The 288,358-nt window shown below is 45.0% G+C and overlaps 1 protein-coding gene across 6 annotated transcripts; it reads left to right on the top strand.

Annotated features, from left to right (window-relative positions):
• The first annotated feature begins 115,913 nt into the window (after positions 1 to 115,913).
• EXOC2 (exocyst complex component 2) lies at positions 115,914 to 273,306 on the top strand. 6 transcript variants are annotated; one of them, XM_079932887.1, is made up of 29 exons: positions 115,916 to 117,136; positions 147,862 to 148,021; positions 151,879 to 152,055; positions 154,041 to 154,167; positions 165,043 to 165,156; positions 166,599 to 166,723; positions 176,280 to 176,360; positions 184,123 to 184,268; positions 184,403 to 184,484; positions 185,222 to 185,324; positions 188,987 to 189,105; positions 202,526 to 202,651; positions 207,277 to 207,401; positions 212,971 to 213,036; positions 213,210 to 213,367; positions 213,727 to 213,848; positions 214,951 to 215,012; positions 221,228 to 221,308; positions 221,575 to 221,634; positions 222,316 to 222,377; positions 224,114 to 224,180; positions 227,938 to 228,054; positions 238,159 to 238,300; positions 259,339 to 259,394; positions 261,351 to 261,473; positions 266,673 to 266,734; positions 268,868 to 268,927; positions 270,643 to 270,774; positions 270,990 to 273,290. In XM_079932887.1, the coding sequence occupies exons 2-28, from the start codon at positions 147,904 to 147,906 to the stop codon at positions 270,749 to 270,751; spliced, it is 2,790 nt and encodes a 929-aa protein (XP_079789013.1). In that variant the 5' UTR covers positions 115,916 to 117,136; positions 147,862 to 147,903; the 3' UTR covers positions 270,752 to 270,774; positions 270,990 to 273,290. The 6 variants fall into 6 exon arrangements, with proteins under 6 accessions (XP_079789017.1, XP_079789016.1, XP_079789015.1 ...); XM_079932890.1 differs by lacking the exon at positions 261,351 to 261,473 and having other exon boundaries at positions 115,915 to 117,136; positions 270,990 to 273,294; XM_079932889.1 differs by lacking the exon at positions 227,938 to 228,054 and having other exon boundaries at positions 115,915 to 117,136; positions 270,990 to 273,293.
• The last annotated feature ends 15,052 nt before the right edge of the window (positions 273,307 to 288,358 follow it).

Raw genomic sequence — 288,358 nt, 5'->3', positions numbered from 1 at the left:
AGCTGGGGAGCTGGGGGGGGCGGTGGAGGGACGTCGTCTGGAGAAGGAGAAAGGCTCCTCTGGAACAAAGACTTTGTGCAAATATCCTGCTTCCCACCCCGCGGAGAGGGTGGGGCCGAAGGGTCAGGAGAAAGAAAGAGCATCAAAGAAAGCCAACTGAAAGGCTAAGAAAGGGAGTCCCATCCCATTGTCTGCCCCAGCCCGTGTCATGAGAACTGGCTCCTCCGAGGTCCCACTTCCTGCCCCTTTGCTCTTTTCTCATGAGAATCCAGCGTCAGACTGTGGGTCTGTGATGGCTTCCGACGGCCAGGGGCACTGGCTGTCCGCTGAGGACGGGGAGCAGGCACCAAATACTAACCAGTAAGACCACGCTCCAGACTCGCGTGAACTCCCAGGCTGGCAAATACTCCGGAAGCATCCGGACCAGAGGAAGACTGTAGAACGTGAACCTCAGAAGTCAGTCCCATGAGGTCCTCGTCCAGCCCCAGCTCGTCGCCACGAAAAAGCTAACAGACAAAGCGTGCTGAATCTGACCCCTGGGAAACAGAAAGCTAGAGCCCTGGGGGAGACCCCTCCTCCAGGAAATCCTGAGGGCAGAACAAACTCATCTATCAGGGTAGTTGGTCTCATTTTCCGCAGAGAAGCTGGAGTCCGGGTGAACAGCCTCCCAGGACCCGTCATTCTGTCTCCCGTTTCAGATCCATCGAGGCTCGAGGAATAGGAGACACTGGGCCACGCGTCTCAGGCCCAGAGGCCTGTCAAAGGTCAAGGCAGGGGAATTTCACAGGACGTTTTCTCACTGAAATTGTGGGGTTGAGAGGGAGACATCTGTGCTTCTCTGGCTTCCTCTCAAATTTAGATAGATGATAGATAGATAGACAGATGATAGATAGATGATAGATAGATAGATAGATAGATAGATAGATAGATAGATAGATGATAGACAGATGATAGATAGATGATAGATAGACAGATGATAGATAGATGATAGATAGATAGACAGATGATAGATAGATGATAGATAGATAGATGATAGATAGATAGATGATAGATAGATGATAGATAGATAGATAGATGATAGACAGATGATAGATGATAGATAGACAGATGATAGATAGATGATAGATAGATGATAGATAGATGATAGATGATAGATAGGTGATAGATGATAGATAGATAGATAGATGGTAGATGATAGATAGATAGATAGATGATAGATACATAGATAGATGATAGATAGATAGAGGATAGATAGATGATAGATGATTGATAGATAGATGATAGATAGATAGATGACAGATGATAGATAGATGATAGAGAGATAGATGATAGATAGATAGATGATGGATAGATAGATGATAGATGATAGATAGATGATAGATAGAGAGATAGATGATACATAGATAGATGATAGATGATTGATAGATGATAGATATAGATAGATGATAGATAGATAGATAGATGATAGATGATAGATAGATAGATGATAGATGATAGATAGATAGATAGATGATAGATAGATAGATGATAGAGAGATAGATAGATGATAGATGATAGATAGATGATACATGATAGATAGATAGATAGATGATAGATGATAGATGATAGATGATACATGATAGATAGATGATACATGATACATGATAGATAGATAGATAGATGATTGATAGATAGATGATAGATATAGATAGGTGATGGATAGAAAGAAAAATAGACTAGTGCAGCATATGAGAGAGGCAGGCAGGAGGAAATTTAGAAAAATGACCAAGTGGCCCATTTTGGTTTTTGGAGCTTTTCGTTTGCTTATATTTAAAATGGATTAGAAGAGAGTGAAGTCTGTGGTTGACTGAGAAGCCCTCAATTTCTCTTCTAACTTGGCTGCTGTGAGGTTCTTGTCAAGACACAGAAAGAGCGACATGACCAACCACGTCTCCATCTGATCACGTCTTCTCAATGGCGCGGGCTCACATTCCCCATTCGAGGGCCCAGAGGAGTTGCTGGGCCTCCTGGCGACGTCGCTGACGGTGATGGGGACCACCTGCAGAGCCCAGGCCGGGCCACCGTCCACACCCACCCGCGCTCTCAGCTCCTCCCAGAAATCGCCAGCTGGCCTTCCCTCCAGCTGCAGGCTCAGGACAGGGACTTAAGAAGACAAAAAACCTCTTCCTGCTTCACCGGTGCTGGACGCAGGTGGCCAAAGACACCCCAGCGGATGCTCTCAGTTCACGTCCCGTGTGACAGGGTCTCCCAGCTGGAGACGGGGCGCCTTCGGCAGGGCTGTGAGGAAGTGGCCCCCATGAGCCTATCCCTGTCCTCTCGGCAAAGGGGATCTGGTCTGGGGTGGCCTCTTTGTCCCCCCCTCCAAGGGGGCCCGCTGCTCACGGCTCCGTCCAGGTATCAGGAGCTACCCAGGGGCAGGCGCTGGCTGTCTCCCCAGGGAGTGGCTCCGACTCCAAAGCAGCAGCTGCTGCTGACCCTTTGGCTGCCCTGAAAACAAAGGACACCTGCGGCTTCCCTGCACCAGCCCAGCTTCAGCCAGAGACCCCCAGGCCCCAGCTCTGCCCAGGGCCCCAGCGGCACGCCTGCCTCTCAACGGCCCTGGGAGAACAGAGTCCGGGGCCAGACGTCAGATGATCCGCCGCCCCCAGCCTCTCCCAAGGGTGGCTCCAGCCCTCAGCCTCAGGCAAAGCCTCTGGAAACCAGGGCACCTCCAGCCCGCCGTCCCATTCTGCGCAGACCCTCTCTTGGGGATTATATTAAAAATGAAGTGAAGTGTTATTAGAGCAGGTACTCTAGGCCCATTTTCACAGCACGCTGTACAGGACCTAACTCAGCCCTGACCACATATGGTATGTTGGTTTTTTGAGTAATAATTTGAGAATCCAGCACTTGGTCCATATTCTGACCTCCATTATGACATAAATAATGTAAAATATTTATACATATAATATAAATTAGACTGGACTGACATCATTTCAACTTGCAGTGCCTTTCCCAGAAGCAAACCAGCCTGGTCCCAGGAACGTAGTCCTGACCCGCAGGCGAGGAGCAAGGGGTCCCAGAACGGGGGCTACCCTTTCTCTGCTACTTTCTGGCCGAATTTCTTAGGAAAGAGTGTCCACTTCCTCTGTGCGAACTGTAGCTAATAATGATAATAGCCGCCTCACCTGCTTTGTTTCATTGATCATCAGTGAAGATAAAAAGAAAAGCGATTTGTAATTGCTTTCCAAAAGTCAGCTGGGAAGATACACATCTGCTTGAAGCAACCCGTAATGGTCATATCCACACAAGATAATTTGCATTCTCTTAACTGTTACATTTTCCCCATTTCTAAGGGGAAAAAAATAGACCTTTCAGAGAAGTTAGTGAAAATGGATGGTACAGAGTTTGCTCCGGCAGCTGTAGCAAATGCCACGGACAGGGGCGCGGCTCAGACGCAGAAGTTCATCTTCTCACATCCGGGAGGCTGGAAGTCTGAGATCAAGGTGTCGGCAGGGTGGTCCCTCCCGAGGCCCCTCACCTGGGCGTGTAGCTGCTCCCTGCTCCCTGTGTCCTCACGTGGCCATCCCTCTGTGCCTGTGTCCTAATTTCCTCTTCTTATAAGGACCCAGGCAGGTTAAGTTAGGGCCCACCCCAGTGACCCCGTTTAACCTAATTGCCCTTTAAAGACCCTCTCTCCAAATACATCACCTCACCTTATGCAGTCCTGGGGGTCAGGCTTCAACACGCGAGCTTTGAGGGGACACAATTCAGCCCATAACAGGTGGATAAGACAGAAGCTTCCCTTGTGAATTTGAACTTGCTCATTTCTCGTTTCACTGTTAATAACCAGATCTATCAAGAAAGACGATGATGTAGTGGATGTGGGGACTCTGGGCTGTGGCCTGCTTTGCTCTGCAGTTTGATCAACGTCCGCAGGTACCAATAAGCCTCGGAACGTTGGTCTTGCCAAGGAGACAGAAGCATCACCCCAGCCAGTCCAGGCGCAGCTGAGTTCCAGCGTTGGGGGTGGGCCTTTTCTCCAGCTCTGCAAGGAGCGCTTGGCTGTCCAGAGATGACAGGCTTCATGGTTTTCTTCTCCCTGAAAGGTTTTCAAAGTTGGCTTTACCTTATTCTTTGGTCAGTTCAGAAAAGAAAAGCTGACCTCCTGAGAGCTCCTTGCAAATAGTCTCCAAACAGCCCAGGAAGATTTCCTATGTGTTCACAGGGCCCTGGGCCCTCTCCAGGGTCAGACACGAAACAAAGATAACAGAGAGAAACTGTAACTTTACCAATGAAGGATACCGAAGCCACCGTTTCCTGTGTGATAACATGACAGAAATATCCTAACACACATGCATACATTGCCATAAAGGATTTTTATGAAAGATCCTGCCAGTGAAGGTAGGGCTAATATTTAGTAGAAAGAGAGCTAGCATTTTGTGTCTGTAACGCAATAAACATTTTGTTTTCAAATAACCATAATCTTTCACCTATAAGCTAAAAACTTAAAAAGTGCTTTCATGTTCAACATTACATTAAAGAAAATCTTACTATCGTCTCTCTAGAGAGAACTGGCATTCAAAAATGTTTATTTGTTCAAGATCAAGAAGTTGTGTCCTGAAGCACCAGAAGAGAAAATATGTAAATTAGACTTGATTAAAATTTAAAACTTTTATGGTTCAAAAGACACCCACAGAATAAAAGAAAATATTTGCAAAGCATTTATCTGATGAAGGGCTTGTATCTAGAATATATAAAGAACACTTGCAACTCAGCAATAAAAAGGTAACTAATCCGATTTATAAATGGGCAAAGCGTGTGAACAGACACTTCTCCAAAGATTTACAGATGGCCAATAAACACACGAAAAGTTCCACCTCATCAGTCATCAGGGAGATGCAAACTCAAAGCACCACGAGGTCCCCGCACACGCTGCCAGATGGCTGTGATCGCAGCGACAGACAACAGCAGGTGCTGGTGAGGTGAGGATGCGGTGGAGCTAGAAGGTTGTACTCTGCTGGTGGGAATGCAAAATGGTGCATCTGCTTTGAAACATAGTCTAGAAGTTCCTCAAAAGGTTAAACATAGAATTACCATATGACCCAGCCATTCCCTTCCTAGGTATATACCCAAGAGAAGTGAAAACCTGTGTCCACAAAAACTTGTAGACGAATGTTCACAGCAGCATTATTCACAATAGACAGAGTGGAAGCAACCCGAATGTCCATCAGCTGCTGAACGGATAAGTGTAATGTGGTCTATCCAATAGAGTGAGATACTATTTGGCCGTAAAAAGGAATAAAGTACGGATAAATCCTGAAGATAGGATGCTCGGTGAAAGAAGCCAGTCCCACAAGATCTATTCGTATGATTCCACTTACATGAAGTGTCCAGATCAGGCAAATCTATGGAGACAGAAGGCAGACCTGTGGTTGCCAAGGGCAGGAGGTGGGTGAGAGGAAATGAGAGTGGATGCCAGCGGCTTTGGGGTGATGAACACGTTCTAAAACCCACCGTGTTGACAGCTGCACACCTGTGAAAGTGCTAAATGCATTGAATTGTACGCTTTGAACAGGTGAAGTGTAGGGCTTGCGAATTATGTCTCAACAAAGCTGTTATTCAAGAAAAGCTCAGCCCGCCCCACCTAACATAAAGGCAATTTAACATGTCACTGTACCTATCCCCACAGCCTTTGAAAAACAATGACAATATATATTGTAGGCCTGCCCCTGAGAAAACATGACTGTTAATGCTTTTGTAAACTCAGTTGGAAATACGACACACCTGCAGGAAATCCACCGCAGGAGCCATGCAAGAAAAACGCTTAGAATATCAGGTGTAATCAGCGATCCACCCCATTCCTTAGGACTGATGGGTGTGGACACACCCCAGTGAAAGGTCCGCGGTAAACACAGACAGAAACACTTAGGCCTGTTCCCTCGGCACCACTGACCGTGTGGTCGGGTAGACTTTCCTCCCGGGGATGTGGTTACACTCTAAAAGGACGAGGTGTCCGCGCCCTGCTGCGTTGCGCATGACTGTGTCTCCCGGCATCGCGGATGCTGGTAAGTGTCTGTTGAATGAATGAATGAGTGAACGGTACGTATTCTTCTCAGTCTCTCGTCACCTGTCACTCACCCTGGCATACGGGACTCAGCCCTGTGGAAACGGTTCGCAGCCTGCTGCTTGGTTGGGTGATGGTGTTTCCCACTTAACTCCTCTGCACAATAGACATTTTAACTCAGAATAAGAGGCTGTTTATTACCAAGTACATGGTGGGCATTAATCTCCATTCAAAAACTGGTGCGTGAGAAGCCACTTTCTTGTTTTGAAAGTGAGCTGCTGTCGTTGGCGGGCCCCATTCCAGAGCGATGGGAACCCACTGGACCAACTGAAGTGTCCCCAGAGCTGCACAGGAGGGGAGGGAGGTAGCCAAGGGCTGCCTGGCCTCGGGTCCGTCCGCGCTCAGTCCTGCCTTTCTGGTCCTCTCCTTTCCGGCCACTGGTCTAGGAAGGTCACTGCTGTCCCCAGATTATGACCTCCTGGCATCTGCCCTCTGGGCCACACCCACGCCATGTCCAGGTGCCCAGCAAACGTCCGCTCACTCCAGACCAGAGCACCCCGTAGGGTTCTTCCTGTTCCCACTCGGTTCTGGGACCCCTGAGGTTCTTTACCAAGACTTTCTCTGTAACCATCCATGCCACCACCAGCGGCCCCGTGAGCGAGGGCCAGAGCAGAGGCCCCTGAGAAGGGGCCCCCCGGTGCGGGGCCCACCTATCCTCACCATCGTGTCCCCAGGCTCGACAGCCAGCCAAGGCTCGTCCTTAGTCTTACGTCAGAGTCCAGGCCTTTGAAACTCAAGAGCCCGAGAATTCCCTTCCTTCGTCGTCTGTGTGTGACTTGTCTTCCCTTCTCTGCGGGAAGAAGGCGGAGTGGGTCAGGGGCCTCGAGAGGGCAACGTAGAAGGAAAACCCTCTCCTGGCTCAGGTTCTGAGGATTCTACCGTCGAACTTTACAGAAGTGAGGCTGCCGGAAGCCGCGGGGCAGGTGCAGGGCCGGGGAGGCTGCAGCCTCAACCCCCAGCTGCGGGGCAGCCTGGGCTAAGCCACAGGTGAGATGGAGCGGGGCGGGGAAACAGCCGGACTCCCTCAAAGCTGGAAGGCGAAATGATTTCAAGCCTCAGGTGCACTCACCATCCCGACCCATCCTCAATGTCAGAGCTGTTGCCCAGATGGCAGAATTCGGTCCCAGGAAGTAAGGCAGGGGCCTCTGCTTTGCTCTTCGTGGGTCAGACTAGCTCCAGAGGCCTCCCCCGGGGCCCGCGAGGAAGAGGGTCTGAGAACCAGCTGAGGCACAAACAGCTGAGCACGCCGGGCACGGCCAAGCTGGCGAGGGGGTGGTGTGGAAAGGCTGGGCCCACAGGCGAAGGCTCCCAACATCAAAGGCTTGGAGAGTGGCGGGGCGGGGGGAGAAGAGGGGAGGCGGGGATTTATTCAAATAAGAAAGATCTGCAGAAAAACGGGGTCGACCCAGCACCTTCCTTCATGAGGGTGCAGAAGGAGGCAGGCTGGCGAGGCAGCCTGGCACGTTTCTGCTTGAGGTGGAGTCGGGCCCAACGGCCCTGAGGTCACAGCCGACTACGAAGAGTCAATGGCTTCAGTGTCAAGGTCAAGGTCGTCTGATGTCATTGATTTGGGAGCAAACATAAAACCAGAGACCCAACCCAGCCTTCTTCAAGAATAGACCCACAACGCTAAAGATTGGTTCTCTTTAGCAAAAAGTCATTTCATTTAATAGTCATAAGAGCAAATTTCAGTTCAAAGTCCATGAAACATGTTAATTAGCACATCACACATCAGCTCAGCCTCTGAATTTCTGGGTTCACTGCCCCTGACGACAGCCGCTCAGATGTTATAGGCTGGTCTTAGCTCAGCCGGAGTGGTGGCCGACACAAGCAGTGTTTGCTGTTAGGGGTAGCTGTCTCAGCAAACATAAATTTGCCTAACACAGACAGATCTGCCAGCTATCCATCTTCTGCGCGTATCACAGATTTTCAGATTATATTTAATTACTAAAAAACCTTCCTTAAGAGTCCTGTTGGCACTCTGCAGAGGCCAGTTTTCAAATCTATCAAAGGGAAGTGGAGAGAGAACACAGATCATCTCTAAGGAAACATTCAGTTCTGGAAGCTACGATTCTAACCCTACTCCCTAGGACAGGGCTGGCTTTAAGGGTTAGCAGCATCTCTGTTTTTCTTAAATTTAAATAAACAGTAATAGTCCGCTGGCTAATCTGCTGGTGCAAGCTGGCCTATTTATCTGTGGTCTCTTAGGTAAGTAATCAAAGTCTGAATTTAGGCCTCACCCTTTCCCCTCCCCCCCCCTCGTTACACTTCCTTCGGGCAACTTGCTTTTATTTCAGGCACCAGAGGAGAAAAAAAAAAAAATCACACATGCGCAGCTAAACCTGCCCTTGATTCCTTTTTAGGGAGGAGATCTGCCTTATTTGATATTTCCAACGTAGATGATTCTTTGGGAGGAAAAACCATAGTAATTTCAGGAAGTAGCTGTCCCAACACAGACGACCTCCAGCTGAAAGGCCTCCAGCCTCCCTCACTTCCCCGGGGGTCTGCAGGATGCTGGCTGGGGTCGGGGAGGGGCGGATCGGAGGGACCGAGGCCAGTCATTGCCTCTGGACAAGCCAAGAAAACCTCGGTCCCCTTCGGCTGCCGAAAGAAGCTAAAATGGAAGAATTCCTTTAAAAGGTAACTATAGCTTTCTTTCCTTTGGCTTTCACTTGATTCCGCTTAGGTTTTTTTCCTCCCTGGTCTTCTTTCTTGTCCTGGTGGATCTGGTCAGCCTCGTCCTGGCCCTCGGGGCTAGTGAACCCTTCTCTTAAGTAAGTGTTTATATCACTGTTTATCCTTCCAAATGCTGGTATGGAAACTGGAGCTGATAAACGGGTCCATTCAATATTATCACCATTTTTCTGTCAAGAAAGGTGTGAATTTGTGAGGGAGTCACTATCTATTGTCTTTATTTGGGTAAGATAAAGGAATTATGGAATAGGGTGTACTGACTTATAGTCAACACGAGAAACCCCACCAAGATTAGCCCTTGGAAACTGTGAATTAACTACAAAAACATCTCTGGAACTGTCGACCAAACTTCCAGGAGACCTGCTGGCTCATGGGGCAGGGCAGGGGGAGGAGACGCCTCTGGGGAATGACCTGCCGTTCCTTCCTGGCCGCCCTCCGGCCCTTTCCCGACAACTTCACAGGGGCCAAGGGTCACCATGCAGGGGTGCTGGGTGCTGGTCCAGGCATAGCCCCCACCAAGCCCCCAGGGACCCCCATCTAAGGGTCTCCACCTCACGTCCACTTACCCTCTGGGCCTCGGCTGGACACGGCACCTCCTCCAGGAAGTCCTGCTGGATGCAAAGGCCTCCGGGGGCCGGACACCTTGTCCTACTGAACGAGGACCCCTCAAGAGGCAGTAAGCATCTGGAGGAGTGGGACCCCTGCGCTTTCTGAGGCGCCCGTGTCTCAGGGCCTGGCGCAGGGCCTGGCTCACCGGAGAGGCCGGACGAACAAGGCACAGGCCACTCCCTTCACGTCCCCAACGCTGTCATCGACCCGAAAGTTAGCGCAAAACACTGCTGTGCAGGGCGGGCCGACACGCCTTCCTAAGCACGTGGTTTAGATCTTTCCAAGGTTTACCTGGGGAAAACGTACAATGACCGCCCCAGACTCGCGCTGGTGCCAGGCCTGGATGCTGTACACCTTCCTGAAGACAGCAGCAAGAGAAGGCGCGTCGGGAAAGGCAGTGAGGACACCCCCCACGAAGAAACCCAGAAACACGCAGGCCCTTCCGGCCTTTCCCCATACAAGTGCTTTCCCTCAGAGAGCAAAAAATAAATACCTGCAGACCCTGGAATGACTTGGAAAATAAACTAAAAGGTAAGTTGTGGCACGTGGAATATAAACCCCTGCCGAAAGCTCAGACAGCCCAACGTGCCCCTGACAAGAACTTATCTTGACTTTCTAGGAAATAAAAGAAAGGCCAGGAAAACGTAGTAGTTAAGTAAACCACGTCTTAGAACTGCCAACGCTGACTCTGAATGAGGCCCTGGGCTGTTTCTAACACACCTGCACGTCCTCTGAACTAACATTTTATGGACTTGTGCACAGTGACTGCTTTATCGATATGATTTCTAGAATTAAGTAAGTTGATTCTAAAGATTCATAAGAGAAGGCAAGGAAAGGCAAGACGGAGCTGGAGAGGAGGAGACCCAACTTTGTGCGTAAACGTAAACGCCTCCGGGCTTCCCTGGTGGCGCAGTGGTTGAGAGTCCGCCTGCCGATGCAGGGGACACGGGTTCGTGCCCCGGTCCGGGAAGATCCCACATGCCGCGGAGTGGCTGGGCCCGTGAGCCATGGCCGCTGAGCCTGCGCGTCCGGAGCCTGTGCTCCGCAACGGGAGAGGCCGCAGCAGTGAGAGGCCCGCGTACCGCAAAAAAAAAAAAAAAGAAGCTGGTCAGGATGATTATTTCTGTCTTCAGACATGGCTCCACTAACTGAGGTCAGAAGAGACCAGGTGGACCCCACTTTTCTCCTGTGCTCTCATTGAAACAAGCTACCCCAAAAGGCTCTTCCCCAAATTCCTCGCAGTTTTTAATATGACTTCACAACCACTGTCTTCTGACCCTCTGGCAAAATCCCATTTTAACGTATCCCAGAGGACTGTCCAAATTATTTCACGGTTCTGGAATATTCCAATTCACATAAATGTTGTTTTGAAGAGGTGCACAGTCACCGAAGCAAAGACTCCTGCTAGTGCAAGAGTGTGACACCACGTTAGCTGTTCACGTAACAGGATGTGATCTGCAATCAGACCAGTTGATGGGGGCCACGGTGCCCCTTATCCCAGAAGCAGGCGGGTCAGTCCTCAGCCACAGCCACGTGCTGGACGGTCAGAGGCTCTGTGTCCAGGTCAGAACCAGTGCGCCACAGGGACGTGCTGCTCCCACATCGTTTCTTCCGGGTCCAGGCGGTGGTGTCCAGGATGCTGAGACCCTTGGTCACTGGTCAAGGCAGCCTCGGTCTCAGGAAAACAAAGCCGGCCCCGGCCGCTCAGAGATCCCGTCCTGGACCGCCGGCCAGAGGACGTGATGTGGCCGTGACGGTCCTGGGGGAGGTGCACGTGATGGAGAACCTGGGGAGTGAGACCAGACTCATGCAAGAGCACCCCCAGAGACGCAGGCCACGTGGAGGCCAGGAGCTGGGCCGCAGGCAGGGGCTGAAGGAAGGCCTGCCAGTCCCAGAGGCCCACCAGGAGGAGGCGTGCCAGGGCTTCTGCTGGGTGCTCCCAGCCTAAGCCGCTCGTTACCTGTGCTGTGTCGTCCACGCCCCGTGGCATCCTTCTCAGGAACGTGGGGACACTGGGATCCCACAGGCTGCGATAGGATGTGCTTGGCTCTGGTGACAGGACAGCTCATCCCCCTGGTCCCGTCCCTCCGGTCCTGCTGCCCCGTATCCCCAGACGGTGTTCCAGAGCACAGGCCACGAATGTGAATGTGCGATACACACACACACACTCACACACACACACACCCCAGACCCTGTGGTTAAGTGTCTGGAAAACGCCGTGTCTCCTGAGAGTTCAAGACACGTCACTACCGAACCCCATCATGAGAAAAGGTTTCCTCCGAGCTCCCCTCCAGCGCAGCACCCAAGGAATCCCAGTGCCGGCATGGAGGCGGCCACTCTCCCATCTCCTCCCCAGAACTGCTTCTCCCTCCTCACAGGCAGAGCTCAATCAAGTGGCTGTTTCCACAGCATCGGGGGTTTGAGCGTGTAGCCTTGTAGGTAGGCAGCCTCGTGTCCAGTCCAAAATTCTGGCACAGACACGGAGAAAACAAGTGGACCTCTGACAGGACGGTTACGGAGGGGACCCAGAGGTAACGTGCCTGGAGAGACTGGAAACCCAGGCCGCCGCCTGCCCCCTCCCCCCACCGATCACGTGCTCTGGGAAGAGACGGGTCCTGGCAGTTGGGTGTTCCTCATTTCCATGCCAGTGACGGCTCTTTTCGCAGTTTGGGGGATGCCATGACTTTTGTTGTTTAATTCCTTTAATAGTCCCACTTCCAAGAAAGAATAATTTCAAAAGATCAATCGGGCCTGTGATGAAAACTACTCTCCTGATGTGTGCTCCTAGAAGTGTCCTAACAGGTGGCCTGCTGGACACTGACCCCTTGGGGGAGGGCAGAGACCAAGCAACGCCTCCCCACATGGGAGAACGTTCCCATGGGCATCAGCCTCAACTACAAGAGGCTCTGAACAGAGGCCTATTTTATTCAGTTCTGCTACCTGAGTTCCTAAAACAGTGCTGGACACATAGCAGGTGTTGAGTAACTATTAGTCCATGGATGGACAGATGGATGGATGGATGGATGGGTGGATGGATTGATAGATGGATGGGTGGATGGATGGATAGATGGATGGATCAATGGATGGATGGATAGATGGATGGGTAGATGGATGGGTAGATGGATGGATGGATGGATGGATGGATGGATAGATGGATGGATCAATGGATGGCTGGGTGGATGGATGGGTGGATGGATGGATGGATCAATGGATGGATGGGTGGGTGGCAGTGATGTGGATTTCCCACTGAGCTGGTGTTCTCATCAGCACACTTCACAGTCTACACCATCAGACCTCTCAGCATTTTGAATGTTGAGGTTTGAGCTTTGCTTGCAAACTAGAATATTTTAATTCCTCATTCTCATCTGAAGAAACCAACCTACAGAAAATTACAGGAATAGTCCAGTGAGCCTGAATATCCGGCCACATTTTAATATGACTGAGGTAAGAAGGCTAGAACGCCCTCAGCAGGATGTGTGCACTCGGTTGCAATAGTATCATCTTTTCTATACGGCTCCAGTCGGCATTTTCACTCGTGTAAATACACAATCTTTTTCTAAATATGAGAGAAAAAAGGCTACAACTGGCTTTGTTTTTCCAGAAGACTAAGAAACTTCCAGTTTTCAACCCCGTGCTTTTCTTCAGCTGAAAGGTTTTTGGAGTATCTGACTCCAGGGGCCAGCTACATCTTCGGATTTCTGTCTTTAGTACTAATGTTTACTACAGCACTTACGGTTTTCCAAAGAGATTGGAAAAACAGACATCTGCTACTCGACAAGTGAGGCTGTGACCGAGCCTACCACACGTTGTCCACAGACACCCAGATGCCCGCGGGCCGTGTCATAAGTGAGCGGTACGCACCGAGGAAGGAGGCTCTCCTGCCGACTTCCACCACCAGCAGTCAGACTCCAGTGGCCTTGGGACTCGACTGAAAATGCTTGACTATTGAGTCAGACCTCTCATGGAAAGAAAATAATTATTTTTTCTGTTCTGGGAAGTAGACTTAACTTGAACTCCATCCTGCAGAATTCTTTGGATTCAGGAGCTGAAAGCCCCTGCCTTGGTTCCTCTTTGTAAAGAGCACAGGGTCTGGATTCCGAAGTCCCCAGTTGTACCCGCACCGGGGGTTCGTCTGCTGGGCGGTTTTCTCTATATCACTTATCTTCTCTGCGCCTCGCTTTCCTCATCCAGAAATGATGGTCAGCTGGCTTAGGGACGTGGTGTGTGTACCTCGCGTGCAGACTCTTTGCAACTATAAACTCTGGACGGCAGAGGGGGCCATTTCGGAGAGAGGGACTGTTCTCAGATTGGGGGTCACACCTGCCGCTGTTGCTGGTGGGTCAGCAGACAATCTCATGGCCCTATTGGGAGATAATTTCAGTGGATGTGAGATACAAAATGTAAAATGTCGTGCAAATATTGTCACACTATGAAGTGAAAGCAACTTGACAGATGGTTTCACTCTGTGCTCAGATGTCTCTGTCATGGTCAGGAGGGCTTTAACCTGCCCAAGAACACGATTTTTTCTGTTTTCCTCCTGGATGGTTTTAAGATGAAACACACTTTAAAACAGAGTAGGAAAGTTTGAGTTTACTTGACATTTTTAGATTAAATTGTCTCCACTCAAAAGAAAAAGAAAAAGCCTCAAAAAAAAAATCAAGCATAGTATTAAGGCTTTAATTCAAAGGAGCAAAATCTTTCTGTTCTGCATTACGGGATTATGCTCTTAGAAGGAAAATTGGCGTCAGCCTCTGGGTATCACTGCCGGCTCACGACAGCGGACAGCGCTCACGGGCATCTGCTCATCTTACAACCAAACCTCTCCACATACAATAGCGCCAACAACTGCTCGCAGGAAATAAGGAATCAGATCCAAAACGTTTGAAATGTGTTTATTTGGGTGGCGGTGAGGGGAGTGGTTGGATGGTGAGTGTGTGTGTGTACACACTAATGTGTTCTTTTGTAGATAGAGTTTAGTTTTAGTTTTAAAAAAATATATATCATCAGGAACCGTTTACACTTGGAAACTCCCACAACCCCATGCCTCGGGCTTTTCCAGGGGCTTGGGGTCTGGAGCGGCCGTGTGAAACATGCAGCAGCTCTCCCTCACACAGACCTCCCACACGCGGGGCTTTGATGGCCTGGGGCGGATCCCTTTACTGCCCCGTCCCGGAAAACGCACAAGATGCCTTTCAGATGATGGGTCTACAGCAGTTGAAGCAGCGATTGTGCCTGGCAAGGAGCCCGCTAGCCACACATGATCTCCACGCGCCTCACCGTTCTCATCCTTCAAAGAGCAGCCCCTCGGGGATGCCTGCCCTGCTCGAGAGGAGCAGAGCAGGGCCCTGGTGTCCAGGAGGCTGCCAAGGGCGGGGCGAAGCCCGGCCTCGCTTCCACACGTCCCTCTGTCAGAACTGGGCTCTCCTGGTGGATACGGACCTTGTGCCCCCTGACTGCCCTGGTCTATAGCCTCTTTCCCGGCAGCGAACAACTTGTAAAGTCAGAGAGCAGCCTTGCTGAAGCAGAAGCTGAGAACCAAGCTGTGTCACTCAAACAGCCCACCTTCTTCCCTCTCCTCGCCGGACAGAGGGCAGCAATAGGGTTCTGAGGGAGGAAGGGCCACAGGCGAATCTTGGAAGTAACTTAAGGGGAAGAACGACGCGTGTCCTCTTGCAGCACCTTCACTGCAGGCCCCGGCAGGCCGGGGGGCGGGGGGGGTGCCCTGGCCTCAGGACAGAATGTTCTCGACTGGCAGTCACAGGACCTGCGTGGGGCCTCTCAGGTGGAGAGGCAGAGGGCAAGACCTCTTTTATGCATTTTGGTCAAATTATGAGAAAAAATTCAAACTGAAGCCGTTGAAGCAGCGATTGTGCTGTTTTTTGAGCTTAACTGGTTCTCTTCTCACCTTCTGTGCCTTTCTGACCTGGGCTGTAAGGTTGGTGGGCAGTTACACACAATCACCTTTAACGAAAACACAAATGGTGTAAACTGGTGAGCCTCAGCCTGGCTTTTGCCTGTTCCTCTGAATGAAATCAGACTCAAAGCACCAGCTAGTCTTCGTGCACAGCAATCCACCAAAATCTGGTGGTTTTCATCCTGGGCGGGGCTAAGGTGACCAGCCCAGTGGCCTCATTTTAAATTAATCACCTCTTAAAGGTCTCGTCTCCAAACACAGTCACATTTTGAGGTGCTGGAGGTTAGAACTTCAACATATGAATCTGGGGAGAATGCAATTCAGCTCACAGCACCACCGAAATCGAAAACAACCAAAGACTGTACAGTGGTGACGGGAGATAAGAAAGGAAGCAGTCCAGCACTGCCCCGCCCACCTGCAGCTTGAACGCGGCGCTGTTCACCATCTGCCCGTGCCCCACACCCCGCAGCCTCTTTGCCTGCCCACCGCTGCAGCGTGCATCCTTTGAATTCATCCTGCTGGTCGTAATACGGTCTGCCTCTTCTGAAGACTGCCACTCGCTTAAGTAGAGTTCAAATCAGAGGACACTGGGGAATCTCTGACTGCTTTAACCCTGCTGTACCCTTAGGGAAACAGTAGAGCCCAGGTATAGCGTGAGTGTCCGTGGTGCTCCAGGCAAACGCAAGGATGAAGTGGGGACCCAGGGAGCAAGGAGGTAGACCTTCCCAGCCTCCAGAGCACATCCGGACAGACAGAGATAAAACCACAACCTGATGGCTGAAATCAAAATGAACCAGCCCTGAGAATTCTTTCATTTTTTTGTTCAGAAGATATTTATCTCCGAGTGCCTTCCCTGAAGACCTTGGGGTGCGTCCCTGTCCTGGGTGTTCTGTTCAGATGCCCCTTCTTGGCAAGCGACTCATGACAGGCACGGGCATGGAATCTGATACCCTTCTTTCCCTTTATGTCTTTAAAAAACATCTGCTGCTCTAACAACTAAGCCTCCCAGGTGCCAGAGCAAAACACAGTGAGAGCAGGAGAGCGTGGTGTCTGTCTCAGGTCTGCTCCTCCCCTGTCTCCAGCCCGTGATCAGCTGGGAGCTGCTGCCGGCTACCCTCCCCTGTGCCTCCAGTAAGGCGGCCAAACGCCTAGAGCAGGGCCCTTGCTCGTATGGACGAGAGAACCATCCACACGTCACATAATAAAACATGTTGGCTAAGACCAATGCTTCTTTTGTCTTAGCAGAACTGTTTATATTTCAGCCTCTGACAATGAATGGCCAGAGACATGAAGAAGCATAGATGCGTTTTCTTCCCCGTCTTGTCTTCCAGGGAAGCACAGGGCATCAGGATGATAAGAGGGGTCTGTCTGTGAGCAGCGAGCTCAGGGCCCAGGAACCTAACACAGATCCGTGCTGTGCTCCAGTGCTGAGAGAATTCAGAAATCCAGAGCGCACACTTCCAACGGCTGGATTCTGTCTGTGCTTAACTTTTCAAAGATGTTTTCCTTATTTATGAATTTTATATGCAAGGCCACCTTTTAACTATGAAAAAGGCATGTCCATCTAAAAGAGCTCAGTGTCAGACACTTTGTATCCATCGTTGGGGACCAAGAGTTAGGTTCATCGCTGCCTGAGGATGGGAATCTAATCTTCCATGCGCTGGAGGAATCCCATATTTGCATGAAAATGGGTTTCAACATACTTGAGACTAATGTGACCTGTACATTCATATTTTCCATGCAATGCCCTTTGATAAACTTACAATAAGGGAATGGATATATAATTCGAGTATTTTGTCAACATGCAAACATAATAAAAGAAATTGAGGAAGGTCCACACAAATGGAAATCTACCCATGTTCATGGATCGAAAGAATTAATATTGTTAACATGTCCATACTATCCAAATCCTTCAAGATTCCAACTGCATTTTTACACAAATAGGAAAACAATTCTAAAATGTTTATGGAATCACAGAAGACAGGAGGACAAAGCTGGAGGCATCAGAGTTCCTGACTTCAAGCTACAGTCATCAGAATAGTGTGGTACTAGCCATACAACAAACACATAGACCAAGGGCACAGCACCAAGAGCCCAAACATGAACCTGTGCAAACACAGTCAACTAATATTTGGCAAAGGAGCCAAGGATACTCAATAGAGAAGAGACAGTGTCCTCAGTAAACAGTGCTGGGAAAACTAGATATCCACATGCAAAAGAATGAAACTACACCCCTATCTTACACCACGCACACAAATTAACGCAGAATGGTTAAAGACTTAAACATAACACACAAAACCACAAAACTCTTAGAAGAAAACATAGGGGTAAAGCTTCTTGCCATTGGTCTCGGTGGTGATTTCCAGGATATGACACCTAAAGCACAAGCAACAAAATAAAAAAAAGCAAGTGAGACGACATCAAGCTAAAAAGCTTATTCATAGCAAATGACTGACAAAATGAAAAGGCAACCTATTGAATGGAATAAAATATTTGCAAACCACACATCTGATAAGGGTTACTATCCAAATATATGAGGAGCTCACACAACCCAATAACAACAACAAATCCAATTAAAAAATGGGCAACCCCAGAGGGGTGGGATAGGGAGGGAGGGAGGGAGACGCAAGAGGGAGGGGATATGGGGATATATGTATATGTATAGCTGATTCACTTTGTTATAAAGCAGAAATTAACACACTGTTGGAAAGCAATTATACTCCAATAAAGATGTTAAAAATATAAATAAATAACCCCCCCCAAAAATGGGCAATGTACCCAAATAGACATTTTTCCAAAGAAGAAATACAAATGGCCAACAGATTTATGAAAAAATGTTCAACATCACTCATCACTGGAGAAATACAAATCAAAACCACAATGAGATATCACCTCACACCTGTCAGCATGACTAAGAAAAAAAGATAAGAGACAAGTGTTGGTGAAGATGTGGAGAAAAGGGAACCCTTGTGCACTGTTGGTGGGAACGTAAATTGGTGCAGACAATTACAGCATGGAGATTTGTCAAAAAATTAAAAATAGAACTACCAAGTGATCCAACAATTAAACTTCTGGGTATATATCCCCAAAGGAAATGAAATTACTATTCTGAAGAGATATTTGTAGCCCCATGTTCATTGCAGCATTATTTACAACATCCAAGATATGGAAACAAACTAATACATGAACAGATGAATGGATAAAGAAAATGTGATATATATATATATAATGAAATATTTTATATATGATATATATAATGATTGATATATATATATGATGAAATATTATTCAGCCATAAAAAAGAAGGTAATTCTGCTCTTTGTGACAACATGGATGGACCTTGAGGGTAATAGGCTAAGTGAAATAAGTCAGAGAAAGACAAGCATGGTCTGACTCACACGTGGAATCTAATGAAGCTGAGCTCATAGAAACAAAAAACAGATTTGGTGGTTCCCAGAGGTGGGGGGCAGGCAAACTGGGAAAAGGGGGTCAAAAGGTACAAACTTCCAGCTGTAAACTAAGTAAGTCCTGGGGATGTGATGCACAGCGTGGTGACTACAGTGAATAACACTGTATGGTCTATTTGAAAGTTGCTAAGAGAGTATTTCTTAGAAGTTCTCATCACAGGAAAAATTGTAACTATGTGTGATGACGGATGCTAACTTGATTTATTGGGGTGGTCATTTCACAAAACATACATATATCAAATCATTATGTTGTATACCTTAAACTTGTGCAATGTTATATGTCAATTATCCCTCAATAAAACTGGAAAACAATAAAATAAAGAATAAAATGGGGAAATTTTTTAAATGAAACAGCAATAATTTGATGCACGCAAGTGTTTGTGTGGGTGTATGTTTTCAATCTCTTGGGCATCTACCTAAGACTGGAATTGCCGGGACTTCCCTGGTGGCGCAGTGGTTAAGAATCCACCTGCCAATGCAGGGGACACGGGTTCAAGCCCTGGTCCGGGAAGATCCCACATGCCACGGAGCAACTAAGCCCATGAGCCACAACTACTGAGCCCACGTGCCACAACTACTGAGCCCACGTGCCACAACTACTGAAGCCCGTGCGCCTAGAGCCCGTGCTCCACAACAAGAGAAGCCACCGCAATGAGAAGCCCGCACACCACAAGGAAGAGTAGCCCCCGCTCGCCACAACTCGAGAAAGCCCGCGTGCAGCAATGAAGACCCAACACAGCCAAAATTAAATAAATAAATTTATTTAAAAAAGAAAAAGACTGGAATTGCTGAGTCATTTGGTAATTTTATGTTTAGCTTTTTGAGAAACTCAAGCTGCTTTTCAAAGTGGCTGCACCGTTTCACGTTCCTACCAGCAGCGTATGAGGGTTCCACATCCCCACATCTCTACTCACACCCGCCCTTGTCCATCTTTGTTGCTATGGCCACCCTGGTGGTGGGAAGTGGTATCTCAACCTGGTTTTGATTTGTGCCCCTAATGGCTCATCCTCTTTATCTTTTTATCGTGTGCTCTTTGGCCCTTTGTGTACTGTTCTTGAAGAACTACACAGATCCTTCACCCACTTTTAGTTAGGGTGTCTTTTTTCATTGAGCTGTATGGTCTCTATATATTCTAGATACATGTCTCTTGTCAGATTATGATTTGCAAATATGTTGCCCCATTTTGTGGGTTGTCTATTTAGTTATTTATTTATTTTTGATAGTGTCCTTTGCAAGCACAAAAGTTTATGGTTTTGATGAAGTCTAAGTTATCTATTTTTTCTTTTGTTGTTTGTGCTTTTTAAAAAGTAAAATTTTTTCTTAATTTTTCTTATCTTCAAATCTTTTTCTTTTTTTTCTTGAACCTCATGTGTGTCGTGAGTTGCTTACTGTTTCTGCCCATCTTAATCACCAGTTTCATGTGCCACTGGAACTGTAGATTTTAATCAAACAATTAACTTCATCTTCAGTGAAAATAAACCATTAGAGCTATTTCCTTCTTTGACAAGAGTCAAAGTTCCCAAGCCATGAGCAACTAGGGTCCCTGCAGCCTGGAAGCTGCTTCTGTGAGAAACTATGTCCTCCGGTCGGTGGCGTTTTCGGGAGGAGGGGTGTGTTTCCTGTGAAGCTCTTGTCAAGTTTCAGTCCAAATAGATCTGAAAGAGTTTGCAGATTGGGAAGGCGGAGGGCAGAGAGCTTCGTGGGACTTGCTGGTGCATTTGTTTTTCCTAGTACTGGGCTTGCCAATCAAAGGAGTAAGTAAGCCCAGGCTCAACGCCGCATAGACTAAACAGCCAGGGGACGGGGTGGGAATTTGCTTACACAGGGATTTCCTGCATGGTTTGGAGGTCAGTGGCAGTGGAAAAACGTCAGTTGAGGGGCTTGACCTGTGACTCAACATGTGTTCTTGAACATAAAGCCCCACCTTTGCCTCTAAAACCCGTGAGCAGGACGAGGCAAAGGCTCTCCCTCAACTCCACCTGTAAGGGCAGCTCCCCTGCAGCACAAGCCCCTGCTTGGGACACGTCACGCGGGTCTCCTGCAGAGCAATGAAACTAGGTCACGTTTTCCAAAACTGACTGATGTGCAGCAGAACGACTTAACTGGCATCCTGAATATTGTCAGCGAACATTACCAGCGCTCCAAACTTCATCCCCCCAGCGCTAAAGCAAATCGCCACAGGTAATAGTCCAAAATCACCAAAGTTTTCTCTGTTTAAAGGATATAAAACATTGGAGTGGGGTGGGGGGGTGTGGACACTGAAAATTAAGGTTCTGACTTTGAAAGATCTGGAATAAATGGAGAGTTCCACTTAGCAGAAGTGACTCCCAAGAGAAATTAATTAGAATATAAAATCATACTTCAGTAATACTAGAATCAAGGACAGTGATGTTTAAATAATCCTGGGGATTTTTAAGTATTATGAAACCCATATGCCACCATAAGATAAACAGAAGCTTCCACAAGGGAAAATCAAAGTTTGATTATGTGGCAATAATAATGAATCACAAAAGGAGTGAGGGAAAACCCACCACGTGGTAGGGAGCCGGCCAGCACCTCCCACCCCGCTCCCGGGTTCAAACTTTCCACCTGGTCAAACGACGTGTCTTTAAAACATCTTCTTCCGGAAATCCTCTCCCAACCCTTCCCTGCGGAGGGAGTTATTTCCTCTCTGACCTGGGAGCATCCCAGCACGCCCATGACCCACCAGGGAGTGACGATGGGCATCACGCCTGCCGCCCTGCAGGACGCGGAGCTCCTGAAAGGTGGCGTCGGCGACTTGCTGGTCTCTATTCCAACCACCCAGCAAGGAACCTAGTAAACCATCGCTACTCAATGAATAAATAAATAAATGCACTTCACTGAAATACACAAATGCAGCTACCACCACGAATATTATCACATTGTCCCTTAACCAATCTAGAAAATCCAGCACTGCGTCACATGTGACTGAAATCCAGCACATACAGGAAGCAACCTCTCTCATTGTAGAGGTTAGTAAAACCGTTCTATGTTGAACTAATCAGAAAGAAACAAATATAGTACCGTGAATGCATCATAGAATTTAATGTAAAAGGTTAAAGAATTCTTTTTAAAATCCAAACATTGTTATGATATATATGAGTACATAGCATGGCTTACCAAATACAAGTTCTGCAGGGTCTGTGCTGAGTGATTTGTATGTGAGTCCATTCGTATGGAAGAGCTGGGAAAAAATGCATTTTTTTCCCTACATCGCCCTATGATACCAATCTGCTGAGCAAACCGTTTTCTAGTGAGTAATTCAGAGGCAAATTTCAATCTGGTTCTTACAAAATTATCATGAATTAAGGTGGACTAAATTAACTATTTAGTACTATTTAGCAAATATTAGAAAGAGCGGTTTTGTAGGAAATAGCTAGTGACAGGAAGTAATTTGATTGACAGATAATTCTCTAGTATACTTTTGTGTATTGATTTGTTTTACTTTTTTATTTTTGGTTTGTTTAATTTTGAAAAGAGACAAACACATACATTTAACTTACATCTTTTAACTTTTTTTAAACAATATATAACCTTCTTTGGAAAGAAAACTATTTTAACTTATCTATCTCTAGACCCATAAATTTTCAATTCCAATGAATTCAACTTAGCTTGATTTGCTCTGAACAACTATTTTTAATCACTACATTAAAAACTATGGACAGCTGATGTAGTGTAACTTTTTAAAAAATGGAGTCCAGTAAAAAAATAAAAGTTAACTTCTGAAGCTCTGATATGTCACGCTCGGATCTCATCACGTTTATGTCTATCATTCAGTCGATCATGTAAGGGAACCTAAAAGCTTTGGATTTGAGGCCAGGTCGTTCCCTTACTGGTGGTGTGTTTTGCTGTAAGTTTTTCTCTTGGAGCTTTAGGTCCTAATCTGGAAAATGCCCAGTGTCATTCCCACCAGCATCACACATGCCTGGCATGCTGTAGCAAGAAGTATTGTTTCCAGTAATGCGCTAAGTACCCTGTGTTCCCCTCACCAGCCTGACCATAAGAATCGCTTGGACACTTATTAAAAACATAACAAAGAGCCCACAGCTATCCCCCAACCCACGAGTCAGGATTTCCAGGGACGAGCCCTCAAGTCTCTCTATTTAACAACCCCACCCCCACCCACCCCCACCGCCGAGTGGTCCCTAGGGTGGGAGTTGGGGAAACTGTGCTCAAGGATCCAAAAGAGGATGTTTCTGCCCAAGGAGTTTCCCTGGACGGGGGGCAGCGGTGGTACAAGGTGGACCAGAGAGCCCGGGGACACTTGTGGTCTAAGTGGCACAATCACCATCACCACAGAAGCCCCGACCCCAGGCAGCAGTGGGCGGAGGCCCAACCGTCAAGACACGGCTCAGGCAGCATCTCATCACCTGGAATCTCTTGTCGTTTCAGCCTGACGTCATTTCACGCTCCAGGCTCTTCTCTTGGCCAGAAACACCCTTTCTTAGGCTCCTCCGTAGAAGCACCGTGACCTTCAAAATGCACCTCAAATGTCACCCTCTCCGGCAGGCGTCCTGACCCTCCTGTTGGATGCTGCTCGTGGCCTGATCGTCTGCATCGTTAGGACCTTTTTTCTCCAGCCCCACTGCCCTCTGAGGGCGCGGACTGTCCTCTCCTTGATGACCGTGTCTCCCCAGAGGACCTGGCGCAAATAAGCAGGAGAGAGGGGAGAGAGCAGGTGCCGGCTGAGTTACCAACACCCTCGAGTCCAGGGGATGGTCACAGCACTCCCCTGAATAAAAGGTCCATGAATGTGTTGAAATGGGATTTGTCTCCACACAAAACCTGCCCCTTCCCAGCAGGCCCGACCAACCCAGTCTGGGTCAGCTCATAGGCCGGAGTGAAGACACTTCCCCTCTGTGAAGGGGTGACTGGCTACATCTTTGCTGTGTGGGGAGAAACAGCTGGAAACATCCCCGAGGTTGTCGAATTCCCTCGTGTTGCAGGGAACTGCCTAGAGTTTCGGCCTCTGTGTTTTTAACGACCAGCCCACAAAGCACATCCAAGGAGCTGGTGGAGACCTTAAGCCCAGACGGGATTCCCGAGCTACTTTACTATTTGAAAAGTGAAACTGGATGGTCACGGACCAGGTGGTTCAGGGCAGCCTGTGCCGGGATACAGGGCAGAAGCCCTCAAACCTAACTGTGTTCATTGCCCATGAAAACTGGGGCAAAACTGAAGTCTCAGGAGTATGAAAGAATGTGCATTACATCAGCTAAAAAACCTATGGCTTTCTTGTTTGTTTCCACCCACCTGCAAGGGGCCTTTGAAATGAAGCTGGAATAGTCAAGCCTAAAGTTTAGAAGAAAATAAAAATACCGCTATTTTAAGATTTATAAACCACTCAAATAAAAACTGAGATCAGAGCCTCAGATGCAGGGCACAGACCCTCGGCAATCAGAGCTCTCCCACTGCTCTGCGTCTGTCCAGCAGCCTGAGTCACGGCCCTGGGCTCCTCGAATGCCAACCCACGTCCCGATCCTCCCGGCCTGCCCTGCGTGTACCTCTCTCCTTGTCTCCACAATACTTCTGTTTTACCTCCCATCATTCCTCCTGAATCTTCTTGTGGAAATTAGAATTGCTTCTCTGGTCTTTCCAGTAAAGCTTCTAAATGCTGCTGTGCATCTTATTTGGTGCGAACCTCGGGCAGTGGCCTAATTGCTCAGTTCTTTTTACCTGCACTTCCCACTTCTTTTTATGGACTGTATTTGTATTTAGATGCTACTTCATGTAAGTTTGCTTTGTCCTTGCAACTTTACTTAGTGCTGATTAAACTTGGAGTAAATAACAGCTTTGGGGGCTGGTACAGACCCTCAAACACCCAGGCTGCATGCCCACAGACCAACGTATAACCTACACATAGATCTCCTCGGTTGGATCTATATTTAAAAACAAGATGACATCCATAAGAAATCATTTTCTTCTGAAGCCTTGCCTTAGCAGGGACTCACGTTCAAAAGTTTATTCATCAAAAGTTTTCCTCCATGTGAGAATTATCCTGGGATTTTGCAATGGATGAAAGATTTTGTAGGTTAGTAACATGCGTGACCGAAAGCAACCGTAAAAGCCTAGAATTAGGCAAGAATGTCCACTGGAACGCTGACCGTGTATATGCTTCCCCACAAATCCTTCAGATGAAACGTCATACCTGAAGACCTTAAGGCAATTAGTAAGGGAGATTATTTCTGCCTTACATGGTGCTGAGGGATAGAGCTTAGCCCCTTTGAGAAGGGTCTTATTCAGACCCCCAGAGCACAAATGTCTGTCAATAACAGACTCTCAGGAGGGATGGAAGCGGCGGGAAATACAGAATGAATTCCACGTAAATCCCAATTAAAACATCGTCTTGAAAATGAGTGAACTTTAAACTAATTCATTTAAAAATAATGGGAACCGTGGAGATCAATTTCTCTCGAATCCCATGAAAACCAAAGACCTTCAAATCTGTGCAGTGTCATTGCTTTTTATGCTGACAAGTATGAAAACAGGTGTGTTGTAGCTTCACTTTGCTCAAGGCCTCACTCGCAGTCTACTCCGTGTGGCAGAGAGAGAGAGAGGGAGGGAGGGAGGGAGGGAGGAAGGAAGGAAGGAAGGAAGGAAGGAAGGAAGGAAGGAAGGGAGGGAGGGAGGGAAGGAGGAGGGGGAGAAGAAACAGAGAGAAAGAGGAAGGAAGGGAGGGAGGGAGGGAGGGAGGGAGGAAGGGAGGGAGGGAGAGAGGGAGGAAGGGAGGGAGGAGGGGGAGAAGAAACAGAGAGAGAAAGAGGAAGGAAGGGAGGGAGGGAGGGAGGGAGGGAAAGAAGGAGGGGGAGAAGAAACAGAGAGAGGAAAATGAAGGAAGGAAGGGTGGACTTTGGGTTGATACCACATAGGACAGATTTCCAGCAATATGTAAAAAAAGAACAGCCTACACTCAAAGGACAATAAATTTTAAAATTCTATTCCAATTCTTCCGTTTATCTACCGATAGGTGTCCATTCAGAGAACCGCTTTAAGGAATAACACTGACACCTGCTGAAAACTTACAAGACCCTGCATACGTCCGTTAACATAAGCCTCACGACAACGTCTCGTGGCTGTGTTTCATTATTGTGACCACTCTATACATGAGATAACTGAAACTCCAAGATGCTCAGTAGCTGAGCCAAGGCGCCCAGCTAGAAAGCAGCAAAACTTGAGTTACTCAGATGATATGGCTCTGGAGCCCATACTCTTAAATACTACACAACCATTTTGAGAAATTACATCGTGGGCTGAACAAAAGCGGGATGTACGAGCAGGCGGGAGGACCTCCCGGGCTTACCCCAGTCCAGTGTCTCTGGATGACAGGGACAAAAAAAAAAAAAGGCAGCCATGACCCTGTGTCACTGGTCTCACATATCACAGCCGTGGAACTTGAAAAATAAAGCCTAGAACAGTGAGTAAAGAATGATTCGAAAATATCTGCACTTTAACTGATCAAACATACATTGCTGGCTTGCGCTTGTGCAGACAAGGTGGTCAGACGCTTGGGACCACTAAGTCCTTCCTTTTGCCATTGTCTGTATGATGTCATCTATATTCTTCTCAGGTAATTCTATTCTCTTTAAAGCAAGATAAACACAAGCAACTTTTTTTTTTTGGGCGGTACGCGGGCCTCTCACTGTTGCGGCCTCTCCCGTTGCGGAGCACAGGCTCCGGACGCGCAGGCTCAGCGGCCATGGCTCACGGGCCCAGCCGCTCCACGGCATGTGGGATCCTCCCGGACCGGGGCACGAACCCGTGTCCCCTGCATCAGCAGGCGGACTCTCAACCACTGCGCCACCAGGGAAGCCCAAAGCAACTTTTTTTTATTGCTGACAGGCAACCCTATCCATTGACTCATCCATTCAGAAATATATATCAAGCCCCTGAAATTTTCAAAACTGGAAATGCACGTGAGACCCACGCGGGGTTGGCCTGCACAGCAAGATGAGCCACACCTTACACGATTTTCAGATACGACAGAAAACACCAGGCCTTGTAGCTTTACTCGTTTAAAAGTAAGGAGACTTAAAAAGTATATGAAGTTAGCAGATTGATAATTATCTGAAAAATGTAACTTGTAAATTTACCTGCCATGTGATTTTTAGAAATAAACCAAGGTATCTGGACTCTGGGCCAAACAGCAATTGACCTTGAATCTACGAGCTTCACAGATTAACATTACTTCCATGTCAGTGTTCATAGAACTTTTCCTCTTTTATAATAAAGTTCCTTTTGCCTGCTTTTAATTTTCTAGAAATCAGAGCTCTCCTAATGTCCTTCAAATCCATGATAATTTTCTATAGCAATTACTGTAAAATTTCAACAAGGAGGCTCCCACACTAGGTACCAGGAGGTGAAAACGCTGGCCCCTCTGCACTTCTGTTCTAACGCATTACTACCACCCTAAGTATCACAGTTGACGCTCTGAGCTATGTACCAGCATCATATGAGCCCTTCAACACATCCCACTTGTAAGATTTCTGTTCCTTAGTTAAGCAGACCCTCCCCACTATGTGTAGAGATGTCTCTGGGACCAGAAGCCTCTCTGACCGGGGTCGTCACAGGACTGCAGATATTTTCACTTTGAAAGTTGACACAAGTTACTACTTTTACAACCAAATGCCCCGTGCTTCGGGGTCTCAGGGCGCAGCTGCAGTGAGATTTTGTCACCAGTGCTAACGGCACAGAAAGCTTACAGTCTCTGGCTGCTGTGCGGGATGACCTCACAGAGGCGTTGATGGGGTTCCGTGGACCAGCAGGACAACACATGGGACTGCAGAGTTCTGGGGACAAACTCACTTGTCGATTTATCATTAGTGAATCCCCCTCGACGGCATAGAAATGACAGAGCAGAGTCCCTACCTCAGCAAACTTCCTACGTCCCTCCCGACCTCAGTCCTAGGAGGCGGAAGTGGGGAGGCTCTGTGAGCCTTGAGTCAGGTGGTCCCAGCACCCAGACCTCTCAGGCAACTGCCCTTTGATACAGCCAGGTCTGCGGGCGCCCAGCTATGACGTGTTCACATCACTTTGCTCAGCCTCCCAGGGTCCTAGGGTCACTGCCCTCACTGATCTGTGCAAGGAAGCTCTGTACCAATCAGACTGCAGGACGTTTGATCCAGAAGTGACCTGAGAGCGTCCCTCCCAACCTCCTCCACTGATCAGTGGCCGATCTGGCGCTGGCTCTGCCTCGGCGCCCCACACCCCCGCCTGGGGCTGCACAGCCTCCTCTGAGACAGCCACCTCTGCTTCCTTCTGATGCGGCTCAGTCTGCATCGCTGCATCATTTCCCAACGCTGCATGTTCCCAGGACGAGGCACAGATGTGGACGCACTTCCCTGCGATGTCCCTAGAACAGGTTCCCCATCACTGGGGAAATTTAGAAACCAGCCTCCTGCTACAACCCAGGCCTGGCGCGATGGTGCTGGGCTTCCAGCGGCAAGCCCAGGAGGAGGGCTCTGAGTGCCCTCCGGGCTGTGGCTCCCGGAACCCGGTGTCCAGATGGCGGTCCTGCAACCTGGGGCATTCTGTCCTCATCCAGATTGAAGCCTGCTTGGAATCCCACTGAGTCTGAATTTCCAAACTTCTAGCGTGCTGACCCTAAATGCACAAGCATCTCTTTTGGGCACGAGGATGAACAAAAATAAGACGCGTTAACCACAGAGTGCACGAAAAAGGCAAACTTTAAGCCTGAAGACAGCGTGCGTGTGGGTTCTGCCTGAACTTTATCGTCACGTCTCTAATTCACATCTTAATCGAGTTTCAAGTCCAAGCCTTTGTAGGTTCAGCTCATTCCTGCTTAAGTAGCTGATAATGAACCATCTGGGGCACCTGCCAACTTGAACGCAGTGGTCCGCGCCTGCAGAGAGTCTGAGCGCCACGTCCTGGAAAGACAAGGTTCTGGGAACTAAGTGATCCCAGGAAGGGAGGGGCCGCGGGGGGCGCTGGTTTCCAGTCCCCGGAACCCCAGCTCACACCGGGATGTCAGCATAATCTCTATCACACTTTTCTTCTCGGCTGTGTAAACAGAGGTGATCGCATTAACCTTTTCAACACAAGAAGTAGAAACGCTCATTCCATATATAGAAGGAAAATGGAGCAAAGAGAAAATGAGCAATTATCCTGAGGTCAAAGAAGAGCTTTACCTCGGATTTTAGAAAAAGATTCTTCCTTTCAAGTGGCCTCACAGGGCAGACACGGGGGATGAGAAAGTACCAAACAGGGGCAAGTTTGAGGTAACAACGTAGAGTCTTGCTGACTAATATAGATGCCAAATGCACGTTGCTGTTTTAATTGGAAACAGCCCAGATGTCCTTTAATGGGGGTACAAGAAACCAAATGGTGGTACCTCCGTACCGTGGAACACTACTCAGCAATAGAGAGGAACAAAGTATTGATACATTTAACAGTTCGGATGGATCTCAAAGGAAATATGTTCAGTGAGAAATAGTCTCAGAAGATCACATATTGTGTGATTCCATGTATATAACACCTTGAAATAACAAAATTACAGACATGGAGAGCAAGTCTGTGTCGTAGGAGTCCGGGACGGGTGGCTGGGAGTTGGCTGTGTCTCTGAAGAGCAGCACAAAGGTCCTGGGGCAGAACCGCTCTGCTCTGTGTCCTGACTGTGTCTCAGGACCCTGCACTCATGGTGGGGCTCAGTGCACACCCAGCACAGAGCAGGTAGAGCAGGTGACAGCGGGCGAGAACCGGGGTTGCACCAGAGTCCGTTTCCTGGCTGGGGTGTTGTGCTGTGGTCTTGTAGGATGTCCCCCGCCCCATACCCAGGGGAACTGGGGGGAAGGTGCCTGGATCTCTCCACATTATTTCTTACAACTGCATGTAAATCTACAATTATCTCAAAATAAAAAGTTTTAAAATACACTGGATTTATTTAAGGAGAAAACCTTAAACGCAGAAAGGAAGATGGCAGGACCCAAGACAGCGCCTGAAGCCCTGGCTCAGTCGGCCTCTCTGGGTGAGGCCAAGGTGGGGTACCCCCGGCCTGTGTCCCCCGCGGAGAGTCCATCGCAGCCCTGGCTGGACGCTGGGCTCGGGGCACAGCTTTTAGAAGTGCTCATGCCCGGGTCTCACCCGCAGAAACGTCACTCATGGAGAGTGGGCCCGGGCACCCAGGTTTCTGAAGCCGCTCAGCAGTGCTGATGTGCTGCTGGGATGGGACCGGGTGCCGCCGGTCCTCACTTGCCCCTGCCCGACGGTTCTCAGACCGGTGAGTTCGAGGAGAAACTGACCAGCAGAGGAAGAGCTCGCTCCGCGGTCCCGCAGCCGTCAGATCCTCCTGTCGTGCGTCCAGCCGCCTGGGGTGGGCAGGTGGTCACCATCCAGGCCGGGGCCTCTCCTGCGCTGTCAGCAGCACACTTGGAATTTTGATTTCCACCCAAGCATCTCCTGGGCCTTATCTCCCACTTGGTTCCAAACACAGAAGGGGGGAAAGTGCTATTCTTTGACCCTCCCCCAAACCTTAATAGTTAAAACCCAGTCGAGAAGAATACATTCAGTACCTGACTCTTGGAGATTGGCTTTACGAGACTACACGGCTATAGCAAGGGTTACATTATCTTATAATAGTTTGAAATAGAAATCCTGGACAGGTCCAACTGAAATAAATAAAAGTTCATTTTGGAACTTGCCAGCTCTCCACCGCTTGAAGTTAAGACGCCTGGAGTAACAAAGCTAACATCAAGCCCTCTTTACGCTTTTAAGTTCCTACAAGGATTGCCATTGCACAAAATAGACTAGGGTTTTTAAAGCTAAGGGAAGAAATTAAGTTATTACACCTGAATCCTGTTCCTTTAACCCTCAGACCGAGAGCCTTCAGCCCCGAGCTGAGTGCATGGCCATGGCCCCAGAGGCCGTGGGCCCTGGACTGTCTGTGGGCTCACACACAGCCAGTGACCGGGGTCAGATACACCTCTTTCCAGACCCCGCTTTTCGACTCCTTTTCTAGGCTCCTTCACGTGACCTTGGTAAAGTTACTTCCTTTTCCGGTTTTTAGAGTCCTTTCAGTCCATCGGAAATCACCGTTCTCATCACCACTTAGTAGAGCTCATGAAGAACCAAAGTCGCTGCATGAAATAGGCACTTGGCTTCTTGTCTCAAGTGCAGGCGCAGGAACAGACGCCGGCTAGAATCAGCTCAGGTACACAACCGTTTGTTTTGTGGATACAAGTCCCATAATATGAGGGGAACAAAACGGAAGTAACAGGTCAGGAGACCACCGAGACCTCAGCCCATGGAGTTAGGGGTTGGGGGCCACCAAACGCATCTGCTCTTAGTCAAGAATTCAACACACCCCCGGGTTTAGAACCAATGGAGAGAGATGCAGGCGTAAACAACTATTTTTATGTTGGTAGAAGCTGGACCAGAAAGCATTGCTTGCATGAGGGGACAAACAGCCTTGTACACAATAATCATTAATTGTTAAAGCAGTTTACTTTTGCAGTTATAAACAGGCATTCGTGCTTTACTGAGCCCTACAGTTCCAACCTCTAAAGGATGTTGTAAGGATGCTGGTTTACTCCGAGCTACATCTTCGAACGGCACTTTTACCTGAGAGTGAATATTCAGACACTGACAATAAACATGAATGCCTCGTAAGTATTACAGACCTTGTCAAGCCTCTAGGTGTGACGATCACCTGTATCACTGACCACACAGAAGGTCAGAAATGATACTAGATGTGCATTTTCTGTTTTGTCTTCTAAAGGCTGAGACTGAAGCCAAGGTTAAAGACAGATTTTCTCTGGATCTTGAGGCCTGCTCTGAGCTTCAGTGCCTCCCTAAATAAAGAGAGATCGAAGGTAGAAGATGGACGGTTGGATGGACAAATAGAAAGCCAGTTTAGCATGTAGAGCTTCCTCTGGAACCATCATTTCACCATGGCTTATAAATAGAAGGTAAGCAGGGTCAAGGGAAAAATGTCAAGTCCATCAAATTCTGGTTCACTGATATTCAATAATTCTTGCAAAATATCGGAAAGCAAGATAATTATATAAAAGCTAAAGTTAGAGATTTTATGGTCAACTACGAACTTCAGTGATTCTTATTTCCCTTCACTGTAATAAAAAAAAAATTGGTTTCAAGTGCACACCTGGGTTTGGTTATAAGATTTTAAATCTTCCCCACTTGGAAGCACTTCACAACAATCTTTTAAAAAATATGACTAATATGCTTCTCTCGAAACTCTTGGCGCTGTTTCCTGGAGAAAGATTCCACTATTTCGTCTCGCACGTTAAGAGGCGGCCACGCTGAGAGCGCCGCTGAGCAGCACCGAGGGCCGAGGCATCCGCTCTCCTCGCAGCGTTGGTCTTCATCCACGTTGCTACAGATTTGAAAGGCAGAAGGGTCTCAATGCAGACAATTGTTTTGATTTGCTTTATTTCAAGTCACAAAAATGGGCGTTTTGAAATCCCTCCCCTCTAATTAAATGCTCTGTGCTTTTTTTTTTTTTTTTTTTTTGGCGGTACGCGGGCCTGTCACTGCTGTGGCCTCTCCCGTTGCGGAGCACAGGCTCCGGACGCGCAGGCTCAGCGGCCATGGCTCACGGGCCCAGCCGCTCTGCGGCACGTGGGATCCTCCAGGACCGGGGCACGAACCCGCGTCCCCTGCGTCGGCAGGCGGACCCCCAACCGCTGCGCCACCAGGGAAGCCCGCTCTGTGCATTTTTAATGCATCGCACCCTCTGGCACCCCAACCCCTTCTCTATCACGGGCCCTGAATCTTGACTCAGCCCCACGAGTCCCTCTGTCTTAACACCTAACAGACGATATCCCAATTCTCTGTTTCCTTGCCTGTTTCCACCATTTTATACAGGCTTTTAACTAGTTGCTCATGATTATCCAAGTAATACTTGTTCAGATAAATTTTGGAATATTTAGGAAAGCATATGTTTTGTACCCATAGCACTCACCAAATTACACTAGCATGAATTAATGAAGGAAGAAAGGAAGGAAATATTTAGTTCTAGAGTAGCGTGCTTGTAGAAGGTGTGGGTAATGGAGACTAGGCTGGAATTGCAGGTGGGCTGATTGTATAGAGAGCTTTCAGATCCATGGTAAGGTGTCTGCTCTTCCCTGTGTAGCAATGGAAATCATGCTTCAACCTGCATTTTAGAAAGAATGTTGGTGACATAAAGACTATGGATTGGGAAAGGGGAGACTGAAGATTGTGATTTTATCAGGTCCAGTAAAAATTCAGACTAAGGAAGCAATATTGTAGATTAAAGATAGGATATAAGGTGTATTTGCTGAATGGAGCTGATAAAGATCAAGAAACTGGATAGTCTGGGATTAGCAGATGCAAACTATTATGTACAAGGTGAATAAACAACAAGGTCCTACTGTAGAGCACAGGGAACTACATTCAATATCCTGTGATAAACCATAATGAAAAAGAATATCTATATGTGTGTGTGTATATATGTATATATATATAACTGAATCGCTTTGCTGTACAGCAGAAATTAACACAACATATTGTAAATCAACTCGACTTCAATAAAATTTAAATAAATAAAGAGAAATTGGCTAGTTCTGCAAATGACAGGGAAGAGGTGAATATGATCAGAGGGTTTCTCCCCTCCCTGGTGGTGGCGTGAATCAAGCCCCGAGGGCGGGAGAGGAAGCTGTCCTTGAGGAAGACTAGATGCGGGGACACACACACACACACACACACACACACACACACACACATTCCACAGGATTTAAGCTCAAACACCTCCTGGGGCTGCACGTGAAGCCCTGTGAGTCATCTGCAGAGAACAGACCAGGAGGAGGTGGAAGTGAATATTCCCCGAGAAGAAACTGCGTTACAAAAGGAGAATGCAAAGACACAGCCTGGGGATGCCGGTGTTTCAGAACAGCTTACGATGGGGCCCTGGCTGAAACACATACAAGGAGTGGCTGGAAACGGAGAAGAATCGAGAAAACGTCGTACCGCCGGACCCAAGGGCAGAGAGAGCTCAAGAGGAGCGGCACCTTCAAACCCTGCAAGGAGAGAATGCGGACACTGACCCCGAGAGCTCTCTGACATACCTAAGTGCTAAAAGTAATGTCCATGATGATGAGATAAAGGATGAAAGTGGGCAAAAAGAAATTCATATTAACATATTAACAAGGTTGTTTGCCCACAGAAGAGCTTGATGTTTTCACTGACCACATAACATACAGAAATCACGTGGTTCCTCCAGGGCCTCTGTTTACTGTCTGTAAAGTGAATTAATTCGGTCGAGTAATCAATCATTTGACTGTCATGTCTACCTCTCCATGCCTGTGTACATCCCATTAAACAAAGTTGTAAACAAACTTGCTCTCATGACTTTAAGCGCAAATGTTCAAGATGTGTAACTGTCTGCTCTGACGCCTTCATAACTTTATTCTGTAGCGCCGAGAAGATTGTTAGTCACTAATTTTCTTATGGACATTCCCAGGTCTCAAGCAACGGTCAAATCAGTCTAAAAAGCTTAGAAACCACAGTAAGAAGCATGCGAGCTTCTAAAATCTGTGAGACGCTTACACGTGTCCTTTTAAAGCCTCATCCTTAAATCACAAAAGTATTTTTTCAAAGAAGGGTGTGGTGTGATATTTATTCACCATATTTAGGTATGGTTTCTTCCAACAAAGAGCAGAAATGTATCCTAAAGGCCCAATTATAGTAGGTAAATATTTCCATCAAGAACATCTGGCTTTTTGCAAAAACTTAGGTGGTTTCACGATCGTTCCTCTCTTCTCCTGCCGTGCTTCGTGCTTGGATGGTACAAATCTGCTCCACTCGGGCTGCAGAACGTGTTTTCCTTTCGCCTGAAAAACAATTCCTTTCGACTTGTTTTCTCTCATTACTATTCTGGTTCTGATCCAGGCTGAGTGGCAGGGCCAGCCTCGAGGCTTAGCGCTTCATTTTCCTGTCCTGTGTATTCATCTGTACATTTCCCTTATTCTCTAAGTTTTATTTTATGCGTGAATAGTTTGAGTGTAATATATCGATTAACATTGCTTATTTCCCAGCCCTGGTTCTGTCTTGCGACTCCAGGTAGTTTGTGTCTGTGAGGCTTACCCTGGGGTTGAGATGGCAGATAAAGCACAAGTTGAAGTCCCCCCGCTCCTCTCTGAACAGATGGAAATGCCGTGTAGAATATGAAGTCTTGAGAGCCAATCTCTAGAGCATGGAACGAAGCATTAAAGGAAGAGGAACACACAGCAGTGAGCAGGATTTGAGACTCAGTGCACAGGGGATCACAGGAGCTGGGGTTTTGACAATGGCTCAAGCAACAGGAGTCGAAATAGCAGTCAAAATAGCATAAAGGATGCAAGGATGGTTCAACACACAAAAATCAATTAATGCACTATACCACATTAACAGAATAAAGGATACAAATCACACAATCTTTTCTATAAAAGAAAAAAAGGGATTTGATGAAATTCAACACCCTTTCATGAATAAAAACTCTCAAAAACTAGGAATAGAAGAAAAGTACCTTAAGATAATGAAGATCATAAATGAAAAGCTCACAACTAACATCACACTCAACAGTGAAAAGCTGTAAGCTTTTCCCCTATGATCAGGAATGAGGCAAGGATGCCCAATCTCAACACTTCTATTCAACAAAATACTGGTGGTTCCAGCCAGAGCAATTAGAAAAAGATATAAAAGGCATCCAAGTTGGAAAGGAAGAAGTAAAACTGTCCCTCTTTGTAAATAACATTACCCCGTATACAGAAAACTTTAAAGACACCACTAAAAAATCTGTTAGTACTATTACATAAATTCTGTAAAGTTGCAGGATAGAAAATCAGTATTCAAAAATCAGTTCCATTTCAATATACTAAAAACAAACTTTCTGAAAAGGAAATTATAAAAGCAATCCCATTTATAATAGCACCAAAAAGAATAAAATACTTAGGTATACAGTAAACTAAGGAGGTGAAAGACTTGTATATTGAAAACTACAGAACATTGATGAAAAAAATTAAAGACACAAACAAATGGAAATACATCTTGTGTTTGTGGACTGGAAAACAATATTGTCGAAATGGCCACACTATCCAAAGCTATCTACAGATTCAATTCAATTGCTGTCAAAATCCCAATGCATTTTTTACAGAAATAAATTGTACAATTCATGTGGAACCAGAAAGGATCATGAATAGACAAATCAATCCTAAGAAAGAAGAACAAAGCTGGGGGCATCACACTTCCTGATTTCAAAGCATATAACAAAGCTACAGTAATCAAAACAGTTTGGTACTGGCAAAAAACAGATATATAGATTGATGGAACAGAATAGACAGCCCAGAAATAAGTCCATACATATAAGGTCAACTGATCTTCAACAAAGGTACCAAAAATACTCAAGGGAGAAAGGCCTGTCCCTAGTGCTGGGAAAACTAGATATCCACATGCGACAGAATCAAATTGTACTTTTATCTTATGACACACACAAAATCAACTCAAAATAGATTAAAAACTTAAACTTTAGACCTGAAACTGTGGAACTTCTAGAAGAAAACATAGAGAGAAGTCTTTATGACACTGGTCTTGGCAATGACTTCTTGGATATGACATAAAAGGAAAGGCAATAAAAACAAAAATACACAAATGAGACTATGTCAAACTAAAAAGCTTCTACACAGTAAAGGAAAACAACAGAATGAAAAGGCAACCTCCAGAATGGGGGAAATATTTCCAAACCATATAACTGATAAGGGGTTAATATCCAGAATATATAAGGAACTCCTACAACTCAACAGCTAAAAAACAAATAACTGGTTTTAAAAATGGGCTAAGGCATAAAAGGAACGAAAATGGGTCATCTGTAGAGACGTGGATGGATCTAGAGACTATCATACAGAGTGAAGTAAGTCAGAAAGAGAAAAACAAATATCGTATATTAACGCATATATGTGGAACCTAGAAAAAACCGGTTTGCAGGGCAGAAATAGAGACACAGATGTAGAGAACAAACGTATGGACACCAAGGGGGGAAAGCGGCAGGGGTGTGGGGTGGTGTGTGATGAATTGGGAGATTGGGATTGACTTGTATACACTGATGTGTATAAAATGGATGACTAATAAGAACCTGCTTATAAAAAAATAAATAAAATTCAAAAATAAATAAATAAATACATAAATGGGCTAAGGACTTGAATAGACATGTCTTAAAAGAAAACATACAAATGGCCAACAGGTATATGAAAAATGCTGCATGTCACTAAACATCAAGGAAATGCAAAGGAGATACCAGATATCAGAACCACAAGGAGATACCATCTCCACACCTTCAGGATGGTTATTATCAAAAAAACAAAAGCCAACAAGCTTTGGCGAGGATGCGGAGAAACTGAAACCCTCGTGCACTGTTGATGGGAATGCAAAATGGTGCAGCCACTGTGGAATACAGTATGGAGGTTCCTCAATAATTAAGAGTAGAACCATCATATGGTCCAGCAGTCCCACTTCCAGGTATTTATCCAAAAGAGTTGAAACCAGGATCTTAAACAGATATTGGTACCCCATGTTCATTGAAGCACTTCACAATAGCCAAGATGCGGGAACAACCTAAGTGTCCATCGAGAGATGATGGATAAATAAAAGTGGTCCATACACACAATGAAATACTGTTCATTAAAAGGAAGACAATCCTGACACAGGCTACAACATGGATGGACCTTGAGAGCGTCACACTCAATGAGAAAACCCGTCACAAAGACAAATATGCATGATTCCACTTATATGGTGTATCTGATATAGTCAAATTCATAGAATCAGATTACGGGATGGTGGTTTCCAGGACTGGGGAAAGGGAAATGGAGCACAGTTTCAGTTCAGCTGATGAATGAACTGTAGAGAGACGCCTACAGTCAACAGCGTTGTGTGCATTCCGAACTCTGCTGAAAGGGCAGATCTTGTGTTAAGTGTTCTTACCACAGTAAAACGTACTTTTAATTGGGTAACGGTGATACCCCAGTGTGTACGTTTACCGTGCCTCCGAAGAAGGACTAGGGCCTACATTTTCTGACAAAGACCACCCAGCTCTTCGGCAGAGCCCCCCCTCCTCCCAACCAACATTTCACTGCCAGGTCCTCACGAAGAGAAGTTAGAGTAGCCTTATGGAAGGAGAGTGGTAACAGTTACCTTCATACAGAAGAGTGACCAAAATGTCAGGACAGAGCTACCAAATGTCACAGCAACTATGTAACATATATCAGAAAAAGTGAATTTATTTTTAAAAAGAAAGACTTTACCAACCAAAAGATAAAAATTCCAAACACACACACACACACGCACGTGCCAAGTAAACAAGAAAATTATGCACAACTGCATTCTATAAGGCAAAGTAATCAGGTGACTGACTCAATAAAACAGTGTAAAAATCAAGAGATAAGATTGAATGAATAGCACTGTGCCTGGTCCTTAGAAAATAAATAAATATTTGTCGAATAAATGTTTGCATTTCAGATCTAATGAAACATATTAAGAGCTAAAAGAAACCCTTGTATAATGAGAGTATATATGAGAAACACCAGTGTGTAAATTAGACATCACTGAAAGCTGAATTACGTACATATAGAGGAAATGCTCAAAGCGATACCAGTGAATGGGTATGACCATCACAAGGTGAGGCCTCACTTTCCCAGAAATGACTCTGTGTCATTAGTAGTTTTCCATATTTTAATTAAATATACATGTCAAAGAAATTCATGAAGGAATCCCATTGAAATAAAAAGTAAGAAAAAATACTGAGTAGATATTGAAAAGAATCAGAAAGAGTCTCTGCAGCTAGATTAAATAGTAGCCTATGTGTAGCTGGAATTAGAAGATAAATCAGAGCGCCTGTTCCAGGATGTACTGTAGTTATGAGATGAGGAATACAAATTAGAGATTGAGAGGTATATGGAAAAAGAAACTCCTTTCCAGAAGGATTTCCATGGGGACAGAATAGAGAGAAGGGCAGAGAAGCAACACTCAGAGGTAGCGGGTGAGAACGTGAAAGAATGAGGGAAGAAACCCTGTCCAGGACCGCAGAGATGATTTCCTTTAAATCCATGCACAGACACAACCCAGTGGAGCTGAAGACATCACGGTAAAGAGAAAATTATTAGAGCTTCGGAGAGAAAAGACAGACAACACACAGAGGAGCCACAGTAGGACGGCAGCAGTCGCTTAGCTTAGCGTCAAAGAGGCCAGAAAACCACGGACGGGAATCCTCAAATTTCCGGCAGGAACTACTATGGGTACAAAGTACCCAAACTCACCTATGAGCCGGGAGAAAGAACCCTCTTTCGGGTTACGTGGCAAACACAGAAAACCCTCATTACAAAAAGAAGGGGAAAATACACGAAGCACTGTTTCTGATGTATGAATAAGCTGTGAAGAGAGTAAGGAAACTTCCTGCAGCCAGAAATGAAGTGGGAACGGGAATGGGAAGCACAGCTCTGGAGTCGCTGGTTCCTGGGGGGTCGGGGGGAGGGGATCCACCATTGCGGGTGGTCTTGACCTTGACGGGCTCGGCAGGAGGGAGGTGGGGACTCACGTTAAGAAACCAGGAGAAAGCCTGACTCCCCAGAGGCCGGCCCTGGGGGAGGAGCCCAGGCCCAGCAGAAGGCCAGCAGCTTCCTCAGCTCATCCTGGGCTCCAGGGAGAGACAGGAGCCTCCCTGGGAGTTCAGGCCACAGACCGGCCCTTCCAGGCCTTGGCCTCCTGCAGTCAGAGCTCCAGAGAGAGCAGAAGTGTTAAAAGTTCATCGGAGAATACTCCTAACAAGTTTTGTCAATACATTTGAAATGTATTATACTTTTCCCAGGGGAAAAATGACAAAACTGACTTAGGAAGAAATTAAAACATTGATTTTCTGAGAATAATGAAATAAAATGGATCTGTAATTCAAAGTATTCCACATAGAAAACGTGAGAGCCAGGTGTTTTTATGGGTAGCGTCTGTCACCCGTCACAGTGAGGGCGGCATTACCAGGGTCACAGAAAGGAAGGGAACCACCGGAAAACCCTGACGTTGTGAATGTGCTAATGCGGCTACCGAAGGCTGGCAGCTGAAGGCGGCGCTCTGAGCAGCCCTGCTGGGCTAATTGTCTCCTGTTTCAAAGTGGCTCCCGGCTCCCAGCGAACAGGGTCCAGGAAGGAAAGAAAGGGGGACGGGGCAGTAAGCAGCGTGTGTGTATAACGGCACGTGCGTGCATGTAAGAGAAAAAGCGAAGTGCTGGGCGAGAGGCAGAGCACAAGCCCATTGCTGTAAAAACAGAACTGGACTTTGCACGTGGCCAGAAATGAGGCCGCAAAACTATACAAGAAACTGTTCCACACGGCCAGCAGCCGCTGCTTCTGCAAGCTGAATTCGGCCAGAAACCGGAAGCTGGGATCGAACAGGACGCGGCACATCTGCCTCGGGCCCAGACGTCAAGCGGGCACGTGTGCTTTGCGTTTTCAGCTGAAGTTTCGGGACACTGAGTGCCGTGAGCTCGGGATGCGTGGTCATCACTGACCAGCCCATTTCTCAAATGTCTCCTTCTGTCCAATAAAATGAAAACTTTCTTCAATGAATCACAACTTGAGAATGAGAACATGTTTCTCCTCCACGGGTTGCCCGTCTCCTGGCGGGGACGTGTCGGGCCGGCCACCCTCTGTCCCCAGGACCCGTGATGCCCTGGGCCCTGGAACCACGGAGGCTTCTCGTCTAGAACCCATTTGGGGAGCTGTGTGCAGACGGGTCCCAATTTGTTCACAGGGTAAAAGCTCAGATACCAGACGGCCTCGTTTAAAACTGGACATCTGGCAACTCTAAAAACAAATTCAGTTGTCTTTCCTCAGAGAAAATTGTGCATATCATATAATTTCTGAAATTGGGTTAAATTACAGCAAATTGTAGCGTGTAGAATTGGTAAATAAATACAACAGACGACACCCCACCGTCTGAGTGCAGCTGGGGGGGGAACATTAGGCATGATTAGATGTGGTTAAAAGTTATCATCGTTTTGCGATTTGCAACATAAACATACTGTGTAAATATCCCGTGAGAAAAGTTACTTCTGTAGTTCTAGTTCACGGATTGATTTCCGTGTTAACTTCAAAAGCGACTACAAATATTTACATAAAATTGTTTGCATAGTTAGATCACCTCTACTTCTCCAAGATACCCCTAGTCCCGACTCCAGCGGGTCGGTCGGGGTGCCCGTCCTTCACCTGCTGAGTGCAGATTCTCTGTGACACCAGACGTGTCCCTGCCAGGGACGTCCAGGGGACCCCGAGAAACCTCAGCAGGTGAACCCGACGCCTCCACGACTTGGCTTTTCCTCGTCACTTTCAACATCGCCTGCGTGGCTGGCTTCATCTGCATCAGAACCCAGGAACTGTGCGTGGGGAAGGGGGGCGTCTGTGTGTGCACGCGTGTGCGCGCGTGTTGAGTGCGTGCGTGTCCACCCGTGTGCACACAGGCCTTCTCCTTCATTCGTCACTCATAGATGCATTCAGTTCACGCTTAGGCTCCGTCCCCTTCAAAGCATCTGGAGGGCAGACTAGAAAGCGGACAGGATGTGAGGCTTAATGTCACGAAGACGATCTTACATCAACGTCTAATAAGGCGCAGCTCTGACCTTTTGTTTTGCCATCTCTGCATCATTACAGGTGATTCCAAGTCTTCTGACTGTATAAACCATCCTCGACCAGAGGACAGAACGCAAATCAAGCAGTGTTCTCTGTTTCAACCACAGAGCAGCACCGAGCCTGTAACTGCTCAGGAAGCACCTTTTGATTATGAAGAAGAAATGTGAAGTCAATTGTTCCTGACAAAAGTACACGGATGCATTTGTGCTCCTAATCCCACAGTCAGAAGGCATATTCGGCAGCAGGGTTACTATCGTATATTACACTAGAATACAAAATATGTGAGTAAGTGGGGGCCACTGCTCAGGGAGCACAGGTTTGTACCTGGACGGCAAGGGTCCTCCCTGGTGACCTTACCTCGGGTCTAAGACGACACAGCCCGGCTCTGAGATGGTGACCCTCTTTCTGCTTCGGGGGGCAGTTCGATGGCCTGAGTGTGACAGACAGCCATGGACAAGTGGAGAGGCCCCCTGTGTGACAAGAAAGGTCACGCTGTGTCACCATGAGAGCCGTCCATTAGCCTAAGCAGGTAGAGGCCGCCTGTTTCCGGAAAAAATAAGGCCACATCCTCCACACAGGATGAGTTTCATGAAAGCACTTGTCGTATGGGGTGGGAGATGGACCACACAGCCTCAGACCACTCTGCCAGTTCTAAGATGCTAAGATTCTCCCGTAAATGGGAGACGCTCTGCACATTCCGAGAGGTGACATGTTCAACACAGAGAAAGAAGCCTCAAGACAGATGGGGCGGACATGGCCACCGCAGTCAGACTGTGAGGACTGGAGATCAGCAAAGACACATGTAAACACGTCATCGCGGAAGGCTGCTTCCGCCAGGCTCCTGCAGCTCTTCTACGTCAATACTTTGGGGGGTTTCAACCTTCTTTTTGCATATTTGGCTGCTGGCGGTGGGCAGTAAGATGAGAAAAGGAAAGGACTGGGGAGCTGGGTAAACCTGCAAAGTGAAAACTGTCAAGGAAAATGTCACCGCTCGGAGGTTTGTGACCACCTAGAGGGGTGGGAGGGAGGGAGACGCAAGAGATATGGGAACATATGTATATGTATAACTGATTCACTTTGTTATAAAGCAGAAACTAACACACCATTGTAAAGCAATTATACTCCAATAAAGATGTTAAAAAAAAAAAAAGTCACCGCTTTGTCATCTCATCTCCAGGACGCCATGGGGGCTGGACATCTCTGTGAGACAGACCACCGTTTGGGAGAACCAGACGGGTGACTTTTTGTTTTGATGTCTTTAAAGTATTTATCCTGAAGAAGAAAAGAAAACAAATAAGCTAGTATGTTCCAATTACTGGCTGTATAGAGATCCAGTGAAATGAAAGAATTCAAGAGTGAGCACAAAAGATCTTTCTTCATAAAGAAAAGAGTACAGAGTATAAAGTTAATCAACTTGGAATTTTCCTTTCTGTGATTCAAACCACATTTCTCCAGAAATGGTCCTATGTCTGAAAAATACATATCACCACTTTGCAAAGTTTAAAAATGCTGAGTTAAAAAGTCAGGAGGTATAGTTAGACATATATTTATTAAATGTATATGAATCTGACTGCCTGCTCTATCATTTATTACACATAAAATCCCAATTTTGGAAATTCTTACAGTTTTAATTAAATATTTTAAATAAAAAACTAATTTTATTAAAACTTTAAAATATAAGTAATGTTTTATTCAGACGTCCAAACCCGAGCAATTTAACAGAAGGTTCAAACATCTGCTTCCAAAGCGGGCTTAGCAAATGTTCGACAATAAAATCGTTTCTCCCCCCTCACTCAAATGTGCAAAGGTTGTACAGAAGTTGCTGGAAATGAACGGAAGGTCTTCTCGGTTTCCACTCAGTCACAAGTGAGCAGAGGCAAGAGGAAGTGCTGTGATGGCAGAGTTAAAACCACAGCTGAGGGGTAAAGGCCTCGGTCCGTCCACAGAGGGGAAAGGGGGGCCCGGAGGGGAGCAGAGGACCACCAGGGAGCTCTGCCCGCAGACCTGCTCTCTCCCGGGGCTCCTGAGAAACTGCCTGGGTTCACCTAAAATGATATAAATTAACCTACATCTGCTTGAAATGAAACTGCTGACAGAAATTTCAGTCACTAGGGCAATTATAATTTATTATCCAGAAACACATTAATACTCGTTAGAAATAAAGTTGGAGATTTCTAAAGTGCCGTAAGTTTAAAGCAACAGTTTTGTCGAGATGCAATCCTTACACCACATAATTCTTTCATTTACAGTGTACAATTCAACGGCCATTAGTATTTCACAGAGTTCTGAACTTACCTCCACGACTTTAATTGGTGCCTACGCCACGGAAACCCTCCTCCCCTCGGCATCCCCCAGACGTCCATCCCAGCCCCAGGCGACCACCTGCGTTGTCTGTAGACTTGCCCGTTGAGGACATTTCATGTAAATGGTACCAAACCATATGGAGTTTTTAAACTAATGAAAGCCATTTTTTAAAGTCCTAACAAAATTCACGATCAGAAACACTTCTTCAAATCTCTCCTCTTCTCTCTTTTTCAGTAATGCAGGAGACCTTCAAAGCAAGTTCAGCTTCGTTTTTCCGGCCGTGACCCGTGGTTTCGGTCTTACCCTCGGGTTTCTGCCGGCGGCTCTGCTCCCCACCGCCCCCTGCTGGCGCTGCCCCCGCACGTTCCCGAGTCACTCCTCGCCCTTCTAGGTCTTAAAATACTGAACAGAGCACAGGACTATTAACCGGTGTAAAACGTCAGTGTGGTCGCTCCGATGTAAGTATCCTATTCTTCTCCTAGAAATTTGAAAGCTTTGAGTCAGTCCTAAAACTCTTATCAAAACCTCGTCCAAAAATGTCGCCTTTTTAATACTTTTTATTTTTCACAAGGAAAATGCTGAACCTTAAAGAATTTTATTTCAGTCCTAACAAAAACATGAACTTGGAAAGCTCTTTCTTCACTGTTTAAATGAATACAACTCATGAGAGATAAAGATTTTACTAAAACCATGTGTGAAGACTACTAATAAAAATGGAAGAAAGAAATATAAAAATTCGAAACATGCATACATAACAGTACGTTCCCCTAAGGCTTAGAACCCTGTGAAAGTTATTTTTAGTTATTTAAGGTATCTATTGCTCTTTGAGTATTTCTCAATTTTTAAGTGGTTTTAAAATGGAAACTTTACTATTTACTGAATATTTTTCCTAACCTTAAGAGTTGGGTTTTTTTTGAAATTTAAATAGACAGTAAAAGAAAATAAAATTTACAAACCACTTTCTATGGTCTTCATAATGTAATAGTCTAGTGCTTCATCTTTGTATACAGTAAAATTATTTCTGATTTGTTACTAAAACTCCATAATCCTAGGACTAGTGCTTCAACATCTGTGCTTAGCAGTCTCAGCAGGCACTTAGCCATTTTAAAAACATTATCTCCAACCTCGCAGAAAGTTTAAGAATTTTTCAGAAGTGAAGGTTTGATTTAGCATGTTACTCTGAATTTCCCTCCTGGTTTTAAAACAAAGAAGAAGTAACATCAAAAATTCCTTTGGGGGCAGATGAATGAGTACATGTGTTAGACTTTCAGTTATTTTACTATTACTTGTGTGCCCCAGGTAAGAGTAGTCCCCAGGGAGTACTTTATTCTATTTTACGGAGATTTTAAAACATATCCGTGTACCACCTAAGGCAAAGAAATTTTTAATCAGTTTATGTGTAAATAAATAAACTTTTGCGTTGAAGGATGCAAATTGGGTTTACCGTACTTTATTTTTAAATAAAATGTTTAATGTATAAATAAGATATGGATAATAAATTATGTCCTTTGAAAAATAGAGTTTTTATGTATAGGTAAAGTACAATGAAGAGAGGAATTTTGCATTAAATCTGCATTTAGACAAAAAGCTTTGGTTTCTGAAGGTTGACAAACATGACGAGGCTCAGGAAACCCATCCCAGCGCTTTGAACACAGGGACCTCAGCATCCATCACCGCAGAGGAGGACGTGTCATTTCAGGGTTACACGTCCTGTGTGTAAAGGAAAAGCTGGAGGTGAAGAACGTGTTCACACTGATTATTATTATTATTATTTTTTTTTTTTTTTTTTGCGGTACGCGGGCCTCTCACTGTTGTGGCCTCTCCCGTTGCGGAGCACAGGCTCCGGACGCGCAGGCTCAGCGGCCATGGCTCACGGGCCCAGCCGCTCCGCGGCATGTGGGATCTTCCCGGACCAGGGCACGAACCCGCGTCCCCCGCATCGGCAGGCGGACTCTCAACCACTGCGCCACCAGGGAAGCCCCGCACTGATTATTTTTACCGTATTTAAAGCATGTTTCTCTACTCACTACTGTTGGTTCCTCTTGAGCATGGCAAAACTCACACATTTTAATATAGAAAATAATGCTGGATGGGTCCCCTTGCCTTCTTTATTATGTATCACTGCCCACAAGACTGATCCAACCCATCGCCTCTTAAATAAAGCAGCCTTCATTTCTCCTATATTTCAGGCCTACAAAGAATATTAGCTTCCCTCATTTCTTGTGGGTGTTTTAAAACAAATATCTCTGTGCTGTTGGGTCCTTTACTCAGCCCATCCCTCCTACGAAAAGAAAAGAACTAACAGTTAGAGGATGCTTTCTTTTCTTGGCCGGTGATGCTAGGTGCTTGCTCTAGTCGTGAGGGGCTACCGAGGATGGGGGGCCTGTCTTGCAGGAACTACCTTTCCTTAGAAAACAACCAGTAACGCTTTGCGGTTCCAGCAGGCTTTGATACCCATCGGTGAGTCTGTCTCTGGCCTCAGATACACCGTTGTTTACGCCAGGGAGTAGTCCACATTTCAGTGCAGGGAAACACATGTTCTGCTGAAACCCGACCCTTCCCATCGGCTCCTGAGATGCAGAGGTTGAGGACAAAAGACAAAGACGGCTGGTGACAGAAGCAGCCAAGTTCGGAGCTGTCTCCAAGGATGTTTCTTAAAGCGAGGGAGAAGTTCGAAACCAGAAACCTGGCTGGAGGGTGTGGGTAAAGTGAGTCTCCAGGACACAGGCCTGGGTGCGGACACCTGGCCTCTTGTGGCCCCCGCCAAGCCCCCCAACATAATTCACTGCGGCAGGAAACCCGGTGCCGCCTCCCAATGACCCTGCCGAGGTCACGGGCACGCACGGCCAGACGTGGCCAGAGGCTCCTGTTTCTGTGCTGGGGTTTCCTGCTTGTAGCTCTCATCTCTTACCAGCCTGGATTTGTTCCTGCTTCTGTGTCTGGGGCAGGAATCCGTCACTGGACGCGTCCAAGTGGGGACATTGAAACAGACGGCAGTGACAGGAGCGTCTCCAGCCTGGGGGCAGAGGCCCAGGGGAAACGGGGAGATTTCCGAGTGACCACAATCACAACTCCTTCTATACGATAGACACTTGCATCTGCTTGTGAACCAGTGACATCTGTGAACATGATGTTCCCTGAAAACCTTCTGTGAATATTTTAAATGTGTCTTATATGTACATGGACACAAAGCCCTAGGTGCCATTATATCTATGAACCTATTTTTTTTTTTTTTTTTTGTGATACACGGGCCTCTCACTGTTGTGGCCTCTCCCGTTGCGGAGCACAGGCTCCGGGCGCGCAGGCTCAGCGGCCATGGCTCACGGGCCCAGCCGCTCCGCAGCATGTGGGATCTTCCCGGACCGGGGCACGAACCCGCGTCCCCTGCATCGGCAGGCGGACTCTCAACCACTGCGCCACCAGGGAAGCCCTATGAACCTATTTTTTAACTTCCCAACAACATGTAAAAGTATAACGTCAAAGCTTCACCCTCTTGCTCTTTGCTCTCTGCACCTGAGGACTGGGGCCTGACAAGATCCAGGGCTCCGGGAAGGCGCTAACCCCTCCCCGCCCCTCAACAGATACATAGACGGGAAGGGAGCAGAAAGGGCTCAGCCTGGAGCGGCCGCTCCCGTTAAACCGACCTTCTCCAGCAGAGCCACGCGCCGTCTCCCAAGAGCGGATGTCAAGGTCACCCGGGCTACCCCGAGCCCGGCCCGCACCGCCCCGCAACAGAGCGGCCAAGTCAGGGAACAGGGGTGAAGCCACCATCACAGAAATCACGCGGGAACGTCCAGCGTTAAGGAGGCAACTGACCACAGCGGCTACTAATTTGTGGAAAAAGCCCAGTTACTGGATTTAAACTTGAAACTTACCACTGCACCCTGGGACACATTCCAGATCAGGGTGCATATCACAAACCCATGCTGATCTAGAACACATAGTGCTTCCTGCAAATGCAATAAAAAGTTACATGGATACATGTATTTATATACGCATATGAAAAAACAATATAATTAATTCCTTTAACTTTGCTAAAAGTATGAAAACGGTTTATAAATACCATTTTTAAAAGAAAATCATTTTTCCTATGCAGAATATAACTAGGGTCTAGGGTCTTGAAATACTCTACAGAAAACTCCGGTAAAAACACTGAATAACATTTCTATTAAAAAATTTAAGTGTATGAATCAAAAGTAAAATATTTTAGTGACTATTACCCACAGAAGTCTTTCAAACTGCATTTTAATTCCTAGATTCTATGATCTAAGAAAATCTCATTTTCTGTGGTAGAGCTTACAAGTGAAATACAAAATACTGAGGTTAGAAAGAGATTGCATTAGTTACATTTAATGCCATTTAAAAAGCTGAGTCAGAATTGAATGTCAGAGAGCAGCGTTTATTGTACACGTGCTGGGGCTCGTTGATGGTGCTGGAAAACTGCAGTGTGAGGTCGGGGGGTCGGGGGAGCCGGTGATCACGGAGGGGCGGGATCACAAAGGCAGGTTTCCAGTGACCAGTGGACCTGACCCTCCACCACGTGGACTCCTGGACCGGGGGCGAGTCTCATGTGAAGATTTCCTCACAGCCCCATCTCGGCTATGCTGGTCTCGCATCGCAGGGTTTGCCCTTCCTCTCTCCTGGGGGGTGGGGGGCAGAGGTGTGTCTGGGGGGCAGGGAGGGCAGTTCTGGGGGCCCTCAGAGCTGGCCAGGGTGGAGGGCGGGCTGTGGCAGAAGGTGGACAGCATCTTGGCTTCTCCTGTTCTTCCCCAGCTTTATGGGGCGGGGGGTGTCTTTATTTGGTAAAAGGCAAAATTTCAGACAGAACTTCAGGCGCACGTTCACATGTACCTACAAAAGCAAAACCCAAAGCCAGATACACATAATTTTTGGATGGTCATTATTCTGGATTGCTCCTGTGGGTTTTTTTTCTTAGCTAAGAGATAAAGAGAGAAACTTGCTGCAGTGCATGAGAATGGGCAGATTTTCATATCATTTATTTTCCTCCAAGGAGATAAGAGGGCACATTGAACAAGCTGGCCACCCCCGTCCTTCCCGAGATGAAGACACCCATCCTCCCCAAGCCGGTCTGGTACCAAGCCTCTGTGCAGAGTTTTGAGGATTCGTCTTATTTTTCCAGAAAGCCTGCCGGTTACACCAGTGTTTGAAGTCCCGCAGGATTTCCGGTCGCCTCACGGGAGGCAGTGACTGACCCCAGCAAAGCCACCGGCCGGGAAGCTGCAGCATCGGCCCCACGTCCTCTCTGAGAAGCACCATTGGCAACGGTGCCGTTTCCATGGAGACATGCAGACCCAGAGGAGAATCTCGTCCCAGCAGCAGGTGCCGTCAGTAGGACCCTTGAGCAGAAAATGCAGAATTAGGAGAAAGCAGTGCCCTTTTGTGGAGAATCAGGCCCAGATTAGAGTCTAACCGGGGTCTCCTCCTGGCACACACTCACGCATCTTTCCACGAGGCCCACTTTGTGTTAATATTTGCGTAACAACAACAACAGCTCCTGCTCTGATTTTCATGGTAATCAAGATGCCCTGTGCCCATTTTACAGATGAGAAGGTACAGAACAAACTGCAGCTCACCCAGCTTGTAACTGTGCCAGTCGTGTCCTATTCTGAGCCTGTCTACTGTAACCATGTCACATCACCAGGTGGTGGAATTGGAAGAGGTCCCCAGACTGATCACTGGCATAAACTATTTCCAAATCTATACCACAGAAACCAAACTTACAGAGGGTATAGGGTACGCACAGCTGTGACCCCATCGTGGGTGAGTAGGAGGCATTCTTAAGGAAGGAACTCTCTCCTGAGGCTGTTGTCTGTAAAATGCTTATAATCTGATGAATAACACACACTTGGAGGCTCCCATACGATTAAATGGGCAGGTGAGTACACCTCTCCTCCCACAAGGACCAGGATTTAAGGCTACATTAATGATAAGCAAAGTTGATGAAAAACGCACGAAGACGACGCACAGGATTCTCTCAGAAGATCTACATAAACGACCCCTCCATGGGCACAGAGACCTTCTAGAATCAGCAAACAGCACTAACTGTTTTTCTAGCATTGGGTATGCAGCCAACGCTATTTCATCCCCAGGAGCATTTTGAAGGCCGTCCACGACCTCTGGGAAGTTTGGACCTGTTAACCATTTAATCATGTGACACTTACTTGGAAAAAGAAGCCCTTTCTGCTGCTTCTTACAGCTTCTCCTTTTGGCACTCAAGCCCCATTAGGTAGTAGGCAGAATAATACATTTCTTCGGTTTCCCCTCCATTCTAAGCCCAGTATAAGAAATATGGTCCAGAAACCTACTGAATGTTAAAATTGCTGGCGCTGGTTCAGATCGATTAGGGAAGAGCTGACTTCACAGGAAGGTGCTGAGAAGGGGAGGATGGAGTCAGCCTCACACTGTCACCTTCACGGTGCGTCCCAAAGAGCTTGCTCTACCCCGGCCACAGTGTCCTCACCTGTGAAGTGGGGGAGGTTTCACCCAGGCATAACCCAGGCCCAATTTCCAAACCCCTGACCTCACGAGCAGCATTTCGAGCCCAGGGCTCTGAGCGCCTGGGCCTTTGCGGCTCCTGAACAAACCTGCCCGGGGCGAGTGAGCAGCAAAGCGGCCTGGATCCAAAGTACTTGCCCCAAAGTCTAAGCACCTCGGGCTTTTACGTCCTCGAGGCCTCACCGTCCTTTTGGTTGTTATTGTGTTTTTTCCCAACAGCCTGCAAAGTTTAAGGGCACGAGGCCTGAGTGAGAGCTTCGGACGGTACCGAATTCTGTGGCGCCGCCAGTGGCTCCGTTTGGAGAAGGAAAAGCCCGCGGCAGGGGCTCCCTCTGTCCTCTTCTGCTGCAGCTGTAGCAGGTCAGTAGCAAAGCGACCCAGAGGCTCTGCTGTTACCTACACACTTTGTTTACCTTGTACACAGACTGGACTGAAGCAAATATTTTAACACACAGCATTTGTTCATCTTGAAAGGTGAGAACCTGAGTTTTTGTCATATTATTTTCAGTATTTGTATGTTTTGTTTTTGCGATAGAAAAGTCAGCAAAAGATAATAAACACAAAATATTAAAACAAGAAATTTAAGATTTCCTGAGAGGTTTTTAACTTAGAAAATTTAAAATCAGATATGTATTTTATTTTTCTATGCCTAAATTTGTTAATAACTTGAATATTTCCTCCCTGGAAAAAAGAAGAAAGAATTCAGAAATCACAAAGTAGCGTTTGCTACTTATTATTTTGGTTTTCTACGGCAGCTATAATAGACACAAAATGTCCATGGTTCCTCCAATTCTCTATTGCCAACCTCTTCATTGTCAAACCAACTACATCAAGATGAAAATCACATTAAGATAAATACAATTCAGTATATTTATGCTTTTGCACTAATGAGACAATTTCAGGTCACAGGGAAATTGATACTCAGATTATTAATTATTTGCTATAAACATCATGTTTACTTCACACAAAATGTATAAAATGCACTCCAATTTTGTAAGAAAATATTTTGAAAAAATGTAACTTGTATTGAGAACAATTTTAAAGTTCTGGGAATGCAACCTAATCCATTAACTCTGAAAGGAAAATATGACATCACAACGCTGAAGAAACTGTGTCTCATGGTCAATACGGACATATACTAGGTAACAAACAGAGCACATTTGCTGGGAAATTGTCTCACACTAGCCACGGCCATCGCAAGGGCAAATAGCGTTACTGTATCTAGTGAATATTAGGAACTAAAAAGCCACGTTATAAAAGCACTTTGACTGACGTTTAACAGAACACATGAGAGGCAAACATAGCAATAAAAATTTATTCAGAAAGGCAGCAAAATAAAACTTTGAATGAATTCCTAAACAGGTAGTTAGAGTGTATGTAGACAAAATTGTTTGTTATGAAGAATACAGAAAAAAAAATTTTGGAGGAAATATAATGTCATGCTGCACAGGACTGAAATAGGAAGAGGAAATAAAAACTAACACATTTCAAGACAAACTGGTATTTCAGAATTAGCATTTGTAAATACGTCATGAGCAGAATAAGCATGAAAAAAGAGCATCAAAATTTCAATCTTCATCCTCAAAGACTAGAAAACTCTCATCTTCAAAAGCAGAGGCCCAGCCTCGAGGAAACCCAGGTGAGCCTCTCATCATCGCCAGCTCTGGCTGTTGGACACCCAGCCATCACGGTTGTCAGGCAATAAATCACCCTCCACAGAGTGGAAGGCACCGCTAATGCCACGTGTTTAAGGGATTAGACCACTGCCCCTTGATATTCAGCCTTGCATGAAGCCTCAACTCCCACGCTGGCCCCCGGGGCCACTTCCTTCCCCTCCAGGTCACTTCAGAAGCCCAGTCTTGCGCCCACCTGTTCCTCTCCTCCTTCCTGAGTCCTCCAAGTCACACACTGAGTTCCATCTGCAGCTCACAGCTGGCCGTAGCCCGTCCGGAATTACGGCTAAATCAGTGTGTCCTCCAGACACTTGGCACTGAGGAGTTCAGCCGGGCTTTTGAAAGCCGACAGGACTGGCTGCCCACAGCTCCCTTTGTCTGCGGACGGCTCCACGCCATCCGCATTCATCTGCCCTTTTCATGGACACAGATATAAACTTCACTTGAGATGCCTTCTTCTGGTACAACGTTTCTTCTGGTCATCGACACATCGGCCATTCATGACAGCGTGCTCACACAGCTCTGTCTTCTCTCTCGTGTTGGAAAGTTATGACCCATTAAAAGAGGAGTCTACCTTTTTTTTTTTTTTCCTTTTGGGAAGCACAATAAATATCAAAAGACTTGGCCATACTTGCTGTCTATAAAAGGCAAAAATTAGCTCTCCTGCGAGCATCCAAATTTATGTAAATTAATATGCAGCTGGCATATTTACGCTCGAAATAACTCAACTTTCCTCGTTAATCTGAACACAGGAGAATTGATCCATCTGTATACTGTTACCAGTTGTTGTTACTAAACTCTTCAATTTTCCTTTATCTAATACTCAAGTTTCTCAAATGCTGTGATTGGGGCCCCTGCGGAGATCATTTTGTTTGTTCTTATTATGTTGATAGATCCACTAGCTTCTTGCTTCTCGTTCTGACTTCTAGAATCCTTATTAGTTATTCAGGTTTCAGTGGGCAAAATGCCCCTCAGAAAACTTTGCTCCTAATTCATTTTACTCAATCATTAATATGGAGTATCTACCTAATACTGTAGCAATGCCTCCGTTAATTTTGAGCCATGGCTTATGATACCAATTAAATAAAAAACTAGAATGTGAAGGGAATAACTAAAATTCTACCTTAAAAAAAAAAAGCAGCAATTGGTTTGACACTGCAGTCTTTGCCAAGTTACTGAGGTCACCTCACCACCAGGAGGTCCTAGAGGGACCTTGGCCTGCATCACCCTTTGCAAAGGCTCGAGACCCCCCTCTCCCCACCCCTGGGACTCAGAGGGCCCCCAGGCGGACAACTGTCAGGCCTCCAGCACCCTGCCTTGGGGATTAAGGTCCCAGCCTTGGAAGGGACATACAACCTGAGGGCCCTGAAACCAAGCTTGGTTACTGTCATGGCCTCAGGAGTTGAGGGGAGAAGGGAAACAGTCGTGGGAAGAGAGGATCCACAAAGCCGTGTGTGTGGGGTGACCCCAGGGGCCTGGGTTCTCATGGAGACAATGTGAGTGGGATGAAGAGCCTGGTGGTCTGAGGCAAACCCGGAGGTAGAATTTGGCCATGGGAGCTGGAGGACCCTGAGTCCCACACCCCTTCACCCCACAGGGTGATATGGGGCCGGAAGAGGAGGGGTTTCAGCTACGGGCTGTTAGGGCTCCGTTCCGAACCCCAAAGCCCCGATCCCTATGGCCGAGGGAGGGGAGACGGCTGAGGAAGACGGTGGTCTTGCCCTGCAGCCCGCGGAGCTCTTGGTCCTCACCGTGGATGCTGGGGATGGTCAGAGAGAATCCAGAATGTTCCACTGGGATGGGGGGTGGAGACGGCCTCAGATGGCTGCAGGTGCGGTGCGGAGTCTGCGCTTGCCCTGCCTTCTGCGTTCAAGCCCCACCAAGGGATGGAGTCAGCCGGGAGCCACATGCTGGGACTGACCTGGGGCCAAGAGGTGAAGCTTAGAGCAAAGCCCTTTCCGATCGAGAATGAGGAAAATCGCCGACAGGGCAGGCAGAATGGACTGCACCCCTAGGTCGTGGGTTTCAACACTGAAAATATTTTAGCCAAGACTGTAGGATCACTGGTAAGAAAAGATGTAGAGAGGATTTGTCCACAGAATAGGAGTTTGGAGGACAATTTCTAAGTTTCCTCACAATGATAATTTTAGAATTCTTCCAGCCTTCTATGAACTTCTATTACTTTTACAGTCTCTTCCTTTCCACACTGGTTTCGGGTAAGTTACCAGGCCTCCCCACCCAGAATTCAGGGGGTGGCTGCCACACTTCATTTTCCTTCTGTGTCCTCAGAACGTTGAGCACAAAATTGGAACCAAGTACTGACCGGCTGATTGATGGTTTGGTAGGTTTATGTTGTTAGTGGACTTTCCTAGTATGACATTACTGTACCCTCTTCTTTCCATAAGGCCACAATTTACAGTACTCCAACAATTAGGGCAAAAATGTTAGGAAATGGTGAACCTGGTTTTCGGCTTATGGGAGTTGAATCGTACTGTTTCTGCTTCTTTTTTCAAAGTAGAAAAGTTTTAAAGACCTTAAAAGAGCTAGGTGAGTGCTGCGTGTTGGCCGTATTGGCTGCACTCGTCAAGGCGTTTCAAGAAAGAACTGGTCTCAGGAAAGGCTGGTACAGAACACAGCAAGCAGATATGAAAGTGGATGGAGAAAGTCCAAAATGTGGAGCCTTAAGGAAAGGAAAAACCAAGGGATTCCAGATCCGAGCAGGAACAGAGGCAGCCAAGAGAGCCTTCGAGAGCAAAAGGCGCAAACCCTGCCCATTTGGTAACATGACTAAGAGAACGCGGAGGTGTGGCCTCCACGGTTATTTCCGGGATGAAACTGGCCGGGGGCGGGGCGGGGGGTGGGGAGTGGAGGAAGCCCAGCTAGAATGGGGGGGAGGGGCCAGGGTCCCGAGGGCAGGAAAGCGGAGAAAGTAAGCAACTTTGAGAATTATTCTTGAAATATCCTCTGGGTGTGGCTAGTGGCATATGGAAGTGACCAGAAGCACGTAGGTCAGACACCTACTAAGTTTTTAACAGCCTTACTGAGATATACTTCCCGGACGACAAGAGGCACCCATGCAGTGTATACAATTCAGTGGCTTTCAGTGCAGTCCCAGAGTGGCGCAGTCCTCACCACAGTTGATTTTGGGCACTTTACTCACCGCAGAAAGAAACCCCGTGCCCGCTGGGGTTACGCCCACTTCCTCCCCTGCCCCCAGCCCTCTCCCAGGCCATCCCTGATCTATTTAACGTCTCTGTGGATCTGCCCGTTCTGGAAGCTTCGCACGTGAGGAATCATCTACAATACGGGGTCTTCTGCGTTTGGCTGCGATCACGTGGCACAACATTCCCAAGTCTCGTCCATGTTGCAACCTTCCTTTCTACGTAGTCTTCCTTTTTAAGGCTGAATAACTTTTCGTTGTACTGCTACACCACATCTTGTTAATCCGTTTATCAGGTCATAGTCATTTGGGTTTTTCCCACTTCTTGCCTTTTGTGTATAATGCTGCTATGAAGATCCATGTACACAAGGTTTTGTGTACACAGGGCTTTTCAGTTTGGGGGGTATATACCCAGGAGTGGAATCGCGGGGTCACGTGGTAACTCAGCTTAGCTTTGAGCAGCTGCCAGACTGTTTTATAAAGTGGCCGCACCGCCTTGCCCTCCCACCAGCACTGTATCAGGTTCCAACATCTCCCGCCCTCTGCAACACCAGCTATTGTTCACCTTTTCATCGTGGCCGTCCAAGTGGCTGTGAAGTGATATCTCATTGTGCTTTTGACTTGTATTTGATGAGTATGTTGAGTATCTTTTCCTGTAAACCTTCTTTGCATCCCTTCTTTGAAAAAATGTCTATTCAAATCCTTTGCCCATTTTTAAAGTGGGGTGCCTTTTTATTGTTGAATTGTAAGAGTTCTTTATATATTATGGACATTAAACCCTTATCATATTGTGATTTACAAATATTTCTTCCATTCTGTGGTTTGTCTCTACACTTTCATGATAATGTCCTTTGAAACACAAAAGTTTTTAACTTTGGTCAAGTCCAATCTATCTGTTTATTTCTTTTGTTGCTAGTGCTTTTGGTGTCATATCTGAGAAAACAATGCCAGCCTATGAGAATATCCCACTCTAAACACCTCTAGCAACTTTTAATAGCCATGAAGGGCTAGGTCTAGCCACATAAGAATTGTTGAGTTGTGTTTTAAAAAATCAGAGATACAACACAAAAATTATTCTGAAATGAGTGAAGTACTGAATCTGCAGATGAAAACAGCATATCTTTGTTCAGAAAAAAAAAAATAGAGGTCAGTCACTGAGACACATCCTGGTGAGGTTATTGAATTTCTATCAAATTGCAAGGATCATGAACATTTTTTCCCAACATACAAGCAGAAAAAGGAAATCATCTACCAGGGGGAAAATTCCTTTCAGGCTCAGTTTTCCAACAAGCAATGCCAAAGACCAAGGGAAAAAAGGCCACAAAACTCAGTAGGAAAGGAAGTGTGACTGTGGACTAATGCACGCAGTCAGCTTGTGATTGGAGTTTAAAAACTAGCCTCTGAATGTCACCCACGTCACCAGAAAACCATCCAAGTCTGCGATTATTTCCATGTTAGTCTGTCCTGTTACTGATGTCCAATTGCTCTGCATGTTTCCCAGGACGGACTGCAAATCCCTGGAGGGCAAGCATGTTTCTCTTTTGCTCTTCGTAGACCTGGCTCATAGGAGGCACTCCACCCTGTGTGTAAGTATATGTGCCCCGTGACAGCTCTGCACCAGCCTCTCCCCGTCTGACTCTTGGAGTTGACGTTAGTGCAGGTCAGAACCCCCAGACGGCTCGGTGACACCGATTCCACAGGTCTGGGTGGGACGGCACCTCTGCAGTCCCAGGGGCTACTGCTGCTGGACCAAGGCCACACTTGGAGGGACACTGCTCTACGTGGCAGCCCCAGCTCTGGCTGCACCTGGACATCACCTGGGGAGACTACTGCTGGTGCCTGGGGCTCCCCGAGACGTAATGATTCAATCCACTGGGGAGAGGGCTGAGCACTCGCGTGACTCCCTCGGGCACCCCGTGCCTGAGCTGGCCCTCCTGCCACACATCCTATGTGTGGGCACGGGATACAGGTATCTGTCTGGGAATAATGACAGGTGAAGGCAGAGATCTTGGAAGGTTTGTGGGCTACTTTCCTCCCCAGCATCTCTCTCTCATAGTGACAACAATGAGTGACCAAAAGGTTGTTTGAATAAAGGAAGGAGTGAAAGGAAGAGTTGGGACAAGTCACAAAGAGGAATTAAAGTGCAGTCCTTGGTGGGAGCCCCCCTCCCTCGCATCCTCCCATAAAGCCCAGCTTTGCGTGGGCGACAGCATCTCCGTCCCCGAGAAGGATCCACCTGCCCCATATTACTTTCATCTGTGTCACCTCATCTCCTAGACATCTTGGAGTTTGGACCCGGGGTTTGGCATGCTGTGTAATGGCCACGGCCCCCCTGGGCCGGAGGGCGGGAATTCGGACCAGAGATCCTGTCCCGGGGGTGGGGGGGGCTTGGAGGTCACATCGGATTTTTTTCCTAAATTTGTCATCATTGCAAGCAACGCACATGCCTATTTCTTGAATAACTGAATGGAATTGACAGAAGTCACTCCTGTCCAGCTCCGCAAGGGCCTCCTTCTTGCAGTCTGCTGGCTTCGCCTGAGCCCGCTTCTCGGCAGCCTGGGCCCAGCGCCTCTAGCATGCTCTGTCTCCAGGTGGGGCCCACCTCCGCGCCGCCTTCCGCCTTCCGGTTGCTGCCTTCGGCACCTGTGCCAGTTCAGCTCCACCTCCGAGGGCCGGAAGGTCCCGGGTTCTTTCCTGAAGCTGCTCCTTGCCTGTGATCTTACCCAGAGCTCTCGGGCGGACCTGGGGGAGGGCAGGGGAGGGAGAGAGGATGGGCAGTTCTCCCCATTACATGGTGTGTGTAACACACAGCAGAGAATTCACAGCTAACGATCCTCGCTGTTGTAAGGACAACTTCTGAATCACCAACAACTTTATTTATTCAAAATACATAGAAACAAGGAAGACTTCTCTTTCAGAGTCTCCCAGAATCTCCTGACAGATTCGGCTGGAAACGGGACAAGTGCGTCACTCCTCGGAACTTCCACTTCGCTCGGGGGAGCCTGCTCTGGGGGTGCTCTCTTTTTGGTCTCAACATCTACAGCTAATCAAAAGCCCGACTGGGTTAGGATGAAAGAACTCTGTCCCACTGCATTCCCACATTCCTCCTTCTCCTTTCAGTGTCTTCCAAGATCTACTTTGAACTGGAGTGTTGTATACTGTTCAGGGGCCCTTTGACCTCTTCCCATTAAATCAAAAGGAAACTGGGTCTCAGCCTTCACCCAACAGCCAGCCCACTAACGTCCGTGTCCAGCACCCCTGCCAAGGAGGTGGTCATTTCTAGGAGCTTCCCTGCCAGTCTGTCTACACAGCTGACTGCTAATCCAGTCCAGATTAGTGGGTAATTCTGGAATTAGCCTCTTTGAGGGAAAGTGTTTAAGGGATGGAAGTTTACAGGGAATTTTACCGACCTTGGAAGACAACACAGAAGTTCCCAGCGGGCGGCAGAGGAAAGGAGAGGAACTAGCACGGCCCCCGACCCCTGCACGCCCCACCCTGTGTGTGGGCAGCCCACGTGGCACCTTTCGACTTTTCCAAATATTGGGAGAAAAAGCAGCCACGGTTTTATGTGAGAACAAAAGCCCTGAAGCTCCAATTTCCGGTGGTTAAACAGAAGAGGACACACACCAAGAGAAGCCAGTCCAAATGCGTGTGAAAAGCTGGGCAAAAGAGAATCTGCATTTAAACAGAGAAAAAACGGAAGAAGAGAAATGATCCATGTTTGGATGTAGCGTAACTGCCTGGTAGGTGTTTTCATAAATTCCTCGGGCGCCCAGGGACGGGATAGTGTTATAAGGTCCACATCCCTCGGAAAGAGACCCGATCTGGCCCTGCATCTTCCCCGAGGGATCTTCATCACGGGGCACCGTTAGCACACAGATAAAGCTGCTCTCACCACAAGCACGGGTGTCGCGGGCCTGAGTTCAGCATTGCTGGGCCTGGAGCCCAGAGACACCCAGATTTCTCGGCGGGCGCACAGCCCCCCGGGAGCAGGGCCTGCGGCAGAGCAGGGCAAGTATTCCGTAAAACTGCCCATCAAAGAAGTCAGTCAGAGTGGAGTCAGGGAAAAGCTGCAAATTGATTCCAGACCCTGCTTCTCTCAGGCCGTCCTGGAGAGAGTGGCTGAATTTACTGAAACCTTCCCGCCAGGGTGACTCCTCCAATCACTGCACCCTGGTCTCCTGGGAACGGGGTGGGGGGCCCGGGACCTCACCTGAGCCCCAGGGGCCCCGGCGGGGCAGGTGAGATGCAGGGTGCAACCCGAGGGCCGCAATGGCCAGCCACCTCCTTCGTGTCCTGGAAATCCCTCCCGGGGCACGTTTTATCGCGCATCTGGATATAATCCTCTTCCGGAAATCTTAAATTGACCACGTTTAGTCACATCTGAGGAATCACGCTGAACAAAGAGAGGTGCGTGAATACCGGAGAACGACAAAAGCGCCAACTTTGTGTAAGAAAGAACTAGACGCATCTCAGGTTCTCAACTGGCACATGGGACTCAGATACAGAAGAGCTCTAATGGAATAGTCAGTTTATTGATAGCTTGACTGCACTTGAAGAGGAATAAACAACGCGTCCAACCACGTGAAGTGACTGAAGATTGGTTATCACACGTGTCTGTAATTGAGGGGCTCCCGTGACCCACGGGTGTGGACCCTCAGGTGACAGTGGCCTGGAGGAGAGCCTTGTAAGGCCAGGCTTGTGCAGATGGCTGACGCGCCAGGTGACGGAATCTACACCAGAACGATCTTCAGGCCTTGAGCGAGGAGCGAAAAACAAACAGATCAATTTATTAGAGATAAAAGTTGAAAAAATATAAACTTCTGATTTCAGAGGCTCACAAATGATCACACAGTTCCAGTGCAGGTGGCAGCCAGCTTGGGAGGAAGGCTTGAGGACGAGTTGCAGCTGCTTCAAAGAGAGAAACAGAGGCAGCCGTGGCGAGAAGCACAGAGTCCCGTCACGGGTCCCTAGAAGCCCTGGCACACGTGTCAGACAGGCCGTCCCGGGCCCCGCCTGCCACTTGCCCCACGCCTGCCGCTTCCCCTCGTCCCTCCCCGCTGCCCAGACGCTGGCCACACCGACAAGCACTGCTTCCCCGTAACGAGGTCTCGCCCGCATTCCAGCTTTAAGAACATGACAACCTACTCATTTCAAGGCCAAGTTCAAATCCCGCCTTCCCTGCCTGGCTCTCCTCTTCTCACAAGGAGATGATCCTGCTGCCTCTGGCCATGGATCCCGCAGCTCGGGGTCCTGGTGACTCTCAGCTGCGTCGTCAGAGAGGGTCTTGTCTGAGACACTTCATTACACTTTATGGCTTCTGAACAACTCTGTAGGCAGCTGAGGCTATAACTGTATTTTTACGTAGAGTTTGCATTTGTCATATAAGCCTATTCCTATTATGGGGAAGGAGGGAGGGAAGAAGGACCCAGTGGCCAGAATGGGGCCCCCAACTCGCAACTCCCAGGAGGAGGGGTTTCAGACAGTCGGTCACATGTCACACAGTCCATGATGCTGGCATCAGTTATGAGATTATAAAGCTCTGCACCAACGTGACAGTTAATCCCACCCACCTTGAGAGAGTCAGCCTTGGGCTTGTCGACTGACAGGTCTCAGTCTACACGGATGTGCCCCTTAAAATACCAAGCACCACTGTGGTCATGGCCCCTCCACCCGCGTGGGAGGTGGGTGTCGGACACGCTGGCAAAGAAAATCTCTGCACCTAGTTTCCCTGGAAAACTTTTCACAGGAAAATCTCAGTCCACAGGGCAGGAAAACGAGGTGCAGAGAAAACATGTCTCGAAGCCCAGCAGTAATTTATTAAAAGGTCGGGGGGATATATAAGCATTTTCCCCCTGAGGCATATGTAGACAAAACTAGAGGAAAATGCAAGTATAAAATATATTACATTTCAAGCCAGTAAGCGCTGGTTCAAAAAGATTTAAAGAGGTGCGGCTGCACAAGTGAGCTTGGGAGCGAGTCCGCCCAGCTCTGCCCCCGAAGCCGGGGAGGACTCGGGAAGGGTCAAGTCCGCGAGCAGGGTGTAGATTAACAAACCCAGTTTGTTTTGGAAGCAAATTTCTTCCAGAATGTCTCAATGGTTATTACTATTCTACTGATTTTCTCTAATCCCTACTTTTTGCTGGGACTTCAAATTCGCCAACCGTGGCAGTTTTCGGGTCTGTGGTTGATGACCATGAGCCCAGCGGGGGTAGCCCCGCTCGGTCTGGCTCCCTGGGACGGGTTTACACACAAAGACAAACTTTTATCCGAAGGGGCTCCTGGACACAGGTCTAGCCCGAGCCACCGTCGCTGTGCAGAGAGCGCGGCAGAGCTTCTCCCAGAATCCTTGAACTTGGACATAAATACATCAAAGGTTGGATGAGACCCTGATAAGCTGTGGGAACAAAACTGGGATTTGTTTACGACACCACCCAACCCAGGGATCTGAGCGGTCTCCTGACCCACGCTGATGGTGAAATGTGCCCCAATCTGCAAACAAGATGGTTTCACTCAGAGAAGGGCATTGGCCTGTGAACACTGCATCAGTTTAAAACAATCTCATCTCAACCCCCTGCGGGCCCCAGGCATGAAGTCCTCGTAAAGGTTTACAGAGCATGTGGAGCTCTATCGCAAAGACAGGTCGTTGATGGAGACTGTCAGGCGCTTCTCCCTATTTCCTACTTCGAATTTATTATTTTCTCCTTTTAAAATATCTTTTGCAGAGTGTAAAGTTTGGGTCAAGCCAAAACCTCAATCTTTATATTTTATTTCTGAACGTATTATGAGTAGACAGTTGAAAATAAATGTCGAAGCACTTGGTCTCTTTTAACCAAACCAATAACAAAGAATTTAAAATAAACTTTCCGAGACGCTTATCAATTACACGATGTACAAAAATTCCACAAACACATGAAAATCTTACTTTTAAACATGTTATTTACATTATAAAAAAAATCTTCAATATGTTTTTTTTCAACCTCCAGACAGCTTTTCAGATGAAGTACCTCTAAATTTAAAATTAAAAATGATCCTATAGTTAATCTGAAACAAAATTGCAATAAGTACACTCCAAATATTCTGGAAACACGGGGAAAATAGTATATTTATTGTATTTTTTCAGGCTAACGATCAGACTTCTTGTTTTAAATTGAGTTACTTTACCTAAAAAGGTGTCTGGAGGTTGAGGGGAAACGTATTAAGTATATCCTTTGAAAATGTAACTAATAAACTATTGAAATAAGTTTATCCTCTGTTGCCAGACTTTTCAGACAGGCTGCATATCATTTCGGCTCAAATAGCAGAGCATTTTACATACTAATGAAGTACATATGGGTCGCAAAATTACCGCCCAAGAAAAGTTAAAGACATGAACGTACGTATTGATCTATAGAAAGAGGCTGATTAGGCAAGGGACAGGTCACAGAGTCTCTCTGAACCCTCAACAGAGAAAAGAAGCTTGAACAAAAGCTGGGATGTACACCCCCCACCCCCCCAAGGAACAGAGGTTCTAGCAAGCACACATTTCCTGAAGGCCTGGGTTGCTCAGCGACCCATCACACAGGCCCTGACGGCCCACCAAGCCTGTGTTCCATCCATGGGCTGACTTATTCCACACACCTCCTGAGTCTCTACCCTGTGCCAGCATCACGATCCCTGGGAAGCTCTTTTTGGGGTTTAGGCACAAAGTTCCCAAAGGCACAAGACTCGACACAAGGTAGCTCAACTCACAGCACTGAGGCCCCTGCTCTGAATGCTCCAGGGACGTGCGCCCACGTGGGGCCCCTGAAGGAGGAGACTCAGCTCCCAGGTCTTCAGAGGGTGCCTTCCGGGCACTGCTCACTGCCTGGGACCGTCCCTAGGATGCAGGCAGAGGATGCTGTTTTGATGCCTCTGGCCAAGAGGCGAGGCCTAAGCACAGCCGCCCGCTCTTCAATTCTAATCTCACATTAGCGTCAGCATCACAAAGCCACTGAGAGTAAAGGCACGTGCGATCTTCATCTCTGATGTGCTGTGTTACACAAATCTGGGCTATTTTATTCGATTAGATTATAAATGGGCAATATTACAATTTGTTAATTGCCAAATGTCAGCTTAATTCGTTTAAGATGATTGCTACTGCAGAGCCTCCCAAGGCACCCCGACCCCAGCCATTTTCTCAGCCAGATGCCCCTCCTTCACAGACGTCCCCACGCACGCACAGACATACGTGGGCCCAGCGGGCTGAGGGTCCCGTCCCACTGGCTCTTCGCCTTCAGCATTTCCCAGGACGTGGTCTTCAGCGTCTTCTCTCCCTCAGGCCATCTCCTGAGACCCTCCGTGAACCTCCTGGACTCTCCTCTCCATCAGTCTCTCAGTCTTGACCCCCCTTCCAATAGTTTAGGGACTCTTGTCACCATAATGTCAGTTTGCAAATATGCAAATTGAGGTCTAAAAGGAGTGACAATCGAAGATTTAAGCATCAGAACCATATGCAAAAGCTCAGCGTAACAGATACACCAGCCGCAGAAGCAGGACTGCTGAGAAGCACGCGTGGCCCTCCTGCCTCCCTCCCTCCCAGGCTTGCTCTGAATATTCCTGCTGGGCTCACCACCCTAACTTTTGAACACAGGTGTAGCCTGGCTGACGGGTGCTTGTGCTCCATAAGGTTTCCAGGCGCTCAGGGTCCCCCTGCCCTGATTCTCTGCTCTACCCAAAGTGCCACCTTCATCCGCCTGATGCTCCCCCACCAAGCGCACACTCCAGCCGCGAGGGAGGAGGGGAGAGGAAGGGGGGAGCTGTCCAGCAGGGGCACAGGGCTTCCACGCCTTCCATTCACCCCCACCCCCCCGACACACCTCGGCCAGAACTTAGGCATCTGGCCACACCTGGCGGCCAGAGAGGCTGGGATGACGTCTGCACGTGTCCAGCCAGCTATGGACCCAGCTGAAAACCCTACTGCTCTGGGCGGTGAGAAGGTGGATACTGGGAGACAAGCAGGAGGGTCTCCACACCCAAGCTCTTCTTCACGTGTCTCTGCTCAAATTTCACGCTGAATATCTGCGGTCCTGCAACACGGTCCATGATCGGCCAGCCGGGTGCCCCACAGGGCACCCCTGAGCAGATGCACCTCAGTCAAACTTCCGCCATCAGCTCAGGCTTTCGGGAGCCCCTGAGAACCCCCCACCTCCCTGACTCTCTGCGCCCTCCGTCCCCACCCTGTCCGTAAAGGGCCCCCTTGCCACATCCCATGACGCGCTCCCTCCTCTGAACTCCTGCACCTGTCGGGCACCCTTCACCCCATGCTCGGCCCTCAGCACCTGCCGAGCAGCCCCCGGCTCCCGCCCCGCCTGCTCGGGAAAGCTGGACCTCCAGGCCGGTGGTGCTCCCGAAGCAGCCATGGCGGGTGCGCTGCCCCGTCTCCCTCGCTCTGGGTGGACCAGCCTCAGGCTGCATCCCGTTGGAATCCCGGTGGAACTAGCAGGCGCCCACCATGCAGCTGGTCTCATGTGTTCCACGCTTCTGCCCGTGCTTCCTGGGATCACACTAAATACACCCGTGGTCCTCGAATCCTCATGTCAGCATCTGCTTCTGCGGCCCAAACTGAGACAAGCAGGCCCCGCCTTCCCGCGCTCCCTGGAGTCCCGGTGGCTCACCTGCTTCCTGCACACAGTAGGCACTTAACAGAGGCTGGGCTTTGTCAGAACTGACTGTATCTACCTTTTCCTTCTCTGTCCTAAAGCCAGTGTAGTAACTTGTTAGTTCAAGACCCAGGTTGCTAAGGAGCGGCTGCTGCACACTCAGAAGCCTGTGGTCCCGCCAGGTACCCACCTGTCACTGCCCACGGGGATTCAGCCCAGAAGTACGTTCCCCGGGCTTACAGGGCACAAAGCTATTTGTTTGGGCTTCATCAGCACCACTTCACTGAGCAGCACAAAGGGAGGCTCTACAACGAACCAGCTCTGCACTAAGCCTTGCTTACTTTCTGCCGAATGAACGTGCTAATTCGCTGTCGCAAAATCCACGGCTGACACGAAGATCCGTTGTCCACTATCTTCCAAACGTGAGCAAATAAAATGTATAGCAGATGGCCCCGCAGGACTGAGGTCAGCCAGGTCGGCGGTGCACGGGGCTGCTTCTCCCCCTCCGCCCCGGCTCTCTCGGTGCCCCTCACCCTCCGAGGAGGGGGTCCCAGGAGAGATAACCATTTCCATCCGGCGCGGCCGCCCACAAGCTGCTTGGATTTGCACCCATCACTTTTGCTACCTCCCCAGGTCGTTGATAAAGTCTTTGCGGTTGTGTTTGGGCGTATGTGTAGAAATTTTTCAAGCATTTTGAATTCTGTAAAATCCAGAAGAAGCTGCCCAATCTATTCCCTTCTTGTGTTTTCAACCCATGTACATTTAAAGGGATATTCAATACTTTTGTTTTTGAACTGGTTACCCATATCCCATTAAAGCGTTGTCTTTTAAAAGCTATTTGCTGTTCAAGGAGCCTTGGGAGCCCATTAAAAATCCTTTTTAAATCCTTTTTCTCTGAAACAGGAAGTTGCATTTTGCCGAGTAAACACTCTGGCCTGAGTGTGGGGTGCCGGCCCCGCGAGCGGCTGCCCACGCTTCACGTGTGTGGATCCCCAGAGGAAATCTCGGTCAAGGCAATTAGCATCAGAAAGCAACAAAATGAAAATCAGAAGCTTAAATACCAGCAAAGAACTCGTTCTTCTTCTGGGGCCCAAACCAGTGATGACCAGAGCAGACGTGTTTCTCGGAACCTCGGGAGCTCCTGGGAGGAGGGCGCCGCGTTTCCTCCCCAGGCTGCTTTGGCTGCACAAATCAGCGCGTGAGTCGGGCGGCGCGTGGCTACGATGGCCACCTGGACGGTCGCACCCTCAACACTTCACTTCACCTTTAACTAGCCCTGCTGGGGAACACGCGCCCCGGGCTAGAGAAAGCAAGGTGAGCCCCCCTTCCTCCTACTGCTTCCTGTTGTGGACGTAAGGAAATGCACGACCACTCTGGGTCAGCTCCCTACAGCTGCCAGAACAAACCGTCACGCACTGGGTAACTTCGAACAGCAGCGGTGTGTTCACTCTCTCCCCCGTGACTCTGAAGCTGGACTCTCCACCTCTGCGGTCACCCGGGGTCCTCTCTGACACCGACGTTTTGGACTTAGGGTCCACCCTACTCAAGTGTGACCACACCTTACCTTAACCACTGACACCTGCAAAGACCCTATTTCCAAATAGGATCACGTTCTGAGCTCCCAGGTGGACATGACTTTTGGAGGGATGCCCTTCGACCCTGGAGAGGCCCCCTGCTGGCCCCGAAATGTACGTTCATCCCGCGTGTAAATTACATTCACCCCATCCCAACTTCCCCAAAAGTCTTATCTCAGCATCACCTCTAAGTCCAAAATTTCAAATAAATACCATCTGCTCAAAAAGCCCCAGTCTCACTGTCTAAACCAGATATGGATGAGGCCCTGGGTATGAGCCTTCCTGGGACAAAAATGCCTCTCCCTCTGGGGACCCGGGAAACTAGAAAACAAGTTAACTGCTTCCAAAATGCGAAGGTGGGACAGGCAGGGGATAGGCTTCCTAGTCCTAGATGGGCGACAAGGGGGCCACTTGTCTCAAGCGAGTTCAGAACACAGCAGGGCAAATTCCGCCAGGTTTCAAGGCCTGGGAATAATCCCATGGGTCTCCACGCTTTGACCTCCAGGCCCACGGAGGCCCCAGGAAAAGTCCGATCAGCCCTGCTCTCTGGGCGATGCGTTCCCACCCGTGGAGCCCAGAAGCCTGACACGCTTCCCTCATCTCATTCTGTGTCTGTCCACTCCAGTCCAAGCTGGCAGTGTTCCTGCTGGAGTGACGTTCTCATAAATCCGGTTGGTCTTCCATGGATATCATAGGTTCCAATGTCGCCAGACACAAGGGTCCTCCGTGGGTTTTTCCCGGACCAACCGATCCCTGTCCCTTACTCCTGCTGCAATGGTTCAGGGACCCACAAGGGTTAAACCTAATCTCTCCACCAAAGCTTGTCCAGCCTCACCCTCAGCCCTTTCTCCAGAGCACACCTTGGCATCTTCGGCCATATGGATAGGTTGAGAATTTCCCAAATCATCAAATGCTTGTTCTTTTTGTTTTCCAGTCCCCTCTGCAGTTTATCTCCTTCCTCACGCATTTTACTGTAAACAGCAAGGAGTAACCGGGCCACTCCCTCCGTCACACCTTGCTTGGAAATCTCCCCAGCTAAATATCCAGGTTCATCACTTTCCACCCAACATAGAACTTAATTCAGCCAAATTCCCTACCATCACATAACAAGGCTCACCTCCAGTGTCCAATAACATTTTTCTCACTTCCTTCTCAAGTCTCACCGGAGGTACCTTTAAGGTTCACATCTCTAGCAACGTTCTGATCATGACAATCTATATTCCCTAAGACAGCAGGAACTTCCACAGTTTTAGATGTTTGTTACAGTAGAACCCCTCTTCCCAGTACCAAAATCTGTATCAGTGAGGGTTCTCTAGAGAAATGGAATCATTCAATAGGAGAGATAGATGGATGACAGATAGATGGGTAGATAGATAGATACATAGATGATAGATAAGATACATAGATTAGATAGATAGATAGATGATAGATACATAGATTAGTTATAGATAGGTAGGTAGATAGGTAGATAGTAGGTAGATGATAGATAGACAGATAGAAAAGTGGGAGAGAAAGAGATTGGCTGCTTTGAAGGAGCTCGGCTGGTCCAACATGTGTGCGGCTGGCAGGCAGGAGTCAGCGCCATAGTCTTGTGCATAAATTCTCCGGGACACCTCAGTTTTGCTCTTAACAGCCTTTGCCTGATAGCGTGACGCCTACCTACGTTTTCCATTTTACTTTTTAAAGTAAACTGATGGTAGATGTTAACCACATCTACAAAATCTCTTCATGGCATTTAATTAGGTAACTGGGTACGAGCCAAACTGACACATGAAATTAAACATTGCACATTCCCAATGTAATGAGACCCCAAGATTTAAAATCGTTTGTCCATATTTGAGTGGTCGCTATTTCACTTACTTTAAGGTTCAGTTGGGCCTACGATGAAATTATTATGTGACTTTTAGGGGCAACAGCATCATTTTTTCCAATCAAAGTTCAGAGATAAAGGAAAACCAGCTGACTTGTCTCAGTTCTTACAGCTTAAAGATGTAAATGGATTGAAAATGTGGGAGACAAAGGTATTCCTACCCAACGTGCAAATGTATAACGTTTGTACCGCATCAAAAAAAAGCATGTACATATATCATAGGAAAGCACACTTGATTTTTTTTTTTACTTTTAAAAAGAATCTTTATTTCTCCTGGTTACAAAAATAATACATGTTCACTCTAGATAATTTGTAAAATGCAAAGAAGTAAAGAAAAGAAGAAAAATCATATAAAATTCCACTTCAGAGGTATCCTCTCAACATTTTAGCGTATTTCCTCAAACATGCTTTGCCATATACACCTACATACATTAACATACACATGTATAATCCAGAAATGTGTGTAGACACACACACACACACACACGCGCACACGGAGATACATATACACATATATATATACATATAAAATTCAAAACATCATGACACTTTATATTTTCACATTTCTGGTTTATAAGTCCCCTTTTCCTCCCCAGTAATTATCTCTATTAATTTGTGGTCAAATTAGATCCTTCAAAAACGTCCAGTGTGTATCAAAACTTACAGCCTAGAACAGATGTTTAGAGACTATGCAATGATAACCTACTTTCCACCCAAAGTGGCAGGATGTCACCGTCTGACCAGCAGATCTAGACACAATTGCAGCAGGTAGTAACCTGAGTATAATGTGGGCACACTTCCTGCACTTCCGACAGCACAAGTTTGATACCAGGATTAAAACACATGCAGGGGGGCTTCCCTAGTAGCGCAGTGGTTGAGAGTCTGCCTGCCGATGCAGGGGACGCGGGTTCGTGCCCCGGTCTGGGAGGATCCCACATGCCGCGGAGCGGCTGGGCCCGTGAGCCATGGCCGCTGAGCCTGCGCGTCTGGAGCAACGGGAGAGGCCACAACAGTGAGAGGCCGGCGTACCGCAAAAACAAAACAAAACAAAAAAAAAAAAAAAGAAAGAATCTCTTGAGCATCCAAAGCAAACAAAGGAGAGACACACATTAGGTGGATCATCTCTAAGAAGAAACGGTCAGGCCGGCCTCAGCTTCTCTCACAGTCACATGTGACATCAGGAGACAGGTGCCAGTACCTGTGATGGCCTCAGTGATGTAAGAGGAGGTCTGAGAATGTAACTGAAGGAGGTCAACTGAGCTCTCACTCACATAAAAAGGCAACAGCAAAAGTTCACAATAGGCAAGAACTCAGCTCCCGTGACCCTTTACTAAAGAAATCATTAAAGGATGGACTCTGGCCAAAAACTAGCAGTGAACACTGAATCCATCAAACTGCAGGATTAGGATTAAAGGAAATATGGGCTGAATACAGTAAATTTTATAAATCTTCTCAATGTAGAAATAATACCACAAAAGGTGTGAGAAGAAAAGAAGATGAAGGTGCAAAAAAGAATAAATATGCTGATTTCATCCTTGCCTTTTACGCTGGATAGACAGTTATGCCACCTGAAGCTGATGAATCAAGTAATAAAGGTATATTTAAAGGTAGAAGATAACACAAAGAATAAAATAAATAAAATTGCATGACGGATGGGAACGAAAAAAGATGAGAAAGGAAAGTATATTAATTACAATAATGTTCACAGAAGCAAGTCAAAGGATATTGTCTAAAGAAATGTAAAGTAAATTTATAAAGTTAACCATCAGAACAAAAATTCAAACCATCCAAGTTATCAGAAGAAATAGTGAAAAAGGAATAAAGAAAATACAAACCATATTATGAAAAAAATTTAAATTTAAATCGAAGGTATAATGTTAAATATTGTGGCACATAGGAATTGGTATAAGGGTCAGGTCAGAAAATGCAAATGGGCAAAACATTCTTAATAACAGAAGCAGATTTAAAGGTTGTACCACATTATGCCATTTGTAATCTAAACATTAAAATAAATGATGGTAAAAGTATGTTAGGCAAATACAACCCCCCCCAAAAGTTGTTGATTTAATATGATTTAAGACTGATTTAAGAGCAAAAGTTTTTTTTTTTTTTTGTTTTGTTTTTTTTTGGCTGTGTTGGGTCTTTGTTTCTGTGCGCGGGCTTTCTCTAGTTGCCACGAGCAGGGGCTACTCTTCGTTGCGGTGCGTGGGCTTCTCATTGCGGTGGCTTCTCTTGTTGTGGAGCACAGGCTCTAGGTGCGCAGGTTTCAGTAGTTGCAGCACGCAGGCTCAGTAGTTGTGGCACGTGGGCCCTAGAGCACGCGGGCTTCAGTACTTGCAGTGCGCGGGCTCTAGGGCGCACGCGCTTCAGTAGTTGTGGCTCACAGGCTCTAGAGCGCAGTCTCAGTAGTTGTGGCGCACAGGCTTAGTTGCTCCACGGCATGTGGGATCTCCCTGGACCAGGGAGCAAACCGTGTCCCCTGCATTGGCAAGCGGATTCTTAACCACTGTGCCACTACGGAAGTCCCAGAGCGAAAGTATTAAGTCAAGTAAAGAAGGTAAATTTATTAAATTCTATAAACCAAATAATACAGTACCTACATTCATAAATCAAATTATATAATTAATATAAGAAGAAATATACAGAGGTACATTACTTTCAGGAAACTTTATTTCACATTGTGTCAACCCAGGACAGATCAAGTGATCAAAAAAGATCTAATTAATATAATGAGATACATATATATGGATGTACATTGAACTCTGTGCCCTAAAGAAAAAAATATATCTTATTTTCACATAAACATGGAACATTCATAAAATTGACCGTATAGTAGGTCATAAAAATCGCTCAATAAATTTTAAAAAGTATAACACAGGCTCCATTCTCAGAACAAAAGGAAATAAAACTATACATTAATAATAATACAGGAAACAAAAAATCCGTCACTTGAAAATTTTAGAACTCTCATTTAAACAAAGAATAGCTATAAACTTTTCATGAAACTATAGCAATTACTGTAAGTTTTCATGGAAACACTAAATATCAGACCTTATAAGATACAAGAAAGTACTGCTCAGAGGAAAATATATAGCCCTAAATATATATACCAGAATAAGAAGGATGAAAATCTATAAATTAAGCATCCAATTCAAATATTTAGAAAAAGAACATTATAATAAACTTAAGGAAAGCAAAGAAAAATTAAAATAAAGGCATTAATGAATAAATTATAAAATTTTCAAACGTTTTTATTTCTTGAAAAATAAATAAGTAAACTGACAGTGGTAAACACTTGGCATGGCTCGTTTAACCCTCTTTGACCCCCTTTCTGTTTGGACAGGATACAAAATAAAGAACAACATTTCCCGTACTCCCCTGAACATGGGAATCTGGTGTATGTAGCAGAGTCCACCAATGAGACACATTTGCATGAGATTTAGAAAGTCTCAGAGGGAACCATAGGTGGAGCCTGTAGGGGGAAAATATCAGGAGTTCAATTTTAGACTGGTTGAGTTTCAATTGTCGTTTAAATGTCAACTGGATGCACTGAATAGGCAACTGGATTTACAAATGTGAATTTGGAAGGGTGCTCAGAGACAGAGGTATAAGTTTGGGAGCTGTCAGCACGTAGCTGGTCTTCAAAGTCGAGAGACTAGATGAGATCCCAAGGGAATACATGTGGCTAAACAGAGGAAAGAACTGAAGTCTGAGCCCTGTGGTCTCCAACATTCATTCACTCAGTGATAATAGGTGGAACCAGCAAGGGAGATAGAAAAAGAGTGACCAGTGTGCTAGAAGAAAAACTGAGTAAGCGCGACTTCTTGGAAGCCAAGTGTAAGTGCACATCGTAGAGGAAGGAGGGATCACCAGCTGATGGATCAAAAAGACGAGGACTGGATTTAGCAAGTGCGGAGGCCATAGCTGACCTTGGAAGGAGTAGTTTCGGTTGAACAGAGACTAGTTAACTTTGCTGTCTGCTCATTACCCATAAAATAAGAATAATAATAGCATCTACTTCAAAGGCAGTGTTGTGAAGATTGCATGAGTGAGTATGTGTGGAATGGTGCCTAGTACATAATGGCGAGACAACAGATGTTCTTGCCACATAGCATGATTCCATACATGAGAAGGAAAACCAAGCAATAACTCCAAACTGCCGAGCAGATATAAATGTGTGTGCACAGAAGATCATGTGGAGTAATATACATAAACCCACTAACATCACCTCTGAGAATGTAAGTATGACTGGGAATGGAGACCAGGGATGACGAAAGTGTAAAATAAATGTTTTATCATATATGGTTCTTTACTAAGTTCTTTGCACTGAGAATGTGTTCATGTATATTATTTGTATGATATTTTCTAATTAAAAATTTATAGAGGGGAGCAGCCTCAACTTGATAAAGATCATCTATAAAAAAATCCACAGCTAGCATCATACATAATGATGAGAAACTAGATGCTTTGCTCCTAAGATTAGGAACAAGCAAGGATTTGCCCTTTTACCACTCTTGTTGAACATTGTATTAGAAGTCCTAGCTAATGCAATAAAATAAGAAAAGGAAATAAAAAGTTTACAAGTTTAGAAGGAAGAAATAAACTATCTTTTTTTGCAGATAATACCATTGTTTATGTAGACAATCCCAAAGAATTGATTAAAAAAAAAAAAAAACCAAAACCTCTTGGCACTAATAAGCCTGTATATTAAGGTTGCAGGATACAAGGTTAATACACAAAATTCAATTGCTTTCTCAGATATCAGCAGTAAATAACTGAAATTTGATATTAAAAACACATCATTTAACACCAAAGAATTAAAACTTAGGTATAAACCTAACAAAATATGTACAAAATCTATATAAGGAAAACAACAAAACTGATTAAAGAAATCAAAGATCTAAATAAATGGAGAGATAGTATCTTCATGGACAGGAAGACATAAAATTAAGATGTCAGTTCTTCCTAACTTGACCCATAGGGTCAGCGCAATCCCAATGTAAATCTCAGCAAGTTATTTTATGGATGTTGACGATCTGATTCTGAAGTTTATATGGAGAGACAAAAGGCCCAGAATAGTCAACAAAAGACTGAAGAAGAACAAAGTTGGAGAAGTGGCATTACCCGACTTCAAGACTTTCTACAAAGCTACAGTGATCAGGACAGTGTGGCACTAGTGGAAAAGTAAGACACATAGATCCGTGGAGCAGCACGGCGAGCCCAGAGACAGACCAGCACAGACGCAGTGAACTGACCTTTGGCAAAGGGGTGAAGGCGACTCAATAAAGGAAGGGCAGTCTTTCTAAAACATGGTGCCGGAGAAACTGGGACCCACAGGCAAAACACTGAATCCAGACACAGACCTCACACCCTTCATAATAATTAACTCAAAATGGGTCACAGACCTGATGAAAATGCAAAACTATAAAGCTCCCAGTAGATAACATAGGAGAAAATCTAGGAGACTTTGAGTTTGGGTTTGGTGATAACTTTTTAGGTACAACACCAAAAGCAGGATCATGAAAGAAAAAGTTGGTACGTGGAACTTCATTAAAACTAATAACTTCTGCTTAAGACACTCAGGAGATTGAGAAGACAAAGCATAGACTGGGAGAAAATATTTGTAAAACTCATATCTGATAAAGGACTGGTATACAAAATATACAAGTTTCTCTTAAAACTCAATAATAAGAAAACAGGGACTTCCTTGGTGGTCCAGTGGTAGAGAATCCACCTTCCAATACAGGGGACGCAGGTTCAATCCCTGGCCAGGGAACTAAGATCCCACTAGCCGCAGGACAGCTAAGCCCGTGCACCATAACTCCTGAGCCTGTGCGCCTCAACTAGAGAGCCCAAGCACCACAAACTACAGAGCCCACGCATCCTGGAGCCTGTGCACCGCAACAAAAGATCCTGCATGCCTCTGTGAAGATCCCGCGTGTCACAACTAAAACCTGACACAGCCAAACAAACAAACAAATAAATAAATAAAAGGCTGTGGGTGGCAAGAAAAGAGATCACATTTTGTCTTGTCGGGGTGAGGTTTCAAAAGGTTGCTTTCTACATAAACCTCAAAGTAGAAATAGAGATAGAAAATAAAAGATGCACTATTTAAAAAAAAAATAAGAAGAAAACAAACATCAAACTCATAGAAGCAGAGAGTAGAAGGTGGTTACCATGGGCTGGCTCGCAGGGTGGGCAGGGGGCAGACACTGGTCAAAGGGCACGAAGTTACGGTATGTAGAACAAGTCTAGAGACCAAGTGAACGGCATGACGGCTAAATAATACTGCAGAGAATGCTGGAAATATGCTAAGAGAGTAGACGTTAGGTACGCTCATCACACCAAAGCCATGGGCCATGTGACCCATGGCCCATGGCTAATATGTTAACTACTAATATGTTAGTAGCTGGGCTATAAGAATCATTTCACTCTGTGTACATGTATCAGTCGAGTTGTGCACCTTAAATATATACAATTTTGTCAAAAACTATGTAAATAAATGACAAAAGTAATAGGAAAAAAGGAAACAAACACCCCAATTACAAAATGGGGTCTGAACAGACACCTCACCAAACAAGATGTACAGATGGCAAATAAGCACATGAAAAGATACTCAGCATCACAGGGATTAGGGAATCACACGTTAAAATAACAGTGAGCTTCCTCCACACAACTATGAGAGTGTCACACAATGAGAATAGTAACACAGAGATTTCTATCATTTACCTGTGGAGTAAACATAGATTTGCACTTTGATTACGTTGTTGCCAGCCAGGGGAGTGAATCTTTTGTCTCCTATGATAGAATCTGAACCAAACTAGAAAACAGACAAACCAACCAGACCACTGACAAGAAGCCAAAGACCCGCGTGAGTACTGATCAGAGGAATAAAATACTTAACACCCCAAACTAACTGTAACTGTCATATTTCCTGTAAATATTATCAGTGCCCCATCCCTCAACCAGCACTACCATAGTGAAAACATTGTACAGGTAGAGCTGTTCCCATCTCTTAGAGATTTTTTCTCTCTTCCCCCCTCTCACTGAAAGAATTCAGCTATGGGTCTATTGAAGGCAGTGGGTCTCAACTTTGCGCATTCTCTCACCTGGGAGCTCTAAAAATGTCCAGGCCAATGAAATCAGAATCCTTGGACAATTCTGAGTTTAGTTTAAGAGGTAATTCTCTCTAACTGGAAGATGTGTTTCTCCTATTTCATATTTTTGACAAGTAGTCTTTGGCACAATAATAATAAAGGCTAACAATTGTACTGCTCTTACTGTGTAACAGAAGTTACAGTAAAACGTCAACCCCTTCGTCTGTAACTGTGTCCTCAGCTCCTTCGTGCAGAGCCACTTCCTCTTCTGTTTAAGAAAAGTCCACGCACTTGGTTAGACTTAAACTGGAGACAAAATCAAAGCATCTCATTTATCCGCGCTCTACAAGAGGACGAATCTGCATGACTGTTTCTTTTGGTCCCTGTTCACGAAGCCTAAATTATGAAGAACTTAAATGCATGATGCAAATATTTTAAAAATCACCTTTCCTTCTGCCGCAGTGATGGGACACATTTTGCAGCTAATCTGCAGGTTTCTGGTCAGATGTTCGTTCCTCCCTGACAAATTTGCCTCCTGGGTGTAAGCAAGCCCCCGGGGGCAACCTCCTCGGAAACCCCACGTGCCAGCCCCTCTCCTCAGCTTCACGGCAGTCCGGCCAGACCCATGTGGCTGACACCGGGTTGTCCACTCAGGACCCGGGCACGTGGATGAAGCCTCAAGCTGCACACCCCCCAAAGGAGGTAAATAAAGTTCCCGTGAAGCAGCTTTGCTCTTTCCCTCAGCTCCCTTCCCTAAGGACGACCTCAGTTCTCGCCGCCTCTTTCCCTAGAAGACCTGTGACAATTGCTTCCCCCAAATCCACACATGGTGCGCCTACCCTCGCTTTGCAGAACCCACTCAGAGCCTCCTGGTGACAGTCCACCCTTCCCCGAGGGATCTCGCCTCCCAGGACAGGCAGCTGCCACAGCGTACCTCCGGAAAGACAAGACCCAGGTTTGCTCTCTTAGAAGACATTTTCCCACACAGTGTCTAAATTGTACTTTTTTCAAAAGGGTTTTTATAGAAATCATGTAGCTAGCTACCCATTGCCACTCTGAATCTATAGTTCTGAAGATACAAAAATGAACTGAACTTACCTCCGCTCAGAGATGGAGAAGGCAGGGCAGTGGAAGAACAGGTGGCCTGTCCGATTTCTCAAAGCTTATGGCAAACTGTGGAAGGTCACACTAACCCCTTTGACTTACAGCCCAACTTTCTTACCACTGAAGAGCGCCTCCCAGTAAGGACAAACTTTCTGCTTGAAGTGGGTCCTTCATCTTTATTTTCTCATCCATAAACTGAAGCTACGCCTTAACCTTGAAAATTCAAGTGGCTTCTGTGAGGACGCATAATATGAATGTGAACATACTGTGTGTTTCTTAGAAGAAAGAGACCTAATCAATACAAGGTGTTGCTCTAACCAAGATCAAGTTTTGGCCTCGGTTACATGTCAGTGGCTGATGTCATGCATTTCGAAGCAAAATGTAGCCCGATATTGTCTGGGTAAACCAGGCATGTAAATTAACTCAGCCGTAAAACTTCCTAAAAATTTTAAAAGAGACGGGCTTTGTCAAGTCATTAAACTACAGAACAATATAAGTATTTCAGGATGTTGGTGCTACCCACTGCCATCCTGTCAGTTACTGTTGCGGCATTGACAGCGTGGCACAGACCACTGGCTCTTGTGAGAGGTAGATTTGTCCTAATCTGTTCATGAGATCGTTCACACTAACCCCTCTCACAGGGAAAAGAGGGCATGGGAGGTACCAGCTGAGGTGAGGCAGGTGATCTGGCGCCACTTCTGCCCACCCCGCTCCTGGGCGTGGCCTGTCTGGAGGATGCAGCAAACTGAAGCGATCGCCATTCACCCTTTTTCTCTACGACACGCCTGATTTTACTACCAAAGCCATGAAGGCATCGTAACCCATGGAGGGCACTTAGTAAACTGAATGGCATTGAATCATACCCAGAAATCTGCAATTGCTTTCTGTTTTGTTTTGGTTTTTAATACAGAAACACATTTGAAATGTATTTGTCTGGTAGGGATGAGATTGGCATAAAGGTAAACAGCTGGCAGGCTGTTCATAGCAATTAATTTGTGCCGTGGCTTTTCATTCCCAAACTTCAGAAATTAGAGACTGACTGTTCACCAGATGTTGTTAAAAAAAAAGATTTTTTTTTTTTTTACTAATTAACTACTAAATTACTAAAAGGTACACTCTTGTAAGTCCTCTTTTAGCTGAAAATGTCTGTGTCTTGTTAACCGTTTATTGAATTGAGTAATTATATTGCTTTTGCTGTTAAATGATATTGACATTTTTGAATGAAGGTTTTCGGTCAGGAGAAATGAACATGCCTTCTGGCAGTAACCTAATGTGTGCAGTTGAAACAAACAAACAAAAAGCTTGACTATTTGTGTTATTTCTCCCTTTTCCTTTTCCCCAAGTTCTCTGGGTGTGACTCATATCAGAATATACTTAAAGATGAGGACTTTGTCACTTACCATTGAAACGTTCAAAGTAAGTCCCTAGGGAGCTGCTGGAGTTGGGGTTGATTGAGCCCTGAAACAGCTGCTTCTCAAACCGTGGGGCAGCTGCTTGATTCATTTCAAATTATTGTGATAGAAAAAGGAAAAAAGGATTTTTAAAATAGACATAATACAATCATCATTCATCATAACATTGCCAGAAGCTTAATGTTTTGTAAAACATGTTTATTAGGACTCAAGACGCCACAGCAAATGACAAAACTAATTTCCAGATGGAATTGTCAGTTTGCTGCAGACTTTTTTCTCTACGCAGAATGTTCTAGTGTAAAAATCTCTCAATTTTGTCTGTTACATGATTGGCCCTCCACAAAGCAGCTGTAATTAGGCCACAGGAAGAGGATCAGTGGCAAGGTCGGCCCGCTGTGTTCCGACACATTCCTTTCTTCTCTGTCCCGCTTCCCACTGTGTAACAGAGGGTGACCTTAGAACTCCTTATTCATTTAAAGGCACCATTCTGACTTGTGTGGAAGAAAGAAGTTGAATATAGCCCTGAATGTTTCACAAAGAATCTCCAAGGCAGATTTTTTTCTTTTAGGTCTCCCTGTCAAAAAATAGATTTAGACATCAGAGTAAGTCAAATATAATCAAATGTGAATGTCTAGCACCAGCTGTGTCCACACAGTAAGGCAGCAGTCGGCAAACCGACTCCCTTAATCCAAGCCCAAGTCTGAAGGCATTTATTCATCTTAAATATCCAGAATGACTATCAGGAAAGTCTCCAGTTGGCCAGTTTCTCAGCATCCTGTTTGCTTTACTTTGCTTTAAAGCACATTCCTGCAGAGCCAAGGCATAACAATGTGACCAAAGATCTGGTCCCCACTCTTCTGCTCATCGGCAGGGCTGCTTATATCAGGTGCTAGGATGGCCCGAACCAAACGGGCGATCCCGATCCTTCAGTCCCAGAACAGGTTCTCGAGCATCTTGAATATGGTAGGCCTGGAAATGTGAGGAGAACTGCTAAAGGCATTTGAGTCCATCACAAGCAGAGGCGCTGAAAACCATAGGGCCTATCTGGTGAAAAGTGAGTGGGCTGAACTATTCAGAGTAGGAGGTTACTTTCAGTCTTGAAAGATGTGTAGGTGGATGGTGGTGGGTGGATGGTGAGAACATTAAAGAGAACAGGCAGGACAGTTAAATTAGCCCAGCAGGTGAAGTAATTTCCAGAGGTCTGGCCAGCCGGAGCGTAAGTTCTGGGTGTGGGTGGGGACCGGTTCACACCAGCAGGAGTCAGGTAATCGAGTCTCCAGGCATGCTGAGGGCTTTGAATTTAATCCAAGAGGCATCGGTATTTTTGGTGAGTTTTGTGTTTCAGAATGATCACCCCCATGACTTAGAGGGTGGGCTGGAGGGACAGTAATATAGGAAAGAAGACATGAAGTGGGAGGAGAAATTCTAAAAGGTGGAGCAGGCAGGCCTCCTTGTTGGGTGGCACGAGAAAGGTGAGGAAGATGGTTTGGGTCACTGTCTCCATGAAGGTGCTCCTCTTAGATACGAGGGAGAAGTAGGAGTTTGGTTTGAGACAGGGTAGTCTAGAGAGGTGCTTGTTAAACATTGAAGCTGAGGGAATTCCCTGGCAGTCCTGTGGTTAGGACTCTGCACTTTCACTGTGGAGGACCCGGGTTCAATCCCTGGTCGGGAACTAAGATCCTGGAAGCGGCTCACCGCTGCCAAAAACAAAAAACAAACACATTGTATAGGGCTTCCCTGGAGGCACAGTGGTTAAGAATCCACCTGCCAGTGCAGGGGACACGGGTTCAAGCCCTGGTCCGGGAAGATCCCACATGCCGCGGAGCAACTAAGCCTGTGCACCACAACTACTGAGCCTGCGCTCTAGAGCCCGTGAGCCACAGCTACTGAATCCTGCACGCCTAGAGCCCGTGCTCCGCAACAAGAGAAGCCGCCGCAATGAGAAGCCCACGCACCGCAACTGGAGAAAGCCGGAGTGCAGCAATGAAGACTCAACACAGACAAAAATAAATGAATAAAATAAATAAATTTATAAAACAAACAAAAAAACATTGTAGCTGAATCCCCAGTAGATGGGGATGGAATTCGGGAAGGATCACTGGAGCAAATATGTATATATGTGTGTGTATATGTGTGTATATATATATATATATATATATATATACACACACACATATACACACAATAACTAAAATATATAAATATGTATTATATATGGAATTATTCTTCTGATTTAAAAGTAACAGAAGCTTATTTCAGAAAATTTAGGAAAATCAGCAAAGTGTAAAACATAAGATCTGAAATGGGGCTGGATGTATAGACTCAATAGTCAAACGTCCTGAATGACAATTGCCGTCTAGTTCACACGTGAAGCATACACTTTCAAAGGTTTATCATATAATAAAATGCACTTAAAAGTAAAACTAAACTGTAGACAGGATGTAGTTTGACTGTCATGAACAGAAAATGACCTTTAGAAACTGAGCTACCACGAGAAGGAAAAGCTCAGTGTTCACTGCACTAGAATCGAAATAACATTCATATCAACCAAATCCAGTCTTCAGGTCCACGGGAATATCTCTGCAGCTCGCCTGTCTCAGCAGGCCCATTAGAAAACAGTACCCGGAGCCTCATAGCCTTGGGCTCATCCACTGTTAACACAACTACCTGTAAACACCTGCTCCTTTAATTTTCTGTTGCCTATGTATGGAATTCTACGATCTCAAGTAATAATCGCCCCATACATGAGCAAATCCAAACTTCCTTTGAGAAGAAGTTGGCTCTGTCTTTGGTCAACTCTACAGCTAACTTCCGCAACAAGGTGGAACCTCTTTGAGGCAAGAATGAAAGTCAGCGTCTACCATTTCCACAGGCACCTCTCACCTACGTAGAACGTACGCACTCCAGCCTCTTTCCAAACCAGCCCGAATTTTTCTTTTGTGTAGAGGTGTGCCTCACATGAAGTGCTCAACTAGATGACTTCTCACATGTACCGTAATAGGCCTATGTAATCACCACCAAGATCTCGATAGAGAACCTGTGCACTCAAATGCCCTTCGTTCCCTATTACTGAGGGCTGGGGAGGTAGGATAGGCCAGGAGGTGCTGGAGGGGGGCCAGGGGAACATGGTCTAAGAGACTGTGAGGCCGTGTCTGTGGGGCGACGTGCAGGTGACGTCTGGGGCTTAGAAGGCTGAGAAATGGGGCTGAGTCTCAGCAGCAGGGAGTGAACCGGAGCAGGCCCCTCAAGACCCTCTTGGGTGTAAGAGCCCCACCCTCATGTCTCTGTCTCATGAACTCAAAGGACTTGCATCAGGCCTCCCCTGAGTCTCAAAAGTCTGGCTCAGAAGTTAATGATGAGGGAAATGTGAATGTGTAGAAACAAAGAAGAGCTGCTGGGCTGGAAACTGGTGACAATTTTAATGGCAGATCAGCAGAGTCCTACGAGCCTTAGCTCCTCCTGAAGCGCACAGGCAACAATGTCTGATGCTCACCCCTAACTTGTTGTACAGAAACCGGACTCCCACCAGATGGGAACTGCTGACCATAAGCCCGTAGACCCCAGATGGGTTGGGACGAGAAGGTTGACGATGCTGACTTCTGAAATACCACCCTGTCATCTCAGCACCAGCCAAGCAGAATAAGGTCCACGAGCTGGTCCCACTCCCCGAAACCCGCTCCCTCACCCTGCCTTTAAAATCCTTTCTCTGACAGCCCTCAGGAAGTTCTGGTCCTTTGAGCACGAGCTGCCCGTTCTCCTTGCTGGCAACCCTGCAATTAATGCTGGGCTTGCCTTCTCCACAACCCCGTGTCTGTAGAGCAGCTTTGCCAGGTGAGAAGACCCAAGTTCAGTTCAGTAACAAGAGGTCAGGGAGGAAGACAAGTTGCCTAGCTGTCGGGAGGGTGCCCAGGGCGTCAGTTCTGACAGCGTGAAAGTTGGAGAAGTGAACAACGCACCTATGGAAGGAGAGATGGCAGGACAGTCCCCTGAAATGAAAACAGGAGAGATGTAGATAAAGAAAGAGCCTGGGAAAAGAGAAGGGCCAGCCCCCTTTTGGGAGGGTTTGCGGGGGAAGCACGGAGGGAAAGCCAGGCTTCAGATGAAGAAGTAGGAAAAACGTTGAAAAATGTTCAGGATATAGAGGAGTTCACTAAAAATTAAATGAGGAATTCACAAGAATAGTCCAACTTATATTTAGATAAGGAATTAATTAGTGAAAGCAAAAGCCCCATGCGCCGTGTTCCAGAAACCAAGCATCTCCCTGCTTCCACATACTCGTGGCGGTTCCTACGCTTTTCTCCTCACCTGGTTTCTACATGCTGATGTGAGGTAAATACTTTGTTAGGTCATTTCTTTGCAAATTACAATTTTAAATCAAGAACTTAGCTTGACTGCCCTACATCTTGTCAAACGAATTCTAATTGAAGGCAGCATTAAATGCCCTTCTGCCAGAACTTCGAACACAGTGATGGAATTACGTGAATTGACTCACTTTCCCAGGTTTAAGTCTCCTCCCGTGTAAGAAGCATGTTCTCCAACAGCGAAGCTTTGTAAGCTGGTGACACATTTGAAAACTGCTAGAGTTCTAACATGAAGTGAGTACAGGACTTTCCACCAGAGACTTTCCTAGACTCTAATTTGATGCCTCAGGAAAACCAAATGATTAGGTATCTTGCTTTGATGCTGTCACTACATCAGTCCTAGAAAGAAACGTATTACTTTTGAAATTATTTGACCTTAGTGGCACTGAAATTCTACTTGCTCTTATTCCCCTTGCCACATTCTAGGATTTTTCTTTACAAACCACTGTTTTCCCTTGCTACAGAATGTTCAGCTGATGTCAGTGCCCTGAAGCTTGCTTTTCCTCCATCATGAAATTATTGGAGTCACGTAATCCAAAAAGTGTACATCGAATAAAAAGAAGCCAAAGTTATTGCAAGATCATCTTTCAGAACTAGCTATTATTCTTAAAGTGTAAGTCTAATATAAGACCCGGTCGACTGGATGTCTGCAGAAACCAGTCCCAAGGGAGCAGGCGGTATCACGGAAGTGGGAGGGTCTCAGGGGATGCACGCCTGCCTGCTTGGCAGAGGGCAGGGCCCCTTATCCACGGACAGAAGCAGGCTCTGAAGCCCGGGGGGCCTTTGGGTCTGCACTCAGTCCTGGTGCCTCGATTCTGGGTCTCAGTGGACTGTACCCTGGGGGAGAGAGAGAAAGCCAGGACCTGCACAGCTGGAAGTTTCGCTGAGAGACTAGAAGAGCGCTGGAGGAGGGGGGTTGCTCTGGTCAGGAGGTTGGGGAGGGGAGAAACACAGGAACAGAGGAGACCCCACTGCATGTGGACACTTGACTCTTACCTTAGTGGTGGGTACCCAGGGACTCACTTTCTTTTTATTCCCCAAATTATACACGCATTCTTTCCATCAGGTTGTTTTAGTTTGATGTGAAAAAACTTTGCTAAAGTCAAATCCATATCAAAATATAAGGGCAATTTCAATTTAGAAAATGACCTTTGTTGCCCACAGAAAGCACAGCTAATATGTTAAAATACCTGTGAATAGACAGTCACCCCAGAGGACACGCTTTTATAACAGTTTTGCAATAACCCACCTCCTCTGCTTTATCCTGCATTTGGCGAATCAGAGGAATACCAAACCTTGGTTTGTCCAATTAGCTGAAGCTCAACTCTGTCACCAAATCCACTATACTACTCATTTTGCTGTCAGATTGTAACAGATGACCCTCTGTAATCACCAGGTTGCTGAGAATGACTTGCAAGTTTTCAAAAATCAAATTCATACACCTCAAACAGAGAATGACCAAAAATAAGGTTTTATTTTAATTTTCCAATATTTGAAAACAGTCCTAAATAGGAAATGCAAAGCATTTTGAGGACTGGCCACTCACTAGAATATGTGTCCAGCTTCCCAAACGACAACCCTGAAGAGGCCAACATTCACTCAAAAGTCAAAAACTTTGTGTTATGTTTTTAAAGAATCAATTTCCTTAATTCATATTATACCCAAATAATGCTCTATTAATGGAGAGATGTTTCTGACAGTCCACAAACCACTTATAGAAAATACCAGCTGTTGAAATATTAAAGTTAATATTTTCTCTGTTAAGTACTTGAAGAAATCAAGAGATGTTGCGATTTGCAATTTTAATTAGATTCACTTGAAATGTGGCCCTAGGCTTCAGACCTGGCACCCTGAGGAAAGCTGTAGGCCAAGAGTAAATGCCCCTCTCTCCCAGCACTGCCTTTAGAGGCAGGACTCCAGGCCGGTCACGTCAGCTGCCTGGTTACACCCCACACGCACAGGGCATTCCTGCCTCAGCACCTCTGCACCTGCTGTTCCTTCCGCAGAAGCATCTCCAGCCAGAAGCCCACGTGGCTTCTGTTCAGGTCTCTGGGTCTTTCCTCAAATGTCATCTTTTTCTGTGAGCCCCCTCCCCCAGCATTCCCTGCCCCCATTCCTTCTTTCTCTTCCTTTTCTTCTTCTTAATTTCAGCTTTATGGACTCAGCTGACAAATAAAATTGTAAGACCTTTAAAGCACTCATCATAGTGATTTAATATATATACGTTGTGAACGGATTTGCCCCGTTGAGTTAATTAACATGTCCGTCACCTCACATACTTACACTCATCTTTTTTTCTTTTCTTCTCCTCCTCCTTCTCCTTCTCCTTCTTCTTTTTCTTGGTGAGACTATTTAGGTGCTACTCTCTCAGCAAATTTCAACCATACATTACGGTTTTGTCACCATGTTTTAACATGAGACCCTCAGACCTTCTCATCTTATGGCTGAAGGGCTGTGCCCTTGTACCCACCCCTCCCTAGCAGTCTCTCCTCAGGGCTGTTAACACTTGCTTTACCTATCTAGGTGCTGCTATGTTGGGTGCATGAATATTTACGAATGTTACATCCTCTTGTTGGATTGACCCTTTATTGTCATATAATAACTTTTTTGTCTCTTCTTACAGTCTTTGGCTTAAAGTCCTCACCCCTTTATTCCTCCACAGTCTTTGTCACATCTATCGTCTTACACACTTTTTAAGTGTTTTTATTGTCTGCGTTCCCCGCTAGAGTGCAAGCCCTGTGGGGGCAGGGATTTTTGTCCTTTTGTTCCTGCTGCGTCCCCAGCACCAGGGGGAGGGCTGAGTACTTAGCAGACAGGCAGGAAGTATTCCTGAGTGAATGAGTGGAAGGCAGCCGCCCACATTCACTTGTTTCAAATAACGACGAGAGGAAGACTCCCACCTATGGACCTTCGGGAGAGGCCGGGTCTTCAGTCACCGAGGTCGGCAGAGTCTCCCGGGGCAGAAATCCTCTGGACTCTGAGCCTCACGGCCAAATCAGGATTGCAGAGCAGGGCACACGCACCAGAGATTTTTCTCTCTTTGCCCACTTTTCGAACCCAATGAACATTATAGAAACATCCTTTATTTCCAGTAGGTTTTGCCATAACTCTCCAAACAATGTTCCAACGCCAGCTCCCCCGGCAGGAGCGCCGTGCGGGGAAGGAGCCTGCGGTCAGTCAGCCGCTGCCTTTCTCGGGGACTTTCCACGCCGTGTTTTTCTCTCCTCATTCTTAAACCTTACGGATCTGCTCATTTCTCCTGGTGAGAGATTTAATTACTGGTATTTTCAGTGGTGCATGTTCACTACAGGAACGATGAAAGCGGCTAGGATCGGGGCTGAGAGGGCTGAGTCCTGCCACGGTGACCACGAGCCCTGAGTGACGGCGACAGACCCACCAGGGCCGGAGCCCCCACCCCGGGCAGCTCATGCTTGCAAAGCAGCTCAAAGCCCGACAGAGTCAGTCCTTTCCTCACACGCTCAATTGTAAAATCCTAGAGCAACGTCAGCGTGAGAACTAAATGGTAATTTGCATGGGTCTCCTCCATGTACTCCTTCTGGAGAAATAGAGCCGTGTGGGGTGTTTCAGGCTGAAAAGCCTTTCCCTGCGCTCTGGCTTCAGTCCACTTTCCATGGCTGGCTCAACAGGAAAATGAGTAGGAATAGGATAATCAGCACACTGGTTTCTAACTGGTTCCATCTATCTATTAATTCAGCACAATTGACCTAATCTGTAGAGTGAAGTCAGGTGGCATTTGTCCACAGTGGAAACAGAAATATGTCACCAAGTAGCCACTGCTCCGTCTTTAAGGCAGACGGAAATTTATTTATTCATCTGCCAGTCTTTTATCGTCACCTGTCCTGGGGAATTCTGAAAGGAGTATAACACGATTTCTCCACCGATTTAATAACGCTGGTCAGTCACTCGAAGTCCAGATGCAAACCTGGCCTTCTACAGAAATCTAGTCATCTACATAGGCAGGTGCAGGTCTTTAACTGGCGGGGATAATTTTATATATGAATCTTATTCATTACTTAGAGTTTACAGAAAATGGAAGAACCTCGTTTTTAGCTAATAATGTGGAATACAGCATACCCAGTGTTGTCCAAACTTTAGGCATTCTCATTCTGCTTTCAGAACTTTTGTCATCTCCAATGTACTTCATTTCTATGACACTCTTTCAATTTCCTGAATAATTTTCTTTACAAACCCACCTTTACCTTCATTCCAAGTAACAGTAGCTACCAGATCATTGGTTTGGTTCATGCTTTCATCTAACAAATATTTATTGAGTGTGTACCTTGTGACACATTTTTGGGAGCTGGAAATATAGCTGTGATGACGGGGGACCAAGACCCCCTCTCGGGGAGGTTACATTCTGAAGGAGGAGAGAGTCAGTAAACAAGTACTTACAGGGTGTTCCAGAAACACCATGTCAGCTGCGTGAGAAAAAGAAAACTAAAGGAAGGTGAGGGGAAAAGAGAAGTGGGCTGAGTGAGCCTCTGAAGGGGGGACATCTCAGCGGAGACCTGAGTGCGAGCCCAGGCGGCCTCCGAGTGGGAGACGAGGGAAGATGCTCCCAGGGGACAGCGGAGGTGGGGTCTGGGACAGAGTCGGGGGCAGAGCCTGGGGACCGGGATCAGGGGCCAGGCGGGGGCCTCACAGGCCCCGGGGAGGAGCTCGGGTTTCCTTTGTGCGTAATTGGGGGGGTTCTGTCATCGTCATCACTGGGGCTCCTGCGGGAAGAACAGACCTTGGGGAGCAGTTCTGGGCACCACTCAGGGTTCCCACGGGGATGGGGGCGGGGAAGCGGATGGATGAGCCAGCTAGCTTTATTCTTCTCTCTGAGACACACCAAAATGAACACACGACTACTAGGGGAGGTTTGCGGTCCCTCCACGTTCTGTGTGGACGCATATCGCAGGGTTCCTGGGTCCGGCCGTCGGGAGGCCGCACCACAGGCTGGGAAGGCGGGCTGCCGAGGTCCGGCCCGCTGCCCGAGTTGCTGCCTGACACATCTTTTGCAGGTTTCTCCTTCTTTGTCTGGATACCAAGGATGCCGAGAGCTGTCTCACGGGGTCCCCGGCGGTATCAGCGAGATGGGTATGGCCCTGCTCAGCGCATTCCTGCCGGCTAATAAGCAAGGGCTGCCCCAGTGTCCGTGAGCAACACGGGACCGAGCCCTGCCCTTCCCACGGCGACGATAACCAGCCCCACGCGGACTGCACGCTCAGTTTTACTTGCTGCTCTTATTACCCTTAAGAAGAGCCACGTTTTGTTTTTAATTGGGCATTTAATAAACAGCAGTAATACTTTCCAAATATAGGGGGTGTTTTCCAAATAATTTCAGGGCTTCAATGTCCCAGGAGGCTTTTGCTCCTGTGCTCCCGCAGGTGAAATCACAGCTGGGACGACCAGAATTCTCTCCGCCTCCAAGAGTCTGAGTGCGGTGGGTAAAGCTGACCCAAGTGCCCCAGCCGCCCCCGAAGAATGAACAGAAGCACGTGTTCTGAAAGGGACGTAACCCTCGGTTCTCAGAACACACATCGGCTGACACCTGCCGGGCCACCTGGCTTCCCTTATCGCGTTTATTATTATTAACTATTTCAAAAGCACCTTGGAGATTTTCAAGAAAGGGATAGATTGTGATCTCTGCTTTGAGTGTGGTCCTGCCAAGAGACCCAATGACTCTTTAAAGGTCCCTTTACTGACACGGTATGTCTTAACTGATACTTTCCTTTTAAAAACAACAGTCCTTTTGGGGAGTGTGCAGAAAGGATATTGGGGATTATGTTTGAATAAAAACACTGGAACTTGCTTTCCTGTGCCCCCTTTTTTTCAGGGAAGAAATCCTCTTGGAATGTGGAAAAGAAATGAGTTTGAGCAACTAAATCCAAACATCCCCACGCTGATCTGCTCCTCCCAGGTCAGCACCAGAGCAGAAGCCCCACGATGTTCCCCTCCCTCCTGGAAGATGGGACCACGACGTGCTCGCCTGCTTGAGACGGGCGGGTGGTCTGCAAGATGATTCTCCTGTGAGAACAAAGGCCTGCACACACACACACACACACATGCCTAAAAGACCCCTTGAGGAGGCCTTCTGCGAATCTCTGTGCTGTCCCCAATTCTTCCGACTCAAATTGAAGAGCCCTCTGACTTCTCAAACTTTCCCTAAGTAACACCAAGTGCTGGGCTTCGCTGTGCTTTCCTAACTGGATATTTACTTGACCGGCCTAATCAACCCCCATCTGAGAATAACCTCCCAGCTTCATACTGGATTTTCTTCTAACCGTAAACTGTGGCGGCCTCTCCTCACCAGCCTCCAAAATAAGCGTGATTGGGTGAATCTCAGGACAGCCAAGCCCAGACTCACTGAAACACGGGAACGTGTGACCAAGGTGACCAACAACACTTTTCGGTTCAGCCCAAACTTACCTGAGTGCTCTTGCAAAGTGCTCACGTAGTTTGACAACCTGTCGATCTGCGGAGCCGGGCCACAGGCAACCTCAACTGTGGTAGAAAGATACAGTAGGGAGTTACGAGGGGCAGCACCTTCCAACACTGCCTTCCCCCGAGTCTGTTAGCAATTCTCTTGGGAGTTGGTGGAAAGCCCATTTCTCTACCTGGGGTAAGTGTTTCTTCTTCTGGATTCTGTACTAACTGAATCATCCCACATATTAAAAAATGTAATTCGTGCCCCCACTTATGGAGAATTTTACAGCTAAAATGTAGAAATACCGTAGTCAGAATATTTTATGAAAGACCCAAAACACGTGGTTGTTGATTTGCATGAAATTTCACAGATACCCAGATGATGATATAAAAAGGAAACAAACTCTGTTTGAACCGTGTAGCTGTTCTATTAGATTATCCCCTGTCTGTCCCAGTTCCTGCTTCTGATCTAACACCTATAAATGGCCATGGAAATTGTGTATAAAACATGCATTTCATATTGCAAAGGTAGAAAGTTCAAGTTGTACGAGAGTCAGAATTTTATTAGAATTTCTTTGACTCATGCCTTTTCCTAGCCTTGAAAATGTGGGCAATTCATTTCGATCACTCTTTGTAACTCGGAGAGTTTGGTGGCAGCCGACAAACTGGTCAGCGAGCTGGGAGACATTGCTGGGCTGTGAAACATGGCGAAGAGGTGAACCAGATGAGTTTGAACTTAATAGTCTTCTAATCCACTTTTACATTAATTTCTTGAACAAACGGGCAAACTGGAGGAGCCCCCGGTGGCTCCACTGACCCTGACCCTGGACGAGGGCAGGAAGGCGGTCTGGCTCCTAAGCCCCCAGCTTGCATCACTCCATCACTTGCTTTCCTCTTTCCACAGGTGGGACCTGATCCACTGCTGCAAGCCTCCCAAAGCGAAGGCATCAAGCAGAGAAACTCCTTCCGAGGCGCACTTCTGTGCCAGTCCTTCCAGAACGTGGCCTCTGCGGGAGATTTCTAGCCAGAAAGCTGCGTTGCACTTGTCCTTGCCAATGCTCCTATGTCTCTTCTAGCTTCTTGCCTGGCACCCCTCTCTCTCCATCTCTCTCTGTCTCTCTGTCTTTGTGTCTCTCTGTCTCTGACTCTCCATCTCCATCTCTCTCGATAGCCGAGGGCCAAAAGATTGGCGTCCAGTTCCCACGACATACAGACTGTGTCCGGGAGGAATGTAAGGCAGCGCAAAGACCTCGCCGGGAGCCGCAGGCGGGAAGGGGTTTCTGTCTGCCTGCTCCTTGGTCCTCGTGCCTCAGGCTCAATAACGCACGGAGCACCGCCTGAGAACCTCCCTGGCCAGACTCCTGGACACGCTGCTCTTGTTTTTATAAATGCAAGAAATTCCCCGTGATTTTAAATCAGGACCACAGTGAGAGAGCTTCTCCCAAGCACGTGTGCCCAGTAGACAGCAGACCCAGGACTCCCACCTCAGCTCCAAACCCTGGCTCCCGCCCCGGTCAGTGTCCCTGGGCTGCATTAGCTCACAGCCGGTTACTTCACAGTAATGTCAAGGGCCATTGGAACTATTATTAGCAAAGTCCCTGTAGCAAAATTTTCAGTATCTGTTTTCCAGATAGACTGTGAATCTACCGCTGAACTAGAGCTAGACTCTAGACTTCCTGAAAAACTCCACTTGCCCACTTGCAGCGTCTTCATAAGCTCCCTTTGGTGTGAAAGCACTTAACCCTTCTGTTCTCCTGGGGCCCCTGGGCAGTGGGCAGGTGCACCCTAACCGCGACAGGCAGGTGGGAGTCAAAGACTAGGGACAGGGTGACACCAGATGGTTAAAGCTGTATAACTCTTCCTCCACCATAAATGTGAACTTCCCATTCTTTCTTTCTTAATTAAAAAAATTATTCTTTATCTAAACAGCAAAACTTAAAGTTTAACCATTATTTATAGATGACGTTTTAAAATCCCTCAAAGAAATGAAAGAGGAAATTCTAACCAATTGCTACCTTTCCCCCATTTTCTACCGTATGAATCTACACCTTCAGTTTCAAAGCTCTTTCATCCTGGCAGTCTGTGGCAACTGTTTGGGCTGCCCAGTTCCACCGCTCAGGGCACTGGGCAAACGTTACTGTGGCTTCAGCTCTTGGCTGGGAAGTTCTCAGGTGCCTGGGCAGTGACTTACATCCTCAGGAGATCCTGATGAAGGACCCTCCATCCCCAGGTAGAAAGTGGCCATTTTCACTCCTTTTGTTTTGAGTTTCCACCACCCGTTAGTTACTTAGCTTCACTAATAGCCCTTATTTGCATATTATACTGTTTACTGTGCTTTATTTTTGGCAATAACCGGACTCACAAACTGCTTAACTAAGAAAAGTCTGAACAAAATGTGAACGACTCTTAGGACAGGTCCTCACACGAACTGGATCATTTCACATCCACTCACTGGAGCTGCCCCTGCGACCGTCACCGGAACCTGCAGGCTGGGCTCCGGTTAGTAGCACAGCAGAGCCGAGCGTAACTGCAGGACGAAAAATCCCAGTAGATCACAGAGATCCACTTATAAATTATAATTTTCCTCTGTGTGGAAGAAAATATTCCAGACCTGTATCATTCACATACTTAGAAATGAAAACAACTTATTTTTGCCCTACTTTCTCGAATTGCTTGGGGGTGAAAAATGTTAAACGGATAATATCTTTCAACGCTGAATTGATTTCTCAGCTTAATTTAAGCATGGAAATTATGTGCCAGATGGCATAATCAACATGTTCTGTTGAAAGACTGCAATTTTATTCCTACAAGAAAAAATAAAAGAAGCGTTTTTCCACGTGGTCTACTCAGCGGGAAGGAAAGTTTATACATGCTCCCTCCAACAATGCCACCTTTGATGAGGAAAATGACAACAGCTTTGAATGTATTGACTGAGCCCTTTGGAAAGCAGGAATAGTGCTTTGTTTCATTCTGCCATGCGGTTCACATGGGAAGAGAAAGAGTGAAAGGAATAATCATGAATACAGTAAAACTCATCTCAGCGCCACTGGACGTTTAAAGTCTTTCTGAAATGCATTTCATTTTCAATCATGTCATAACTATTTCATTAGATATCCTGAGCCTCATGCTATAAAATCGGAATATGCCCTTGGTTCTCTCCTCCCGGGAGGTTGTTCAGAGATTTGCGTGTCTTGGGAGAGATGGGAACTGCCTGTTTTCACAACCCAATCTGTTTTATGTGACATTCCCACTTCCTGCCTGACGCCCATAAAGCTCTTGGCCGAGGAACTCAGTTATGAGCTAAAGAGAAAAGCGTGATGTTTATGAAGAGGGACGAGCATAGTTCACCGGCGCAAACATCTGAGCGTGAAGAAGAGGTGGGGGTGGAGGAGAGGAGAGCAGACGCAGGCAGGGTGACTGATGCGTGACCTTGTTTCTGTGCGATGAAGATGCCCTTCCTACGACAGATCAGTTATTGCTGGAGAAGACAGGATGTTTCTACTAACTTTGAACAAAAATTTTAAATGATTATTAAAACAGATCCTTGGAATAAGATATGTTCCAATGAAGCAATAACCCCTCAGTCTGCACTTTTTGGGTCTCGTCAGCACTTTTATGGTCATGGGCGCAAGTTCTTTTTTTCATCTCCGGGTTGAGACTCTTCCCTCTTATCTTTAAAACACCCGTACTTTGATGCCCCATCAACTCTAGGCATCCCTGGCCCGAAAATGACAGCCTGCTTGGCAGTATTATGCTAAAACACGTTTTTCAATCTTCTCACATAAAAATAACTCTATTGAAGATGCATTCGCTTATCATAGCAGATACATTTCAGAAGAACCACATTATGTTTATTCAGACATCTAAATCTTATTCCTTGAGTGTCAATTTTTTTCCATCATTATTCTCATGATTAAATACACGTCACCACAGTCTCTTACACAGGATGACATGATACAATCAGCTTCTATGAAGTTTACTATGTGTCTAACAGATCACTATTTACACATAGTTCAAAGATGACAAATCACACCAGTTGACACGTTAATCACTCTGCACCTGGGCTGTTGCAAGTTCCGCATGTCTGGGGTCAAGTATGAATTTTCACGTTGTTCCAACCCTATTTCTATCCCGATACCAATGAAAACAATATGAACCAAGGAAAGTTGTTTTTAAATGGTTTGCTTTTTAGTTTACATTCTAGAATAAACAGCCCAAATAAGTGGAACATGGGGTGGGGGGAGAGCAGCTTTCATTTACCAGACAAAGTGACAGAAAAGCCATCCTTGAGGAACGTGAGCAACACAAGGAAGAACGAGGTGCAGAGACCACAGAGTCTGTGTCCAGAACAGGGGGAGCGAGTTTCCAGAAGGAGACGGCGGCATCGCTGTCAAAGGCAGCGGCTCATCAGAAGTCACTGATTAGGAGCTCCGGCTACGAGGTGGGTCTGAGGCAAAGTGCAGGGTTTGAGGTGTGAATGTGCAGCAGGAAAAGGGACAGCAGAGAATCTTATGCAGAATTTAGAGCAACCGTTCTCCATTCTTTTTCCCTGTGAAAGGAAAAGTGAATGCCTGCTACGTTGTTACGGCTCCTCCCTCAATCTTTAAGTGCTATTGTGGACCGCAAGTTGTTGCGTCTATTTTGCACCCTACTTATTTTGCAGTTGAGTGATGTTGAGTAGTCTGTGTTCTAGTTTTGAATCTTCCTCAGTGCAGAGACCGAGAAAAGATTTGGGTGCAGCGAGAGAGCAGAGGGAGAGACAGGGAAGGAGGGAAGGTGGGCAGGGGTAGCTGAGCGGGCTGCCCCTCTGGGGACGGAGCCAGTTCCAGTGGGATCTGCCGAGGAACCACCGCAGACCCTCCTCTCCAAGACCTGGGGCCGGGGGAGTGTGCACTAGTGCCCCCAGCACACACACCGGGCGTTGCCCCCGGGGCCTTACCCCTCCTGCACTTCCCGGGGTCCGACTGTGTTGGAGGGACCCGGGCAGAGGAGCCAGAGGAGAAGGGGCTCGGTGGGGAGGGAGTTTGGGGCGCCTGCCCCCCCAGGGGAGTCAGACAGCCTCCTGGCTCCGCCAAGGGTCCTGCTCGGTCGGGGCGGCGCCATGCTTTCTCCTCGCCCGGCCTGGGAGGGACCACTTACACCTGCTGGAGGAGCGTGGCCTTGGGTGCTGTGAATCTAGGTGCCTTGAAACGAACAGCTAAGCAGGTTGAAAGGACCCCAGGCCGTTAGTGGAGCCTGATATGGGGATGAGGGCCGAGCGGCCTCCACGCAGAGCCCAGGAGCCCGGGCTGCGGCCCAGACAGATGCGGGTGATGCGGCCATTCTCCTGTCTCCTGTGCCGGCGGCTCCAATGCCAAACCCGCCCCTCACAGAGATGGATTGGGAGGTCGAGCAAACACTTCTGTGTCAAACAGCACAAGCAGCTAACAGCGCATGCAGTGTTAGTAGCACAAGGGACCACCCAACTCCAGACTGACCGTCTGACGGCTCCATGCCCCCTCCCCACGCCTGACACGGGCCCTGACACACAGGTGGCTCTTGTCCTATCAGTGCGGGGCTCCAGCCCAAGGTGTCACAGCGATGCCAGCGCTTTCAGGGGGAATGGAGGAACCCACAACGCGTGCATCTCTGCTTCCCCAAGGAGCTCACAATGTCCCAGACCCGCGGGGCTCCTACTGGGTTCCCGGGCCCAGAGCATCCGCATCACCTAGAACAAGTTCTCCCCCGTGACCGTGACGGAGACCGAGACTCTCTCCTGGACCAGCTTTGGCCTCCGAGCCCTCTTCTCAGCTGGGCCCTCATTTCGGCTCCTGTGCTCTCCGCGCTGTCCAGTTCTAGCAAGAAGCCTGTCAGGTGGGCTTAGCCAGAGCCCTACCACCCACATCTGCTCACAGCCGCCATCTGACTGGTCTCCTCACCCCCGGAGCCCCCAGGCTGTCCGATCGCCCTCAGTGGCGATCCCGTGGGGTCAGTTCAGCCAGCGCGCCCCACCGCCCCGCCGCGAGGTTTCCTCCGAGTAACCCTCCTTCCCCAGCCCCCTGCTCCTTGGCTGTGAACCCGCACTCTCCTTGTGGCGCTCTGAGTGAGCCCCACCTCTCCTCCCAGCTACAGGGCCTGTGGAAGTGCCCCTTTGAGTGACGTCTTCCTTACCATCCTTAAGAAGCAGCAGAATCGCTATTTTCTCTAACAACCTCCCTAGACCTAGTGAAGCGGAAACTCTGAGAGTGGGGCACGGCACCCGGGTTTTATCCAGCCCTTGGTGGGTTCTGGGGTGATGACACACGTTTGAGACCCACTGCTCAGACGGAGACCCTACACAGGGCACTTTCCTGCTGCAGAGACGAGGCCCTGGGTGACCAGGTAGGTGCCGGAGTGCTCGGAGGAGGTGGAATCTTCATTCCCGTGGGTCTCCTGTCTGAGAGAGCTTCAGCTGGAGAGGGGCACCCACCAATGTGCAACAAAATTGAGAAAGGCTGACCCAGGCCCCCTGGAGGAATCGTGATTATTTCAGGCATCAGATGGTAGTCATTTAAGATCTGGATTTAAGTATGGAGACAGTTGCGGCTCTAAAAACCCCACAGGACAGTGGCTAAAATTCTAATTGCCAGGATCAGTTCTGTGGTTCTGGACTGACCTGTGGTTTCACATGGGAAAGACCCACAGCTGTAGAGGAAACCACAAAGGTCTGGAAACGGCGGGCAGAGGTAAACAGAACCACAGTACATTCTGCAAAGGATAATAAGGAACCACAGAAAAGTAGCAAAAGGGGGAAAAGTGCATTCCTTGGCTGAGACCCTATTGAATGTTTAAAGTCAGGGAACAGACGGCTAAGAAGGGAAGGGGACCTCCTAGGCTTGAATTCCACAAAGAAACAGCAGTTCAAGCCTATATTTTTACTTCTTATTAAGGCTGGTTAAGAACATAATACAACAGAGGAGTTATTTCAGAATATGTCATTGTTTCACTTCGTATTTTGGTTGCATTTTAAAATCTCTACAGACGTTAGGAATGTATATGTCTCTGCAAATGTTGAAAAATACAGAAACTTCTATAACAGACATGCTTTTACAAGAGGAATATTTAAATAAGGAGAAAACTCCACTTCTCCAGCTTCAGCATTTGACCATTACTGTCAAATCAGCCACCTAGGAGACAGGTGAGCGAGTGGTAACTGTTAGGGGGGAGATTTCTTCAGATTTCGCTCCACGTTTGTCCTGGAGGAGCCCTTAGACTCCCTCTGGTGGCAGCTCCTTTGGAGCTGGAGAGAACAGGCATCTCAGAACTCTGCACAGTAGAATTTCATGTGAAATTTCAAATCCAAACCTGCCCCATTGCTAATGCCCACCTGCCTCCAAAACAAAAGTACCTTTTCCTTAATTCACTAGAAATACCGGGAGAGGGTTTTACTTTGTGGCAAACTCTAGTGCAATATTTGAATAGTCATTAAATTCTTTAAATTATTCCTTAAAATTATAACGTTGATGTTAATACTTATAAGTCATTTATATACGTCCCTATCAGAGACAGTGTTTAACATTCACGATGCAGAAAGACAAAAGCTATTTCTTTAATTATGAATTGTCTGTGCCACAAAAATTAATAAGACAGAAATTTTATATCTTTGCAAAGGTTTAAAACATTTAAAATTGGGAGAGAACTTCAATTCTCCGACGTCAGCTTCTTGGGCGCAAGTACTTATGCTCCAAGTCCCTCGAGGTCCAACCCACTTGGGGCGAGCAGGCCCATCCTGCTCATCGCAAACGTCCTCTCCTGCGCCCCGTCCCCGCCGCTGCCCTGCCCGCGTTCCCCTCTTCCTCCATCCTCACCCTCCCCTGCTGTCTTTAACACATGCTAGTTTAGGGCAGCTTCCATCCCATGATCGGCCGGACCGGCACTGGTCAAACGCACCCACCGTTTTCCTTTGCCCACATCCAGTGGTCCCTCGGGTTTCCTTCCTACTTCCTGAGGGGAACTGGACTCCTCTGGCCTCCCAGCTCATGACCCTCCAGCGGGTGCCCGCTCCAATCAGAAGGAAATACAGCTCCCCCCCGTGGCCAACAAGGTACTGCACCATCCAGTCTCGCCAGACCTCCACACCTGTGTCCCCACGCCCGCCCTTGTGCCCCTGCACCGTCTGCTCCCCCTGCATGCACGTGGTCCGCTGCATGCCTCTCCTCCTCTGACCACCCCGTCAAAGCAGCCCCCACCTCATCCATCACCTTTCTCAGCGTGCACGGCACCTTCCCCGTCTTGAATCGTCTCGTCGGTTCCTGTGTGTGGTGTCTCCACCACGAGAACGTAAGCACGGCCGAGTCAGGGATCTCCTCTTGTTCAGCCACCACTGGGTTTGCGTGCCAAGTACTCAGGACGCGGCCTACTTAGTGAACAAATCAACGAACGCGTCAGTGGTGCTGTGAGTTGCCCCTTCCCGGGCATGTCCCGGGCTGTGCTGGTTTCCTCCCCGCTAGACCACTTGTGTTCAGGACCTGGGCCTGGTGAGCATCCCGCTCCCACGTCCTCCATGCCCCAACACCAGGAGAGCCTCGAAGGGCGACTCCTCAAAGGGAGACCTCAAAGGAAGACTATTCCTGGCTCTGGTCCCCGAGACAGACGAAGGATGAGTGGATCACGGCAGACACGAGACCAACATGGAGGCGATTTCAATGGTCCAGGAAAGAGATTAAGTGCCTGAACCGAGGCCCCCGCAGGGGCAGGCGAAGAGTGAATAAGCTCGAGAGATGCTGTAGCAGTAGAATCGAGTCTCTAGGTAAGTGGGTTGGGAGTGTTCTCGTCTGCTGGGGCTGCAACAAAATTCCACAGATGGGGCACAGCTTAAACAACCGACGTTTATTTCTCCCAGTTCTGCAGGCTGGAAGCCTGAGACCAGGGTGTCAGCAGGGCTGCTTCCTTCTGAGGCCTCCCTCTCTCCTTGACTTGCTGGTGGCTATGTCCTTACAGTGCGTGTGTCTCTCTTCCTACAAGGACACCAGTCCTAGGGGATTAGGGCCCCACCCTATGACCTCATTTAACCTTAATTACCTCCTTAAAGGCCCGTCTCCAAATACAGTCACATTGGGAATTAAGCTCCAACATGTTAATTTGTGGGGAACAAGATTTAGTCCATAAGGAGGCCTGTGGAGGTTAGGGAGCATCTAGAGTGACTTCCAGAATTATGTGAATTGCTTGGTTGTTCTTTGTTGCTATTACTTATGTCTTATTTATTTTCTGTATTAAGCATATTATGATCATTTTAAAGGGCAGGAAAACCTTCTGTTGCTTGCAGAGCACAATCTATAGATTGGTTTTAGGACACAGGATCCCTCAACTTCCAAATTCCACCCCAAAATCCCTGAGCCAATTTCTGCATCATTTTGATGAGTGTGTCAGGGGGCTTCATTCGTTTTCAGCACCTGAACCATCACTGCTGCTTCTCAATTCTCCTTGAAAAGATTGGGAAGGAGCTGAGGACACTGTGGTCCCTACAGAAGTGCCCACTGAAGGCTGAGGGTTTGAAGAGTGAAGCTTGCATACCCCAGGTGGGAGGGCATGCAGGACGGAGCCGGGGTGCTGTCCCAGCTGGGCCACCTGCAACTCGTCACCTCCTGCTCTGCACACACGCCACATGGGCTTCCGACCTTGCAGGAGCCCCTCTTGTCCCAGTGCCAGGACTGCCACGCACCACACTCCACGGTCAAGCCTCGAGCCCACTTCACCGACTGCTGAAGGAGAAGCAACACAGCTGAACATGCCTCTGGCTCAAAGCACCATTTCCCGCAGAAAATGTGCGATCTCCCTCCAGCACACGGGGCCCTCCTTCTGGCTCCTTCTCCCTTCCCCAGCCTCTCGATGCCCACGATCTCCTTTAGGACCCCTCCTTTAAAGATCACATCCATGTCTCTAGCTCTGCCCTTGCCCAGCTCGACCGTCTTCCACGCAACACCTCCGAAGCGGAATTCCCGATGTTTCCCTCCACCTTCTCATCGCAGCCATGGGCACCGAAGCCACCGAGCTGCTGAACTCACTAATAATAATGAGAATAATACTTGCTAACACATGTGTGTCTACTGGAGGCCAAATTCTGTTCTCAGCAGGAAACCTGCTCATTTTTAAGGCTTCCCATTTTCTACACTGAGCTTCCTTGGAAAGTTTCTTGGAAGGTTTCTTCTGTACACGGTAGGAGCACAGCCACAGGACAAGATCAGAGCTCCCCTCCCGCTGCAGCCCTCACCCACCCATGCTGGACCACGGATGCTGCAAGTCTGCACCTGAGCAACCCCGCCCCGCCCCCGGAATGCCGTGCTCCCCTTCCTAGGGAGGGTTAGCTGATGGTAACAACTACCACGCTCTTTTACACCCAGGGAACAGAGAGCTCACAGAAGACACTGCCTCTCGAAACTGCAGCAGGAGACACTATCAAAAACACAACCGCAAGGAAAAGCTTTAGCTGCAGGTCGAGACCCGCAGGCAAGCCCAGGGCAGCCGGGCTTTGCGGCCAGGCCACCCTCCCGGCTGTTCCTCCTCCTCGAGCCATGGAAAGGGACCACATCCGTGAGCCAGTGGGCACCAGGTGCTGGCTGGGGACACATGTGTCCCTGTGTCCCGGCCGCAGTGGCGTCTCCGTTGAAGGGCTCGGGCGAGCGGCTCAGCTTCACAGCCGTCAGGACTCCGGGTAAACACGCTTGACTGATTAATGATAACAGCTCTAAAACCCCACAGACGTTTCCAGCACCCAGAAATGTTTATTTTTTATACTAAATTAAATTCATTTTCTCCCTCATTCCCTCTAAGGGAAACGGTGACAAATTTAAATTCAGAGTGGCCTTCTCTCTTGGAGGTGGCCCTGTGCCATGACCTCTAGACAGGCTCTGGTTTGGGTTTGTCTTTCAGTGGGGGCGGGGAGGGGGAGATTGAAGGGCAGGAAAAGAAAAAGCACTGGCTACAGTGCCCTGAGCCAAGCGCCTCGCGCAAGAAGGAACTTGCTAAGGATTTCGTATTTACCAGGCTCACGGTGGGTGCTTACGTATGATGGAAAAAGAGAAGGAGACAAATCCTTAGGAGCATCTGCTTTGTGCCAGACACCACGATGCTGGGAAACAGAAGACGTGGTCTCTGTGCGGCTCCTCAGAAAACTGAAGCTTGGAGGGGTTCCGTTGCCCAAAGCAACACCGGGCAGAACCAGGGCTTCGGCTCAAGTCTCCTGTGTTCCAAAGCCCATTTTCCATCTCTGTATGTTTATCCACACAGCCGTCAATGAGGAGAGCAGCAATGGACCCTGATTTCTGCAGTGCCTATTTGGTTTACGTAAATCATTCTGGCCATTTTTATGCTAGTAAATTTGTGACCTCTTGAAAATCTGTATTAGACTACATAGTCTTTGTGCTTCTTTCCATGTTACCCTGGCAATTCCCACCAGCTGCGCACTGGCCAGCAGACAGATGTTCTCAGATGAGCAATCCCTCCAAGGACTAGCTTTCCCTGGATGCTAAGGCTCTACCTCTGGACTCAGGGACGTACACAGATCCTCTAGGAGCTGAGACAGGAAGAGAAATTCAGATTGTTGAGGATATCGTTTTAAAACACTGAGCTGAAATAAAGCCATGGTTTGTCAGTCAGTTCCAAAGGACAAACAGACATTGCTTTTTCCAGTTTTGTTTTCTTTTTTAAATTTTAGTCACCAATGAACTTGTGAAGGCGCATGCAGTTACGTATAAAATAAGAAGATGTGTGGCTTAGCTGTGACCTTCAAGGAAAGAAGACACCTGACTTGCTGTTCAGGAGAAGTCATCATAAATGTTGGGAGAACGCTTGACGATGATTCTGATGTTTCTTCTACATGCTAAAGATGGGCCTGGATTGCCCTCGCTTCATAAAGTGTAATGTAGAAGTGAGCGAGGCCAACAGCGTGGATTGGGTTGCGCTTCACTAAGGGCCTGTATCAAGAGCTGTGCTCGGTTTCAGGGTCGCAGCTCGGCCAGACGCTGCCCTGTACTGATGCCCAGTGGTGGGTGGGACGCGGGAGTGAGAGCAAACAGCCAAGTGCAGGACTTGAGCCAAACTATCAGCGAAAAAAACGCTGGGAGAGATCACGTTTCAGAACCTCCTCTCCCATCGAAACAAAAACGAAACAAGCAAATGCTTGCCCCAATGTAGTAAGTACTAACTCTCTGAGTCAAAGATTCGTTCCGGAAGGTGCAACACACTTTATGAAGCTCTCCAGGCCTTCCTCCGTGGCTCCGCCTCACAGAGGACTCATGGGCCAGTGGCCATTTCCTGCTCTCTGAATGCTGAGCTCCTGCACATTCCTCAAAGCCCAGCAGAAAAGCCGCCTCCTCCAAAAGGACCTTCTGGATATCCTGAGTACACTCTGTGGCCGGCTCTACTGCTGTCTTAGAAACAGATAATTCTCTAGCCCGCCATGGCGACTGTTTCTGCCTTTTGCCTGTGGGAACACGTGGCCCAGGCAGAGGCCACCTGAAGTTATCAAAGAGAGAAAGCTCTCCTGCGAGACCATCCTGTCATGGCAGCCCAGCTGATGCTTCGACATTTGGTCAAAGGAGAGCACCCCCTGGTGCAGGGGGCCCCTGCTGCTGCTGCTGGGCCCCTGTGGGCCCGTCCACGGAGCCCTGGAGCCGAGCACATGGGTGTCTGCCTTCCACGAGCCCACTTTTTGAGCTTAGTGCAAACAATCAGGATGGTGATGTACAGAAGGGCCCCCGACCACGGTGAAGCTGTGCTGAAGGCGGGGAACCACGCTGCCTTCGTAGCAGCACCACGTCGGCTGAGCTGTGCTTTGCTGTCAAAACAAACAACCCTGAACCCTCAGGAGTGACGACAACAGCACTTCTCTCTCACTCCCGTGACCCCGTCCTGGCTGCAGCTCTGCCCCACCCAGTCTTTCTCCCAGGACCTTGGCTGAAGAAGCAGACATGATGCAGACATTCTCCAGGAGGGAAAGAAGGTGACACGTCCCAGGACTGCTTTTCAGGCTTCCTCTGTTGCTGCTCCACCATGGAAAGAAGCCCGGGGCCGAGATGGACCCCAGGGGGACGGGAAGCCTGTAGGAGGGGCAGGGACTGTCCTAAACAGTAATGTCACCCGCCACAACCTGTGAGAAAGATGTGCTATTGAAGCAATCCAGAAAGGACGCTAGACGAGCAGGTTCCTGCTGAGTTTTACTGGAAATACAGTCCCTCCAATTGTCTGGTTCTAGGCTTTACCATTTTCACCTATAAAATCAGAGGTTTGGGCCACGTGGTGTCAAGGTCTCTTCCGACTCTGCGTGGAGCCCGAAGCCTTGCCTCACGGTTCTCTGTTTTGCTCTCTTATCCAAAGGACCAGCGCCAGTGTCATTTCTCTCTTTCTCACCAAGTGCGGTGAGAACACGGGCTGAATAAATAAGTTAAACCCAATGAATAGCTCACGCTTTAGTGGGAATTCAATAGATGATTTCCTGGAAGCAGGTTCACGGCCCCCGCCTCGGTGGAGAAGGAGGAAAAGAAGGAGAAGAAACAAAAACGCAGCACAAGAGGGCCTGGGGGTGGGGGGCAGGCCCGACAACGCAGCCTGGGGATTCCCGGCTCCTGGGACGTCCCCTTGAGGGCAGCTCCGTCACCACGGGACTCAGCCCTGGATCTCCCCATGGCTGAAAACTGCTTAACTTACTAAATCTAAAGGCATATGTATTTTGAAACGATTGCAAATGGAAAGAGGTTTCTTTCTTTTTTTCCCTGTTCCGTGTTTTGTGTAGGGAAAGTAGGTAAAGAGCACACTCCCAAATCATTAGAATTCAATTACAGGAAACGCTGCAGCGTTATGCAAAAATGAAATTCCCGATTTTACCGTGAAAAGGAAACGATAGCCTTTCGAACCTAACAAAATAGCCGATTTGCCAAGAAAATGCTCTCAGCTAGAAGGAATCCGCCAGGAAGAAAAATAGTCAGTGCTTGGGTCCCATTTACTCTGTTTTTGTAAGGTGATGAATAATCATTTTTTAAAGCTCTCCTAAATTTATGACAAATACACAGCATTCTTATTTCAATAATTACAAAGCATGATTTGGGTTTCACATTTTATCTTCAGCTGGAGTGAGTGATGGGCGCTGTCTTCCGCTCAGCCCTGCCGGTCCCGCCCCGAGGTGCAGCTTGGCAAGGTCACCTGCGAGTCTAACTCCTTGTTCTAAGGATTGTAGCCCACAGTAACTCCTCAGTCATTGCACTCCTTGGTTGTAAGCGTAAATCGGATGTGTAGATTCACTTTGCGTCAAGCCTTTGTGTGGCTTGAAATTAAATACAAGTAGACCCACAACACAGATAAAATCCATCCGAATAATAGGGGCTGTTTTGTAAGCTCAACCAACATCATGCAGCTGGAAAACCAACGCTTTTTCCTTTTTCCTTAACTAACTCCAACATGATGAGCTGTAAAACTCCACATGCTGTAGTGAAATCTGAGAAGTGAAACAGAAAGCAAGTGAAGGAACAACGCAGGAGTCGGGGTACGAACGCACAAACCCTGAAGGGTCCTTTGTTTTCCAGCTTTCCTTTTGTGGCTGTCAAGTATTACCTTCAAATCAGTGATTTGAGCATTTCAGAGAAACACATTTAAGGAAAGGCACTTCTACAGCGTAACTTTTTTCCTCCCTCAGAAATCTGTACTCAGGAGACACTGGCCCTTGCTCTGGGGAGGGAAGGCGCCCCGTCTCCCTACCTCATGACACACCCACTGGCTACAAGCCGTACCACCAAGTGGGAGACAACCCACCCTTAAGCCTGACACTTCTAACTCATGAGCATTTTATACTTTTCACCAACTGTCTGGAGTATTTCTGCTTCCAGCGGCTAAAACTCTGTATGTGGGCGATACTGAGAACGTTCGGGAAGCTTAGGCTTTAAATATATAACGTTCGAAGAACTTTCAAGTGCTACTTTACCACTAAACCCCCGAATCACAGAGCCTGGCAGCTCCGCGGGCAGGACGTGATGCCCGCCGCCTGCCTCTGGCGTCACATCCCCCCGTTGGTCTGCAGTTTTCCTTGGAGACGGGCCATCTTCACACTGTGCCTGCATCCCCTTCCAGCCCTCCTGCCACTGCTCTGTGTGCACGACCCTGCCTGGGGCGCCTGGGACGGATCTCCTGCCGTTTCCTGCACTCTGCACAAGCACTAATTGAAAATTTGGGTGGCCTTGCTTATTTATTTTCCTGGAATGCAGCGGGTTATATTTTCATGGCATTTTCTCAGCAGTGCAGCATTTCAATTTCAAACTAGGACAATGAGAAGAAAAGCCAGTTCCCATCAGCAAAAGACGACTGCACCCAGTTTGGATTTGCAGGATGGCGTGTATGAATTGTGACTAAACATAAACCGTCAGAAATGCCTGTTTTTTTCAGGAAACTAAAGAGACAAGTTGACTTTCTCCCTAAAAAGAAAAAAAACAACAACATGGTGATGGGCTCAGTTACCACAAAAAATGAAAGATAAATAGAAGGTAACATTCAAAACTATTTGGTAAAATTCAGCAATTCACTGTCCATGTCTAAATCTTCATAAGATGCACTGGCTCGAATTTTCTGTTGGATTCATGCATGTCAGAAGGCTTCACAGCAGCACTGGAGTCTTGTACAAATCACATCCTGGTTTGCATGGGCATTTCTCTTCAGCAATATGAAGGCTAACGGTGGAACTTTTAATTTTATCAAGATGTTATCCCATGTTATTCTAATAATCTACCACTGCTGTAAGTTTTGTATTGCTTAATATTTAAAGAGGAATCTATTTCAATGAAGTTGTGTAAAAACACAATTTTGGCAAAAATTGAATTTATACACATGGCTTAGAGAGTTTACACCTTAAAACTGCCTTTCGATTTCATCCTGAATGTGTGCATCTTTCATTTCTGAAATAACAGTATATATAGAGTGAATTTTTAATATCTGATACATTTTGCATGAAATATTTTAAAAGAAAACTTTAGAATGGTTGAAAATATGTGCACATGTTAAATAAACTTATTTACCAAAGACAATTACTTTAATAAAACTCCCTGAAAAAGTGCCAGTTGAGGGGCAAATACATTTCCAATTTCGTGTCTTAAATAGGGCTGAGTCTAGGTCATTTTCTTAATCTTGAGAGCTACCTTCCCTTGGTCTGTATGCATTTCTGCCATTGGTGTAATTGACGGGCACACTAACTGTACATCAGTTCACCTCAGAATGGGACATTGATGAGACCTTTTCATGGAGCAAAGTTGCCACGCTATGATCTGAAAGTAAAATGTTCAAAAACGTCTGAACTAGTTTGGGCAGATGATTTGGGAAATAAAGAAATTTCATCTGTTCATTTTAATCAAACAATTAATAATATTAAGTTGCTATTCTGAGTTACTTTTTAAAAATTGGAAATAGTGCTAAATCGCCAAAGAATAAATGACAATGGCACATATCTTCCCATAAAAATAAGTACTAAAGGTATCTGGCTTCTCAGGTGAACAAACTTATTAAAGCTTCACTATGATTCATGAATAGGATTTCTCTTCCACACACGTTTTGTCTTAAAATTAAGGGTGTTAAAGAGGAGAACAAAATCTGTTGGACTATGTAAATATTGCTGAAGTACTGATTTTGAACATACAGATGTGAGCTGAATAACGTAATGATAGTTTTTCATGTGCTACTGATGATGTATTTGAAACTCACTCTATAAGAAATGCTGTGCATGTAATAGTGGTAACGCTTCATGTTTACACAGGTCTTCATAAACTTCAAAAGTATTTTTCAACATATGTAATTGAGGTTCATAAGAATTCTTTGAGGCTCACTTGCTTAAAAAGCACATTAAATTTTGTGTTTTAAGAAAAGGTATTAAAGGAAAGTAAGTGTATGTTTATTAAAAACATAGACATAGTAATAGAACCAAGCATGAAAAACACAAAAATTTTACAGTTTAAATAAAGAAGATACTTGGCCTTGGATGGCCGTGTCAAATGTTTGCTCCAGTGCAGCTCTTCCGACCTTCTGAACAGCTTAGAAAACAAGCTAGCAGAACTTCACTAGCTTGGTAAATTCAAATATATTTTATGTAGTATTTTTCCTTTCATTTCACTGACTTTAATAAAACGATAAAAGGAAATATTGCATTATTCACACTCACATCATTTTTTCCAGCAGTGGGCCTCTTCTTATGTCTGTCTTGTTATGTTAAATTACACCTTAGGAAAATATATGCCACCTGAGATGCAGTCCATTAGGAGACTCGCCGTTTGTAGTTGAGTCAGAACAGATATGGGGAAAGATATACTTGCACAAAGTGTCAAAAATAAAAATTACATATTTCTAATATTTCCCAGTATCATTTCCACTTTGCTGGAATTACCAGTACATTTTAGTATGGCTGATGATTTCTTCCCTAGATGTGAAATAGCAAACTATTTTTTAAAAGAAACGTACATCACAGAACAAACGAGAACCAAACCACTTCTGGTGACCAGCCCTTCCCTGCGTCTGGCGGAGCTGCCGCTTGCTTAGGTAGGGATGTAGGATGACTCCAGAGTATATTTTACAACTTGTGCGTAGACAGAATTCACAGCCGAATTTAGGAATTGCCCAACAGAAATTAATTCCTAAAATGTCGAAACTACTCCTAATAAAACCGCCAAGTCTGGGCTGGAGGATTATTTCCATGACAGGGGTGGGCCGTTACCTGCAGGGGAACAGGCTGCTGCGGGGACTGCACAGAACAGAAAACCGAAAGCCTGAGTACGAACATCTTCTCATCTGTGCTTTCTCTGGAAACTTAACGACTTGGACAGCAAATGAGGTACATGGACAGTGTTGGAGAACAGACTCGTTGGATCTATGTATCGGTTTTCTGCATCTGACATCCAACTGTATACAACTGACAACTTACCTGATTTGGATTAGTTTATCCAAAGCACAGGCAAAATAAACCAGGTCCTGATTTCTTTTTCTTGAGAAAATAAGCTGGTTCTTCTGCACACTTTCTTGTAATAGAGGCAAAAAGCGGTGCATAACTAAGAGAACAAGGCACCTAACAGACTTCCAGGCCAAGGATCTGCCAGTGTAGACCGTCCACTCCCTTCAAGTTGGGGAGTGGAGCCCAGACCCTCCCAAACACGATTCTCCAGTTACACGGCCTCAGACAATCTCAAGAGCCATTGAAAGCAAAGCACAGTTTACAACCTTCCTGTGATGAGGAGGCCAGCCGCAAAAGAGAAGTGTGTCAATCGGAGAATGTTTTAAACATTAGAATGCTGCTGTCAGCATTCCTTTCACAGAGGATTCTGCCGAAGGCCTCAATTTACAGAAAAGATGAAAGAGCTGCGAGGAAAACAAGTATTTGAACTGTGACTGAGGGACAGGATGAGGCAGGTGGGCTGAAGCGGGTTAGGACAAGCGGAGTCTGAACATCAGAAGCCTGCAGCCCCCCTGGTGGCCCCCCGGTCCTCACACCCGCCGTCCGTGGGACTGCGACCCCCAGGGGCCACCCTCACCCCTGCAGCCCTTCCCAGCGGCTGATACCTCCAAGCTCGGTTTAAGTTTTCATTCGTTTCTTAGAGGGTGTGGGTGCGTGTGCATGTGTGCGTGCACGTATGCGTGGGTGTGTGCGGCAGGCAGTGACCCACGGTGCACACCGCCGGCCTAAGCTCAGCAAGCCCCTGGCCTACCTGCCAGGCGAGTCTTTGCCCGCAGACGAGGTGGGGCCCCTGCGCAGGGCACAGCCCTGCCCTTGGGTTGGCTGCCTCCACCCGCCACCTCCCGTGGCTTTTATAAGGTGAAAGCCGAAGCATCAGTAAGTCCCTGCAGTCACTTGCTACTCTTCCTTCCACTTCTCTCAGAGGCATTTGTTCTGTTGGGAAGTGGAAATGGAAGGAGGGAAGGAAGGGGGATGGCAGGAGAGAAGGGGCCCTGGTCTGTGCGCTCGCGTCCCCGTCCCCTCCTACTCAGTTCTCCCCCAGGCACCATGACTTGTCAGCTGAGGGGCCTCGCCTGCCTGCGGCTGCCTCTTCTGGTTTTCTAACCATTTTTCTCTTCACTATGAAAGTGTGATTTTCAGTAATAAAAAGCCACAGGATATAATCAACCCCTGTGAATCTAAGACAAATTATTTATGCAAAAGGGATAAGAAGTTGACACCTGCTGCTACCGTCTCTGGCAGGTCCAAGTGCTTGCTTCAGTCTTCTGGACCAGTGGCCACCACCTCCTGACCCCCAGGGTGCGGTGCCCCCTGGACTGGCCGTGAGGCTCTCCATATGATTATGTTCACGATGGCCTGAAAAGAACTCCAAAACTGGATGGAGATGTTTACACCTCAGACTCCCACAGATTTTGTACATGAAAGAAGGTTTTTGTCTCTAAGTGTTTCTCAGCGACTGCAGACTACTATTAATTGTAAATATTGTTAGCAATATTAATTTTATTATAACTATTACAGATATGCTGAAAAGATAAGTCAGCCTAAATTCATATACCAGAGTTGCTAACATTTTTAATTTTTCCACCTTTAAATAAGCTGCTTGCTTAGTCTTCTTAGAAGTGCAGTTCATTAAGTGCTTCTACAATGAGAAATATTCTGATTCCCTCTTTAAAAAATGTAAGGTCTCTCAAGTTTGTAAAGGTTAATTTGCGGTTGCTGTTGATATGCTAAGACAACATGAAATCTCATTGGATGAAGGAGAAAGCTTTGATTCCATAAAAGAGCTACCTGCATCCTCTAATTATATTTTATAAGCAAGGTCAGTATTCTAAGTTAGTTATTTAGGTTCATTAAACGTCATGAAATATATAACATTTATGGTAATTTAAAAATGTTTAACATGCAGTTATTAGATTCCTAATAAGGATGGGCACATACTTTCAAAGCGCATTTGATTTGTTATTGTCCTTTTACAAAGAAAAAGGTGGTGATAATGTGTATTTAATTGTATTCTCGTATGAAGCTTACAAATGGCCTATATTTCTGTATCTCCGAGATCACAATAATGTGAATGTGTGTGCATATAATGTGAATTATAACATATAGACTTCTTCCTACACGAATAAGTTCACATTAAAAAATTCAAAGATTAATAGTGTACAGGTCGCTCACTTTTAAAGCAGTGTTTATCTGGGCTAGCATTGTAACAAGATTAGTTGTGTCAATAGCCTTGTGCCTGGGATTATTTCCACCCCTAACTCTGCTTACATAATTGTGTTAACTCAAACCTAACCAATACCCCAGTCCTTTACATGGTTCTGCTCAAAACTTGCTGGTTTAAGTATGTTAGAGTGGGGCTTCCCTGGTGGTGCAGTGGTTGAGAGTCCGCCTGCCGATGCAGGGGACACGGGTTCGTGCCCCGGTCCGGGAAGATCTCACATGCCGCGGAGCGGCTGGGCCCGTGAGCCACGGCCGCTGAGCCTGTGCATCCGGAGCCTGTGCTCCGCAATGGGAGAGGCCACGACAATGAGAGGCCCGCGTACCGCAAAAATAAATAAATATGTTAGAGTATGCTTGAAAAACAAGCAGGAAAGACAGATTCTTCAGAATTCTCTTATTTTCTTATTTGTTAAAATCTTCCCCCCAAAGATTCTCTCAGACAATGAATTTGCTTCAGCCCTAATTGTAAATATTTATGAAACAAGACCTGCATGCAAAAAATAAAAAGACAAAACAGGATGTTTTATTTATCATCATCACCTTCCACAGTCCAAAATATGTTGTTCTTATTTTACTTTTGGAAAATAAATATTGCGAACAAATAATTAGAATGTCTTTAATGGCAGATAAGCTTAATTTATAGAAACAGAGAGAGGACGTGTAGGGAAAGAGCAATGCCCAGACTATGAGGCACTGTGTCTATACTTGTTGATCTGCAAAGCAAGCTCGGATTGCTGCAAAATGCATGTACAGAGGACCTCTCTGAATTAGTGGCTAGATGATTAGTTTTGTGCAGAAAACAAACCTTTTTTTGAAAGTGCCTGTTAGAATTCAACTGCCTCTAGCACCAGTTAAATAGATATCTTAGACATTAAAAAATTACTACCAGCTCTATTGAGGTAGACTTGAATACAAAAATTGCACACATTTAATGTATACAATTTAGTGAGTCTGGAAGTTACACATCTTGAAAGGAAAGAATTACGGTGTGTAAACCAAGAAAGGAAAGCAATGTGAAAATTCTGTCAGTATAGGAAATCAACTAAAAATGCAAAAAGCTTGCCTCTCTGTTTGACGTGGGAAGCTGCCTGGTCTTGTTCAGGAAGAACATTCTCAGTTCTCTGAGAATTAATTTAACTCTTATTTCTCTTAAAGCATGCCAAACCCATGGGTCGGAGGCGGCCAGGGCTGTACAGCAATGCGTCGCTCCTCCTTTATTTGGACGATGCTCCACTTTACACTACAGTTTCTGGTCTGAAATTATATTTACTAGAAAAATTGCTGCCACATTTAGAGTCAGTGGTTAGCAGCATGTTTATGCAAAAACTATTCAACTGGATGGTGTTTAATTTTTTTCCTGGCTATTAACCCATGCTGTGTCTTGTCACACCATGGCTGGTCGCTCTTCCATTGGACAGTGGAAGAGAACTGGCGCTTCAGAGCAAGCCAGCACTGTAACCAAGGAAAATATGGTCTGTAAATTCTGGTTCAAAACTGATTTTCATAAAGAATGAAAACCTCCTTCTAAATGTGTTCTGACAAATACAATCTTCCAAAGAGAAGGCCAGTTCACAGCAGTGACAATGACATTTAAACACATCCGACACACACATGGCACAAAAGGGCTAACAGCAGTCACTGAAGTTTTCTTCCACAATTTGAAATCAGCAAGCAGAGCATATAAATTTCTGGGATAAAATTATAATTACAGCATTAGAGAGATAGTCTCCACTAGTTCTCAAACAAAGCTTTGTTAGGGAGCCTCAAAAGTCTGCAGTTCGAAAAGCTGTTGTTTATTGGAAAGAAAGCATGCGCACAGGCGAAAATCCGCCATTCATATCTGTGCATTCGAGGGTCTCTGTTAGCGGGATGGATATGCCGCATGATAAATGTATGTAAAGCACAATGATGCAAATCAGCACAGCCTCACACATCTGGGCTCTGAAAAAATGTGGCCAAGCTTGGAAGGAATTACTTTATGGAAAAGTAGGAATTCAATAAAAACACAACGTTGAAAATCAACCCACATGTTTACATTGTATTGTTTTCCTCTCATTGCTTTACTTCACAGCTAACCTCCTACAGTTTGACTTTCCACTCCAGCTCCACTCCAGTGCCACCGCCAGGGACAAAGAGGCAAAGATACTAGTTCACGGGGGCTGGGGGCTGTGGAGGTGTGGACGCGATTCAGGACAGGGGGCAAAAGTTACAGAAACAGAAAAGGATCAACAATCTGCTTCAAGTTCAGAGAAGGCAACCAAGAAGTTCTGTTTTAAAATGGATTGCATTATAGGTGACAAATTCAAAGAACAAAAAGATCCCTTTAATTGAATACCAAGAAAAATTAGTGTGACCTGCTACCGCTGGCATATAGTTATTCCGAAAATCCCCACTAACAGCCCCACCTGTCTTGCCCTATGCACAGAGGAAGGCCCAAATTCACTGCAGAACAGTCGATTGCTGGAAAACAGAGCCATGAGTTCAGGGCTTACAGGGGCTTTACGGTGGCTCCTACCCACCACCTTATTTCAAAAATGAGATCACCGGACCTCTCAAGGGGTCAAAGAATGCACCTGATCAGGGTCCATATAAGGTTGGCCCAGAATGTGGGTTTCTGGACTCTCAGTGTAATCTCTCTCTATATCTATCTATCTACCTACCTACCTATCCATCCATCCATCCATCTATCCATCTATCAATCTATTTACCTATCACCTATCTATCTATCTATGTGTATTTAAACCAACAGCAGTATAGTCAACTCTTGATTTTTCAGGGACCATTGATATTTGTTTATTTTTAGTATGTCACTGCTCAAACTCCACCAGGAGCACAAAAATAAGTTCTTACTCAAATCAATTGGCTATACTTTGTTATCACTTCTTTTTTTTTTCAAATTCAGGTACTTATTTAATTCAGGTACTTATTCAGGACCTGCATAGGTTTAAAAAAAAAAACCCACATACAGGGCTTCCCTGGTGGCGCAGTGGTTGAGAGTCCGCCTGCCGATGCAGGGGACACGGGTTCGTGCCCCGGTCCGGGAAGATCCCACATGCCGCGGAGCGGCTGGGCCCGTGAGCCATGGCCGCTGAGCCTGCGCGTCCGGAGCACGCAACGGGAGAGGCCACAACAGTGAGAGGCCCGCGTACCGCTAAGAAAGAAAAAAAAAACAAAAAAAACCACATACAGTAAAGTAAACAAATCATAAATGAAACACTGGATGAACCGTCACAACGTGAACACACCTGTATTATCACACAGGTCAAAAAGTAAATTCAATTATTGCCAGCACCCCAAAGTCTCCTTTTTGTCCAGTCCCAGTCTCATCTCCACCCCTACATTACTGTTTGCCCATATAATTGAAATCATACAGTATTTATTCTTTTGTGTCTGTCTTCTTTTGTGCTGTATTATCTGTGAGTAGATTTTCATTGCTCTGCTGTACTTCATGACATAAATATGCCACTATTTATGTGTTCAGGCATTTCACACACACCGATGTGAATGTCCTCTGGCACATCTTTTGTGCCAATGCAGACACAGTTCTCTTTGGTAGATGGCTGGGGACAGAACTCTATGTTATCACTTTTGTTATAAGGGCCCAGTCAGAAAGGAAGAAGGTTCAGACTGTTGTCTAAAGTGTGGGCTGGATATTTTCTTTGGCTTTCAATTTTCTGTGTACTCCTCGTCCCTCTGTACCACGGAAAGTGTATAGGGAGCTCTGCCTTCCTGGGGGATGGCCCAGGATACTGGGCCGTGGGAGAGTACCAGCAGCTGCTGGCAGCGGAGCTCACAGGGGGCGGGGGGCAGGACCAACCTCCGGGATGCACAGGCCTGAGAGCCGGGACACGGGTGTGGTGAGCAGGTCCTGCACACTGATGCTTGCTGTTGCTGTCGGGAACACATTCACTACCCCAAGCTGGGTATAGCTTAGTTCACAATGTAGGCGAAATCTACTGAAAACAGAGGGTGAGAAAACTGCCTTCAGGGAGTTTAAAATCTTTTATCAGCTTGGTGGGAAACCAAGGAGTTAGCCGAGCAATGAAAGGACTCATAAATATCGTGTCACATTAGAATAAAAAAGAATGAGATTTGAGGCCAGGCAGATTACACATATTCAAGGCATTCCTAAAACTCCTGGGAAGCGGGAAGCCTTCATAAAGAAGTGTCCAGAGGACTGAAATCCTACGCAACAGCCGAGAGGCCGACAACATGTCTCCCTGCCTAAGTAGAGCCGGAGCTGGCGACATCTGCCTTTACAGCAGGGCACAAAGAGCAGCAGGCCAAGGCAGCCGGCTGCGCCGAGCCCCCGTGCGTTAGGACAAGCATCGTGTCAGTGGAGTAAACTGGGAACACGGTACCATTTTCTACGGCTACTGATAAATGCAAAGCACATAGGACCTTAAAGTGGAAAGTCGGAAAAGACAAAACACACTCAAAAACCCAAGACAAACGAAAAAGCTCCCAACCCCCAATGCTGCCTAGCAATTTAAAACAAATTAATGCTACCTTTCATTCAGTGATAAGTCCTTCATTTAGAACATAAAGAGGTCTAAATTCCTAGTCACAGAACCTCAGCAGCAGCAGGGCCTAGCAGGGCAGGGAGGCCTCACTCCAACCCTGTTCCCTCTCTCCAGGTGCCACACCTCTCATGTCTCTCTGGCAGCCAGGGACTGTCCTCAATCTGTCCTCTTCCAGACCACCTACAGACAGCCGGGAGAGACCCCGGAATAAACACAGCTGTGTCTTTGTGCTGGTGGCAGCAACGGGGTAACGCTGTGGAAACACGGTATCTTGCGCAGACCCAGCTTTATTTACAGGGTGCTTAACAAAATATGCAAAGAGAAGGTAAGCAGAAAAACACAAGGGCTCTGCTTTGCTGTAGAATTGGAGACATTTATTCTGAGGCCTTTGCAGATACAGCGCTTTGAAGCTGACAAGAAACACAGACGCTGAAGTCCACACAAAGGCATCTGCTAGGAGTACAGGGTAGCCAGATTCCTTAACCAACAGGCCCAATCTGAGAATTGCTAAAACAACGTCATAACTGTTACAACCTTGGAGGATTTCAAATTGTCCTTGTGATCTTAAATCATAAAAGACTCCAGCAAAGAATGACAAAGCTGGGTGGTATTCGATGAAACCTCTCAGCAATTCATACATTGTCAAGATGGACACAGTAAGCTGGGCTCACGTTTGCCTCTAAGTGACCATAAAGCACGTTCTGAAATTGACTGCTAGAAACAGCCATCTCCCCCAACTCTGCCACTATCATGATGTATCGTTATGATTGTTAACTTTTCGTTTTCCACTCAACACTGACGTAGGTTGTGGTTAGTGCTATTACTGAGTGGCTGGCCTGATGTATTGAATACCTGCTGTGTAAGGCCCTGTGCTATCTACAATGGAGACAGGAATTTGCCATCAAGGGGCTTTGTTAAGCTGTGCGTTAACACATCAAACCATCGTCAGTCTTTGGTAAAAAGGATCACTAGATATGGCAAAATATAGTTGTTTCGAGGATTAGAATCTGTACTAACTATGGTCCATTACAGACTGATATACCATGTAGCATGAAACACTTCAGGTGCTCACTTAATGTAAAAAACATCTACAGAATGGGGAGCTGTGCCATCACAGTGTTTGCTAAGACTGAAACCAAAGGAATTCCATGTTTCAAAGTGATTTTTTCCTCTCTAGGACAAACGAAATCTGATGCAGAATCGCAAACACAAGCTCTACAGTGATATTTCACTGCCTCGGCAGCTACTACAGCGATTTTGGGTTTAAGGATTTAATTTCCGGCCAGCTTCTGCACGTATTGCACTAACATTTGCCAGCTGGCTTCAGAATGTGGACCAGAAGTTTAAGAAAAAAGAAACACTACCAGTAATTTTTATATTAGCAAAAGACTCTCTTTCTTCTTCTAGTGTTTCTGTCTCAGGGATACAGTATTATTTATCATTTTTTTGATCCAGGAAAGACCTGTGAGTCCTCAAGAGTCATTCATACCAGCTTAATGGCAGGATCGCCTGACTTGGGAAACGATGCATCGCCGAGAGCAAAGGAGAGACGAGAAACAGGTTCAGTTTCACTGTGAGGCAGGGTACCACTGCCGACCTGTGCTTCAGGCCGCTGACTCGTGCTTCCTGTGTTTAAAGTGAATGATCCTGGGAAAGCTGAGTTACTGCACACGGAAGCACTCCTTCCGAGGTAAAGGGGAGAAAAACGAAGTCACGCCAAGTCCCACAACTGCGAACGTTTGTCCAAAATGTTACCTTCTTTTTCTCAGGATGTATTTCTCTAATATAGGTGTGCAATTCAACACGTAAAGGTATTCAAATTATAATAAAAATAGGCTGCTTATTTTTCTGTGATAACGCCTGTCTTGGCTGGACTCCCCCGGAAGCTGACCCTGCGATATGGTTTCCAGGCTCGAATTTAACTTGGGAGGTGATACCAGGAAACATCAGGAGGGGATGGGGAAGCCAGGTGGGAAAGGGGAGGAAGCAAGTGGAGGTGTGGGTGAAGGTGGTCCTGAGGGTACTGGGGCCCAGCCTCGAGGGCAGCTCTGGGCACGCTGCATACCGTGCCTCCCAGCCGCCCCGGGAGCTCCACACCAACTCCTCGCCCGTCTTTGGCTGAAGCCTGCTTCCGGGCCAGGAAACTCTCCAGTGCTTCCAGCCTACCACGTGTCCAGGAAGAAAGACCCAAGGCACGGCGGCAGGTGCCAGAGAGCACAGGGGCAGCAGAGGGGGTACGGGTGGGCTCTGGTGGGCACTGCTACACCCTGTTGTGTTCACCTGGTCCTGTCACTGGTCCCTCACGGAGTTACACCCGCACCAGGAGTGCTGATAGGCTGAGCTGTGGGCTCCTGCTGCAGTTAGTCCTGGGGCCACAGAGGTTCTCAGCATCTTCCTCCTTTATCACTCGTTCCGGATGTCCCTCACTCTCCAGCAGCACTTCTGCTGGCCTAGGTTGCCTGCTTGATGATGTTGCTTGTTTCGTCCCTGTGGGGTCTGAGCCCTTGGTTGCCATACCCCTGTCAGGCCAGGGGTGCTGCGTTATCCATTTGCTGCTATCACCAGGCACGGAAAAGATGCTCAGTGAGTGCCCTGAGTCCAGAAGTAATCCTCCCTGCCCCTATTTCCTACTGATCATAAAGGTCATTTTTTTTTTTTTTGTCGCCTGTATGAGGAGCCCAGGGGAGGAGAGGTCTTTAGATTGAGTGGAACCCTGTGTCCCCTGGAGGAGCATCCTTCCCTGCCGCAGGAGCCAGGGCTCTACTGGGGACGCAGCACCGTACGCTGGTATGAGGTTCACAATACACCTTGCATCCCATAGCACAGCATCCCACCCCCGCAAAACGTTATCCCCGGCCAGAGCTACAGTTGTGCCCCTGAGGCCGTTCTAATGTTCTACGAGGGTGGCACCTTCTGGGTGTGTGAAGTAGGGCAGACCCAGTGCATCTTGCGGTACTGGCCCCTCTGTCATACCTCTTTCATTCTCAAACGGGTCCCTGTCCCAGGTGATATCACGGGAAGCCCCCTGATGATAAATCAGACACAGTGAGCAACTGCACAGTGATGACTGCCAGAGCCCTGCAGGCAGGGAAGACTAACCCGAACCCGGATCTGCATCTAGGTCTGAGAAAATCCGCTTGCCACCCAGTGGCTGCCTGGCCTCCGGGAGGGAAGGTCCCGTTCCCCGGCTGGACCTCGGCCTCCGCGTCCGGAAGGGCGGACGCAGCGCGCAGTTCCATAGCCGTCACCACGGATACACACTCCCAGGCCCCGGAGCAAACAGGCCGGCCCGTCGGCTGGAGTAACCCGCACAGGCGAGCGGAGAGGAGGGGCGGGGAAGCAGAAGCGCAGCCAGCCCTCAACCCTGGTACACACAACGCGCGACTCCTTCCGCACTAAACCGAGTGGCCGGAAGAGCGCGTTCTCTTCCGTCCCGCAGCGCTCGGGGCTGCGCGTCACTTCCGGCCGGCCCGCGGCGGCCGCTCCCTGTCAGGCAGCCGGTTCCTCCTGGCCGGGCCCGGGTGGGCCGCCTTTCTATGTCGGAGGCCGGCTCCCGGCAGCGCCCGCCCACCGAACCCGAGCACTGTCCACGCTCAGGGGTCCCGGCCGCGAGAACCATGGCATTCCGGCCTGCGCGTCGCCTGCCGCCCAGACGCGGAGGTTCAGCCTGAGGCTCCTGAGGAACCGGCGTCGCGGACGGGTACTCCGCTCCCATCCGTCTCCCAACTCCCGCCCCCACCCCGCCCCTGGGGCTCGGCCGTCGGGCGCTCGACGCTCGACTGCGCGGCGGATCGACGCCCTCGGCGCTCCGGTGGCGGAAGTGAGGGCGTTGGCGGCGGGGCGGCAGCGGCCAGGGAGCCCTTGGTCGAGCGCGGGGCCCTGTCCGTGCGGGCCTGCAGGTAGGTGTGGGGGGGTGAGGCCTTGGCTGAGGCCGGCCGGGGCCGCCGTCAGCCCCGCGCCGCCCTGCAGCCGCGACCGTGCGGAGGGGCCCTGCGCGGGTCCCGGAGCCCCGCCCCCCCCGCCGTCCGGGGCCCCCGCTGGGGACTCGGAGCCCCGCCCCGGCTCCCGGCGTGCGCCTTCGGAGCGCCGAGCCGCGGGGGCGGGTGGCCGCTGGCGTCAACTGCTCCCTGGAGCGCCTGCTTACCTGTCCCAGCGTAGGGTTGCGGGGTTCACTGGCGCGGAGCGAAGTCAAGAGGCCGGTGTTGCTTGTTCTCCTCGGTCGCGTCACTGGAGAGCTGCGCCGAGCGTTTACTAGCGCCCGTCGCCTTGCCTCCGGGTCGATTGCGTTATCCCCACTTGACGGCCGGCTAGACGGAGCTCATCGTGGCGGCGCGCGTAGCCGTCAGTCTCAGCGCGGGCTGCCTGGCGGCCGCGCCCGGACGCCGGCGCTCCCCCAGTGAAGCCGGGGCGTGCTCAGGCGGGCGGGAAACCGCGCGCAGGCGCTTCCCCTCCGAGAGCGAGTCTGAGAAACGTGTGCCTTTCTTTTCATTTTTTTTCTTTCTTTTAATGAATCTGAGTAAACTTGCAAGGAAAGCTTTAACAAAGTGTTTTAGAACGCTTAAGTAAGTCACCTGGATGCGCTGTATTGAAAAGCTCCTTCTCGCTGAGGGTGTGCGCACCGCTCCTCGAATGCCTGACGATGCTCTGCTTACGTTCTGGGCAGGCTTGGTTTAACGACAGGAACTGACAGCCGGAAGCTTCCCGGGGAGCCTGTGTGTCCAACGTGGTGGATCCACGGGGGTGATGGAAAGAGGGCGATGCGTGCTTGGTACTTAGATGCTCTCTTCTGTCTGGTTCAGTAGAAGTCTAGTAGTTTTAAACAGAGGGCCCCCCAGCGCAACTTGGAACAATTCTTGGAAGTTTCCGAAAATGATTTTTTTCTTCTTGTCAGGCATTTAATTTCCCGAGCTGAATATCGTGTTGAAAGTTACCTTTCTAAAAGACGGTTTACCAGCATGCTAAGTCGAATTTTCATTCATCCCACAAATACTGGAGAGCCCGTGCTGTGTGACTCTAATGGGAAGGGGGACTAGTACTTAAAATTTTTGCACAGGCAGCCTTTTAATAAAGCACTTCGGCCAGTTTCCAGTGCTGGGCCCGGCAGCCTGAGGCCATGTAGGAAATGCTGGTTGTACGGTTAGCCTCTCCGTTACTGTTCACCCGTTCTCCACCTTACTCCTGTCGTCTCGCCAGGGTTCCTAGTTCAGCGCCTGCCACAGAGGAGAGCTGACATGTTTTCCGAGTGCGTGGGTTTTAGGCCCGTGTTGGGTAGAGAGGATTGTAAATTGACTGGGGTGGGAAGTAACGTCCGTCACTCTGCTGAGCAGAATGCTAGGGCCTTGATTGTTCTCAGACGCTGGGGAAGGTGTTCCTGGATCCCCGGGAGTGCCTGGTGAGACCGCAAGGTGGAAGTGTTAGTTACACTCTCATGATTCTGTGCATGTTTATGCCGATTGGAAAGAATTGTTGATACAAACACAAGCTTACAGTAATTGTAGAGAAATGATGCATCTCTGTGGACACACCTGTAGGTATCCTTAGACCTCAGTTTGAAAATTATGGAGTCGAAGCACCATTTACTGGTCCGTGTGCTACCACCACCTGCTCTGTAGCATGGGCTGAGCTGCTTAGCAGCCTTTCTGGGCTTCCGTTTCCTTGTACCTGAGGATATATAAAACTAGATTATCTCAGAGTTCTTCCTGCTTTGAAATTTTCCAACTCAGTGAATCCTATAACCACTTAGCGCTTGTCCTGTCCTGTGGTATCTTAGGGGTTGTAGCTATTGTTGGTATTTACACGTCTGTCAACAGACTAAGCTCTTGTCAGACAGGGATTAGCCTTAGTCATTTTTGTATCCCAATTTTAGCATATGCCTGACACATGTTAGAAATAAAATTAGTCTGTATTCAGAAAGGGGATATTTTTGCCCTCTCCATTAAATAGCCAAGAACTAAGCTGCAGTATTCAGTGTAAGTACAGCAGGAATTCAGAGGGGGGAAGGATCTTTTGGGGTTGGAGCAATTGGGAAGGCTTCATGGAGATCAGAACTTGATGGGGGAGGATTTGGCCCTTCCGAGAGAAGGCATGTGAACGTCTGGGTGGCTTATGAGAGACAGAGGCCCATAGGCTGGGAAGTGAGTGCATTTTGGATTATGGAGTTCCTTGAACTTCAGGCAGAGGAGTTTGGAACTGACTTACGAGGCTTTTTTTTCCTGGAAAATTGTATTAGGTTTGCTCAAAAGCTTCATTAACATCCTTTAATACTGTTGGTAGCAGTTAAGACTGGGGTGGACTCTACAGTTTGCTTAATTTTCGGTTTGGGTTTGAGTAATTCCTTCTACTTACTAGTTGCCACTTACAGTCAGTCTTGGTGCCAGGATGGAAAGAGCAGTGGACACTGGGACTTAGGAAACCTGGATCTTAGTTAGGATGTGAGCTGCGCAAGGCGGGTCCTCGCCACGACCTGTGGTGCTGTCTGGCACCAGTGCGCTTTCAGAAGTCCTTGTGCAGCGCTGACTGAGCTCTGCCTCTGCTACTTGCTAGCTGTGCCGCTTTGGACAGGCTCGACCTTTAGTTTCATCTGTAAGCTTTGGTGCATTTTTTACGGCCATATCCGCTTGTAAAGTGCGGGGTGTATGATTTTAACTTTTGTTGTATTATAATTTTACTGAAAGACAAAACAAGGTAAAAAGCAAGGAATATTTGGTTTTAGTTTAATTTTAATGAAAGCCCCATGTGATTGACATATCTGGGTGTCAGGAATCAGAATTCATGCCAGATGGTTGAAATAATGAGATTTAAATAAAGAAACTACTTGCAGAGGTGTGGGCAGAGTGAGGGAACAAACGGGATAGTGAGGCCCAAAGGGCTACTAAACAGCTGGAGGGGGCAAAGGAGAAAGCAGAGCTGCCCCAGCTGGAGCCTCGGCGGAGGGGTGGCTGCTGCCAGAGGTGTGGTGCTGGGGGCTGGGGGAGCAGGACAGAGGTGCCCCAACCTGAGACTGGTTCACCTCTGAAATCCGGAGCTCAGACCACCCACTCTTTGCTGGCAGTCTCTTGTCTTTTTGACCCTCACTCAGTTACCTCCCTCTGCTCCTTTACCCGATATTCCGTCACCCTTCTACCAGGATGCTCAGTTGTGTCCTCCCTCATCTTTCTGTGGCATCTGGCCGACAGATTATCAGTATTGGACCATCTCAACTCTTTGCCTTTTTTAAATGCTTGAACTGAGGTTCTGAGACCAGAAGGGGAAAATCGTAGCGTCTAGATTTGTACCCCTATAAATCTGTGGTCACCACTTGCAAGTGGCCATCAAAGAGTTTTTTAGAGTTTTCTTTGTTAGCCACTTGCTGCTTCTCTGCAGAATCTATTTTAAGCATTTTCTACTCTTGTCAAACCTCTCGTCCTTACACATAGTCTCTACTAAGCAGATAATCTTGCCACCTGAGAACTATGAGAGCTCTCAGAGGAGAACCCTGGGCTCTCTTCCAGAACTTTTCCTCCTCCCAGTTACATTGAAAGTGGTTGCCTTTACCCCAGGACGGATCCCTGTACCCCTGCACTCCTGCCTTTGGGAGCACTTCACTCAGTGTTCCTCTCTTGCTAAAGGCTCCTTCCAGTCAGCCTTTAAACGTGCTTAGACAGACAGCAGCAAAGCAAAATAGAAAAACAACAATAAAAAGGTAGCATCCTCCTTTGATTTCACATTCACCTGTTAAAGTTTCTCTCTCTCCTTTCCTTCCAGCCAGATTTCTTAAATAGTTGTTCATACGCCGCATCAGTCACCCCACTGCTGTCTGGTTAGGTGCCCACCACTCTGCTGAAGGCCAAGGTCACCTGGGACCCCCTTGTCACTAGGTCTTGTTCCTGTCATTTCCCTAGTGTAGTGCCAGAGACCCAACCAATGCTTAATAGATACTTGTTTTGACTGAACAATCTGAGGGTACTCCCTCGTTTCAGATCCCGGTTTATCTGCATCTTTTTTGTTTTTCTCTTTCTTTTTTATTAAAGATTTTTTTGATGTGGACCATTTTTAAAGTCTTTATCGAATTTGTTACAGATATTGCTCCTGTTTTTGTATTTTGTTTTGGCGCGAGGCATGTGGGATCTTAGCTCCCCCACCAGGGATAGAACCCGCACCCCCTGCATTGGAAGGCGAAGTCTTAACCACTGGATCGCCACGGAAGTCCCCTCTTTGTTTTTCTTAGGGATGGGAATCTGACACTGTCATCTTTTGAGGTGCTGGGTAACTAGTCTCTCTATATATCTCAAATCTTCTGGGTCCACTAAACAAATAGAAATCTGTTTTATTTGATAATGACCTTTTCAGTATTGTCCAGGTGACCTGTCTTTCCAGGGGGACCTGGACATTTTTTTCCCTAAAAAATTACATTTCCTAAAATATCAAGAAGTTATGTTGTGTCCACCCCATGTGGATCTAGTAAAGAGGAAGTGGTAGGGACATGGGGACAGCTGGCAATAGACTTGACGAACGAATAATGCCGTGCTTTGACATGAAGCACTCTCCTTCTTCCTTCCAATAAGTAGTGTATCTTCTTGGACGTTTTTGCTCTTACGTTTCTTTTTTGAAGGGTGGTGGTAGAGGGGATGGATTTGCACTGTTCTGTTTCATTTTTGATATGTCATCAGTGTCCAGTGGCATGAGTTAGAGGACCAGTCACCTTTGGACCCACAGCTTTTCGCTTTGAAATGTAGTGAAGGTAATTGTCCCCTAGGAGAGGACACTTAGCCTGCTGAGGCAGAGAGTTTATAGTTTCTGGGAAATAAAGGAGTGTTTTAATAAACTCTTCTAATTAAGATGGAATCCAGTGCTTGTTTTAAGGGAATAGCTGGGTAATCAAGTATTTATGTGACAGATGAGGTGTGTGGGAGCTCTGGAGGGTGGAATTGTCAGGCTTTCCCTGTGGACTGCCTGGCTTCCAGCATTCCCTGCTAGTCGCCTTGTGTACCTTCTCTCCCTTTAATACCGTACGTACCTCCAAACATTATTATTATTATTATTTTTGGCACGCGGGCCTCCCACTGCTGTGGCCTCTCCCGTTGTGGAGCACAGGCTCCGGACGCACAGGCTCAGCGGCCATGGCTCAAGGGCCCAGCCACTCCGCGGCATGTGGGATCTCCCCGGACCGGGGCACGAACCTGTGTCCCCTGCATCGGCAGGTGGACTCTCAACCACTGCGCCAGCAGGGAAGCCCTATCAGTTATATTTTTTAAATCATTGGATTTTTTCTCCCCAAATGAGTTGAAACTTATACATTCATTAAAAAACCCAGTATACCTCAGTTATACTTTCTTTATGGGAGTAATAAGGGAAAGAGGTATAGGAGAGCTGGGAAGGCAAGGATGCTTTATCTCTTGTCTGTCCAGCTCTTCTGCTGACATCCCTTCTGAGACCTCAGGAGCCTTCTTAGTACACTTGGTACCCCACGGATTCTTTCAGATTTGTGCATGACTCTGTTTTTGTTAACCATGGTTTTGAGACGGAGCAGGAGGGAGATGATTAACTTAGGACACTGGACAGGAGTTCAGGACCTTGTGTCTGAGACTTGTCCCACCCTGAGCTTGAGATGGTGGAGGGTGTGGCAGTGTGATAGAACTTGACCTTGCTCAGGAACAGTAGAGTTTACAGAGGACAGAAGGAGGTAAATCACCATTCTCAGAGACTTTTCCCCAGGTCTCTGGGAGATCCCTCTGGGGCCACCTGCCCCTGCCGTGCCTTGCCATGGGGGGCAGGTCTATCCTAGGATAGGTTGAAGTGGCTCCAGGAAGATGTGAATTCTGCAGTTTGGGTCTGTTGGTGGGTGGCCCAAGAGTCTAGTTGAGTATGATTTTATTCTTCAGACTCATTAGGCAGCTCTGCAACCAGATTTTTCTGGGGGTCCTTTGGATCCAGGGCGGCTCTGGGCAGGATAGGTCTACCGAGTGCTTCTCAGACACTCCTGTGCACAGAATGGCTTAGATGTGTATTAGTGGGTCGGGCTGGGCTGCTGAGAGTCCCCCTTCCTGCTTTGCTCCCTGGTGATGCTCATTTGAGTAGCATGGGGGTGGAGGCGGGGGGTGGGGTGGCGGCGGAGGAGTTTGGGAGTTTATTATTACTATGATTTGGTGGTTTGCGGGGGAAACTCACTTTTCTACGGCCTGACCTCAGAAAATAGTGCTTCAGCATCAGGAGGCTTTCCTTGGCCTATTTGCTGAAGGTTCTCCAAGTCTTCAGTGAGTCAGAACTTCTGTTTTTCCAACTCCTGGCCTAATCCCTTTAGCTGAGCTGGGCCTCTGGGTACCTGACAGTGAAAGAACACCTGATCACTCGTTTTGTTCAGATTTCTTGTCTGCTATTCCAATCAAAATTCTTCCTTACTAAATAGTAAAAAATTTTGGTTTAATCCTTTTAAAGCTACTTTGGTGGTTACGTTTTCTGTTTTTTCCCCCCAAATGCTGCTACTTGTTATTTTTTTCTACGTACATTTAGCCTGAAATTATGTAAAAAATAATTTACTGTGTTTTTTTGTATCAATAAGTCTTTTGGAAAATTAAAGATTGTGCCACAGTGAAATATGGGAAAATTATAAAATTAAAATTTTCTGACCTCTGTTGCAGAAACACTTGATATTCATGCTGTGGGCTTCATTAGAGGAAAAGAGGCAGGCGGGTTAAAACCAACGTAATATAAATCTAAAAGAAAATGCATTATTTAAGTATATATTATAGATTATAAGAAAATACGTTTGTCTTTATTTTAATGAAATGCTTTCATAATGGTAATTTTCTCTTTTGACCTGTGATGGATAGGAGGTTAATTGATGTTAAATGGATGCTTTGTTAATCCTTCATCAGCTACTAAATTGGTTGGGGGAGTACAGGTCAAGGCCACACAAGGCCGGGACTGGCTTGTTTTCTCAGGGAAACCACTCTTCGCTGTCCTGACTCTCTCCCTTTCTGGCTCTCCATCCCCTCCTCCCTCCCCCCCGCTCCCCCCCTCCCATCTCTCTCCTCGTCCCTCCCCTCTCCTTCCCTCCCCGCTTCCCCCTCCGCTTCGGGCCCCGAGTGACAGCTGTTGGACGTTGCGTGCGAGTTGAGCCGGCGCTGTGTGGTCTGAGTGTGTGGTCTCCCTCAGCCGAGAGGCTGCTAACAGGGTGGATGGGAGAGAGCACGACTGTTTACTTTACTTTCTTTCGGATGCCGGGATTGTGCCCAGAGTTTCTCCTAAGCACGAGCAGCTTCGATCCCTCCCAGCTGGGCTGCAGCCTCCGCCTGCGCTGTCTCCCTGTTTGATCCCCGAGGCTCATGGCACTGCTGAGTGCTGGGGTGATTTTGCTTTCGCTGTGCCAAGATATGTGGCCTTGGAGAAGTTTCTTTTGAGATAGAGCTAGGGAAGTAAAGCAGAAATTTCAAGATAAGTGACAAAGTTGATGCATTTTTAGAAATTGGGAAAGCTATTATACAAAATTTGGGTCAAATTAATCCAGCTCTGCTTATGTAAAGGAATCTGGGAGTTAAGTGACATCCTGTCATGTATAACAATTTTAATAAAAGTAACCAATTTAAGCTGACAGTTGATTCCTTGACCTTTTGTGAAAATCTACATTGATTTTGGCATGCCTGTTTACTGTAGTTATTATATTGTCAGCAGTCATATTGGCTTATTTCATGGTAAAGATTTGACAAGTCGAGACTATTAAAAAAAGACAACAGGCCCCAAATGGAAGCACTTGTGCTAAAACCCATGTCACCAAACTGAGACTTTAATACCTAATTTCATTGCAGTTTCAGGCTTTCCCAGGAAGATAGTCTTAACCAGTCAGTCTGAAATTGCCTGGTCAGGACAGTGAGGTAATCCCTGCTGTTCCCCGGAGGAAGGTGACCTTGCCTGAAACAGCTCTATGCTGGTAACTTCTTTATCCAGCCCCTTCTGCCTGCAGAAGTCTTACACTGGGTATAGCTCTGAGGAGGACCGCCTTTCTATTTGCTAGATGGGGTATTGCCCAATTCATGAATTGCTGAATAAAGCCAATTGGATCTTTAAATTTACTCAGTCAATTTTTTTAAAATGAGACAAATGAAACTTTGTTTTCATGCAATAATATATATTTAGGATAATATCTTTTTTTCCTAATTCTTTTTTTTTTTTTTTTTTTTTTTGCTGTACTCGGGCCTCTCATTGTTGTGGCCTCTCCCGTTGCGGAGCACAGGCTCCGGACGCGCAGGCTCAGCAGCCATGGCTCACGGGCGCAGCTGCTCCGCGGCATGTGGGATCTCCCCGGACCAGGGCACGAACCTGTGTCCCCTGCATTGGCAGGTGGACTCTCAACCATTGCACCACCAGGGAAGCCCCTTTTTTTCCTAATTCTTTCGTTATAATTAGGTTAGTTTCTTGATTTTATTCCTCTCTCATTCCTGAACATTCTCATAGAGATGGTTAAATATCTTGTGACTTAAAGTGAGCACATGTGGACTGTTGATGTCATTGGGATTTTCCGTTGTTTACTTCTTCCTCTCCCTGTCTTCCCAACAGTCTTGCTGAAATGGAGTTGGTGTTGCTGATGCCTGTTCAGGACTGGAAAGGCTAGGCCACTGACGCTTTCCAGAGGGGCTAATATAGGTGGCTTATTGTTGTTTGACTGCTTTTCCCGCTGATTTTAACCCTGGGTTTCAGTAAATGAGCTGGGAGGGTAAAGCCTTCCTCCTCTCCCTTGCTCCCTTTCAGTCCTGGCCTTGGCCTTCCTTAATCTCATTTGATCTTGTATCAGAAGATTTTAGAACTTAGTAGTGTCAAATGCTTTAAAAAAAAAAATACTGCCATCCTGTATTTCCTCTTGTGTCCATTTTTGGGAAGTTCTGTGTTTGTGGTGATAATGATAATCTAATGCTCCTAGGAATTTTGAAGCAAAATTAGTATAGTCACAAAATCGTGTACACATCACCACAATCGAATTCTTTAACATTTTCATCACTCCACTATCAATCCTTTCCCGTTCCCCTCCTCTAGCCACCACTAATCTACTTACTGTCTCTCCGGGTTTACTTGTTCTGAATTTTCATATAAATGGAATCATAAAATATGTAACCTTGTGTGTCGATTATGGCAAAATGTGTGTAGTGTTAGTAATTTCATTATGTCTTTTACGTAGCAAATGAAAATTATGTAGAGAGAGAAAACACTGATAAATAGATGCTACAGTCAAGTAATCATTAAAAATAAAATTGAACTTATGTTTTGGAAACAAATATTTAACAGGAGCTGTGAAATGTTCTAGGCTTATCTTTGATAGAAGTGCTACTTGTGTACTGCCTGTCACCCAGCCCTCTGCCGCAGGAGCCCTGCAGGGTCCTGAGTTGCACAGTGTCATTGCTAACCGGTTGTTTGAACTCTCAGTGGATAAATCCTGATTGGACTGAGTCCCGCCATTTCTTGCTTCAAATTTACTGGGCTGAGTCCTCCAGGAATGAGCCCTGAGCAGGGAAGCAGGAAAAGGGGCCACTGGAGTGGAAACTGCCCTCAAGAGCAGCGAGTCCTTTGCAGGGCAGAGGAAAGCATCTGTAGAGCCACAATACCGTGGCCGCGTTTTTAAAAATAGCATCTCCAAATGCTTCTCTGTTGGAGACAAATTCGTCTTTAAGTCTAAGGGAAAAATTACTGTCTTTGTTTGGACTTTACATTATTTAGACCTGAAGAGTTGGAATCTCTTGTGGGGTTTTTTTGGAATTCTTTTTATATTCTCAGTACTGCTCCTTTTTTTATGTGTGGAGTTTTTAAACTGAAAAATCAAACTTAAATCAGTTTTGGCTTGGTTTTTGTAGAAATAAAAGATGGTGAAAAATAAATATTTTTCTAATCAGAGATTTATGAGGGGTAAAACTCATTTTGGTTTAAACATTTTAAGTACTTTTGGGGAAAAGGGGACTCAGTATTAAAGATCTGACCGTACACATTAGATTTCTGATCTTCAGGTAATTCTTTGTGGAAGTGGTAATAGAATAGGAAACTTTTCACCTCTTGGGCATTACAATTGGAGACCACCCCTCCCAGAGGCAGCCCAAGAAGAGGAGTTGTTCTGAGCGGGTCTTGGTAGTTAATTTGGATTCACCTCTGATTCCTTCCTGTGGTGTGAACTATAACCTGCCTGTAAAGTGAGCGCCACTGGGCTGGGTGGCCAGAGGAGCTGTCATAGGGTGATCGAGTAAACTTTTAGGATACAGTTAGAGGACTCAGTTTCTGTAGTAGTTTTTGGTGATTGCTATTGTGGCACAGATTTATTGGTTTAAAAAAACAATGGGAGGGCTTCCCTGGTGGCGCAGTGGTTGAGGGTCCACCTGCCGATGCAGGGGACGTGGGTTCGTGCCCTGGTCCTGGAAGATCCCACATGCCGCAGAGCGGCTGGGCCCGTGAGCTGTGGCTGCTGAGCCTGCGCGTCCGGAGCCTGTGCTCCGCAACGGGAGAGGCCACAACAGTGAGAGGCCTGCGTACCACAAAAAAAAAACAAAAAAAAAAACAATGGGATACAGCACAGAATCAAGGAATGGCATCTGTCCTGCAGTGGGACAAATCAGGTCGACATCCCTCTCAAAGGCCACCTCTTGGTGGTGTCTTATAGCTGGAATCCCACATGGCCTGAGGTTTGCTGCTGTCCTTGAAGAGCCAGAAGAAGAGAGCGCCAGTGAGCCCATGTGTTCCCTGGTCTCTTTTCCCAGCCACTATCTGCCAAGTGTCCACGTTGTTCTGGCCCTGGGCTGGGTGCTGGGAGTACAGAAAAGAATACGATGCAGTCCTAACCAAACCCACTGAGGACTGTTCTTTATCAGGGACCTTGGTACAATAATTCTTTTTTTCTCCTTTTTTTTTTTTTTAAATGTAGGGGATGCTATTGTTATCCCTTTCCTATGCAAATGGATTTGCAGGAGTAGTGAGCAGGTCCAGAACTACCAAGAGGAAACTGTGGTCACTGTTCCTAAGGAAGTGGTAGACTGCCTGGGTCCCCATCCATGAGGGCTGCTCTGTACTGTGCTCCAGAATTGGCCTTTCTGCACAGCCCAAGGCTGACTGCACTTCAAAAGTTTACATATGTGCTCATTGCCACAGGGAAAGCCATATAAAAATGTATTAAAAGCACGATTTCTCTGACCCTCTACCCTCTCCCAAGAATGTTAACCTCTGGAATCTGTCCTCAGCCTTTGTCCATATTCATCAAATAGATGTACAAAGGTAGCATTGGTTTTGGTTTTTTTCCCTCCCTCCTTCCCTTTCTTAGGAACATTGGTTGGATCCCCATTCTACCACATCCACTGTAACAAATACTTTTTTTTAATATTTATTTATTTTTATATGGTTGCATCGGGTCTTAGTTGTGGCAGGCGGGCTCCTTAGTTGCAGCATGTGGGCTCCTTAGTTGAGGCAGGTGGGCTCCTTAGTTGTGGCACGCGGGCTCCTTAGCTGTGGCATGTGCACTCTTAGTTGTGGCATGCATGTGGGATCTAGTTTCCTGACCAGGGATTGAACCCGGGCCCCCTGCATTGGGAGTACAGAGTCTCATCCACTGCACCACCAGGGAAGGCCCTGTCACAAATAATTTTTGAGGCAATATAGAACAGTTGGACTTGGGCTGAGTACAAAGTCCTTTATAGAGACACAAACTGAAATATTTATGGATGACATGGTATGATATCTGGGATTTGCTTTAAAATACTCCCTCAAAAACAACATAAAAGTGTGTTGAGGAGGAGATGTAGTTGAAAAAGAGACAAAATGGGAACATGGAGGTTCATTATGCTGGTCTCTCTTCTTTTATGTGTGTTTAAAATTTCCATAATAAAAAGTAAAAAAAAAAAAGAAAAGAAAAACCACATGGAGAATCAGAATAACATGGCTCTGAGGACTGGTTTTGAATCCCAACTCTGCCACTCACTAGCTGTGACTTTGGACAAGCTGTTTAATCTCTGATAATCTTACCATTATTAATAAAACTACTTAGTATTTTAGAAAACTAAACTTTTTCTATACATTCTAAAATCATAATATATATAAAAATTATATAGTAACACAGTTGTAAATATATAGATTATATAATTAGTATTTTTTTTTTTTTTTTTTGCAGTACGTGGGCCTCTTACTGTTGTGGCCTCTCCCGTTGCGGAGCACAGGCTCCGGACGCGCAGGCTCAGCGGCCATGGCTCACGGGCCCAGCTGCTCCGCGGCATGTGGGATCTTCCCGGACCGGGGCATGAACTCGTGTCCCCTTCGTCGGCAGGCGGACTTTCAACCACTGCGCCACCAGGGAAGCCCATAATTATTAATTTTTAAAGAAAGAAATTAGATTTTTTTATTGGCAAAAATTGAAAATGCTCATATAAATTACTAGCCCAGAGCTTGAATTTCCATTGGATCCATCGCAGGAAACAAGAGTCTGTCATTTCTTGTCAGGTTTGGGGGCCCTTTCTAGGCCTTGAGGGTGTTTTTGAGGAAGCTGATACTCTTCAAGCACAGCTGGCTGAGGTGGTCGACCTGTTTCCCTGCATCTGGACCTGCAGGCTGTCCTTGGCTCTGGGGGCAGGAGGGACAGTGGTGTTGGCCTGGCGTTGCTGCTGGAGGATGGCAGCCCCCCAGTGTGGCCCAGATTGTAGGCCTCCAAGGTCAGAACCAGGCTTACCTGTTTACTAGAAGCTTTCTGTGCTAGGCTTGTGTCAGTTGGGTAGGTTTTTCTCTCTCTTCACAATAGGGTCTTGTCCAGGAAATGTCACTTGATATGCAGGCTGTAGCTCTTCTAAACATCTGGTCAGGAAACTGTCCCATGGAAGCTTTATATATTGTGTTACATATGTATTTGTGTGTGTATGTGTGTGTTATATGTACATATTTATACATAAATTATATAAATATGCATAATATGTATACATATACAAATGTATATATAAAAAATGATTTAAATTTATAGAAAAAGTTCCTGGCAGTAAGTATTCTAAAATGGCAAATAGTTAGCTAAATATATATATGTGTGTATATATATGCTCCCACATGTCATTATTTTTAACCAATTTGTTTAAGTGTTCTCTTGGTCTTGCATACTTTTCAGAACATTTTTTTAGAGGATCATCCTGCCAGTTAAGCCGTGGCATCACTTTGAGACCAATCATTTAGAGCTTGAAGAAAAAGGAGTTGAATGGTTTTACGTGTAGACATTATGAGCTTCTTAAAGGCAAAAATTACTGCAGCTTTTCACACTAGAAATAAAAAAGCCACTGAAGCATCCTGTAGGTTTTAATTTCTAATAAAGTAACTATTAATTGCTGTCACTTATATAAACAAAAAGCCCTTTGGGGTCCCCCCTCTCCTTCTTCTTTTTTTTTTTTTTTTTTTTGCGTAATGCGGGCCTCTCACTGTTGTGGCCTCTCCCGTTGCAGAGCACAGGCTCTGGACGCCCAGGCTCAGTGGCCATGGCTCACGGGCCCAGCTGCTCCGCGGCATGTGGGATCTTCCCGGACCGGGGCACAAACCTGTGTCCCCTGCATCGGCAGGTGGACTCTCAACCACTGCGCCACCAGGGAAGCCGCCCCCTCTCTTTTTTTTAAAAAAAAGTAAAGGGTTCTTGTGACCAAAAAGTGAGAAAATCACTGCGGATTATCTCCAGCCACTATTGGCTCATTTCTTGCTTAAGGAGCCACCGTTAGGAAGCTCCAGGCTCCTGTGTGAGAGTCTTGGCTCTTTTACCTAGGGAGCTGATGCTTGGTGAGAGGGACTTGGACCACAGGTGGCTTCTTTCCTTTTTGTGATTTTTTTCTCTTTATTTTCTCTATAAAATTTCTTTTTTCTTATTCAGTGTACAGTTTAGGGGGCAAGGTGGAGGACAGGGTGGGGGCATGATCATGGGGTGTCAGGGGGGTCTCTGGGGGACAGGGTGGGTGAGTCTCCATTTGCCCCCTCTCTGTGCAAATGATGTGAAGCAGTAATGACTGAGAATTTTCCAGTGTTAATACTAGACAACAAACGGCAGATCCAGGAAGCTCGGAGAATATCAAGTAGGATCAGTACTAGAAAATCTGCCTCTAATCGTATTATATTCAAACTGCAGAAAATCAAAAAGAGGAAATCTTGAAGTAAGCTAGAGGAAAAAAGCCTTACCCTTGGGGGGGACCAAGAGTAAGAATTATATTGGATTAGAACAAATGAACTAAGTGTTCAGTCCAGACAGATAGAAAAAGAAAAGCAAAATAAAATGCAAGGAAGAGGAATTAGTACATGTTGAAGCTGTCAGTAATGAATTAGTAACAGTGCTCCTGAAAAAGAAGGTAGAGTTTATAGCTTACATCAAGGACTGTTATTATAAAAGGTCATTAAAACAAAATATTGACCAGTCTAACCATGAAAAAGATATTTACAGATACTCAAGACGATGGAAAAAGTAATAAAATGATAGCTGTGGAAGAAAATAGTATGATATTAAACTTGAAAATCAGAGCAAAATACCTGACTTTCTGAAAAATATAATAAAATTGTCTGAAGATTTATAAAATACATACCCATAATCATTAAGCAAATTCCCAAATAATCATACCCAGCGTGGTACTAGAATGAGATGGTTTTATAGGCCAGTAATAGGAAACCTACAAGGAAAAATATTCCTGTACTATTTATAAGATGACAAGTATCGAAAACTTCAGATTCTTTCTATAAGGTAGCAATAGCACTCTGGATACAGTAAATGCTTAATAATATTTGTAAACTGCTGAGTGCTTCCTGCTACTACAGCAAACAGGCAGTGGAGTAAAAGAGAAGATAATTTCTGACTAATTGTAAATAAGATTAAAGACGTAGAACTCCTAAATAAAGTATTAGCAAATCAAATCCAGGAATACCTAAAGGACTAGTAAAATGGAACTAAGTAATGTTTATTCCTAGAATGCCCACTAATTCATTAATAGGAAAATTATTTCAATTCACTGTATTAATAAGTAAAAAAAAATTATCTTGAAAGATGCTGAAAAATATTTGATAAAATTAAAACTTCATTTCTGATTTAAAAAATAGACTTTCAGTAAATAAGGATAAAGACATTTTCTATAAGATAACTACATAATATCAATAGCAGACATCTTAGTGGTGAAATGCTAGAGCATGTATTCTCAACAGGAGCAATAACTGAAAATTAGCTCTTGAGGGGACAGGAACATCTTAACCTTTATGTATAAAGTGCAGATAGACATACAGTACCTAACACAGGTTTTACATTATGATATTGAAACTTCTTGGGAGTGACTGAGAAAAAGACCTAAATAGAAATGCTTCTCCTGGGGTAGGAAGGCAAACAGGTGGAGAAGCGTTGCTCTAGAGGCTTGCCTGCTACGGTCACACCTGTGCTTGCGAATACCACAGTTCGCACTGGTTGGGATGTTACAGCAAATGCAATAAGGCAACTGAAATAAGTGACACAAATATTGAAGAGTAAGAGCCAAGGCTGTTACAGTATTTGAAGGTGATGAAATTTTCTGCAGAGAAAACATAGAAGGTCTTTTGGGAAATTATTTCAGTTGAGAGAGGCTCAATAAGTTGGTTTCAGATAAATTACATGAACGCTCCCTGTGAACAGAGCTGAATGCTTTATTGACAGTCATAAAAAATGAGTAAGTGGGAAGATTCAATGTTGTAGCTATTTTAAATGCCCTGAAATTATCCAGAAATTCTGTGTAATTTATACATTTGTTCATTTAACGAATATGTGTTAAGCATCAGTTGTATGACATACTGTTCTAAATTCTGGGTGTACAGCAGTGTGTGGACAGACAAAAACCCCTTCCCTACTGGAACTTATACTCTAGTCAGTAGAGATAGACAAAAAAGTATAAATAGAGTATGTCAGGGTGGTGATAATTCCCATCAGAATTCTAGTAGGATTAGTTTTAGAATCAAATAAAGTATTTTAGAGTTCATCTGGACCAATATCTCTGAGAGATGGCTAAGATAACTTGTTAAAGATTAATTGTCCTGGGCTTCCCTGGTGGCGCAGTGGTTGAGAGTCCGCCTGCTGATGCAGGGGACACGGGTTCGTGCCCCGGTCCGGGAAGATCCCACATGCCGCGGAGCGGCTGGGCCCGTGAGCCATGGCAGCTGAGCCTGCGCGTCCAGAGCCTGTGCTCCGCAACGGGAGAGGCCGCGGCGGTGAGAGGCCCGTGTACCGCAAAAAAAAAAAAAAAAAAAGATTAATTGTCCTATCAGATAATTGATTATAATATAAAATTGAGTTATGCCATAGGTGCAAAATAAATCAGTGGGGAGAAATATAGAGGGTCCAGAAACAGACTCAAAATGAGAATTTTTGTCAGAGATAAAAGTGGCATTTCAGATCAGTGGAGAGAACAGTGGGTCATTCAGTGAGATCGTATTGTGGTCGACCAGCTATTCTCAGTACTCCAAAATAGATTCCAAAGGAGTTAAATTCCAAAATAGATTCCAGAGGAGGTAAATAATCATAAAGATTAAACCAGCATTAAAGTACCAGGAACATGACTTTGAATGCGTGACTCTAGAGTGGCGAAGAAAAGGTCAATGGGTTTGATGTTAAAAGACTCAAGATTTCCCGAGGCCCAAGAGCACCGTAACCAATGTGAAAAGACAGTGATAACTGGGAAGATTTGGACAGTGGACACAGGGTGAACATTCCCATTAGAGATCTTACAGTTAAGGAAATTAAGCCTAATAAAAAGATGCAAAGGTGATGAAAATGGAATTTACACACAGTGCAAGTTGAAACCATTTATTTTGTTTTGCCTGTCAGATCACTGCAGATTGCAGAGGTTCTGACACCCACTGTTGCTTGTGGGAGATGTGCTGATAGCACTGCAGGCCAGTTTGGTTTTTACGTTAGGCTCTTAAATGTACATCCTTTGGCCAGTGATCCCTCTTTGAATGTAATGAAAGGAAATAATTGGGTAAATGTGCAAAAATCTTTTGCAGTCAAGTGTCCATTGTCATGGTCCAATAGGAAAAAATTGGAAGCCATCTCAGTGCCACTTTAATTATACACCCATACAGTGGGGTACCAAGGAGCCTGAAGCCGGTGTAGATTTGTATCTACAAACACAGTAAGGTGTCCCTCGTGTCATTTACGTGTTAGATGACACTGCAGAGCACATGGCACCTGTGACACCTGTAGACGAGGCTGCAGAGCACACAGCTAGGCGCCCTGGTACACGGAGGACCTGTGGCCTCAGCGCCACGGGCATCCTGACTGAGGCGGCTGTGTGTGGACGCCTGCTCTTAAAGGTGAAGGTGGCTCCTTGCCCTGAGGGATGGTTTTTAATCCCTTCGTGTAGTTGGACTGTTCACGGGTTTCTGCGATGGACGTGCCTGTCCTTTTCTCAATCCAGGCGGGAACCCTGAAGCCCCTCTCAAGGGAGGAGGAGGAGCAGGGAAGGTGAGGATTGAGGCCGAGGGGTCCAAGTTGTCTCAGAGCTGGTGGTGCCCTGCTGCTGGGCACGAACAAGGCCCAGGAGGTGCTGGGGCTAGTGCCAGCTCACTGGTGGGCAGAGCCAGGTTCCTGAGTGTCTTCTGCAGGGTCCTGGGGGGTCCTTGAGCTGATGTCCCCTCAGCAGTGGGTGGGACCAGTTACTGACATGGCTAGCTGCAGGGTCCAGGGTATTCCAAAGTTGGTGTTGGCCTGCAGTGGACAGGGCTGGCGCCCAGGGGGTTCTGGGGCTGGTGCTGGCCTGCTAGTGGGTGGGCTGGGTCCTGACATGGCAGGCTGGTGGTCCTGGAGCTTGTGTTCCCTAGTGGCTGGAGTTGGGGCCCGTGGGGTCCCAGGGCTGGTGCCCGTCCACTGGTGGGTCAGGCTGGGTCCTGGACTCTGGTGAACAGGGCTGGGTCCTGGGATGGCTGGGGGGTCAGGGGGTATTAAGGCAGCAGGCCTGCTGGTGGGCGGGATTGTGTCCCTGCTCAGCTAGTTGCTTGGCCTGAGGCCACTCCATACTGGTGCCCATAGGCTGGTGGGCGGTGCCAGGTCCACACTAATGAGCTAGAGGACGGGTTCCAAAATGGCCCTTGCCAGCACCAGTGTCCTCCTGACAGAACGAGCTCCCCAACGTGGCTGCCGCCCGTGTCTGTGGTCCCAGGGTCTATGGCCCCAGGGTCTGTGGTCCCAGGGTCTGTGGTCCCAGGGTCTGTGGTCCCAGGGTGAGCTCCAGCTGCCTCCTCTCTCTCTGGGAGTTTCTCCAAGATCAGTAGGCAGGTCTGATCCAGGGTTCTTGTGAGATGCTGTGTGCGCCCTTTGAGAGTGGAGCCTATTTCCCACAGCCCTCTGGCACTCCCAAAAGTAACCCCCATGATCATAAAGCCAAACGACCTGGGGGCTATGGCGTCTTCCTGGTGTAGCACCGCCAGTCTGGGAGCCCGACCTGGGGCTTGAACCACACTCTCCTTGGGGAGAACCTCTGAAGTTGTGATTACCCTCCCGTTTGTGGGTCGCCCACCTGGGGACCCCATTCTGTGGGTCTTAACTGCACCACATCTGCACTCCTCCTACCTGTCTTGTGTGGTTCCTTCTTTATGTTTTTGGTTACAGAAGATCTTTTCTGTAGGCTTCCGGTTTTCTCATCAATAGTTTCTCTGTATGTAGTTGCAGTTTCTTGCGACCTTTGGAGGTGAGGTCAGGGTCTTCCTACTCTGCCATCTTGGCCTGGTTTTGTTTTTCATAAAGCTTACGGGCTTTTCAAAACGGACACAGACCCTGAGCTAATTGGGTTGAAAGTCTGGACCCTTACTGTCTTATACAGGTGTACCTTTTGTTGAGCCTCTTCCTTTGTAAAGCTTTCATGAAAAATCATTGGTGAAGAGAGTTGGATAGTTGATTCTTATGTTCACTGTCAGTTTTTTCTTGCTTTTTAAGGTGCCAACAAGAAAAAGCTTTTCTAACTCAACTCTTGTTTTTTTTGGGCGGGGGGGGGAAGGATTGTGACAAAATAAAAATAATTTTGAATCCTGAAACAATTTGGTCAGTATTTTATTATAAAATGCTCCTGTGTAAAATGGGAACTTCTCTTTTTAAAAAAAGAAATATAAACATTTTCTGAGGGATTTTTCTTAATTTAGAGAGCTCAGTATGATACCTGAAACAGAAGATGTTTAGCATTTCGTGTGTTACATAGTCCTTGTCAAGCTGTGTGTGTTTCGTCAAAGTATGTTAGTGTATACTCATGGGTTTAGATTTATCATCTACAAAGTTTGAATTGGTTATTCGTGAGGCTTGATAATAATGCTTCTTATTCACACAAGGATTCGAAGAAATAGTCAAGTTGATGTGGACCAAGATAACTTTTATATAAACGAAGTTTCCTTTTTTTTTTGCGGTATGCAGGCCTCTCTCACTGTTGTGTCCTCTCCCGTTTCGGAGCACAGGCTCCGGATGCGCAGGCTCAGCAGCCATGGCTCACGGGCCTAGCCGCTCCGCGGCATGTGAGATCTTCCCGGACCGGGGCACCAGCCGTGTCCCCTGCATCGGCAGGCAGACTCTCAACCACTGCGCCACCAGGGAAGCCCCAAGTTTCCATTTTTTTCCCGTAGTATTCCAGTATTCCATTTAGAAAATAATTCTTACTGCTTCATTATTTTGAGAAGAGGAAGAAGGGGTTTTTAAAGGGCTACTACAGTGAGTTAAAGTCTCATGAAGAAGGGACGTTCATATTCTTTCACGTTGAATTTTCATTCTTTAATGGCTCATGCAATAAGATAAACCACTAACTTGGCAGCCTTTATTTTTGCCGACTCAGTAAATTCCCATGACTGTATTTCCATCAGTAATGAATAATTTCCTACTAGATTTGGTGATAAAAATACTTTGTTAATTTATTTTGTTTTGCTGATTTCTGAATTCCATTCATGGTGTTATGGAAAGAACACAGAAACAAAAGACCTAGGCAAGTCACAGGAACTCGTCTGCAGTCTCTTTCGGTTTTGAATAGATTGTGATTCAGTAGTACTCTAAGGGTTATAATACGGACAGTTAAACAGTTGTTTTCAGAAGTATTTCAAAAATAGTGTCTTAAAATTAATAATACATAACCATTTCAGAGTTATAGTTTAAGCTTTGTGAAGCTGTTTACTTTCTGACTTCTGAGTTATACAAAAGTGCTTGGTGAATATTTTCAAAGCTGTTTGTGAAGATTTTTACAAAAATCTGCTTTTAACATTTTAAAATCCTTGACCTCATGGGCATTTTTGTAGACTTTAAATGCAAGATAAAAATGCAAAACAATTTATTACGATTGTATTTTTCTCCATATACAAACCCTACTTATGACATAATGCCTTGTGATGTAAGGTTAGTAGATAGTCAATAAATTTTTATTGTTTAAAAAAAAGAAAATAAATGCAAAACAAATCTTTAACACAGAAACTTGTAAGATATGCAGATTTTTTTGTTTAGTTGTGCCGTCACACAGGAATGACTTACCAGGCTTGTTTCTAGTATCTTTTCCATATTTTTCTTTGGTTTATTTAATGAGAATTTCTAAGCCATAGTAAAAGTCTCTCTTTTTACCTAAATGTTGCATTCCCTCTCCCCTCCTTCCTTCCCTCTGTCTGTTCATCTCTCTCTTTCTCTGTTTCTCCTTTAATAAAATGGGGGACATGAAAAAAAACCTGTGGTTTGTTTTTTAAAATAAATAATTGTGTATTTTAATCTGGTAACTATAATGGTTTACTTTTAATAATTTATTTTTAAAGAGTATCTGTAAAAGCTTTGTAGCTTAGTCTTTGCAATATAACTTTCGAAAATGAAAGGGATAATTAGGCTATCTAATACCCTAATATTCAAATATAAGATTTTAAAAATTCAGATTCTTCTAATGATATATCAAAAATATTTTATAATAAATACAAGAATTTTTAAATGAATAACAACATGCTTTTATCATAGTTTATTTTAATTGTGAAAAGCTAGGGAGGCCAGTTTCTATAGTCTTAACATTGGTAACTGAATTTAAAAGCTTTGTCCTATAAGACTCTCATAGAATCGAGAACTAAAAAGCGGTCTTAGGAATAATCTCATCCAGCCACCTTATATACAGATGAGAAAACTGTTTCAGAGCACATAAGAGTAACCAAGGGCTTTTAGTTGTTAATGCCAGAGCCCAGCTTAGAACCTAGATCTCCAGACTATTCACAAATGTTAAGTTTTTGAGGTTGTTCTATCAAGGCTTCATTCAGCGACTTACAGCTTGGATATACTTCTGTTTATTAAAATATATCTAGATTACCATGTGAAACTGTTACTTATCTAAAAAGATAAAATTCAAATGAAATTCTGAAACCTTTTTGAAGGGAATTGTTGTCCTTGAGTGAAGATGTCCTTTGTTCGTATACATAGGAAGGAATGTATTTGCCACAAAATGATAATTCCATGGTAAAGCAAAACCTCACATTAAAAAAATCAACGCATCAAGTTGAGAAATTATTTCAGCTTCTTCCAGTTCTTTCTTTTAGAGAAACACTGCTGAGAAGCAAGAAAACACTTACGCTCTTATTTTCATTGTGTCTACAGAACGTAAATCATTGACAAAATGTCGTATTAAAGTGCTTCCTTACTGAGGTACTAAGCAAGTGAAGCTCCAGCCAAAACATTAGCCTTGCTTATTAGTACCTCAGTGAAACAAAACAAAATATCTCACCTGGTCCTATTTCCACGAGTACAGACGCTCTAGGAGGTAGCACAAAATCAGGTCAAGAGTGGGCACGTTGGAGTCAGGCAGTGTATCCAGCTCCGCCCCTCACGTGCTGTCTGAGCTCGAACAAGTCTGTTTACTTCTCTGAGCCTCGGCTTCCTCTTGGAGGCAGGAGAGCTGATAAGACTTACCTTGTCTGACTGCTTAAAGGAAGATGCGAAATGTGGTACCTGGACGTCAGGCAATGGGATATGACTGAGTCATTCAACTGGTATTATTGTGTCCTTTAAAATTTAACATTAAATATTGCAGTGGTAGATATGTGTCATTATACCTTTGTGAAAACCTACAGAATGTACAACACCAAGAATGAACCCTAATGTAAACCATGGACTTTGGGTGACACTGATGTGTAATGTAGGTTCATGAATTGTGGTAGATATACCAGTGTGTATACCAGTGGTAGATATACCACTGGAGTAGGGTGTCCATCATAAGGGAGGTTGTGTGTGTGTGGTGTGGGGGAGGGTTGTGTAGTGGGAATCTGGGGACTCTGTACTCTTGGCTTAATTTTGCTGTGAACCTAAGGCTGCTTTAAAAATAAAGCTTATTAATTTAAAAAATAACATGAATAAATGTTAGTTGGGTCACCTGTCCATCACACATTGGGTAGAGAGCCCAGCATCCCTCCAGATATCTGGCAAGTTTTGGAGAATTCTCTTAGACTTGGGCTCTTCTAGCTTTAACTTCAGGTTCTGCTGTGTTGCCAACCTCAGCTCTGCCTTCTCCAGCTACCTGCTCTGTTCCTTATTAAAAGGCACTGGCCTGTATACGTGCAGTGTGAGCAGGAGAATGTATTAAAAGTTTGGGAGTATGAGTGGGAGAGGGAAAAAAAGCACAGCCAATCAAAAGTGTTAGTGCTCCCATTCTAAAAGTCTCTGGGTTGTACCTGCCATTGGGACAGTTCATTGGTCCCTTCACATAAAGCTTTATTCTCTTGTCATGATTTACTGACCCTTGCACCTACCACTCTCTTCTCCCTCTCTCTCTCTCTTTTTTTCAGTCTACGTAGAGAAACTGAAAAAACTTACTTTCTTAATGCAGATCCATTTTCTTTCCTTGGTTCTGTTAAGAATTATTATTTTTTTAAGGGTAAAATCACGACTGTATAAATAAATTTTAAAAGTAACACATTGAAAAGAAAAAGTGCTTCCTTAAATCCAGAAATGTTTCAGTGTAGTTTTTATTGTCCCACTAAATATAATTTGCTGTAAACTAGACCTGCAATTCATATGATAACGGTGATATATTTTTATTCCGTTAACTAAAAAAGGAAAAAAAAATCACTCTTACGTGTATGTTTATTCACTGTAACTATATCAACACCATACCAACATCAAAAGAAATCAGACAAGTGTCTATTACCTGGTTAATTCCTAAAAGGGTCCTCTTAGTCCCGTTTATTCCCATTCAGGTCCAGGTAGTTGAAATGTTCTTGACACATTAACATGAGTCTGGAGACATGTCAGAATTATGATTGCTTTTTAAATTTTTTTTTATTTTTTAGGTTAAAGTATAATTGTCTTACAGTATTATTTTTAGGTGTACAACATATTGATTCGATATTTATAGATTGTACTCCATGTAAAGTTATTATAAAATACTCCTATATTTTCTGTTCTGTACATCACATCCTTGTGACTTATTTCTCTTATACCTAGTAGTTTGTACCTCTTAATCCCCATCCCCTGTTTGACCCATCCCCTCCCCCGTTCCCTGCTGGTAACCACTGGTTTGTTCTCTGTATCTGTGAATCTGTTTCTGTTTTATTTGTTCATTTGCTTTGTTAGATCCCACATATAAGTGAAAACATACAGTATTTGTCTTTCTTTGTTTGACTGTTTTCACTAAGCATAATACCCTTCGGGTCTATCCATATTGTTGCAAATGGCAAAATTTTATTCTTTTTAATGGCTGAGTGGTATTCCATTGTATATATGTACCACATCTTGTTTATCTGTTCATCTGTTGATGTACACTTGGGTTGCTTCCATATCTTGGCTATTGTAAATAAAGTTCCATGAACATTGGGGTGCATGTATCTTTTTGAATTACCGTTTTTGTTTCCTTCAGATATATACCCAGGGGTGGAATTGCTAGATCATATGGTAGTTCTATTTTTAAATTTTTTGAGGAACCTCTATACTGTTTTCCATAGTGTCTGCACCAATTTACATTCCCACCAACCGTGCATGAGGGTTCCCTTTTCTCCACATCCTTGCCAACACTTACTTCTTGTCTTTCTGAGGATCGACATTTTGACAGGTGTGAGGTGATGTCCATTGTGGTTTTGATTTGCATTTCTCCAGTGATTAGTGATGTTGAGCATCTTTTCATGTGCCTGTTGGCCATCTGCATGTTTTCTTTGGGAAGATGCCTATTCAGGTCTTCTGCCCAGTTTTTATTCAGGTTGTTTGTTTGATATTGAGTTGTACGAATATATTTTGGATATTAATCCCTTAGTAGACATATTATTTGCAAATGTCTTTTCCTATTCAGTAGATTATCTTTTCGTTTTGATGATGGTTTCCTTTGCTGTGCAAGAGCTTCTCAGTTTGATGTAGTCCATTTGTTTATTTTTGCTTTTGTTTCCCTTGCCTGAGAAGACAGATCCAAAAAAATATTGCTCAGACCAATGTGAAAGAGTGCACTTCCTATGTTTTCGTACATTTAGGTCTTTAATCCATTTTGAGTTTTTGTTTATGGTGTGAGAAAATGTTGTAATTTCGTTCATTTGCACGTAGCTGTCCAGTTTTCCCAATACCATTTATTGAAGAGGCTGTCTTTCCCCCATCTTATAATCTTGCCTCCTTTATCATAAATAACCGTGGGTATATTTCTGCCTCTCTATTCTGTTCCATTGATATGTGTGTCTGTTTTTATGCCAGTACCATGCTATTTTGATTACTGTAGCTTTGTAGTATAGTTTCAAGTCAGGGAGCATGATTCCTCCATCTCTGGTCTTCTTTCTCAAGATTGTTTTGGCTGTTCGGGGTCTTTTGTGGTTCCATACAAATTTTAGGATTGTTCTAGTTCTGTGAAAAATGTCATGGATAATTTGATAGGAATGGCATTAAAGCTGTAGATTGCTGTGGGTAGTACAGACATTTTAACAATACGAATTCTTTCTGAACATATCCATGAACACGGGATATCTTTCCATTTCTTTGTATCTTGTTCAGTTTCCTTCATGAATGCTTTATAGTTTTCAGAGTATTGGTCTTTCACCTCCTTGGTTAAGTTTCTTCCTAGGTATTTTATTCTTTCGGATGTGTTTTTTTTTTTTTTTTTTTTTTTTTGGCGGTATGCGGGCCTCCCACTGCTGTGGCCTCTCCCGCTGCGGAGCACAGGTTCCGGACGCGCAGGCTCAGCAGCCATGGCTCACGGGCCCAGCCGCTCCACGGCATGTGGGATCCTCCCAGACCAGGGCACGAACCCGTGTCCCCTGCATCAGCAGGCAGACTCTCAACCACTGCGCCACCAGGGACGCCCTCTCGGATGTGGTTTTTAAATGGGACTATTTTCTTTCTTTCTCTTATAGTTCATTATTAGTGTTTAGCAACACAACAGATTTCTGTATGATTCCTTTTTAGCAAATCTATAACCCTGTTTGGTACCTAACAGGTTTTAAGCATGGAGTATGGTCTTAGGCTAAGAGCCAGTGTGTAACAATTTGCAGCTCATCTAAGTGTACCTATGTATATATGTAAAATTCCCAATACAGTACTCTGCTGCTGTCAGCCTTTATTATTTGTCCATTTGTATAATTTAATCCTTTATTATTAGTGTGCTTGGGTGAGGATATTGCCTTTAAAAATGGCTTATTCTGTGTCTGCAACAATTTTCCTTACATGAGTAAGTAATAGCTACTTTACCTCCTGTCTCTGTCATTCCACTTTCAAAAGATAAAATTAGCTTGTGGTGTGTAATTTTAGGGTAGGTTCTTTCACTTTTTATTCCTTACCTCTTTCATTATCTTATATGGCTGTATAATGTAAACGCTGGATATTGTTTTAATTAAAAAATGAGGCTTATGACAGGAAAGTCAGACTTTTGTTAACCTCTGTTCAGTGTATTTATATAAGAAAGATCTTATGACAGAATTTCAAAGGCTGTTGCGTTATTGCATTTGGAAAATGCTTGTGAGGAAGATGTATAGGCACTTAATGACAACTCTAGATGAAAGTTTTCCTTTAAAAATATCCTTGTTGATTCGGCATGAGTTGTGAAACTGAACATGTTCAGAAACTAAATTCTCTTTTCTTAAGGCTTAGACTTTTTCCTGAGAGTGATGATAATGTATTTCATTTATTTGTGATTTTAAATGTAAGAACGTTACCTATAATGCAGAATGTTTCTAAGTGGAGGTGGGTTGAAAAGAGACATCTCTTTCCAGAATTCATTCCACAGATAATTATTGAGCGCATATTTTGTGGGTAGGTACTGTTGTGTGTGTTGTGGACATTGTAGTGTAGAAAGTACATATTCTTACATTTGTAAGTTACATGGCTCACTGATCTTCCTGAGATAAGGGTTTGTCCATGCTTGGGGATGTGTAGGTGATGCTTCATGGTAAGGAAATGCCATTTAATTTTTGTATATGAACCAACATAATGAACACTGGATTTTCAGCTGCCTTTGATGTGTATATCTGGAACAGAGCTGTACTTTTCAATCATAAATAAGAAAATAGATCATAGTTTTTGATTCATGACTCTCCATAGTGGCCCAGACATTACCTGTTATTACCAGACCTACTTTGTTTTACGTGGACAAACTTTGAGGATAACATAGGTAAGATTTATGATCCTCTGTAAACACCTTCAGAATGGATTTGGGAAATTGGGAGTAGGTTGAAAGTGTCTTGTCCTAATTGTGTGTGTGTGTGTGTGTGTGTGTGTGTGTGTGTGTGTGCATGCCCTTTTATTTTTTTTGAGACCAGAGGTATTCTAATTTCAACTCTATTTCGCAGCAGGATGAGCCAGTGCCCCCAGTCATGTAAGAAACAACTAAGGTTCTTAGAATGTGACTATCATACACAGATGACCTAGTAAGATGCAGGATGCTCTAAAGGAAAGAGTGGTATCAGACTCCTGTGAGTCAGGAAACCAAGGGTCTGGTCTGTTTTACAACGAATTGGGTGTGTGACCTTGAAAATGGTCTAACCCTAACTCTGGGTAGTATTGCCATCTTAACAATATTAAGTCTTCCTGTCCACATCTTTCAATTTATTTAGGCCTTTAATTTCTTTCAACATTTTAAAATAATTTTCAAAGTACAAGTTTTGCACTTTTGTAAAATTCATTCCTGAGTATTTTATTCTTTTTGATGCTATTGTATACAAGTATCTTTTAAACTTTTTTTTGTTTTTTCACGTGTATACCTAATACCTCTCCCCATCCCTATTCTCTACCCCTTGTACCTCTTCATCCTATTTTAATTCCAGTATTCCACTGATACCATGAACATTCAGAAAACATTTATTTAACTTCTGTCAGCAGTCATCTGGCATGTTTATTTTGTGTCAGGTACTGTATGACAGGTATTAGAAAAGTAGAGTTGATTGAATATTATGTGTTTTCAATGAGGAGATACAGACTTGGTATCTAAGATGTAACACTTATGTAACAGAAGTGTTACAGAAGGAGGAGGGATCAGGGAGACTTTTTAGAGAACGTAACATTTAAGCTTGACTTTGAAATATTGGTAGGGATTTAACAAACTTGGAAAGTCTTTCTATTTAGTCGAAATAAGGTAAATGAAATCAGGAAGGCATAAAAAGTACCTGGTGGTTCTTAAGAGGTGAGTGGGCTTGTGTGGTTAGTGTCAGATGGGTGAGGGAAATGACTGAGGATGACCTAGGAGTGTAGAAGAGTCTGATGGTGACAGGTTTTAATAAGATGCTAAGGATGTCATGGGGACTGGAGACCACTGAGCAGTGGGGGAGATGTTTTTTTGAATCAGGAATGATGATTAGATCTGTAGTTTGGAGAACTGACTCCAGTGTTTGCTGAGGGGGGATTGCAGCGAAGGGATAACAGGGGCAGAGTGACCAGTTAGGAGCTGGCTGGCTTCAGTATCCAGGGAGAGAAGCAGTGGACCTTGGACTCTGCCAGGGGATTCTGTTTGATTCAGGGGGTGTGATGGGGAGGGAGGGGAGTTCAAGATAATTTTGGGTTGCCTCATTTGGCTTATTAGGTGAATGGTAACCTCCTGTGGTTCTTCGCTTTTTGCTGCTGTTGTTTTGCTGTTTTAATCGTTAAAGGAGTTTACATAGGCATGATTGAACTCAGTCTCCAGCCCCCTCCCCTTTCTCAGAGGAAGCCAAGCTGATGGCACCTGGCTCAGAACCCCAGCCCTCTAATCACAGGGTTGCCGTCTCTGGTTTGGCAGTCCTGGTACTGGGCTGCCATGAGCACTACGTACGAGCGGTACTGAGGGTTCATGAAGAGCCAAGACACTCCTTGGATTTTGAGTCTCTCTCCCAGAAACCAGGGACAAAGGTCTGTCACCTCTGTATTATCCAGCACAGCCCAGACTTGTTTAGCTCACTCTGCCAGCACCCACTTCCATGTTTCCAGATTCTGTGGCTAATCTGCCAATATCTGGATAGTCACTTCTGGATAAAATTTAAAACTCCCTCCCCCTCTTCCCAGATACACATCTGCCTATTTGCAGCCTTATTACCACTTCTGTTAAACCAACGGTCAGTTCTTACATTAACAGGACAATATAAATCTCTTTTCTTTTGCCTCTTTTGAAAGTTTCAAGAGCTGTTATTCTTGGATTGATTCCTTTTCATGGCATCCTGTTCTTTTAGGCATAAAAGTTTTCTCCTTCTGCAGATATTTATTTGGGGGTCAGAGTTTACAGTACTTTTGAAGTGTGTGTGTGTGTGTGTGTGTGTGTTTCCTGTTATCCACTGTGTTAATTTGCTGGGGCTGCCATAACAAAGTACCATAGGCTGAAACAACAGACATGTGTTTTCTCATGATCTGGGGGCTAGAAGTCCAAGATCAAGGTGTTGGCAGGGCTGGTTTCTCCCGCGGCCTCCCTACTTGGCGTGGAGATGCCACCTTCTCCCTGTGTCCTCACGGGGTTGTCCCTCTGTGTGTGTCTGTGTCCTCATCTCCTCTTCGTATAAGGACACTGGTCCTGTGGGATCAGCGCCCATCCTAGTGACCTCATTTTACCTTAACCACCTCTTTAAAGTCGCGATCTCTAAATACAGTCACATTCTGAGGTCCTGGATTAGTACTTCAATGTAATTTGCAGGGAAGCACTGTAGCCTGTAGCCTTATCTCTGTTTCCTCTGGATCTTTTTTTAATTTTTTTTAAATTTATTTGTTTTTTTATTTTTGGCTGTGTTGGGTCTTCGTTGCTGTGTGCAGGGCTTTCTCTAGTTGTGAGCGGGGGCTACTCTTCGTTGTGGTGCGTGGGCTCCTCATTGTCGTGGCTTCTCTTGTTGCAGAGCACAGGCTCTAGGCGCGTGGGCTTCAGTAGTTGTGGCGCGTGGGCTCAGTAGCTGTGGCTCGCGGGCTCTAGAGCTCAGGCTCAGTAGTTGTGGCGCGCGGGCTTAGTTGCTCCACGGCATGTGGGATCTTCCCGGGCCAGGGCTTGAACCCGTGTCCCTTGCATTGGCAGGCAGATTCTTAACCACTGCGCCACCAGGGAAGCCCTGGATCTTTGTTTTTAATCTGACTATCATCTCTCGCTCACGTATTTTCCTTGACCACCTTACAATCTTTGTCCTTGTGCCTTTTAGGATGAGGCTGTGACAGCTGCTTGTTTAGTCTATGCATGGGCAGAGTTGGTCTGTATATGCTTTTCCTTGGGTGATGTGGCTGCAAGTAGTCCTTTCTGGGAGGACCCTTCCATGTTAGAGTCTTCGGTTCTGTCTTTCCAGGGCTCCTTAGTTTCTCCAGAGTGATTCTTGTTACCCGGACAGAGCGGAGTTGGGTGAGAGGGTTGGCGCCCTCCTCTCTGTGCCTGGTGTCTGTCCCTCAGTCCTGGTCCCTTCTGTTTGGTTTCGTGAGAGATTGAACTGATCTGGCTAACGGTGGGGTGAAGGCGGGGGCCACTGTCTAACTTCGCTCTGTGAAAAGACAGACAACCAGCAGCTGTTTTTCTCTGAACCCACCCTTCCCTTGTCTTCTGGAGCATCTGAAGCCTCGAGCACTTGAGGAGTTCTGTGGGTTTATTAGTGAGGTTTTCTCATTTCCTGGTTGCCTGCTGTGCACTAGGTGCTCTGCCCTGCTGGGATTATGTACCTGATCTTTGTTGTAGCCTTATGGAAGGTTCTGTTACTGGCTGCAGTGTCCGTATATGAAAACAGAGGTTTGGAGTGGAATTAGAGCGCCAGGACTAGAGCTCAGGGCATCTGAACTCAGAAGCTGCACTTCTGCCGGCTCCGCACTGGGACAGTTAGCAAGTCTCTGCTTCTGTCTCAGTGTCGAAGATGTCAGTGTATTGATTTGAGCACATTTAAAAGAGTTGCTACACTAAGTCTAACACAAAAATAAAATGAAATTCAGTATACCTATGAGAATGGAGATGTTCTTTAATTTTATGAATCTGATTAGTTCAGAATGTGCTCCTTCAGGAGCTTCCAGCATATACTTTGGGTGCAGCAGGTGGTGGCATGGAGCTCAGGGGGACCTTAGGTTCTGTCTGTCCTTGCATCAGAAGTTTATGTTCTTGATGTCTCCCTCCCAGTACTAGCTAGTGTCCTTAGTCACCTTCATGTGCAGGAATTGTTGGCAGACAGGCTAACTGACAGCTAAAAAACCTGGCACTGTATGTTTGCAGAATACTGCTGTGTCTTGGTACTGAATGTCTAGTTCTGGCGTTTCTAGTTGCTGCTCATCTCAGTAGGCACTAACCCTTTTTTCCTTTCTCTTCTACAGATTACTTCTGTAGCTTGACCTCTACTTTCCTCAACAAGCAGAATGTCTCGAACACGACAACCCCCGCTTGTGACAGGCATCTCTCCAAATGAAGGAATCCCATGGACAAAGGTCACGATTAGGGGAGAAAACCTGGGGACTGGGCCAGCTGACCTCATAGGTAAGGGCAGGGACGATGCTGTGTGTTCATAGTGAATGCATTTTTATGTTGGGCAACTGAGGCAAGATATACGATTTTGAAATAGTGAAGGTGATAGAAAAACACCCCTGAGGTCTGTACAGGATGATCTGAATAGAAATGAAAGAATTATTTGGTTTTCTGATTTTTCTGTTAAAATCATTATTTTGTCAGATCTTGCCTGTATTGTCTTTCTCCTGGTCATTGAGAAAGCCCCCCACAGCCGAGGTTTGCCTCCTTTCCTCGGGGTCGGCCTCTCCTGCCAAGACTGCCAAAACAGCCGCCCAGCTCTTCTGGCCTCCCCTCATACAGCTGTCTGTACTTCTCAGGTGCCGGGTGAGCTAGGCCTCTTCTGTTCCTTATTGCTCTCGGAACCAAATCTAAACTCCCTCCACCCAGAGGAGCCTGTGCGCTCTGCCGGGCCGCACCCTGGGACCTGTGGGCATTTGTCTACACCCGATGCCCATTGGGGCGGGAGCACTGAGCCTCCAAACTTAACAGCCACAGGCTCTCTGCAAACTCATGCCCGCCCATGGTTTGCATTAGGCTCCCCTAATGTTTACATATTTAGAGCAAGCTACGTTTTAGTTTTTAGGATCAGTTTATGCTGTTTATCTTTATAAGCCCAAGGACGCGAGCAATAGAACACTGCATCCACTTGGCACTGCGCGAGTTTTTTTGATTTTGGTTTGCAGTGTGCCCCCTTCTTCTGGGGGAGACCCTTTCCTGCTGGTTATTTCATTATTCTGGTCTGTCAGTGGTTCTCACCTGGCTTGTCTTCATCTTCTCTAGAACTTAAAAAAATGCTCTTGCCTTAGCTGCTAAGTCTCAGTCTCTAAAGATGGAGCCTTATCATTGCTTTTTTTAAAACACAGATGAGTGTAAAGCACTGCCAGGATAGAGAGCAAACCATAAGTATCAGTGTGTGGTCAGTTTGGGTTATTTTCATGTGAACTCTGCATGAGGGTGTGCAGATACATTCAGAATAAGAGAGCGGGGAGGCAACTCAATATGTGCTGCTGAATGAGTATTCTGATTTTCCACATGTTAATTTATTTGGATCCAGACATTCATTTGACTCATTTCTTAATTCATGAAGGACCCCTTGGTAAATACTAGAGATTATGAGTTAGAGCTTGTTTTTCTTGCATTATAGCTGCTGGTTGACACATTGGTTTTTGGCCATCCAGAAATCCCTTGGAAAAGAGAAGGTTGATCAGAGCTGGGCACCATGTTTAATTACTGAGTCTTGCCCTCCCCAGCTCGTTCTTTTCACTAGTGTTACTTAACTGTGTCTCATTTTATACTGTTTTCTCTAGCCACAGTTTTTGATTCTTCAGTAAATAAAACTTAAGTTTATTATCCTTATGAAGGTAGTCTGTCTTATCCTATGTCTTGGTTCTTGACAAAGCTCATTCCAGGTTGTTCTTTATCCAAAGTGGAAAAATCCCTAGAATTCATGGAAATAGACCATCTAGATGGAGGTTCAGTTTAACTGGCAGTCACTGAGCCCTCACACGTGACTGCTGCCCGTCTGTGTGGACGCTGATCTCTCTTTAGCTTCAGGCAGCGCGATTCCTGCTTGACTGAGTGCGCACGACTTTTATAAACCTGCTAGTTCAGCTTTCAGCCTGCCCATGTATTGCCAAGAAACCACTTTTTAAAAAAGCAAACTTAACCTACTAAATAATTTAAGCATTTTTATAACTCCGGTGACATCTACACTAGCCAAGTAAAATACTACAAAAACACTTTATTTGGAATTCTACAAGTTACTTAAAAAAAAAAAAAGATGTTATATTTCATGAAGCAGATTTCTTGGCAAAACATGTTTAAGAAATAGATCGTATGATCTTATTTAATTTCCATGCATTTAAAATGATCTGTTTAAATCTGTGTTTTAAATTATATGGTGATTATTAACTTTTTTAGTTAAAATGCAGAACAGATATTAAATCTGAGGAACCTCGATAGCAGCTACAACGAGATGAATAAGCTGTTATTCCGGGTGCTTTTTCCCAAAGTTCCATCATCATGGATATCATACATGTTTGCTCATCTGAACATGTTTTTAAGACTTTATGTCTGTATATCTGAAATCTCCCATTTCTCAGTTTTAATCGTAAGATAGCTCCCCAGCAGGGGACTTATATTAGGAACTTTAATACATTAAGTCCTGACATTGGGTTGCGTTATTTCCTTTCTAAAGTTAGTATTTAAATCACAAAAATGTTTTTGATATTGTAAAATTTAAAAATATCAAGTTATGTATTGACCTGGAGTGATATTGAAATATATACCATCTATAACTAAACAGTTCATAAATTAAAACATTTCCCATTTATATAAAAAAATACATAGACTGGCTTATGTGCACATAAAAATTATTAGAGCACTGTCTGTATTGAAGTGTTTCACAGGCTTACCTTGGAGATGGAGAGGAGTTTCAGGGGGTGCTTTCAACCTCTTAAAAGGCTTAAGTTTTTCATAATAAAAGTTGAGTATCAAGAAAACTAACAAACACTCCCATTTTGAAAAATAATTTTGAATTATGAATGCATTTAAAAATGTGTAAATGTCATTACACATTTAAAAAGCCAATGGAAAACTTAGTCCTAAAGGAACTTTGAAGTGCTGTCATTAGAAAAACTGAATTCCTTACATGAATAAATAGTAATGTCTTAGGGAAATCTCTGAAATTAATTATTTCAATAAACATCTTTAAAATGGAGTTGTTTTTATTCCTTTATGGTTAGTATAACATTCTTACTAAATAGTGCTTTAAGTTGTAACAAAAGATGACTTGAATCCCTCCCTACATTTTTTCAACCGAATTTGGCATAAGTTGAGGTGTTCCTGGTATCTGATTGAAAAAACAAAACAAAAAGCTTGCATTTGCTAAACTTGACTGCCGAGCAGTATCAAAAGTTAAATGGTGAGAAAAGGAAGTGCGAGTGTCTGGGTGTTTGCTGAATACACTTCGGTCTATTTTCTCCATGAATGTTTATTACATTGGTCTCTGTTTAGCAGAAATGCACGTGGTGGGATGGTGGTCCTCTGCCTGGGGCCACGTCTTCCCTGTCTGCATCGCAGTTTACGTGGGTCTGGGCAGAGATGCCAGGCGTGGGCTGAGATTTGGGGAGCAGAGTGTAGTACAGCGACAGGACCATGAGGGAAACATTTAGGCAGCGTGGACTGCCGTTGCAGGAGTGATGTACAGACATGAAAAATGCACTAGTAATCCAGTAATGCCTGAGAACATTTACTGATTTAACAGACTTCAGGCTGTGCTTAACATAAACTACAAACTTTAGTTCATTCTGTAGTATCATGTATAATTGAACACTAGGAAAAGTATGTGTGGATTATTTTCAGGAAGATGATAAATATTTTTTTAGGGAATGATGTACACATTTATTAATACGCTTTAGAGCTTTATAGCCCGAACTTGGACTTCTAAAAGTAACAATAATTTCCTTTCTAATACCTATGAAAGCAATCTAAGATTCTCATAGTTAAGTAATCTGGAGTGCCTAGACATTATTATGGTTATTATTTTCTAATTCCAATGATGTTTGAAGACACTTAAATACAATCTAAAAGAAGTATTAAATATTAGAGAAAAAATAGGCAAATTCAGTAGAGACAGTCGTTTATTTGCAAATGATATTGGGTATATTCAAGAATAGAAATAACTAACTGATGAACCAGGAAATGCTATTTCTAGTTCTGTTTTTCAGTTCAGGAAAAAGGCCTGGCGATACTGACAGAAGAATTGTCTTTTCATGAAATAGCTGTTCTTTGGACTTTGTTATGTTCATGCATGTTTTTACTTTCAGGTCTGACAATTTGTGGGCACAATTGCCTTCTGACAGCAGAGTGGATGTCTGCGAGTAAAATTGTATGTCGCGTGGGACAGGCCAAGAACGACAAAGGAGACATTATTGTCACAACCAAGTCAGGTGGCAAAGGAACCTCCACAGTCTCCTTCAAGCTGCTCAGACCTGAGAAAATAGGTATCATCTCCCATGACTTTACTCTAAAGAAGAAAATAAAAGTGGATTTTGTTTTTAAAACTGACAACTGGTAAATTAGTATAAAATTTACTTACTCTCATATGTCATTAACTTAGATTCAGTTTATGTTTATTTTTTCAGGAATGGGATATTGGTTAAAGTCTGCATTACTTTTGAAAAGGCAGTTAGCTGAGCTGACGGTAAACCCTAAGGATGCTAACTAATCATTAGAACTGCTGTTCTGTCCTGTATAAAAGCTGTTCATGTAACACGTCCGAAATGCCGATTTTAGTTTCTTGATCTTGAATACAATAATTGCATTTCCTGCTGTGATACAGATAAGATTTGAGGTGAAATACATACCTAGTTTGGGCAAATTAGCCAGTAATGCCTAAATAATGTTCCGTGTTCCTTCACTTTCTGCGTCCTTTGAGGCCCCGACAAGATGTTGCCCACCTAGGTGTGCCTCTGGCCTCCAAACTAGAAATCACACTCTTCTTGTGCCCTAGAGCCCCTCCTGTGTTCCCTTTGTGCCCTTAACCCGTGCTTCCTCACCTTGGGGCACAGAGCTTGGTCTGAGAAGCTGGGACTCTGATCACACGAGCAGCCAGCTGTGGGTGGAGTGGAGTCACAGAATCACCTACCTCAGAGGATTGAATGAGTTAGAACATTGGAGAAAGTGCTTAGCATAGGTCCTCACACAAACTAAGGGCTCCATAAATTAGTGTTTTTAATCATTCGTCTCCTAGCTCTTTATGTATATGGCATCTCCTCTGCTGAAGTAAGAATACTGTTAGATTCATCTTTGTGGTCCTGTAATGACTTGCACATGGTCAGTACTTAATAAATATTTGTGTAATGTAGGACTATCACAGGCATAATTAAACCCAGGCCTTCTCTCATATAGAAAAGCAAAGAGTTTTGCAAATTTTGTTTTCTGTCTTAGAGCATAAAGCCTTCCTTCAGCATTATATCCTTAAATTCCTTGATTCTTTTTAATAAAAATTTGAGGAACTTAAGGGAAAACCAAAAATGGAATTTACATTTATGTACGTGTGTGTATGTAAACATATGTACATATATATACATACAATATTTTTGTTTTTGTTTACTCACTTTTATTTAATGTCTTTGAAAACTGAACTGTGAAATTAAAGCAGGAACTTGTTTCCCGTTTTCTGGAGGAACTTAAAAACATTTTGACAGAATCCAGCATCATCTTGTATCATGTTTGTACAGCAGGTGAAGAAAACTTATTTGAAAGTATTGATTTTATGCTAAAACGCTCTGCCCAGGACTTAGCACAGCACAGGCTCAGGACAGGCCTATAGACCTGAACCTGGGAGTGTCTGGGCCTGAGCTTACCCTCTGACAGAGCTTCCTTGTGTCATCCTGGTAGACCTGTGGGTGCCCATAGAGTTAGAAGGCTCACGAGGAGCCCTCTGGTCCCCCGGCCCTGCGCTCTACTCTGCTCCCTCGCACACTGCCCAGCCTCTGTTTCAGCCCAGTCCGAGCCACAGGAAAGAGGGTACTGTTTTCAGAGATTATATTTTGTTTTTCCTGAATATCCTAGTCATTTCCATCACACAAGCCGTGCATTCCGTGGAAGGTGTTTGATTTCTTTATATTGATATAAGGATTGTTGGGTGTTCTGTTGATGTACCAAATTAATTGTACTGCTTATTATTTGTAAAATACATTTGTTTTAGAGAACTTTTTCTCAGAGGCTTAACTTGTCTTCTGTATTGAATAATGTACAGTGCAATCAAGAGGTGTTATTTTTGCCTTTCTATAGATTTTTAGTGGTTTTAATTAAGCTACCAGCCATTAAAAAAAAAAAAATCTGGAGCTTTTGTGCCTTCAAATCTTTAAAAAATTACTGTAGCATGCATTCTGTATTAGGTGTTTCAACAGTAAAGCAGTATGGTAAGACTTAGTGCCTGGGGAGTGTGTATCTTATTAAGGCTGTGCTCCTCATTTGGTAGGTATTTTGGATCAGTCTGCTGTGTGGGTTGATGAGATGAATTACTATGACATGCGCACTGACAGGAATAAAGGGATTCCTCCCTTGTCCCTGCGTCCTGCTAATCCACTCGGCATCGAGATTGAAAAGTGAGTACCGCCTTGCCTCCATTGTCTTTATTTCTAGCTGCTGAAAAGTTCTGTGCACTCAGTGAAGAGAGTCGGGCTCCAGGAACATCCAGGGAAGCACAGTTGAAGACACTCTGTTGTTGGGAGTCGGGCATCATCTCTAGGAGCTTGGTCAGCTTTGCTAGAGCGAACCTTCCAACTGGTTAGAACTGTTGGCGAAAGCTACTTACCTCTTCAGTTTTTGAGTTTACATTTTGTGAAGAGGAAAAGTATCTTGAAATTTTGAATAACTAATACTTTTAATGATATGAGAATTAACGGGTTGTCTGGAGTTGGTAAGTTTAAATATTTAGATGGTACTTGAGATTAAAACAGAATTTTCCATGTGCTTGATTTTTCAGGATATATTTGGCAGTAAGTAGAACCAAGGTAGTCCTGTCATTTTGTTTACAACCCCTACCTGTAATTCATACTTAATTCAGACTTACTTTACCAGAATTGTGGCAGGTAAATCTTACAAGATGTCTCGGACCAAATCTAGAATTCCCTGTTCTCATTCCCTAGTACAGTGTTTTCGTAGATTTTATAATCAGTGCCTTTATCCTTGCAGCTTCCTTAGTCAGTTCACCTAACACGTTAGTTGTTCCTGACTTGTCTCTCGGCCTTAGTGACTCTGCTGGTGAAGTTACTATTGAGCGTTTCTCCATAAGCATTTCTGCAGGTGACAGATTAGTTCTGCTAATGCTTTAGCCATAGTTTATTTTAGGTTTTTCTAGGAATGGAGAAAGTTGTCCACTGATCTTTATATATTTAACCTTCAAGCCTACACTTGAAGACCATTAGTAAATCAAAAGTAAGCTTCTTTTTCACCTGCTGGGGTTTGCCCTGGCTGAGAGGGAGGGAGCACGTGTTTGTCTTGGGAAGTTGTCTTGTGTTGAAAAAGGCCTGGGGTTTGGCAGCTTTTAGTGAGCGAGGACTGTCCTGGGTCACAGCTGGGAAGCTCTTTGGCCAGCGTGGGTCATTCTGGAGCTGTTTTAAGGGTTTCAGTACCTGATAAATTAAGAGTTTAAGGATCAAGAAGGTCCAGGAAAGAAAAGTAATTGCTGGGTCTTTATTTGAGCATAGTTTCCTGCATGAATGGACTTTGTGGCTCAGAGTAAACCTCTCAGTGGCCTGCTTCAGTGGCCTGGATTCGGCTTCTTTCCAAGGCCCACCACAAAGGAAGTGTGGAGCAGAAGCGTTCTTTGGATTGTTCTTTTGTAAGGAAGATACAGTTTTGCACCCTTGTACCAGGATTATAGGAATATGGTGTGACTTTTGTCTGAGCCTTAGATGGAACTATCAAAGTTAGGATTAAATTGGTTATTTACTATCATAAAATGGATTTCCCTAATTTTTAGTTTAGCATGTAACTCACCCCTCGTTTGATCTCTTTACCTTTTCATGTCCTCTTACTTTTTGATTGTCTTGATTGTTCCTGTTACTGCCGCTGCTCACACAGGGGTTCGGCTTGAACTCTCTCTTGCAGCTCTTTTTCTTAATACATTTCGGGATAATCCCGAGGTAACGTTGGTAATCAGCCAGAAGCACTAAAAGTGCCTGGCTCTTTAGAAGTTGTTTTTCTTCTTCTCTGAGGCAGTCTAGTTGGGTCTGAGCCCCTCTCTCAGTTTAAATCTTGGCCCTCCCGTTACTTGCAGGGTGACTTGGAGTCTGCTCAGCTTCCTCAAGGTGCAGACTGGGCGGCCTGGGTCACGCGGCGTGTGCGGTTCAGCAGTGGGGACGCTTACTCGCAGTGGGCGCTGGTTGGATGTTCGTCGTCGTCACCGTGATCCCCTGCTCTTCTTACATGTGCGCTACTCAGTGCTGTGCCCCCAGGGAGAGAATCTTCTTATGACTTAAGATTTCAGGGTGATGAATTGTATTCAGATCTTAAAATAGTATTATGTACATTCAAGAAGTGCTTAAATGGTGATAAAATTTACAGTAATATTTCTTTGAAGTTGTTACTTGAAAGTTTCAGAAATAATCTGCTTAGCCATGGAATAACTAAAGGATAGTTTTTGAAAAGGTAAAAGCTTGACTCTCATACAAATACAAAATGCGCACGTGTCCAAGCTTTTATTTAATTCATTAATTAATGGGAAAACCAGTGAAATGTTAAAACCAGTTCAGGGGGAATTCCAGAGGACAGACATAATGGGCAGTGAGGAATGCTGAAAGGTGCAACACCGGCCACTTCTCCTCAGTAACCAGTTGCATCTTCACCTGACATGTATTTCTGTGCCAGGCATCCCTGGTCACCATCAACCCTCCACTTCTGCTTCTGTAACAGAGCTGCAGAGCAGAGACAAGGCATGGATGGGGGAAGATCAGGGGACCCTGGGCAGGCCCTCCAGACAGTGAAAGGATGGCCAGGAATCTTTTTGCCCATTTAAAGTCTTTCGCAAGTTTTCTGGTCAAAAGGAAGAGTGCATAGACGGCTTCCTTGGTGGCGCAATGGTTAAGAATCCGCCTGCCAATGCAGGAGACACGGGTTCGAGCCCTGGTCCAGGAAGATCCCCCATGCCACAGAGCAACTAAGCCCGTGCGCCACGACTACTGAGCCTGCGTGCTAGAGCCCGTGAGCCACAACAAGAGAAGCCACCGCGATGAGAAGCATGCGCACCGCAATGAACAGTAGCCCCCGCTCGCCGCAACTAGAGAAAAGCCTGTGCGCAGCAATGAAGACCCAGTGCAGCCAAAAATAAAATAAATAAATTTAAAAAACAACAACAGCGTTCACTTAAAAAAAAAAAAAGAGTGCATAGAGATACTAGGAAGCAAGAAAATGGAAGGTGAAGGTAGGAAAAGGTATAGAAACCAAGAAGAAGAGTATATAGTTTGGCCAGAAAAATGTTTTTCCAGGTTCCTTTTCACCTTTTAAAGATACTGTCAGGAAAACTGCATTTGTTTTATTGAAGTCTGACTTCAGATAGAGAAGCCTTATTTTAGAAAAAGAGAGTAGGAAAGGAAAAGCAGATGTTAAAATATTGGTGTGGGTTTTATTTCCCTGACTCTCTTAATATCTTTTAGATAAAAGCTTTGGTCCCTGTAGAGAATGGTGTTAACATTGAGGTTAGAATCCCTGAGAGCATTTCCTTTTACTATGTCTTTTATTTCTGTGTCTTAATGTCATTTGGGGTTTCTTTTATAATTAAAAGACGGGAGAGGACCTATTTTAAATTTTTAAAAAAATGTCATCAGAGAAGGAATAACAGGATTTAATTACTTGCTTGTTGAAATATACTAATTGAGAAGGTTTGAAGAATTATGACTGCTTGTTATAAAGTCCATGGTCCTGATGAATTACCAGACTAAAGTAGTGAGGTCGCCTTTGGAAGAGGAATCAGCTCCTGGTAATTACAATGCTGAGTGTTCATGGCAATGCTCAGCCCACAGTCAAATGCACAAGGTGGAGCCAGGAGGAGCCTTGCAGTGTTGTGGCCACTTCATGTGACCATGAGTAGCAAGCACGAGTAGCCGAATACAGTGTTGTTCTTTGGTGTGAGGCAGAGTTTAATAAATGTTTTATTGGTGTGCTCGGTGTGCACGCTGCCGTCTTTCAGCCCACAGGCTTAACACCTGGCGTTTATGGGCCTCCTTCATCTGCTGAAGTTCTGCATATCCCTAGAGTTTTAACTGATGTTCTGCACACATGGTGCCTTGATACTTACAAAAATGTTACTAATTGCTCAGAAAAAAATAACTTCACTTTGAACTGAGACTAGGGTTTGCTTGTAAAAAGTCTGTATTTCTGATTTACTATACTGTCACAAATACGCATTCTTTGCACTGCTTAAAATTATGATGGAGACAAACTTAACTGAAAAAGAAGGTAAAAACAGGTTCATATTAATAAGTAAAAGCCTTCACTCTGTTTTATTTCTTAAAAGTACTCTTTGCCTACTAGGAGAATATCTATAAGTAATGTTTTTGGAGACAGTACATACATGGGAGTTAGGGCCTTAAAATGGAGCTTTGCCCCTCCTGTTCTTATGGGATCTGCAACCTTTTTGTGAAATTACTGCCTGGGAAGAGCTGTCTAGAGTAGTCAGTTGATGCACCACTAGTATCTTTATTTCCACAGAGGCTTCATGAACAATGCAGGTCTGACTTGCTCCTCATCAGTTTACTTTCCAGTACAAAGAAAAGGTGGCCAGTTTTCCTGCTCCATTTAGAAGACAAGGAAAGGTGACAAAATAATTCTTAGTATGAGTGTGGAAGGGAAAAAAGCCTTGGGTAAATTTTCAGAAATGTTATGAAAACAGATTTGTGGGCTGTGATGTAGTGCCTAGGTCCATAAACTGGACCAAAAAAGGAAAAAAAACACACAACGTAAAACAAGCTCATAATATTTAAGGTGCAGAGTAACACTGGTGCTGGAGTGAAAGCTATGAGAATTGAGTGTGACACACACTTGGAAGAGCCCCCTTTCCTCCTATCTTTCTACCTGCAGGTCAGGAGAGCGTGTTCCCCTTGGTGTGAGCACAGTGATGCAGCCGTACCCAGGCTCCTCTGCGCAGGTAGTTAGACTTTCTCTCAGAAGGGTTTTTGTTGTTTTGCTGGCTCGCGGGTCATCACTGCCAGTCGTTCTCGTACTTGAAAGTGAATGCTGCTGTGTTGAGAGCATTCCTGTTTTGCATCTGACCACTGGGTCAGTCAGGTCCGTGTACCTGGGGCTTCATGGCTAATCCTTTTTGGAAGGTGTAATCTGAGCTCACACTGCCATCTAATGGGGAGCTTGCGCCGTAGGGGCATGAAGCTTGTCAGCTACTGAAACTGTTGGTTCCTTAATGAAAACACTTCCCATGTTTACATGGTAGACTCTGTGTTGCTTTCATCCTCCAGTTAGTGGGTTTAGTTTGAATCACTCAGAATATACCTTGCTGTTACTGACTTGCTAAGCCATCACTTCACTTGGAGGGTCAGAGCCTAAGATCCAGTTATTGTGGACAGAGGTTTAAGTTTTAACTCTCCAGACTTCGTGCTCCATTGACACAGTGTTTCTGCCCTTCCTCATGCTGTTACCAAGACCATTAGCAATTTTCTGCATTCTGAATCACTGTCTCCCTCAGTTTCTATCTTTCTGGATTTGTAGTTGTGGGGTTTTTTTCATGCCTGAGATTCTCTGGTTCTTTAATTGGCAATAGAAGTGTGGGGTCCTGCTCTTGACTATTTACATGCAACCTCTCCGGGGCTGTTTCCTGACTGTAAAATGGGAATACATAACTCATGTTGTTACGAGAATCAAACAAAATGGTTCTTACGAAGAGTCTGTTAAATATAGAGAACCAAGTGGAGAGAATAAAAATAACAGCAAGTAACATTTTTGAGCATTTATCACATGTCAGAAACTGCTAAGCCTTCCACACTGCATTACCTACTTTAATCCTCAAAATATTCCTAAGAGGAAGATACTATGATCCCATTATCCTCATGAATAAATGGAACCTTAGAGAGGTTAAATATCTTCCTCAAGGTTATTCCAACAACGCTAGCCAACTTGTAACTACTGCCGTGGGCCGTCTCTGCTTTTGTGGGTACACTCCCCACAGAGCATCATTGCTTCCCGTGTTGTCGTTCGTTGTCTCTTTTTTCTGGATCTTCTGTTTCACATTCATTTTGAGGTGTTTGCAAAGAAGACCTTATTTTGGGATAGACTCTTGACTCAGGATGCCTTCAGCTGTGAGTAGCAAAAACGAAAATTCATTCTGGTTTAAGCAAAAAAGATATTTATTTTCTCATAATATACAAAGTCCAGAGATGGTGGACTCCACGATTGGCTGAGTCTGTGGCTCAGAAGTGTCACTGAGATGTAAGGAGCCTGGGTTTGCTGTTCTGCTGCTCTTTGAGTGGCACTGATCTCCTTCATAACTGTAGAGTGGCGTTAGAGGTTTCTAGTGTTGCGACGACAGTAATACACAGGAAATAACAGTGTTAAAATAAAGATCCAGTATTGCAGAAACTGTAATAATACACAGGAGATAACGAAGCTCGGTAAAGTCTGAGGGCAGAAAGACACCGTCTTTTCTTAGTTCTCCTTAGAAATGTGGAGGCCTTTCCCAGAAATGCTCCAGCAGCTCTTTCCTCAGACATTGTGGTAAAAATCCAATCACTCGATCAATAGCAAGGGGAGCACGATAAGCACAACTGCTGAGGATTATTGGTGTTCGTACTCAGTGAGGCGTGGACACCCCACTCTCTCTGCAGGTGGTTCTGTCCGCGAAAGGGGAGGGGACGTCGGGTCTTGGGCTGACGGCGGGCCACTTGTGTGGTTTGGATCGAACTGTCTGACTCCGTGACAGAGTGTTGTCATCTTTAGTGTAACTTGTCTTATTCTTGTACGGCTGATTCCTAATCACTCTTTTTCTAATTTAAATGTATAGTAAGATTGGTAAGAGTTGAATGTCTTCAGGAAGAAATCACTCTAAAATAAACTCATTCTTAGGGGTGATTATGAGGGTTTGAGAACTAGGACTTAGTGTTCTGACCAAGAGAGATCCAGTACCTTTCAAAGTCTTGACCCGTTCAGGTGCGTGAAGGAGCTGTGTGTACAAGAAGTGCAGTGGGTGGGGTGGATTAATGCTTCAGATCTCAGTGGACAGCTCTCGCGTGGCCCCTTCCAAATGTCGCCACTCACACTAATGCCAGCACTCAGGGTCAGCCCCTGCCCCCCGGCTGCGCTTGAAGGGACGCACAGGGGTGCAGAGCCCATGGAGTCCTGCGGAGGACGGTGTGGGGAGGGGCTCCCGGGGCAGCAGAGTCCTCTCGTAGAGCCCACAAGAGACTTCAGGCCTTTATCCTGTGATGAAGCAGACCCTGTACATGTGTAAAAACAACAACATAGGGCATTACAGGTGAGGTGTTACTAAGGTTTAGGGATCAGATCAGTTTTAAGTGTGGGAAGTTCTAGATGGTTGGGATTTGTTATCTTTCAATACCACCAGTTTAAGCATCCTAACAGTATAGGATATAACCTTTTGTTTTTTAACTTTTTTTTATAGCTTTATTGAGAAATAATTGACAAATTTGTAAGATGTTTAAAGTGTACGTCTTAGTGATTTGATTTACGTGTACATTGTAAAAGGAGTCCCACCATCTAGGTAACTAACACATTCATCACCTCACATATTTACTTTCTTGGTGGGAACATATAAGTTCTATTCTCTCTATGGTGTTATCACCTATAGTCACATATTACACATTAGATCCTCAGACCATATTCATCTCGTGAGTGAAAGTTTCTACCTCTCCCTATTCCCCCATCTCCAGGCAACCGCTCTCCTACTCTATTTCTATAGTTTGACTTTTTAAAAAATATTTCACGTATTTTGCACATCTGATAAGGGGCTTATATTTGCACATCTGACAAGTGGTTAATATCCAAAATATATAAAGAAGCCTACAACTCAATAGCAAAAAAAAAAAAAAAGCCAATCTGATTAAAAAATGGGCAGAGGATCCGGACGTTTTTCCGAAGAAGACACACGAATGCCAACACGCACATGAAGAGGTGCTGAGCATCACTAACCATCAGGGAAATGCAAAGCAAAGCCACAGTGAGATCCCCTCGCACCTGGCAGAATGGCTCACAACAAATAACAAGTGTTGGAAGAGGTGTGGAGGAAAGGGAACCCTCCTGCGCTATTGGTGGGAACGTAAATTGGTGCAGCCACTGTGCAGAACAGCAGGGAGGGCCTCAAAAAGTTAAATATAGAGCTACCATATGACCCAGCAGTCCCACTTCTGGGTATTTATCCAAAGAAAATGAAAACAGGATCTCAAAGTTATCTGCACCCCGTGTTCACTTGCAGCATTAATTACAGTTGCCAAGATATGGGAACAACCTTTATTCACAATAGCCGAGATATGGAAACAACCTAAGTGTGCATCCACGGACGGGGGGTTAAAGGAGTTGTACGTGTGGGTGCCCAGGCTCGCATTGTTACTCAGGAACACAAGAACGTTACTCAGCCGTGAGAAGGAGGACAGTCCTGTCATCTGCAACAACGTGGGTGGACCTTGATCTCAGTATGCCAGACAGGAAGACAAAGTTTTTTTCTTTTTTTAAAACTAAACCCATTGAGTAGTACTTGCTGTCAGACCTGTGGGAACTGCGTGGCCTTAGCCATCTCACTGTGGCATACAGCTTCTGTATTTTTTAGTTTCGTGTCTGCGTTTGGTGCCTCTTTGCTTTATTTGCTGTCACTGTCTCAGAGCCTTTTTTGTCCTGTCATACTTAACTCCAGCTACTCTTCTCACGTTGTGCTTTGATGATGGGTAGGAACCACCCAACGAGAGTAAAGCTGCAGGGCCCGAGCGAGGGAGAGAAGCTCAGTTTGGCTCCCAGAGGCCCTTTCTGCTGCTCTTTTGTCAGTTGTATCTTCAGTGTCTTGAGTGTGGACCTGACCCTTGTTAGGTGAGAATTTCATGGAGTTGAATAATTTATAAAGACTGTTAATAGCAGGGATTTAGTTGGTATCAGGTGATTCTGTGGTACTTTTGATTCTGTTAAGACTATTTAACTTCAGGACTACATGGAGCGCCACGTTGACGAAAAAGCAGTAGCTGGACCGCCATGCCCTTCTTCGCACTGATGAGGCCCCACTGGTGCACCAGGCTGTCCTTTCCAGCTTAGACAGCTCCTGGGCAGATACCTCCCGGTGGTGAAGGTAGAACTGTGGCTCGTGACCCTTGCCTTTCAGAGCGAGCGGAAGGCTCCTGGGTGCCTCCCTGGGGCTCAGCTAAGTCTCCACTCAGCCATATATTCCCCCAGAGTTCCAACGTGGAGGCATGAAGTATAAATAAATAAAATGATAAAAACTTCAAAGGTGACAGGATTTTATTACTAAGTAAAGTATCAAACCAGCATGAAGAATCTAAACCAAAATAAACTTCAAAAAATGCAGTTCTCCAACTCCCTCTCAAAGACTCTGGTGACAGTGACCAGCGTGCCTATGGAGCACACACTCAGAGGCACACCTGCTCACACACATCCCCCAAGAAGATTGAGGCTACAGTTATTCTTCACTCTTGAAGCCAGTGAGGAAAGATTAAGGTTGACTTGGTCTCCAAGTTACTAAGACTCAGGTGATGCCAGCTTGGTATCCACGGCTCCCTTAGTCTCATCTCACCTTGTCTGTTACTCCCATGTTAAACCTTTTCTTCCCCTAATTAAGGAAAACTCCGTGGTGAGAGAGGTTAAGTGTAGCAGGAGGGAACATGGGACCTCCTGGCCGAGGTGTCAGCCTCCGTGTCCAGATGCCGGGTTTCCAGGGGAGATCGTGGAGAGCTGTGTTTTGGACTTGTGTCCCTTGCCCTCTGGGGGAGAAAGGGGACAAAGGAGCCAGTAGAGAAGAGGAGGGTGGGCGAGAGCTGCTGGAGGGTGTGACGGGCTTCCCGGCCACCCGGTCAGGGCCCCCGAGCCCAGGTGAGCACCTCCCTCTCCCTGGAGAGAGTGGGCTCCAGGCCTTTGCCAGTTGTGCCCAAGGGGACTGGTCACCTGCAAGGTGAAGGGCTCCAGCGGGCAGTGCTCGTGGGTGGAGGTGGGATGTTGCCCTTGGACAAGGCTGCCTAACTTCTTAAATGAGGCTGTGTCTGTGATAATGTGGCATTGGGACTCTCAGAGAAGTCATTAGACCTGCACACCTTTTCTTCCAGGCTGGGGATAATTTCTCCCACTGAATAAATTTTAGAGACAAAATAATTGTGTGTCCCGTATGGGGGTGGGGAACAATTTCAGTCAGAGGGGAACGAGGTAAAAACGACCAGGATTTTTGCAGGAAACTGTGATCCCTTTGAAGTTGCTGGAGCTTCAGCTTCGAGGATTAGGGTAGCAGAAATGAGTCCTGAGAGAGAAGCAGGTTTGGGAAGTGGAGGGACTTGACCGCAGAGCTTGGACTTCATTCTGCAGGCGGAGCGTGGGCACTGTAAGGGCTGCTCGCTCACAAGCCCTCAGTGGGCCGGGTCCTGCCCAGTTCTGTTTGCTCTCAGACACAACCTGCTCACCTCCAGTGTGGAGCCTGACACCTGTGGTAGGTACTTAATTCGTGTTTGAATGAATAGATAAATGAACTGATCGAGAAGTTGACCTTAAAAATGTGGGCAAGAAAGTGAGCTACAGATAAGGGAGTGTCAGGTAGTGTAAGCTTTTCTTGAAATTGATCTAGACGTGGGCATAGAAACATGGATACTATATAGATCTGATTTTATCAGTAGGGGTCATCAGGCATCAGTGTGTCTTAAAACAACTTTCATATAGGTCTTGAACAAAAACCATTGTAACAAGTTGATTTACTGTTTTTAATTTCAGTGTACCCAAATTTTGATTTTTATCTACTGAGTAGGAAATGATTTCATGTTTGGATAGATTTCATGAAGTATCAACTCAGCCTCTTTAAATCTTATATTCGGGCTTCTCTGGTGGCGCAGTGGTTGAGAGTCCGCCTGCCGATGCAGGGGACACGGGTTCGTGCCCCGGTCCGGGAAGATCCCACATGCCGCAGAGCGGCTGGGCCCGTGAGCCATGGCAGCTGAGCCTGCGCTCCACAACGGGAGAGGCCACAACAGTGAGGGGCCCGCGTACCGCAAAAAAAAAAAAAAAGGAAAAAAAAAATCTTATATTCTTTTTTTGATGTAATTTCTGTATTTTAACTAATTTCCTATCTTACATATACAGTCAAAGTTTATATGTTAAGTTAGCTGAGGTGTAGGAAGTATATTTTTTTACACATGCAAACGTAGGCTCCATGATGTATCATGTATCATTGTAATGGTTTGTATTCACGTTTATTACTGTTGGTTACATCTTTGTAGTAATAGCACTCAAAATATATCTTAAACCTTTTCCTCCCTCAGAGGTAAATTTCCCCAGAAGGACTTAGAAATGCTGTTCCCTGGAATGAGTGCTGATTTTACAAGTGAGAACTTTTCGGCTGCCTGGTACCTCATAGAGAACCACTCCAACACCAGGTTAGTGGGTGCTGGGCTGTGTTGTGTGGTTTCACGGGGTGCAGCTCATCAGACTTCAGGTAACGCGGGTTTCCCTCTGGCTTTGCTGCTTAGCAGCCCTTTGACCTCGGGTGAGCTTGTGAACATCTCAGAGTATCTGTTTCCTTATTTATAAAATGGGATCATTAATCAAGAGGACCCCTATTTCCTACTATCATGTTCTTTCTATATGTTTCGTTATTTATGCCACCCATTAAAACTTTGGAGTTTCAGCTGTGTCCTGTGTCTGAATGTGATCCCCCTCCCTACTCAAGTAACAGAATTCTCGAGTGCTGCTTTAAAACGAGGAACACACCTCCTTCCCTGACCAGAGAGCAAAGGAAGATGAGTTATTTATCATTTCGCAAAGACTTGGCTTAAAATTAGCCAAAAAATAAACAAGGGTCATATATCCAATTAAAGTCCTCCTTTGTATCTGCTACGTATAGTTTACCCACCCTCTGTACAAGAGCAGATCTGTAACTTTTTCGCAAGACTGGCTTAAAACAGTTATATTTAGTAAAAATGTTTTAATAAATCAGTGGCTTAGTGTTTAAAATTTGTATTCTTGAAAAGCCAACTTGTTAAAATATACCTTAGGCGAAATCCTTCCCTCACCTATTGGGATGAAAACCATTATAGAAAACAGGAAAAGTTGGTATATACCTAGAGTAAATTTGGCCTGATAAATTTTTAGAGCAAATGCCTGTCACTTTCTTTGTGGAAGATGGTTCTGAGTTCACATTATAGATGTGCTTTTCTGTCACCATGTCAGGATTGATCTCTGTTCTCTGTGTAGGGCCATCTTGGCATTCAAGAATATAGTTAACATTTTATATAGCCAGATTTTCTTAGCTCAGGTGGAAATAAAACTTCTAAAATACAGAGATCTGACTGTTTTTTCTCTGCCTGAGATATAAAGATGAAATAGTGTGATCTGTTTAGTTATTTAAATTTTGAGTTGACCCCCAGGTTTTCTGTAATTTCACTGTTAATGGCGGGGCCTGGTCATGATGGGCTGAAGAGGACAGCGTGCGCAGCTTGTGTCCAGAGCATAGCAGTGGACGTCCAGGGGGTCCTTCTTAGTCCTGTCACCCAGCACTGCATGGTCCAGGTCTCCACATCTGGGAGACGCTCTTCAAAACTCCTTACCTGGCAAATCCTGTGTGTGATTTGGGTCGATTATAAGAATGTCTCCATGTGTATTTAATTCCCAGGGTTCTGACATATGAGGGCTACAGATCTCCTTGTATAGCTGCTGTAACTTTGGTGTTCATAACATGTAAAGGTTTAGATCTAGGTAAGCATTTGAAAGCTTGGTTTCATCTGATTACATACTGTATCAGTCTGTATCCTTCCAGGGTAGGCTTCAGTATTTCACACTTGATGCATCATCTTCTTGTGGCTTCTTCATTTCACTTCAGTTTTGAACAGCTCAAAATGGCCGTCACCCACCTGAAGAGACAGGCTAACAAGAAGAGCGAGGGCAGCCTGGCGTGCGTGAAAGGGGGACTCAGTACTTTCTTTGAGGCACAGGACGCCCTCTCAGGTAAGGTGACCCCCAGCCATCTGCTGGGGCTTCCCCGCGGACACCAGGCCCTGCACGTACGGAGTGTTTGCAGGCTGTGATGCTGAGGCTGTGTCCGTGGGAGCGGAGCTCTGCAGTGGCCACCAGTCAGTCTTTGCGGCCGGGCTGGAATCTCTTTGAAGGCTTGGTACCTTAAGTATTTGTCCCTGAGGCTTTGCTCACCCATCAGACACGTGTGAAGTAGGAGACCACTTTGCCTCCCCGCAGTGTCTGGTGTCCAGGGACGATAAGGAGTTAAATCCCAAGGGTAGAATTCTAGAATTTTAAAAATCCTTGTGCAGCCATCAGTATCTTGCACATGGGACTAATTCTGTAGATGTGACCCATTGTGTGTTTGGTCTGGGAAGAACTGGTGATAACGTGTCCTTTCTTTGTAGCCATCGCCCCACCAGCCCCGCACGGTAGCTAACTCCCTCACCCACATACTCATCCTTACATGTGAAGGAAATGGTATTTAATAGAAATGGTATGGCTTTAGACATTTCAAGGGAAGATGTTGGATAGGTTATTTTATTTTTTTCTTTTTAACTACCTTTAATTAATAAAAATCAAATTATTGTTTAGTAAAAAGTAAGATATATTAAAAAAAAAGTTAGCCCAATTCTTTTTAAAAACAAAGACACCTATAACTAAGTACCTGTATAGCTAAATACCTATAACCCAAACTGTAGACTAAGAGGCCACACCTTCCTCAATTCAGAAAGACTTAGTTTTTTAAATTAATTTGTATTGTTAAAGTTCGGACGTCCTATTAGCTTTTTTAAAACGCTTCTCCTCCTGGGCCAGACACGCTTGGTTGCCTTTTGACAAGTTAAATGTGCATCTGGTACAGCTCTCTGCACGTAGAAGTTAGGTCTTTGAAGGAGTGAGTTGTGAATGCCTGGGAGGGAGCTGAGAAGTCAGGTAAACTTTGATAAAGTCTCTGTGCCCTGCGTTTTTTGATGGTGTGCTGTGCTGCTTTCTTTGTGCTTATTGATATTCTAAGTTGTCAGTGGTGCTATGTCAGCAGCAGAAACTTGAGCATAAATGAACTGAGTTTAGTGTTCTCGAGTTGAACGAAGTTATCGATATGCCTGGTAGCTGTGCACATGATAATTTGCCATATGTGATTAGCAATTCTCATAACTGTTGTAATTACAATATTTCCTTAGCAAAAACATGCTTGAGTTTTCTCTCCATCCTTTTTTTTCTTTTTTTTTTTGCGGTACGTGGGCCTCTCACTGTTGTGGCCTCTCCCATTGCGGAGCACAGGTTCCGGACGCGCAGGCTCAGGGGCCATGGCTCACGGGCCCAGCCGCTCCGCGGCATGTGGGATCTTCCCGGACTGGGGCACGAACCCGAGTCCCCTGCATTGGCAGGCGGACTCTCAACCACTAGTGCCACCAGGGAAGCCCTCCACCCTTTTTTTTTAACATATGTATTTGTAAACACATGTATACTTGTATTCATTTATTTATGGTTTTACTTATGTAAATGGCTTCACTCCTGGCAGATTTCAAGAGATTTTATTTGGTGCATTAAATTTAGTCTCACTTATTAGACATTTGTCCTAGAAGTATACTGGTAATTTAAAGTTTAGCAAAGATGATAATGCTGACCAACTACCAATAAGCGAGTGACTCTGTGGCATATAGAAAATGATTTTAATGGTAAATTAGAAAATTTTAAACATACATATATCTAGCTTTTCTATTTTTTGATGTAAATGTACATTACAAAAAATATTAAACAGACAAATAATCAAGAATGACTTACAACTCTACTGTAGGGATAATCACAGTAACATTTTGATGTATTTCCTTTTGGTCTTTTTTCCCCTCAGCTTATATGAGTGCCTATTAAAAAATTGGAATTATATTGTGTATATAGTTGTGTGTGCTAGAAATCTTTTATACGTTAGGTGGCTCCTCTGAGTAATTATTTTACTATACTTTAGCATTTGATTTGTTTTATTAGTAGCTCTTTAAAAATTTGTTCAACTGTAGTCTTAATTGAAATTGAACTGTAGTTTTAAAAAATGCTTTTTCGGTCAGGTTTTGGTGCTACTGTTATACAGAATCATGTGGATCTGTACGAGTATATGTTCGTACTGTGAAGTGGGTTATGTAGATTAGGAATTATTTGAAATTTGAGAGCATTGATACATTGAAAGAGCTAATAAACTGTCTGCTCAGGTAATTAGCTTTACTTTCCTATTATGAAAAATTTCAAGCATGCTAAGAGTAGAGAGAATAGTACCATCACTTCTGTATATACCTATCACCTAGATTTAACAGGTCATAGTTTTCCATACTTGCCTCATCGCAGGTTTTGAGGTTGGCTGGTTTGTGTTTTGCTGATCTCAGGCAGCACGACCTTTCTCTCCTGTGCACTTCAGTGTGAGTCCCCTGATAAGGATGTTACGTACTCGACCACAGCCGCGTGACCACAGCTCAGAAAGTTCCAGTAATCCTTCAGTATCATTCAAGGCCCCAAATTCAAATTTCCCCAGTTACACTTACTTGGTTTGTCCAAACCAAGATCCACATAAGACCCAGACAGTTCATTTGTTTGTTTGTTTGTTTTTTTTTCAGTCTCTTAAGGCTCTTTCAAACTAGAACAGTCCTTTCACCTTCGCTACCCGTCTTCGTTTTTCTCATGCTATTGATTTGTTGAAGACATGAGGCTGTTTGTCCTGTAGGATATCCCATATTCTGGATTTGACTCATTACTTCCTCATGGTGCCATTAGCTTATTTTACTCTCCATTGTATTGCTGGGACTTACCTGATTGGATACCAGTTAGGATTCAGTTTTGACCCTTGTGGCTACATGTGGTAGTGTGTGCTTCCGATCTTATCCCATCAGGAGACGTTAGTGTCTATTCTAACTGGAGAGAGACCCTGGGGTGTATATATAGACACTGGCAGTGTGTATATAGATACACTTTTGAAATCTCTGCTTTTTGTGTTTTGTGGATTTTGGTTTGGCTTTCTCCTGAAGTTCTCTATTTCATTAAGATTTTCATGCCTTTTAGAATTACATTATAATTGAAAAGTCATTAAAAATTCATTATAATAGGCCCTTGTCGCCAGTTTCATTCACGCGTGTGTCCTACTTCTTTGTTTACGTTGATTCTTCAGTTATGCCTTTTCTGTGTTTTTAAAATTTGAAATTTTCCTCTTTGATCTAGTAGTTTGTAGTGGATTTTTGTTTTTTAAAGTTAGTTTCTAGTCTAACTATATTATGAAAAGAAAATGTGTTTCTTGATAGATACCAGTTTTCTGCAACTGCCTGTTCTCTTCAGGGCACACTGATTGGTGTATTATTATCAGTGCCTGATTAATTACTTATGTTATTTAAGTCTAGGTTATTTATAATAAACATGCCAGACAAATCTCCCTCTTTAATTTTGATTCTGTCAGTTTTTCTTTGTATGTAAAACATGTTTCCTTTGTAACTTTTGATGCTTGGATTCTCTTGATACTATATTACACTGTAAGGTAATAATAATAGCTGCAAAATTGGGGCACTTCCCAGGACTACCGCAGGTTTGGTGATCAGCGGGAAGAACTCAACAGTTGTGTACTCACAGTTGTGGTTTATTATAGCGAAGGGAGACAACTTAGCTCAGCCTGGGGAAGGGCACCTGGGGTGGGGCCAGGCAGTCCCACCCACAGGGAGCCCTGGTTGTCCTCTCGGGTGGAGTCATGTGGCACCGACCCTCGTGATAGTGATGGGAGATGGTGGCGTGGAGTGTTGCACCCAAGCCTGGGTCTGGAGTTTTTATCGGGACTCTGTCACATAGACACGAGCTGACTCCCAACAGCTGACCTCCATCTCCAGTCCCTCTGCAGATCGAGCCAATGCCAAGTGACCAAAGCCCTTACCATAAACCACGTTGTCAGACTGTGTGGTGCAGCCCCATCACAGAAGATGCTTGAAGAGCTTAGAGGTGACCTTCCAGCAGCCGAGGGCAAAGGCCAACCCCCTCTTTGGGCGAGATTAAATTCTTTACTGTACAGGATTAACATTCCATACCCTTCTTTTTGTATGCATTTGCTTGATGATATTATGCATTAAGTTCCTTTTAATCTTGAGAAATTTTGATTTTGTTTCTCTCTTATAAGCAAGAAATGGTAGGATTTATATTCTTTTATGCCGTTCTGAGAGGTTCTGCCTTTTCATAGAAGAATTTAAGCCATGTACATTTATCATAAGTGAAACTTCTGTCCTTTTGTTCTATAATTTTTTTTTTTCATTTTTACCTCTGCTATATGGACCATATTGTTTGCAGATTTGGAAGAAATGGTCTTACATTTTGTTACAGGTTGTCTCTGACTCCTGATGTGCATGACAACAGTTTGTCACATCTGCATTCCTCATGTGCTTTCCTTTTTTCTGGTCTTAATTTAATCTGAAGTCATAGACCTAGCTGCTTTTTTTTTTAACCTTTTCTATTTTATGATTCTGTTTCTAGATTTATTCTTGTCTTTTGCATTTAATTTCATATTTACCACAGTTACTTAAAATTTACCATTTATACACATACATTTCATTGGCTTTACTGTTTGTTGCCAGTTGTGTATGTGTCATCTTTCCTCTTCGGATTTTTTGTTTTGTAACTCTTGTGCGTTATCTGTTGAATTCCTGCATGCAGAAGTGTCTCTTGCTTTCATACAAAGCATGGTCTCTTGGCCATAAGAGAATGACTTTTAAAACATAGATTCAGGGTCTTTTAGTGTCACAGAGAGGAAATCCTGAGCCAGAGTAATTCTTTATTACTTGTAGGTGACTTGTTTATTTTTCTCTCTGCCTAAATGCTTAAGATATATTTGTTTAGCCTTAAATTATTTAAAAAAAAAACCCAAAACACCTTTTCAGGGTATATTGGAATGTAGGTCTTGTTTTTATTCATTTTACCCAACACTTGATGAGCTTTTAGAGCCTATAGACTCACACCTGCAGGCTCTGACACTTTTCTTTCGCTCGGTCAGCTGTCACTCCCTGGGGTGTCTCTGAGAGGCTTCTTCCCCTGCTGCTTCCCTGCACGGTGCCCAGGGGAGGAGCCCTCTGCTAATTTCCCTCCCTCTCCTGCGTGCTGGGTGCTGGGAAATGGTGTTCTTAAACAGTCCTTTCCTTAAAGGGGTGTTGGAGGTGAGAACAGTAGGGGAGACTCTGTAGTCTTGAAGACTTGGGAAAAAGTCTGCAGGTGTGTCATGTCTGGGCCACCCTGTGTTACAGAGTTAGCTGGATAAATACCTTTCTCTGCCCTTTTGATATCAGCCGTGTTCTTCTCTTGACTGTAGTGGACTTTTTTCATACACAGTCCAAGGATTCTTTTCAGTGCATCCCAGTCAGTGTACGGTTGGCAGCAATTACCTTCTCGTATGGCTTTTATTTACCTTTAAGGTTTTATGCTGTTTTCTTTATTCCTTTGTGTACCATGAGTATTTTAATTAGAATTTGGCAAGAAGCGTGTCTGGCATAACTAATCTGCCAATGTTAACCTCGGTGTGTTCATTATTATAGTTTTTTCTTTACCATATCCTGCAAAAATATTCCCAGTAGCGTACTTCCCTTTCCCGTGGCTGTCACCCTGCTGTTCCCTTCCAGGCCTCAAAGCCTTGAAGCCCAGGTTCTCCCCCGTTGCGGTGGTGCCTGTGGGGCCTCCTTACAGGAAAGGCCGGCTGTTCCTCAGTCCCTCTGACCCTCACCTGGCCAATCATTTGTTTTAGTGGCAGGTCCAGCCCCATCAGCTGCTCCTTGTGAGAACAGCTGTGGGCCTGGCCTTCTTCACCATATACGCTAGGTGAGGGGTCGCCGAGGGAGGAGGCCCAGGCAGAGTGGCAGCGCGTACTGCTCAGAACACGCGTGGCCCTCCCTCCGTCCGTGCGTTGCTGCTGCTCCAGGAGCGGGTGCCACTCTGTTGAGGGGTGCAGATAACCTTGGCATGCGCTTATCCAGGACCCACTTTTCTAAGTGGGCTCCTTTGTACCTGCCAGTCTTCGAAGGAGTAGTGGGAATTATGTTGTTATTGTTTTCAGTATAACTGAGGAAGGAAAGAATTCATAGAGTACCCAACCAATTTAGATGTGATTTATGTATGATTTAGCCACTCTGATAAAAATTTGGTAGAGTAAGAAGTAGAGAACTAAATGTTTGAAAAGTTCTATATAAATCTGAGTTATTAATACATCTCAGCCTAACCCTGCCTACTGTCCTATCTTAGTATTATCCTCAGAGGTCGGCAACTCGACCAAGTTGGGCCACACCTGTCTTTGTACACGTCAGGAGCTGAACATGCCTGTTTTTCAAGAGTTGTTTAAGAAAACAAGGGAGAAGAATGTGTGCTAGAGGCCCCCTGTGGCCCCCAAAGCCCTCAATATTTACAGTGTGTTTCTTACAAAAGTAGTTTGCCAGTCTCTGGTGTAGCCTGAAATGCCTGCCGCACCCAGGCCGGTCACAGCATTCAGTGGTTAGAGCTTGCAGCTAGCTTGTGGATGGCCGTGTGCCTGACACTCCTGAGGGACTCCACCTGCACTCATGCCTTTCCTTAGTGCTCACCTAATAATGGCGTTATGTAAATGCTTACATAAATATTATGAATTCTTAAATTGAAATTAGAAAATTCGATGTCTACATTCTTCTGTCAGAGTTCAATAAAACAAATCATTTCTTTGAATCAGTAGGCAATCTTTCAGTAACTGATTTTTCTTTGAGTAGAACTTGCACATACACTTTTTTGTTTCCCAAATATAGATTTATGGTGTTCAGCTGCTTCACATATTTAAGTTTTAATACATGAGAAACTGTAACAAGCCTGTGACTGTGGACTGAGTTTTTTTTTTTCTTGAGGTTTTCCTGCTTATCAAGGTCACAATTTTTTTAAATTAATTACTTTATTTTTGGCTGCGTTGGGTCTTTGTTGCGGAGTGCGGGCTTTCTCGTTGTGGTGAGCGGGAGCTACTCTTCTTTGCGGTGCACGGGCATTTCATCGCGGTGGCTTCTCTTGTTGCGGAGCACAGGCTCTAGGCACACGGACTTCAGTAGTTGTGGCGTGAGGGCTCAGTAGTTGTGGCTCGCGGGCTCTAGAGCGCAGGCTCAGTAGTTGTGGCGCAAGGGCTTAGTTGCTCTGTGGCATGTGGGATCTTCCCGGACCAGGGCTCGAACCCGTGTCCCCTGCATTGGCAGGTGGATTCTTAACCACTGCGCCACCAGGGAAGCCCCCAAGTTGCTTACTGAGTTATACTATTTAAAAATGTTTTCAGAGAAAATAAAAGGTCAAGTGACCCAGACCTTGGGTTATTTGCATTAGTTTTCTGGAAAATAGGATTGCCTTTATCAGATCCTAGTGTCTCTGGGTCCTCATGCTGGCTGACAGCCTGACGGGTCTGCTGTGTGGAGATGGGCCCAGGAAGCCGCTTTGTGGCAGAACAGGGCTGTGAGCCATGCAGCAGCCTGGACCTGTGGAGTGGCGAGGGGCCTGTCAGTAGCAGAGAATGTGGCTGGGGACTCATTTAGCGCAGACTCTGACTTAGAAGCAGCATTCGAGCAGAAACTCTCAGGTGTAACCTTTTAACTGCCACCGATAGACCGGGAGCGATGACCACCTAATAACATGCCACGTGGCCACTGGCTCCCTTCCAGCCAGGACTGTCAGAAACACAGCAGCCTTTGCTCAGGAGCAGTGCGAACAGATGTGCTTGTTTGAAACATAGGCGTCCTTCTAGTTTCGCTTTTTAATATTTGGGCTTTTTTATCTCCATTCCTTAAAGATAGGAAAGTTCTTTTCCATTTAACTTAATCAGTTCAAGGTATGTGGAAATGTTTTATGTCATCACATAATCCAAATTTAAAATATTAGATGAATAACTTTTCATTCCTGAATCAACCAAGACAATTAAAAATGCAGTAGTTGGTTTTTCCCCCCAAATATATATATTTTTCTTCCTATGAATGTGTTTTTTTTAACAGAGAAGTAATATATTTTTAGAGTTTCATGCAAAATTTGAGGTTGTTTTACAAAAAAGTATAAAAAAGGACAAGATTAAGAGTAGAAACTAATTAAAAGAAGTCGTCGATGTTCAAAGCTCATTTGACCCAGAATTCCCTAACCAGTGAGTCAAGGGAAACCAACTAAATTGTAATTGATTAAAGAAACACACATCAGGTTTTTTTTTTTTTTTTGCTTAGACAGACTTTTTTCCCCTGTAAATCTGCCACTCCTGACTGGTGGGTTGAGGCAGAACCTGTCAGTTCCTTCTAAGGAGGAGTTTGAATGTTAGAGAAGAGCTCATGTCCTGGAGTGCTGCTGCCCTGGAGTCCTGCCGGGATGCTGGGGAGTGAGCTGTCCTGCAGCGGAGTGTGTGCTGGAGCATGTCCGGGAAAGGCATAGAATCCTGGCTGTCTCAGCAGCTGTTATTTTGGAAAGAAGTCTTGTATTTGCAACTGAATGCAGTTCCCCACTGACATAGTAGTTCTGTTGTTCCCAGTTTACAGATGTGGAAACAAAGGCTGAGGGGGTTTGGGTCACCTGTCCATGCAGTGTGGGCAGGATGTGGTGAAGCTTCTTGTCCTGGGATCATACCGCTTGAGCTCAAATTTGGGGTTTGGCTTTGTGACCTTGGTCAACTTATTTAATTTTACTGAGCTGTGGTTTTCCCATCTATGAAATAGAAATAACATTAGAAGCTCATCATTGGCTTCTTACCAGATGTGCGTCGTGCGTTAGAAACTTATCATGGTGCTCTGCTTATGGTCATGTCTCGATAATATGTGCCTTGCTATTTTTATTACTTTTACTGTGTCACAGTTTTGCATTTGCAATTGTATTTGGAGATTTGTTTTGAAATTTTTCTTAATGAGTCACCTGAGCAAGCCTGATCTGCTGTTTAAAGCCTCCTCTTCAGTAGGTAAAAGTTTTTAAATATAAATTAACGCTTTCCTAATACTCTTTATCAGAGTCATTCAGATGTGCGTCAGTGTTAGCAAACAACTCCAGTGTAATTCGTACATCCACAAATTGACGTATTGGTAGATGTTACTAGATATTTCTTGAGAACCTCCAGGGAAATAATTACAGACTAAATAGAATATGTATAATATGTATTTTGCCATGTTAAATCCCAAGGCTGAAATTAAATATTTTGAGGTTGATAGATATCAAATAGTAGTATTTCTATTTTGTAGTTGGTGAAACTGAGAAATAGAATGACTTTCTTATGGCCAGATATCAAAGATATTAGTTATTTAAGCCTCACTTTTCGTTTTTAATTCAACCGTCTTTACCACTCAGCCTTGGTGATCAGATGATTAAGTATGTGTATTATGTACTATTTTAATAGCATTAAACTACCATGACTTAATACTGGTGTCTGCTGGTTACTTTGCAGAGTTTGTGCAGAGTTTTTGTGTTTGTGCTTCTTTCTAGCACTGAAAATATGACCATTTTTTATGCTGTTTAAAAATGTCATTTTGACGTAATGTTTTCCCACCCATTAAAATAGCCTATATTTTAACTAGATCCTTTTTTCTAGCCATCCATCAGAAACTAGAAGCGGATGGAACGGAAAAAGTTGAAGGATCCATGACGCAGAAACTGGAGAATGTTCTGAACAGTAAGTTTTGTCCTACTACCCAAAACTATTTATGGACTTCATAACACGCTTTGATACAGTTCTTGGACCTGGTTTCACAGAACAAGGCAGTAAGTTGTATTTTAGTACTTATTTCTAAATAGTAGTGATTTAATGAACATAAAGGGAAATAAAAACATTGAAAATGAATGTTCTCTTTCTGTTTGCATTTTATTTATGAGAACTCATCATTTGAAAGCAAGCCAGTGTACTTCTTAAAAAGTAAAATTTGTTACCATAAAGGAGGCCAGAATATAAATAGCATCATCAAAGATAGAAAAATGCTGCAGCAGTAACCAAGATTGTCATTGACCAAAACCTGAAAAAGCATCTTCAAGTACGTGCCATCGTCAATGCAGATAACATCAGCTACTAGAGTGACAGATACCGAGCTGCTGTCTATTTATTTGTGCCTTACCTTTTTCCAAAACAACTTTAAGGCAGCTGCATACTTGAGTGTTTCCAACTCTGAGACATTTTGTAGGAATTGTAGGCCAAGAGAAACTGATACATGCAATTTGAGGCCTTGTCCACCTCCCCTTCTTTTTTCTGACATCTGTACTTGCAGCTACTTATCCTACTGATTTAGAAGAAACTCATCAGATAAATCAATCCCTATGATAATATTAGTGGCTTAAAAGTAAATTATTCTCTTCCACGTATGTAGTAAAAACATTTGACAAGGAGCAGTAACGCCCAGGGGACTCTCCTAGTCTTCAAGTATAAGCATATATAGCATATGATTTCTCCAGGAAGTAGAGTAGGCTCGAGAATAACGGAAACATTTAAGAACCCCGGCATCGGCTCTTTAGTGATTCTATAAATGCAGGACTGTGATAGCAAGTCAGTTTTGCACGTCTAGCTTAATTTAGTCCCATCAGCAAAAGTTTCTGAGCTTTTTTGTAAATATCTATTTGTCAATGACAAATATCTAAACCTGGGGATAGCTCTAATAATAAAAGTGTTTCCTAGAAAGAAGCTTTAATTTGATACAGGCTTTCCTTGGTAGTAGAATTTGAGCACTTGGATTTCATCCCAAAATTTATGAGTTTAACAGCACTTTAAATTTTTTGGTCTCTGGTTGTTGGTATCACTATCATCATCATCACCATTTTGCCTTGGGATTTTACCTCGTTCCTCGTTCTCATCTGAGAACCAAGTCACCAGCTTTGTTCAAATGGCTATATTCTGAATTCAGCCCAAGTAAGCATTTACTAAAGCTATTGCTATATTAACATAGACATTTTAAGGTCTTGGATGGATATTTTCTGTTTAGGGATGTTATTTTCCCTGGAGAAGTTGCCATCAAACCATGATATCTGTTTAAAAAAAAGATTATGTCAGTAACTTTTAAAAGGTGGCTTGTGAGAACAATCTGGCTTAGTAAGTATCTCATTGTATCAGTAGAAGAAAATGGATATTTGCTCAGGTTTGGAAAAAATCACGATCTGTTTCATGGGTGAGCCCTGGCATAGTACGTTAATGTAATTTTTTTCTTTTCAGTAGTTTAGGTAATTCTCCTTTGGGACTTGTGGTATAAAATTTGTAAGGGAAATGGTTTTACTTCTGTTCCTTTATAAGCACAAACTTTTTCTAGAAATGTGTCCTTTTACCTTTCTACTGAAATTTGCTCTTTTTTGGGTAAAGTTGGCTTAACGTGAGTGTCACTTCTTTGAGACTCAGGACTTTTCTGGGATAAAAATTTCCTGTAGATTATATTCCTTTGTAACAATCCGTTTTTCCTAGAAACACTTTTATGTCAACTGGATGTTGATGTTTGCTATCTTAGGGTAAGTCGTGTTAGTTTAGGTCAGCTTGGCGAACATTTGTAAGACTGGTTGTGTCAAGTGCCGTGCTGGGTCCAGCGTCGAGCTTGGAGCTGGGAGGGATGTGGCTGCCGCCCAGCAAGCAGGTCCCCTGCCCCGACGGCGTGCCCAGGTCACCGATTCACCGATCTTCAGGAGCTGTACCGCTGGGGAACTGAAACAGAAATTTTGCAGGAGTGCAAATGTAGTCTGGTTTGCTTAAATTATATATTTTTTCTTTTTTTTGAATTTCTATTTCTCCATTTATTTATTTATTAGCATCTTTATTGGAGTATAATTGCTTTACAGTGGTGTGTTAGTTTCTGCTGTGTAACAAAGTGAATCAGCTATACGTACACATATATCCCCGTGTCTCCTCCCTCTAGCATCTCCCTCCCACCCTCCCTATCCCACCCCTCTAGGTGGTCACAGAGCACCGAGCTGATCTCCCTGTGCTATGCGGCTGCTTCCCACTGGCATTTGGTCGTGTATATATGTCCATGCCACTCTCTCACTTCGTCCCAGCTTCCCCTTCCCCCTCCCCGTGTCCTCAAGTCCATTCTCTACATCTGCTTAGATTATATTAATGCTTTAATCTTGTGTATAATTACATACTAACTTATGTGCATTTTCCCTGAGTTATTTTAAATGAAAGTTTTTTAAATTTGGGCAACCTTTTCCACTTTGTTTCTAAAGGGTGATGTTGACTAAGAAATTCAGTCCCTTTTGTTCAGAATTTATCAATGTTGAAGCCTTTCATTGAAATTCTTTTTTGTTTTCACCGATACATGTTTCTCATATTTGCCTTGGTATTTAATAATTCCTTCTTGATTTCAAGCCAGTGATGAAGTGATGACTGTTAATTTCTATCAGATCCACATATCTCACTCTGTGTTGTTACCTGTTCCAAGAGCATAGAACAGCACCGTCCAACAGAACTTCTGCCGTGATGGAAATGTAGCTCTTGAGCACTTAAAATGGAACTAGTATTGCTGAGGAATTTAATTTTTATTCAATCTTAATAATTTGGCTTTTAAGTCGAAGTAGCCCCGTGTGGCTGGTGCGGCTGGGCTAGGCAGGCAGGTGCGGGGAAGGGACCCTGTGGTCTAGGTGTGTGTCGCCAGAGCTGGGACAGCTAGACCTCTGTGCCCCTCACTGGTGTCAGGGCTTGCTCCCACAGTCCACAGATGCTCAGCCCCTGCGGTAACCCCGGGAGGCTTGTGCTGTAACCCGCATTTTATTGACGAAAAACTGAGGCTCAGAAGGATTGAACGCGTTACCTAAAGTCACGTCAGCAGTAAGTGGCAGAGCTGGGATCTGTGTCTGTGCATCTGGCTCTGAGCCTGTGCTTTAAACTACAGACTGCCTTGCTGGTTTGGGATGCGTGGGTTTCAGTGACCAGTATTCTTGCCACGTTGCATCAAGCACACACCTGGTTGCTAGCTCTGCGGTCCACTGAACGTTCGGCAGTAACATGCCCAGCTGCTCTTCCTGCAGAGTCGGGGGGACCCACTGCAGACGCTTGCCAGGTCCTGCTCAGACAGCAGAGTGTGCCTGTGGGCAGCCTCCTCGTCTCCCAGAGAGAAGCTTGCAGACATTCCGCAGACATGGAGACTCAGAAGGGGAAGTTGGCCCACAGAGATGAAAGTGCATCAGAAAAGGGAAAGTGATGACAGTGTGAGTGGAATTCAAATCCAGCACGACTTGGGTTGTAGAAGTGGCTGTGGTGGGGTGTGGACACTGGGAGGCCCGAGGAGCTCAGTGAGGGTGGCCTTCCCCACCGAAGCCAGGAAGGTGTGACGAGGAGGTAAGGCTGTCCCAGAGGGAGTGAGGCCGACGGAGCGCTCAGAGCTGACCAGTGAAGCTGGAAGTACAGCAGACAGACGTGGAAACGAGCGTCATTGTTTGTCAGAGCGCAGAAAAGATGCTTGATACGTGCTGTAAACTTTATGACAAGAAGAGGCGGGCTATCTTGATGATAAATTTTACAAAGAAATTAAACATTGAATTTTCAGTTTCTAATGTTTTTTATTATAGTGTGCTAAATAAAAATTAGTTTTACTGTTTTTTCATTTTCTTATTGATCTATAACCAACAGTAAGCAAGTTTTTAATGTTTCAGCAAAAATTTTCTAAGTCACAGAACAAGCGTCGTTTTCGCATTGATTATTAGGATTGCTTGCTCTGCTCGGTTCAGCTGCCCGATCACTGACGTGGTCCTGCACATGGGCCCTGTGCTGTCCCTCCCTCAGGGGACAGAGTCCTGGGCACTGGTTCTGAGGCTGGTTTCTGGCACTTGCCCTGTAAGCATTTATTGAGCGCTCTTATTCCTCTTCAGGGACAGGAGGATGAAACTTTGTGCTTTGCTTCCGAGAGTTTATAATCCAGTGAAAAAGTAGGACCAGATAGGTAGGGGGTTAAATTGTGGTGTGACAGTGCTCTGCTGGTAGGGGTCCCGGAGCCCCGATGGAGGGAGGACGGGGGAGGACTGCGAGCCTCAGGAGAGGAGGGGGACAGGCCAGGCAGGCTGACATTGGCCGGTGGGCACTAAGTGGGCCCAGGTGCATCCCGGGCGGGGCAGGCCGCGCGAGGAGGAAGGCGCTGACCTCAGGGGAGATGGCTGTGGGCCATGAAGCAGGACCGAGTACCCTGGGGTGCAGACGTGAGGGCTGAGGCTGCCGGGTAGAGGGGTCTGCTCATGACAAGCTCTCTGTGCGGCGTTGTGGAGTTTGTCTTTATCTTGAGAATACTGGTGAGCCGTGGGAGGATTTTACATAAGGAATTCACATGGTGAACTTTTAAAAAAACATTCTGTCATCTGTCCAGAGAATGCACTGGAGGGAGCTGGATAGAGACCAGAAGAGAAACCAGTAGAAGTGTGCACTGGTGACGTGACAGCGGTTTGTAGGACCCCAGCGTCAGGCCTGGCTGGGAACAAGCACTAGGTGACTCAGGTAGTGACCTTGTTCATGTAATGTCGCCCTGTAATGTCAGATAGCTGCCTGTCTGGCCGTTTTCTGGAGTCTGTTAAGAGAAACGAGACATACAGTAGGTTGTTCAGTCTCTTTGTGTCCTGGTTTTGCTATGAATTTAAGTATACGTTGAAAAGTTACCTTAAATTTCATTCAGCTTCATTGTTCCTGGGGTAAATTGTGTCGTGAGTGTGTAGGGGGAAGCCTCCTCCCATCCCCCCCCTCCCCCCAGCTCCCATCAAGCAGAGACGCAGGTTATACATCACCCGTACTGTCCTCTGTGCTGGGTGCCAGTGCCATGAAAAGGGGCCAGAGAGAGCTTCGTGTTTACTTTAATAAACATGCTTGAAATGACCAGGCGCCATCAGAAGTACATGACTAGCTTTTGTGGATGACGGGTTCCTGGCACAGTTACAGTGTTTTTCCATCTTTGAGGGCAGGTATGAGTTTGATTGGTCAGTGGGCAGTACTGCAGTGACTTGTCTTCCCATCTTATTCTCCAGCTCTGCTGAGATATAGTTGACACAGGACATTGTGCAAGTTTAAGGTGCGGAGTGTGATGGTTAGATACCTGTCTGTGATGCCGCGTGTTCACCCCACCCCCACCCCCGCCAGCGCTGTCACCACACGTAATTCCATTTGTTTGTGATGAGAATGTTTGAGATTTCCTCTTGAAGCCACTTTCAGGCTACAGTACAGCATTGTTAGCTCTGTTTCCGATGCTGTGCATCACATCCTCAGAGCGCATCCATCTCCCCGAGGCCCCAGCCCGGCCTGCTTACAAGAGCTCGGCTTTTCAGGCTCCACGTGTAAGTGGAGCCACTCAGGGTCTGTCTTCCTGTGACTGCACGTGGCGTGGAGCCCTCCGGGTCCATCCGCATCTCCCTGTCTCATGCTGAGGAAAATATCACTGCCCTGCCAGCCCAGCTGAGGCCAGTGTCATTGCTGTCAGTGCAGGGGGGGCATCCATCCCCCAGACCATGATGCAGTGTCCCTGCGGGGGGAAGGGGAGAGCCTTCAGCCTGCACGTGCCCAGGGCTGCTCGTGGGCTGGCACAGGTGGCCTTCAGGGCGGCTCTGCCTCCGCTCGTGGGGCCAGCGCGCCCTTCTCCTCTCAGCTGCCCTCAGGTGTGGCTGGTGAGCTGCTGCTGCTTTTTTATCCGCTTGCACAAATCTCGGTTTCCCTGCTTTCGTTTCGTTTCTTACTGTCTATAATCATCCAGTTATCAGAGCTATGAACTCCCAGAATTTTATTGTGAATGCAGTAAAGTTTGCAACAGAATAATTTATGGACAGAAATTATCTATAAATTAAAATCATAATTTCATGACTTAAAATTTGTACGTAAATTAGAATTCTCTATATGTATACATTTTTGTGTAACTAAATTAAATTTTAATTTTATAGTTTATAATTTCTGCCTATAAGTTTTTCTGTATTAAATATTTATATTTTATTTAATTTTAAGCAAATTTTCTACCTGTGCTTGTTATAACTTTTAGGGGAGTTTGAAATTATTAGTTTGTATTTTTTTATTGTCTTTAAAATAAGATGAAAAAAAATCTAGTTTTGATATCTCGTACTCCTTCATTGTAGAGAAAGTGCTTGGGGATTTAACATCCGCAGCGCACACATAAGTAATCAACCTTTAAAAATATTCAGTCCCCATTCACGTATCTAATTCATTCATGAAGCCTCAATTCGTGAAGTTTATTTCTAAATGATAAACAAATGCTTAATATTAATTTTCTTCCAAGAAAAATACTTTTAACCTTAATCACATTTCCAGTATTCATTTAGTCATCATTATATGGTTTGGTGGCAAGAAAGGAATATATTTTTTTTCTCAGAGTAGAAATTTAGTATTCTACATTAAATAGCAGGTGGTGAAAATAGCTGTCCTGACAAAACAAAGTTTTTATACCAGGCCTTTAAAATTTCAACAGAATTTAAACATTATTTAGATAAAACAATTATGTTACAAAGATGACTTTTAACACACTCAGGCCACCCACAGTGTGGACCAGAGAATGCGGCATGCCAGCCACCCAGCGAGACTGAGGTCGTTTTTTTTCATCTTTGCTTAAAGTATAGTCACTAGACCAGATAATGTAGAAACTTTTTATGAGCAGTGGTCAAACAGCCAAAAAAAGTTTATCCTTTTTCTTCCCTTTCCTTGTGACTAATTAAAAATAACTCACAAGTTGAAAAAGCTTAACTATTTTTGTACACGGTAAATTTTGTTTTAGATAAAGAAACTCTTTCATACAGTGATTCATAGAGTTTGAGGTCTTTAAGGTAAAAAAATACATATATATAGAATGTCCAGTCTGCGTATCATTTTAAGAAATATTAAGCTGATTTAAGAAATAGTCATTAATAGTGGTGTGTTAAAGTTCGACACTTTAAATTGCTTGTATCATTTTTTGTGCCTGCTACCTAATTAGATACTTTTATGTAGAAGTAGGATTAGGTCTAAAATATCTCTTTTGAACAACTTTTCTGAAAAATTTTTTCCGTTTTTTTTTATTACTATGGATCTGTAAATATTGAATCCAGAGAATTTAACTAGTGTACTTGTGTGTGCACGCGTGTATGTGTGTGGGTTTTAACCTGTTGTCTGAATTAATGAAATAACCTAAGGTTCCATAGTGCTGTAAAACTTAAAAGAAGCTAAAATAAACGTACATTGACATTAGACAATTTATTTGGGCCCGGTAAGTGTGGTTATTCTTAATTGGATACCATTAACTGGTATGCACATATGAAAAGACTTCAGAGGCAAAAAGGAAATTGTATTTTAGCAAATCGTAAAAAAAAACTCCAATATAGCTGACTTTTAGAAAAGTTTACTGAGTTTTAATATTAAGTGCAATAGCAGTCTTAACATTTTATTTCTTTTGTCCAGTGACACATTTTCTGATTAAAATTAGTTTTTATCTAAGTTTCTTTTTGTCCTTTTAAAATAGGAGCAAGTAACACTGCAGACACACTATTTCAAGAAGTCTTGGGTCGTAAGGACAAGGCGGATTCCACTAGAAATGCGCTCAATGTGCTGCAGCGATTTAAGTTTCTCTTCAACCTTCCTCTAAGTATTGAAAGGAATATCCAGAAGGTAGAGTGCATGTTTGTGTACCTATGGTCGTAGATGTCATAAATTTTAAAGAGTTGTTAAGATGTTTTTTATCTTAACCAAATGTCTTCATTAAACTTTACTGACAGTCTCCAAAATGTTTCTTTATTTTAAAGGGTGATTATGATGTGGTTATTAATGATTATGAAAAGGCCAAGTCACTTTTTGGGAAAACGGAGGTGCAAGTTTTCAAGAAATGTAAGATTTGTTTATTACTTTTAGATTTTCTACTTTGCTTTTACAGGAAGAATGTGGAATGTAGTCTGCAAAGAATGTTACATTCGTTTTGGTTTTTGTTTATATGGTGCCCTTTCTCAGGTGTAAGACAGTTACTTCAGAAGTAACAGGATGGCTTTTCTTACTAAGATGGAGTGAAAACTGTAGGATAGGTTAGTCTTGGACATTCTTTGCTGCTTGTTAATCATGTTGCTATTTAAAGTCTTTTCTACTGGAAAGAATCAATTATAGATATTTTACAGAAACATAAATCTACATTTTAATCTTCCCTCTTCAGAAAGACCAATATATTTATGAATTCTAACCCTACTTTAAAGTAAACTAAACAACTTTTGAAATTATCTCTAAGGCTAGAGTTACAGAAAATAAGAAAAGCCTAAAATGCCTTATGGTCATGCCTTATTAACTAGGAGAAATATCACAGGGCTTGATTAAATTTGTAAATAATTTTATTTTTATTGTGATAAATTTACATGCAGTGATATGCACAGGCTTACATGTTGCAGCTCAGTGAGTTTGACAAATACCCACGCCCATGGAACCCACACCCTGGAGAGAGCGTTTTCATCACTCCGGAAATTTCCCTCTTGCCTCTTCTCAGTCGCCCCTCTACCCCAAGGCAGCCACTGTTCTGCTTTCCGTAATTGGATTTTAAATTTTCATTCTGTAAGTCGTGTAATTCTTTCCTTTTTAAACAGATTATGCTGAAGTAGAAACACGGATTGAAGCTTTGAGAGAATTACTTCTGGATAAGTTGCTTGAGACACCATCGACCTTACATGACCAAAAACGTTATATAAGGTAAACCTTCTGCAAGAATTTTGACAAATCACATGTGTCTGGATAGTGCTGCATACATCATGTAACTCTTAAAGCTGGTTTGGGGGAAATTGGGAGACTGATGAAACGATAAAAGGGAAGACAAGTAGCAGAAGTTTAGGGATACCTAGTGTAGGACCCAAAATTCTTCTGTGTACTCAAAAATTTGGGAGCACTCATTCTTTAAAGGCAAGGAAATCCTGCCGGTTTGGAGAAAGGAAAAGTAGCCTCACTGCACCTCTCCTCCCGTCCACAGCACCTTCCCCAGCCTGGGGTTGCGGGGCCCTCCCCGTGGGCCCCCGCAGGTGGGGACTCCCTGACTGGCTTCGAGGGTGGCACTGTCCCACAGGCGGGAGGGTGTCTGGTGCCCCGAGAGTGGCCAGGGCTCAGCAGCAGAGAAAATTCTGAAAGCTTTCAGTCTTGAAAAGGAAGTGGGAGGGCTTACGTGAAAAAGACAGCAGTAACAGCAAAAGCCATGGACACCACAGCATAGAGGGAACCATGTTGCCCGAGAGGGAGGGGCTTCAGCAGGCGCAGGGGCGCTGGAACTGCTGACTGCCCCCCCTCAAACAAGCCTGCGCAGCTGTGTCTGAGCCTCACAGCCGCCATGCGGTGTCTGCATCACACCTGGCGCGCAGGTGAGGACCTGGGACTCAGAGCGGTCGCTGCTCAGCATGCACCGCCACAGGCCTCCCTGTCTGTCTGGCTTCACAGCCTGTCTTTGCTTTTCTCTAAGTGCCCCCAGAGGAAAGAATGCATTTGGGAGATTTTTCTGGCCTGTAGAATCATAGAACTCTAATGCTGCGAATAAACTGCACGTTAGTTATCCAACCGCCTTTTTTTTTTTTTTTTTTTTTAACATGTAAAGTAACAGAGTTCCAGGAAGGTTAATCTCTCATGTAGGAAACATAGCTGGTTAGCATCTTGTCTGTGTTCTGCTGTGTTGCTTCACTAATCGGGCTTTGTGTCTATTTACCTGTTTACACTTACTCTTTTTCATTTGCTGATAGTCATACGTTAAGCCTTATTGAGCGCAGGATTTCTTTGTGTAGCGAGTTACCGTTTATGTAGATTACTCATGTACAGTTCCTGTGACTGGTTAACCTACTGGATACCGTTTAAAAGATGGTGGGTGTTAAAAAAGATTCTTTAAAATGGCCTATTTAATGTTTTATTCCCTGTCATTTTAAAGGGAAAAGAACAAGAATGTCACTGAGAATGTCAAGTCATTTACTTATTTTTTAATCATTATTTTATTTTTGATACTTTGAGAAGATACTGAGCAATTTTATCATCCTTCTTAAATTACGGGTTTCATTATTAATGAATAGGAAAAACAACATCACAACCAGGCCAAATATCTGTTGGACTTTGGAATCTATGGTGCGCAGTCCTTTGAGCACCAAGTGGGGGTGAGACTCTCAACTTTATCATCAGCAAAACTCCATCTCTTAGCTCTCACGTAACCAGGTTGCGCAGGGAATGAGCGAGTCAGATTACCCCTGTGTTGTTGTGCTGTTGTTCACTGCTGTATCTACCTAAAGACATCCTGATTCTTTTCACTCTCCTTACTCTGGTGAGGCTAGTAGCTCAAGTAAGAAGCAAAGTACCACATACTTCTTCCATGCCAGTGTGATTCTGTCCTTGGTAATTGTTAAAAATCATGTTCGAGTATGGCTAACTACTTTAATTCTTAAATTTAAAAATTTTGAGCCTATGCTCATCATAATTAACATTCCTTACCTTCTGCCCTTTAAAAATGTTTTTTAAAAAGTGTTCTCGGATAACACGTATTTAAAAGAAATAGCAATAACCTGTATCATATGCTAAGCCAAGATCTTTGAAATGAAACTACAAACTAAAAGAAAAGAAGACGCTCATTGCATTAAGTCATTTAACCAAGGAAGAGCCTAGCACAAGTTGTGCTTTTGAACTGAGACACTGCAGAGTTTCTGAGACAAGAAATTTATCTTTCTTTATAAAACTCTTTTATGTAATACCCATTAGCAAGATGATAGAAAGAGGATTATTATTAAATTTTGGGAGGACCTAGTCAGCATACTAAAAAGACATAATCTGAGAAGATGCTGAGCAGAAAGTCATGTTGATCTTGCTGTACTGCTCGAGAGCGAGCCCTGTGACGGCCCCTCTGTGTGCTGCTGGTGGTGTGTGCACACAGAGGGAGGGAAGCCGCCCTCCGACAGGGACGGTGCCATATTTACTGCTGCTGCCGATCTGAGGTTGCTGTTGAGCGCCAGCGTCAGGAGGTGCAGCAGGACCTGTCTGAGGGCACCTCCGGCAGACAGTCCCGCCCTGGCAGGAAGGGTGGAAGCTCACGTTTTGGGGAAAGAAATGACACAATGTACTATTTGTCATATTTACATTCCAGAGGATAGAAGAGGAAAGCCTGTGTGAGGGGAAGACTCAGATTAGGTTTTGAAGGCTTTGCTGAACGTCACCTGTTAGATCCTCCTGGGGATGCTGGTAATTGATTTGCCAGACTCTCAGCACAGCCAGCCTCCTGGCCCCTATAAATAAAGGGTCATGGCTCGGGTAGGAGAGGAGCCCGCACGGGACACCCCGCTGTCCTCGGAAACCATTCTTCCCCGTTAGCCCGTGGAGGTCAGGGGAGGTGGGTCGTTCCCGAATGTGATGTCAGGTTTCTTCTCAGTGTTTTATTTGCCACTAACTTGTTTCTCCTCTAATTAGCTGCTAAGTAAGGAAATACTCAGTATTGCAGAAGCTGGGGAGAGAAGCCCAGGTTGTGTCCCTGCGTGTTTAGAGGTCACAGCTTGTCACCATTAATTAAAATTTATTCTTGAACAAAACTTTTAACCCCAAGACAACAGACAGCTTAGGGTTTAAGAGTTATTTTAAGACAATAAGTCCAGCTTTTGAGGTTGATTTAATTGGATTTAACTTGTTACATTTATATATTTCATGAGGGCCAAGTTTTTAATGGTATTTGGCAGAAATTTTTCAAGTTGTCTATCTGGGTTTGGAATTTTTACAGAGAAAGAAGACTTTAAATATTTTAAGAACTATTTAAAAACTAAGAAAAATGCCCATCTATACTGTATTTTCTAGAGAAATATCTTCTCATGAATTAGAGTTTAGACTTAGAAGTCAGTGCTTGCTGTCACCAAATCTCTTTGTGTAATAAAGTGTTGCCCTGTTTGGCTCCTGCAGAAAAAAGGGTCACACTGCCACCTCGTGGCCGTATTTCAGACCAGAAAGGAATGAAGAAATATTCACGCTGAGGCCTCTGCTGGCTCTCACCTGTTTTCTGTGTGACTGAGAACTAATTAGAAACAGTCTGTGAACAAAATGTAACCATAAAGATACGCTCTCACTGGGCGTTATAGGGGCATTGCAAGTTGTCTTTGTCTCCTTGGTTGTATTTTTATAAAGTCCTAACTTCTTAAAGGGTAGGTTTATTGTTTGTTAATTGCCTGAAAAGAAATCTGAATATATTTCATTTAGAACTGAATATTAAAGACTAGTATTGACGAATGCTTTACTAATTGACAAAGTTTTAGGTTTTCTTAAAAGTGATGACTTTAAGATATGCTAGCTTTCCTCTTGTCCTCATTATGGCTGTGCAGCAGAAGCTGACTGGGTCAGCCTTGGCCTTGCTGTTTCAGGTACCTGTCTGACCTCCACGCGCCAGGCGACCCTGCGTGGCAGTGCATCGGAGCCCAGCACCGATGGATCCTCCAGCTCATGCACAGCTGCCAGGAGGGCTGCGTGCGGGACCTCAAAGGCAAGACCCTTTCTCCCTGCCTGAGTCCTCCCCCTCGTCACTCGACACACTCTGGGGACGCTCTAGATTGAGGGATGAGTCGTTCCCTTTGTAACTATACCTGCCCCCCACCCCGGTTAGCGTCCTCCCTGGGCGAGTAAGAGAGCAGGGGAGGGAGAAAGCCCTCTCAGCATGCCTGTCTCATGGCTGACTGGCAGTGTTGACAGAGGTTCGGCTTACAGAACAGTTACCTCTTGTGGAAGTGACATGATGTTGTAGAAATGATACTAGTCTTGATCAACAGGAACAGTACACTCACTATTCCATCAAGTGCATGTTGAGCCCTGCTGCGCACCAGGCACCATGCCAAGTCCAGGTGCACGGACGCAGTCCCAGCCCTCATGGAGCTCCACTAACCAAGTACCAGGTTGTGACTGGTAGATGGCAGGTTTGGGGACGTGTCTTAGACAGGACTCTGTGTTAGCAGAGAACCTAGAGGATGAGGAACGCCTGCTGGGCCGCCTCCAGCACAGGCCCTGAGGAGAGTGGAGGAAGAGTCACAGCTGGCTCACAGCCAGCACAGTGGCAGGACTTGAGGCCGGGTGAGGAGGCCCCTGGCCTCCTTCGTCCAGGGGTTTGAAGCCTGGGAAAGACCCGATGAGACGGGGACAGTGGAGCCGGTTAGGAGGCTGCTGTGGTGATTCAGGCATCTCGCCGGCACGGGGGCCGTGGGTGTGGAGGAGGAGGGGATTCAAGAGCTGTGCGGAACCTGCGATCGCCAGGACCTGGTGAGGGAAGGAGGGGTAGGAGGGGTTCGGTGATGCCCAGAGGTCTGGCCTTGGCAGCTGGTTGGGATGGGGCGCCGTGGGGCTGGGGCGAGGAGGAGAAGATGGTCTTCCCTTCTCTTTGGACCGGTTGGTGTGCGGCTGTCTGACGAACAAGTGGACGCGTCCAATAGGTAACTGAATTTAAAGAGCAAGAGGTTTGGGTGTGGTCTGCACGTAGATGGTCCCTGGGAGTTGACATATTCACCCAAGAAGGAGAAAAAGGAAGAAAATGTAGGAATGTAGGACAGAGTCCTAGGGAGTGCTCTTTACAGCACTGGTGGAGGAGAAACCTGCAGGTGGCCAGGGAGCCGGGAGGGAAAGGAGGGTCAGCAAGGGTTTTAAGGTGAAGAGTCCGATAAAGGGGTGTCCTTTAGATTTTGTGCTGAGGCTGTTGATGACCTTGGCAAATGCAGTTTCAGTGGCCTGAGACACCAAATAGATTGTATAAATAAGGCGCAGCGATTCTTACAAGGTTTCTGGACGAGAAAGTGAAGTAACATGAGAGCAGTCCTGGCACAGAAGGAGGTGCCACAGAGAGGCCATGATTATTTATTTATAGTTTAGTTTTGTCGTGAATTAGGTGGCTTGGAGTTGAGTATTTTCCAGCTATGAGTCTGTTCTTTTCTATTGTTGATGTTTAGGAAAACCCAAATATCTCTTCACTGATGCCATATCTAAATTTCTAGTATGTCATTAATTATTTTATAGTTTTAGCAAGTGAAAATGACATCAAACAACATATGCACAGTCTGAGGTCATTGGGGGATATTTAGAGGCCCTCAGGTTCTTGTGTACTGAGTCTGCTCTGTTGGGCAGGACTCTCAACGTGGCTGCCCGTCACAACCCCCTGGGTTTTTTTTAAAGATTGTCACTTCCCAGCGTCCTCCCCATTCCTGACCTGATTAGACTCTCTAGCAGTGGAGTCCACGCAGCAGTATTTTTTAAAGCTCCCAGGAGACTGTGGTGCAGCCGGGGCTGGTAATCAGTGTGGTGGATGTGCTCTCGGGACTAAAGAGCCGTGATGAGCAAGACCCAGAGGTCTCTGGCCTCTTGGAGCTTGTAGTCTAGTGAGAGAGACCTATGTCTTTAAACAATTCACATGTTGTTTATTACATAAGTGTACTTGTGAAAGGTATTGCAAAGTGGGGAGTGCAGAACTCTGCCTCAGTCTCGTTAGCGGGAGGCCCAAGGAAGTTTCCTAGAGGAGGTGTTGTTGCCACTGAACCTAAATGAGGGATGTGAGTTTTCCAGGGAAGGAGCCACGGGGAAGTAGTCCAGAGACCCAGTAGGTGCTCAGTAAGTACCACCCTTCCCCTCTCCGGTGAAGAGGCTGTAAATACAGTGATACAAACAGGATCACGGTCTGACAAACGTTTTCCCTACTCAGGCTTATAAGAAACAATCCAACTGTATGATTTAGTTCTGAAAATACTTGAATTTCTGGAAAGCATGTGTCATTTATGAAGACAGCATATAGACCATTTGAAATTGGAGAATTGCCAGGAAAATTCACATGCCTTATTGTCGCACCCATACCTGAAGGATCTGATAACCGATATTCCATCACTAAAGGTCTGAATCTTTCTTGAAGATCAATAGAGACACACCCTTACCTAATGGATTCCTGCCCTGCCATCTTGGTGTTATGTATTGCTATATGTATTTATCCAAAACTGCTGAAAATCAGCATTTCTGGGAGAAAAAAAAAAGACACGAGCTTCCGTGTAACTGGAGACCTGCCTTTTTATTCACTCTGACCAAGCCTGTTGTAGACGTTGCCGCTCGCATATGAAGTGCTTGGAGGAACGTGCATTACGTGGATCCTTTTGTTAGTGATGAGGTTTACCTAAAGTTATTTTCATAAGTTGGTCTTTAAAATTAGGAAGGGAAACATAACAGTTTACGACTCTTTGAACTTACTCCACAGATTTCGTGACAATACAATGTAAATTTCCTAAATTCATTAGCCAGATGTTTATAGGTTAGGATTTAATCGTCCTTGACATTCAGAGGAACATCCTGAGCCGTGCCCACCTGTTGTCAGCAAACACGACTAATATGAACAGTATAGACAGTCCCAACAGATAACTGTCTTTCAGTTGGAAAGTTGGTGTGTTCTTTTGAGCTCACCATCAGGAGTTCTTATTATTTTATTTTGGAGAATTCCAAACATACTTAAGAGCACCAAAGGTGATACCACAACCTCCCGTGTACCTGCCCAGTTTCGACAGTTATCCCCTCACAGCCAGTCTCGTTTTATCTACACCGCCTCCCTCACCCTGAATTATTTTGGAAGCAGGTCACATCATTTCATCCATAATTATTTCAGTATGTAATTTTCAAAGGTAAAGATGCTTTGTGAAAACTGTAACTAAAATACTATTATCATTACCTGAAATGTGGTTTCTTAATATCAAGTATTCAGTTAATTGTCAAATTCAAAAGCAGTTTAATACCTCCAGTATCTTTTTAAGTACACGGATACTATGTACTTAATGTGGCTTTTTAATCAATAGCCAGTGCAAAGGCAGATGATACGAGAAGTGACACAGATGGAGACAGAACTTGTGTTTCCTAGAAGAATTAGCCGTGGTGACATAGTGTCCACTTTGGCCACTTGGCACCTAGATGCCTTCCTGGTTGTTGTCATCAGAGTGTGCATATGTCACTGGACACGTCAGCTCTTTACTGTGCACCTGCCTACCCGTGTACAGGTAATGTCATTATATAGCATAGGCATGTGCATGTGTGGGTGTGTTTATGTAAGATATTGGCCTTAATTATACGTTTGCTGGGAATAAGTACAATTTTTCGTTCATGTAATCTACACCGGATTGTTCCCGATAGACTCCTAATTGATATTTATGAGCGTCCTAGTTAGGTGTAATAGAAGTGCAGTCAGTATGAGGGCAAGTCTCCTAAATATCATTTGGACTTTCTGTTGGCCATCCTCTCGTAATCACAACATTTGGGGTCTGGAAGAAACCTGGGAAGTTGTCTGGTTTGGTACATGACTTGGATCTGTTTTGCACGTGAGGAAGCTGCCTCAGAGAAGCCAGGTGACAGACAGCCCAGCTTCTCCGTGTCCTGCACGGTGGTTCCACAGACCTCTCTGTGTTCTGTGGTTGAAGATAGTATTTCATCAAGTGTGTTTCTGAACATGGTGAACGGATGGCACGATGGCAGTGCCTTTTTGTGAAGCTGCATTGCTTTCATTCAGGTCTTCTCCAGAACCTGTTTTCAGAATGAAAGCTTGTTGCATTCTAAACCTAAGGAATGCATTGTACGTTCTTCTATTTGTAACACCTGTACTCGGACTTCTACCACCAGAGAAATGCTTGTAACTGATGGATAACCCAGTCTTGTGAGGTGAGATACAATTTTAAAAAGACAGACTGTAAATATTTTAGACAGGAAAAGACTTCTTTGTGTCTTTGTAAGTAAAGCTGGTTTTTATGCATGAATTTAAGAAACCTAATTAACATACAAGTTTTTTTTTTTTTTTAAATCTTTACATGATGCTTTGGGTTAAAATGTTAATTGTATTTAGTCTTGTGGTCTTCAAGAAAAGTTCATGAGCCAAGATGGTGATAGATTTTCAGAGACAGCAGTCCTACATAAAAAAGCCACATTTGTCCAGGTTACATTCTTCTGTATGTGAAGCATTCATTGCTCAGCAGAGGTAGGTCGTAGGGTTGATATTTTTATAAACACTGCATTAGAGCCTTCTCTGGATTCCAATTTTTATAATAATAACGCATACGAACCTGGTAGATGGTGCCCCTAGATGTCGCACACCAGGACACAGACAGGAGATGAGCATTACGCCTCAACACACCCTGCCAGGTATCCAGGAATTCCTCACTCCGCTTCTGCGGCCGCCTCTGTAGCCCAAATGTGATCTTTCCGTTTTTCTAAGGGGAGACAAATAGGAGGAAAAAAACAAGAATAAAGATCAACATTAAAAAAAAAATTCATCTTGAAAGCATAAACACCTATGGAAGGGCCTGTTTTCTTCCAGCTTGAGCTAGTCAACTCTACAGCTTCTCTTCCAAAACTTTTACTGCCTTATAAGAAGTGTCATTTGTCTCTTAAAATTTCTGTGAAATAGGGCCAAAATTAGACTAAATCTTCAGGTTTCCTGTCAGGAAAAGCCTTTGGTTTAACCCCCTACGGACATTCTCAAACAGGATTTTGAAAGGTAGCCTTCAAAGGTGTGTTTTTTCCTTTGTTCTGAAAATGAGTTTAACTCTAAACTCATTTAAAATACGTGCTGACTACTTGTGGTGACTCCAGGGAGAAGCATCTAGAGCAGTTATCTCTGCTTTCTGCTGTCTGCACCGCTAGGGCTTCCCAGAGGACATATTAGAGCAGAGGCAAGTGACGCGTTTAGAATGGAAGCCATAGATTCTTTCAGACAGTCACACAGCAGATGGGAACACATTTCCATGTGGCTCAGGTTCTCTTTGAAAACTTAGAGATACGTCACACCTGAAAGGTTTATTCGGAACCATCACAGTACGGGTCTATTATAGAGGAAAAATGTTAAGAATAGAGGCTAATGATCTACTCTTTTAATTATTTCAAACAGAGCAGATTATTAATGACTTGCTGAAATAAAAAGACTATATTTTCAATTCAAGCTCATCAAATACATGCATAAAGTACATTTTAAATTTTTGTACAGTTTCATGAATTTAGTATAACTAAACTATATTTTTTCTTGATATTTAAAAAATAAAGATGTGACCTTTATGTAGATAATCACTGGGGTTAAAAAAATATAATTCTAGTATTTCCACAATTTGGCATCAGGTAGCTCCTGGGCACCAGATTAGGTTGCAAGCCTCCATTAAGAAATTGGCAGCAGATTTGTCAGATCTTCTACGTAACTACAAAAATGTTTCTATGTTTAAAAAGACAGTAAACGTTTATACATAGATTTCTAACAAAATTTCTAATTTTTTATTTTAAAGTTGTTATCATGAGGTTGTACATTAGGAAGTTTCTTTTATGAAGTTTCATTTTTGGAGATTTAAAAAGTAGTTTCTCTCCTGAATGTTTATTATACCAACGTGAACCCAGAATGATAGACGTTGATTTAAAAAGAAGAAAAGGCACAGCTCCTGCAAGTACAGGTAGGCGACACTGGTTTGGTCTCCACCTTCCCGTCCCTGTGACTGAGTCCTCCCGATGTGAATTGTGCTTTACCTGCTCACTGTTGCTTCAGTTGGCTTTAGAAGAGGCAGTGCTTCTAAATACTTGTAGTGGGATTTTATTCACTTACTTTGAGATTCGTAAGCCATAAAGGATTACAGAAGAAGGTAGATTCAGGAGAGAGGACTAGAAGAAAAGTACCAGTTTATGACTGTAATAGCAAAGATCTTCTCTCCAGCAAAGTGGTGGTCTGGTTTTCCTTTCCCTTTTGTCCTTTTTCTCAGAAAGAGAAGAAACCTAGGTGATACTCAGTGTGCCATGAATTAGATTCACAGTGCATCCTGTTAGAAATTGTCGCTGTTGTTTGTAAACAGTATAAGTTTACATAAGCAGTTTTAATTACCTGACAGCTTAGCAGGATTTTACGTGATTGTAAATTTGTTTTTTAATCTAATTTGAAAAGACAAATTTAGCTTCCAAATTAAAATGAGGACTAGCAATTAATACTAGTAACTTAAACAGTTTTTTAGAAGTCAGTAAACTAGCACTTGAGCATTTGATTTACTGTTCAAATAGTACAGCGTTCATTCGCAGGTCCTGTCAGTGCTTCCCCAGCTGTTGGGTAGGGTCGGAGGAGTGAGACTTGCCTCGTTTTGTGCTTGGTTCTGGTCACCTGGTGGCAGCGTCTGTCTGTGTCAGGTCAGACAGGGCAGCAGGGCTTCCGTCAGGAGGACCTCTCCGCGTGACGTCCCAGCGCTGGGTCTTTTCTGCTTGGCTCACTGTCTGTCTGGGGGGAGACACACCTCCAGCCTTCAGAGAAAACGGTTTTGACAGTAAATGCCCCGCACACCTTGAATTGCTAGCATTGCCTGGTAATTTTAGAATATTCAGGGGTACAGATATTTTATGTCTCCTGTTGTCATTTTTGTAATAATTCTATTGCTTATACAGTCTAAGTAGGTGCTCTCTACTTAAATCTGTATATAACTGCAGAAAAGGGTCGTACTTAAATAAAATCATAAATAATTTGGTTTTGGTTATTCACCTAACCAGCTTGTTACAATGTATGGTTCTTGCTTATATAGCCAATGTTAGCTGAGAAGTGCTTCTTCAAGGTTCACACCTGTAGTCTTGCTTTTAAAATACGTCTCTTCCTTTCAGCTGTTTTCCGAATGATGTTGGAATACAGTTCAGAATTTGGCCCGCAGCCCTAAGAAGTGGAGTGAGGTTATGCGGCCTGTTAAATACGCCTTCCTTGGTTTAATTTGGATTAAACGATCCCCTTTAAATTGAAGAAGTACCCCGTAGGAACTTCAAATGTATGTATAGAAGCATCAGATCAAAAAGAACATTCTTATCTGTGGACACAGTCTCGTTCCTGGAGGTTGGTAGCTGCCTTGCTGCACCCACCCCATCCCAGTCACCGACCTTTGTGTGTGCTGTGCTTGACAGGAGTCCAGCAGGCCTGGGTCTGCAGAGGCTCCTGGCCCCGAGCACGGTCAACAAGCGGCAGGGGGTGGTCCGGCTGCTGCTCAGGACAGGGGCCTGCTGTGCGCAGGAAAGTGTGTTTGGAGGTGTTTCGGGCTGAGGAAGTGGGCCACCTGGAGAGTTGGCTATAGACCAGGGCTCCCCGTACCACGTGGGCTGGGAGCAAGCTGGGCGGGAGGCCGGGGGCCGAGTACACGTGGCTGATGTATCACCTGGCCCACGTCTGCAGGCCCCCCCCTCCACAGAAGAGCCTCTCCTGCCCTTTGTGTCTCAGGGAGTCTGGTAAACACATACTGACCACTGCATTTAAAGAAGGGAGAGCGCACCCAGATAGCTGGAGTTGAGAGGATTTGGCTGATGTGTGATGTGGAATCCTTGGTATAACAAGCATTTCTTACAAATCTTCCTAAAGCCATTATCAGTTTTTTGTCGTACTCAGAGTTTTAAGGTAAACTCTTAAGTTTTTGAGCTTTGCAGAAAATCTCGCCATATCTCTGAAGTTCGCATAAAGCTGAAGACTTTTTATCTGGTAAAAATCTCATGGTTCAACTCGTTCATAGCAAATTGTGAAAGATAAATAGTTTTTCTTTTAGAAAAGTAATACACTTTAAACTTGATTTCTGTACTGCCACTTTTACTCTTGGTGAAGCAGCTAGGATTGTTAGTGTTCTGAAGAAAGTTACTTCTGCAACTTCTGAAGACAGATTTTCTGTTTTTCTCTTATTAAAAGTAAATTTCTGTTTTGTTTATATAGTATTCCAAAGGTGATTTTTCTAATTTTATATTTATTTGCAATCTGTTAAATTTCTCCTGCATACTCACAATTAGAAAAATAGTTCCCTTTGAGAATGCTGGTAGCATGTTTTAGAAGCTTTATTTAAACCGGAGAAACAGAATGTTGACTCAAGTGTGTCAACGAAAATAAATGATCTGTAATGGGAAAAGAATTTTATTTGATAGAAAAGAGTTTTATTTGAGCCAAACTGAGGACTGTAGCCCAGAAGACAGCCTCTCAGATAACTCTGAGGAACTGTTCCAGAGAAGCATGGTTTTCAGCACAGTTTTATATCTTGTCAGAACAAAGAACATCAAACATGTCAGGGATACAGACCAGCATGTACACAGCGAGTCAGTGTGGCCTTGGCACCTGGGAAGGGAATCTCACCATTCAAGAAGGACCAGCATTGGTGGCCCAGGGAGACAGGCATTTCATCTTTACTTTCAGCGTGGACATTCTTTACTTCTGGCCACTGTGCCCTCTTCTGTAATAATTAAAGCAGACGTACAATGTGTGTTTGATTGAACAGCCACAAACAGGCTGTTCCAGTTAGTATAAAATTCAAGTTGACGCGTGTATAAGCCAGAATGTCTTCCCCAGACCGCAACACGTGAACGTTTCTTCTATCAAGGGTCAGTAATTAAGAAGCTTAGTCATTTTTTTTTAATTTTAAGTGTTTAAAAGAGTTTTTCTTCCAAGATGCTTCTTCCAAGCATATGTAGATAAGATATATATGTTTTCTTTGATGTATTGGTAAAAACCCAAATATTAGTTCATGGAATTTAGAAGATACAGCTATACCCTAGGATTATTTAGTTCTAGAATTTTTTTAGTATCCCTTTTTTTTTTTTTTTTCCCCTACAAACACCATATAGAATTTTAGGACTGGAAATACTGTACTGATGGAAGTGTTGCTGTGTGAAGTTTTGTCAGGAGAGCAATCTTTCCCCATAGTTATTCCTCAGATAACTTGGACAGATTGCGGCCAAGTAATCTTGATCTTATCAGCACACTGTCATTTGAGGGTGTTTATTGGTTACTCTGCTTGGTGCCTCTAAAATAGCCAAGCTGTAAGGTCCATAATAACAAGTATGAAATCCTAGTGACGTTTTCCCTGTTACTGTTTTTGTCGCCTTTAATATTTTCTTGATGAAATTTCCTTTTACGACTTAACGCTCACGTGTGCTCTCTGTGTAGGGGCAGAGACTGTTTATACATTTAAACAGCACTGCTACTCATCACCCTCAGTTGTCTCAAACTATTCCAGGGAGCGGAATAAGCGGTGGTTCAAAGTTTCAAATTCAGATTTTGTATCATAGAATCAGAATTTTAGAGCTGAAAAAGACACTAAGGCTTGTGTAGTTCAAGCCCTGATTTTTACAGGTGAAGAAGCACATGCCGCCTGTGAGTCCTTCTGCCACAGAGCGGGGGCCCCTGGGATAGGGAGCAGTTGTCAGCGTGAGCACAGATGAGGGAAAGCTGGGCTGTGATCCTATTTGAGAAAAACTTTCGTCAGGGATAAAATCGTAGGAACAGTTCATTTCTAGAGAAAATCTACTCTCAAGAAAACAAATGACCTCCCATAACTCATTAATGCAGTTTTAGGTTTGAAAAACACAAAGTCAAACACAGTTTTACAAAAACTTTAGGCTCTGTCACCTGCAGAACAGCTTAGTGCAAACTGAGCTTCTAATGAAAAACCCAAGTCCTGTGTATATATGTATTGAACACCATCCTTAGGTGGATATCAGGGCAGATAATTTAGTGTTTTCAGGGAAAATATACGAAGTAACATAATTTTCATTTGTGTATGGTCTGCACATAAATAAGAGCATGATATTATGAAACTTCCTAGTTACTCTCATTTATAACAGTATATTTTATATAACATTTCTCTTAAACATATCAAGAGGTACTGCTATCGTATTGTGAGGTAAAACAGTCAAGAGCAAATGAACGGATTTCTTATATGTTAAAACCTTTTGCTGATTTTATGTTACAGAAACTTTTTTTCATCTTTTCCTTTCTTTTATAATAATGTTTGTTTATCATCAGAAGCACTTCATATTTGTAATAATTTTGTGGGGTATAAATATCGTCATGTAATTTAAGTTTAAAAGGAGTGTCAGAATCCTCAAGTTTTTTTTTTTTTTGACACTTGATAGTAAATAATTTCTGACAACTGAGATTTTAAATGTTTTCATTAATTTTCTCCTCAAAGGACAATCCTCCTAATTCCCCATAAGATTACTCATTGCAAGACTTTTTCTGACCAGAGAAAGGAGCAGTCTGTTAGAGGAGAGCGAGTTCTGGGCTCAGGCCCGGGCTCCCACTGCACGGCTGGTCCCCGGGCTGTGCAGGGCACCACCTGCCGGACCCTTGGCCCAGCACGCCCACGGACGCATCTGTCCCCAGGGTCTGGGGGCCGTCCTCTCCCTGCTACTGTGCTGTCCTTGCTGCTATTCGACAGACACTTCCAAATAAGAAATTAGTTCTTGGTAAGCTTTCTTTTCCTGATATCGTAGAAAATGATGATACGGTTTCTAATAGAAGGAACGCATGTTCTTAATAGTTTCTGCCATTAAAGGGAAAAATAAATCAGTCTTTTAACAGTTTCAAAATTCAAGTTTATTTAAATTAAACTATACAGGACTTAATATCATGCATTTAAATTAATGTTACGGGGAAAAACTTTTTCTGAGGATCTACTTAATGATCATTGTATATTTTTGTAGGAATGGTATACAGTGTGTATTTAGGAAACTAGGAGGTTTTCCTTCTAATCAAAAATTTGTAGTCCTGAAACCTTCAAGGGTAGTAACTTATAACGTTTTGAATTAAAGCATTCTCTTCTTGCACCTTTCAATATACATGTTTACATAAATTACACATTTTATACAAACATTTAATGTGGTGCCAAGTTTGGGCTTTTTTACATTTCCTTTTTTATATAAATTTATTTATTTGTGTTTGGCTGCGTTGGGTCTTTGTCGCTGCGCGCAGGCTTTCTCTGGTTGTGGCGAGTGGGGGCTCCTCTTCATTGCGGTGCGCGGGCTTCTCTTGTGGAGCACTGGGTCTAGGTGCATGGGCTTCAGTAGTTGTGGCATGCGGGCTCAGTAGCTGTGGCCACAGGCTTAGTTGCTCCGCGGCATGTGGGATCCTCCCAGACCAGGGCTGGAACTCGTGTCCCCTGCGTTAGCAGGCAGATTCCCAACCACTGTGCTACCAGGGAAGTCCCTACATTTCCTTTTAAAATATGTCAGAAAATTGATATTTTGATATTAATTTCTTGAATTCTACAATTAATAGCAGTGGTGACTCTGTAAACTTCAGAGGAAAATGTCATAAATCTTTAAAGCTTCCACACAAATCCCTCTTTGAGATGGGGAAAAAATCAATTATAAAAAATATTATTTCTTCATCTATGTGTTTTCTTAACTCTCATTTTTCTTGCTATTTTAAAATATTGAATTCTACAAGTCTTATCCTAGATTTAATGTGTTCCGAAGTAGAAGTCCATGTAAATAAAGCATTTAGCATAGTAGGTGAAACATCGTGGGTATTTAATAAAATGCCGTTCCACTGAAACTATCTGTTCAAATGACTTGGTTTCTATTTCTGTAAAACCTGCCTGGTAGAATCTGTGAGGAGGCGGGGAGATAGCTCATACTGTATCATGCTGAGTGGCTCATGATGGGAGGAGCCATGAAAGCAGACTCTTTGCTTATATTGTATTCACTTATGTCTTGATTTTCTGCCTCCACTGCCAGGATGTAAACACCTTGAGGACAGGCCTTTACCTGTTAACCCACTGCCGTATCCCAGGGGCCTGCAATTCCTGGCACGTGGGAGGGCTCAGTAAAGACTTGTTTGATGCTACTGGATAACTGACACTATCACTGGCATAAAATCATTATTTTATAAACGGGTTTCATCTTTTGCCCTTGGAAACAAATCTATAAGCTTTTCATATTCTGTTAAGTTATAAAACAAAGGAAGAGCATTCTTATTGAATAATTTAGTATCAGTCACTCAGTGTATATTGAAGGAATTATATGCAGAAGATCCAGCTGTGGACAGAGACTTAATATTGATCCTTATCCCCGAGAAGTTCTGACTGGAACTGTTAATGAACAGCAGAAGGCAGAATGTTGAGTCAATGAGACGGTGTTCATTCGGAGGGCAGGGAAAGTAGACAGCACTTTGAGCTGGAACAGCAGGAGGCGACTTGTGTTTATTAACAGGATGGGGAGGATGATGAAAAGGGTAGGAAGTGAGGCAGGAAAATGAAAGATGCATTTTCATAGTGTCCTCTGCACCGTAAGCACCCTGTAAATGTTTATTGAATTCAGCTTGTTTTGGAGGTCTTTGAATGCTCAGCTGCAGAGCTCAGAGTGCTGGTTATAGCACCTCTGCAGGCTGACAAGGCGAATTCTACCCATAATGCCAGCCTCTCACTAACAGGATTAGCAACACGGGATTCCATTCCTGGTGACTCTGGAGAACCATCTTAGAAAAAGTGTTTCCTGGTTCTTAGATAATTTGGGTTGGAATTCTGAGGGTTTTCTGGAAGACTTCTGAGAAGAGAATCAAGATAGCAGTATTTTGGTGGTATTAATCCAGGACAATAAAGAGAATGTCTTGACATTCTCTAGTGAAGTGTTAGGCTTCTAGAATATTAACAGTGTGGGGTGAAAAGGGTCCCAACTAGGTGGCTGGCAGTGGGAATAGAAATAAGAAATCACATCCCACATTGCAAAGAAAGAAGTTGTGGTATTTGGAGATGTAAATTTTAAGGGGGAAGTCAAAGATTTATGCTGTTAAGTCTGCTCCACTAAACCCTGTACCTTCCTTTCCAAGTGCCAAGTTGCTTTTCAAAAAAGAATTTTTCATCCTGATTTTTATGTTTATGGAACCCCCTCCCCTCCGTTTTGCTGAACATTCATTCTGAAATGATATGTAAGTTACATGTCTGTATTAAGCCAGAGTAATAGATTTAATCCTCCAAATCTGTATGGTGGGAGTGACTTTTAAAAGCTATTTAGAGAAAATATTTCTGGTTTTACTTTAGTAGATGTCTTCTTTAAAAAAAAGAATGGAACGGTTGAGCAAGAAATCTCTCAGAGAAGAGGTCCATCAAATCACTTAGTAAGCTCTGTGAGTCCATGGAAACGCTGCCTCTCTCTTCCAGGGCCACCGGGCCTTCACAGCGCCACGCTGGACCTGGACAGCGATGTGCGTGCCTCCGTGCCGGGTCATCTAGGCCAGACGGCGTCTCTGAAGAGGGGTAGCAACTTTCAGCCTGGTCGAGATGACGGTGAGTGTCTCCCTCCCACCTGTATCTTTTAAATTTGTACTCGTGTAATAGCCAGCATTTTTCTCTTGGAAAATTCCATAATCACCTGTGTTACTGCTGCTGAGTATTACCAGCCATCATCCCTTCTACTTAAGCAACTACACAGTAATTAAATTTAGATAATTAAAATGAATTTTACATTGTACATTAAAGAAATGCCATTTGATTTTTTAGTAAGTCATTTCATTGGGCACAGGTCAGTGTTATTCAACACATTTCTGTGGTTGAATTTTTAAAAATATGCCACAGAAAAAATTATCTGAGAACGTCTTTAGGATGAAGGTTGCAACAAAAGTGAATCTCTGTAGTCAGTACAGAAAAATAGTAGACACCTTTTTAATGAATTTTAAAATTTGGTTTGAAAAGAGTTGTTTGTTTATTACCCATAAATTAGTTGCTAATCATTTTTTCTACGCTAAGGCATCTCAAGTTGTAACTGTGTTACATTTCTTCCTGAGGTTGACATTGATCTTTTGATTGTTTACCTATATGAGATACAAAACATGTTGGTTATAATGCCTTTGTGTACCAATTAGATGCTGTTAGTCACTGGTTACTTACAACCTCAATAATAGATATAAGAAATGCAAATAAGGTAATAGAAATACCTTACTTCTTATTAAGTTCAAATACCTCTAAAGATTATTTCAAAGTATTTCATATCATTCTTCTGAGTACTGGAGTAGAGATTTTTTTTCTCAAGTTCTATTAATAATACGAATGAATGTCCATCATAAGCACTAAAATCAAATGATACATTTGCACTAAATGAAGGGATTCCATAACTGTCAGTGTGGCTTCTTCTTGTCCTGTTCCATTCTCCACCCAGCCCACCAAACTCTAGAATAAACACTGGAGAGAGCAGAACTGTTTGATTCTGTACATTGTGGTACCGTGTAGCCCTCTAAGCAGATATAGCCAGGGCCTGACCCTGAAGTGCAGCCCACCTGAGTTTCAAAAAAATACTTCCTTTCTTTAATGAGTAGGATGACACATGATCTGTGAAAACCCTTTCCACACCCCTTCCTTGCCCTTATGTGATTCACTACCACCCGTGGACATGCTGACAGGCTTAAAACAGTTAGAAATTATACTTGAGGCTGACTGTAATGAATTACATCATCTTGAACAGTTCAAATTTATCCTGCCCGGGGTTTGTCAAGCTTCTTGCATCAATTTTATCTAATTCTGGAAATTTCCATCAAATTTGCAAAATTTTTGGCTATCATTTTGTCAGATATCTTTCTGCTCTGCTTCCTTTTCTGGAATCCCAACTGCATGTATGTTAAGCCAATGGATTATCCCGTAGATCACTGAGGATCTGTTCCCCACCCCAGTTTCTCCACTCTGTGCTCCACTGTAGAGTTAATTGTTATGCCTTCTCTGATCTTTTATCTTCAGCATCTAAGCTGAAGTTTCATGTAAAAGTTTCATGTACTTTTTCATCTCTAGAAGTTCCATTTGGTTCTTTTAAATATCTTCCCTTTCTTTCCTCATTATTTCACGTTTTCCTTTACTTGAACATTGTCCTTACAGGTTAATTCTCTCTTTGTCATTTGTGGCTCTGTTACTCTTGACTAGTTTTCTCCCTGGTTTCTGGTTCTGATTCTCCTTCCCCTTTTAGCCTGGTTAATCATGTTTCATTGTTTCTCAGACACTGGGAATGTTCAGTGTTGAGTGTCGGGGTTTTGTTCTCTTCCTTTAAAGAGTGTGAGACTTTGTTTTACTGGTTACTTGCAAATAAGTTTGATTCATCCAAGGCCTGTGGTTAGTTGCTGGAGCAGTAGCCTGCCTTCTAGGGAGACTTGAGACCACTCCTGAATGGCCTGGGGTCACTCAGGAGGACTGCTCCCCTCCCGTATGATTCCTGGGAACCCTTGGCCTTACTACTCCCTGGCTGCTCTTTGCCTGGCTGTGAAGTTCACTGGACATGAGCATGACTTAGGAAGACTCTTATGTGGATTCCGGGAGCTTTTTTCCCACGTAGTTCCTCCCTCCTTTCCAGAACTCTTCCATGTATCATCCACTCACCCCCGCTGCCCTGAACTCCATCTTTCCAACTCCGAAAGCCCACTGAGCTTTGCTTCAGTTCCTCCTCCCTTGACCTCTCTTGTCTAGAAATGGCAGGCAGAAATCCAGAGCAGCTGTGGGCTCCCCACCTGTTCACTTCCCCTTCCCTTAGGGATCACAGTCTTGTGCTGCCTATGAAATGCTTGTTCAGATATTCCCCCACCCCCACCCCCGCCCCACAGTTTTCTAGTTGTTCACCACCAGAGGTTAAATCCAGCCCTTGTTACTCCAGCATGGCTAGAAGTGAAAGCAAAGTAAGTCAGCTTTAATTTCTCCAGAGTTATTACTTGAAATTGGAACATTATGAGGGATTGCTTGCAGTAAACAATAGCTGTGAATAAAGTTGAGGAAGCTCATTCTTGATCTTGTGATCAAAAAAAGCCTACGTTATGACTTCTATTGAGACAAATTAGATACTCCTGCCATATTCCCTTAGTTCTTTTCATCAGTCTTAGGAGATAACTCTTAAAGTTATTCTTCCGGTGATAGAGCATGTGGGAATTTATCAATAAGAAAAGAAAATCCAAAATCATTTTTTAGTTATAATGATCAGAATTTGGATGTAGTAGGCTTAGAAGGAACAAGGGGAAAGGGCTCTCAGTACACACATACACACGTGGGTGTAAAGAATCTGCTGGTGATAAAAAGATCAAAAACACATGACCCTCAGAATTGTTCCCTGTCACCGGGCAGGAGGCTGCAGGAGCCCGTGTGTTTTCCGAGAGCCCTGGTACCTGAGTGCCAGCCCCTCGGTAACACGGCCCTGCAGCCAGTGTGCACCTCTGGCGGGGACGCTCCATCCCAAGGGGAATTCAGACAAAATCATTTTATCAGTTTATCTGCTATAGAAAGAGTCAGCCAATAGAATCCAGAATCTTTTTGGAAGCCTTTTGGAATTGGTTTGTTTTTATTTATACTTGTCCAGATACTTTTCCCATCATAAAGTCGTTTCACATAGAATACTTGTTAATTTTTTTTCTTTTTTTATATACATTTATTTATTTGTTTTTGTCCGCCTTGGGTCTTCATTGCTGCACGCCGGCTTTCTCTAGTTGTGGCGAGTGGGGGCTACTCTTCGTTGCGGTGCACGGGCTTCTCATTGCAGTGGCTTCTCTTGTTGCGGAGCATGGGTTCTAGGCTCATGGGCTTCAGTAGCTGTGGCTCGCGGGCTCAGCAGTTGTGGCTCACAGGCTCTAGAGCACAGGGTCAGTAGCTGTGGTGCATGGGCTTAGTTGCTCCGCGGCATGTGGGATCTTCCCAGACCAGGGCTCAAACCTGTGTCCCCTGCACTGGCAGGCAGATTCTTAACCACTGCGCCACCAGGGAAGCCCAGAATACTTACTAATTAGTGGATTCAACAAGAGAGAAGCTGAGTTTACTTCCTATTTGTTTATTTTGTGGTTTTTAAAAAGATTTCTTTTTAAGTGGTGAGAAGGCAGTGTTCCCTCTTTCCCTTGGGGTGGAGGCATCCTCTGTGCCGACTGCTCTTGGGAGCAGACGGTGTGTGTGCAGGACGTGTGCACACATAGAGCCACCTGGGTGTCGCAACTTCAGACCAAGGGGGACTCGTCAGCTTGGGTCACTTTCACGTGTTCCCCGCAGACCTGGCCGAGGATCTGTGAGCTCGGGAGCCCGATGAGCTCTCCCAGCAGGGGATGCAAACCGGAGATCAGTTCGGCTGCAGGAGCATGGATCTTTTGAAACTAATTTTCAAAAAATTAGTCTTTCGAAATTAATTTTGGGGACTATCCTGTGTAAGAGTCTGCTGGCACCCTTATGAGGTGGGTCTTCTAAAGCTTCAGGTTTTAGATCTTGTCCTGTCTCCTGCCTTGTTCTTGGCCTGTGATACCGGAGCTGTGGCCACGCCAGGTCTGCTACTGCCACCGTTGGAAAGCAGCTCGTGTCAGTCCATGTTGAGTTGGTCTGTAGGTGATAAAGGGTGGGGGGATTGGGAAATAGTTGGTGCTCGCAGACCTAATACTTTCACCTTTATTCCCTCGAACTTACTCTTCCCACAAGAAATCTGTCAGACCTTGTTTCCCACTTTCTACAATAGCTGCGTTAAATGATGTGTTATCCAAGAGGCTTCGGTGTTTTTACTTTCTGTTAAATGTATTTGTTATGGGAGGAGTTTTTAATTACATGACTGTGCTTGAATATGTCCCTTTATGATAATTTGATTCCTTACTGAGTTTCCACCACTGAGTTACAACCTGAAGACAACAGGGTTGGAAAGCCGAAGCCCCTCCTCTGTGAAGGTCTCCTGTCCTGCCTCCGCTCCCCACTTGCCCCGCCAGACCCGCTGAGCAAGCAGGCCCCTCTGCTCGCTGTGCCGCCACAGGCGTTGGTAGTTGGTGGGAAGAGGAAATACTGGTCTATCAGCAGATAAAAGCTCTGCAGCCCCAGTGGGACAGCACGGGGCACGTTTTTAGGTGGGGGAGCAGCAGTATGTCCAAACACATTTTTAGTCTTGATTCAAAAGGATATTAATAGTATTTTATTCTTTTCCTCTTTAGCATGGAGATACCAAACTCCCCACCGGGTGGCATTTGTTGAAAAATTGACCAAGCTTGTTTTAAGTCAGCTGCCCAACTTCTGGAAACTCTGGATTTCATATGTTAACGGAAGCCTTTTCAGTGAGGTATGTGTACAGATTTGACTATAGTTGTAGCTAAGTCGTGGATTTCTAGCCTTAAAAATTTTAGATTTTGAAGTGACTTTTTTAAAGCCTCAGAAGCCCAAAGCCTCTAAGTATTGTCAGATGTTTTAAGATTAGTAGAAAATGCTGTAAAGCCCTAACACTTAATAGCTGTATGGCCTTGAACAAGTTACTCAGCTCTTCCGGGAGTCACTGTCCTTGATTGTAAAGGAGAACAGTGAGCGTCTCTCTCAGAAGGCAGGGGTGAGTGCTCAGGGAAACAGTGGCTTAAAGAATAAAAGAATCTGAATTGAGTATAATGCCAGTCAGGCCATGTGGTGGATGAAACTGTCGTGCAATTGATGATGAACAGGTGATACAACAGGGATCAAATGTTTGCATCTTGCACATGGGTCTCAAGTGAGAGGGAACTTCCTAGTTGGAAAGAACTTAAAGATCCTGTTTTCTGGCCCCTATGTGATCAGCCTGGAGAAGTTGTTTAAGGCTTTACACTCTCACAAGTTGCACGTGTACTTAGTGTCCTAATCATGTATAATTGGAGCACAGAAATTACGAGCGTAAAGTAACGACTCTTGACTTTTGTGCATAGCACACAGATTCGGACTCGTCACTCAGTTGTCTCACGTCAAGTGCCCATGACAGGCCTCCAGGTCCCAGAATATAGACTCTGAGGCCCTTTGCCTGGAGCTGTGGTGGCTCAGGAGAAGACAGCTCTGGTTTCGTATCTCCGAGGAGACTCTTCACAGCCCTGGGGAAGCTGGGAGAGGCGGGGTCTTCCTGGGGCTAGTGCACTTGCCAGCACAAAACTGCTTTTGCTCTTTTACACCAAGGACACCTCTGCAGTTTGACAGAAGGTGGTGGGTGTCTTGGTTCTCCAGGATCCATCCAGTCTCCTTTGACCATGGATACATGCTCATGCTGCTATTAAAGAAGTTTGCCACTATCTCTTTTCCTTTTAACGTGGTAGATCCCTAGATGTTTGTTTAAATGAAAGGTTAGTTATCTAAGCCATAAAATTTACTTAGTACATGAAAAACAGAAAAACAATAGTGCATGCAAAACAACAGACTCCTTCATGCAGAAAAACCTACCTCTTAAGCATGTTATCCCTCTGTTTTTTTCTGACATTAATTTCAGCAGTGTATCAGTTACTGACACATTCAAATAGTATAGCAATAAATAACATACCTCACAACTCTTTCATGTCCATTTTGTATTACCTGGTTATTTTACAAAAGCTCTGTTAAAAAGTTCACTGTGCAGAGAAAGTCAGTCTTCCATAAAATATGTGTAGAGTTTGGCTGGCCTTCATTGCTGCCTGAAGAAGAGAGTGCCTTTAGGTGTCCTGAAAAGCGTTTTCTCAGCGTTGTGCTTTCAGACGTGCCCGATCAGCCCGCATTTTTGTTCATGGCAGCTGGATGAGAGTGGCGGCCTCTGTGGTGGGGAAGGTTTGGGTTTCTTGCCTTTTGCTGCAGTGGGGGACAGCCACCCCCTCCTGCCGTGTTGTACCCTCCTCCTCTTACCTGCTCCCTCTAAAGCAGAGCTCTTGTGAGACTGGAAAGGGGAGGTGCTGCCACGCCAGTGCCTGGACAGCTGTGTTCACAGCGTCTCTTGCAGAGCGCCAGGGTTAGAGTAGAACACCCAGTGTGTGTCGCTTACTAGCTGTGACCTTGGGCAGATACCGTTACTTCTCAGCCTACTTCCAGGGGGATGGTTTGGGAATTAGATGAGTTAATATTAAGTGAAGTGCTTATAACCGTGTCGGGGAGATAAAAAAGAATTTGCTCTTATTATTTGGAGTAAATATTTATTCCAGTATTTGAAGTGTCATTGGCCTGGCACACAGTAGCTGTTTCATGAACAAAGCTCAGTAGTGGTGAGAAGTGTGGGACTGATGTAGAGCAGAGACATGCTGAACGTTGCCAAGGCGGGTTCTCACGTGTGAAGGAGCAGAACCCAGGAAACATCTGGAAACCTAGTTTTGTTTCCAGCCGAGTGTCTTCCTTCCAACTGGAGCGGTGTCTGGAGGTGGCCCCCACGCATGGACAGTAGTTGCCTCATCTTGCATCTTTCTAGGGTTTTTTGATCTGAGATGATTTAGTGAAAAGGGACGGTATTCTCCTTCTCACAGGTTATACCTAGTTGTCTAAACGTCTAGATGAAGTGTTCGGTTGCAGATGAGGAATAAATGAGCTCAGGAGTCACAGCACTGGAAAATCACTGTGATCAGTTGTGCTGAGTTGGGTGTGCCTGTGGAATTTCCAACAGTTTATACTCATAAACTTTTCTTGAAAGTTTATGGTAATAATTATTAAGTGTAATTCGCTGTACAGATTTGGGCATGTTTTTAAACTAAGTGACTCTCTATTGAAAAGCCAGAAAGACACCAGAGGACAGTGGAAGGAATGGAGGAGTTAGGAAAGGGTGCCAATCATGTCATGAGTGAGATCCAGAGACTTAATTAAATTAATATTGGGAAGAGTTCCAGGGTTTCAATCTCATACAAGAAAGCTCTCTTAATATTTAAACACAATTTACTTGGAATTTCTTATTTTTTCTTGTTGTAAAACTGTTTTGTTTTATTTCGAGTTCATCTGTTAAAAGATTTAGATGGAGTTTCCAACAGTTTAACAAATAGTTCTTCAGACCAGTCAAGGCCATGTGAGGTAACATATGTGAATCAAAACAGTGCGATCTAGCCGTTGGTCTTACCACAAAGTAGTTTTGGTCTGTGTGTGCAGGAAAGAGTTAAGGTTTTTAGCTAGCAAAATGGTTAATAGTAGGTTAAGATTTTACCTTTAGATATATTTTAAATGTAGTGTATTTTGAGGTGAAAACTTTTAAAGTATCCAAATAATTTTTAAACTTTAGGAATCAGCATTTTAAAAAATTGCATAACTCATAGTATGTAAATTACAGTGTCCTTTCTCTTCCAAAATTAAATTTTCTTTTAAAAGTAGGGCAAAGTGTACATAATTCAGCATGTTGGAGATGTTCAACTCTTCATCAGATTAAAACAATAAGTAACGATTTTTTTAACAATTGCAAGAGGTATGCCTTACAGGTAGTTCCCCTACCCTCTCCACTTCTTTTGTGTTTGGAGACAGGCCCTGGATGTTTAAATAGTTATTCTGTCCAGTAGGTGTCATCATGCGTGCATTAGCACCTGTTTGGTGGGCAGAATTGTTCTGGCAAAGTTTAACCTAAATTTTGGTATGATGTTTTTCAAACAATTGATTTTCACTCTTTTGATTCAAAAATATTTCACAGAACAAAGAAAGGACTGTGAAATAATCTTCCCCTTGAACAAGCCCATTGTATAAAAAATTCAGCGTTAGGTGCTACGGCAGATAAAACCAGAAAAGACCCCATCTGACGGGACACTTGCAGGTTTGTGTGGGCTTGACCCTTCCCGGGAACAGATGACACCTTCTTCCAGAGGCCCTTCCCATCCGTCCTCCACAGCACAGTGAGCCAGGGCTCAGAAGAACAACCAATAGGGTGTTGGCTCCGTTTCCAACCGTGTATAGAAAGAGAATGAGCTTTACTCTAAGGAGTTGGCTCGTGTGACTGTGGAGGGTAGCAAGCCCCAAAGTCCGCAATCAGCACGCTGGAGACCCTGCAGTTCCCAGCTGGAGGCCAGCAAACTCCGGACCAGAAGCACCACCGTTTCACCTTGTTCTGCCCAGGCCTTCTGCGGACACCAAGTAGGCAACCTGAAATTCAAATTTGGACCTCAGAGGAACGATTTGGGCTGGAGGTGTAAATTTGGAACGGTGATCTTGAGATTTATGATAAGAAATATATATTTGATCTTGCTCACCCTTGATATTGTGACTTCCTAAGTGAGGAGTGGTAAAAGATGCCTTTTGTTGTGATAATGCGTGTCTCCCACCTGAGGATGGGGGCTAGTTGTCTGGAGGACCAACCCTGTGTTTAGAGGGTAGGAGCTTTCAGTCCCACCCCCAGACCTCTGGGAGAAGGGCTGGAGGCTGAGTTCAGTGACCAGTGGCCAGTGATCTAATCAATCGTGTCTACTTAATGAAGCCTTCATAAAACCCCCAAAGGACACGTGGAGGTTGGGGAGAGTGTCCCACCTGCAGAGGGCAGGGGACTCCACCCCTTTCCCCACACCTTGCCCTGTGTCTCTTGTCTTTGTAGCTGGTCAAACTCCGACATGAGCCCCTCTGGTCATGCCTCACTGCAGCTCTAAAACGCTTCAGTTACTTCTCATTTGTCCTAAAAAGAATCAATTTCTGTAAATCCTGATATACAAAGAATTTTGATGGTTGTTGGCCAATGAACTTAGAAATTTGCTTATTGAATTATTATTGTGAATTTGGGGTTTAGTTTTTTTAAAAACTAAACTTAAATTCTTTTAAAAGCGCATCTCTACAAAGAAAAAAATGATAAAAGCTGCACGATAAGTGTAAATTAGCTCCGGAAGAGGTGTGTGTGTCTGTGTGTGCTGGCCTCTTCTGTCAGGGTGTCTGATACTTTGTTGAAGACGTCAGCAATCCTTATCCTTGTCTTACTCCTTCCCGTCAATGGTGTTGATCCTGTAGACCAACTCTCCACACTGTTTCTCTAGCTTATACCTTAAATAGAAATAGCATACCTTGAAGTATTTTAAAATTACCTTGGCATCAATGTCATAATTATTTATAATGCAGTTGTTCCTAAGTAAAAAGTTCTCTAACCAAATACACCAGTATTTTACCTTTAAAGGGTAACTTTTACATTATGTTGGTGAAGTATCTGAATTTTCTTTTACATTGTACCATTTTGTGATTACTTCGTCCTTTGGAAAGTTCCCTAAGTTTGCTCTGCTAGGACATTCTGTATAATAATATTTAGTTGTTAGAAAATTTGGTAATAAAAAGTTAACTGAAATCCAGTGGAACAGGTTTCTCATTTAATCAGTGTAAAGTGGTCTTCTACACATTAAGGAGAAAGAAATCAGAGGAAAACATGGCCATCAGTAAACAGATAACAACCAATTCTAGAATACATTCCCTCCTAAATTAGACTGTGAGGCCCCTGGAAGAAGAGCAGTGATGTGGAATTTTTTAAAGTAAAATGCCAGCGCTAATGCTCATGTTCACGAGAACTGTCGGGAGGAGTGGAGCGGGGTGTCCAAAGGCGTCCGGACACTTGTCCAGAGCTTCTGCTCCTCTCGTTTCTGCACCCACTGCCCGGGAAGTGGTGCTGGAGCGGCATCGTGGACTGAATGCCCGTAGGCTTAACTGTAGAAAACTGTGGATGAAAACAGCATGTGAAATTCACCTACAGAAAGTTTCAGTTTAATACTTAGGTTTATTTATGAGAATTGTACTTAAAGGTTTTAGGAAGATGAATGGCTTCTTGTTGGAATAAGAAGGGTTTTCTAATTGGTCATCCTTTAATCAGAAACTTAGATTACTTCTTATACATTCCTTTTAATCAAGTTATAACTATATTTCATGCTTTCTTTATATACAACTGCTAAAGCATTTCTTTTTTTTTATAAATTATTTCTAAAGACAACTAATGTTTTTTTTTAATTTTTAAGACTGCTGAGAAGTCAGGCCACATTGAAAGATCAAAGAATGTAAGGCAAAGACAAAATGATTTTAAGGTGAGTTAAGGATAGGTATGTAGACTTTTTCTTGGGGTAGGGTTTTCTCAAGCAAAGTGACTAGAGACCTTGATGTACATTGAAGACATTTGTCTTGTGCAGGCCGACTCTTCCAGTTGATTTAATCAAGTTGATACCTTTTAATGTAGTTTTGTTTGTTCATCGTTGTCTAGAAAATGATCCAGGAAGTAATGCACTGTCTGGTGAAGCTGCTCCGGGGGGCCCTGCTCCCGCTCAGCGTCACGGAGGGCGGAGGGCGGCAGTGCAGAGGCTGGGAAGTGAAGGCCGAGCTCTCTGGGCAGGGGCTCGCTCACGCCATCCAGACTCTGAGGTAAATGTGGGCACGTTCTCCGGAAAAGGAGGAAACACCACACACTCAGTGTGGGATATGATTTTTAATACACTCAACACAGAATTTTACTGTCTCCTTTTGTGTCCACTGTTTCCCGTGATAACTAAGCTCTTAAACCTTGCTGGTGCTTTTGTCTGATGAGAATGTCACCTTTTTCATTGTTTAGTTCAGTGTCACTGTGATATCCCTGTGAATGGGCTTACTTTCTCCATGTTTTCAACATAACGCTGTAGCTTATAAGCACCATTGTGAATCGTTGTGGGATGGCCAAAATGATGTCTGGAATTGCTTCCAGATCCTGCTCTGCTGACATTTGTTTTGCTGTGTTTGTTCTACAGGCTTACTTACGAATCCTTGACTGCCCTTGAGATTCCTAATGACCTGTTACAGACGATCCAGGACCTCGTCTTGGACCTTCGAGTGCGTTGTGTGGTGGTCACACTGCAGCACACAGCGGAAGGTATGTTGAGAAAAACTGATGACATTGGCTAGACAACAGTTATTTGCACATGCCACCTCTTTCCAGCTTCCAAATCCTTAAAAACATTAAAGATGCTCTGATAGAAATCTGAGTATTTCAGACTGTCTTTAGCTGCTCAAGATAACTTTTTTCCTTTTTTGAAACTTTTCAAATCTATTTACTTTGAGATGCCAGACCATATATAAATTAAGATGGGTATACTTGAAAAATATTTAAGGATATAAGAACATCCTTATGGAAAATGCTAAGTGGAAAAAGTCGAATATAAAATGTGTATAAAAGTATGATCCCAATTTTGAAAATATATATATGTATATTTAAAATTTTTAATTTAGAAATGTCAGCATAAAATCAGAAGAAAGACTGTTAAACAGTTTCTCTTTGCCGTAGAAGTTATAGGTGTTCATTTTCTTTATACTTTTATAGAGTTTTCAGGATTTCTGCATATAGTCATAAACAATGAAGGTTATCTTTACAAAGCAGCCTTTTGGGTTATTAAACATTTTCAAAAACAATCAAGAATATTGTTGTGAAAGGCACAAGCCGTTGGTATCTGTCCCAAGGACTTTGCTGTAGGAAGGCTGTGTCTGCACAGCACCGGCCCCTGGCCCGGGTCGGGGCTGAGCCCTCAGGTGTGCACTGGTCGTGTTCTTCCCTCCGTGGGAATCACGTTGTCATCATCGGGAGCATACAGGACTGAGAGAGAGTCCACTTTGGTCATCAGAAATCTCAGGGGGAAATGCCGTGTGTCTTGTATTGTACCTGTTTAATATTATCAGGAGTGCTGAGTAACTACTAAGTTGTTGTCTGAAGCTGTCACTGAACCTAGCCCAGCATTCTCCAGATTGGGCTACACAGTAGACAATTTTATTTACATTAATGTTGTATTAGAAAAATCCAGTGAGTGATACACACTTAAATCCTTGAGTCTACCAGAATTATATTCTCTCCCTACTTTCACTGATTTTTTACAAACTTATATAAAACAATTAAAAACCATAACCTTTATGCATTTTTATCTCTCTGAAGTTCAGTGAGATAATTATAATAAGACGCGCTCGTGTACTTGTGTTCCCTGTAGAAGTAAAGAGATTGGCTGAAAAGGAAGACTGGGTTGTCGACAGTGAAGGCCTGACATCCCTAGTAAGTTTAAATTCTTTTTGGTGATTAATCATTAGTGTCTGTTATATTCAAAATAATTGATTTATTTTGATAATGAGCATATGCTCTCTGTTGCAACTCTAAAACGTTTCTGGAAATGCAGAAGCAAACTTCTTAAAGTTTTCCTTCTCAGAGTCATTTTTGCTTAACACTAACCACAGGTATTTAAAACTGAGTAAAAACAGTGGATCCCCCTTTAGAGTGATCTTTCTTCATCCTGTGACTCTTAACTATTTTTTGTTGTGTTACATTTTTTAATGTAATTCTAAGTTACCCAGCAATTTGAATTTTTCAGAAAAGCACGATAGGAAACCAGTGCTGTTGCCGGGCCCTAAGGCAAAACAGGCAACAGCGAACTTCTCCAGACGCATGCAGGGGTCAGGTGGGCAGTTAAAACCATGGTCTGTTCGCTCTGGAATAATCATCTTTTCAGATGGGGCTTTGAGATTTTCAGAATCCCCTTGAAAATAGTGTTAGTGTTAGAGTTTGTGAGTTCTCGTGTTTTTGAGTCTGTCCCATGGATCCCACAGCAACCTGTATGTGGGTGTCAGGCAAGGTTAAAACATTCAGTGGCTTAAAGAAGAGGGCATTTCCTTTTTCTCCCCCACTAAAGAGGTTGGGACTGGTGTGGCAGCTTTGTCATGTAGTACGGGCAGTGTCCAGGGCTCCTCCGACTCCTGCTTTGTGACCCTTAGTGTGGCTCCTCTCTCAGGATGGCCTCATGACACGGGATGGCCACTGCAGTTCCAGCCACCACAGCCTTATTCCTGTCAGCAGGGAAGTCCAGCATTTTCCCAGGAGCCACAACTGACAACTCTGCTTACATCTAATTGGCCATAATTTATCCACGTGCCTACTACCCCTGTCTGCAACGGAGGCTGGAAAAAATGTAGTTTTTCAGCAGAGCACAATCCTGGCCCCAACAGTTTCTGCCTTACCTTAGTAGACAGGTACAGTGGAATAAAACGGTCTGACTTGCTCACATTTACAAAGTAGTGGGGCTCAGGTTGTTGAGGAGCAACCACCCCCTGTAACATTTCTTCATGTCCTTGAATTTGTGTGCTTGTCCACAGCCTTCCTCTGACAATTGGGGATTTTTTTTGAATTTTATTTATTTTTTTATACAGCAGGTTCTTATTAGTTATCCATTTTATACGTATTAGTGTATATATGTCAGTCCCAATCTCAGTTGGGGAATTTTTGACAAGTTGAAATTATTCTTTTCCTCCAAAGTTCAAAGTTCTTTCTTAAGTTAATACAAAGCTGTACAAGTGTGTGTTTGGAACAGCAGTGCTTACTTCCAAATTTTTGTAAATTAAATCATGCTTGAAATTAGGGGAATTTATTTTTAATAAGTCTTATAATTATATATGTATATTTTTAAATCTTATTATTATTTTTGGCTGCATTGGGTCTTCAGTGCTGCACATGGGCTTTCTCTAGTTGTGGCGAGCAGGGGCTGCTCTTCATTGCGGTGGGAATACTTCTCATTGTGGTGGCTTCTCTTGCTGCAGAGCACGGGCTCTAGGGGCGCGGGCTTCAGTAGTTGCAGCACACGGGCTCAGTAGTTGTGGGTCGCAGGCTCTAGAGCGCAGGCTCAGTAGTTGTGGCACACGGGCTTAGTTGCTCTGCGGCATGTGGGATCTTCCTGGACCAGGGCTCGAACCCATGTCCTCTGCATTGGCAGTCGGATTCTTAACCACTGCACCACCAGGGAGGTCCCTGTAATTATATTTTAAAGGATTTAATTTTAATAAAAATTTGTTTTATTTGGTTTATTTTTCAGAAGTATTTATGTTTAAATACAAACTATCCTATAACTAAATATTGGGTTGGCCATAAGGTTCGTTCGGTTTTTTCTGTAAGATGCTCTAGTAGCACTTAGTTGTGTTTAACTTCATTTGAAACAATTTTGTTAGATTGTATGTGACACCTGTCATATCAGCGTGCATTTAAAAAAAAGACTTATCTAAATTGGTGAATTTTTGTGTAACTATTTTAATATTGAAGATGGAAGAAGAAGAGCAACATTTTCAGCATATTATGCTTTATTATTTCAAGAAAGATAAAAACACAACCAAAATGCAAAAAAAGATTTGTGCAGCATATGGAGAAGGTGCTGTGACTGATAGAACATGTCTAAAGTGGTTTGCGAAGTTACGTGCTGGAGATTTCTCACTGGACAGTGCTCCACAGTTGGGTAGACCAGTTGAAGTTGACAGTGATCAAATGGAGACATTAATTGAGAACAATCAGTGTTATACCACGCAGGAGATAGCCGACATATCTCAAAATATCCAAATCAAAATATCCAAATCAAGTGTTGGAAAATCATTTGCACCAGCTTGGTTATGTGGATTGCTTTGATGTCTGGGTTCCACATAAGTTAAGCGAGAAAAACCTTCTTGACCGTATTTCCGCATGCGAGTCTCTACTTAAACGTAATGAAAACGTTCAGTTTTTAAAACAAATTGTGATGGGCGATGAAAAATGGATACTGTACAATAATGTGGAATGGAAGAAATCATGGGGCAAGTGAAATGAAGCACCACCTACCACACCAAAGGCCGGTCTTCATCCAAAGAAGGTAATGTGTGTGTGGTGGGATTGGAAGGGAGTCCTCTATTATGAGCTCCTTCCAGAAAACCAAACGATTAATTCCAACAAGTACTGCTCCCGGCTAGACCAACTGGAAGCAGCACTCCATGAAAAGCATCCAGAATTAGTCAGCAGAAAACGTATAATCTTCTATCAGGATGATGCAAGACCACGTGTTTCTTTGATGACCAGGCAAAAACCGTTACAGCTCGGCCGGGAAGTTCTGATTCATCTGCCATATTCACCAGACATTGCACCTTCAGATTTTCATTTATCGGTCTTTACGTAATTCTCTTAATGGAAAAGAACTCAATTCCCTGGAAGACTGTGAAAGGCACCTGGAACAGTTCTTTGCTCAAAAAGATAAAAAGTTTTGGGAAGATGGAATTATGAAGTTGCCTGAAAATGGCAGAAGGTAGTGGAACAAAAGGGCGAATACATTGTTAAGTAAAGTTCTTGGTGAAAATGAAAAATGTGTCTTGTATTTTTACTTAAAAATCAAAGGCACTTTTTGGCCCACCCAGTATTTAGAGGAAGGAGGCGTAGAGCAGACGGTACCACCCAGCACAGCAGCCACTTGGCACAGCTTCAGACTCCAAAGAAAGAAGATCTCAACTGTCTGTATTGACTACATGGTGAAATAATTTTTGATATATTACACGTTATAAACTAAAATTTAGGTTTTTCTTTTACTTTTCTTATTGTGGTTCCTGGAAAATCTAAGATTACGTACATGACGTGTGTTTGTGGCTCACACTGCACTTGTGTTGGGCGGCACTGGTGTGGAGGGAAGGCCCTGTGCTGCTTCAGTGTCTGGTCTGGTTACGTCCTCAGTTCTGTCTCAGTAGCCGTGCCATCTTCAGAAGCCACTTAACCTCTCTGCCTCTAGTTAAAGAAGCAGAATGCTTGTTCACAGTGGTGTTGGTTACGATTAAATGAGATGCTGTAGAAAAAAGCTGTAATACAAAGCTTTATACACATACAGAGAACTTTAATTTATTAAACTAATACTTGTAATACTGGGACCACTCTGATAAAAATACCTTAAATGTACGTAAAGCCTTACTATTATCAAAGCTCTATCCTATGCCCCTGTCATCCCTAATTATCACAGCAGGCCTGGATGGCAGGCCAGAGACATCGCTGGACCAGCACTGCTGAATTACTGCCCCAAATGAAACAAGCCAGGCAGAGCAGACAGCACAGCCCTGACCCTGGGTTCTTAGTACCAGCTTCAGGTCATCTTGTGCAAAGAAAAAGATGTGTGTTCAATTTGAGAAAACGGAGCATCTGTTTTCAAGGATTTATGTTCATTTAAAAAAAAAAAAGGACAAAATATGAACAACTTAGTCATAAAATAGGTATTGGCTTCAGGTTAGTGTTTTTTGTACACGCAGTCTAGTGTGCGTGTGTGATGGCTGCAAATCTGGATCCCCAGTGTGTGCGTGTGAGACAACAGCCACATCTAAGGTTGTTTGTTTGTAGTAGATAAGCCCCCATGAAAGTCCTTCGAAGTGGTTACTGTAGAGGCTTGTTTCTAATAAATTTAAAGTTTGTAACATGGTAAGGTAGTGTATCCATAGCGTAGCTGGTCTCGTGTTTGGTGACGCACAAGCCAGAGATCTAAAGCCACTTACTGGTGATTTGGTGCCAGCCAGTGTGTCTTATTGGACGTTGTTGAAGAAACGTGCTAATAATCCCATAGGCCTCTGGGAGCTGAGCCTGCTGTCAGCTGTGGGCACAGACTTCCCGTGAGAGGGAAGGTACATCCAGGCTTAGAGCAATGTCCAGGGTCCAGCTTTGAGTGTTTACCTAACATCTGAAATTCTCAGGTTTTGAACAGAGAGTCAGTTGTCTCAAAGGCTATTACATACACTACTTTACATTTTCTTAGCATTTACATAGTACTGATCCTGTTTGTTTGAAATAAGGATGTTTTTCTTTCCCTGTGAGTCCTTATCAAGTTAAAGAAATGCACATGAGCTTTGCCCCCATGACTGTGCTTTCAGCTGAGTGTCTGAAACAGCTCGTTGGAGAGCATCCTGTTTTCTACTCTAGTTGAAAATGTTTTCTGCCTTTTTTCAGTTTGGATAATTCTGAGAATTTTCTCCTTTCAGAATAACTGGAATGATATATGATGTTATAATCAGCAGCTTGGGTGATTCACTGACAAAATGCAGAGATAGTGCCTGTTCTTTCTTTTCAGAAAAAAGAAATCGCAGCTATGTAGACTCATGTGCTCCCTTTCCCACTGGCAGTGCTCTCCGGGCTCTCTGTTCACATTCTAAGGCAAGACAGTTAGGAAACAGCACAGGAACACTGAACTGCCTGCCATTGGATTTGGGGTTGAATTCCCAGTGTTATTATTGTAACATCTTAGATTTTCCTACCTTCTGGGGCAGGTAGGTGGGTTCGTAAGGCCGGTGTCTACCAGGACTTTACTTTCTGTAGGCGGTATTTTCTGTCACATCCATCCCTGCCCCTGCCCCCGCCCCCGCCCCCGCCCCCGACCTTCTTTCTCTGCACTTAAAGACTTTTGCATGTTCTTTATGGTGCCCTCTGGTGGCTCCAAAGTGCAGTATTAAAATGACATTAAGTTGAGGTGCTATTAGTTTTCCTTAAGCCTGGATTCCTTTTTGTGAGAGAGTAAACTTGTCTCTCTTTGGTTTGTATACAGGTGTGTCTTTTTTTCTGTTCGATTTTTCCCTGAGTTCTTTTAGTAATTGAAGCAGATTTTGCCCAGAGCTGGTTCAGCTGAACTGAGCCTTGCCCTGCCCCGTGCAGGCTCTACCAGGCTCTGGCCCGTGGTGGTGACTCGGCACGTCCAGGCCCCTCCTGTCTCTGTCCGGGGGCGGCCCCGCTTGCCCTTGGTCTCAGCTTGGATGTTGTCACTGGCTCAGGGGCTTCTCCTGCTTAGGGCAGAACCCCTCCATCAGTTTTCCTCTGAGTGCCCGCTTGTTCTCTTCATGGCCCCTACTCTACTTTGCAGTCCACTTATTTTATTTCTGTACTTTTTTTTTGTAGAAGTGACAGTTTTGTCGACTCCATCCCAGAATGTACACGTAATGGGAACACGTGTCACCGTCCCCTGGAGTGGGCCTGGCACGAGGAGGTGTAGTTAGGGCTCATTCAGACTCATCCTGAAGCCCATTTGTTGGACATATTTTCAGGTTTCATTTCTGACTTGATGGGCATAGAAGGTGACCGTAGAGATGGTTGGAATGAAAGGTCGGCCTTCCTCTGGGTCATCATACTAACGTCCCCTGGGAGATGAGGAAGGCCCGGGAGATGGAGCTCGTCCCAGAGTATGTTACGTCTGCGCTTCATCCCGGCATCTGCCTCTCAGGAGAGTAGAATTTTGAAGAAAAATTCTCATTCTACCCAACTTCTATTCTAATTGAATTAGATGTGCTTCCAACTGTCAGGGTTCATGGTCTTTAAATATCAAGTGCAGAACATGCCAGGTCTAGGTCCGGGTGGCGGGGAGGCTGTGTGTGTCTCCATCCCTTTCCTCACGTCTGGAAATCTGGGCATCAGGGCCGAGTTTGCTTCTGCTCGGGGTCTGCATGCCCAGGTCCTGTTGCTTTTGTCTTCTGCAGCCATGCCACTTTGAGCGCTGCGTGGTGCACTCCCTGCAGTCGCTGCGAGAAGTCCTGGAGTGCAAGCCCGGAGAAGCCAGCGTGAGTGTCTGAGAGCAGCCGTCTGCGGTGGGGGCCGGGCAGCCGGGGACTCCCCTTGCAGGTTTGGGTCACTGCGATGCCAGAGCTGCTGCCCTGTCACTCAGGCCACAGTCACTCGGCCCGAGGCCAGCTCTCCATTCCTGTCCCCTTTCAGAGTCAGGTGACCCACGCTGGACACACTTTCCCACATGTTAACTTCTTATATCGAACTTCATAAACAAAAAGTTTTCTTAGCCAAGTACAACAATTCTCATTCTTCCTTACAGGTCTTTCAACAACCGAAAACCCAGGAAGAGGTTTGCCAACTAAGCATCAACATCATGCAGGTACTTTGTAAAAGCACTGATGCCCTGAAGCCTGAAATAATGCAAATTATTAGTCTTCCCTCCTACTCATAATCAGTGTATAGCAGATATTAAATATGGATTCTTTTTTCCTTCTTGTCTGAGAACATAATAGTTTATGGTAAATAAGTTCAAGGTAAGATTAGTTCCACCTTGCTTAGCAGTACCCCAATAACTCATTTTTATTATGCTCCCCTTTTTTGTGTTCTCACAGTACTTTGTGTGTATATATCTGTTAGAGCACAGATTAAATGACATGACAGTTGTTTACATTGTACCTAGAGCACCAAGTTCTTTGGGACCAGTGCCTTCTGGGCACATAAACCCAGTTGAACGCATGAGTGAATGAGTGAGAGGAAGGAAATAAAATACATTCAAGAACTTAACAATGGGATCAGAACATAGATGCTTTAAATGTTTTTATCACTTGGCATTATACGTTGGGATGTGTGTTCCCAGTGCTTACATACTTCTGTGTGTGTGTGAATGTATACTCTATATATGGGACATACAGTCTATCCACCTACAGAAGGTATATATGCATACACACCACTTAATAGAGACACACTGTATTTCTGGTTATTTATGTAAAATTATCTTTAATGTCCAAATAGATTAGTATCTAAGCGTTCATACCACTGAAACGTCTTATTTTTGACTTAGGTTTTTATATGCTGTCTGGAACAGTTGAGCACCAAGCCTGATGCCGATGTAGATACTGCACAGTAAGTAGAGCTGAGAGTAGCCTCACCGATGCATTTACCAGGATTGAAAATACAGGCTTTTGTTCTGTATTTGGTCTTATACCCTGGGGCTTCCAGTAAGAGAGAGCAAGTAGTCATATGAATTATATTTTTATATATTTGGCCTGTATTCTTTCCACAATTTCTTCATCTTCTGAACTTGTCTCACCTTTCCTAGGGGCACATTGAACAAACTGAGCACGCAGTTAGCTTACTGATTATCCAGAGGAACAGGCTTTATAAATAATAAAATAGGGAGTTAAAATGCGCGACTCCTCGTTGAGAGCTATTGTGGTTCTGGTGCGGGGGGCTACCCTGGCACTCCTGTTGAAGGGACACTGTCTGGGCCATTCTAGGTTAGTTGAACTCCAGAGGACACATCTCTATTCCTGATATTCCCAAATCCATGTGATAATTCTTTTATAATGCTGCTCTCTGGGATTTTTTTTAAACCTACTTTTTCTGACTGTTTGGCATGTGTAACTTCTGTGTACCTAAGGTTTCTGCTCTCTGACACAGATGATACTGAAATAAATGCCTCTTAAATCTATAACTGACAACTGGAATTTTTTCCATGTTTGTCTATTTCCATGTTTACATGGTTTTTGCCTCTCAGTATATAAGACACTTATCTCTCTGAGACCTAATAAATATTTAGTTATTCTGGTTTTTCTTTGATTTTTATATGTTTATTAGCACATTAATTTACCAGGAATTTGTATTGTTAATCAGTTTACTGATGTTTTGAATTAAATAAGTCTTGTCTTCTTGTTTTGTTACAATTTCTGTGCCTTACATCATTGAATTCTAATATGTAGTGAAGGTATTTCTGAACTTTATCTGCGGTTCTGTTCGTTCACAAATGTTTCCTATCAGTGTTTGTTGTTTTAATTATCAGTAGTTTTGTCTTTTTGTTTTTGTTTTTTTTGAGAGGGCTTCTCACTGCTGTGGCCTCTCCTGTTGCGGAGCAGGGCTCTGGACAGCGGCCATGGCTCACGGGCCTAGCCGCTCCGCGGCATGTGGGATCTTCCCGGACCGGGGCACGGACCCGCGTCCCCTGCATTGGCAGGTGGACTCTCAACCACTGCGCCACCAGGGAAGCCCAGTAGTTTTTTTTTTAAATGTTTTTCAGATTGTTATCCTTTTATTGCTTCTTTATTTTAAACTTATTTTATATTTTTATCTATTTAGTCTTCCATATGAATTCTAAAATCAGTTGGTTAGATTTAAAGAAAAGGAATCCTGCTAAGGTGTTACTTGTGATTCTGCTGTATCTGTAATTAATCAGTGGATCTTTGGTGTTTCCTCCCCTGCAGCTTTCTGTGTCTGGTCACTTGTTAGGAAATTAACTAATTTCCTAACTCAGCTCACCTCAAGTCATTTACTATGAACGTGAGCTTGAAAAAATCCCCTCTAGATTCTGATGGGCAAAAACATTTCAGTTATGAGAGTCTGTACCTAGAAATTAAATTATTGGGAAGACCCCAAAAGCACATTTTATGTGGCCCATGTTAATAGATAGTCCACAGTGTCTACTTTGAGCTGTTAGGTGTTAAATATTAAAAAACAGAAAGTTATATGATTTTTGACGAAGAGGTTTTAAAGTCAGGTTTACATAGGTTTCATTGCATTTTTTATTGAGGTATAATTGACATATAACATTATGTTACCATTTTTAATTTTAGTGCTTTAACTTGTTCTCTTACTTTTCTATTCAGTCTCTCCGTTGATGTTTCTTCTCCTGATTTGTTTGGAAGTATCCATGAAGACTTTAGTTTGACTTCTGTAAGTAAGATCATAGATAATTAAGATGATAAATAGAAAGTAAAATGTCATTTGTTATAAAACATGTCATTATGACTGTTTCACAACTCAGTCTAAATTATTAATACTTTGTTACCACATTACTGCTGTAGCATGCTACTCTTACTTTGGAGCTGTGTTTTATTTTGTGAAAGTTTTAGTAAAAATATAATTTTGTAAATATTCCACACTTAAAAATCTTTTAGCTGAAGTTGCAGCTTAAGTAGCTCCGTCTCCTCTCTGCATTGTGTGGAGATCCTGAGTGTGGTACCCTGGTGCTTGAAAACTGGAGAGCAGGCAAAGGACAGGCACCGTTTCTCCCCATTTTCCCTCTTTAAACAGAGAAGCTCTGCTTTTCTCTATTTTTTTTTTTTGTTGTTGTTGTTGTTGTTGTTAAGTTCCCTAATAGCATTTTATTTGAACACAAAATTCCGTGGCAAAACCAAAACCAAATCACCTTTTCTATAAACACACATATATTTTAAACATATGCATGTGTTTAGCAATGATTCACACATATACTTTATCCTGTATGTGAATTCAGCTGTTGAAATTCAAACTCCAGCTATCCTAAAAAACAAACAAACAAAAAAAACAACCCTCTCTGGTTTGTCATTAGCTTGAATGATGTGTGTGTATGTGTATGTACCTGTCAAGAAAGAAAACATGTGAACTAAATTTCCTGCCATATATAATTTCTACAGTTATTATAAGTTTGAATTCCTAAATAAGGATTTGTTATATTAGGAAAAATAGGGTTTAATCAAAGTAATTTTTTTTTAAAAGCTATTGTAGTTTTAATTACTTGGGTGACTAGGTAGATAACAGTACTGTTCATGAAGAGAATTCAGGAAGGAAATGGTTTCTAAAGAAAGATTAAAAATTCAGTTTGGGACCAGATGTGTTGAATGAGAAATGTTCAGGTGGGATGTCTAGTGGGTGATTGGACCCCAGGAGAGAGATCTAGGTACAGATTTGTGAGTCAGCAGTGTAAGGCCTGGGAGTGGATGAGAATACTAGGGAAAACAGTAGGAGGAGAGGAGGGCCAAATATATAAAAATAATATTGAGGGTGCCAGTATTTAAGGGAAGGCCTGAGGCAGAGAGCCTGGAAGTTCCCTGAGAAGGAAGAATCAGAGAAGGAAATCCAGGGACAGGTGGGAGAGCGCGTTTAAGCAAAGGAATATTTAACGGTATCGCAGACTGACAGAGCATCAGGCCAGGTCAGACAGAAGCCAGGCCTCGTGGGAGGGCATGTGGATGGCCGAGGGGCAGCTGCCTGCGCTGGGTCAGGGATGAGTGGCAGCTGAGGAGGGCGATGTGGTGAGTTCAAACTGTTCTCCCACTGTGAATGGGAGAGGACATGCGAGGAAGGATCCTTCTCAGTGGAGAAAGGCCTTGCTGCCTGTCTGGCCAACCACGTTTCTTCTGGGTCTTTTGGGACAAGCCTAATTTCTACGTGACTATCTTTCCAGTGTTTGGAGCAGCTGCCGTGTGCTCACATGTTCCCTTCTCGAGCAAACACGGCTTGCTCTGAGCCCAGGACTCCCGCAGAGCCATGCCTTCGCCTCCTCTCCTCTGTCACCCAGAGCCCTGCATGCTTCGCACTTGCTTCTGCTGGTCACTGGACCTTCTCTGTCCCATTTCACTCTCCTGAAATTGTTCCAGATTTGGAACCAAATTCAGTTCCTGTGTTTTTCCCCATTGGATGATACCGTGTTAGATTTGGTCCAGGTAATTGAGATCTTCTTAGGGTCTTGTCCTGTTATCCAGCAGAGAGGCACCTTGTGGGAAGAAAGAGGGCTAGGTTTCTGGTTCGCTTGCTGGTCTGCTGCTTACTGACAGAAGAACCTCGGGCATGCCACGGAGGGTGGCCTGATGGCCGCATCACAGAGATGCTGTGGGGTAGCCAGAACAGTACACAAGGCCGTGCAGTCCTCAGTCTGCAGGCGCTGCCATGGATAGGTTGAGTTGTTATTTTCAAACATGTGTATTCATCTGAGTTGTTTGTCAGCTTTTGATGAGTCATTCAATTTTAAGAATTTGATTATTTGTCAGGTTTTCTTCCCACTTTTGTTTCCTGTGATTGGTTATATTTGAGGAAAAAATACACTTACTAAGAGTAAGACTTCAAATCACTCAAATAGTTTTTCCATTCTGGGGGAAGAACCATTCAGATTACAAGGGTAAAAATCAACCAGAGTTAATTAATGAAGAGGGCAGAGAAGGTGTGGCAGGCTGGGGTGGGCAGCTGGGAGGCGGTGCCTGGAGGGTAGTTAAGGATTGATCGTGGGGCTGAGAGACCAGTTGAGATATTTGGGATGCCACTGCTCAGAGTGGCTGATGAAGCGTCACGGTGACTTTATGTCACACGCTTTACAAGGGCCACATAACAGTGATAGTTAGCTGTGGGCAGGGGTGTGGGCCTCCCCCAGCCTCACGTGTCACCTCCTGGTGCCCACCTCACGCGGTTTGAACACAGAACGTGGACGAGGAGTAGACGCACAGCACATTTGTTTTAGGCTTTTTTTTGCCGCCACTTCCTGTCCATAGAGTCATTCAGGCCACTGACAAACTTTCATTGCTTTGAAAGCACTGTAATAATTCCTGGGCCTTTTAATTATGTATGTTGATGACCACAAAAGGCAGCAAATCGGCCACACTCTGCCAGAACTAAACAGTAAAATTTTAAATAAAGACATGGAAAGTTTTACACATTTTGGGGGAGCTGAATGGAATTCTTGGGTGATCCAGGCTCAGTGAGCCTAGCCCTGTGGTCTGTGCACCTGCCAGGGCCTGGTTATTCCCATCTGCCTTCCTGACATTAACCTAAGCTACCCTGATTAGTACACAGCAGTGATCAAAGTATGGGTGAGAGCTTCTCCTAGGAAGGAGTTCTGCCTTAGTTTTTAGTCAAGGATCTAAACCAAGGCCCTAAGTTAGTCACAGTGGTTCCAGAGAAGCCCTCACGCCTGAGGGAGCAGGGACAGTGCTCAGACAGCCCCAAGAACAGTGACGGTGCCATTCCTAGAACTGTATTTAGAAAGCCAGTTCTTCTGAACTCTGAGAGGATGATTGATTCATCAGCCTGGGGGGTCTGGTAATTTTGATAAGAAGTCACCTTAAATAGCGGGAAGCCTGGGGAGTGTAGACTGGCGCCCTGCATGGCTGACCGGGGGAGAGTCCCCGTAAGAGGGAGACTCTTCTACATAAGAAATTCTGTGAAGGCCTGGTGTTTGAAGGAGCCCATCTATGGATGGCATTACAATTCTCTTCCAAGTTATAAGAAATTTAGAAATTATTTTCTGAGAGTTTCTCCATTTTTTGGTAGTTATTTTTAAATATCCATTTTTATAGCTTTTTTGGGGTGCAAAATGTATGAAGTGGAATAACCAATAAAGTAGAATCCCTTTCCTAAGAAAGCAGCTATCCTGTTTTACTAGTTTACTGTGTTGCATCAATCTGTTTTTCCATACAGCTGATAAATTTCAAAAGGAATTTGAGTCAAACATTGTTTGGCTCTATAGTGTGTTATGTCATAGTGAGCAATTAGTAGAATTATAGAATTGTATTGTGTTTCTCCCTGTTACTGGAAAGAAGGAACCAAGAAAAACAAAGCATTGAATATTGATATTAAACACCAAGAGATTATAATTAAATTTAACAAGTGATAAATGTTATCTGTTAGACTTTCAATTTGTTACTATAAATATTTTTCTAAAAATTTGTATTGGTTTTAGGAACAGAGACTGTTAATAGTCCTGAGTAATTGCTGCTACCTAGAACGTCACACCTTCCGAAATATCGCAGAACATTTTGAAAAGCACAACTTCCAGGGAATAGAAAAAATAACACAGGTAAATGGATCGCGTTAAATGGACAAGTGGTGGTGTCATCCGCTTCGTTCCCAGCTGTTTCCTCAGCCCCCCACCCCCGCTCCTCCCCGCGCCCGGGCCCTCCTCCTCACAGCTCACTGGAGTCACTGAGGTAATGCTCTCCTCTTTCTCTAGAGCAAAGCCCTCTCAAGGTTAGAGCTTTTCAAAACTGAGGGAGGAGAAGGAAAGAAAGGCTTCAAAGCCAGATCTTTAGGAGTCATCTCTGATTTGGCTTGTTTTAGGTTAAAGCTTTTACTTCTAGCCGACAGCAAACCCTGAGCTTGCAGAGCCACCTCTTCTTCCTCCCTCCCGCTCCAGGGGGCCACAGCATTGCTTCTGCTTGCCTGCCAGAGCACACGCACACACGCGTGCGTGCACACACACTCCTGCACGCGGGCACAGCTCTAGGTTGCTTTGTCTTACCTGAAAAGTACATACCCTCCACTCTTCAGTCCTGCCTGTAGAAAGGTGGACAAAAATGAGCCCTGTATAAATCAATGGAGTAGTTTTTTTTAGTGTTACACTTTGTTGATTCTACTTTTCAAGTAAGCAGAAAAGGAAAAAATGAAGTAATCATGTTATTATTAAAGGCTGCTTGGTTCCTGGACAAAAGTTTATCAGATTTCTAAGTAAAACTAAGCTAGAACCACTTTTCTAATGTCAGTACAGTTTTCTCAGTGCAAAGAATAAGAAAGATAGTGATCTTGTTAATCTTATAATCAAAAAGTGCTCTTGATGGATTGCATACTTTTTACAAATGATGGTTCCAGTTCATGAACTAGATTGGGATTTTTTTTTCAAAGATTGAAAATGTCAGAGTGGGTGGCTGTGTCTTGTTTTCTTGCCTTTTCGTAAAGATTAATCATCCTGATGAGAAATGTTGTGACTTAAGACTTTAGGGCCAAATGTCGAGTTTATTTCCAGAAATTTTTGTGTTGAGAACTGCAAGGTGCTCTCTTTCAGTAGAAAGTTAGTATTTGTAGAAAGTGGGCATTTTATTTTTATGCAGTAACAATAATGACACTAACATTATTATTGAAGAAATCTTTTACCATTTTAAAAATATATGAAGTGATTAGGAACTGCATATAACAAGCAGGGAGATTTTTAGGTTTTTACAGAGTTATGAGTGGGAATTATCTGTTAGGTTCAGTTTGTATCATTAGGAAGAAGAATGAAATTGACATGCAGATGGGCTTTGATGTCCTTCCCAGCCTTTGTCCAGATTGTTCTGAGACAAGGTGATATGCAGGATCAGGGGTGGGCTATTTTGGGCACTCAGAATTTGGAATTGAATATTTTGAAATCATTCAGTTGAGTATTAAAGGAATAGACAGTAAACTAGATTTATAGTGTTTGTGCCGATTCTGTTTTTTATGAGTGAATTCATTAATTTCATGATGACAATCAAGTAAAATATATTTCTTGAATTAAGGTATAAAAGTTGCCAACTGCCACTGTTTTTCACGGTTCCTTTCTCAAATGACAGATAGCTCGGGAGGCCCAGATCCTAGAACAATCCCAGGGCACGTGGGTCCCATGAACATTGGTTATCTGTTCTCTGGCTCTGCTCTGCTCTCAGAGGGAAGTGCTCACCGAGGGCCTCTGCCTGGTGTGCTTCTACCAGATGGGCCCCACCTCTCTCAGGTCTCCTTCAGGCTGCAGGTGGGGACTTTGCCAGGGGTCCTCCAGGCATAGTTCCTTCTGCTTTCTTGCTCCGCCAGGAGCTCTACCAGGAGCGGCACAGAAATGGCCAGCCTCTTCAGTCCCCTTTGTCTCAGTCTCCATCTTCAAGAGTAGAATTAATTTTTACATAGGAACAGTACGTGCATAATCACGCTTGTTAGGCGTTTATTAAAATTTAATCATCACTCATCCTTTAAAGCTAGAATGATTTTTATACACAGTTTTATTTGATGAAAACAGCTCTGTGAAGTAATCAAGGAAAGTATTATTAACTCCATTTTTTTCATGCAGAAAAATGCTCGGAGAGGTTAATGCCTTGACCTGTAAACAGCAGAGCAAAGCAGGACTCAAAATTAAGTTTTCTCGTGCTAAATCCAGAATGCTTTCTGGCCAAGCACCATACATATATTAAGATAAGGAACAAAGTTGTTTCCATGGAAGCACACCAAAGGAATAGGACATGAAGCCGGTTGGCTAATGTACATCATTTCGGACTTGATGAAACAACATTAAATAATAAACATTAAATTTATCAGATCAGAGTATCAACTCCTCTTTCCCTACAAGTTACGTCCTTTAAAATAGGCCCCATTGTAGGCCTTCAGTGGATGTGCTGTTTGGAGCCCGTACAGCAGGTGCCAGCCCTTGAGTACTCTGTGTGTTTCCACGTGCAGGGCCAGCGCCTTTGAGTTTTCCTCAAGTCTTGGAAGTGTTTTTCCAGTCACGCATTTTTTTTCTTTATTATAAAAGTAAGACCTAATTATCATTTTTTAAAAAGAGAAATACTGAAAATCTAAAAAAATTTTTAAATCATCTAAATGCGCCAAAGATGAACACTGTCTTATTTTAGTATATATAATAATTTAGTGTCTTATATATACCGTATACCTGTGTGTATATATGTTATAAAAAAAATATGAAACATTTTCCCCAATTCTGTTTACCTTGAATGTATCTTTTTCTATCGGCTCTTCTGTTGTGAGCACTTTTCCATTTTTATTAACTATTTTTGTAAAGATGAGTTTTATGGCTTTATATTTGTTGGTGCAGATGTACCATTTTCTAATTTTTATTATTTTAACTTTTTTCCTGCTGGTTATTTTCATTGTTGTTACTGAGAGGGGAAGATAGTCTTTGGTCACATTTCTTACTTCCTCACAGTGGATTCTTACAACTGGGAGTACAACTCCAAAGACTCCTGGTGGGGTTTGCCAGATTGCTTTCCAGAAGCCGGTCTCACCACATTTGGCCATCATCGCCGATTATAGTTTCTAATTTGATAGGTAAACATACTCTTTCATGGTATTTTCATCTGCATGCCTTTCTCTGCTTGGTAGGTTAACACTTTTTCATATGCTCATTGACTGTTTACAGAATTTTGCGTTCTAAGTGTGCACCCCAGGTTAACCACAAATCCTTAACTCTTTGAGACCTTTGAGAAAGGAAAACCAGAGCTATATGCTTAATAAACCTTAGCTTGTAATTTTATTGCGGTAGCTGTAATTACATAATTCCAAGGAATTTTTTTTTTACATATATTTTAACCTGTGCCAGTCTTTTAAAAGGAATTATCTAATTTAGAGTTTGGATAATTGCAGATTTTTGACCGACTCAGGAATGTAGTCATAATGGCCATTAAAGTCTGGCATGAAATGCTTGATTGAGGTTTTATTTGAAGCCCCTAAATCTCTTTCAGGTATTCCAACATGGAGGTGGAGAAAGGACAGGTGTTTTGTTTTTGTTTTTTTTAAATATGTCCAGGGAAGGTCCTTTACAGCAATCAGTTTTAAAGGTTTTTGAGTCACTTGAACCATGGGTACCATATTTTACATATTTGATTATTTTTAGCTTAATTGTATATAATTCTCTTTTTTTGCTGCTGTTTTTATTTATTCTAGTTAAAACTTTGTTTTTTAATACAACTTTTAAAAGTCAAACTCCATTTACAGTTATTACAAAATATTGGCTCTATTCCCCATGTTGTACAGTATATACTTGAGGCTATCTTACACCCAGTAGTTTGTACCTCCCCTCTACCACTGGTAACCACTAGTTTGTTCTCTGTATCTGTGAGTCTGTTTCTTTTTTGCTTCAGTCACTAGTTTGTTGTCTTTTTTTAGATTCCACATATAAGTGATACCATCCGGTATTTGTCTGACTTATTTCACTAAGCATAATGCCCTCCAGGTCCATCTGTGTTGCTGCAAATGGCAGAATTTCATTCTTTTTATGGCTGAGTAGTATTCCATTGTATACAGAGACCACATCTTTCTCCATTCATCTTTCAGTGGGCACTTGGATGCTTTCAAGTCTTGGCCGTTGTACGTAGTGCTGCTGTTTTTTCACATAGATGTTGTTTCAGAGATGAGAGAGAAGCTCAAAGTCTGTTTGGAAAGTTGGGGATGTGCAGGGCATAAGTGAGTAAAACCATTGATTCACCACTTGGGCACAGGATGTGGGTTCCGAAGTCAAAACCTTGAACCCTGGCAGATAAAATTCAACCACTGGAGTTGTCTTTTACCCCACCCCTCTTCCCATTTCCGTCCTCATGCGGGCGCTCCGGGCCCTCCTCAGTCTCTTCTCGTCTACTCCCTCCGTCCCTTTGTCAGTGGTGCCCGTGATCTTTAACCTGCAGGCCGTTTCTAGGCTTCGGATCTGTTTCCTACGAGATGTCTTCGCTGGAAGTTCCCCTGGTATATCAGGTCATTGTGTCCAAACCAAAATGGCCCTCCGCCTTCATGCCAGCCCCTTTCTGTGTGTCCTTGTCTCAGGCGGCCAGCTGGGCCCTGGGGGTGTTCTGGCCTCCATCTCTCGGGACGGCTGATGAGCGTCCTCTGAACCTGTCTCCACCTGGTTGGCTCTTCCTGCTCAGGCACGGCCCTTCATCAGCCGACCACTGTGCTTTCGCAGGAGCCTCGCTCCCTGGCGCTCTGTGCCCTAAGTCCCTTCGCTCTGCACCATCCTGCAACTCCCGTCTCAGATGCAGGTGTCTCGTCCCACAGAGAGCCTCCTGTGGCATGGCCCTGTCCTGTTCCCCCAAAGCGCGCACGGGCGAGGTCCTCTGCTCTTCTTGTGGTGCTTCCTTCAGATGCTGGAGTCGCATTTGACACCTCACATTGTGACTACTTTAATGTTGGTTTGCTTCTTTTCTCGACTGAGTTCTTTTCAAATATTTCTATATGAAATGTTTTATCCCTACAGAGGAATAGCTCTTGTGTAGATGTGAATTAGAAGAAATTGCAGCTGAAGAAATGCAGTGTCGTGATCAGGACCCTCGGTGCACATTTGCATCACCTCCCTCCCCTTGTAGAGTCACTTCTGCATTTTGTGGTTCCTGATTAACACGTTGTTTACTGTTACCTGTTTCTGAGTTTTAAATAGCATCAGTGGGATCACAGGCGTGCATTTTTCTGTGACTCCTCTTTCTACTCAGTACTGTTTTTGAGGTTTATCCATGTTGCTGCATGTAGGTTATGCTAATTTGTAAAATAAGTTAGAGTGTCTCCTTTTTTCTTCTTCTGAGAGTTTATATAGAGTTGGAATTACAGTATTCGTTATCTGAATACTTAGAAGAATTCTGGTAAAACTTTCTGGGGCTGTATTTTCTTTGTGAGACAGTTTTTAATGACTGGTTCATTTTCTTTAATGGTTAAAGAACCATTCAGGCTTTCCGTTTCCTCTTGTTAATTTGGGTCATCTGTGTTTTTCTTGGACTTTGTCCATTTTGCCTAAATTTTCAAATGTATTGGCATAAAATCGTTTTATAATAGTTCCATATTCTTGCAATCTCAACTGCATCTACAGTTATGACCCCCTTTTATACTTAATGTTGCATGCTTAATATTTTAGTCTTTTTTTCGATCAGCTTTGCCAGAATCTTTTCAAGAGCCAACCTCTGTCTTCACTGATCTCTCTTCGCATCCTTGTTTTCTGAGGCAGTAACTTGGGTGCTGAGCTTACTTGTTTTGTCTACACAGCTCACTGATTCCAAACCTTTCTCCTTTTTCATATGAACATTTAAGGCTATGAATTTCCCTCTCTCTAGTGGCGTGCCGCATGCTAACGCATGGTGTTCTGATTGTCCAGTTTATATGTTCCAATTTTAGTTGTGTGTTTTCCTTTGACACATCAGTATGTAGAGGTGTGATTTTAAATTTCCAAATTGAGGGAGCAGCTAGTTTCCATATTGGGAGTTAGTTTTTTCTTTGTTAGAGATTTCTGACTTAAGTGTTCTGATGTCAGAATATCATATTTTTAACTTTGTTGAAACTTGCTTTGCAGGTGATACATGGTGGGTTTTCTTAAATATTCTACCTTGCTTGAAAAGACTGTCCTTCAGTTTTGAATACCAGGTTCCGTTTGCGTCTGTTAGACCCAAGGTGTGAATTGTTCATATCTGTTCCTTTTGTTTGTTTGTGTGGTCTTTAATCTGTCCATTACTGAGAAAGATGTAGTACAGTCTCTCTTTGGCTACTTTTTAGATATTTTCTTCACCTCTAGCATTCTGTAGTTCAACTATGATGTGTCTCTTGGTATGACTTTTTTTTTTTTTGCCTTTTTGCCTTTTTGCCTTGACTCTGATTGATACTTTTAAGCAGTCCTGGAAAATTCTCAGCCATCACCTCATCAAAAATTCTCCCCTTGGGCTTCCCTGGTGGCGCAGTGGTTGAGAGTCTGCCTGCCGATGCAGGGGACATGGGTTCGTGCCCCGGTCTGGGAACATCCCACATGGCGTGGAGTGGCTGGGCTGAGCCTGCGCGTCTGGAGCCTGTGCTCCGCAATGGGAGAGGCCACAACAATCAGAGGCCCGCGTACCGCAAAAAAAAAAAAAAAATTCTCCCCTGTTCACTCTTTTCTCCCTTCAAGAATTCCTGTTGGATCATATCAGACCTTATATTCTCCATGTCTCTTACCTTCTTCTTTCATGTTTTTTCCCTCATCTTTAAATACTCTGTAATGGTTAGGAATATTTCTTCAGATCTCTCTCCTCATCCACTGCTGCTTCTGTTATGTCTAATCTTGCTGAAATTTGCTGTCTGTTGACATTTTATTAAAGTTGTTTTTCATTCCCAGAAACTCTTTTTGGTTTTTGTTACTAAGTCAGGGAAAACAATTAACTTACTCTGGAGTAGTACACTTTGAAACATTATACCAGTGTAGGAGATGGTGGCGGTAAAGTGCTTTCCAGTGGCCCTCAGATGGTTCTGCGTAGGTGACCAAGTCAGCTGCAGGCTATAGTCAAGTAAATGGAGAGGGATTTTTGCAGTCAGGTGAAGCCTGATTAATGGGATGTGAGCTGGTTAACTTGATTATAAAAATTCACAGAAAACCAACAGTTGGGGAATATATAGATCATAATCAGTCACAGGTTAGAACCACGGCAGAAGGAAGATGAGGAGAAGTGGCTCCCGACAGCAAGTCCTAGGTGGTCCTTCTGTGTCAGAGTGACAGGATGTCCTGCTTTATCACAGTTTGCTCTTTTGATTTAATAGTGCCACCTCTACTAGGGATTAAAGGTTTATTTTTTAAAATTAACTATTTACTTGGCATTTATTTTGTCCACATTTGACAAGTTATGGTTCAGTAACATGAAGGAATGTCAGTTCACTGTCCAGCCATCTGTTTGTAAAGAATTAAAAATATATTAATTTGACTGAAAGTAGTAATCCAGATTCACTTGCATAGAGACTCTGATTATAGTTTGACGAGTTTATTTCTGTAGAGCTGGCTCAGTTAAATGCACTCTTTCTGTCATCTTTGAAATGAAAATAACAGGGCTTTTTTCCTACTGTTTTTTTCTTTCTCAGAAACTTATTTGTCTTAGAAGTATTCCTTCCAAAAAGTTTTTAAAATAGTAAACCAGAAAATTTAAGTTGGAAACATTAAATCACAACAATGAGATGATTTTACGTTTCGTTAACTATTTGAGTGAGCTACAGACCCTTGTGTAGACACCGGGGAAGCAGGGCATCTGCCATCTGCGTTTTGTTCCTGGACGTGCCCCCCGTGACCACATGTGACATCAGATCACCTTGACCTGCACGTTGCTGCCGAAGAGAGAGCTGGTAGATCATCACAAGCCTCTAAAATGCTGCCTCCTAACACGCTCTGTATTTCTCCATGTTATTACTGGTTGTTGAACTACAGTTGGCCTTGAACTACGTATGCGCTGGGGTTAGGGTGCTGACCCTCCACCCAGTCGTGTAACTTAGAGTCAGCCCTCCGTATCCACCCTCCCCGTCTGTGGGTTCGTACAGTATGGTAGTATTTACTACCGAAAAAAATCCACATATCCGTGGACCTGCACAGCTCAAACCTGTGTGAGAAAACCTATTTCTAATTACATAACTGTTGAATTAGCACCCTTTTTTCCCCTTTTCCATTAGAGACGGCTGGCCTGGAAGCCGTCAGGCCCCACCTTCCCTGAGAAGCTTTTCAGCCCCTTAGCAGTGCCCTGGTCACTCTTGCTCTCTCTGCTTCCTTATCAGCCACATTCCGTGAACATTGTCTTTCGTGTGTTTTCTTGTCTGTCTGCCCTACTGGACTGTGGTTTCCTTCCTAACAGAGTTTTTTTTCACGTAACTTTCATCCATCACTCTCAGGCGGTGGGTTCGTGATAGACCCCATCCTTGCATAATAGGGTCAGGTGAACTCAGCTGACATCTGTGCTTCTCAGATGGTATGAACAGGGCATTTGAAAAATGATAATCATAGCTGCTAGCATTTATTATGTATTTTAGATGTGCTACACAAGGCTCATAAATTATCATTTCTAATCTTCACAAAAAAATTTATGAGGTGAGTATCGTTGATTCTCTTTGTTTCATTTGTCTGGTACCTATCTGTGCGTACATTTATTTTCAACCTTTTTTCTTAAATTGAGATATACCTTATATACAGTAAAACATATAAGTCTTTAGTGTATTAGATTGGTGACTTTTTGCACAGTACCCACCACCCAGATCAAAATATAAAATGTTCTCCTTGTGCCAAGTCCCATGCAGTGGGACAGCTGCATGGGCACCCCTCTCACCGCTGTCTGACTTCTGTCTGCACAGGTTAGTTTCTCCTTTTCTTGAACTTCATGTGAAGTGGAGCCGTACAGTTTGTAGCCTCCCGTGTCTGGCTGCTTTTGCTCAGACCTAATCATTTCTGAGATTCAGCCAAATTGTGTGTCTGTTACTAATCTGTTTCTTTTATTGCAGAGTTTAGGTAACATATTTTGCTTACTCATTCTTGGTAATGGGCTTTGGGTTGTTTCCAGTTTCAGGTCTTTATGAATAAAGTTGCTGTGGGCACTGCTGTAAAAGCCTTTCTGTGGACATTTGTACTCTCTTATTTTACATATATACCTAGAAGTGGAATTGCTGGTCATGGAATAAGTTGATAGAACCTCTGACTATTCCCAAGTGGGGATATCCTTTACACTCAGCCAGCAACGTGTGAGTGTCCAGGTGCCCCACTTGCTCACTACCACTTCACATTCTGTTTTATTTTAGCCCGTCTCCTGGCTTTTGTTGGCATTCCCTGATAAACAGTGATGTTAAGCATCTTTCTTATGCATTTAGCTGTTCATATTCAGGTACCGTCTTTAGAAGTGCCTGTTCATTTCACTTGTTCATTTGTTAATTGGGTTGTTTACCTTTCTATTAGTGATGTTAGAAATCTGTGTATATCTTTGTCAGATATATATTCTTTGAGTAGAAATTTTAAATTTTGATGAGGTTTATCTACTTTTCAAAATGTTTAGTGTCTTTCATATCCTGTCAAAATCTTTACCTGCTCCAATGTCCTGAATTTCTTTTTCCCAGAGGCTTTGTAGTTTTAACTGTTATCTTCAGCGAGATGATCTGTCTCTTACTGAGTATTACATTGTGTTCATTATTACTATAATTATACGTATACTATGATAGCTTTATAGTATGCATTGAAAGGACAGTTGTGCTCTTTTTTCCTGGTATCTTTTCATGCTGTATTGTATGGTCTACAACCTCTAGTACAGTCTAGTGCCAGCCCCGACCCTGCACTCCCCAGATTCTCACTCCTCCCATGTTGAGGGCTCAGCCCACCCCCTCTGCAAGTCCTTGGCCCCTGGGTGGTGGTGAGACCAGGCATGGACGCACGGGGCTGACACTGACCCGCTCTTCCAGCAAGAACTAGTTCATGCGGGCTGACCTTCTTGTGAAGACGGCCCCTGGTCTATACAGAGGACTAATTCTTATCTTGTTACACAGCTGCACTAGAGTGGTCTTTATTACTGAAAGTAAAATAAAAATCTTGCCTTTTTGTAAGAAGTTGGTAAAAACTGTTAAAATCTACTGAAGTATTTATTTAAATTGTTTTACTTTTTTCTTCACCCTCAAGCAGACAGCTCATAATTACTCTTCTTTGTGTTTATAGGTTAGCATGGCCTCACTGAAAGAGTTGGACCAAAGACTCTTTGAAAACTACATTGAATTGAAGGCAGACCCCATCGTTGGCTCCTTAGAACCTGGAATTTACGCAGGCTACTTCGACTGGAAGGACTGCCTGCCCCCGACAGGTGGGTGGTTTGAAGTTACTGAAGTCTCCAGATGCATCCAGAGGGGTAAATATGGATTTCCTTTTCTCAATACAGGCTGAAGATGCTTTTCTGTTTATTCCCTTTTTTTTTTTCATGTTTACTGAGGGGTTGATTTAAATTTTTATTAGCTTACCCACTTTTTGGTAGCCTGGGGTTATTAGTACTTAAAATGGTTAAAGATATTCTTAAATTCCAGAGAATAATTAATTACACCTCATAATGTGTGATCATCTCAGTAACGTACACTTGCTTCCTATGATATTTCTTTACTTCATAGAAATAATAGACTGTGAGTGACAGTTTTATGCAATGACCTTGCAACCTTCATCAAAAAATTTACTTAAGACGTTTGGTCACTTCTATGGAAGACCCAGTTACTGATGCCAAAAAGGTGAAAGATACAAGGAAAACGTATGGGAGTAAGATTATTATAATAATTTAACAAAGAACATTAAACTGGAGAAAGATGACTGACAGTTCCAGTATTATCGTTTTGACATCAAATGAAAGTCACTTAAATCACTTCATAATATATATTTTAGAACTAACTATTGCTTGTTGAATGAAATAAACTTTTTGATTGATCAAATAGTTGTTTCTTTGTATGAAGTACTGTAGAATACATAAAGCCAAGCAACCTACTAACATCGTTATGTCGATGTAGCGTGATGTGGAAATGGTTCTGTTCATATTAGACATCGGTTCTTCGAGGCGAGTGTGGCTGTACCAGTGACCTGCTTGCAGGTTGTTACCTTCGTTCTTTCAACTAACTGTTGTGATCACCTGTCATTTTTGTTGTGTGATGCTTTTATTAGATGGTGATAACATTGTTTACTCTTTAATACCTTTGGTTTTTATTGTTATTTTTCATATTAGGGGTAACGATACAGTGATGCCAAAATTCTAAGCTAAGAGCCAGAATCATTAAATCAGTAATATTTTATGTGACTGCAGGTATTTAATTCCTGAAATCACCATCATTATAGACATACGAGCCTTCTGCTTACCGCTGACCATAATTGATCTTTTTCCTGCAATGCCAGGACTCTTGTGTACCCATGTTTTTCTGTGTCCAAACTGGATTACAGTTCACATCCCAAATATATCCTTTTACAGTTTAAGTCAGAGCCTGTCAGTAACTTGCTTAAAATTTTTGCGGCATCTTCCTGCTCACTCGCGGTAAAATCCACAGAGCGGGCAGCACTGAGTCCGGCACCCGCCCCCTGCGGCCCCTCCAGCTGCTTCCAGCACACTGGGCCTCTTGTGGCCCAGACTTCCCACATCCTCCCCCAGGTCCTTCCCTTTGCTTAGACGGTAATCCTCCCTCATGTGTACTTTTGTCCTCAGGCCCTGCTCCGCTCAGGGGTTGTTTTCGGGTCCTTTTAATCTCTCTTGTAACTCTTCAGTACACGAACGTAATAGATGTATTTCTGTATCTGTTTTTTATTTCCCTGTTTTGGAGAAATTTTTAAACAAAGATGTGAGGAGATTCCTTTCACATTCCCAGACTTCTCATCATTTAAGTTTTTTATAGAGCAGTGACTGAAAGGTTCAGAATTCCAAGGGTCAGATCGCAGGATGTTTTTCAATAAAATCTCTCCATTTTCTCCTCAAGGGAACAATACCCAGTAATCAGCTGTGCTCTGTGCTTGGCCCCTAGCCTCTGCAGACCAGCCTGGCTATTGCTTCCCCTTGGGGGCCTCTCTCCTTCCCCTGAGACATGTATGAATTACCTCACATGGGCCCTGCTGCACCAAGCTCTTGTGCAGTTAACCAATCCCCAGTTCACAAATGAAGGATACAGCAGGCCCTGCACACGTGCACACACGTGTGCACACACTTGCACATACGTATGTACATATGCACACACATGCACATCCTAAATGTGTTAACTCCTTGCAAACAGTTTCAGTCATTTGCGTGCCTATAACACCTGTGCCTCGCCTATGATTATCGCTTAATACTTACTACCATCTTCTAAATTTCAACTATCCTAAGACACAAATTACTTATGACCTCCTGAGGGTTGGGGAGGGGTGGCTAGGACATCAGGCACTGAACCCTAAGCTCTGGTCCCCCTAACTGTACTCACAGCCCCGTCACACTCCTCTTTACAGCCCAGCTTCAGAAAGTCGGCTGGGTGCTTCCTCAGAGATTCCATGTGAGGCCCCGTGTCCTCTCGTGTCCTCCCGACATCTCCGGCACCCCTGCGACTCCACCTCTGTGCCATGGCTGGGTCCGTGGACACGCTCGCTCTTGTGCTCCGTGACCGGAGTGCTCCCGGGCTGCTCCCTCTCCCTGGGAGAGATGGCCCTCCTGCGGGCCCTGCGGTCCCACTGCTGGTGGCCGGCCCTCAGTCTCCTTCCCCTGCCTAGCCTTGCACCCTGGCGTCCCCGGGACGCTGGCTTCCTCTGGGCTTGCTAGTCTTTCCTCGGACTCTGCCCTTCCCACGCCTCCTCCGGGAGCTTCCCTGCCCCCCCGCTCCCCGGCCTGCCCTTGAGTCCTGCACGTGGGCGGTCACTGTGCCCCCGGCTCCTGTGCTGCGAGCTGAGGGTGGGAGTTCACAGGTTACAGCCTCAGTGACGTGTGGGTCATGCCTCAGTTTATCTTCTGAGTACTTGCTCTGTGGTTCACAGTGATTTTTCTCAGTTGTTTTTCCGATAGGAAAGTAAATCGTGATGTTCTCGTTTCCATTAATCTTCTTGTTCACTTTTTAATAAATACAACACGGTGGGTGTTCATATTTGTTTAACCGAAGTGAGCATGTTAGCACTTGCTTCCTGTGGAAGCTTTGTGCATCCCTAAATCTTGAGCAATTGCATTTGAATTAAAACGTGCATGTCAGGGATACCTGACATGTGAGCAGTTCTGTGCAGCATCGCTGTGCTCTTCAGGGACAGTTGAGGTGTGTCTGGCTCAATCCCTGTGAGGACGAGGGTGTGGGAAGGGCAGTGCCAGGCTCTTAGGGTCTTGGGTCCCACTGCCTCCAGATGGGTGACTGACTCAGACTGTCCAGATCCTGCCTTGAAGGGACCTGGGGTCCTTTCTCTGCCACTTCCCATCTTCCCAGCCCTCAGCGTGAGTGATGATGGATAGAAAATGATGTCATCATTATCGGGGCCACTTTTTATACAAAATGAAGCTTCTGCTGGCCCTGTGGCATTGAGGCCTGTGGCTCTGTCTTTCAGATAAACTTCCAGAGCAGACGCGCACACCACTGCTTTGTCAGCCATTCATTTACCATTTCTCTGGTTCCAAAGCCTCTTAGAAATTGTTGGTTTTAGTTTCACTTTTATAAACTGTATTTAGTTCTGTTCTTGGTGTAGCTTTGACTTCGTGATCCCCAACTGAACTTCAGTCTCGCATAGTCATATAGTGATTTTTAGTTTCTTTAAAGATGACTGAAGTTTTGAGACCTCGTGTAAGGTGAACAGCCAAAATAGTTTGACTTCAGTCTTCCAAAATAATTTCAATTAACAACTTTAGTATTATCTTTAGAATTTTCATCTCCAAAATTTCATCCAAAACTGAATTTTACAAATCACGTAGGTAACCGATTGTTTATTGCAGTAGTTAGCAACAAATTTAGTTTCTGATACTGTTTGTGGTGATTTTTAAAAAAAAATTCAGGTGATTAATTTCACGATTCAAGAAGAGATATTCGTTAAAGCTTTTTTTTATTATTTTTTTTTTTTTAGCGGTACGCGGGCCTCTCACCGCTGTGGCCTCTCCCGTTGCGGAGCACAGGCTCCGGACGCGCAGGCTCAGCGGCCATGGCTCACGGGCCCAGCTGCTCCGTGGCATGTGGGATCTTCCCGGACCGGGGCACGAACCCATGTCCCCTGCATCGGCAGGCGGACTCTCAACCACTGCGCCACCAGGGAAGCCCCATAGCTGTGCTTTTTTAACCTGACAGTTGGATATTTAAATTCTCACCTCTTTATTTGTATATGTGTCAGGAAAGATTATTCTGGTTACTTCTGAGTCACTTAACTGACTGTGTCGTTATTCTTTTCTGCAGTTATTAAGAGCTCTGAGTATTTGCATCCGATAGGTTTTAGCTAAATTGAGAATGGTCTTAGTCTTCATTTATGAATACACATGGAAGTTCATATCTTTAAAACATATTGAATAAGAAAAATAATCTTTCTTAAAATTTTCTCTTAAATATTGGTGTTCTGTCTAAAAGGCATTCAAGTTTACATATATTCCTAAAGATACTTAATAAATGAATTTAAAATTAACCATTTTTATAAAGGTAAAGTACTTAACCGATTTTTAACTCAAAGGCCTTTTTATTAATTGTAGTCATTGACATTATCAGGAGGAGGGAAGACATTTATGTCATCGGTGATGTGAGTGAGTGGAGTGCCGGGTGTTAGCGTGGTCAGCCGACTACTTGTGTGGGATGCATGGAACCCGGAGCAGAACGATTTCCACATCAATCATATGTCAGATCCAGTATTTGGAATACTGAGACTACTCAAAATCTGTAAGAAAATATTCCTCTCATGGACAGATAGAGAATTTCCTTTCATTCACAAATTCAGCCAGTATTATCAAGTCTGGTAACATCCGAGGCACTCTACACATTTCCCAAGTTGTTCCTGCTTCCAAGGTTAGAAGGTGGTAGAGAAGCTGAGGGTGGTGCTGCGTGTGAGGTGAGATGGTGGCTCTGACCCGGGGGAGTTGGGATGCACCCGTGTCCCCCCTCAAGTCATGTGGCCTGCTCCCAGTGGCACCAAGGAGAGCAGGGCGGGACTCAGGAGGGACCAGCGCTGCTCCCCGCCCTGTGGGGGAGCCCTGGCACCAGCACCCCCGGGGCAGCTCCCGAGACCACGTCGTAACCTTGGCGTCTGTGCCTGTGGTGCGTGGTTCTGTGTTTGTTATGGGGTGGTTGGCGGTATGTGTGAGGGCAGCTGTTTTGGTGAAAAAGATCACACAGCATGAGGTGGCAAAAAAACTAAAATAGATCCGTTGTTCTCTTGTGATTTTTATATCCATTTATTTTTTTAAATTATATCATCTTGGAGCCCTTGAGGTATTTTTTTTATCCTTTAAAGTTAAAATCCAGTGCATTATTGGGGGAGGAGGGAATGTGAAAAATAGCTTCTGTGCTGTTCATTGACTGTCTAATCATCTCATTTTTTTTAAGTTATCATCGTTTCTGCAGTTACCTAAAGAAAATATATTTCCACTGCCATGCGAAGAGTATCTTGATTGGTTATTGTATGTTTTCTTCCCCCAACACTTTTCTCCTAATACTCTTGTGATTTTAATTGGATCCTTGTATTTCAGCGAGCTAGTTGCACTTACCTCTAACTAATCGCACTTAGTTAGCATGAAGAACTCTGAGGTAGTGGCCAGGCTGCCTGCCGTTTATCTCATCAAATCAGCACCTCCATTTAAACATTCATCTCAATAGTTGTTAAACTGTAACCACACGTAGGGAAAATCTTTTTCTGAAAGTTCTCGGGGAGTTTACTAAATGCTGGAACAGGGCTGTTGCGATCCTGCTTTCTGGATCCTCCTGATAGATGAGTCGTCGTGTCCAGTATCAGGGAGGAGGGGAAAGAAGGGACTCTGGCCCCATCGCTACCTCCGCCTGCACAGAGGGAAAGAAAGAAAAACACCGTCTGAATCTTGGGGCCTGGGGAATCCCGATGAATAACAGTCTTCTTCTCTGTCCACATTTCGAACCGACTGAAGAATAAGACGCAAGAGTCAGTAGGTGAGAAGGCCGGTGCCGGTGGGTCAGAGTGAGAGCCCAGACCCCTCGCCCAGCCCCTCCGAGAAGCAGCCCCTCTGCCTGCTCCCCACCTCCCGCAGGCAGGGGTAGCGAAGAAGCAGGGGACAAACCCCCATGCGCTGCTGACCCTGCCAGAGGTGGACAAAGGCTGTCCCTCCCTCTGGGAAGCCCCACTCAAACCAGAAGGGCGGGGAGACGCCGTTCTCCTTTAAAGCACCAGACGTGAACTTCCAGCAAGAGGTGGCTGGCTCTGGGTGTGCGGACAAGAGATAGGAGCTGATTTCAGCAAACAAAAAACTTGTTTTGTCCCATTAATAAACAAGGAAGCAGAATTACTTCAGAATCTAAATATTAATTCCTATTGCAAATAAAATACCGTGGCCAGCAGTGCAAGGGTCAGTTACAGAGACAGTCTGTAGAAAAGGAGGGGACTCAAAGACGTCTTTCCCTCCGCAGCCCACAGCCTGCCTCTGGTTTCGGGGGTGGGGGGCAGCCCTCAGGCCCTCGCTCCCTCCCACGCTCCCCTTCAGCCCCACCCCACTGTCTCCAGGCCCCCAGGCCACCCCCCCTCCATGCCTGCAGCCCTTGGTGGTACCCAGCACAGGGAGATCCTTCCCTGACAGACTTGGTCCATCAGTTGGTTGGTGAATGAGAAACACCTCGGCAGAAATTACTCAAGCAAGTAAAATACTAATTTACAGTTTAGTTTTTACCCTGGTAGGTATTTTCAACAGAATGTCGCATTGAATTGTCTCTTAATTCAGCTAATGTTAAAGAAGAGAACTTTGGTTGATTACATAAGAAAACTGTTACCAAAAATAACATGTGGACTACCCATTCAGAAATAGTTAGAATATTATAAAATTTTATATCTATGTGTAAAATGAAAAAATCCTCACACCAAAGGTCTCCGAATGTCATTTCACCTTTCCAGAATTAACTCTGAAGACTGCGGCTTGCAGAATTCTGAGGGCGCCTTTACGAGCGTCACATTCTTGGTGCTGTTTGTTGGACACTCTAGAAATCTCTTCTCTTCTCGAATGTGGAACACAGGTGGTAACGCCCAGTGACACGGCTGTCCTCTCGTGCCTGTCTTCCGCAGGTTTCCTGCGCCCTGGTCATGGGGTACTTTGGCACACTATCGCATCTGCTTCTGATCGAAACAGATGCCAGTCGCGTGAACTCCACCTTTGAAGAGAGACATCCAAGTCAGTAGTCTTTCCCGGTACTGAACTTCTCAGAAGGAGTAGTTTTATCAATTCCTTGGACTGTTTTTCTTAATTTCATTTAAAACATACTGTCAGGTGGATATTAATAAACTTACATTTCATCTATTTATGAGAGAAAGGCAATGTTACATTTTTCAAAGGAGGATGGTCCTAGTCAGTCATCTTTTTTTAAACACACTTTCATCATTTAACTTCACTTTTTTTCCCAGCCATTTTCTCCTTTTTTATAAGCAGTTTCATACATCAGTGTCAGTGCTGTGAAACCGTTTATACAATGCTTCGGACATTTGGTTACAGTTTGTCTGCCAAGCATTCTTCAGTAAAGCTAAATGTTGGCTCTGATGGTGTTCAGTGTGAAACGTATTAACCTTGAGAGGACCTGTGGCCCTACATACTTTCTTCATTGCATGTTTTATCTGTTGAAGTATTTATTTTATTGTGTCTGAAACTGATAGCTGTTTGGCACCAGGGTAAACTAACGTGCTGTTTTGCAAAGGCCATTGTTTAAACTTATTTTGGACATTCCTAGACATTTATCACAATAGAGCAGGGAAGCGCAGCTCCTGACCTCGTGGCAGCTTCAGCAGGGCCAGTCTTCTGCCCCCTCCTCCAGATGAAGGATCATTTCATCTACACACAGATCAGATAAGGACTGATTTCTTTAAAAACATAACCTCAGTACCATTATCAGATCTGGAAACAAATAATAATTCATTAATTTTAGCAAATATCCAGTCAGTGTCCAGAATTCTCAGAAGAGCTTTAGTTTAGATGGTTTGCTCAGATCAGGATTCTGTCAAGGTCTATGTGTTGCTTTTACTTGCTGTGTCTCTGAAGTTTTTTTCTTTTTTCTTTCTCTAGGGCCCCCTCTTCAGCTTATTTGTTGACTAAATCAGGTGGTTCTTATATTCTCACTTTCTGAATTTTTCTTGTTTCCTCATGGTGTCATTTCACATGTTCCTCTGTCCCTTGTGTTTCCTATGAACTTGTGGCTAATAAAGAAGCCTTATCAGTTTCAGGTTCAATTTTGTTTTAATTTGTTTTCTGCCACCAGCAGGTCCATCACATTTGATTGTCTCCATGTTTGTGATATTAAGATTGAAAGCTGGATTCAAGTGTTGCCAGCTTGCTCCACCCTTTAAAATTTTGTCATAAACTTGTCATCTGCTGGTTTTAGCCCCATGGGTAATTGTTGCCATGATCTGTTGTTTCCTTAGAGATTGCAAACTAATGATTGGTAGCTGGAGCACGAAATTAAAAAGTCAAAAACGTCATCAACTATTTAGTTACTCTGAAGTACAGTTCATGTAGGAAAGGCAGGATAAATGTTTGGTTTTTCTCTTTATTTAGAGTTTTCAGAGTAAGTTGGTTCCCTTTTGTTCTTTTTTATTAAAGGTGATGAACAAGGTGTTTTTTAATTATCTTCGTTAATTCATACCTTGAGCATATTTCATGAGTTTCAATTCATTGTCATAGTCAGTGTTTTTTAGTAATCAAGCTGTCCCCTCTCTGGCTGGGAATGCCGCCCCCATGGGCCCCGGGTCTTCCCTGCTTTCTGTGGTCCAGTTGTCCCACCCAGGGTGTGCCTTCTCCTCCCAGATGTGGGACCAGCCATTGGATGGGAATGAAATGATATGAAATACGGAAAAACTTCCTCTCTCTTAACTTTCTTCTGCTCTTGCCACACTATGTCTCTGTCCTTCCTAGGGGCCCCCTGGCTTTTTTGTCATCCCTCTCACTCTTGTTAAGTCGCACCCAAAAGTCCGTTGCTTGTCCATGATTAGACAAGCACCACATTACCTGGTGGCCCTGTGTCCCAGTGGTGCCGCCGCTTCCCTTCAGGTCGCACCAGCTGGCCTGTTGCTTAACATCACATTCCTGCCCATCGGCTCGTGGCGGGCTGTGTCCCCTCTGGCTAGTGAGGCCTTAGGAAGGCTGCGTGGATGTTCTGTAATTACGAGTTATGTCCTGCGGACAGTGTTAGGGATTTTTTTCCTCACTTCACCTGATTTTGTCTAATTATGCCCTAGGAGTCTTCTTCTAAAACTCGTTTACACACTTCACAGCTGTGTGTGCTGCGGGAAGCAGCACAGTAATGGATACTCATGTGTATCCTGCCATTTTGGCGTTGCCTTCTTCATCCCAGCTATTTTATTCCCTGTGACCTTGGCTACCTTTGAGGTTAATGCTCACTCTGAACTTACAAGTATTTGTCTTCAGCCAGTTCTGTGTGAGGAGTTTGAAAGGGCGCTGGAGGGTCTGCCTTTGTTCTGGTCTCCGACTCTGGGCACGACCTGAGAGCCAGTGGAGGCCCGGTGCCCTGGCACAGTGAGCTGACAGCTGTGCCGGCCCCTCCATTTGGCCACAGCCCAGCCGGCAAGCACACCGGCCCCCCACTGGGGACACTGACAGCTCGACCGACAGGGCACTGGGCCGTCATTTTCGTGAGTTTAGCCTAGATGTTGTAGCTACGTTAGTCTCCACCCTGATTCCTCCTCAGAACCAAAGCCATGGCTCATATTCCCCTAGTTCTAGTAAAGAAGATGGCTGCAGAACGCTGATGAACTTGAATGCCTCTGCTCTCGGCGTTAGCTGCGGGTTTTAGTGGTGTACCGTAGTGGTCTCAGTGTGTGGATAGATGGGGTGCATTGGTAGCCCAGTGAGCAGACAACTCCAAATTGTTGCTTTAACCTGAAAATGGTGGCAAGTGTTCACTTTCCCAGTTACTTAAAACATCATTTATCACAATAGAAAGCTGAGGTTCATATGATTCCAAATGTTGTATTTCGACTTCTTAACAAAAAAGTGCTTTGGTATATTAGTCAGTGGTTAATAGAATCTAAGGGATTCCTCCGCCAGACAGACCCTCACGGCCTGGCCCAGGCCCTGTGTGCCGGGGAGCGTCACGGCCTGACCATACCGCGCACCCAGAACCTGCCAGGCTTGCTCTCGTCCAAGAGAGGAGGATGCACACCTTTTGGTCTCCGTGAGAAAACTAAACCGTAGAGCAGCCTCGGGACGCTTCACTTCCTCTAGCCTGTCCAGCCGGGGCTAGAAATGCCGTCCCTGTCTGTGTCTCTCCCAACACCAGGCAAAAACGTCCGTAACCATCTTCCCTTAATAACAAGCAGCAAAGGCCAACCACCCCTAACCACTTGGAGTACAGCTCAACAACAGCCACTTTGGTGGCTGTTTATTCTGCACATTCCGGTGGGAAACTTGTGAGTGTGTGCTTTTAAAACAATAATGTCTCAAATGTTTCCTGGGAGTCCACAGTAGAAAGGAGACCCACAGGCCTGGAGGGGCTCAGAGACCTGCTTCCCTCCCCTAAAGCCGAGGACGCTTGGTTGACAAAACTGGGACCTGTCTCTCTGTCTCGTCTATCAGTGAGGGGATTAATCGGGCAAACCCCCCATCTCTCCACCGTGTAAACAGGCCAGTGGTGGGACGGTTTGAGGCTAGGTGTTAGGTGACGGGAGGAAGACGTCAGCAGAGCAGTTCCGGTCCCTAGGAGCAAATGAAAGGTGATGCGAATAAAATCTTCACGTTGTGCAGGAAGTTTACTTGGGATGTGAGTTTTCTTTTGGATCAGTTTACTTCAATTTTCTGTTAATATCTCATACTAATAATCAAACTGTTTGAGTGACAACCAAGGTAGATTCATGAACATGATGTATTTGAAAACGCGTTTTTCATTTTTGCAGTTGCTGTCATTTCTGATTGCAGATGGTGTGACAGCCTCTGATTACGGTAGTAAGGACTTCAGATGACACGTGGAACGCGTGTCGGTCTGAGCAGGTCTGTGTACTGAAGGAGTGTGATGATAGGCCTTATGAAATCACAAAGACACCTTGAGAGGCTTTAGACGTGATGGGAGGCAAAGGAGTGAACCCGCCTGTGCTGCACGGTCGGGTTGTATTAATGAAAGGAAAAATTGGTGTATATTCTTGGACTTTTCTCTCTTTTTTTCCTTTGTGCTGTGGCTTTTTCATCTTATGCTAAGGAAAATAGGCGTGGAAACCCGTTCTTTAAACTAGAGCACGTGCTGCTTTGGGATACGTGGGCCACCATCCAGCAAGACGGCGCGTAAACTGCTGTGGACGACGGGGTGTGTGGTGGCGCTCAGGGCCCTGCTCTGCTCTCCGCGGGAGAAGACTGGCGGGAAGACTGGTGGAGCCGCGGGGGCAACCAAGCCCCTTGGCAGGGACCCAGCCCCACCCCAGGGCGCCGTGGTGGGTGTTTCTGCAGACAGCAGCCTCCACTGCAGCTCTGCCTGAGGTAGCCGAAGGCTGGAAGCGGCTCCAGAGCCCGCCCGCCCGCCAGCCAGCCAGTGGGGTGGGTGCGTGAGCGTGATATCCTCGTCCAGTCAAGGTCTGTGTGGCAGGGAGACCCTCCCACACAAAACCAGGCCGTAACCTTGAGGGGAGCCGCAAACTGTGCTCCTCCTGTGGGAGTTCATCCCTCTGCCTGTGTGAAAGCCAGCACCTTGCCCAGGGGAGGGGGAGGTCAGGTAGTGGCGAGCTGCCGGGTATGGGCGCGACAGGGGCGGGGCGCAGGAGGGCCTGCTGCATCTCCCTCGGGATGCTGGTTACCTGTGTGTGCGGGGCACGCGCAGCATCACGTCGTACACAGGAGTTACATGCTTCCCTACGTGTGAGTTCTACTTACTTTGAAAAGAGGAGAAAACTCCTGTTTGCAGACTTAAAAACCTCGACAGCAAAACGTCATGATTAGCAAGTATGGCCACTTGACACCTCTCCCAAACTCACATCTTTGTGCGGCGCTTTGTACTTTCTCAGCTCTGAAAGCCAGCTCAGACTCAGACCTTTAACTCGTTGATTTCAATTCAGAAATGCTTTCTGTGTGGTTAAATGTAAAGCTTAAAAAAATTGACTGTGATGCACTGTTCATCAGAGTCCCCTTTTCCTCACCAGGAGGGGTGGTCCTGCACTGCCCGCGGAGGACAGGCATGCCCTGTGGAGGCCGGGGCCCGAGGGCCGCATGGTTTCTGCTGTCTCTGCCCTGTGCTGAGGGGGGCCTCTGAGAGCTGAGACGCCTGAGTGACCCACCTCCCCACAACCCCATTGGCCTAAGACAATATTTTCCCTATTGGGCAGATTTTTTTAAACTTGGAGAGTCAGAAAAGTCTGTGGCTTGTTCAGAGCAGTCCAACTGTGTCTTCAGCCCAGTTCTGTCTCCAGAGTCTTTGTCTTCTGAGTGGAGAGGTGCGGGGGGTGAGGAAATGGGTCAGACCAGAGGGGCAACAGTACCGTGTAACTTTGTATGTCCTACCGTTTGTAAATAGTTAGATTAGAAAGCGCTTTCCGCCTTCCTCTGTCTGAGGTGCGTCTTCCTCTCTCCCGCGCACGGCCCACCCACCCCAGCCTCCCAGGCTCCCCGGCTGCAGAGACCGGCAGAGGCTGGCAGGAGGCCGGGGCATGTCAGGCCTGCCTTTCCCTGGACCAGCAGTGGCTGATTCGGGATCATCTCAAAGCATGGCAGACTTGTGAGATTTATAGTCATGAATGATAAAGACACTGGGAAGAATAAAGGGTTGCATTCATTTTGGGATAAGGAATCTGCACAAACCTGTTACGGGGCCCTGAGCAACGAATTCCGTAGAGTGGTAACAGCAGCTTTGGCGGTGAAGGTGGAAGAGCAGCTAAGTAATTGTCAGTAAAATTTTCAAGAGAAAAAGTTATGTGGATCTGAGATGTTGGGGTGAAGATTTCGCTCTGGGATCAGAGAAGCAACATCCTGTCAATGAAGGGAGCCCCCTGTGGCTTTGCAGGTATCCCTGCGGGAGTCTGGGAGCCGGGCTCGCCCAGGGGTGGAAGCTGAAGTCTCCTGAGGTCTCCGGCCTCCCGCAGGTGCAGGCCAGGCCTGTGGGTCCCTCCCTCACAATTAGGCTTCTCCAAATGCTGACTTAAAAGACCCATTATTGTGTAAATGAAGACTAAAATCCAAGTTAACTCTTGGCTTTCATGTTTTTTTCTGCCTTCCACTTTATTCCAACTCCACTGTTTTTGACTCCAAGGTCTTTTCTTTGGTTCCATGGCAGAAACTTACCCTAATTGGATTTCACTTCTCACACTGTGGGTGGAGCCCTGTACTGAGACCAGGACTCGGTGCTCTGCTCCACCTTGATGGCTCCACCGTCAGAGGCAGGGCCGCTCGGGCCGAGCCACCTGCGGTGGCCACGCGTGTGTCCATCCACGGCCACGGGCTAAGTAGTGGGTCCGCAGTCCTGAACCAAGCCGTCGGGCTCCAGAGCCACGTTCTTCGGCCTGGCTTCTCTCATAAGCATTTATTAAGTTTGAGTCCACTGAAGTCATTCTTGGGGGAAAAAAAGTACTCCTAGAGATGTTGAAATTTGAAGCTATCAGTACCACAGACCTTTATGAAGTATTATATACAACTGTAACACCTCACAGTGTGAAACACATTTGCATACGTAGAATGAGTTCTACTTTCTTGTCACTTTCACTTTTCTAACTGAAGTTGCCTTCTAATGAAAACAATTTTTCTCTGCCAAAAGAAGAAATTGAAACAAAGGAATTTGATTTATGTTAAATCAAATTTTTATACCTTTAAGTCTAAAATTCAGTGTATCAGTGTTGAAACTGATATTTCATGCTAAATGTATAAAGTGTTCTGTAATATTTTAGGTTAGTATAATTCATAGACTACATAATTCATGTAGTTTTACACATCAGACTTTAACTTTGAAGTGGGAGAGGTTGTGACTCCCTTACCCATATTGGACTCTTCAAAGCTCCTTGTCTCTGAAATTTATGAAGGCTAAACTCTTACGAATATAAATCCTTTCTTACAAATGGAAAAAATAAGCTATGAAATAATTTTACTGTTATTTTCACTGCTGGTGATATTTTGTTTTATCTTCATAGGGAAAAGTTTTCTTTTTCATATTTAAAAGCTAGGAGATATATTAATTAAAGCAAAAAAAAAGGATTCTGAGAAAGAAAACAGAAAACTGTACAGGCCATGTCATTCATTCATATACTACACGTGAAAGGTGTCCTTTCCACCCCAGGTATTCATTTAAAAATCCTCTACATTTCAGAAGACATTTATCAGTTTAGAAAAGGTCATTAATTTAAGAAAGCACGAACTAAAACATAAAGACTTGGACCTAAAAGCCCGTTCTCTGTTCCAACAAAAGCTGATTTTGTTGCAGAATGTTCAGGCCTTTTCAATCTGTCCAACAGTATTGATACCGTTCTGCTTGCCTTTTTTTTTAATAGGCAGTAATTTCAATAATGTATTTTCACACTGTAATTGAATAGATAATTTACTTGAAAAAAACAATACCCCAAAGTTCTTTCATGTAGTGTTTCAGTTTGACCAAAAAAAAAGTACACTGTGGGATATTTATAGTATTTTTCAATCTATTTTTATCTGTAGACGAGGACCGGTAGCTGATTTAGGGCATAAGGGTTAAAAACAGGAAGTGTGGTTTATAAAGTAGGTAGCATCTCCAGAGTTTCCAGAGTTAGATTGCTTTTATTACTGACTGTCGTGTTTCAAAACAACATGAGGCAGGGCACCTAGAGACCAGTCTGTGTTTGGAGGATGTGACAGGAAATGCTTCAGAGGAAAGCTTGTGTTCCTGGTACAGGTCAGGGGGGTACCGGTGTTTTCTGTACATGCGCCGTCTTTCTGTCCAGCTCTTTCTCAGATACTCTTTATACAGTCAGATTGAGTATAAGTCTTGTGCAACACAGTAAATTTCCTTTGACCTTTGCATTTCGCTTGAATTTTTCTTCTAGTGTTTTAATGGAAAGTTTTGTCATCATCATCGTTGAGGAGCATGTATTATGGTTATTGTTAATTATAGTAATTAGAGAATCCAAGTTAAAGTAAAAAGGCATGAAGAAACAGGAGTTTAATCTTGAATAGCCTTTTCAATGACAGGTTGACAGAACCAGTCAAAACCCAAAACCTTTGACTCAGCAGTTCCACTTCTACAAGGTGTCTTAAGTCAGTTATTCTACGAGAATACAAGGTCTGATATGGTTGTGTCGTTATTTATGACGGTCAATCCTGAAAGGCAACAGGACTGTCGAGTAGTAGGAGAGTAAGTTATGAATAAATAAAGTGAAAAATAAAACAAATAAGTCAGATAAATAAGAAGATAAATACCTTATGGCAGATCTGTGCTGTAGAATACCAGGCAGCCACTGAAAACTGTAAGGTCAGTGTGTGCACACTGGCATGGAAGAGTGTGTGTGGTACATCATGAAAGGAGGCAAGTAAGTTTCAAGAAAAGAGTGTGTACTGTAATGTCATTTTTTAGGGAAAAAATTTATATTCGTTGGAAAACATCTGGAAGAATACACACCAAACTAGGGAGAAGGATAAAGGGAAAGCTCATTGGACTTGTATTTGTTATTAGGAAACTTACACTTCTGTATCTTAATTCCTTACGAGCAATTAATTTTTTCAAATTAAATTAAGAATGTAGGCTTGATCAATTCAAAATTGTTCACTGTTCTGTTCTTTAATGTGGCCGTTCTCTAGAGAGGTCTGCCTAGTGGTTTGCCAAACTTATAAGAAGACTCAAATCTGCCTGTGTAACACTTTTTAATTGAATGAGCATTTTCCCATACTTCAAGGAAAACCTGAGGTTTCAGTGAATTAACTGGTTTTCCAGCCAGGGTTTAAATCCACGTCATTCCGTGCCCCTGTGTGCATCACCTGTTACAGGCTGTAGCTGGGACTGGCCATAGGAGCGCTGCTTCCTTTCCACCTGTCGGGGAGCATTTCTCCACAAACAGTGCTGAGGGTTCTCATCAGACAGAAGCCCTCTGTTCTTGCTGCCAGACAGTTTTGTTTCAGCCACTTGCCTTCTTGGGGGCTATTTCAGAGATGAGGTGAGGCTGTCTCCTGTGGAAGGTGGCCATGTTTTCCAATCTGGGTGTGTCCCCGGTGGTGTGTAAGCCCTGTGAGGAGGGGGCCTTTGTGTTTTGTGGGTTTGTTCTTGAGGTCACTCCGTGTCCCCAGCACATGGAATAGAGTCTGGCATGTAATATTAATAGGCACTCAATAAAAATTTTACTAGTTATTCCAAAATTAAGTGTCCTCCCTGTTTGATTAAAACAAGTAACTGACAAATAGAGTTTTATGAAAAACAAGACCATTGCTGGCAAAGATGTTCTGAGGTCCAGGCCCCCTTACGAGAAGCCCACCCTGCGAGGGGCCCAGAGGCTCTTGCCCAGAAGGTCTGGGCTCTGCCTTCTCCGTGGAGAATTCCCACCTGGGCCACTGGGTGAACTGCTCAGTGACGGCCTGGACTGAGGCTGCGTGGTTAGGGGCACTTTTTGGTCAAATATCATGACACATTCTAATTTCACGTTCAGAGCGTCAAGGAGATAATATTGTAAATACTTAGAAGCTGCTCTCATTCTGTGTCTAAATAACATGGGAAGCTGTGCGGGAGGAACCTTTCTACAAACACTTAACTACTGCATCACAGTAAAGTAGCTCTTGCCCGTTTGCTTTATTCTTCCTGTGCACATGCTCACGTTGCCAGCTAGTCCCGTCAAGTCAGCATTTATGACCTGCTGCTGTTGAAGCCGAAGCTGAAGCCAGCACATTTGCCGAGTGTTCATACGTTCTGATAAGCCAAGCGTCTTCCTAGGTATCTGGCACAGTGAGCGTTTAGTAAGTGTTGAGTGTTGTATTATTTGGAGCAAGCTTTTGCTTTAGGATGCAGCTAGAAAAATCGTATTTTAAAAACAAATGTATTTAGCCTCAGCAATATTCTGTCCTGCTATACCTTCTTTATTTAAGTTGTATTTTTCAAATGGATCCTGAAAAATTGTTTCAAAAAGAAACAATTTTTTGTTTTCTTCAAGGCGAGACCAGATGCATTGTCCAGATTCTGCACGGTGTGTTTCAGAAAGAGAAATCAGTGTATATTTTCTAGTGGTCATGGCTTCTAGCTGACTTTTTGTTTATGTCTTAAGAAATGGTACCTGAAATAGGCAGGCTTCTCTGGAGTCCTGACCCCAGGGTGCGTGCGTGCTCTTCAGTGGGGAGGGAGGGTCTCGCCTGTTCGGCTCATGGGGGTGCACCCCACTGGCCGTGCCCAGCAGATGTTTGAAGGAGAAGGGAATAAACACACATCACATTTTCATCACAGCTTTGTTAGCAAAGCAGATGTTGTCATCTCTGCCTTGTGCGAAGTAGGCAGTTGTCTAGAGGGTGAACTGACTTTTATCTTACGGCCGCACCATTTGTATGCAGGTGAGCCAGAACTTAGACCCCGAGTCTTCTGACTTTACACTGAGTGTCCCTTCTGTCACCTTGAGGAACTTGAAAGTCGTCATTAGCCATTAATGTTCGTAATAGTAAAAGCATACAGATAAATGCAGTGGAGAGAGAGCGTGTATCACTGAAGTTCACTAAGGATGGTCCCTTCGTCAGTGTCGTGGAGCCTTTGAAAACTGTAACCAAAATCCTCTCCTGATCCCACTCCGGGCCTCTGACCACAGCCCCTGCGGACGCATCCCCAGCTTCCCCGGCTGCCCCCTGAGGCCTCAGCCACGCGGATGACAAAATGTGCCTGCAGCTCCTCTTGGAGCTTCCCCCAGGCCGGGGGTGCCCTCTGGTGCCTCCACTGTGCCAGGCCTCTTGTGCTGCAGGTTTGAAAGAGCCTACATCCTCCTACAGTTGGGTTTGGAGCAACATTTCAAAGCAGGAAACTCAACAGGCAGTTAAACCCAAGGAGCAAATCTGCATTCAGGCTTTAGAAACACACCTGAAAGCGTCAGTGTGGTCCCTGCGAGGTTCAGAGCAGGGCCTGGGGAGCAGGGCCACGAGCAGGGTGACCTGGCCTTGTGTCTCTCCTTAGAGGGAGGAATTGCGATTCCAACCTCAGAAGACCTCAGTGGTCTCATCTGTTGCACGCTTGTGGCCTTCAGACCTCAGTCCCTGGACACGAGGCGTCTAGGCCCCAGCCCAGTGCCCCTGATGGCCTCCACCTCCCCACCCCCGCACACCACCCCTCACCTTTCAGGAACGTCACAGAACAGGGACAGCAAGGAAATGGTTCACAGGTTAGCGTCCGTCGGAGAACAGCGATCGTTTCTACAGCACACAACCCTTCCATGTGGGCACCTGGCATTACTTCTCCCTGCCCCTTGGACACAAATATGAGCACCCAGCACCTTGGGGTGAAACTCGGGAACTAGCACTTTGGGGATTTACGCACATTCTGCCTGGAGGACCCAGTGCCCAAGCACCTCCGACGTGTGCCTGGCATGTAGTCGAACCAGCAGATTCACGCTGGGTGAATGAATCCATTCCCTTAGCGCTAACCAGTTTCAGCACAACGATTAGCTGTTTGGAGGGAGGCTGTCAATGATTGATTTTTGTGTTTTTAAGTTTTTCTTGTTACCACACCAGCACGTGTGTTGCTCCGGAGTTTGTGATCACGTCTCGCGAGCTCCCTGGGGCCGCCTGCTCTTTCAGACCTGCCGCTGCCCCCTGCCCACTCCTCATGGGACTGTGGGCCCCCTGACCCCCCTCCTGATGTGACGTGTGATGGTCCAGGAGCAGCTGTATGTCCTCTCATCCCAGGACCACAGCTTTTCCCTTCTCTGTTTCCGTTACCCCCCCTTTTTTTTCCCTAATATTTATTTATTTGCACCGGGTCTTAGTTGCGGCAGGCAGGCTCCTTAGTTGTGGCTTGCAGGTTCCTTAGTTGTGGCATGCATGTGGGATCTAGTTCCCTGACCAGGGATCGAACGCGGGACCCCTGCATTGGGAGCACAGAGTCTTAACCACTGCACCACCAGGGAAGTCCCTCCAGTGTTACTCCTTGAAAGAGTTATTTGGGAGGAGGGTAATTATTTCATTCTTTCTATTCATCAAAGGAAAGTCTCCAGGAAAGATAAAGTGTTCTTACTTGTGCAAGGCTGAGGCGCTATGCTCCTCCCAGCGTGTTACCCTGTAGCCACATAAAACGGGAAGCTCGATTGCGTTTTCAAATTTTCTTTCAACGCAAACATGGTCCTGACTCTTAGAAGCGCCTGCACTCTTATTCTTACCTCCACAGCTGTGTGTTTGGAGTTGGATTAGTGAGTTAGATTTACCTCTTCCTTGGGGGGCTTAATGGCTGCGCCTAGACCCGTGCTCTTGCCAGGAGCCGCCTTCTCTGGGGCAGCGTGGGCATCGGGCCCAGGGCGAGCGGTCGCCCACACATGACCTCAGCTTGCTTCGTCCTAAGTCCGATTTTCTGCTTCTCAGGCAGCTCTCTGGCCCCACTCGTCTCTGTTCCCTTGAAGAACCTGAGGAGCTCACAGCTGCCCTCATGTTCCAGGCACGTGGCTGGGCCCAACTCCTGGTGCTGGTCCCAGCAGCACTGACAGGACCCCGGTTTCATGGAGACAGAGGCCGTGGGAGCCCCTCCTCTGGCTTAGACCCTCACTGGCCCAGTGTCGGGCCGAACTTCTAGTAACCGCGTTTTCTCTCTGTACATGCGTGAGCCAGCCCTCCACACTGTTGCAGTTTAAAGACTCGAGACCTGAGTCCAGTGGTCACGGAGTTGACCCGAGCACAGTGGCTGAGGCCTGTGGGCCCCGTGCTCGTGGCCTGCCTCACGCCCAGCCTGGGGCCCTGGGGGACAGCCCTCCTCTTGCGGGCAGAAAGCTTTCCTGGTCGTCAGCACAAGTCACGTGTTCCGCCTTCGCTGATATGAAGACTTGTTACTCTGCAGCTGTCCTTTTCTCTCAGGAAGAATCGACCTGTTTCTGGATTGTATTTAATTATTCTTCAACCAGTTTTCTCAGTTACTCCGTCAGCAAAATAGAATTAAAAATGCCTGCACCTCCATATCCCCAAGAAATATTTATGAGGTTGGCTCCTCAGAAGAAAAGCCGTGTGCCTCCTTACACACCAGGGTACATGGCAGAACCAGAAGCTGCCTGTGTATTGAGAATCTGCAAATGCCACGTCAACAAGGTGACTGCAGTTCAACTTCCCTGAATAATCAGTAGCTTGGACGACATTATGGGAGAAGAGCCTCCTCAACATCATCATGATTTTGCAATACAGTAGAATTTTCTGTTTTGTAGAGAAGGAATTGTCAGTTTGTGCAATTAATTCTAGAAGGAATCCTGAGATATTAATTCCACTCCAAGTGAAAGCCATTGTTTTAGAGTTACAATAAAGCAGCATTTTGTTTTTATATTTTTTTTCTTGCAAAATAGCGAAGGAGCTCTTAAGGAGCCATGTGAATGCCAGGACCCCCTCACTGCAGCCCCACACGGGTGCGTTCTCACACTCTTGTCGATAGAAGGCGAAGCTGGGTCCCTGTCTTCCTGCCACAGGTCACTGCTTGTAGAGAGGAGGCTGGACTGAACCCATGCCCGCTGCCTGCAGACTGCGCTCTGCCCTCTCGTGTGTGCCCGCCCTGGAGGGCAGCCATGCCATCCTGAAGTCATGGGTTTGTCCAGTCTCTAACTTGCTTTACAGAATCAGGTTGGAGTGTGTCTTTTTCAGAAGTTTCACCCAGAACTAATTCTTTTAAGATCAAAATAGTCATTCTGCATAATAATTCGACTTTTATTTGGAAGTAAGATGCTATAGTAGATGTTTAGCATATGTTTCATAAGCTTTGGTAAATATCCTCCTTCTGTCCTCTGGGTTTTGTCTGGCGGGTGTGTGTGTGTGTGTGTGTGTGTGTGTGTGTGTGTGTGTGTGTACATATGAAGAATATGTGTATGAAGAAACTGAAGGGCAGTGTTAAATTTCACTTTTGACAGGCGGATCAGCAATTACAGAGAACAGAACAGTGACAGAAATGGAAAAACAATGAAAGAAAACTCCTAATTAATTTAACCTTTTTTTAAAATAACTTGACCGAACGTAGCCCTCGGGCCATTTGGCTCTCAGGCGCCCTGGGCCAGTGCTGCCCCTCTGTCTCTCCTGGAAGGTGCGGGGCAGGGGCAGCCACAGCAGCACCCACACTGGTGTCTCCACTAAATGCCTTTCCCTCCCCCATCTGATTTCAGGTGTCAGAAACTACTTAAAAGAAGCATTGGTGAATATAATTGCTGTGCATGCAGAGGTAAGCCGTCCTTAGCTATTCCTAAGGGACGTGGGTAACTGGAGGAAAGAAGAGGCCAGTTCGATGGGTTTTATGGAGGTCTTTTTCCCTTCAGAATGTATTTTTGGTGTAAATAAAATACAACTCTGGTTTCAGCGCACGCACATGTGTGTTTTAACTGTGAGAGAGTCTTTTTCTGAAATTGGGTATGTTCTTTTCTCATAATTAAAACTAAACTCATGAATATTTGAAAGGTAAAGAGAAGAGAAATTGAAAGGATGTCTTTCCCTAACTTGGAAAATTCCTTGCCCCGTTTTTAACCAGTGTGCAAATGAGCGCTGACATCTTATTCTCGCAGCTGTGGGGCGTGTTGGGAAGAAGTTAGGTGGTGGCCTCCCCTCAGCATCTCACAGAGGTGCCCCTGGACGTTGGTGCTGCTGGTCACACCCAGCCTGCCCTCCCGTGGCACTTTGTGCCTAGTGTCCCGCCGTTGTCCCTGCTGTGACTGCCTTCGTAATTCCGCAGTCGTGGACTTCCAGGTTGGCTGTGGCCAGTGAACTGTTGTCCACCAGATGAAATGGGCCCAGCAAAGAAGTTCTCAGTAGAAGATTTCAGGCACAGTTGACCGCTGCTCGAGAACCTTCTGAGTATCTGCGTCTGGTGCAGGTGCATCGGGGGGTGTTAGGTTTACGTCACCCTCCACATGCACACGTGCTGCCTGGGTTACCAAGGTGAACTGGAGAAATGTGGATCATTAAGGCTGAAACAGAAGAGCGAGCAAAGGACACAGATTGCAGCCTCCACCTGGCTCTGAGTCTGAAGCAGCCAGAGCAGAAAGCGGAGTGGGGTGTCTTGTAATTTTCATTTCCTAGTGAGGCAGAGCATACATGTTTCTCCATAAAGTAAAGTTTTTATGTGATCTGACTCAGGCAGGAATTTGCCATGTACATCTTTTTATGAAGAGTGATATACTTTCAACCCTGATTTTATCAAAGACATATAAAAGCGCTTTTTTGTTAGGTTAGCTTCCGATAAAGTTAGAGTGTAACATTAAATCATCAGGCAGTGGAGACATTTCAGTCGTAGGTGGGCAGGTGGTAATCAGAGGAGCTGCAGAATATGTGGGCATTTTAGTGATGATGGTGATTCCCACTGAGGCAACTTTGATTAACGTCCACTGTCGGTCGATAACCATGACGTTGTTTGTATTAGGCTTTTCAAGGCCCTTTTTAATATATCCCAGTGGCTGAAAACAGAATTTTGTACTTAACATTTACTATTCCCACATGATCTTAACTTGCCCCAAATTTTCTTCAGTACTCAGGTTATGTTTGGGTTGACCCAAAGGTTTAATACTAGTGATTGAATCTGAAAAAAGGAAAAGCGAAAAAGAAAATACGATTTAGTCTAACTTAGAAATCAGGATAGTAATATGTTTCTCCAAATGTCCAAACTGTTAGTTTGCAAATATCAAAATTCAAAGCTTGAAAACAACGTTTTTGTCAAATGAAAGGAAATATATATTTAATTCAGCAAAGAGTAAAATCGGGAACTCTGTTGGCCAATACAGAATAACGTATCCAGTATGAAGTAGCATTTGTTTTGACCCAAGGAGAGTCTGACCCAGTATGTTTTTATTTCTATAATTTCCTCTTTAGAAATCGTATTTCTTCTTGTGAAAAGGGTAGAGGAGGAAGAAATCTTTAAAACTATTTCAGTTTGTCCCCATCAACAATATCTTTCAAAACTACATTTGCCAATATTTTTTAAGAGGAATGTTTTTTGTAACGAATCAGTGAATACAGCTTGTGTGCAAGCCCGTGTCTGCCTTTCCTTCGTCAATTCTGATCCTGCAGAAATACAGCTTAGGAGACCTGGGGGGTGTTTTGCTACGTGCATCCCTTTGTTTTTAACAAGTTCTGGTCAAGGCAAGTCCTCATAATGCATCATTTCTTCTTATTTTCAACGTTCTATCAGGTGTTCACTATTTCCAAAGACCTGGTGCCTCGGGTGCTGTCTAGGGTGGTGGAAGCAGTTTCTGAAGAGCTGAGTAGGCTGATGCAGTGCGTCTCATCCTTCAGCAAAAACGGAGCATTGCAGGTACAACAGCCGCTCAGTTCTGTGTTTAACTTAGTTGTTTGAAAACACAGAGATGTGTTTTCAGTCATCAGCCTCAGGAGGTCCAGACAGGCTTCGTATTTTTCTGTGGATCTGCTGGTTGGAGAGCCACAGGGTCTCCTGTGTGAGCCATATCCATGACGTCGACAGGTCCAGAGTTCCTGTCCCTTTAGAGTACAGTGACTCTTGTGAAACTATCTGAATGCAGATTCCTTCTGAAGTTCTGTGAGTTTTTCTGTTTTACAGTTGTCTTCACCACGTTCAATTTAACAGGAAATTTTTAGAAACTTCTTGTAAATAGTCTTTCCAGAGCATTCAAATGCAGTTTGCATAGAAACAACAAATAACTGTTTTTCTACTCATATTCCATTGGTTTATGTTGTATTTACTTAAACTACGTAATTACAATAGCAAAGGTAACTTCTGTAAGCCAGATGAGCCTTGGTTTGCCTGTAGCCAGATCAGTAGGAACCAGGGTGTGCAGGCCTGTGGGGGTGTGAGCCCCCCTGTACGCCCTCATGCCCAAGGGCATTGTGAGGGTATCTTCTTAAAGTACCAGAAGTTTTGCATCTAGTAAGGCCTGAGGACCTCCTATCAGGCCAAGCCCCTGCAGATAACAACTCTAATCCTGAATAATATATAAAAATAAAAAATGTAAAAACAAAAACCTGAAGACTCTAGAGAGTGAACATGAGTGGCTGATTCTGGAAGAAATGGCACTTGGGTGAATTCCTCACTTTTTATGGATTTTGGCCTGAATGCAGGCCCAGGGGAAACTAAAACTACATAAAACCTGTTGTCTTTTCAGTTTAGAAGAATAGGCTTCAGGGCAGCCACAACTACAGGAAAGCAAGGGAGGTATCCCAGGGAGCAGAAAGCAGGAGCCGTAAGTTCTGTGTATACACTGCCTGGGTCTCTGGTTGGCCCCTAAACCACACGCCTGGTCAAACTCCACTGCAGCCCACATAAGGCAAGAACCGAAGTAAGAACTGAAAAGCTGCCCCAGAGCCGAGGGTTTTCAGTCTGAGTCCAGATACATTTATTGCTTGTTAAAATAAACAAAAATCAGCTCTTCAGAAGCATATTCTAGAACCCAGAGTCTTCTCAAGATAACATTCACAGTGTCCAGGATACAATCCAAATTTAGTTGAAATGCACAAGCAGAACAAAACAGGAAAACATGACCCATTCTCAATAGAAAAGACAATCAGCTGAGACCAGCCCTGAGATGACCCAGTTGTTAGAAATCAGACAAGGGTTTTAAAGCAGCTGTGTTCAGTGATGTAAAGGAGACTATGCTCCTAATGAATGAACAGACAGGGAATCTCAGCAGAAAAATGGGAGCCCTAAAATAGGAACTAAGTAGAAATTCTGGAGTAGAAAAGTATAATACATTAATATTTTAAAATATACTTGATGGTAATAACAGCAGGATGGAGAGGACAAAAGAAAAACAATCAGTGAATGTATAGACCAAACATCAGTTATCCAATATGAAGAAGAGAGAGAAGAATAATTGAGAAAAAGTAAACAGAGCTCTAGGGACCCTGGGACATGTGATTCCATGTCCAATCAGCAGGTGAAGGATGGTCCACATCGTTAGTTATTTGAGACGTGAAAACTGACACAACAGTGAGTTCCCATCCAGCAGGAAGAAGAAAATTAAAGACTGAAAGCACCCAGTTTTGGCAAGACTGTAGAGAAGCGAGTTCTCACGCGTTGGCAGGAGTGTGAAATAGTACCGCTGCTTCGGGAAAAGTTCTTGCAGTTTCTTTGAAAACTAAGTATACACTTACCCATCCAGACACTGGAAACAGCCCAGGTGTCCATCAGTAGGGTAAACAAACAAACGGTGGATCCATAAAACAATTACCGTTCGGCGTCAGGGAAGCCGCGTGAAGGGGGCCTTGTACTGGATGGATATCATTTTCGTGGAGAAAACCCCAGGACGATGCTGTCCCCTGGGTGGTTGACACCAGTTGGGGAGCTGAGGGGGCTCTGCAGGCGGTGGTCCTACACCTCGGGATGGTTCCCGCACACAGTGTGTGCAGCAGCCCGAACTCACCAGATGTGCACTCGAAGATTTGTCCATTGTGCAGTGTGTAAGTTTTAACTCAAAGAATCAAAAAAGTTGCAACAGCGTACTCCAGGCAGTGACGCCTGTGGCAGATGCGTGTGCTGTGGAGAACATTGGCGGCGGAGTCTGTGCTGCACAGGTGCTCGCCGTAAAGTTCTCCCAGAGTCTCTGCACTTGAAAAAGTTCACACACAAACGCAGGGTGAAAGGGATTGAGCGTGTGTATTGACCTGGCAAGCTGGCGAGGGGAAAATCCATCACAGAAACTTCATAATATTTCCATGATCGTGGCTGTTCTAATAGTTGTGCAGGAGGAGATCAGTAACAGGAGTTGTGTATGTGAAGATGAATTGAAAGGAAGTTGCAGTAGCTGCTTTGGGCCTAGGCGGTCCTGGAATTACAACAAAAAGCTCCCCTCCCTGCAGATTTTTTCTGCAGCCCGTTTAGCTGATGACTGAGTTCCTCTCGCAGGAGGGTCAGCAGGAAGGGGCAGAAAGAGACATCGGAACCGGCTGGCAGCCCGGCCTCCTGAGCTCTGTGCCTCCTGGAGACTGGCGTCAGTTGTGTTGTGAAACGTTGGCCACTGCCGTTCGGGATGCCTGTGTGTGACCTCCTCCTGATCAGATGGCTCTGCGAGGCCCGCGTGAAGGGTTGGCCTGGCCGTCAGCCTCAGACCTTCCCGAGAGCCGCCGGCAGGGGCGTTTTCTGGCAAACGGTCCATGTATTTTGTATAAATAATCACAGCTTTTACAATTGGCATAATTCATAGGTTAATTCCTTATCACTTTGTTTGAATAAAATTTCTAGCAGATACTAGTTTTACAGTGATTTAATCCTTCTCCTAAAATATTCAGCCGAAAGTTCTACCTTGTTTTTTCTCTTTGATGTTTTCCTTGTAGGTTCGTTTTTATATACACTAGAATGTAAACAAGAGAGACAAATTGTCATATCTACGCTTTGTCATTACAAACTGTTTCAGGCTTCTAAACCCCTGAAAAATGAAACCAAACAATTGCTTTCCAAACTGAACATTTCACTGAATGTACTGTATCTTATGTAAGTCAGCTTTTATCTTGATTGGTTAATTTAAAAACTAGCCACGTCTTTCATTGTTGTTTGTGTTTTGTGCACGCCTAGAGGTGAGGGCTGTGTCTTTAAAACGGTCTCCTGGGCAGCACGCACACTGCGGTACCTGAGGTGAAGGAGGGTGTCCTCGCTGGGGGCCCTAGGGCTCCGAGGGCAGCAAGCTGTGTGCAGAGCACACCCTCTCCACCCTTGCCAAGAGGTAGAAGCGTTAGGTTAGCTTGTTTTTTCTTAAAAGTCTTACGCAGATGAAATTCATATGCCGTACAGTGCGTCTGCAAGATAAAAAGAATACAGTTCAGTGGATTTTCTTCTGCTGTGTTCACAGAGTTGTGCAGTCCGTCACCACAATCCACTGTGGAACGCTGCATCACCCCAGAGAGAAACCCCAGCCCCGTTGGCGGTCACCGTCCACGTCCCTCCCAGCCCCCACCCCAGCCACTGACAAGCACCTGTCTGCTTTCCTTCTCTGGTTTTTTGCCTCTTCTGAAAATTTCATAAAAGTGGGATCATAGAATATGGCTTTTTGTGACGGGCTTCTTTCGCTGAGCGTAATGCTTGCAAGGTTCGTCCCTATTGCAGCCTGTGTCATACCTTGTTGTGGCTGAATAGCGTCCCATTGTATAGATATGCCACATTTTATTTTGTTCACTCATCATGTGATGGACATTTGGGTTTGCACTTTTTGGCTGATACAAAGAAAGGTTCTGTGAACGATTGTGTACAAGTTTTCTGTGGACACATGTTCTCATTTCTCTTGGGGATACCCCCGGGACTGGAATCGCTAGGTTATGTGGCTACTCTGTGTTTAGTCTTTTGATGAGCCGCCAGCCTGTTTTCCAAGTAGCTATACCATGTGCTTTCCTACCAGCAGTGTATGAGGTTTCCAAATTCTCCACATCCTCGTCGGCACGTGTGACTGTCTGGTTGGTCGTAGCCGTCCCCGTGTGTGTGAAACAGTATCTCATTCTGTGGGGTCGTCACTTTTGTGATGGTGTCCTTTGTAGCACAGAATGTTTTGATTTTGATGAAGCCCAAATTATCTAATTTTTCTTTTGTCACTTGTACTTCTATTGTCATTCCTAAGAAGGCAGGCCTGGCCTAATGTCACAGAGGTTTACTCCTGTTTTCTTCTAAGGGTTTTATAGTTTTTTCACTTACATTTAGGTCTGTGATCCATTCTGAGTCAGTTTTTAAGGAAGGGACCCACCTTCTGTCCTTTTGAGTGTGGACGTCCAGTTATCCAGCTGTCCCTAGCACCATGTGTTGGAGAGACCACCTCTCCCACCAAATGGTCTCGGCACCTTGTTGAAAGTCAGCTGATCGTAAATGTAAGGGTTTGTTTCTGGGCACGCAGCCATGTTCCTGTTGATCTACATGTCTGTCCGTGTGCCAGTGCCACACTGTTTGGATTATGGTAGCTTTGCAGTAAGTTTTGAAATGAGAAGGTCTGAGTTTCTCCAGCTGTGCTATTCCATTTCCATATTGTTGTGTCTAGGATCAACTTGTCAAGTTTTGTTTTTAAAAAGAAAAAAGAAAAGAAAGAGAAAAGCCAGCTGTGACTTTCATAGCGCTGCACTGAGTCTGCAGAGCTTAGCTCTGAGGTTAGCATCGTGGAGCCTGGAAGGGCAGGGCAGGAGGCAGTGTGGCAGCCCACGTCCTTCCACCTCCTGTCAGTCTCAGGACAGGACAGTCCTGGTCTCCCCAGGGAGACCAGGGGATGCACTGGTTGGAGGGTGACATCTGGTGGCTGGACGGCCCTGGCACAGTCCCTACCTTTCAGAGCAGGACACCTGCCTCCACACAGTCAGACTTGACTCTCAGACAGTTTTCAGTGAAAGGGAACTTTGTTGTGGCCGGTTTCTTTGGGCTGATTTAGAAGGTCTGCTCACTCGTAACGAGCTGCCACTGTGGCCATGGGGGTCTGCCCTGCGTGGAGCAGGCTGGGGGCCGACCCTCGCGTTGTTTCTGTTTGACAGACAACATAGTTCCCATGGTCACCTGTCCCTTTCTCACCTCCAGGCAAGGCTTGAAATCTGCACCCTGAGGGACACCGTGGCTGCTCACCTGACGCCAGAGAGCAGGTGAGATGCTCCGTGGCCGTGCCGTGAGTGCTCCGAAAGCCCCTGTAGTAAAGCTCGTCGTACAGGCGTGAGGTCCCAGGTGAAGGTGACTGATCACAGCGAGCGCTTGTGACTGTGGTCTCATAGTTCATGTGCGATCAGTTGTTTTGTTAAAAGCACAAACCTACAGTGAGCCAAGGATTCCAGAGACTGCTCCTTTGTAGCACAGAAGGAAAAAAGGTTTAATGTAATTTCATGTTTCTCATTCACTGAGGTAAGTCTTAGTCTCATAAGCGGTGTAGCAGAGCATTGCATACTTCTTTTGAAAAGGAGAAAATAAGAATTGAGTCAGTCTATTCATCACGGACTCTGAAGGACAGTTCAAGCATCATGAGTATCAGCATAAGAGGAAGACCTTGTGGTTTCTCTGCAGAATTTTGTAGTGGAAATTTGGTGATAATTCTTAGCTGTTTTGAATGAAAGTCAGGATTTCCTATCATTGAAACATCAGTAGGTGAACTGAAACAGCACTACGTACAGAAGATTGTTTACCCCATTGGCAGTATTGCCTGGGAAGTGTTGGGTCCACAGGGGAACTGCTTAAACACGATGTGCGATGTACTTACCGTTCGTTTCCAGCTTTAGACGGTGTGCTCGTGCCATCATCCTGACTGTCATTGCTACAGCTGAAAACTTTTCCATTTTTTCCTAACACATGAGGTTATTAGCCTCTTACTTCTGTTCTGGCGGCTGACCGGGAGCCTTTCTGGTTCGTTCCCACCACTGCTGCTCTGCACAAGTGCTGAGTGATAGACACCAGAAAGCACCCGCCCAGGACCCATGGGTGAGGTGCTCTGCATGAGGACAGACCTGTGTTCTTTCCCACTGACTTGACCTTTCGTAGCCCAGCTTCCTCATCTGTGACAGGAAGATAATAATACTTTCTAGGCAAAGTTTTGGGGGAATTAAATGAGAAACTATGTCAAACCACCCAGTAAACTCTTGGTGGGGTCACCTTCATCCTCTTCTTCTTGGTCGTGATGTAAAAATAGAGAGCAGTGGCCTCACATTGCTCTTCATCGAATGAGAAGAGGTTTACAGGAAATCAGGTGACAGTGGAGGCGGCGGTAGAGACTTCTCTCCACGTCAGGGAAGAGGACTGAGTGCCCACAAGTTGTGACCTGTCCCCACCCCCCCATACCTGACCCACCAGGAACAGCTGGGCACCCTGCCAATTTCTGGGGCCCTGTTGGTACTTTGCTGTCTCTCTGTGTGTTGCTCTGATACCTGCCCCTAGTTTGAGAAACATTGCTCAGAAGTTTATTTCCTGGTCCACTGATGCAGACGTTTTTACGAAAAGAAAAAAATCAAAGGCCACTTTGAAGTCAAAATAATTACATTTATTTCTTTACTTTAGTCAATAGTCATAAAACAAAAAGAGATGAGAACTGTTCCTTAGTGAACAATACAAGTTATTACCAAATAATCTCCCCTAAAATGCTTTTCATTTGATTTAGTAACTTTTCTGGTACTTTCTACTTTAAAAAGTTAAACATACCAAATTGGTGGTTTTTAAATCCACCCCCTTTTCCGTATTTCATGAAATGAAATGATGTTGAATTACACACACACACACACACACACACACACACACACACCCTCTCCATTACAAATTTTAAATATGATAACAGCTAAATCCTCTTAAGACATGTTGTTATTGCAAGAGGTTGGCTGGAAATCAGGCCCTGCACAGGTCAATTCTAGAAGTACCCCCTTTGTATACTGTTGCACAAGATCATCCCTGTTTCTACTTAGCCCTCTTCCTCCCTTACCAGCTGTTTCATCTGTGTACTTCAGCTTTGTTTTGAAAGTAAAGACCTCCTTAAATTTAATGACTCCACACGAAGCTCTCACCTACCACGGTGAGTAGCACCCTTGTGTAAAAATCAGCTTCTCCTTTGCTTTTCAAGTTGTGTTTTATTTGCTGGTTGAATTCTTCTGGCCCAGCTCCTACAAACCCTCACTTTCACTTTCACTTTTCCCCCTGCTTCTACTGGGCTGTATGTTTCTCTGTATGTAAGATGCGCTTTTTCTGACGTTCCTCTTCCTGGTGGGGCCGGCGTGTCCCTGCCTGGGATGCTGTCTGTGTTCCAGATCCAGTTTCAAGCAGGCTCTGGAAGCCCTACCGCAGCTCTCGAGCGGAGCGGACAGAAAGTAAGTCTGGGTGCTGGTCTCAGGGACCTAAACTCCTCCTCTTCAGGTGGAGACTTGGCCTTGAGGAAGGCGGTACTCGGTGGCCCTCAGGTACACGTTGTTAGCTTGTCTCCCACGCGGCAGAAGGAGGTAAAACCTGGGTTTCATGACGATTCAGAAATTGGTTCTTTTACTGTTTTAAGTGACCGTACCAGTCCCTTAAACGTCCATAAGAAAGTTTATTTTGACTCACTCAGTAAACTATATTCTTATCTGAAATTTTTAAGAAAATACTTCGAGAACCGTAAAGGAGAGGACAGCATAGTAAAATGCAGGACTCACTGATTTTTCCTTCCAGTAGGTCAGCAGTGTACATTTTGTGCTCTATAATATGAAGTGTTAAGACTAAATTTGTAGACATGACATCATAAAGTTATATACGTTTCGCTAATATTGTATTAATGGTCTCAGCCTGACCTCAAACTTTGCTACTCACGTAACAGGAAATTCTGACCCGAGACAAAGTCTAGGCCAGGCAAAGGTCACGAGTGCCCGGGCTCCCCTCACCTGAGACAGCGGAAACACCGCCGGCCTGGGCCCCTTCCCCAGCCCGGCCGAGGTCCGCCCACCCTTGCAGCTGGCTGACAAGGCAGACAGTTACGGAGCCCTGACTGCGTGACACCCTCGGTGTGGCCTGGGGCAGCACAGAGGATGTTGTGGACACTCAGAGGGCAGAGGGAGCCTGTAGGGTGTGGACGGGGCTGGGAGGACGGGCGGCAGAGACCTTCCTAGTCTCCTGCTCCTCTCGCTGACTGCGTGGTTCAAATGCTGTCCATTCCTCTAGCATGAACATCATGAAAGATTGAAGCAGCCACGTATCGTTAACATGTGCAGCTAGTGCTCGCTAGGCTCAAAAGACCAGTGCTTTTGAGGGAGTCAGGAGCAGCAGACACCACAGTGAAGGCCAGGACGGGGGTGTTTCAGATCTGCGGGGAGCGCCGTGAAACCAGGAAGTAGTCTCTTGACCCCAGTAAGCTCGTTTCTTGGCTGCTTCCTCTGAGCCAGACGAGCTGTAAGGTCCCTTGTGGCCCCAGAATGATGCGGCTCTGTCTGGCCAGCACAGGGACCAGGCAGGTTATTGCTGGGGTTGGGACTGACCCTGGGTGTTCCTGTGCTGCATTCACCCCTTCAGTCCCCTTCTCCAGTGTTTGCAAAAGGCAGAAATGCAAAATAAGAGCAACAGAAAAGAGACCAGTAGTTGCCACGGGGTGGGGTGAGGGCAAAGGTGACGACAGACGGGCAGCACAGGAGGATTTGGAGGTGACGGGACTGCTCTGTCCCGACGGCGGGGGTCTTGAGGCTGCTGCGGTGCGTTTAGCAACGGGCACAGAGCTGATGCCAAAAAGAGTACATTTCAGTGTATGTGAAGTGTGTAAAATTAGAGGCTCAAATACCCAAACATCAGTCTGTTTGGGGGAGCATCTAACTAATCTAGGGGAAGGGGACAGAGGGCGATTTTATGTGTAAGGTGAAGACGTCTGCACGTGTATGTCCTTGCAGCTAGCTTCTTTGGTCGGCTTATTTCTGTCATTGAGTCCAGAATCCACAGATGAGTGACTTTCCTGGCCCAGGGAGGCACCGTGGGGCAGGGCGTGTGGGGGACCGGACCGGACCGGGTGAGCGTGTCTGGGTCCCGCCCGCCGCCCGCCCGTGGCTGTCAGCGCCTCTCCCCACAGGCTGCTGGAGTTGCTGCTGAGCCGGGTCAGGAGCGGCGTGCACCTGCAGCTCGCCTGCTTCCAGGCCGCCCCTCCGCCTGCCGTGAAGACGCAGGTGCCTTCCAGATGACGCGCTCCCCCGAACACCCACAGGTATATCTGGACGGAAAGCTCCGGTTAGGCTTGCGATCTCTCTCTCTTTCCATTCCCTTGAATTGGTAGCTTAGGAAGATGTTGGTATGTGTTATATTTCAACCAAAATGACCTGATATAAAACGTCCAAGCGGCATTTGCTTTGTCGCTTTTATTACGTTAGGCCCCGTATGACTTTCAAATGCCTTTTTAAAACACAGCGTTTTCTCTCGTAGCTGCATGCTGCATGGTGAAGGCTGCGGAAGACGGGGCGGCTCAGGCCTACACCGAAGCATCTTCCGGGGCCTCCTGCAGCTTCCAGGGCACCTGGGGCGGCGACGAGAGATTCATCGGGAAGTTACATGCGAGCATCTGGAGCTTCAGCTGTCCTAAATTGTGCAGCTGTGCTTAAAACCTTTATTTCATACAGATGGCTCCCGATTCAAGTAGACTTTTAGAAAAACGTGTGGTCTGAATAAAAAGGTGTGACATTTGGGCTGTGCTTTCTGTGGTCCTCCATCCGTGAGTTAACTGCTGCCGGTTTCTATGTTCACAGCGCTCGTGACATCGGGCCTCTTTTGTGTGACTCGCCCTGAACCTGACGTGAGCCTTGCGGCATCGTGCCTCCTGCCCCAGGACCCCCTTGCACGCGTGGGGAACGGTGGGCCCAGGCGCCTCGTCCGCGCTGTCCCTCTGGCACCTTCCGCGCCACTTCTGGCCCCTCGAGTGGCCTGCTTGGTGGCCGCGGGGGGTCTGCTCTGGTGGCATCTGTGTCACCAGGCGTGGGAGCTGCCGCTTACACCGTTACCAGAGCAGGTCAGGCTGCCGCGACCTCCTTCAGAGTCAGCTTCCCTGACCTGACTTCGTCACACCGTTTGCTTCAGAAAACTGAGTCAGGGTTTTAGATTTTCCCAGGGATGTCACAGAATCCCCTTTTCAACACTGGCATTAAGGTCTGTATTAATACGGGGAGCTCTGCGGTCCATCATGGCCATGTGCAGTGTCCATCGTTTGAAGTGAGTCCCTGTTGTGTTTGTGCATTTGTTGCTGTTGGGGGATGGGGCGTGGCAACTAGAAGGGAACGTTTCACCTTGTACAGATGTGCTGGATAAGCTTATTAAGAAATATACGGACTGTCGTCTGTCCTAAGCATGTTAACCATTGTATCTGCCACGGCTGAGAACTAAATTACAAAACTGCAATCCTGAGTGTTTGTGTTATTTTAAATATCTGATGCAGAGCCTTCAGCCAATAAAGAGTGTGTCTTTAATACGAGATGTAAGTTAGTTGACGTTTTTTCCCTAAGCATCTTCATTTCAGCATTTTCATTAGCTGTGTAACTTTTTATATGTCTAGTTGTAACCCTCACAATAAATATTGGGTTGGCCAAAAAGTTTGTTCGGAACTTTTGGGCCAACCCAGTGCTTAAATCCCGGTTTACCTTGTGTTTGTCTGATCGTTGTTGGAAAGCATTACCAGGGGTCCCGATGATTCGCCTCTTGTTGGGGGCCCCGCCCTGTCAGGCCCATAGGAGCCAAGACGAGGACTTCATGGCTCAGGGAAGCACAATAACACTTAAGCAGAAGAGGACCAGGGAAGCACTTCTGTGGCTCGGAATGGAGCGTCGGAGCATGAGAACCTCAAACCCAAAGGAGGGGGTTCACGGAGGACTTGCTGGAAGAACAGCTGCTTGGGCTACAGAAGACGGTTTAGTGGTTAAGAGGAGATTGCTGGCTGTAGTGAAGTTAGAAGAAAGCCGAGAGGCAAAAACAGGCGCCGAGAAGACACGAGGCGCCCAGAGGCCCTTGGGTCCAGCACAGCCACGTCGGCCTGGCCTTCAGCACCAGGAAGGTACTGGCAGTGGTCTGGGCTTGCCGAGACTCCCCGTATCTGTGTCCCGTGAAAGTGCATGTTCCAGACACGATTCCCTCGTCACAGACAAGCATCCCTGCGGTGGGCGCGGCACCCAAGTCACTGTCCTGTCCCCGTCCTTCATCCAGTTTTCTTGAAGGAGGAGAACTAAAGAGCTTGCACTTGCAACTCTGATTTGGTTCAAGACGGTGCTGGGTCTCTGTCCTGATCACGTGCTGTCAGGCGTGCAGCTGGTGGTTGTATGAGAGCCACAGTGTGTTTGAACCAGCTTTTACATCAAGATGAGGGTTCTAAAGTAAGAGTCAACTAGGTTTTACTTAATACGTGGTTAAAGTAATTGTCATAAAACTACCTACCAGTACTGTCGTGAAGGTGAATACGCTCTGCAATCTACAACATGGACTGAATGTCCGATACGCATAACACAGAGCATCAATTTCAGTGACTAGCTTTGCTTTGAACGCAGGTTGCATACTTGTTGTGTGTGAGGTTCATCGTGCTCTTTGTGCACTGATGTCACCTCAGTTTCTGCTCACCCACACTTTTCATTCAGTTTCGGTGTAGGTATCACTGGAAAGGCTTTTTGTGCCTGGCCAGGTGATAAATACATAACAAAAATGTTTTCCAAACAGGAGCTGGGTCCGCGGGTGTGCCTGTTGGTGAAAGCCAGGAGCGCCCCTCGACCGGCTGGCCCTGGAGCTGGCCGCACTGTCCTCCTCATTGTGGAACCATGACTGTCCCGGCTTGTGACTGTGGCCACTGTTGACCATTGTGCTGGTTTTCGTTGTTTCTGTCACGTTTTTCTCGAATTTCCCTTCCCGCCCTCCCTGCCTACAGACCTCCAGCTGGGCACCAGCAGCCCCTGAGAGCAGAGACCACTGCTGACTCTGATTGCCCGGGAGGCCCAGGGACTTGAGTGGGGCTGAGCCACAGCGGTCACGGAGCGACGGGATCATGGGAAGAACAGAGGCCGTCGGCAGGCGGGGCGGGGGTCCAGGGGATGAGTGCGGAGAGGTGGTGGCTGGGCTTGGCAGCTTCCTGGTTTCCTGAGTGACCAGAGAGCAACAGGGAAGGAGTCGGAGGAACTGGAGACTTGGCACCGACTGCCCACCGGCCACTGGGTCAGCCTGCAGGCCCCTCCTGGGCTCCGGGTGTCCGGTCAGTTCCGTCGGGTCGCCGCCTTTGCTGCTGCCCTTGCTGCGTTTTCTACGTAGTCTTCCCTCACCCCAGAGCCCCTCCACCCCAGCTCCACGGAGGGCCTTGCAGACGGGCTCAGGTTCGCCTGGAGTAAGTAAGGTCGCCCAGCCTGTGCCCAGCCTGTGCCCTCAGGTCCCTGCCTCGGCCGCTGCTGGAGCAGCCACCGCTCCATCCCTCCTTGGTCTGGCAGCTCCCTGAGAAGGGTGGGCGGAGGAGAGTGTCTGAGACCGTGATAGCCGCGTGAGGATTCTGGCTTGGAGGCCTCCTTCCCAGCTCTCGAGCCTTTGCACCGTCGACCTCAGTGCCCGGCTCCGTCGCTCTCTGCTTGAAGGATTGTCTCCTTTTCCCAGTTCTCAGTTCCTGACGTTGCTCTGGGTTGTGATGCCTTTTGGTTCCTAGTGCTGAATCGAATGTCTTTAGATTCTGGGAAGTTGTCTTGAATCGTTTCTTTGAATCTCCTCTGCCCCTGGTGTGTGTGGTTTTGTTGGTTTTTTCTCTTTGTTTTTAGTATTAGGATCTCCTATCCTGGACCTTTTTAAAATTTTAAAAATCTTTTCCCTCTTGTTTTCTCTTTGCCTTTATCCTACTTCCTGGGAAACTTTGACATTTACTGTCCAGCCTTCCTGTTGGGTTTTCCATTTCTGCTATGTTGATTTTAATGTATGAGTTTTTTGTCCCCTGAATATTCTTTTTTGTAGAGTCCTGTTTATTTCTTATTTCTCTGGGAATAATAATACACTTCTAGAAGTTTTTTTCTTTTTTCTTTTTTCATAGTCTCCAGTTTGCTGTATTCTTCTGTCTTATGCATTAGAAGAATAAACATCATAAGCTTTCTTCAGCTCTGTAGCAAGCTTGGATATCTACTTATATTTAGCAGTAGAGCACTATAAAGCTGGATTGGATCGTGAGCTCCCTGCGGTGGAAGGGGCTTATCAACTGTGGGCTTCAACCAGGGTGGTCTGGATGGGCCTTTTCATTGGGGAGTCCCCTAAATTGATACATTTAGGTCACTTCTCTGGGGCTGATCAGATTTCCCAGAGGGGGTTCTTCTGATCTCATGCCAAGTGGGTATGAGGTGCCTTCAGCGTCTGGAAGCAAGAGCAGGAAGAAGGCTGGGAGGTCACGTTTTCAGGGCAGCACCCCTGCTCTCACCTGGACCTGGTATCGCACAAGCTCCTGCATTTACCATCGCGGAGAAGGAAGCCCTGGCTCTGCTGAGGGGGACAGGTGAGGAGCCCTGGGAACATCTGCCTCTTTCTTATCAGCCTTTGAGCCGACCATTCAGTTTTAGCCCAACTTTATCCCCACTTTCAGGAGCTGCCACACCACAAGTTCTTGAGCCTTTGGGGCTCAGTTTTGCCATGTAGACTAGGCTGCATCCTTGCTTTTCATGCTGCCAGTTTAGGGTCTGACTTTTAGGTCAGCTACATCAGTTTCCACTCACTCATATCCTCGGCAGCTTTTAAACTCCTGTGGCTGTTTCGTCTCCTGTTCTCTTTTTTCTTTGCAGATATACATATATATTTATTTAATTGTATTATTAACTATCTCTGTATAACTACATCTGTACTGTTGTGTGCAGTAGATGGACTGTGTGCATGTACTGGGCATGGATGCTGTATGTACACACGTACACACACACACACACACACACACACACACAAATGCACTGTCATTTTCGTAGGGTTTTGGTTAGAGCTAAGGTTAATGTGCGGTTTTAGTCTGCCATCTGTAACTGAAAGTTCAGGTTAACTTTTTGTTTCTTTGTTTTGTTTGATCATAACACCAAACTCCCTACATGTGCATGGTCTTCAGGTTTGTTGCTCACAAGACATGATCATTTACTGCAACTTTCAAAAATTGAAAGGCATATTAGGGGAGAGGAGCCATGGCCTCCTGTTCTGATGACACCACTCCCCACCCCCAGGGGTGACAGTACCAAATCAGCCTTAGTGTGCAGAAAACACCTTTTATCCCATAATTAGAAATAAGCCTCACAATACAACGACGACAAAGTCTTACCAGAAAGTCAAACTTGAACCCCTAGATCTATCTACTTAATCCACAGGAAGCACAGGGACTAGAAGAGCATATCCATGGACAGCCAGCAGAGTCACTGCAGGCAGGCCGCGGGGACGTTACGGGCTCAGTTTCAGACACTGCAGTAAAAGGGAGAGTCATACAGATTGTTTGGTTTCCCAGTGCATATAACAGTTGTGTTTATACCATACTGTAAGTGTGCAATAGCATTATACCTAAAAAAAAAGTACATGCCTTAATTAAAAAATACTTTATTGCTAAAAATCACTAGCCATCATCTGAGCCTTCAGCGAGTCATAATCTTTTTGCTGGTGGAGGGTCTTGCCTTGCTTGGTGGTGGCTGCAGGCTGATCAGGGTGGTGGTCTCTGAAGGCTGGGGTGGCCGCGTCCATTTCTTAAAATAAGACAATGAAGTTTGCCACATGGACTGACTCTTCCTTTCACGGACGATTTCTCTGTAGCCTGCAATGTTGTTTGATAGCATTTTACCCACAGTAGAACTTCTTTCGAAATTGGAGTCCTCTCAAAATCTGCCACTGTTTTAGCAGCTAACTTTAGGCAGTGTTCTAAATCCTTTCTTAGAGTTTCAACAATCTTCACAGCATCTTTACCAGGAGTAAATTCTATCTCAAGAAACCACTTTCTTTGCTCATCCATAAGAAGCAACTCCTCATCTGTTCGAATTTTATCCTGAAATTACAGCAGTTCAGTCACATCTTAGACCCCACTTCTAATTCTGGTTCTCTTGCTGTTTCCACCACATCTGCAGTTCCTTCCTCCACTGAAGTCTTGAGCCCCGCAAGGTCATCCATGAGGGTTGGAATCCACTTCTTCCAAACTCCTGTTCATGTTGACATTTTGACCTCTTGCCATGAATCACAGATCCTTAATGGCATCTAGATTGCTGAATCCGTCCCAGAAGCTTTTCAGTTTCCTTTGCCCTGATCTAAGAGAGGAATCACTATCTACTGCAGCTGTAGCCTTGCGAAATGTATTTCTTAAATGGTAAGACTTGAAAGTCAGGATGGCTCCTTGATCCACGGGCTACAGGATGGATGTGTTAGCAGACATGAAAACAGCATGAACCTCATTGTACATCATAGCTCTTGGGTGATCAGGTACCTTGTCAGTGAGCAGTAATATTTGGAAAGGAATCTTACTTTCTGAGCGGTAGGTCTCAACGGTGGGCTTAAAATAGTCAGTAAACCATGCGGTAAACAGATGTGCTGTCATCCAGGCTTTGTTGTTCCATTTATAGAGCACAGGCAGAGTAGATTTAACATAGTTCTTAAGGGCCCTAGGATTTTCAGATGGTAAATGAGCATTGGTTTCACTTAAAAGTCACCAGCTGCAAGAGCCCCTAACGAGGGTCAGCCCGTCCTTTGAAACTTTGAAGCCAGGCATTGACTTCTCTTAAGGTTTGAAAGTCCTGGATGGCATCTTCTTCCAGTAGAAGGCTGTTTCTTCTGCGTTGAAGACTGTTGTTCAGTGGAGCTTCATGAATTATATCAGCTCGATCTTCTGGACAACTTGCTGCAGCTTCTCCATCAGCACTTCCTGCTTCATCTGGCACTTTTCTGTTATGGAGACGGCTTCTCTCCTTCAACCTCGGAACCAGCCTCTGCTGGCTTCACGCTTTTCTCCTGCAGCTTCCTCACCTTTCTCGGCCTTCATAGAATTGAGGAGAGTTGGGGCCTTGCTCTGGATTAGACTTGGCTTAAGGGAATGTTGTGGCCGGTTTGATCTTCTATCCAGACACTAAAACTTTCTCCGTATCAGTAGTAAGGCTGTCTCACTTTCTTACCATTCATGTGTTCACTGGAGGAGCACTTTTCATTTCCTTTAAGAACTTTTCCTTTGCCTTCACAACTTGGCTAACTGGCACAGGGGCCTTATCTCACCTTTCGACGTGCCTTCCTCACTAAGCTTAATAATTTAAAGTGAGAGACATACATCATTCTCTTCACTTCGGATATATTTGAAATTTTCCGTAGTAAAAATTTTTAAGGAGGACGGACATAGAAAGATAGCCACTGAATAACCCAGCTCATTTATACTAAAGTGTCATCAACTGAACAAGTACAGGTAATTGATAGCGAACCCTTTCATGACCGGAAAGAGATGACTGGAGAGTGAGTGGGCATCAGACGCCTGCAGGGGCCGAGAGGCGCCGTGAGGACCACTGTGTGGCTGCACGTCCTGCTGAACAGGAAGGTGCGGGCTGAGCTCTGCTAAGGCAGGTTTTCCTGGGTCGCGTCATGAGGAATCAGAGCTGCAGGCTTGTCTTAGCATAAGTAGGGCGGTGGTGGCTGCTGCTGTGGCGACAGGCATAGGTTCCAGCATATCGTTGTGGGTATACTTTCAAAGTAAGTCTCAGAAAAAGGATGATCTCTATAAAAGGAGGTGATTTTACGTAGAAAAATGAAAGTATTTCCCTTTCATTATGCACACTAGGAGTATTAGTATTTTAGGGGGTAATGATTATAGTCAGAGTAAAGCTTAATGTTGCAAAAGGTACTGAGTTCTGATTCTTCTCCTTGCTGGATGAAATCCTATCAGATGACACTCTTGCAGATAACAACCATAAACTACAGCCATAATTCATAAAGCAACAACCTGAAGGCACTAAGGAGTGAGCAGAGCAGGCAGAATCCACACTCATATTATCAGAGGTACATGGAGTGATTTCCCGTTTTTGTGGCTTTTAGCTGGGAACCAGGTGTAGTTGGCACACCCGGTGTGAAGAGGGTGACAAGGGGCGCCGGTGGGAAAACTGGTGTGTTTCTGCTCTTAGAAGATTGTATCCAGAAAAGTGCAGCTACTGGAGAGAGAGGGAGAATTTTAGAAAGGAAGGAACCAGAGAAGAGACCCCCAAATTCTGTTTGTCTAACTCTCTGGCCGACACCCCTGAACAGCAGCTGAATGAAGCAGAACAGTTCAGCTAAAGATGAAGATGAAAAGATGAAAAGCTGAGATGAAAGCTACCGGTCAAGAAACATGCAAAGACTGAGTTTGCAATTCAAGTCAAATCAACTGCATTTGGTTGCTGATCCAGATTATTAGCAGCTTATCTCCTAATGTCTAGAATTAACACCCAAAATCACCTGACACATGAAGAACACGGAAAATGGAGGACATTTTCAAGAGAACAGGAAAATCAACTGAGACCAACCTCAGTAGACCAATGGGTATCATCTAAAACGTAGAATAGAGAGGAGAATGTTTAGGATAAAGTGTTGGATGTAACCAGATAGTGTGACGTATGTTTAATCAGAGTTCTAGAAGGAGAACAAGTAAGAGGCAAAAAAGATAAAGAGCAACTCCAGTAGCGGCAGTAGAAAAACAAGCTGTCACAGGTGGGGCAGGTTTTGAATTCATTCTGACCTCACATCAGAAACTACAGACCCAGGAGAGAGTGAAATAGCCACGTCTGAAGTGACAGAAGGAAGAAACTGTCAACCAGACTTCTATGTCGAGTGAAAATATTCTTCCAGAATGAAAGCAAAATAAAGACATTTTCAGATAAAACGAAGAACGTGTTGCCAGCAGACCTGCACCATAAGAAATGATGAAGTTCTTCAAACTGAGAGGAGGTGACGTCTGATGGAGCCTCACGTCTTCAGAAATGGACAGAGAGCATCTGAGATGGTACATACACCTCAGCATTTGTACAGACACCTATGTGCATGATATAAATACGTCTCAGAGCTGAGGGATACAAAACTTTCTTTGCTTCTTTCTTCTCTAAAGATTCTTATGATATATGTGACATACTCGTAATATGTCTGATGTGGGTTTGTAACACCTACAGGTGTAACGTGAGAGAAGGGGGTATGGACATGTGATTGTAAGATTTCTACATGTTACATGAAATAATAATTGACTGCAAATGGACTGTGCAAAGGGGATAAATTATTATCCCACAACAATCAATAAGACAGTTACATAGAGAAGTATAGCTTAAAAAGCAATAGGAAAATTGTAACGGAAAAATTCAGTTACAATTTGAAGTATTTCATATTCAAATAATATTTAAAAGGCATGAAAGGAAGAACAGAAAACAGAACAGTAGAAAACAAACAACAGGATGGTTTACCCAAACAAAACCATAGCAACAGTTTCATCAAACATTATTGCACTAAACATTTCAATTAAAAGGCAGAGGATGTCAGAATGGATTGTAAACAGCATAAACCAACTATGCTATATACAAGAGATGCACTTTATATTTAAAGGCACAGTTAGGTTGAAAGTAACTGGATGGAAAAAATACACCATGCACACAGTTAAGCATAAAGAAGGCTGGCGTGGCTATATTAATATGAGATAAAGTAGGTGTTTCAAGACGAAAAGTGTCAGATGAAGAATTTTTCATAATTATAAAATGGTCAGAAAGATATAATTCTACATGTGTCTGGCCTAATAATAGAGCATTAAAATACATGAAGCAGAGATTGACAGAATTAAAGGGAGAAATGTGCGATTCCGTTATTCTCCTATTTGGAGAGTTTTAAACTCCTAGGCAATTGACACAACTAGACAAAAAAATCAGGAAAGACATAGGTTCTGAGTAATACTACTAGCTACCTTGATCTGAGCGACATTTATGAAACACTACACGGCAGCTGTAGGGTACACACTATTTCTTAAGTTCCATGGAACATTTGCCGGGATAGACTGACCATGGGGCTGTAAGACAAATCTAAAAATAATAGCATATAATCATACAGAGAATTAAATTGGAAGTCAACAAAATATTTAGAAAAGCTAAATATTTGGAAGTTAAACTAACACACTTCTAAATAACCTGAGTCGAGGAGGAAATCACCAGAGAATTTAGAAAATATTTTGAACTGAATGGAAAGTAAATAAATGGAATGAAACATTAAACATGAAAATTTGGGGGATGCAGCTAAAGGAACGCTTAGGGGAGAGTTACGGACTTCACATGCTTGTGTTAGATAAGAAAACAGATGTCAACTGCCGACCTAAGATCCCGTGGTAAGAAGGGAAAAGGAAGCCCCACGTGGTGGGATGAAGGACAGTAAGGGAGGGTTCTGAGCTGGCCGCTCCATGCAGCCTCCGGCTTCAGCTCTGCAGATGCTGGGAAAGCTCTTCACCCTTCGATGCATCTGTTTACTCATCTGTGTAGCAAGTGTTCGGGCTCAGATGACACACACGCTGCTCTAGATTTCTAGGTGCTTCCGAGGCTGAAAAGGAACAGAAGTGGGATGTTAACCATAGGTATGTACTGGCAGTTGCACAGTAAAGATGCTGAATAAATGAAGCCTCAAAACGCGATCACGTCTCCAAGCGTGAGATTGACTGGTTTGTGTTCTCTCAGCGCTCAGGAATGTATTCCAGGGACGTAGATGGGACACAAACATTGGCTCTGCCTCGTGCACAAGACCGTTGACTTATCTGCTGGTAACTTTGTGCTCGCAGTCACTGCAAACCAGGGGTAGGAGGTCCAAGTTGATTTCTGTTTGACTTGCTCCTGAGGCCCTTGGAAAATCATTGTCTTTGTTCTTTGGGTCTATTTCCCTTTATGAGTTGTCTGCATTATTTTTAAGATTTAATCAGACACTCGGCAAAGTGAAATGTTTTCTGCCTCAAAATAAATTCTGATAAGACAGGCACAAGGAGCATCTCTAATATGCCCCCAGCTCTCTTTAAATAAGGTTCTTTCTTAAAGTTACTGGATTCCTAAAATAACAATTTAGAATATGGCTCTGATGTCCAGGAGGAAGCACATCACTGAAATCTCAGACTTTAATAGATCGCCATCCTTCTGAGTAGTACTGGACCGTCTCAAGTTAAGTTCTCCAGACCGGCTCCCAAGAGGCCGCCCCGTCAGACACCCCAGGCAGCTACGCGGGGCAGTTCTGGACATGTGGGGTTCAGCGGGCTGCCTGGGCCTGCGCTCCTCCAGATGCCAATTCGGGGGTGTGGCCAGAACAGGACGTGATGAGCAGAGTATCTGGAGGAGAACGCACACTGGAGTGAAACACCTCCAGTTTGCCAACTGGCAGCATTAACATATTTTTTGGCAAAAATGCCAGAGAAGCAATGCTCATAACTTGAATTTAATCACAAGGAAACACGAAACAAGCACAACTAAGGGACATTACACAAAATCCCAAACTAATCGTCTCCAGAGGGTCGAGTCACAGAAGACGACCAGGCGCTGTCCCAGGTTAGAGACCCGACAGTTACCTGTGATGCATGGTCCTGGATGGGATCCTGAACCGGGAAAAGGACATCAGCGGACACTTGGTGACGTTTGAATAAGATCTGCAGATGCGTTAATAATTAATCCTATCAGTGTGAATTTCCTGGTTTGGGTCATTGTGCAGTGATTAATATTTGGAGAAGTTGGGTGAAGAGAAAGAATACGCAAATTCTTTATACTATTTTTGAAACTTTTTTGTAAGTCTTAAATTATTTAAAAGTGAAAAATTGTGTTTTAATTTTTTAAAAAGAAAAATACAGAAAACTTTCAAATCAGTGTATATTGGTGAGGAATTAAAAAAACAGTAGAAACAATTAATTTGGGGGGAGGTGAAGCACAAAAAAGAGAAAATGGAAAATGTGAACACGAAGGTAAGTATATTTTTAAATGAATTGACACAATGTCACAAACGAATGTTTTCAGATAAAATAGAACCTCAGATTAGAACAACAATAACTGCGTCTGTATGGTATTTCTGGGTCCTAAAGGATCAAGATTCATAAAGGTTGAAAGCAAAAGAATGCCAGGCCAAAAAAAAATGCCATGAAAATATTGATGAAAAAGAAAGCTAGTAGTGCTAATTTGTTATCAAATGACACTCTAAGGCAAAATGTGCTCAGGAATAAAAATAACTACTACATAGTGATAAAAGTAATAGTTTGCCAGGAAGATAAAATAGTTCTAAATTTAGGTCCACTTAATAATATAACCTCAAGGTATATAATTTTTAAATTGCTGAAATCCAAAATCAGATTGGTAGATTTTTAACACATTTTTTTCCAGTATTAATGGATTAAGTAGGCAAAATAATTATCAAATTTAAAGAAAATTTGAAAAGCACAATTAGAAGACAATCTGGCAGAAATGTATAGAAGCTTACATTCATTAATTAGAGAATTGGCCACATAGTAGCCACAGAGCCTCAAGAAATAAACAATCAGTGTCAAGTTCCCTAACCACAATAAAAGTTTATTATAGAAATCGGTAATGAGAAGATAACTTTTAAAACCCCATACATGTGTGAGAATTCTAGAACAGATTTCTGAAGAACATATTGGTCAAAGAAGAAGCCATCACAAAATTAGAAAAAAATCGAGAGCTGAATACTAATGAAAAATTTTACACCGAAGTGTGAGATGCAGCTGAAGAAAAACTTTAGGAGGAAGACATACCGAACATGAGCTAAGCGTCAAACTCAGAAGGTAAAAGGAAGAAGTTACTGATCCCAAAGAAAACAGAAACAGATACAACGGGGACGGCCAGGTCCAAAGGCAGGACAGAGACAGGCCAGGTGGACGGCGTGAGAAGCAGAGACAGAGCCCGGAAAGAAGGAGGAAACAGGAAACATAAACCGCTTTCTAAAACGAGGCGATTCTGTGATCAAACTGAGCCCCTGGCCCTGGATTTGATGGTCAATGGGGAGGGCGGACATCCAAGCCAGCAAGATCCTAACGGCCCCTCCAACCGGTCCTGTCACTTCACACAGAACCTCCATCCTCGTCAGAAGAGAGACCGTTGTGAGGAGAAGGCGGCTGGGGGGTCTTTGAGGCCCATCACCTCAGCGTCACAGCGCCAGGGCACAGCAGGAAACCCTCCACGGTGGGGAGGGGGGGAGTGCATGGTGTGTTACCTGCACTGACCGTGTGAATGACACTTGCAGGCTCCTCATCAGAACCTCTGAAAACTGCCTGTGTGTCTCCGGACATATGGAGACACAGGTGAGGTGTGCTTCCCACACTGTCCCCGTCACCGGCTTCTCCAGCTCCCTCCCGCTGATTAAAAGGATGTGGGCACCAACGCCCAGCCACTCGCCTACCTTCTGACGTCAGTATGCGCAGCGTCCACGGGCCGGGGGCCCAGGCACTGGGTGACCCTGGTCACACGGTCTGAGCATCTGCCCTCCCAGACTCGGCGCCCTGACCTCGGGCACCTTGATCGCCTGGAGCACTTACCCTTTGTCAGTCTTGTTCTGAGTTCACACGTAAGCATTTATTCTCTTCTTCCCCAACTCCCTGACATTTCTGTTTGAGTTTGAAGAAATCATATGTACTACTCAGGACCCCCAGGGCTGTGAGCAAGAAAGCCACGGAGGGATGGGATCATGTCAGACAGGAAGACGGGCAGGTCCAGGACAGGACTCCTGGGTCATGGGTTGGGGCAAGTGCAGGACACAGGGGACCCAGCAGGCGCAGGGGCTCCGGGGCCAAGGCGACAGGAAGGGATTGCACCGAAGTCTACTTTTTAGAAAACGTGTTCAAACTTAGTCATTTAGCTGCTCCGTGTCCTAGAATTTCTGGGGTCCCTGACCCGACCCGAGCGTTGCTCTGAGCACCTGTGCTGTTGCCACACACTTATCCCCAGAACGGACTCCCCTCTACTTTGCCTTCCTCCCTGCAGGGATCTTGTTTCATTAAATCCACGTCCATGGACCCAAAGGGCTCCAGCCAGGCTTCCGGTGTAAATTCCCGGATTCTGAGCCTCTCCTCCAACCTCAACCTGGTCGGGTGGGGCCCGGCCGGCCTTTGAGACGGCTTCTCACCTGGATACACGATTCTGCCTGCGAGGCTGGGGCGTCCCCAGGAGCAGGGGGCCAAAGCCCCGGAATCAGCCTCACCAGCCGGGCCCCTCCCCCCGTGTCCACCTCCGCGTTTTACAACAGGGGCTGGGGGAGGGGCTTGGCCAAGAGAAGACCCTGGTTTTCCCTTCCCCGCTTTCAAGGAGACCCTAGAGAAGAGCGGCGTCTGCGGAACAGGGGGTGCGGGGGGCAGCCGGCTGAGCGGGGGTGAAGATCGCCCTTCAGCCCAGACCGTCTAACGGCCTCTGGTGTGTGGTTCCCTCCAGCTGAGCCCGAGGCGAGGGCTGAGGCCCCGCTCATCCACCCTGGCGGACCTCATTCCTTCATTTCGGGGAGCCTCTGTGTCACTTCACTTGTGAGAAGATCCCAACACAACTTCATTCAGAAAATGAAAAGTTTCTTTACAAAAATAGATGATACGTTTGCTCCTTCACGTACAGGTGAGACTCAAGTGCTTCGGGATATCTTTAAAACATCAAGATGCAGCACAGTCGTTAGCGGGAAGGTTCCCCTGGAAGTCAGGGGCTTCGGGAACCAGGAATCAAGGGTCCGCATCTGGGCCCAGAGCCCGGAGCATCCCTGCCCTGGGCCTGGGTGGCAGCGGGTCCCGCACCCGCTCGGTCCCGCACCTCAGATGCCAAGACGCCCAGAAGACCCGGTCACATCAGCTCTGTTCTCGTCGATGTGAGTTTTCCCACCTGAGCCGGGAAATACGGAGAAGAACAGAAATGGGCTTGGAAACTTGGAGCAGCTGCTTCCCTGGGCTGTGACCCCGCAGGAGCCCCGGCCTCCAGCTGCCCTTCCTGCCACCAGAGGTGAGCCTGCCCCTTCAGTCATTTTTGCACCTTTGGGCAGCCCGTCTCTCCCCAGCCACTGGTGGGGAGGCGCCGTCCAGGGTGGAAGCTACCGGCTTCTTCCCCGAGGGCCACATCAAGGGGGCTTGTTCTCGCTCCATCCCTGGGGCTTGTTCTCTTGGGATGGGTGTACGCAAGCTCCTCCGGCTGCCGGACCTGCATAGAAAGCCACGTTTCTACAGGCCTGGGGCCTCGTTCTGGTCACTGACGACACGTGTGTAAGATCCTGACATCAGGGGAACCGGGCGCCGGCTGTGGACTCCCCGAACCGTCTTTGCCATCTTCCTGAAGCCTAAAATTATTTCAGAAGAAGTAGTTCGGGGGCAATTTGAGGACCATGTTCTCAACATGCCAGAAGTTCGAGTCCCCCACCCCCGCCCCCCACCACCACCTAAAGGGGCTCAGAGGGTGCCCGGAGAGCGAAGGACGGGGGTGGGGAAGGTGGTGGAGTGCTGAGAGCTTCAGGAACAGGACGGCACCTGCCCGGTTCACCGCCCCGCTACCCAGCCCCACTGTGGCTCCGGAGGTGGAGGGCACCGGGAGGCCTGGCGGGAGCTGCGGTGAGGGCGACCTTGCCCTTGACCTGAGCCACGTTCCTCCAGCCTCGCTGCTGAGTCTGTTCTGCACCCTCCTCCTTCCAGGCTCCCACGAGGTGGGCTTGCTGCGGCCCGCACCCCCAGGAGCCCACAGCCCTGTCTCCCCGAGGCCTCCATGGTAGCAGTTACCCTGGTGTGTGCGGCGTGTGGGCCCCGCCGGACGCCCAGCTGGTGCCCAGGCCGACCACCAGTCCTGTCCTGCCCCCTCCTGTCCACGTCCCGGATGCTGCCTCAGCCGTCACCTCTGCCCCAGGCCACGCGCTCAGCCTTCTCTGTGCCAGGCATCCCTGCCTTCTCTGTATTGGTCCTCAGGCACGGCTTCCCCTCACCCTCTAAGCTTTAACTAAAAATGACCGTCTTCCTCCCTCCCAGCCTCAGGTCTACCCGTAGCTGTGCCCCAAGCCCGGCCTCGCCTGCTCCCGGGGGCTTCCCAAGACGGCTGCCCGCACCTGGGTCTCTGTCCAATGGCGCTTGTCTCTGCATCCCAGGCCCCGGCCCAGCCCACTGAATGCCGTCTCCGGGCGTCCCCCACGCTGTTCTGCCTGTGAAACCCTGTTCAGACTCATGCGTGTAGAGATTCTCTTTCTAAGGAGCGGACTTAGCCCTGAGAGCACAGCCGGGAACAGCGCCCTTCTGCTTCTGCACTCGGAAACACCGTCACAGGTGTGTCTGTCCCAGTGTCTAGGCTGCCCCACTGCCCAGACGTGTGAGCGGCTCTCGCCGCACGAGGGAGACGGCAGCGCCCCACGATGTGGTCCAGGCCCGCTCCCCCGCCCTCACCCCACACGTGAGCTGTGTCGCAGCGTCCGCGCCCAGGGGCCCCCACCCCCTGCCCCAGGCCCAGCGAGCTCCTGCTTCCCTCCCAGGCGCCTGTTCCTCACACTCTTGGTCCCTCCAGCCGGGTATCCTTTCTCTGCGCTCTCCAATTCTCTGTGGTTCACCTACCATGTTGCAATAGTTTTCTGTCTTTGCTAGACCTCGAGGTCCCAGAAAGCAAGAATTCTACTGTTTTCGTCTCTGACTCTAGTTTCTGTTACTCTCGTATCTGGCACATTGGCACTAAGTCTTTAAATTAATATACTGATGAATGATGCTTGTCTTCAAGTATGTGAAGGGCTATCACGTACAAGATGTATTGAACTTATTTTTAGCCTAAACGGGTAGGTTTAATGAGCGGAAACTAGAGGAGGACTAATCCTGCCAAAGACAGTGGGTAAACATCTTTAGTACTGAAGCCAATTGCCTATCCAGCATTTCTTACCAAATCAAAGTCTCCCTCCAGAATGAGGGGCAAAATTAAAATATAGGCGTTTCCAGATAAACAGCAGCTGAGGCGATTCTTCCAGCAAACAGAAGCCGAGAGAACGCACAGCAGACCTACATTACAAGAAATGCTAGAGGAAATTCTTCAATCAAAAGGAAGATGCCAGGTGGAAATTATCTACACACACACACACACACACACACACACACACACACACTCAAGAACCCTGCACATTTTCAAAATGAGAATATGCATCAAAGACATTTTTCTTATTTTTGATTGCTTTAAAAGACTGTCTAAACCAAAAGTAGGAAAAGGTAATACGGGGTTTTGTAACATGTAGAAGAAGATTTATGACGGGAGCACCAGATGGGAAGGAGGAAACGGTAACGTACCCTCTTACACTGAGGGATGGCCGTGTGTCGTGACCCAGAATCCACGTCTGGGTGGGAGGGACGCAGCAGGCACTCAGCCCCTGAGTCTCGGCCTCTGCTGCGTCCTGGCCACGGCCTGGCCCTGTGCTCCCCTCAGCTTCGCCCGAGCCCCTGGCCCATCTGGGACCTTGGTGACCTTGTCCGAGCCAAGGGCCTCAGGCCTCTGCGCTCCAGCCAAACCCTTGGCATCATTCTTGGCTGTTCTTTCCTCTCTTGCACCCACATCTGCTCTACTGGTAAATACCGTTAAGTCTACCTTTAAAATATGTCCACAACCTGCCCCCACTGGCACCCTCCCTTCCACCCTGTCCACCCTCGCCTGGACCCTGCGGGGGCCTCCTGGCCACTCTGTACAGTAGGGAGCCTGTCGGTTTGCTCAGTGGTTGTGGGTTCAGTCACCGAGATTTGGGGCCTCCCTCATTTTCCTCATCTGTAAAGTGAGGGGGCTCGCTGACCTCCAAGCTTCCTTTTTTAATAAAAACAGTCTCTAGGAAGATGGCACGGGTCTGCTAGGGCCGCCGCCAATAACTAAGTTCCACAG

Source organism: Stenella coeruleoalba (assembly GCF_951394435.1).
Source record: "Stenella coeruleoalba genome assembly, chromosome: 10".
Lineage (NCBI taxonomy): Eukaryota > Metazoa > Chordata > Mammalia > Artiodactyla > Delphinidae > Stenella > Stenella coeruleoalba.
The sequence above is the reverse complement of the archived record's forward strand: the minus strand, read 5'-3'. Positions and strand labels throughout refer to the sequence as shown.

What these genes read in the sequence shown, in the direction of transcription:
- EXOC2 (XM_079932887.1), top strand. Translation starts at nt 147,904, where the DNA reads ATGTCTCGAACACGACAACCCCCGCTTGTGACAGGCATCTCTCCAAAT. An exon ending in CTCGGCATCGAGATTGAAAA is followed by an intron (nt 154,168 to 165,042) that starts GTGAGTACCGCC and finishes TTCCTCCCTCAG; the next exon opens with AGGTAAATTTCCCCAGAAGG. An exon ending in GGCACAGGACGCCCTCTCAG is followed by an intron (nt 166,724 to 176,279) that starts GTAAGGTGACCC and finishes CCTTTTTTCTAG; the next exon opens with CCATCCATCAGAAACTAGAA.